The following is a 255,117-nucleotide window of genomic DNA, read 5'->3' as shown; positions in this document are numbered from 1 at the left end:
GGTGCTGGAAAAGGTTTTGCTCATAGGAGCCACAGGAGAAGGTGAACTGCAAACTGATGCAAGGCTCCATCCAGCACCAGATGGCCACAGCAGGCTCCTTCATGTACTGTCTGATACACAGGGAGGTCTGGGGACTAATTCCTAAGGAACAAGCAAGGATCTTGAAGCATTTTAGTTTCATATCACTCTGACTGCTCTGCTGATAACCAGCATGGCAAGATCAAAGCAAGGTAAAGAGGAGAAGGCAGCTCAGCCCCTCATTCTTGTTTTTCAGGCATTCAGTGGAAATCTGGACGACCCATTTGTTGCCAGGAAGGAGGTGCTTTCAAGAAATACATATGACAAGGTAGTTAAAGGAAATGTGTAGAGTAAGATGATTATAGTAAGGAAAAAAAATCAGTTCCCACAAGTGCTGTCTTTATAGATTGCATACCAAGTCCAAGAAATAAAAGCAATGGATCTATATTAATTTTTAAAATTATTTATTTAATTATTTTTTACATTAGTGACCACATGGTCAGGCTTTCCTAATACTGTTAATGCCACGTTGGGAAAGGGCTGCTGCTAAGACCTATTCCAGTCTTACCTGACTTTTGATTTAAGATAGCAAAGAACATTGGCTGGTGGAATTCCATTAGAGGCAGGTTTAAAGGGTCACAGACTTGCCTTTAACAGGGAAGTTAACTAACCTTAGTTAACACCCCAATCAATGACAAAAATAAACCAGAAAGAAACAAAAGCTCCTCCCAGAAATCCCCCACAGGCTTTAAATTCTTATACTTGCAGCGATGTAAATAGTCTCAGCCTCAGGGTTTTTTAATCTACCCAGGAAAATCACATTTATTACATTTTTAACAGACTGTGGCTATTTTGTTTCTGGAATGAAAATTTGTGTCTTGAATGAAATCACTGTATTTGAGTATAATCTGAGTATAATCTGAGTATGTATCTGAGTATAATGCAGGATCTCTGTATTCAGTCACCTACACCAAGGTGTCTCCAAAGCAGGTGTCTTCATGAGAGAAAAAAATTTCAGCTCCAATACTGAGACCCAGCCAGTAGAGCTGAGGAAAGATTAACCTCTGGAATTTCTAGTAGAAAAAAAGTAGGAGAAGATTACAACCTGGTAGCCTGTAAGGTGAATTTTAAAAGACCACAGCTCCATTTGCTGTTATTTCTCAGATTTGGGACATAACCCTGCTCTGATTTAAGTCAACAGGAGTTTTGCTGTTGACTTCAGAGGGACCAGAATCAGACACTTTGTCTGCTCCAGACCTGACTGTTTTATTTGGAAATATAACTTTTTAAAACACACACTTCTCTCTTAAAATGCTACAAAGCAGAATGAGTAATTACATTAGGCTGTACCTGAAGCTCCAGAGAATTAATACAAAGCCTGCTTGGCTCTTGCCAACTTTCAGTACTGCAGTTTTACTAGCACCATATGCAGCACTACCTTACCTGCTTGTTTCACTTAGGGAACTCACTGGGGGTTTTGTTGTTGGTTTTTGTGTTTTAAAAAAAGGAGCAGGCAATATGCACAAACAAAAGCTCCAGAGAGTGGGGACCAGCTTGGTGGCCCATATGGTCTTAGTATCAAAGAAATCAGAAAGATGGAGCAGGTCTGTTGGCTCAGCAGCCCCGTCCTTTTTGCAACTGTGCCTGAGTTGGCTCAGGAAAAAATGCTCTTTTGGGTGGTTTCTGTTGCTTGCAGTCATGCAGGAACTGTGAAGTGAGATTTCCGTTGTTATTTTGACCACAGCAGAGGCCAAAAAAGGAAAGGAAGGAGCTGTGAAGTAGGGAGAGCACTGGCTGTGTCAGCTTTGGGACCATGAAAAGCTTTGGGATGGTTTTCTGAGAACCGCCAGGAAAATGTCCTGCAGATGAGAGTTTTCACCAGAAAAAGCAAGTCCTGTGATTCTCATGTGACTAATTCCAATTCAGGGGAAGAACCAAATGCAACTTATACACACAAGCCTTCACGTAAAGGCCAAGGTGGAGATTTTTCTCAGACAGACAGCTTTACTAAGGCAGAGTAAAAATTGCCATCTGTAGTGCAGCTCATGCAGACCTCTGACAGCCAGGAAATACAGAGGTAAGGTCCCTGAAAGTTACAGAAAGTTACAAAGGGTTTGTCACAACTGGGCTTGAAAATAAAGTGACATCTTGCTGAAAGGTGAGTTCCCAAGACAGAAGTTAGCAGCCATGCCTGTGGCAGTCCTCTTCTTGTTTGATCCCAATGAAAACTCCCTGAGGTTAAGCCAACGAGGCATTTGGCTCTGCCAGTGTTCTTCAAGAACTTGGCACTGGTGCTGGAGACCTTCTGGCTATGTCAGGTGCCCCTCTACAAAGTAAATGGAGAAGGACCTGGCGTGCCTCACTTGAGGTCCAAGTCATACAAGCTGCGAGCTTCTTTCTGTCCTGAGGATTGTCATCCATGAGGTGGGCAACGAGGGGTTCTGGAAGTCGAACAGGTATCAGGAGGAAGCAGTGCTAAGTGGAGCAGGGAGGTATAGGGCAGAAAAAGGAGGAAAGGCCTGGAAAAGGAAAGGGAAGGTGGTATCCATGAGGAAGGTTCAAGTTGCTTCTCAGAGGGGGGTTTGGTGATTGAGTACAGTGTATAGGTAACTTCTGTCCACTAAATGGAATATTTACCAGGTCAAAAAAATCCATCATTGGGCTCCAACTTAGTTCAGGCTGTCACAAAACAAAACAAAACAAAACAAAACAAAACAAAACAAAACAAAACAAAACAAAACGGTTTTGTCTTCAGAAGACAACACGCATTGGCTACTCCTGAAGTCAGAGAGAAAAATCAAAGGATTTTCTTGGAGAGGTTAGTAATTTGAAATTGAAGATGCAGCTCTCAGCCTCATGTGGAGTCTCCTACAGCTTGGTCCACTGTGAGTTTTGGAGTTATTGACTGCTAGTACACTAATTTGCCATGTACAAATAGATTGAGCTGTGATTACCACAAGGCACAACCATGTGGAAGTCAGATACTGGTGGCTTTAAGATACTGGCTAGCTGAGGCTCACAGGTTTTGTGCAAACTTTTTTTCTGAACCCAAGCATAGACTAAAGTCTATGAGTAAGAGTTAGGCTGGGACCAGTCCCCAGGAGCCAGGATCTGGAAGAGCTGCTGGCTCCCTCTGACTGTGTGAGTTGACTGATGGCTTGTGATGTGCTTCTCCCATGCTCTGGAAAAGGACCAGAAAATCACTGAAATGTTGGTTGCATGGGGCTTCTTGAGGTCAGCTTGTCCAGTCCTCCACTGAAGCAGAACTACCACCAACATGTTATTATTAAGTCAGCCTTTACCCATCCATCACAAAAAGCCTCCAAGAAAGGAGCCTCCACCACCTCTCTATGGCACCTGGTGGAGAAGGTTTTCCTAATGGCCATCCTGAACCTCCCCCCCTGCCTTGTGTGGCTGCTGACTATTGCTATGTCCTCACAGAGCACCAAGAAGAGTTTGGCTCTGTCATTGTACCTGCTCTTCAGGCAGCCATAGGCTGCTGTTCAACCATCCCTTGGATTCCTCTTCACTGGGCAAAACAAGCCCAGATCTCTCCACCTTCCTCAGACTGCACCTGAGCACTCCAGACCCCAGGCCATGGTGGCAGCCCTTAGGCAGCCCAGTTTTTCCATGTCGTCCTGAGGCAGAAGTCCCAAAAGTGGGTGCAGTACTCCAGGTGCCATCCCACTGGTGCTGGGCAGGGGAAGTGCATGGTGCCAGCTCTCTCATCTGTGGCCCAGTTTTGTGGACCAGTGCCCAGTGTGGTCACAACCATGCCATGGTCACATCCACGTTCCCATGACAGGCTGTCAAAGGGGGTCTAAAGGATTGATATAAACTAGGAGAAAAGGGGCAATTTCAGTTAAAGATAAAGCTTGGGTGTCAAAGCACCAGAGAGCCCTCTGGTACTCAGTAAATCAGAACAGCACTCAGCTCAGGTCCTCTTGTTCCTCAAGTTTGTGTTTCAGACTAAAGCCTTACCAAAACACTTTTATATGCTAATTTCCTTGTAGTAAACTCCTCACTGTATGTTCTCCATCCATACCAAGTGGTGTACATGTAAGACTAGGCTCATATTATGTATATATTGCCAACTTTATGAGTTCAAGAATTACAATGTGCTTGCTTTATTTAGGTGGTAAACTTTTTTAATGAGTCTGGAGGGTCCCTTCCATAAAAGCAGTGACTCTAGCTTGGAATCTCTTTCCATGTTTATTGGAAATGTGTTTTACTTTACCATGAAAAAAGCCAAGGAAACATGCAGCCTTAAAGTCTAATGAAGTAGTTACTCATGCAGTCAAAGTTCATAAATTTTAAATACATTTAATTTATAAATTGAAAACATAGCTTGCACTGGAGTTTTCAAGATTATTGCTTGCCACAGGCATTTCAGGATAGTTGCTGGTCAATGCTTGTTACCTCTTTTCTTTTAAGGCTGAGACTGAATCTTCATGATTTACTCACATGCATTCTGATGGTTTGATATGTGTGTTTACTTTTGTTGGGGGAGGGGGAGGGAGTATTTTTTAAAAAGCTCCTTAAAATATTAAAAATCATAACCCAGCCTGCAGCCTCTTTGTTCTCAACTCAGGTAAGATTTTATTTCCAGATGACACTTAATAGAGAGCTCTTTTTCGTAGTGAGAACCCCTTTGTCCCTCTGGAGACCTCTTTTCCAAGCTAATTGCAGAGCACAAGTCCCTGCAGTGGCAATCAGAGCTGGATTCGAGTCTCACACCAATAAAACCTCAGTGCCAGCCTGGCTTAGCCCAGCCCCCAGGAAGAGGGAATTCAGGGAAGCAGGGGAATGAAGATACCAGTTCCCTGCTTTTGCCCTCTGCAGTCCTCAGGCTGCTCGTCCATCCCTCATGAGGAACTCTGACTGCACAAACTCTGCCGTAATTTGTCCTACTTGCAAAGCAGCTCTGGGTAGAATTCGTGACACAGGGCTGCCTGGCACTCAGTGCAGGAGGCAAGGAGAGGGCACCAGCCTTGTGCCAGCAGGGATTTCCACCAGAGACTCCACTGGGCACCCTCTCTCTTGCCAGTGCCAACGTGAAGTGACCCAGCAGCTTGCTGATGGCCACAGGATTGGTGCTTGTTGATTCAGAGTCACAGGAGGTTGGTTAGGGAGTTTAAAATAATTTTAGTTGGATGTTATAGAAATGGGAATGTGCCTATGACAAGGGAAAGCATAAAGTCTGTAAGACCTAGAATAGAAGTGATGGTATTTAACTTCTGTAGCTTTATATTTTATATTTTCTTTCAGAAATACAGAAGTACAGCTGAACTAAAAAGCAGGGCTCATCCTCCCCCTTTCTGTTCCTCCAAACCAGTCAATTACACCTAAGCCAGTTCAGAAAGATCTTTCTCTCACCTGGCCTCCAGACTTGCCCCAGCATCCCTCACCTGGTGAGTCCCTCTCCTAACACTTAAAAACATTCTTCCTGCATGTACCTCACACAAGGACCATTTCTGCATGGCTCATCCAGACAACTCCCTCCTCAGCAGCACAGGTACCTCCGAGGACTTCTGCAGAAGGCAGCTGTGAGGTGATGCCCTCCAAGTGACTGATGCTCTGCCCCATCTCTTCTCCCTCCTCACCCCTCCCCAAGCCCCACAGCCCCTGCATGGCTGCCGAGCCAGTGGCACAGGCCAGGCCCAGCCAGCACAGGGAGACGGGATGGTAATTGGAAAGGGGAATTGCCAAGCATCAAAGCGTATCAACAGGCAGCAGGGGAAGAGTTCAGCATCCATCCCCAGGAGCCTGGCCTGAGGTCCAGAGAGGGCTGGCAGCTTTTTATTCGGTGGCACAGGGAGGACACGCGTGGCTCCTCCACTCATAGGGGGCATTGCTGTGGCTGAAGGGAGGGGATGGCTCTCAGGATGCTGCAGCCTCCTCTCTCTGCTGGGGATGCTGTGAGCAGGCCAGGAGAGGGGAGATGGCACAGCTCAGGGCACCCACACTCTCCAGGTGCTGTAGGTATGGCTTCTTGGCCTCTGAAGTGCCACCAAGTGCCACCACTAGGCACGCAGAAGTAGCAATTATTTTCTCATCTGTCTTTTACTCATTAAGCAAATAGTCTAAATATAGCCCCGACCAGCACCAGCAAGAGATGGCAGGTGCCCTCTGTGGCTGGGTCTTTGCTGCCTCCCTCCCCCCAGCACTGGTTTTCTGCACCAGATCCTTCCCTTTGCCAGTGCCCTCTGCTCTCAGCCCTGGGGCAGAAGGATGATTTGCACAAGAGGTTGCTGCCACACACACAGGAAAAGGATGCAGCTCCAGGAATGGAGCCAACATGGTCCTCCCATGCTCCAGCCAGCCTGCAGTGCCCTGTGTAGTCTACCCCCCCAACCAGGGGGGTCAGCACCAGATCCTGACCAAGTGGTACTATTTCTGTCTGGATGTTTGAAGAAACCAGGATCTTGGTGCAGCTGACATGGATAAAACTCAGGACTTAAAAGTCTGGATCCTTTTGCAGGAGTTGTTCCCACTCATTACCCAAGATGGATCGATTGGGAACTCCCCAGTCATAGCAAGGGAAGATTTAATATTTCGAAGGAGGCAAAATGGAAACTATTATCTTTGTCGAAAGCTGGGAAGCATTTAGGATGTATCAGGAATATTTGATATTTTCACAGTCTGTGTCCCTTGACTGCAGCCAAGGCTTGATGCCAGGTAGCAGTATCTACACACCTACCAACCTCTCACTGCCAGCCAATATTTTCCCTTTCAATCTGCAGTTTATTAAAAACACTGAGCAAGGAGAGAAGAAGGAAGGCACCTGGTGTCCTTGTATGCATTTTAGGTTACGTCCCAGATGTAGTTTTTTGGGAGTTACTTACTTTCAACCCTTTCATGGTGCCATAAGAATTGAAAAAGATGGTCAAGGTAGAAAAATCAAATGCACATGTGCACTTTGACAAAGAAAAAGGTTATAAATGTTATAAATGTTATAAATGTTTAAATGTTTAAAGGTTATAAATGTTTGTGTTCTAGGCAAAGAAATATGTTTGTGACTTCCTGTGTGTTGAAATATAATGTCTGTTGTCAGCTTATTACTGATTTCAGTTTTCATGCATTCCTAACAAAACAGGCCTTCCAATGCATTAAAAATTCTAGATAGCCTCCAAGGCTCCTTGGAGGAGCAGTCTAGCTGTAATCTGTAATCTGTCATCTTCCTATGGGAATTCCTCAGGCTTGTGGTGCATCTTTCCTTTGATTAAATGGAAGACCACAATTTCCTGCACCTTGAAGTCCTCCTATTACAATACTCGAGGCAGCGCAGCATTTAAGGAGAGATAAAAGCTTGTAAGAATCATAATATTCTCATCAGAAGTAACCTACCTTTTAGTGAATGGGCTCTCATCCATCCTCCCTCGCCTACATGTAATTTTTCTCAGTAGCTGGAAATCTAACTCTGTTTCTTCTCTTTGGGTAACAGTATAAGAAAAATGTCAGTGAGCAAATATTTGGTGATGAAGCCAAAGGAATCATGTTCCTTGGAGACAAAACTCTCTTTACTTACAGCTGAGTAGACAGAGATTAAGTTATAAGGAATCCGGGCTCCTTGCCAATCCAACCCCATCTGCTTGTCAGGAACAAAAGCTTCGTTATTTGGCTCGGTGAGGAGCAAAGAGCAGGAGAGAGGGCAGTGGGCCATGGCCATGCCCTCCCACAGGCATTTCTCCACCCTCAGGAGCTGCTCTTGCCTGGGACCTCCAGCACAAATGCTCCATGTCAGTGACAGAGGGAGGGTCAGCCACTGAGAAAAAAACCTCTGGATAGAAGAGAAATGAATGACGATGAGTATGTGAGGCTTATGAAAAACAAAGGTGGATGTGGGAGAACAAGAAATTAAAAAATAAAATTTAAAAAAAGGGAGTTTTTCAGAGTACCATCAAGATCAAGGAGCCAGAGGCTGAGAGACTACTGGGGGCTGTAAGCAGCTGGAAGAGTTGGCAGTTCCTGGAGCTATGTGACTGTGTCACCAGTATACTGTGAAAAACATGAAAAATTACAAAAAGAAGAAGCCCAAGAAATGCATACCCTACCACAGCAGCAACATCAGCTTCTTTTTGCAACTTGTCCCATATATCAGAAGGAGTCTTGACTCCAGGCCGTTGCAGGACACTCAGGTCTGGAATCTGAGGAAGTCTGGGCTGAGTATCTGTTTCATGGTTGGATGCCTGTTTACAGTCAGTTGATTAGAAAATGACTTTGACCATGGAGTTAAAGGGGCAGTGATCAATGTCTTGGTGTCCATTTGGTAGCTGGTAACAAGCAGGGTGCCCTGAGGGTTGATACTGGTGCCAGTATCATTCCTTATTCTCATCAACATTCTAAATGAGGAGGCAAAATGCAAATTTGTACATTTATCATCCTCAAATAAATCTGTGGATGTTAGCAAAGTAAGAGAGTGGCCAACAAGCTAAACAGTAAAGTGTCCATAAATAGACCCCAAAAACCTGAGGGAACTCCATGAAGTCTCTCCACCATGTGCTTCAGAGAGGTGATGGAGGCTTCTTTGCTGGAGGCTTTTAATGACTTGGCTGAATAAAGACACAGCTGACCTAATGATATCACATTGGGGGCAGTCTTGTTTTGAGTGGTGTGATCTTTAAGATTCCATCCAATCACCATTTCTGTGATTTTCTGATCTCATTTCTTTATGTAAAATTTATCAATGTAGGTACTGGTCTACTTCACTCCTGTAGATGATGTTTCAGAGTTGCAAATGATCACTGCAACACTACACGCATCAGTAGACACAAAACTTGCTGCAATCCAAACATGTCCCCCAACTCAGAGCCACGAATGCACAGATTGCACATTCAGCTGCATGTATTTTCTGTTCAGACAGATCACACAAACACAAACAGTGTCCTTTATGAACCCCTCCTCACTGCACCAGAGGTGCCAAGGCTCCAGCAGACTCAGCAGTTGGTTGTCTCCTGTTGCTTCCAGATTCACCATTCTTGGCAAGTGAAGCCACCACAAACTGCTCCACTTTTCCCACACTGGACAGCCTACCCAGTTTGAGTACCTGTGAATACAGCCACAGCACCATGTCATACCAGAACAGTAATCACTCTTTCCACACTTATTTTTTTTAATTTTTAAAATTTATGACAAGTGTTCATCACAGTGCAAAGTCATACTATTTAGGTTATCACCTCATCTGAAAAAAAGAAACCAAATGACTTGCAAAAATCTTGGTCCTGACAGGTTGTGGTCTGTGCTACCTTCCCTTTTCTCAGTGGCACTGTACTGTATTCCTGCTCATCCAGATATGAGGGGCAAATGAACACCTTTTTCCAGGCAGTGCAAAGTAACCTTCACAGACAGTCCCACTGTGTAGGAGTTTATAGGTTATTTTCATTATAAGTAACCTTAGATTTGCCTTGTTAACAAACTAACATGTCAGATTAGATTCTTTTTACTACAGCCTTTATTTTCTGCTCCTGCTTGTCTGCATAGTGATCATGTACAGCCTAGTAAGTGACCCTCCCAGGTAATGCACTGTAATTTCCAGAGAGAAAAGGTCACCAAGAGAGCTATCATCTTTTCACCAGAACTTCCCAAGCATTTCTGTCTCCTGTCTATGTAAATATCATGCAGGGATCTTTTTCATATCTGATCAGCTTTCCTCCCACCAATCATAAATCAAAGAGGCAATTTTGTGTTTATCTGTAATCAGCATGTTCTCATTATCTTTGGTGGGATGCAGAAGATATAAATCAGAATGAAATTAGAAATTTCCAGAAATCCCCTAGTTTACAATGACTTTGTAACACAGAATAACAGAGACAATAATTCTCCTAGTTGATACTTTATGTAAATTTGTGACATCCCCATCCCACTGGTTTTTATTTTACTTAAGTTTCAACATGATTTCTGCCATGTTACTGATTGAGACATAATGACAAAAAGTTTTAGACCATGTGAAGTAATGGCTGGGACAGGTTCTCAAAGGAAATCTTATTCAAAAATCAATAGGAGGACCCCACAGTCCTGCTGCACTCCTTCCCCTGAAGCACTCCTAAGAAATCACTTTGCAAAGAGCAACCTAAAAAAGTTTAGTTGCAAATGAGGGCAAATAACATTATTAAACCAGTTTGTATGGGGGAGCTGGTAAAACTACCTATTGTAGTCTACTCATTAGAAAAATCTGCCTCTTTTTTTTTTTTTTTTTTTTTTTTTTTGTTAACCATTCAAATTTGGGTACTTAGAGACCCCACCCTCTAGAACATAAAAGGAACTTCATTATAGGAGAAGCTGCAGTGGGTTTGCTTGCTTTTCTTGCTCATTTGAGAAAACAAAGAACCTCATGCAAAAGTTCTTAATATTTTTGTTGGCATAGGTCAAGGTTTGCATTTACTGATCTGGCAAATCAGGTTCCTCACACACCACTGCTATGGAAACAACCCCGTTTGCACAAAATTACAGCACTAGTAAAAAAGTTACCCTATTTTGTGCCTTCCTCCCTCCTCTCCATCTCTCTTCCTTCCTTTTCTGTCTTTCACTCACTTACCTGATCCCTTGCCTCCTTTTCACCTTACTTTACAGTAGTTTAATGAAGAATATATGTCCCCAGTTTGCCTGTGAAATTGCTATGTGGGACAGCATTAGAAGGTTGCATTCTACTGCCTGCTCACCAGCCACCTTTTTCTCTGCCTTTTTGACTGTCAGGCCATCTTCCTAGGTGGCCACATTGGCCTCTTCCCATTCTTGTTGTGAGCATCATGGGGGTTTTTCTTCACATCTTCAGTGCCTCTTTTAGGAGCTGACAGTTCTCCCAGGCTCCCTTTCCCATTAAAATTCCTTTCCACAAGACTGCATTTACCAATTCTTTGAGCAGGTCGAAGTCTTCTGGTTTAAGTTCATTAGTCCATTGCTCTCACTCCCTCCTCTCCTGAAACTAGAGAGCTCTGCTGATTTTTTGATCTTTTCCACCCAGATCAACTTCCTCCAGCAGCAGCCTCTCAGCAAGTTTTCCCATGTCAATAGGCAGCAAGCTACAAGCCACTAGGTACAGCTGAGTACGACTCACATCACTGAAACAAAAAGCCTCTCTTCATCCCCAAAACTTCAGGTATGGCCTAAAAAGTGTGGTTGCCTCCCAAACACAGTAAGTATCACTTCCCCATGCCCCTTATTGTATTCAGGGACCTCATTTGAGGTATCAGCTCATGGAGGCTGAAGCAGGGATGCTTGCAGCTGTGCAGTCAGCCTCCTGGTCTCTATGCAAGAAATTCCCTGAGGTGCCAAGAACCAGCTCAAATGCTTCTGCTCTGTGCTATCCCCCACTCCAGTAAGCCCTAGGATGTAACTGGCTGGAAAGAGATGGGTATGTGAACTTTAAAGCTATGTAAACATTCCCATCCCTGGATCAATGGGTTTCTTTCCCAGCAACAAGCAGTCAGACTTTCAGATGCGGTTACTGATTTACATGGTTCTCATTTGGGATGCAGAATTTCTCTCTGAAGTTAAGGGAAGTGGCGCCAGGCACCCCGTAACGCTGCAAGTCACATGCAGGCTGTCTTAAGAAAGGGCAACGACAACCAAATAAAAAAAAAAAAAAAAAAAAAATTTGCCTACATTTCTCCCAGAAACAGCCATTATAATTCTCTGAAGATCAAATAAAGTGGGCAGTGACTGGCTTGAGAGCAGCCCTGAGGAAAAGGACTTGGGGATGCGATGCTGGTGGATGAGAAGCTCAGCGTGAGCTGTCAGTGTACACTTGCAGCCCAGAAAGCTAAATGGGTCCTTGGCTGCATCAAGAGAAGCGTTGGCCAGCAGGTTGAGGGAAGTGATTCTCCCCCTCTGTTCTGCTCTCCTGAGACCCCACTGGAGTACTGCATCCAGTTCTGGAGCCCCTGTTAAAGGAGGGACATGGATGTGCTGGAGCATGTCCAGAGAAGGGCCAGAAGGATGATCAGAGGGCTGGAGCACCTTTCCTATGAAGACAGACTGAGAGAGTTGGGGTCTGGAGAGGAGAAGGCTCCAAGGAGACTTTATTGTAGCCTTCCAGTATCTGAAGGGGGCTACAGGAAAGCTGGTGAGGGACTTGTTAGGATGTCAGGTAGTGATAGGACCAGGGGAAATGAATATAAACTAGAGGAGGGGAGATTTAGATTGGATGTTAGGAAGAAGTTCTTCACCATGAGGGTGGTGAGACACTAGAACAGGTTGTTCAGAGAGGTGGTGGAAGCCCCATCCCTGGAAGTTTTTAAGGCCAGGCTGGACAGGGCTCTGAGCAACCTGATCTCATGGGAGGTGTCCCTGCCCATGGTTGGAACTAAATGATCTTAAAGATCCCTTCCAGCCCTGAAAATTCTATAATTCTATGATTCTAAATTAACTTTCCCCACATCATCTTATGTGACATCTTAGACATAATATTTATAAAATTCACCATAATTTTCCACTTCTTATTTTAAAGTTCTTTTACTTTTAACTGTAAAGCTCTTTCTGGTGTTCAGTTATGCCAGAATCAGAGCACTAGGTGCACTGTATTACCATAATCATTTAATACACATCCTGCTTCTTGCTACTCTCTGTCCTGCTCTTGCTTTTCTCCAACCACTATTACCTCCTTTCCTTTCCCCACTTTCTATTCAGGCTATCGAGGAGGAAGGGGAGTCCAGCTCCCACAGTGAAATGCTTCACCTTGGCAGCCTGCTGAGAGTGAAATGGGTGAAGGACAGCACCAGTCCAGGCAATTTCTCTCACAGCAGGCATTTGCAGGTGAAACACTACCATAAAATGGAGCAAGGTTACTCACCTGCCACTCCCCGGCACAAGTCACCAGCAGGTAGCTGCTTCTTTCACCATCTTTTCACCCATTTCCTGCCAGGCACTGCTTGCTCTAGCCCTGGTGCCAGAGGCAGGAACCATGCCACGCTAGCATTTGCTAGCAGGGGCTGAGCCCAGGTAAGTGCTCCAAGGGTTGAACTGAAGTGCATCCTGGCCATGGGACCACTGGAGGCCTTTCTCAGGCCACCCTTCAACTGGTGGCATCCTGGGGAGGATGCCCCACTGTCCCACCTGCCTCACCAGCTACAAAACAGTCCCATGTGGGGGATGCCATGGAGCAGTGCCCACTGCAATTGCTCGATGGGGCACAGGAGACTTGTAGCTATTCCTGTGGCATCTGAGGAGGGTACCAGGCTGATGATCAGCATAAGGTAGGACAACTCATACAGCATTTTAGCTGGTGGCTCCCACAGATCTGTTTCAGCAGGGTTTAGATCCCAAAGGGTAGGGACACTGTTACTTCAGCATTGCTTTGCCCCTGCCTTGCTTCCTCTGCTATTTGAAAATCCTGTGTATTAGAGGACTCCTGTTCAGCAGCTCAGAGGTTTTTTTTTTATTGTGTCATGAATATTCATAGAATAAGAGAACAGTTTGGGTTGGAAGGGACCTTCGAGATCATCTAGTTCCACCCCTGTGCCATGAGGGTGCCAGATAGTGAGCCACACAGGTGCCAGATTGTGAGCCATGGATCAGGGGGTGCTGACTCCCGGGGGTGCCAGGTAGTGAACCATAGGGGTGTCAGATTGTGAGCCATAGTGGGGTGCCCAATTGTGAGCCCTGGGGTGTGCCAGATTGTGACCACAATGGGGTGCCCAATTGTGATACATGGGGGTGTCAGATTGTGAGCCATATGAGTGCCAGATTTTGAGTGATTGTGGTGCCAGATTGCGAGCCATGGGACATCTTCCATTAGACCAGGCTTCTCAAAACCCGATTTCTCAGAGCCTGATTGACACCAGGGCTGAGATGTTTCCTTCAGACAGGTTAGTGTAAGGACCAGTAATAAAAGAAGCCTGGTGATACAGAGTAGGGAAACTGGGGTCTGCCAGCTGCCCCTTTCTTTAATACTGCAAGGAGGGGATGAAACTTAGAAGCTCCAAATTTGAAACAAATAAGGACCTTTTTCTACATAAGTATAACTTATTTGTTGAGAGAAGATATGCCATGTTATAACTCAGACCAAAGTAATTTGAAATCCAAAGAAGGATTAAGCCTTTCCAAGGCACAGACATGGTTGCAGTCAGATCATGTCGATAAAGCAGGATAAGCAGTTACAATAGATAACCTTTCTCATACTTCAGGGCATAAAATTCCAGGAGCTGAAGGGATTAATGGGAAACTCCCTTTCTAAACAGTACTCCTTAAGGGAGCATTCTATGGTCCTTGTTAGAGACTTAAATTCTGGGCAGTGCCAGACATCTGGTAGAGCATCTTCTGCAGTATCTGGTGAGGGGAGAGGTGGAGGGCAGAATCATTGCAACAAATTCTATGACTTAAAAAATACCCATTGTACCATTTATAAAATACAAGGACTGAAATTAAGACCTGAGAAGCATCAGCATACCTGAACTCCTCTAATATGGCACATTATTCCCAAGTGAAATTAAGTGGGAAAATAGGAGTCTCAAATGGATTTAAGTGCCTCAGTGCCTCCATGGTTCTTCTCTAGATTTCCATCAGCCACATCCCAAATCAGCTTTGCAGCCTTTACTGTGCTGTTTCAAAACTTTTCCCATATCTGGACATTGCAAACATGACTATAGCAGCACAAAATCACCAGCAGCACTGGGAACTGGACTTGGGTAAAGATCTTTGCCAATGAATGTGGCTGATTTCATCTGTTAATACATCATGCCACTGAAGGATAGAGGGTGAGAACAGAATACCTGAGAAATGTGACCACAGATTAACTGCTAATAGCCAGATGGTGTCTGTATGGTTGCACCTGTGTTGTCTCAGTTACAGGCTAAAATAATTTTGATATAGATTATTGCACACCTTTTTCCTACCAAAATTTAGTTTAATTGCCAAAAATTCTGAACAGTCTCTTATTGAAGGGAAAAAAACCCCAATACAAATTGTTCTTTTCCCAGTTGAGAGAAAACATGGATCATGATGAATGATACCTAAGCTTGGAAATTTGGATAAGCTTGGACATTTAAACTTACAGTAAAACAACTACTGGGCACACTGCCTGCTGTACAGGTAACCAGCTCAATGGATGGGAGGCCCAGAGAGCTATAAAAAGAAAGCATTCCCCTTTGTTTTATCCACAAATGTAATCCTCTATAAAGGTTTGTTTCTTCCCAATCCCTATAAGCAGTACTAATGTGAACAGCAATTATTCTACTACACACCGAGGGCTGAACAAACTAATTGGTGCAGCCTGAGCCAAACCTGCTCCAAACATGGGAGACATGGGCCAGGAATCTTCCCACAATTTCTTTTGTGCTAGTTTAAAATTCACCAGGGACCTCACAGAAACCTTACCTTTAGCAACTGCAGAAGAGAGTCAGAACTGCAGGAGCTCCCAAGGCCATCAGTGCTCAGACTCCATCAGCTGGTGCCATGGGCACCCTTGTCCTCCTGGAGGAGTCTGGTCTGTGTTCACTGCAAGGAATTGTCATGTCCTTGCTGGCACACTGGTTTCTGCAAAGGCTCTGCCCCACCACCTGGGCAAAAGAGACAGACGAGATGAATTTAGCCTTAAATATACAGGGTTGGCTGTATATCTGTCTCAGCATTTTCTTTTTGGCTGTAATTCAGTAGCAGTTTTTTACCTGACAGAACTCTTCTTTGCCTGTATTGTTATTCAGTCAATTCTTTCTCTTTTTAACTTGACAAGTCAGGTATCAGACTGATTGCACTTTTCTAGCACCATATGAAATAGTGGGGAAAAGGACATAGGAGTCTATAGTATACCAAAAGCCTTAAGGGTTTGCATTAAATACTGATTTGAAGCTAGTCATAAAGCCACACGAGGAGCTGCAGCTAATTCCTGAACAAAGATACAATCTTAAATAAAAAATAAAACTAAATAGCCCCAGAACCAAACAGACCTGCAAGTCATAAAACCAGACAAAGATGGAAACAGCACAACCGGATGAGTTTCTTTGCTCTTCACGCTTTGTGACCGGTCCAAACACTGCCCTGTTTACTTACGTAGGAAGTTGGCTGCTGTCCCAGAGGATTATGCTTTTTGTGGAGGGCTGCAGCTCTACTTTGATCCAAAGGAGAAGCACACCTCTCACACCACCAAGGCCTACAGCAAATTCACGGGCTGCAGCATGGCTGGCTGATCAGTGGTCAGGGACACTGCTATTGCCAGGGAAGATGTGGATTCACAACAGGATACCTGATATGCTCAACTTTCCCTTCAGGAACAGAGATTCAGCCCCCCTGTAACTCTGCTCTGGTGTCACCCTACTGAGGAAGCATAAATCTCCCTACACTTTACTCTCCAAGCTCCCTAAAGGTTGTCCTTCCATCATTATTATTAGTACCTGAGGCTTAGCAGGACTGCATCACTCAAATCTCCTCAGGCCAAAGTAGCACCAGTCTTCAAAAACTATAATCCTTCACCTGCTTCATCTGCAAGTTCTCAGACACACTTGATACACCAGCTGGGAAGGGGAAACTGCTTCCAGTTATGTGGTTAGTACAGCCATCTGGTTAGTACAGCTTTACTCAACTTCCATCTCCACCTGATGAAGTCCTCACCCATACTTCAAGCTGTCTAGAAAAATGAGCAAGCTGCCAGTCTAAGGGCTAACTAACAGCAGGTGATTTCCCCAAAATTTGAAATTTGTCATTAAGTTACTAGCGATGAATATTTTGAGAGAGAAAAAGAGCATGCTTATTTACAAAATTCTGTATTTTGATTGTTAGGGGAACTCATCTGCAAAAAGGGAGATAGGGGTTCCAGGCTGCAAAACATACAGTTTATACTAAACATTTAAAAAAAAAAAATTTAAAAAAAAAGATGTGGAAAGGACTATTAGCAGTAAGGCAGATGTTAGTTGTACCCAATTAGTACCCTACATATGCAGCAGTCCATTATTCTCCTGGTACTTGAAACACACCCTCTAAATTGTAACCTGTAGCTGTAAAACCTGTAATGGAGGAATCTTGGCTGCATGCTGGTACCCTCCAGAGCAAGCAGTATTTACTCGCTCCACAGCAGGAGGAGCAGCCCCACATCTTGTCTGCTAAGGAACTATAGTGAGAAAAGTGTCTTTCAGTGCCCTTGGAAAAAGGAGGGAATATGCTGAGAGAAGGCTCATCGAGGTGTAGGATACAAGGAGGTTTTAGGAGTTTGTTTCTGGAATGAAGAACTAAACTATGAGAACAGTGAACCCCCCCAAAGAAAAAGGAGGCACGTCCTGCAGCCCCACTATAAGTGGCAAATGGTGAGAACGATAATAGCAAAAGTTATTCACAACATTTTCTGATAACAAAACCAGCAGTAGCAGTTTTCAAGTATTGCCACTTATTTTACCAACAGTTTCTGACCATTCTATAGTCTTATATTTGCATTTTCTTATCACAAGAACTTCTCAGGAGAGAACCCAGGCTGCTCTTTTGCTTTAGCTTCTGCTGGTTCATTAGATGCTGAATTACTATTTTTCCAGTGTTTGGGTTTTTTTTTTTCCACGTTCTTGCATAGCCTTGACATTTTTCACTACAAAACCCGTGATACTTGCTCTTCTGGTACTAAAACCACACCCCCTGAATTGTAACCTATGTCTGTAAAACCCGTAGGGAGGGAATCTAGGATGAGGAATTATCAAGAAAATTCCCATTGAAGTTATGGTTAAATTAGAGAAGATGGGTTTTGGTCCAGGCTGAAACTGGATCTCAAGGACCATGGACATTCCTGGGATTATAACCCATGGTTATAGCAGCTCCAAAAGAGTTGCTGTACTGAAATAATAGCACAGCCTACAAACTGTTTTTCTACATGGTCTTTATAGACCAGAGAGGAGGGAGCATCAGAGCACACAGCATCACATCCACTGAAAAGCCCTTTGGACCACCTAGCAGAGCACCCCTTAAAATTGCTCTGAATCAGCAGGTTTTGTGTTCACAACCACGGAGTAAGACAAGGGATACAAGAGATCACAAAGCACACTGCAATTCCTACTCATCCTACAGCTTTTGGAGCATTCTCAAGGAAGATGAGGACTAAACGGGCAGAGGCTTTTAAATGTTCTCTCATGCGAAGGATTGGAATCAGGCCCACAAAAGTAATTTGCTTGGAATATTAACCTGGGAAATGAGAGATACGTTTGAACTCTCTTGTGGCAGAAAAGAAACTGAACAAAGGTCATTTACAACCTGATTACCCTAACCATGAGTAATTTTAAATAAAAAGAGGGAACTGGGATTTCTTCTCCAACTGCACTTGTCACAGGGCTTGATCTTATAATTGTGCCATAATATATCTACAGGACAAAACAAGTAGGGATTAGAACCTAGGAATGAGAAAGGTAGATGAACAACTAGAAGTTTAAATGTATAGAGAATTCAAAAATATCTAATGTAGATAATGTTATAGATTAACATGTATTTACCTAAATCTAAGAATGGCTTATATAATGTGGAAAATATATAAAAATACCTGAAAATGGCCTGGTCTAAGGACTGCATTATGGAGCCTAGATGCTTAGGTGCTCAGCCTTGCATTTGGTCACACCCTGTGTGGATTAACCCCCCCGGAGTTCTACCCTGCCACAGGCAAGACAGGGATCTCACTGATTGCTTCCTCAGGCACCAATATGCCACTTTGCAGGTCCAAGAACAAAACCCCTTGGACAGCTTTGCTCATTCCTGACTGAAGTTATGAGCAACACCTTGGCTGCCTAAAGACCTCGACCATATACAGGATTGTGAGGAACGGGTGTATCCTCTGAATGCTGTAATAAACAGAAGGGCATCAAAGATGTTGTGGCAATCAAGGAAATCAGTGGAAATGGTGCAACATTCACAGAATATTTTTTTTATTAGAGGCTGTAGTTTGGGTTCTTAAATGAACCCAGAGTGATGGGAAATACTATAAAGTAGGAAAAAGTAAGGAGAATCTGAGCAATGTCTGTTCTCAGAAGAACAGACTTTTTATGCCTGCCCCTTCTGTGAGGGCTCTTTTCTGGTGGGGATTTTTTTTGGTAAGATTGTGCTACATGACTGTGGCCATCAGTGACACAGGGAGAATGCAGACTTGGGTTGTTCTGAACGTGGAGCTGTAATGGATGTCCACCACAGCCAAAATCTGCCTGTCTGTCTGTCTGTCTCCTCCCTGGCTGTGCTCAGCCAGTGACAGCTCTCACCCCAAGTTCAGTTTGGAAACCGTGAGATCTGTCCCCCATGAAACCCTGGGGAATTAAAACATATTTTACAGAGAGCAAAGACCAATGAACAGCTGCCATGCCAGCACAGCCTGACACGGGGAGCGGGCATGGGCCCCCTGGTTCCTCCCTGGGTGGGGATCCCCAACAGCAGCTGAGAGCAGCTCAGGGTCAGGGCTGGTGGGGAGAGGAGAGGGAGAGGGAGAGGGGAGTAAAGGGAGAAGGAGAAAGGGAGGGAGGGGGGGAAAGGGTAGGAAAGGGGGGCAGAGAAGAGGAAAGGGAGAAAAGGGGGGGGAAGGGAGGGAGAACGAGAAGAGAAGAAAAGAAAGAGGGAGAGACAGGTGGAGGGAGAGGAAGGGAGAGATAGGGAGAGGAAGGGAGAGGAAGGGAGGGGAAGGGAGAGGAAGGGAGGGGAAGGGAGGGGAAGGGAGAGGAAGGGAGAGGAAGGGAGAGGAAGGGAGAGGAAGGGAGAGAAAGGGAAAGAAAAGGAGAGAAAAGGAGAGAAAAGAAGGAGAGAAAAGGAGAGAAAAGGAGAGAGGGAGAGAAAGGGAGAGGGAGAGAAAGTGAGAGAGGGAGGGAGGAAGCGGGGAGGAGAGGGAGAGGTGGAGGAAGACAGAGGTGGAGAGGGAGAGAGAGAAAAGGGAGAGAGGAAGAGGGGAAGTGGGAGAGAGAGACAAGGAGAGTGAGAGTGGGAAGGGAGACGGGGAGAGAGAGAAGGAAGGGGTAGGGAGAGGGAAGGAGAAAGAAGGAAGGGGCAGGGAGAGAGGGAGGAGAGAGTGAGGGGGGTGGGAGGAAAGAAACGGAGAGAGGGAGCGAGGAATATGGATGGTGGGGAGGAGAACTGAGGCCATCCCGACCGCGGTGCCTCCCGGCTCCCTCGCCGCTGCCGGCGGCAGGCTCGGCGTTGCCATAGCAACGGGGCCGCTACCCCGGAAGGGAACGCGCAGGGTCCCGGCCCCGGCCCCGCTCTCGGCCCGGCTCGTCGCGTGCGCCGGCCCCGGCCCCGGCCCCGCCCCTCGCGCCCGTCAGGCGGCCCGCGCGGCTGACGTGTCTCGCGCGCGAGAAGCCGGAAGTGGCGGCCGTCAGGGCTGGGGGGGGAGAGGCGAAGCCGCGATCCTTGGCCGCCGCGGGTGGGCGGGCGGGCGGGCAGGAGAGGTGACCAGGGACCCCCCCACCCATCGCGGCACCCGCAGCCCAGCACCCACTTCCCTCCCAGCACCCTTCTCGCCGCCGTTGCTCCGCGCCGTCCCGCCCCGCCATGGCTCTGCGGCCGTTCCTCATCGTCGCCGCGGCGCTGGCGGCGGCCCCGCTTCCCCCTGCCGCCGGGTTCTACCTGCCGGGCCTGGCGCCCGTCAACTTCTGCGAAGCCGGGAAGGAGAATCCCGAGTGCAGGGTGAGTCTGAACGGGGAGTCCGAGCCCGCCGCCACCAGGGGAGGCCTCGGCGTCGCCCGTACCCCCAGGGCCCCGGCTGCTACCGCGGCCCGAGTTTTGGCCTTTTGCTGTGGGGTTCTGTGCGTGTGTGTGTGTGGCGGGTTTGTTGTGTGTTTTTTCGTTTTTTGTTTTTTTTTTTCTCCCAGAGGGTTTGTAGCCGAAGTCCCCCGGGAGGTTTTGCTGAAGGCACTTTGCGGCATGTTTCGGTGCCCGCGGTGATGGGTGTTGGGGAAGTGCTCGCCGTCCCCCGCAGGGAAGGCAGGAGGTGGTCGGCTTCTCTCTTAGGTTAGGGTCACGGTGTGGGAAGAAGGGGAAGCCCCAGCCGCTTATCTCTCGGGCCCTTGTAACTACGTGTTGGAAAGCTAGAGGAAGTACGGATCTCCGTGACAGGTCGTGCCGGGGGGTGCGTGTGTGTGTGTGTGATTCTTGGCAGGACCAGGCAGCTTGATGATAGAATCATAGAATTGGCTGGGTTGGAAGGGACCTCAGAGATCATCGAGTCCAACCCTTGAACCACCGTTGCGGTTGCTAGACTATGGCACTGAGTGCCACATCCAGTCTCTTGAGTGCCACATCCAGTCTGATGGCTGCAAGCAGGTAGAAAATCAAGGCAAGCATGCAGTGACATTTACCTTGCTGTGTCCTCCTGGCTGAACGAACCCGAAGTGTAGGTGTAGGGGCTTCTAGGCCTGAGGGTCCTAAAGCTTAAACTTATTTGCATGCCTGCAATCAGTGGCAAGCAAAGTCAGCACAGCTGAATTACTTACTTGTAAGTGTGTTGGGTGGTAGGGGGTCTGTAGTTATTGTAGCCTTTGCTGCTATGGGTGAGCTTTAGAAGTTTTTTGCTGTTGTGATGGAAATTACTCCAGGCTGTGCTTTAAGTCTGGAACAAGGAAGCACAAGTCCACTTGCTTTTATGGTCTGCTGTCTGACTGCTGTTCAAAGTGGCTATTTCACACTGACCTCAGTTTCTGTTATTAGATGAAACACTGGCCCATGGTTCTTCAGAATAAGAGTCTATTTAAACTGTATGCTTTTGGTAAATACCTTTCACTGACTTAATCACAGAATCATTTGGGTTGGAAAAGATCTTTAAGATCATCAGATACAATCATTAGCCTTTCACACTGCCAAGTCCACCTGCCAGAGGAGTATCACTGAGTGTAGGTAACACATGAATGCATCCAGGTGGGGTTTGAATGTCTCCAGAGAAGGAGAGTCCACAAACTCACTGGGCAGCCTGTGCCAGTGCTCTGTCACCCTCACAGTGAAAAAACTTTTCCTTATCTCTATGTGGAACTTCCTCTTGTACAGCTTGTACCTCTTGCCCCTTGTGCTATCACTGGACTTCACTGAGAAGCCTTCCTCCATCCTCCTGACTCTTGCCCTTGACATATTTATAAACATTAATGAGGTCTCCCCTCAGTCTCCTCCAAGTTCCCCACACAGCTCCTTCTGCTTTTCCTCATAAAGGAGACATTCCATTCCCTTAATCATCTTTGTAGCTATGTGCTGGACTCATTCAAGTTCTTTCAGACTTCTTACAAGTGTCTTGGCTGATTATGATGTCGGCAATAATACTGAATTTTCCTCTACCTTGAGAATTTAGATCCACCGACCAGATCTCTGGTGATATTTGCCAGTTATAATTTCTGTAGGTGTCCTGTCCTCTGGTGGGATAGGATGGGTTGTTGTTAGGGGGACGTGTAGCTAGCAGCACAAGAATGATGAGACCCTTACCTTCCTCCTTCCTCCAAGCTGTCTGCTGATCTCTATGGGAAAACTTGGTTTGGTTACTTTCCGTGTTTCTCATTGGAATGTCATCAGAAGTAGAATGTGATCTGGATAGACTTAAACAATAACTCTTCCCTGAACATAAGGAATTCTTCTTCTAAAAAAATACTGATGGCTCCAAAGGGGACTTGTTTTTATATGGGAAATTTACTTCTTATGGAAAGTTGGTGCAGATAAATCTCCTCCTACAATGAAAAACAGCTAATTTCAGGCTGCAACCTCAGCAACCAGCTGAGGTGGTCTTAATTCCTTGCTGCTTCAAGTGAGAGATTTCAATCCTGCCTTCCTTTGGTCGATGTGTTCTTATCCTTGTCCCAGCCAGGATACTTGTTAAATCCCTTTCTGAGCTTACTAACATGGCAGGACACTATCCAACTTCTCACCAGACCCTTTTTTTCCTGTTTTACTGAGTTGAAGTGCCTTACAGGATTATGACAAGTGTGCAGGTTTGCATAGCTCAGGGTAGAGGAAACAGGGGCAGAAGGTGTGTCTTCAGTTCATGAGTCAACCTAACAGCTCAACAGCTTCCCACCTCTTCCGGAACTGCATCCTGACATGCACGTGGACAGCTACAACCTATCAGTGAAACACCATGCCCAACCGGTGTTGCTCAGATACAGATAAGTGTGGACAAATTCATCTTTTTGGAGTTTTTTCATTTCTAGAATTTCTTGGTTTTGCTAAACTTGGGTGAATTTTCATAGGGAAGAAAAGCTCTCCAGTTGATTGATGGTGAGAAAAATAGATGGTTTGCTGTTGAAAGGGAGTGGTCTTGGTCCTGTAAACACTCACCTTCCTTTTGCTGTCTCCAGATGTCTGATTGCACAGTAAGACAGTTTAAACTTGCTGTGCTGCTAAGAACTGCTCTTAAATTTTTCTTTTTAAAGTCCTTTGCCGATCTAGCCAGATGAATTGGTTTTCTGTGCAGCCAGATAACTGCCAGAGACAGAGTGAGGTTAACAGCTGAAATGTAGTGGAACTGTAGGACTAGAATAAGGGAAGGGGTTTTGAGACTAAGAGGGAAGGGTGAGAGACTTCTCCCCTGGAGTAGCAGCAGGGTATCCCATCTGTAATTACTGTGTGTAGACCAGGCTAGTTTAAAACCACAGCAGACTGAATTTCAGGTTCTCACTCTAGAGTTACTGATAAACTTTCATAAGAAGGTAAATGTGTTTATTCTTGCTTTCTCTTTGGGAAAAGCTTCTTTTCCAGCTTAAAATAGTGCATGAGTCTAAGTACACAGTTTAAATCCTCAATAGTTCAGTTTTCAGTTGCTGTGCAGATAAAATTGTGAAGCAACTTAACTGCAGGGAGAACTACTGATCTCAACCATACTTTCATTCATGTTCTTTTAAGACCTTCATTACACCAAAGTTGTGGTGATGACTAATATGGCTCTAACTTGGTACTTAAACTACATTATATTATTCTTGGCCATGACTTTTTGCTATCTTGTTTGAATGGTTATGTTAGCCTTAAAGTGTTTTTGTTACTTGATCACTGTTGTTGTGATTGTTAGTGTTTTACTTATGTTCTCAGCAGATAGAATTCATTATACAAGATTCAAATGTATAATTACATAAATCTTATATTTTCAGCTTGCCTACCTTATTCATGTAACTCTATTCTCATATATCCATCAGAAGTGAAGAAATGCTGTAGTGAAACTGCTGATTATCTTGTCTTTTTTCAGTCTGCAATCCAGCTGTTTGTGAACAGGCTTGACTCTGTAGAGTCTGTCCTTCCCTACGAATATACTGCGTAAGTACAGTATAATGTTTATATCATTTTAGTTGTCAGTTCTTCCAGAAATACGAATTTAATTTATCTTGAAGTATTATCAGCATCTTGGTAGAGCAGTTTCGCAGTGAGGAATGTCTGGTTTGCTGACATAAGTTTACAAATGCATTCAACCAGTAGATGGATACATAAATCATTTCCTTCTTCTCAGATGTCTTTGATCACACTTCAGAGTTAGTGCATGGATTCGTAGGCCCTCATGTAGGTCAAATCACTGCTTTAAAGTAACTGAATGTTAGAGTGTGCATGTGTATATAACACTCTTGTGCATTAGTTGTCATTTTATAGATCAAAGTGTTACTGTCTTCAGTAGCCTATAGCCAAATGAGTTAAAGTGCTAATGAGGTGTGAACTTCACATCAATTATATTAATGAGGTGTTAAGTGTTTTCTTGGTACACATCACAGAAGTCCACCAAATGTATGGTTGCCTGGTACAACTAGGTAAAGTTATTACTCCAAAGAATATTGTGACTGTTACTATTGAAGGGGTTATTGAAATTAGGCTGGAGAAACTTGGAGGATATGCTGTTAAATGTGTCGGTGAATTAAACTGCAATAATCTGTTTATCTAATAGTGCTTGTAAAGGAGCTGTCTCTTTATGTGTATATGTGTGTGGTTTTTATTTATTTATTTTTTACTTTTATTACTCTCCCCTATCCAAGAATATAGCCTGCATGCTTTTCTGTCAGAGCTGTCACAAAACTATGTGAAGGTTCAATTCTTAGCTAAAATCTGTGTTCAAGTAGGAAACTTCTAATTACTGAAGAGAACCTTTATGCTGCCATGCTTAATACAAACTAAGTTCTGAAGTAGCTGATGAAGAGATTTGGTTGTTGGTTTGGGTTTGTTTGTTTTATTTTTCAGAATGAGCCTGTGACTTTCAACTTACTTTGCAGGATCAAGGAAGAAACTGTTTTCTAGAAGGAATGTTGTATAGTTCCTTTAGTTGTGATGAAGGTGTTGATTTGTGAGCACTTTCTGAGGGCTAATATTTGCAGCTGAGACTATTTTATCAGTTTTCATATCTTTTCTCTAATTCAGGTTTGATTTTTGTCAAGCGGAAGGAAAGAAGCGTCCCTCTGAAAACCTTGGCCAGGTGTTGTTTGGAGAGAGGATAGAACCATCTCCTTACAGGGTGTGTTCTCTGACAATGGGTGGTTGGTAATATAAACGTTCAAACGTAACCAGAGGAGATCAGAATCTTGGAAGATCCTCTTATGAGGAGTTTATCTCAAAAAGCTTCAAAATCTGAAATTTCACATAATAAAAATCTGTCAACTTAACCTAATTGTAACAATGCACTTTGCATCATGAAGCTGTAGCCTGAAACACTGTTGAGGCTGTCTTCGTTCTTTGGAACCTGTCCACAGCTGATTGTTGCTACTCAGCTGTCCCCTTGAGAACGAATTGAGTACTGTTACTTTTTTGGACCCCAGTCTGAAAATACTGCACTCCTTTCTGATGGCTGAAGCTCTCACCTTCTCTCCTACATGTAGTAGGAGGAGACTGTGTTATCAATTGAATCTGCCTGGGACAACCTTGCTGCTTTGAGATCAAATGACTCATCTTGTAAATCATTGCAGAAAACAGGTTTTAATCAGTAACAAGGAGCTCTTAGTGTTGGAGTCCTACAGTCACCACAGGAGGGTTTTATAGCATACACCAACATAAAAATCTCCTCTGGAGGATTAATATACCTAGTCATGATAATTTGTTAGGTGGTTTTATTGTAATAGTATAGGCAATTATAAATGTGTAACAGGGACATGTCAAATACTGAAATACACAGTTACGACCTTTTTGCTCATGTGTCTTTCATTTGTCTTAGTTCACATTCAACAAGAAGGAGACATGTAAATCTGTTTGTACAAAAACATATGATACCACAAAGCCAGAAGATAAACAGAAACTGGACTTTTTGAAAAAAAGTATGCTACTGAATTATCAGCATCATTGGTAAGTTGATATTCACAGATTGATTAGTCTAGTATGTTGGTGATCATTTAAATTACTTTTATAATTTTGTATTTGTGAGTTAATACAGATTGAATGTTAAGTATTTGGACTAAATCCATTTCCTTTCTCTTCTTGCAAAAGATGTTACGTTGTTTGTTGTCTTCATAAAACTTTCCTTCACTTGAAGGGTAAGCATGGAAATGAGTCTGTTTCCAAACAGAAAGCTTTGTATGTTTTTTGTGTGGCCTTGACACTTTCTGTAAAGTACTACTATTTTTTGCATCTGTAAATGCAGAAATTAATCCTGCCCATAGCTTGAGAAAAGCCTTAAGGTCTCTTCAATCTATTGCTGTGTTATCTTAGTTTTCCTCAAGAGACCGTTGATCTAATCTCCTGTGCACAGCATCTGAAGAAGAGTGCAAAGACTCTTGAGGAACTGCAAAGTTTGCTTCTCTTATAGGATCTGGAAGTCAAAGGTGGCCAATGAAAATCAGTTAATGAAATAATTTTGAGGAATGCATGAACACCTGGTCCTTTCCTCTTCTCTTGAGTCCCTCTGTAGCCATCTGAATCACCTTCGAGCATGCTGGGACTCTTGCTTCTCAGACATTGAGGTCCTCCTCTGATGGGCATTAAGAGTGTGTGTATAAATGTAAAATAGTTTCTCAGAGCTATGATCCTGTCATTCTTTGAGAGAACTTAAGGTTTTGGTTTGGTTTGGTTTTGGTTTTTGGTTTTTTTAGGAAAGCCTAAAAAATAAGCTCTGAAAGCCTAAAACTTAAGCTCACAGAAACTGAAAAAGAACTGTGTAAAACTAATCACACAGAAAAGAATTTTAGACTATGTTTTCCCTTAGTTTGTTTTACAAATATACTTAGTGTATTTAAGTATACTTTTTTTGCTTGTTTTGGTAGGACTGTTCAGATTTTAGGAAGATCTGGTTCTGGTTTTCTGTGTCAAAAATTCGCTGCAAATTTAGCGTGTTTCTTATATTCTTAGTTCTTTTAATAGTACTTCTACTTTTTATTATTTAGCTAGGCTCACTGCCCTAAAACTTTAGATCCAATGGCAGGAAGAATCCCTGTTTACATCTGTATGGTAATGATAGTCAGCCACAGCTTCACAAAGTGAAAGTGTCTGGATTTTGTGATGAATGATGCATGGTCCAGGGGTATGTTGTACAGGGATCAGCAAGGTAGCATACGTGAGGATTTAGTAGAGGTTTATTATCCAGCTTCACTTTATCATACCATTCCTGGGCAACACAGATGGTGCAAAGTACTTTTAAGGTTTTAAAAGCCACTTAATAAGATTAGGAATCAACATACTGAATTGGACTCAACAACTATACTGATACCTTGGCTGACAGTGTTCATCACCAGATGTTCTTGAGAGACATATAAGAACAGTGTTGTATAGTGTCTTTGCCCTGCGTGTATAATCTCTTCAAGTCATTTTAAATTTGAAGATTAACTGTGAAAAAGGATTTGCTTCTTAAACTATCAATTTGTTCCAGCAGTGGTGCTTGAAGGCAGATCAGGATGTCTGTGCTGCAGAAGATGTAAGGGAAAGCCTTTGCCCCAACCAAATTCAGTAGCTCAGGTTAATGCTTTACCTGGTTTTGATTATGAAATTAAAATACTAATAAAAGCAAGAGGTACTGCTAGCATATATTATGGAGGTAAAATTCCAAATATGGTCCAAGTGTAATTTATCTATATCTGGAATAGCTCCTAATTAGCAACTTAATTGTACCCTGTAGTAGCACAGTGAAATGAGTAGTATTTGGTTGGTGCTGCTGCTGCTTGCAACTGTGATGACAGACTTTGGAATCTCCTGAGAACCTGGGACATTTGAGGGCCTGTTTTCACCACTGTGTCAATATGAGTGAAGAACATTGCTGCTTATTTATTTCTGCCTGTGGCAAGGATGATGCAGGTTTTAGTCTCGAGAATGAAGACAGCAGCTACTGCTCTTTTTACCCCCATCAGCACATCAGCTGATGTGCTTTAAAAATAGAGCTTCTTGAGAGACAGTTGAGATACTCAACAAACTAAATAATGCTCTTTTAAAAGCTATTATTATCTGAAGTCCTCATTCATGTATTTAATTAGCTATTTACCAATGTCTAATGAGATATTATCAGGTATCTATTAGCATTTATATCCTAGTGGTTATAACAATGAGACATTTAGTGATGGACTTGGCAGTACTGGGTAAATGGTTGGACTGGTGATCTTAAGGGTCTTTTCCAACCTAAATGAATCTGATATTTTATGGCATTTCATTATAAAGGATATTCAGTAGTTTGATAAGTTTTACCAAAATATATGTGTTGTTAACTTTCAGTGGGATGTCCTTTTTTGGTCTAGTGATGCACAGAAAGTGGCAGTTGTCTCATGTCTTCATGTGTGGAGCTTATTCATAGACATTAAAAAAACATACCCTGAAGAAATTAAAGTTGCCTTAAGGGCAGTTACTGAATTTTAATTCTTTGAATGACTTTCTTTTGAGATTTATTTTTCGGCTAGTTGAAACACTTCATGACATAAAGAAACAGGTTTGGGTTTTTTTAGTAGTTCTTTTACAGTGGTTACCATGTCTGGTATCTGTTTATATTTTTAATTTTGGCATTTGTACTGTTTGTAGCACGTTGGGTATTGTTTACATCTTACTGTCTTTTTTTTTCCTGCAACTTTGGGAGGAAGGAATGTTCTTCCACAAATTTTTAATTGCAAATAAACTATAAACCTACTTGGCTCAGGGTTTTTAAGTAATATGAACATAAATATTGTGAGACAATACTATAAAAGCAGCAAGGAGGCTTCAGAAACCAGTCCAGTGACCAGAAAGTTTTGGTGGTCACAGAGTAAGTCTCCTCTTGCCACCTTCTGAAGAAATAGATTGATTTAAATTTTTTTTTTTCTTAAAAAGATAAAGTATCAGTTGAAGAGCTGTATGCTTAAATCTCATGTGAAAATTGGATTGGCAGTCAGTGCAGTTCTGTTGGTAAAGATCTGAAAGAAGTATAATTCTTTTAGTTCATCCTCCAATAATGAGTGTAGCAAAGTTATATTAATCTGGTTTGTTTCCCTAATACTACTTGTTTTGAAAGACTGTGAAATGTCACTGTGCCATTTACAGGATTGTGGACAACATGCCTGTGACCTGGTGTTATGATGTTGAAGATGGCCAGAGGTTCTGCAATCCTGGTTTTCCTATTGGCTGTTACATTACAGAAGATGGCCGTCCAAAAGATGCTTGTGTTATTAATGTATGTGTGCAATTATTTTTTTAGTAACCTCCTTTTATTAGTGTTAAGATTGGCCTTTATCCAATGTCATGTTTCTATGGTAAATCCTCACTGTTTTAAGGACCTTGTTGCCTGAAACTGGTTTAAGTGTTTTTGTATCTTTGCAAGTACCACAATTTGGAAGCCTCAGCCTAAGAACTTTGTCTCTTCTGTTGCATTATGCAGAAGGGCTCTAAAATGTAGAAGAGGTGAACATGTGTAGCATTTAGTACATGTGAAGGAACAGAAAGCCATGTCATCCTTTGATGCCTAAGAAGTCTATACATATGACAGCTTGGACTTCACATTCTTGTGGGATAGCAGTGTTTTCATGGGAGCAGGTTTGCATAGACATGTTTGTAGCTTTGCATGGAAATTAGTTCTTCTTGAATTACTGCTGTCCTAAACTTCTGTGGGCTAATGGAAGAAGGCAGAATTTAAGATTTCTGAGTGAACAAACCTCCTGTGAGAGATGGATCTATCAGATTAACTGCTGGGGATCCAGATAAGTACACTATAAGCATTACAGAGAAAAGAAAGCAACAGAAGGTCCAGATGCTTTTAGGTTTCCACAGACCTTCTCCATGGAGAGGTCACTGAGAACCTGCAATGGGTTTTTGGGTTTACTGAAATGGTTGAGTTTACTGAATGGAGCTTATCAGAGGTGGTAGTTTCTAATTTTCTTTCCTTGCCTCAGTAATTAATCGGTTTCAGAGGCTTCATATGTATGGGTGTGTTTATGATTATATACATAATCCAGTATTTTAATCTTATTTAAATCTCTGTTCTTAATAAAAAGAAAATAATCTTTGAAGGAGTAACTGGAGGACTGTAGAAGAACACTGCATTTATATAACTTTCTTATAATTAGGGTACTTTGTAGAAAAGAATTGGGGATAGAACCCTTAGGAAGTACTAATTGAACATCAGTAGATGTGATGCTTGTGGTTTAGCTATCTCTTTAACTGACTAAATTCCAAGCTGATGTTTCCCTTCAACTCAGGCTTGTTCATTACGGTTCATCCCCGTTCATCTTTGGTTTCACAGAGAGCAATTATTTGCATTGTTTGACTTCAAGGATTCTGTTTAATCTGTGAAAATTCAAAAAATATACACATTGCTTTAAAATAGCTGATATTTATGAAATTCTTCTGATATGAAAGTTGTCACATAGTTACCTATTCAGTTTGCTACTTTAAATAAAATGAGACATCTTCAGTTACTGAAATATTAAATATATTTATTAATTAATTTTTCTACTTTTCAACTGTAGTAAGATGGTGTTGAGCATTAAATTTTCTGGTCAGTTGCTTTAATGCAGAGCCCATACTGTCTTTGTATTCCTAAAATCCCACATCCATCTTGTAGAATTTCTTGACATAAAAACTGTACACAGCCTAAGGTTCTGTTATGTAAGCTCCTGCCTAGGGCTTTTAGATGTCTGCATCTTTTGATCGTTTAACATCATCTCTTTTATCATTGCAGTCAGAATTTCATGAAAAAGATACTTTTTATATCTTCAACCATGTTGACATAAAAATATATTACCATGTTGTGGAAAATGAAGCTCTGGGAGCAAGACTGGTTGCTGCTAAACTTGAACCAAAAAGGTTAGTACTCAGAAGTAATTTGTCATCAAATGGTGGTCCATCCCAGGATACTTGCTTCAATTTGGGTACCTGTTGCTGGTCAGAAATTAGTTCAGATGGGACCTGTAGATTAGCTTTCCTGTTGATGTGGTGTAGTGGAGGACAGTCTGACATAATCTTATTCTGAATTTGGTAGATCTTTGTGCACTATTTCAATTTGAGACCAAATTTTTACTTTTAAATTTTAAATTTTTACTTTTAAAGGAAGAGGTCTGAGTAAAACTGATTTTTTTGTAACATGGATGAATTAATTCTTTCTTAAGAGTGTGGTCAGTGAAGAAGCTTGCATTCTGTGTTTTTTCTTCCTGCAGTTACAAGCATACTCATCCAGACAACCCTGATTGCTCAGGAGTACCTATGGATATAAGTAACAAGGCTAATGGGGAAGTAAAAATTGCTTACACATATTCAGTTTCTTTTCATGTGAGTACTAAGCTTTCTGTGATAGTTACCCCTTAAAATCATGTGTTAATACTCTGAATTATACAGATGGACAAAATAGTTACCTCAGAATAGTATATTTGTGGTTTCCCTCTGCTAACAGTTCAAGTTCTGTAGTGTTGTCTCCCCATCTGTCTTGTAATGTAAATTGAATATAACTGGTTTGGTAGTTGGTACTGAAAACAGGCTGTATGAAAGCAAAGGGTAAGTTGGACAGAGTACTGCATAGAAACTGGAATATTATGCTGGAGTCTGTAGACCTAATCTTAGTTTCTCACTGTGGTATTGACTTACATATACTAATAATACATATTCTCTTATTATTCTGCTAGTAATTTAAATTCCAGGTGAATATATACAATTCTTGAAGGGAAGAAGCACAATTAAATTTATTTGGTAGGCATTTATGTCTTAAGAAGGCAAAGGTGCTCAATACTATCCAGAAAATATTTTGGTTTAGATTCTATGGTCCAGTAGAATTGTTTGGTTTAGCCACCTATTATTAAACTATTATCTTCAAGACATGCAGCATGAATTTTCCAGTTTCTCATGAGATTTAAGATTGTTCTGTACAAGCATCAACTTTTAAATTTACAAGCTGAGTACTGACTGTATCTGAAACTGATGTGTTTACTCTTTCAGGAAGAAAAAAATATAAGGTGGGCATCAAGATGGGATTATATTTTGGAATCCATGCCTCATACTCACATTCAGTGGTTTAGGTGAGAAGAAATTTTGCCTTAAAGTATACAGTACTGAAGTGTTTACATTGCAATTTGAATAACAATTCCTTTTTTGAATTATTTTTAATTCAGTATTATGAATTCCTTGGTGATTGTCCTCTTTCTGTCTGGAATGGTAGCTATGATTATGCTGAGAACACTGCATAAAGACATCGCAAGATACAATCAGATGGATTCCACTGTAAGTTTCAATTGTACCTCCTAAAATTTATTTGGAATACCCTTTTTTCAACTATATGTATTTTTGTAACAGACTATAGAAATGGCAAACTACTGTACTAAAATAGATGCATTGCTTTTACAGGAAGATGCTCAAGAAGAATTTGGCTGGAAACTGGTTCATGGTGATATTTTCAGGCCCCCAAGAAAAGGAATGCTGTTGTCAGTTTTTCTAGGCTCTGGCACACAGATCTTAATAATGACTTTTGTTACCCTATGTAAGTAATGAAGTTGGGAGGAGTTAGTTAAGTACAGATAATTTTTCACTGCTGATTGAGTGGTACTAATGAAAAATAGCAGTGTAGTTTTTGTCTAGAAATTTCTTAAGAGTCTTAAGGTTAGAAATGGATGAGCTGATATAGTAGATGTTCAGCTTAGTATGTAGAGGTTTTAAGATAACTGATGTACTGACTCTAAGTCAAATTATTTTCTTAATTGTGCATTTCTGCTTCATAGTTTTTGCTTGCCTGGGATTTTTGTCACCTGCTAACCGGGGAGCTCTTATGACCTGTGCTGTAGTTTTGTGGGTACTGCTTGGAACTCCAGCTGGTTATGTTGCTGCCAGATTCTACAAATGTGAGTAAAAGTTATTTAACACGACAAGGCTTGAGTTCGTTAAAGTAAATTATCATCACAGGCTTTTTTTTATTTCACAGTGCTGTTTCTAGTTTCCTCAGGGCAAGTTGGAAGAATGTACTTGGTTTAACAACAGAAAACATGTATAGAACACTGATGTGTTGACATTGTTTTTGATGTGATCATGGAATTTGGAAGTAAATTTTAGTTTACTAGTACTAAACTCATTATGTCAGACAGTCTGGTACTTCTGTTTCCTACAGCTGAGGGGGCAGCATTAACTTATATTTAGTTTTAGCCATCGGTGTTGCTTGGTAACAATTTTTATTTTTTCCCCCAGATTGTGAACCTCTGGTCTTGCTTGCCTGAGATTTGTCACCTCTTCATAGCTAGTTCCTAAGTTTTTGGAAGAATGGTTTCTTATCAGACTGTGCCAGGGGGAAGGATTATTAGTTGTTCTGGAGTTGCAGGAATCAACCCAGTGGTGTTTGGGTTCCTGACAGTATTTAGTTGATACTGTTTCCCTTCACTGGTCCCAGCTAGCTTTTGTTTCAAGGCTTGCCTACCAACCTCAAATAGTTTTCCCCTGTGCCCATTGGTTTATTTTAAGGTGAAACCTGCCATTCTGCTTACAACTTGATTTGATGACCCTACTCAAGGTAAAAGGCTCTATGACTGAGTAGCATCTTCTGGACTGCTTTAGTTCTGAACATACAGGACTAAAGAAGGAGCTAATTTCTGAACTTCAGCCTGGCAGCAGGCATTGGATTTCTTCCTGTTAACCATATTCTGGTTACTATTTTAACCAAAGGCCCAAAACACAGGCAAAAAGATTACATATAGGAAGGAGACATTGCTTTAATGGATTGTGCACGGAATTGGTAACTTGGGGAACATTTCCCAAATTGAGTGCACTGTTGCTCACAGTTTCACACATCTTTACATTGAAACATATCACCAGCCTATATGGCCTTATGCATCACATTAAATCCTGCTGAAGATGTGAGGGGGTCCTGGGTGGTCATCAGTGGTCATCTGGGTGTATGACCCCTACTCATTCCATGGCAGAGTTCACTTCAGGACTCTTCTGCTGATGATGTTCTTGCCAAATGCTGCTGCAAGTCTTTTGTGTATGTTCTGGTCACTCACTGGTTCAGGTTCCTTCCTGACCTTGTAAAGGTTTCACTTGAGAGATTAAAGCTGCAGAAAAATAGCCGGAAACGTAGCTACAGAAGAAAAGCTCCAAACATATTTACATAGAGGTTTGTTGTAAGCTCTACTGGTACTACTGTAATTTCACGTGAGGAGAACCACTGGGGAAAGAGGGTCTGTATTTTGTAGGGTGTTTCTCCACAGTGGGAGTGATTTGATAGTTAACTATTCCTTTTTCTAATCTTCAAGCCAATTAGACATAATGGAAGGAGGCTTTAGGACTAAGGGCATAATTGAGGACAGAATTATTCTTTATATCATGCTATATATTATGTGTTTTGAAGGATATTTTGAAATGTATTTATGGTAAATTGAATCTGGTATATTTGGTGCAGATGTAGCAAATAATAATTGTCTTATATTACACTTCTTTGGAGTAATTTAACTGATACTTGAATATTGTGTTTTAACTATTAAGACAGTGACTTGTCCAGAGTTATTGTTGTAACAAGAGGTGGTCCATAAACTGTATAGAGCATGTAAACATAAATGTTTCTCCTATAGTATACAAAGAAAGTAAGGTGAGACATAAACCAAAATGCAGCTGAAGTGACAGCCAATTTTTAAAATGTTGAGGGGTTTTTTTTTTCAACATTACATTTAAAAAGTGCATCCTGTGCTGAAATTAAATGGTTAAGCTTAATAACTAGTGCTATGTTCATCTACCAAGATTTTATAAAATAGGGACTTCATTAAAATCTAACTATAATCACTTCTGACTCTTTAATTAAAGAAGTATGTTATTATGGCAGCACTCAGATGAAACTGTCAGCTTTGCTGAATTCCAGCAGACTATTTTCTATATGAAATATGCTGACTAGAATTTTTATCAGTGTAGTGCAAATTCATAAAGATTTTCTTAATAAACCTATCTTTGGTCATTTGGTATCACCACTGCTTAATGCTGTTAAGCTCAAGAGAACATCACTACTTCCTGTAAGCATGTTACTTCTCTGACTTTCTTGTAAGATTTGTAGACAAGAATTATTTCAAGAAAGCTGTTAAGCTTGCTTTTCACATATTTGTTTTCTAGCATTTGACTGCAGTTTTCAGTAGAAAAAAAAAAGCTTAGACTTCCTAACCACTGCAATTTTAAACTTTTTTAAACACTTAAAAGTATTTCAAATCTTTTTCCTCCTTTTAGCAGATAAAATGGTCAGAGACACAATTTATTTCATTAGATATTTTTTCCTGACCTTGGTCTGAGGCTCTTCTTTGCTTTAAAGCTCTGTGATTAAGCAATATGATGAGGTTTTAATATTGTTTTATTCAGTTTTATTACTGAATATTTAGTTTGTTCTTTTAAACTTGGGCATTATAGCACATTATTTTAGTATAATGGGTAAATGGACTGGAAAATTAATAGTTGTGAGCTTATTTCATGTTTTGATGACTGTCAAATGTTTTAATACAGCATTTGGAGGTGAAAAATGGAAAACAAATGTTCTGCTGACCTCATTCCTTTGTCCTGGGTAAGTTGAGAATATCACCATGATTAAAAGAATTAAATTGCTTCCCTGACATGCATAGCTAGTTTTTAAGTTTCAGCTATACAAGTAAATCTTATTACATTGTCCTTTTATTCTAGAAGCTACAAGAATATTGTGGCACTTCTGACAAGGGGGAATATGTTAATGCCATATCATCCTTAGATTTTTTTTCTTTCTAGCAACCATTTGTTTATTCTTGCCACATGAAAAGGTTGATTAAGGAAGAGCATTATGATAGCAGTAAGTTTTAGACAGGCACGTTTTTTCATTGCTTTTTTTAACTCTCTAGGCTGTTTCTCTGACCACACTGTAGTTGGTCTTAAATAGTGTCATGTACTGTATAACTGCTGTGATAAGTTTTCCTACTTAGTCACAGCAAGCAGTCTTTCCCTGGAGTATAGTTAAGACAGGCATATATTTGAAATTACTTAGTTGGAACGTCAGCTCCTGCTGGAGTTCAGTCCCACTAGATTAACAAAGAATTGCTTGTCTGACCTCTTCTAAGTTTGATACTTAGTGTGTGTTTTAGCAGAGATTTACACCAAAATCTTAATACAGTGCTGTTGTTAATGTTATTAACTATCAAGAAGTATTTCTGTGCTTTAAGTGTGTTATGTATTTTTCAGAATTGTATTTGCAGATTTTTTCATCATGAACCTCATTCTCTGGGGAGAAGGCTCTTCAGCAGCTATTCCATTTGGTACTTTGGTTGCTATTTTGGCACTCTGGTTTTGCATATCTGTACCATTGACGTTTATTGGTGCCTATTTTGGTTTTAAGAAAAACGTAAGTGGTTTTTAGAACTTGTTTTGTACGTGTGTTTATACAGCTACATATATTTTCCACTGTATCGACTGTGACCGAGGTAGCACCTAAGCTCTAGTTCTGTCCTTTTACCTTAGAGCTGCATTAGATACCCACTCTTGGAATTCCAAGACTTTGATAGCCAATTGGTTGGTGGTGGTGATACTTTTTCACAATAGTTACTGTAATCATTGTATTTAATTGAGTGAATGCTCCAGATAAAACAGTGATTAGCATCTTTTTAATTGCTGGAAAACATCAGTTATCCCAGATGAACACAAGGGATAGAAACTTACACATTTCTGATTTGCCTCCCTGTTTTTTGTTTCTGTCTGTCTTCTACACTGAGAATATTTTATGATCAAATTGCTAGAATTCTTGTAAAATCTCTTTAAGTATCCTGCAAATGGTTATCACTGCTTGGCAGAGATTAATTGAAATTTATGCCTAAACTGATCAGTTTTACTTATGAGGGCTCTTTGTCACCAGTGACCAAACCTTGTTAAATAATGGAATCTGTGAATTTTACTTAAGAAGTGTTTTACTGTGGATCACGAGTTCCATGATCTCTAATTTCAGGTATTTTTGTGGTTTTTCCTATATAAGTAGCCAGAGTTTTAACTTTCTGAAGCTCTCATGGAATATCTGAAATAATTAGAGAGGATATTTAAGTATCTTAGAAGGCACTTTTAAAGTTATTGTAGTTATCCCATTTTTTTAAACAAAATTCAGGGTTTGGGTTTTGGGTTTTTTTGTTTGTTTTACAACTATGTTGAAATTCCAGCACTATTTAGAAAGCAAGAGTCTGCACCACCACAATCCCTTCCAACTGACAAGTGAAAATTCATCTTAGGCTCTCTAACAGATCCCAGACAGGCAATCATAAAAAGGGAAGTCCAAAAATAATATCTTGCTTTGTTTTCAGTAAGAATTGTTTTTTAGTTCTTTTGTGTAGCAAACACTGGTAACTAGGCTGGTAGCAAAAGGAGATGGATGGTTAGCTGAGTATGCACATGCTCAAAACAGATAGTTTTGATAATAGGCATTGCCACCACTCATTTCAAAAAGAAAGCAAAAAGGTAATGCTGTAGTTTCATGTCATTTATGTAGCAGTTTCTTATTTTTGTTTAAAGGCCATTGAACACCCTGTTCGCACAAATCAAATTCCTCGTCAGATTCCTGAGCAATCATTCTACACAAAACCATTACCTGGCATCATCATGGGAGGGATTCTTCCTTTTGGATGTATCTTCATACAGTTGTTCTTTATTCTCAATAGTATTTGGTAAGTTAACCACGTTCTATTTGAATTTTCTCTGTCATAAAAGGTGGTAATTTCTTAATGGAATCTTTTTTCAAGATGATACAACTGATTTTTGGTGATATAGGGAAAACTGATTTAATAAAACTTTAAATGTTAATGGTATGGTTAACATTTGGGGTGTTAGAGGATGCATAGTTCATGCTTTGCTTATTGAGGTGTATAGGGAAGTGGCTGTGATGTGCTTAGCAATTTACAGCTGACCTAGGATATTCAAATAGCTGGTTTTCTCATGCAACTCCTCTGATTTCATGTGGAAGTGGCTCTGAAGCTGACATATGGCTTGAAAAGTAGTAACGGTAGTAAAATTGACTTTAGGGTTGCTTTTGTTGCTTTTTTTTCAGTTGTTGTTGGGCTACAGAAGTATTACTACTCTTGGGAGAAAAAAGATTCAAAAACAAATCTAGTGAAATCTTTCTAAAGGCACCAGAGACTAATTGTTATAAAAAATAAAACACCAAAGACTAGTCCAGTATAAGTGAATTCTGATGTGAGCTCATAGCATGCTAACAATCTAATCTACTGTGAGGGATTTGTCTTCCTTCTGGCACAGTTTAGTTATTGGCTCTTGTTAAACTCTTTCTGAACCTTGAATAGGTGCCTCTGCCCAACACAGACAGCTACAGCATTTGTCATTTCTTGTTACTTTGCAGCTCTGTTCCTTTGATTGAAATGAGAGCTGAAATCCAAGTTCTGCTGAAGTCAGTGGAAGAGGTCACACTGATTTCACTGGAACTGTAATTTCACTCATTATGTCTAGTCAGTAATTTCCCTAAAATCTCGACCTGGAGCATGTTTTGGGCTTGTTTTCTCACTCTCTTAAGGCTGAGCTGCCAAGGCTGCTATTCTTCAGGTAGAAAATCAGTCAATTGTATGGGCATGGAACTGAGAGTTCCATGGAAGGGGAGTACGAAGGTAGAGGTGATATTACTGTGCACGGAGAAGTCATATTAGCACAGTGTCCACATTAATTATCTTTTTTTTTTTTTTTTTTTTTTAAACTCCCTCCTGTAGGTCTCACCAGATGTATTACATGTTTGGCTTCCTGTTCCTGGTATTCATTATTTTGGTCATTACATGTTCTGAGGCTACAATATTGCTCTGCTACTTCCATCTATGTGCAGAGGTAAGAAATACTCCTCGGTATTCATGTGTGGTACTGTTTTAAGAATACTTCCAATTTTAAGGCTTTTGTAATCAAACGTATTCCAGAATTCATCAGAAATGCCAAGACTGGATGTGATGCACTTGAACCATGTCTTTAAAAAGTGAAGCAGGCTACTTTGGGCAAAACTTGTAACAAATATTAGAACAGTATGTCGAGTACTGCTCATTCAGGTCTCTTGCCTTTAGATTCCAAGTCCCTGTTTTCTGAAGACACTAATCCATTAACTTAGTTAAAGCACATTTTGGACATGCCTTCCTTGGGGAAAAAATGCCAGTAGCTGGCAATAGTAGGCCTGGCTTATTTAGGTCTTCGTAGCTTTTGCCTGCTGGATGTTGTCTTGTCTGTAATTGTTAATGGTGCAGTTAAAGCAGTATTGATTAGATATAGTTCTTTTTCCTGTGCATAAAAACTAGAAAAACTTATTTTAGGATGAAGTGATAATAGAAAATATAGAAAATGTAGCTCTGCAGTGTATTAAGGCTGTATGGAATATTAACTCTTTTTTTTTATTTTATTTTATTCCTTCACCCCTTCTAGGACTATCACTGGCAGTGGCGTTCATTTCTCACTAGTGGTTTTACTGCAGTTTATTTCCTAATATATGCAATACATTATTTTTTTTCTAAACTGCAAATCACAGGAACAGCTAGCACTATTTTATATTTCGGTTATACCATGATTATGGTTTTGATCTTCTTCCTTTTCACAGGTAAGTATATTGAACCTTATTTCTGAATTTTGATTCTACCTTTAATTTTGCACAGTAGCATCCTTGGGAAAACTTGGCTTGGTGTAAGATTATAGATTTATCTATGTCATTGATTTTTTTCCCAGGTAATTGTATAGCATTTTGCAACTCTGTGATTACAAATTTTATTGAAAGAAATTAAGTGAGGATGAGGCAAAACTACTGCTAATTTGCGTTGTGGCCTATAGTTAGATCTTCAAATCTGACACCTTTAAATGTCATAAATACCTCTCCAGCTTTCATTCCTATGCTAGTCAGGTGGTATACTCATTTTTTAAAATCAGTTGTCTTTAGAGAAACACACTTCAAATCATCAAGTATATAGTTACAATTTCAGTTAAGGAAAAAAATACAGCTTTTGTGGGAGAAAGATGAGTAAAAGTTGACAGAATACCTCTTTTCAAGATCCATGTTTATGATAAAATTTAATGATTTCTAAGGCTTTGATGTGTATTTATGGATACAGTTATGTTTTGAGGCCTCCTAGAACACAAATGGCTTGTCACTGGAGCTTTTAATACAAACCTCACTATAACTAAAAGTAGACTTTTAATTTCACTTCAAGTAGGAGAACAAAAAAAAATCTAGTGAGGAAAAGACCTGACATATGAGAATGTTTAATTTCAACCAAATGTAACCAAATGTTAATTTCAAAGACATGGCCACTTTAGCTGAGGACATACTGGAGCTGTGTGTGCACTGTGGCTGAATACAGATCATGATGAACTGGAATAAGAGCCTGCAAGACGTTTCTTGGGTCACTGCATGCTAAAAGGAGGGAATGGGACCTAAGTACTTTATGTAATCTCTTTGAAAAGTGATCAAGCTGTGTTCCAGAACTGGTTAGGTTTATCTTCCATCCTTCTTCTTAAGTCAGTCTAATGTGCTTTGGCATTGCTTGGAGATATTTTGTGATTCACACATGATCTCTACTTTTATTTATATTATGTGTACAGATCAGCAAGTCATTCTGTGTGTGTAGATCAGAGATTCTGCCTCCCTTTCTTGCTCTGTCTTCTCATCCTACCTTTCTCGTAGCCTTTATTTTTCATCTAAGTTTACTAATAGTCTCATTAAACTAAAAAATTTAAGAATGTGTGGCTGTCCAACTAGAAGTGAAAGTGCACTGCTCTGTGTAGATAAATTTTAAATGCAGTGCAAACTTAAAAAGTAGCATGAAAAATAATTAGGCCTTGCCTAAATGTAAGGTAAATTCCTTTAGTTTCACTAGCTTTTTCAGCCAGTATTCAGCATGCCTGCTTTTAATAGTAAACAGTTCTGGCCAGAAACAGAATTGTTCACCCTGTCCTCATTGTTCAGTCTGTTTACTTTGGATTCATGTAGTAATTCAGGAGTGCACCTATTCAAGGTAAAGGGAATTAATGTAACCTTTTCTATGCTGAGACTTGGCTTAGCTGAGGATCTTATGTAATTTCCATCTTTTGCCCTTGTTCTTTCAAGTCAGTCCTGTCACATGACATTATCTAAAGGCACCGAGATGTGTTCAGTGCATCCCCCTTTTCCTTTGCTCACACTTTCACTCGACCAGTTGGTTGTGCAGAACCTGCCAGCAGATGTGGAGAGTGCTTTTCAGCACAGGTTCACAAGCAGGTGAAGAGGTGGTTTTCTCTCAGCCCCCTCAGATGCTTCCTGTGGTGGTCATTTGGATGTAATTGAGACAGTGGAGGTGCAAGTTACACTGTGCAATTTGAACCAAGCTTTCAGGGTTTGTGTGCTTTTGCTTTTTGAAAATTTCACTTGAAATTAGGTGAGAATGTATGCAAAGTTAACCAGAGGGTTAGGATTTTGAAACATCACATGCTTAATTTTTTATCTACCTCCCACAAGATGAAGTGCCAGTTATCCTTTAATTTTAGAAAACAGAATTCTTAATTCGTTGAGATTTAACAATAATTTTGTCCATTTAGGTTGATATGCATCCAAAGATGGGTATGTTCAGTTCTCTGAGATTTACTGAAGTGCTTTGAGATAAGGTTTTACAGAAGAAGCTATAGGCAGGGTAAAGGGATGGGCAGTTCTCCAGTTTCTTAAACAAAAAAGCACATTAGCTATTTATCAGCAACTGCTCCTAAAGGCAACTCAGTTCCTGCTCCTAAAGGCAACTCAGTTCCTGTGTCAGGATGGTAAAGGAGCTAAAAAGAGAAAATCCTAATCGTTGCATCAAAACTATTCTGCTGCTGCTTACTCATGTGTTAAAAATTGTCAGGCTCAGGAAGGGTTTTGATGGTGCCCTGCTGCTATGTCAGTGTAACACATGCTCCAGGCACTTGCATCCATGCTGCATTCCAGGTCATTGATCAGACTCAGCAGGCAAAATCCCGGGAGCTACATGACAAATCTTTGATCCACAGCTGGGACCACAGCTACGTATCCTGCTAAATGAGTCAGTTAAACATCAGTAGGTTTAGCAAGCGTGAGGGGAAAATAAATAAATAAAAATTAGTGTGGTGTCATTCATGGTTCCTTCCAAGCTTGTATAGTGAATGAGTTTGCACACAACTTTGTCCCTTGTACCAGATCTAAAATGAAGTTGATTGTTTTTTTTTTTAACTTATGCAAGAGCCTAACTTGACTCTTGCATAAGTTAAGGCTATGATTTTAGAGAAGGCAAATTCAGATAATCTTCAGGCCTTTATTCCTGTCCTAGTTTTTGTGGGAAATGAAGGTTTCTTTAATGGATGTTCTGAGCTGTTGTTTAGTCCATAATCATTCCAAGGCTGTGTTTTGAAGTAATCCAGTTAGTTTAACAATGCCCAACTACATTAACTACTTTTCAATTAAAATAATATTTTTGTTAAAAGCTTCTTTGGGAGTTTCACAAAAGGAAGGGATGCAACTATTTTTCTTCAGCTAAAAGAATTATCAGGAAACAGTCTTCATTCTTACATTTCAGTTCAAGTTTGCCTATACCTTTTGACAGCTTTAAGTACTTAAGCATTTATTTTTAAGGTATGTAATACATTTTCAGTAGGAAGTACAATTTGCATAGCAACTAGACTATCTAACTGTCAATCTGACTGGCTTATTAAATACAATAATAATATTCTGACCACCTGAGCAGATGAGGTAAAGTGTGTGTGGCTGGTCACTGATGAAGGGTGAAAGTGGAGCAATGTGAAGGAGTTAGACTGGGGAATATTGAAACAACAGACCATATATGTAGGAAGAGAAATGATAGAGAAACATCCTAAAATTATTGTCTTCCATGTGATCACCTCTGTAGCTGTGAAGATAATGAGATAGTAGATGATGCCTGTAAGGACTGAATACTGTCTGTAACTTTCCCCTGTCTGATCTGATGGAGGTAATGAAGGCTAAAGATAGAAGTTTGGATAGATGTATGTCCAGATTTATAAACTACAGATAGAAATTGATGTCTCCTGTTTCAGTTTTCCTAACAAGTAATGTCTTCTTTTCTTTTTTTTTTTTTTTTTTCCTTTATGTTTTTTAGGGACAATTGGATTCTTTGCATGCTTTTGGTTTGTAACCAAAATATACAGCGTGGTGAAAGTTGACTGAAGGAACCAATGTAAAGAATTAACACAGAAGACGTTTAAATTTCATTAACATAACTTAAAGACCTGGTCTAGTTGATGAACTTGAGCTTTATCAGAAGTATTGGCTTCTTGTTCTTTGAGAATGATAATGAAAATGCAGCTGCCCCAAACACTTTTTCCACTAACATGTTTGTATTTTGACTTAACAACCTATTTTCATTCAGATCTTAATGAAGATCAAAGTTATGATATTTATGTGTTTGTAAATACAACTATACCTTCAAAGAAAAATCAAATTCTAATGGCAGACTAGAAGTGGCTGTACTACACTACTTAACCATACTTCTGATCAAGGTCCAACTGTAAATAGGTTTTTCTAGCTTGGTAGGTGGGATGAATTATTTTTCTTTGAGGGAAATGAGAACTTTTTATTATGCTAACTTTGAAGGATGACTCTTAAGAAGTGTTGCTTATAGTTTCGATGTGATTTTTATTTTTTACTGGTGTTACGTCCATAAATATTCTGATTTCTGTGACTTCATTAGTTTTGGTGTTCTTGGCCTTTTAAACTATGTGCCTCTGAGTCTTTGAATTTCTAAATTCATAATCTAATAAATATTGTAAAAATGTCTTCAGTGGCTCATTGCATATTCTAAGTTCATTAAAATATGTAAATACAACTGTACTGAAGACAGATGCGTAAAGATCGCATAGAGTATTTTATGGCATTTTGTATGGTTTAATGTATATTGACACACCCTTAGATCTGCAAGACATGGTATTTGTGGCTACATGACTGCAACAGGGAAATGTGATTGTGGTGCATGAGGATTAAATTATACACACATGAAACAAAACCACTCTGAAACATCCACCCAGTCCTTAACCCAGACAGAGAGTCCAGTGGGATTGTCAGTATGTTGAGAAGATCTTGCAATGCACGAGTCAGCACCCTTTGCTGATCTTGCTTTTAAAAGATCTCAATGATGCATATTCTGTATGGCAGTTGTTGCTGATTGTACTTAGTGTAGGTTAAAAAATAAAAGAAAATTACTATTTTTGCCTTATATTAAGAGACTAATATGGATGACTAGCATTAAACCTCTATCTGCTTTTTTTGAAAATTGAGTATTTTGTTCGTATCTGGTTTGGTAATTTTAGACACAATTTGGCTTTGGCATGTTTTCCACAAGCCTGATAAAATTTTATTTAAAATTAAATGTCATGTACCAATTTCCATTCATAAGGTTGGGGGTTTTAATTCTTGTTGGTTTACTTTTCCTAAAAGACCTTAACCCAGTGATGCTTGAATATTAAACCAAATAAACTTATATTTGGTTAAAGTAGCTTGTCATGATTAATTTCCTAAAAGTTGGCATGTGAAAAGGCCTGAGGTGACATTTCCTCAATTGCTGTGCTCCACAGCCCCTCCAGATGAGCCACACCACCTTTGTGCTCTGCCTGTCCCCAGCCACAGCTCTGTTCAGGTGTTGTGTACAGGTTTGCTCTTGTGCCCCTCCCCACATACAGTCACTAGGAAATGCTGATTTCAGATAAAAGTTCCATGTTTGACATTCAGACTAGGAAAAGGGTGAGTGTGGTAAGCATTCGTTCTTCACTAATGCAGTGAACTGTAATGTGACTCTTAGTATAAAATTTCAAAAGGATAAAATGAAGTGTTCTTACTACCCGTGGTTTTCTGATGACCTATTATGTGTATAGTCACTGCTCAAAAGTCAGCAGTAGTTATTATGCAAATGTAATGCTAATGAGAAACACAAACCAGTTTTCTGCTATTGAAATATGAATATCATAGGTGCTCAAGAATTTCAGTGTAGCAATATGAAAACATTTTTTTAGTGCATTTGCAGCTGCTGTTTAAAAAGCAGATAAATAGAAGTGAGATGTAGCCACTCGTAGGTATAAGGGTTTGAAACTGATGGGTATGTTTCCCTTTTTGTTTTCTGCAGCCTAGTTGACAGGCAGCAGAAATGGCAGCTTCTCAAGTGTCTTATTTTCCTTTAAAGGCAGTTTGTGAAGTGTGGCATCATCTTCTGGAATCTAAACCTACTGCATGCAGTTTTTCAAGCAGTCTTTGGGTTGGTAGAATCATAGAATCATAGAATTGGCTGGGTTGGAAGGGACCTCAGAGGTCATCAAGTCCAACCCTTGATCCACTACTGCTGCAGTTACCAGACCATGGCACTGAGTGCCACATCCAGTCTCTTTTTAAATATCTCCAGGGACGGAGAATCCACTACTTCCCTGGGCAGCCCATTCCAATGTCTGATCACCCTCTCCATAAAGAAATTCTTTCTAATGTCCAATCTAAACTTCCCCCGGCACAACTTAAGTCCATGCCCTCTTGTCTTGCTGAGAGTTGCCTGGGAAAAGAGACCAACTCCCCCCTGGCTACCCCCTCCTTTCAGGTAGTTGCAGAGAGTGATGAGGTCTCCTCGGAGCCTCCTCTTCTCCAGGCTGAACAGCCCCAGCTCCCTCAGCCTCTCCTCATAGGGTCTGTGCTCCAGTCCCTTCACCAGCCTGGTTGCCCTCCTTTGGAAAAATTGCAACTGTTTTGGAATTTGAAACGTTTTTAATAGCTGCAATACTTGGGACAATCCAGAAAGTTTAACACCTCACAGATTTTACAGTAGAGCTATTTAAAAGCTGTCCTCTCCCTCAAAACCCATCTCTGCCTCAGATAACTGTGGAAGTTTTTGTAACATTTAGATTTCTGCTGTGTGTTAGGGCATCCAGATGGTCTACTGTGTACCACACCTGTTCTTCAGACCTTTTGGGAGGCCTGGATTTTTGGCTAAATTTTGAAAATACTGGTCTCTTCAAAAGTCTTTCTGTAGTGCCAGGCATTTTCTTAAAATGCACTAATTGTAGTGGTAGCTGAAAAAATATAAATTGAGGCTTAAGAAGTAGGAACATTTTGCTGAGCTGTATGAAGACAGAAATTTTAGCCAAAATATAACACTTAAGACCAGTGTCTGGTTTTGGGTGGCTGGTACATAATTTAAAAATGGGTTCTTCAGTGTCTGAAAAAAGTGACCATCATAGCTGAATTTGGTCTGAAAGTAATCCTCAGTCCAAATCAGGTTTTGAAAACATGATAGAGGACTTAGAGGTTTCATTTTCTTTCTCTTTGCTTTAAAGCAAGCTGTAATTCATGCCAAGCTACCTGGTCCATCTGTAGCCTGGTAGCTTCACATCTCATGGTCACTTAGCTGTGTTTGAACAGCCCTAGGAGTTGTTGGATTTTTGGCATCACACAAATGCTGTGTGCCCTCAGCTCCTTTGGTGGAGCCTTGCAACCATACCACATACAGTAGTTGACTGTGAGAGGTCATTGACAACGTCTTAATGGTTTTTGGGCCATTTTCAGGTAAGAGGCAGTGAGGGATGACTGGTAAAAGCTGACATCATTAGTGCAGTCTCCTGCTTGCTGCTTATCACCCATTTTTACCTTTCTCCCAGTTTTGCAATAGGATGGCTTGAAAACACATTTCCTCCTGTTTCAGCCCCCTGTCTTTTCCCATGTGTACAAGGAGCAGCAATTACCCTACCCAGCTCTTGCAGATAGCACAATCCTTTAGTAGGTGAAAACTCGTGTAGCACCAAGCACAAAGGTGCAGACAGCACTGTGGGAGCTGTAGGTACATTCCTGTGTGTCTGCAAGGCCACTTCTATCCCTTTGGGGCTTGAGATGTCCAGAGTGATGGTGTGACAGAAGTCCATCAATATTCATGGAAGGAGGAGAAAGCCTGTCCTGTGAGAGATGGAGAAGAGGTAAGTGGGCTGTCTGGTTGTACGCTGAGGTGAAAGGAAGGTTTCCCTGTGATTACCAGAAAAAAAATGCTTTAAGTGGGTATTTTAGTCCTGTCATGAGTGACACGTATTTTCTACAGGAAAAACAAGTTTGGGAGAGAAGCAAGAAAGAAAAGGTGGGACAGGGTGGAACTCAGGCAGGTGTCTGAGGTGCTCAGATACACAGATCTGAGTACCCTCTTCAAAAGGATGGGAAACACAAATTGAGCCCTGTTTGTACTGATATGATACTAATCCATGTTGTGGATGAGGAGCACTGTTACTAATACTAGTAAAGGCAAAAATACTAATCCCTAAAATAAGAAAAGTGGAATGGACAACATTGCTACGTCAGGCAAGGTGAGGAAGGGAGTGGTGGGATCTGGGTGTACCAGATTGTGGTAAGTGGAGTGTGAAATTGTGGCCAAGTGTTTCTGCAAAGCTTTGTGGGATTGCTGGGGAAGGGTTGCAACCAATTCCAACTACATCAGCAGTGCACAATAAATGAACTCTGCAGATTCTCAGTGAACTATTGTTACTCAGCTGAGAGAGATCTTGAGTTTTACAGGTAAGAAAGTCACATGAAAGTATGCTCAGTCTTTAACAGCAGGTAGAAGTTGTTGGATTGGGTTGTTGATAAACGTTGTTGTTTTTATAACTGGTTGTTACTGCAGCCTTGGATTTAGTTTTCCTGCTCCCAAACATCAGCCCATCTGAGCTGGAAGTTAGATAAGCCTGGGTGGTGTGGGGTACATGTGACCGTGATGCTATGTGCCAGCTTCCTTCTGTGCCTTACCAGTTTGGGCAGCATGTTCATTTCTAGGGACAGCTTTATTCTCTCTTAATGATTTTTCTTAAAAGTTACTGATTTTAAAATGATCTGTGCATCCAATTTAGCTCTCTAATCCCTGCTTGCTTCCTTGGATTAATTAGTAATCTTAATTTAGAAAACTATGTATTTTCTGCAAAGAATAATTTCATCTGTTTTTACATCCCTTTTTTCCTTTCAGTTACTGTTCCTGCAACAGCTCTTCTCACTTCTGATAGTGCTCCAAACTCTTGCTCTGAGAGCTCATCACAGCTAAATATTTTCTTACAGGAAGGAAAACTACTTGTGCAGAGATGTTTTCGTCTTCTCCCAAATACAGTTTCCTACAATTTACCTCTAATTTCATTTTTCATTCTCTACATCCTGCTGTTTTTCCTTAAGCTAGACAGTTAACAGTGATGTACTTATAAAGCTGGCTCCTGAAATATTTCTCCTGTTACCTCATATATTGACTTTGGAAGCTTGCATATACACAAACGTATGGTACTTAAGGCTAAAGCCTAAATCCTCAGGGACTACCGAGAGGCTTAATTTATCAGTTGATTATTGCATAGCTGCCGTCATGCATTTTCTTTCTTCTTATCTGAAACATCTGGAGCTCACTGTTGATGACATAAGAGCAGTTAACTGCTTGTACATCATGTATGCCTGAAGATTACAAATGAAACCTGTCACTTCTGGGTGATGGCACGTTCTTGCTGCTTCTTAGGATTCCAGCACCTAAACGAAAATGCAGTTTAAATCCTTCCATCCCTCAGAGGTATTTTAGCATCACCTGCTGGCCACAGCACGTATTGACTTAGTGCAGGAACAGAGTCAAGGCAGTGACAGGAAGAGCAACCAAAGCACACGGGCTCTGTGTGTGGGGGGGGGGCTTATCACTGTATCTTTAAATATGTGTCTTAATTTCAAAGTTTATGGAAGTTGGCAGTCAGAAATCAAGGTGAAAAAAAAGCCCAATAACAGTCATATAAATAATTTATCAGTGAAGAAGTAAAAAATGTCAGAGATGTCATCTTCTGCATCTAAGATGAGCTCACGGCTAGCGAGGGTCCTTAATAATATTTCAGATATGGAAGTTCCTGTTCCCACTCGGTCATCCCCTCTGATATCAAACAGTTCTTCCAAGTTCACTAAAAAAAGGGGTGCTTCCGAGGGTGCTCCACAGAGTGCCCTGAAAGGCTGGCCAGCCTGGGTGCTGAGATGGGCTGTTTCCCAGCTTCATACCTCCAATAGTGTCAAGTCCTTGGTTTTGAACAGTTCAGCACCACTGTGGTTTTGCTACTGCTGATGCAATATTTACTTTGGCTTAGGTCACATCAAGTCAAGGAGACAGGAGACTTCATTTCCTTCTCTGTTTTGGGGAAATTATGAAGGTAGGGAAAATGTTATTTTTTATATTTTTCCCAACTTTCTATGACTAACTTTTATGTATTTGCAATTACCTGTTCAGTTGAGGTATGTAAAATTGTAGAATAAATAGACATGGCTATGACTATGTGAGCAAGAAAACCTGCACGTGGTGGCCTCCCACGAGGACTGGACAGGCATGTGTGCACACACAGTCCAGTCTCTGCTTGCCCTAAGCATTGCTGAAGATGAGCAAGATTATCCTTTGCTGGAGGACAGTGAAGCTGAGTGGGACATGTCCTGCTCCCTCATGCTATGTGCACTGGGAATGAGTCTCTCTGGGCCCCCTCAGAGGGAGGCAGTGGGCTGGTGAGGAGGCCCATTCTCTCCCTCTGTGTCCCAAGGATACAAGAAGCAGTAGGATTGTGACATCTCTTCTCAAGCCTTGCTTAGGAGCTTCCAAATGGAGCAAATGGTGTCAGTGCTGGTTTCTATTCTTCTGCAGGTTCCCACAAGGAGTCCCAACCACTCCTTGCCTGGAAGCTGCTCAGCTCTCCCTGCTGTATCAAAGCCCGAGAGGCAGATGAGAAGGAATGGATGGTTTTGTTCCGTTGCCTTTTTCCTGCTGTCTGCGAGCAGTAACGACAGCAACAGAGCTAAATCTCATAATTATGCATCTTGTCCTGCTGCATGGGGTCGGATCACTGCAGCCCTGAGGCAGGTGGAAGAACAAGGCAAAGAGAGGCAGCGGGTGGCCATAAATTTAATGTTTATCCTAGAAAGAAAGGTGACCATAGTAACTCTGGGCAAAAATTGCAGAGAGGAAGAAAGAGGTTTCCTTCCCTTTGAGAAAGACACTATCCAGACCCAGGGGGGCAAAGCCCAAACAAAGAGTTGATTTATGTACCAGGAAAATGCTTGTTTATTAAGCCTCAGTCTTTTCTGTCTGTCTGTTACCAGTATCAAGCGTTATTTTTGTGGACGAGATGTCTTAGATCCAGAGCAGAATTTCTGAAGAGAGCAAGACAGGCAGACAAATGTAGGCAGATTAGGAACATGTCTCTAAATCCCCAGAGATTTTCTTGACCAGTGGATTATTTTAGGGTTAATATGTCTATCTTTTTGTATTTCAAAACAGCTTTACTGACAGAGGTTTATGAAGACCACTGATGCACAAAATGCGACAGAACTTGCAGCCCCGATGTTCAGTGGGACAGGACACCATCTCCCATCCCATGTGTCCTCGGCACTTCCATGTAACCTGATGCAGAAATACACTTCTGCATGCTGTACCCTGGTGCACAGCATCCAAACAAACATTTCCAACTGGAGCCCTACAGAGAGGGTCTGATGCGCCATCTCTGTGCAGGACTGGGAAGGGAAAATTGTGGCCTTGGGGTCCTCAGTGCCAAAGAAAAAGGGAATAAATGAGAAGCAGAAATTGCATGAAAAATGTTAGGAGTTCCAGAGCTGCAAAGAGATGACAGCAAAGGCAAATACTCCCTCTTGCACTTTTAATCAACTTTGAATCCCACAGCCTGAGCAAATAATAGAGAAAGCTGTGACACTACTGGCTGATATATGGTATACAGCAAAAATGCATCTAATCAGGTACAGTCACACTGAAAGAAGTTAATGGAAGAACAAATGAATATGCTCTTACAAAGTTAAGAGGAGTCAATAAAAGGCTCTGTTTACTGCCGTTAAGCTCCAGAGGAAAATCTGGGTTGGCTGGAGTGAAGGGACAAAAAAACTGGGATAATTTCAAAACTTAGGGTGATGCAAATATTAAGTTGTATTAAAATAGTTTTATTTGGTACAAGGAGTTTATTGAATGTTTTGGTAGGGTTTTGGTAGAATTATTGGGAATATCAAGGAATGATGCATTTCTGAAAAGTCATGATGCAGAAGTTTATGTTAAAGAAGTTTGTTCTTGTTTAATGGGATCCAAAATATAGGACACAGTACAAGAAGAAAAAGTTCTGTTATAACCAAACCACTGCAAGACCACTGTGCAGTGCTGACTCTCCAATACTTCCAGTCCCAGGCATGCTGTTCACAGCTCTGTTTGTTCCTTGAATTTCAGAGCCCTGAAGACTGTAAAGAGCCTGGGATCATCCCCTCGGCTCTGCTCTTTGGTGAGGCTACAGTCTGATAACGTTTCAGACTTTCAGAACCCTCTTGGCCTTCTCTCTCTTGCAGCCCCTTCTTGAGGGGGCATCAGCAGCAAACTTCTAACTCCCAACATCCCCACCAGCACTCAGAGGGACTCTCACACTTTGTTGCCTCCTAAAAGTTACAATCTCCATCATGCCAGGCTTGATGCTCCTAGGAGGTGTCATGTAGAAACAAAGACCTGTAGATGACATGGGGACATGGTTCAGTGGTAGACTTGGCAGTGCTGGGTAACTTGCACTTGGTGATCTTTAAGGTCTTTTCCAACAAAAATTGTTTTATGATTCTATAATCCACTCTTTTAATTATAACTTTAGGTATTTTTCTTTCCATGATCTTGCATCCCAAGAGCATTTTGGTTTGGTGTTTCTTTTTCTCCCCTTCATGTTAGCTATTTCTCTGTCTCAGAAACTCCCAGAGCTCCCTGGAAAGATTTTGGTTAGAACCTGCAGATCAGCATTAATAATAATTAACATACAGTTGTCTTTAGGAAGCAGTATGGAAGCCTGTAGTACAAGATCACAGATTGGTGTCATCCAGTTACTCTTTGCAATCTTTTTTTCCTGTAGATGAATGACTGGATTCATGACACCAACAAGATTTTTACACATGAAAGAGATTTATTTTTTACCATGACCACCAAGTGTAGCAGTCCCATTGTCACCTGCTCTACTAAAAACGGAGCAACTGAAGTCTACTCCTAAGCATCCCAGTGCCGTGATGGTTAGTGAGGCCACCCATGGTTATCTGGGAGATGTCCAGGTGGCTGTCATGGTGGCTGTCACTAACACCAGCACTAAGTATACATCAAAGCATCAAAATAACAAACAGAAGAGGAAATCTGGGTCTGCATAAGGATTATCCTGAGTCCTGTTCCTACCAAAACCACCACATGGCCTTCACAAAATGGTAGCCAAAGAAATTAACTCAGTTACACAGCAGTGCACATTCTTCTGCTGCAACTGTGCCTCTATGCAAGGCAGCCTCTCCTCAAAAATACTCCTCAAAAAGACTTTTCTTGTATGCTTAGTGTGCAGATTTCCCTTGGAAGTTTATTTTGGTATTTCTGAAGATCTTTTTTTGATGACTGTATTTCCACTGCGAATGAAAATGGCTTTCTATGTGGTATATGGTGCATATCTACTGGCCAAAATGATTTGTAATTTTTACTTTCAGTTTAACTTGGGTTTAATTGTCTCGATTTAAGCCTCTTGCACGCATACTAAGCTGCTTTTGTTTTTACTTTGGATCCAATAATTTTAATGTTTCCTCCATATGGCAGTGGGTTTTCAAAGGAAAAAACAATGTCTGAGACAGAGTTATGAGAATGGATTGAAATTAGGAAAGTGAAACTAAAAATACAAATAGGAAATACCAGGCTAATGTGACACATATCTAGGGGAGTCCTGCAAGATATAGACATATTTTTAAAACTGACAAAATTTTGCACATCTTGTGTTCAGCCCTTCTGTATCCCCAGTGGATTCTCTACACCTTCAGCTGCAGCTGGGTGAGAAGCACAGCTACTCCTCTGGGCTGAATGCCAGTTATAAAATACATTTCAGTGACTCTAAACAACAAATTACACCTCCCTGTCAAAAGTGTTTTTGTCAAGTGTAACTGGGCAGTGGGCTTATTGTCTGAGTGTGTTGTACTTTGTTACCTAAGTTTCCTTTATAGTTGCATTATTAACACAGGGAGAAAAACTGATGTGCTGATCTTTTTTTTTTTTTTTTTTTTTTTTATTAATAGGTATATTGGTAAATATTCTGCGTTTTAGATGATTTAACCATTTATTAAAATTTCTAACAGCAATGCTGCTTTACCTTGCCTCTGAAATCTGGGTCCTTCTCCAGTTGTGGCTGTGTCCTCTGAGGCCAGGCCTTGGGTTGGCACTCCCAAAGGTGGTGGTGTATCAGAAACTATATTCCTGTTAGATCTGCAGGCTGAAACATGCATAAGACCATCCTGAAGTCATTTCAGTTCAAACAGAGTAGGTGAGCCAGGTTCTCCTACTTAAAGCATCTGATTTCAATGAAACATTTTTGGGAGTGATCGTATGATCCTTTCCCTCAAGTCACCAGAGAGTTCAGGAGGTCCTGCAGTAGCAGTAACTTATTTATAACCATAACAGATGGCGCCTGCCCAGGGCAGTGGTGGAGTCACCATCCCTGGAGGCATTTAAAAGGCATCTGGACCTGGTCCTTAAGGACATGGTTTAGTAGTTGACTATGGTGTTGGCCAAAGGTTGGACTGGATGATCTTGGGGGTCTCTTCCAACCATTCTGTGAAACCAAGTCTCTGTGGTGGAAGCACAACTTCTTTTTCCCTGTAAAGGTGTGAGATATGGGAAGCAGCTAGCTGGCACATTTCTTTATCTGCTAGCATCCCTCTACTGGCATTTAAGTTATAGGTCATTCTCCATGGCTGGGCTCTAAAGCAAGTTTTCCAATTCTTGGCTGATCCAAAAGTAACAAACTGTCAGAGAACGGACCTCCTGCCATATGGCAATCTCTGTGAAACAATTTATGATTCTGGTCTAGTTGGCAGCAGAAAACGTTTCCATGTCATTAAAATTGTTGTGACAACTACCACTTGTCATGCCCCACCAGCCAAAAAAGCAAAGGTTAAATGGAAAGTAAATTTCAATGTACTCCTCTAACATTGGTCACTGCAAGGCAACCAAGCTGTGGGGCTGTGTGTACCTGTGGGCTGTGATGAACCCTTCCATTCAGGATCTGGGACCAGCACTAAATTTGCATCTGCCTTATCCTCACGGAAGTCTTTGGAGAGCTTCTGGCTTGATTCTTCTGTGGCAGGTGGCACTGAGCAGAGATGAGTCCATGAGGGGGCTACCTGGAACTTTTACTTCTCCAGCCCAATAAAATGAACACAAAAAACCCCAATTCTAATTCTAATTCATGCAAAAAGAGGAGAATTTAATCTTCAAAATCCTAGCCAAGAGAGAGCATGGCATGCAAAGTGCTTCTGTTCATTTATAAGGGACTGCAGGTTGTCCCAGGGGCTGGAGCCCCCCTCACATCTGTGTGAAGCCTGAGGGAGTTCTGCCACCACCAGTAACCACCTGTGCTTGAAGAGAGTGGTGTAACAGAATTATGTCCCAGTATTCATCTAACGAAACGTCTGCTTCTCACTAGGATGCGTGGGTGCCTGAGTTGTTTGAGGAAAGCAAAATCATTTCACTTTCACATCAAAAACATTCACAAAATCTTGTATCGCATTTGCCAAATCCTTCTGTTCCCTTTATAAAAATCAGAAAATTGCCTCATTGAAGTGATGGGAGACATTTCCCTTTGTATGCTTAATGGTCTTTGGAAAACTATTTTCTTTTGAGTTACATGACTTTCTAATGTGACAGATAGGGCAGTAGCATCTAAATGATATTACAGAAACTAATACATTCAGAGTATCCACTGTATTCTGAACACGTATTCTTACCTTCTTGGTCTTCACAAATGTGACACCAAAAAAACACACACAAAAAAATCTTACTAGATATCAGTCAAAGCTCTGTTTTCTGGGGGTTTTTTGTTTGTTTTTTTGCTAAATTTTTTTTGTTGGTTTTGGTTTTGGCATTAAAAGAGAAAGGACTGCAGCCTTTTAGATAAGGACTTCAGAAATGAAAAATCTGATGAAAAGTCTGCTAGAGTGGCAGGCTAGGCTTAGCTTCTCTAAGACTTCTTTAAATGTTTCTTTAATTCTTTTTTATGACAAAGAGGAGGGTACCTTGTGACGCTAGCAGCAACCTAATCCAAACTGCTAGTACCACAAGGCTACATTATAAAAGACTTTTTAACTAATGAGAAGTAACAGCTAAGTTGTGCAAACCTTTCATTTAGGTTTAGCTAAAAATTGGACACTCCTTAAACATTGCCTCATAGAGAGGGGAGTGAGGAAATCAACTCAACAAAGTTGGCCAGCTTCTTTTTAGGTATTTCACCTCTCAGTTTTCCAGTGCCAGTTCTTTGGCCACAACAGAGACAGCTGTTTCAGAGCTGCACTGGAAGGCTGCCAGAGGTCTTTCTGTTCTTTCACACTGGTTGAGATGACACTTTTTAGAAGATGAAGGTTTCCCAGTCCCCAGTGCACAAGCATCAATTCCTCCAATAGTCCTCCTTACATGTCCACCCATGCTCACTCCCTGGGTGATGCCTTTGTGGATGCCTTGTGCTGACTCCATGTGCTGCACCCTTCTGCAGGGGTTTCATAAGCTTCTTAAAACCACAGCACCACACGTCCAGAGGCTGTGCAGATGTAGGAAAAGGAACTGAAAACTAACAGATACAATCAGCTGGCTGCTAGTTCATGGAAGAAAAAAATCTCCAGTACAGGCATGCTGCAGGAGTTTCATTTTCTTGGTAAGGAAATCTTTGAAACGCTATTCAGAACCATCCAAATTCTGCTGTAAAGTACAATAGGGACCTGGACTATAAACAATAGGATTTAAAAAATACATCAAACATCCTAAGACTGGGATTATAAAAATTTTTTTGAACATGAGTTTCAGGAAAACTGAAATATGATACTAACATGTTCCATCTTGGAAAACAATGACTTTGTTCTCCTTACAGTAACATCATATAATCTTTATAAACAATTTTTTCTCATGTAGGCATTTTGCTACCGAAATTTTGCTTTGCTTACTATTTTGCTTGCAAAAAAAAGTGTCAACCAGAGTTCAACTCTCCAGAGAGCTTTAAAGACAGCGACCTGTGGCAGGCACACAAAGAAACCCAAGGGTGTCTACCTGTTAAACAAACCCTGCTTCCCTCCCCCTTCCACCCAATAAACAGCTTCTGGCTGCAGATTTGGTCCTTTATAGAAGAGATTTTGAAGATGCCAGCTGACCCATCCAGCAGCCTGGTAATCCTTAAATCATCTGCTCGCCATGCTCGTGTGGAGATGTCACAAAAAGGCTTGTTGACAACCTTCTGTTGCATTAAAGATACGTCTGTAAAACCACCGCTGTCTTACTCAGTTCAACTTTACCACACGTTTGAATAAAACCTCCCCTTCTGACAAATTCAGAAAGACTGTTGACAGAAGAAAATTGTATGGAAAAAATAGTTCTGGTCTCTAGCTCATGGTGGGTTACATTTAAATTAACACTGATCTGCATAGCAGCTCGTGAACTCTTTAAAAAAATGTTTGCAAGTTATTCTTTCAGAAGCCTGATTGTCCTTTCCGTGCGTGTTCTGATGCAATTAATTTTAAACTATCTAGATGCCATATTTTGTGTTACTATGAAGTTTAAAAATATTTTGTTTAATAACAGATTTACTTCAGTTACTCAGTTTTTGTCTTTCAAACAAAGTGATTATTTTCAGGTCTTAACAAGACACTGCATAGCGAAAAGGCAATAATTTAGTAACTAGACACAAATCGTGATATTATCAGCATCTAAGAATCCTTCAATCAGTTTTTGCATTGAGTAATAAATACTAATCTCAGCTAAACTGTTTTGATACATATATGGCGTGCCCTGATCCTAAACAACTCCTTAATCCACTATTTTAATAACATGGATTAAAGGATCTATACTGTATGCTGACGAAACGTATTGAGTTCAGGTTCTATAGATGAACATTTCCATGATCCATTTTAATGGCATACAAACCATCACAGTATTATGGTGTCAACAGCCTGCAGATTATCTACTGGCTTTCAGAGCATCCTGCAGCAAAGAGAGTTTAATGAACCTCCATAAAGGCAAAAACACTCAAGTGTATGTGGAGAGAGGGCACAGAAATAAAAACATGGAGTATATAAATACCAGCAAATTTTTATTTATAATTAGCTATAAGATATACAGAATGTTTTCAGTTTTGAAATATGTCAAAATAATACTGTTAAGAGAGGAGGCTGTTTTCTTGGCCTCCTCCTCATCTGCATGTGCATCACACTTTTCACCTAGCATCCTCATTTCCCTCTCACAGCTTGACAGTATCTCATATAGGAAACCCATCATGAGGGATTTCTTATTTTTTTTTAAAGAAATTTGCACCAAATGGCTCCGTTTGTTACATTACTGGTTCTGAACTATAGCTTGGCTTGTCTCTTGATAAGTAAAACCACTGGGACCAGAGGCTCTCCATCAACACATAAGGTAGGCAAGCATCCCTACCACCTGCCCTCACTTAGCACCCACACTGTTTAAGGTAAATTTTCCTGAGCTCAGGGAAAGGACACGCTCCTACAGACAGCAGTTTAGGAAGGAGCTGTCACTGGTCTGAGTTGCACTCTTCATCTTGAGCATGGAAGGTGTTCAGTGGGATGAGCAGCATGCAGGCTGAAGTCAGTGCCCATGTACCCTGGCAGCTGCATCACAGGACCCATTCTGGGGAAGAGCACTGCAGTTCCCCCTGCCTAGAGGCACCGTGGGCACAACTTAGCAAGACCAACTTAACACAGGTAGGGGACACCATCTTGAGCCATTCCCTTCATAGTGTTGTTCATCACTAAGTGACCACCTAAAGCCCAGGTAAGAGCCTCGCTCCAGTCTTGTGAACACATCTGCTTCACGTACAGCAGCAAATTAGATGTCAGGAGGTATGAGTGAAGGAAAAAACAACCCTGAAACCACACCACTTTTTGTAATAGATCACCTGCTCCCACCAGGAGGGCTAGTAATTACATCTCTCCGCTTCAGACCTTCTTACAAACTCTGTTTCCCAGTTGTTTGCCCCTTTTTTTACACTCTAATTTCTCCCAGCCAGTACAGAGAGTGCACAGGATGTGTCCTGCTTCCCAGCATGGAAATATTTTTACTTTCTTCAATTCCAGTGACTCCACGCAGGCACTTCTCAGTAATCTGCTGGCACAGTTGCACAGTATGTAACAGCATCCAAATGTAATGGCACAAAGCATGCAGTGTGATGTCCTCCTGTTGTCTGATGACAGGCCTTCCCCACTTGGTATCGCTTACCAACCATTTTCTTTGATTTATGGCTGGACCTGTTCTCATAGTTTCTATTCCCTCCAGCTTCAGCTCAGCTACTGGCCCTTAATTTCCAGCTGTTCCTCCCTTTTTTTGACTTTCTTGTTCCACCTGTTAGTGATGCTTACCAACAGCTCACCTGGGAAAAGGAAGGGTTCGATTTCAAAGGAGGAGAACCAGACTTGGGCAAGCAACCTCCATCTCTGGTGAGGAGGCTGGGATGGGCAAGGGGTATTTACTTTACATGAAGAGCTTCCTCTGATCTCAGGAGGATCCAACATGCATCAGGCTTCAGGCCCCTGATTCAACAGGATAGTGGTACCAGGAGGTCCCTGCCCTCCCCCAGAGGAGGAAGCAGCTGCCTGATCTGTGCTTTTGAGGTGGTTGAGAAAGGGAGGCTAGGTGCCTGAGGCCCTTCAAGACTGAAGAGAGAGCTTTCTTGGCAAAATGATCCTGCCTCAGTTTAACAGGGATGTTCCATCCATTCTCACCAAAGTCCACTTTCCACTTTCCATCATGCCTAATGCATGTGCTCTGGATGACAGATTTGTGGTGGATTAAAACACTATCCACTACTGGGCCATGACCTACAATTCTGTCAAACATAACGGAGCAATGAATAGACATTGGAAAATTAATTTTAAACTATTCAGTGTTTGTTGCCCTATTTCTATTCTTATAGCAATTAAGTTTGGGGAGAGATTTGCCAAGATTTTCTTGTAGCTCAAGAGCAGGTTCTTCCTTAGGCTCTCCTCCTCTTATGGGAGGATCCAAATTGTCTCAGCCAGTCCTTGGGCCCAGCTGCATCCCTACCTGTGGGCACACTGTTGGCTCTGTGTAGAGCAGTGGGCCAGGATATTTCTCCCAGGAGACAGGCACACCCACAGCAGACAGGAGCTGCAGGCAACAACAGGCATAGCACAGGTGGCCCTGACAGCTGCTCCACCAGGTACTACCATGCACCTCACAGTCTCAGCAGTGGTGGAGGATTGGAGCCCTGCCCAGCATGCAAACACAGAATCCAACTTTCCAGACTAATGCAACTTTCCAGACTAACAGTAAGAAAAATGAAGTCTCAGGCAAGGCAGCTGACAGTACCATGGGCTCCATTTGGTGGCCTGCCCATAGATGTCCAATGTCACCTGAGATGCTCTTGGTGCACCTTAAACTGGGGCTCAAGAAGGCTCTGAGTCCTGTAACGTAGCTGCTGCCTGGTGCGGATGTCTCACATGGGACTTACAGACCTATATTAAAGTATATGGACTCAGATCTTCATGGGTGTCACACCTTGTGACTACCTATAGTAGCCTGGAGCCAAGGAAGAGTTTGTTGTCTTGGGTTGTGTCTATACCACTAATAGGTCCAAAGCAGTAGTGTGGTTTCAAAGCGAAATCCACCTCTATTCTTGTTGTGCCCTTGCTTGGTCCCTAAAGCATCTGTGAGGTTCAGGAACTGGGTGCCTTTTGAAGGGATCTAAGCTAGAAGCTGTGCTCCGGTGCCTGCTCAGGCCACCCAGGGTCCAGGGTCTAGGACAGGAGTGAGCTGCACCACCATGAGGTCTCCTAACACAAGATATGCCAACAGGAAATGGCTCTTGCATCACCAAGAATCCTCAGAGCATCCTGAAATAGGTTTTGCACTATACATGAGGCAAGTGTGCCTCGCTATCAGCCTTTGACTGCTTGTCCTCAGCATTTTGTGACTCCGCTACTCCTTCCCCCACCTATCCACCTTTCTTCTGGCTCAAAATTCTTTCTCTTCCTTTCCTTGTCTTTGCTTAAGCACCTATATATATTTATCACCTTTTCTATTATCTCCTTAACCTGCTATTCAGGCCTAGTTAACACCATCACTCCTCCAGGAAAGCCAGTGAATCCCAACAAAGGTCCTTTAGGAGATGTCAGTGCTGGTCACTGTGCTGTGAGGCTGAAGACAGTTTCCTGATGACCAGGTGATCCGTGGCAGTCCTGGGGAGGTGCTAACCTCCTGGTGGCTGCTGTGTCTGAGAGGGACAAGCAAAGATGGTGAAGGGAGTATTCTTCAGGAGTCAGGACACCAGCTGGGTTAGGGGGCAAGATGTGGCCCAGCAGGTCTGCTCCTGTTGCAAGAACTTGCAGAGATCTTCTGACAAGGATGCCCCACTGGCCCCAGGGATGGAAGAAAGCAGGAGTCCAGGTGCCAAGTGGTCTGGCTGCAGGGGAATGGGAAGCAGAAGAGATGCTCAGAGAACCCCCCAAAACAATCAGCCAGAAGACCCAGCCAGAAGTCATACGTTCACCACAGAGGCACATGGACACTGCTGGCAAGTGAAGACAAGTGACTGCCCCTAGGAGGCACAGAAACCTCAGTGAGATTGTGCCAACAGGTATTTATTTCCCATTTTTGCACAACCACCGAAGCAGGGCATTCCTCTTTATTCACAGTACTAAGAGGAAGGGATTACCATTCCTTAACTGTGGTGATGCTCATTTTTCTCTTGCAAATCAAATTAAATGTGTGTCAAGAGGACATTGACATGCAATAGCTTCAGGCAGCAACACAGACCTTTTCCTACCCAGGCTCCACGCAGACTCCAATAAAAGATTCTTTTTATCAGCACGGCTCATTAACAGTTCTACAGTACTTCTGTTCTACACAGGTTATTTTACCTTTCTGACATAAAAATACCTGCTTTAGTCACTAATCATACCATCAAGAGGTCATTAACAAATTGCAAAAATAGCATAGAACAATGACAACTGTATCTTCATCCAGAATATTTGGTTTGCTCTTTGATATCATCCTTACACATCTCAGCAGATACTAGACCACCATTACAAAAAAAGGTGTTTGAAATGCAACAATTGAGGAAAAAATAGTGTACATGAAATGTACATTGTAGGGCTGTGGTTACTGTGATGTGTTATTGAAATAAGAGAAGGAGACTGGTAGGCAGTTATCTATTTTTAGACTCCTTTGCCTAGTCCATAGAAATTGAGAAATTATTTTCAACAGCGCAGGCTATGACTCATTTGACCTTCATAACTTGATTTCCATCTGAGAAGTTGCAGGATCACTCTCTCCAATTAATTCCTGTGTGAAGTTATCACACATTCAGCTGAAACATTTGCATGGATGAGGTTTTGCAAAAGACACAAAAAACAATAGCAACAGCAAAAGTTTCATAACAATGACTTAGCAGTCCCAGCTGAGCAAAAAGACCCTTTTCTCCACATACATAAGGCCCCAGTGTCTTAGCCCAGAGACATTGCCACTGTAAGAGTCACATCTTTGTAAACACCTGGGTGCCTAATGCTTGAGAATGTCAGTGGGAGTTAGCTTCATAAATACCTTCAAAGCATCCTAAAAAATGTTACAATTGGCTTAATCCCGTTCATGGAAAACAGATTATCTTTAAAAGGCTTCCAAATTCAAAAGGGCAAAACAAATTAACAGTGTTTTTCCCAGAATTTGGAAGAGAAAAGACAGCAACGAGATTTAATCCATACTTCTGTGTTCCTGAGGTCCTTTCCAAGTGGAAAGGCCTCACATCATTTGGAAATAAGCAGGCCAGGCTGTCTCAGGCTTTCCACCCCTGCTTTATGCAAAACCTACTCTCAGGGACCAGGGCAGGCAAAAAGTGTTCAGACTTCTCACAAAACCTGAAAGTTGCTCTGCATGCAGTGGTGATGGCTGATCCTCCAACAACACAGTGCCCTGCACCCACTTAATACTGCAGCACTAAATGCCATTGCTGCAAGGCAGATCCACATCTCATCCTCCTCAGGGTGGCATGGGAGCCATACAGAGACAATAGTCAAGAAGGTCCACCAGGGGCCACACATCTCTTTTTTGAGAATTTTGAGCATTTTCAGCACCTAGGAGTCTCAGAAAAGAGAAGGGAGATGCCAGGAAGGAAATTCCCTATCCCTACAGAGGTCAGAGAGGGCCAGGAGACAAATTCCAGGCCCTCTTCCAGGTCCTTCTGCCATGTCATCTCTCATGAGGAAAAGTTACCCAAGCAGATAAGATTGGCAGGGGGAGAAGGCAAAGGGAGGGAGGCATTAGTGGTAGGAGAGTCCCTGCCAGACAAAGTTCACTGGACTACACTGAAAAGGCTTAATGCTGGCACACTACTGATATCGGGAAATGTTTCTTTGTTATCACGTTATGTCAGATTCAAGTGGTATCACCCATGACTAGCACGCAAGACTGGAGAGGGAAGGAAAGTTGAGAGCAGGTCACCTTCATGCTTCAGCACAGCTCTTCAAAACAGCATATTTCATTTTGCTAGGAGGAAAAACTCACACTTGCTGACACTGTTTCCTCATTGAAGTGATGCTAAACCAGACAGGAAAATTTCTACATGGCCCTCTGACAAAGAAAAGTGCATGTTAGGGAAAGTATAAAGATATAGGTCAACAAGACTAGAAAATAAAAAAGCTCTTCCATAAAGACCCACGCTTGATTTGCTGGATGTAAGCCTGGGATTTAAAGAGAGTGGTGGCACTGGTTTGGGGTTTATTTTCATCATCTTTCCCCTCCTTTTTATAAAAGCTGTTGAAACTGCATGTCTTGGGGATCTCTCTGTTGTGGTCAGACTTGGTCCAAAGTGAACACAACATATTCAACAGTTGTGAGAAAGTAGGAATGGGAGATGATGGGATAGGTGGCACAATCCAAGCTTCCTGTCATTAGGAAATTTGGCTGAAGTACCTAGTAGTGGAGCAGCTTCCTGGGATTAGGCTTGGTGGCCACTACAGCACATTGGAGCAGTATGGCAAGGAAAAATACATTCTCAGTCTAACTTTGGACTAAAGAAGATGGGCAGAAGCCCTGCTATATTTTAAAGGCCCCTTCCTTTTCGGTTTGCTTTCTCCCCTCTCAGCTGCTACTTTATATCTTGCCTACTTTGGTCTCAGGTCTTTATCCTCCTCTGCAAGAATGAACCATTTCCACCCACAGCAGTTATTCCACACAGAAATGTGCAGGGTAGAAGCACCCCAGAGAAATGACCCTTTAAATTGGAGGCACCAGTGCCAAAAGCCTCTGCTGAAGCAGCAGGCCTGGCCCACCACTGAGGATCAGCCAGCATTTCCCCAAGTACATGCTGACTCCAGTAGTTGTCACCACCAACACACCCCAACTGGGCAGGTTTTCTCTGCCAGTGTGTATACTAAGACCACCACCTGGCAGCTGTTGTCCTACCACAACAGATGTACCAGTGCAGCTACCACTGCCAAGGCAGGGGAACCGGTGGTGCCAGGGGGATGACTGTGGCTGAGAAGCAGCTGACTCCCTTACACACACCATCCCTGGCAGGTTTTGGGTAGGCTGAGGCAGGTGTGAGCCCACCTGCCTTTCAGGCACACTGGCTGGGAGGGGTCTGACTGGCAGGCAGGGGAGCTTCACCCTGCTCACTTCAGTGGCCTCCCCTGGAGCAGCTGGGACAGGGCAAAGGGGACAGCAGGAAGGGAACTGTCATGCTGAGATGTCCGCTCAAATGTGACTCCCATCTACAAGAAGGGACAGAAGGAGGATCCAGGGAACCACAGGCCTGTGAGTCTGATCTCAGTGCTGGGGATGGTTATGGAGCAGATCATCTTGAGTGCCATCACACACCAGATACAAGACAACCAGGTGACCAGGCCCAGTCAGCAGAGGTTCATGAAAGGCAGCTCCTGCTTAACCAACCTGAACTCCCGCCTGTGTCAAGGTGACCCTCCTAGTGGATGAGGGAAAGGCTGTGGATGTTGTCTACCTGGACACTGGTAAAGCCTTTGACATAGTCTCCCATGGTATTCTCTTGGAGAAACTGGCAGCTCATGGACAGGCTTACATGTCACTAGGTTAAAAACCAGCCAGATGAAAACCAGCCCAAAGAATTGTGGTGGATGGAGTTAAATCCTGCTGGCAGCCAGTTACTAGTGGTGTTTCCCAGGGCTCAATACTGGGGCCAGTTTTCCTTAGTGTCTTTCTGATTGATCTGGACACGGGCATCAAGTGTACCTTGGTAAGTTTGACAGCAACACCAAGTTGGGCAGGAGGGTTGATCAGCCTGAGGTGGAAAGGTTCTGCAGAGGGACCTGGACAGGCTGGATCAATGGGCTGAGGCAAACTGTATGAGATTCAACAAGGCCAAGAGCTGGGTCCTGCATTTCCATCACAACAACCCCAGGCAATGCTACAGGCTTGGGGAAGAGTGGCTGGAAAGCTGCCCAGAAGAAAAGGACCTGGGGTTGCTGGTTGGCAGTCAGATGAACAAGGCAGCGTGTGCCTAGGTGGCCAAGCAGGCCAGCAACATCCTGGCTTGTGTCAGAAGTAGTGGAGCCAGCAGAACCAGTGATGGTCCCCCTGTGCCCGGCACTGGTAAAGCTGCACCTTGAATAATGTGTTTAGTTCTGGGCCCCTTGCTACAAGAACATTGAGGCTCTGCAGGACGTTCAAAGAAAGGCAATGAAGCTGGTGAAGGGTCTGGAGAAAAAGTCTTATAGGGCATGTCGGGGGAAACTGGAGGATGAAAAAGGAGAAAAGGAGGATGAAGGGAGACCTCTACAACTACTTGAAAGGAGGTTGTGGCAAGGTGGGGGTCATTTTTTTCCCCCAAATAACAAGAGGAAACGGTCCCAAGTTGCACAAGGAAAGGTTTAGATCAGGTATTAGGAAAAATCTATTCACTGAAAGGATTGTCAGACGCTGGAATGGGCTGCCCAGGGAAGTGGTGGAGTAACCATCCTGAAGGTATTTAAACATTCTCACCACCATGAGTGGTGAGACACAAGAACAGGTTGTCCAGGGAGGTGGTAAGCCCCATCCTTGGAAATTTTTAAGGCCAGGCTGATGAGGCTCTGAACAACCTGACTTAGCGGGAGGTGTCCCTGCGCACAGCAGGGGATTTGGACCTAGATGACCTTTAAGGCCCCTTCCAACCCTGACAATTCTAAGACACGTAGGTGCTTCGGGGCACGGCTTGGCAGCGTTACCGATTGGACTTTTAGACTTCACACCTCCCCTCCACCCTACACAACCGTGCGGACCCACGGCCTGGCACCAGGGCCCAGGGTTCCCGCCCCTCCCAACGGACTCTAACGGCCCCTAAAGGCCTCTGGGCAGGCCCCGCTCCCCTCCCTGCCCCGGCCTCTGGCCACGTGGGGGGCGCGGCGCGGGGCGCGCCTCCGCCCCCTCCCCCTCCCCCCCTCTCGACCAATCAGCGCCGCGGGAAGGCGCGGGGGCGGTGTGGAGGCAGCGATGATGGCGGCGGCGGCGGCGGCGGCGGCGGCGCGGGGGCTGTTCCCGCGGGCAGGGCTGTGCCTGGGGAGGCGGAGACTGTGAGTGACGCGACCGCCGTGCGCTGGGGGGGGCGGGACCGACGGACCCCCGGCACCGCCCCGCCCCCTCCCCTCCCCTTCCCGCTGGACGTGGGTGTCTGGGGGGGTCTCCGCGTCATTCCCACCCCCACCTTGAGGCCGTGGTGGCAGCTCTGGCGGGAAGGAGGGGGGGAGGCAGCAGGGCCCGAGCGGTGGGTCGGCGTGCGGCGGGTGGTGGGGACCCCCGTAGCCGGAGAAGGGGGTCTCAGATTGCCGCTTCGTGGCGGAGCTGGAAGCTGAGAGCCGGGCTGGGCTGAGGCAGCTCCGCCGCTTACTTGCCGGGTTTAGGCGGGCAGCAGCTCGCCTCAGGGGCGAGCCTCGGCCTTCGCTTCCTGCCCTCCGACAGCCACCTGCCTCCCACCCGCGTGGGGGGCACGGGTGATGGCCGCACTCGGAAATTTTAAGGACAGTGAAAGTTACCACAAAAGTGCCCTTGGCTGGTTGTCGGCTTTGGTACTGCTACACCACGGGGTGCGATGACCTGAGTTTCCATGTCCTATACTGAGTCTGTGACCCCGCGGACTTCTCACAGCTGCCCTGACCCGTCCGCAGGGTGAAACCAGGGGCTAGGTCCTGCCTTTTAAGAGAATAAACCACCCTGGAATGGAGCAAAGCATAGGTGGTGATACGGTTAGAAGCAGGACTGTCATCAGCCCGATTAAGCATGCCTCATCCTGGGCCTAGGGAGGGCCTGGTGTGTCTGGAGGGCTTGTGTGTCCCTGTGCCCCCGGGAGGGCTGTATTGGTGATGTGTGTCCACTTGGAAGGGACCAAGGTCACCAGGTGCTTCCCCAGGGGTGGCCAAATAGTTGTCAGGGCATGTCCTTTGGACGGGATGGTAGGGAAAGCTCTTACGTAAATACTCAATTGCTGTGCAGTTTGTAGAACTGGGCTCAGAGTGACACTGGCAATTTAAGATGAGGGCTCCACTACACCTTCTGGATGTCTGTGTGGTTTGGATGCCCAGGTTAGCTGTGGGAACAAAAGTACTTCTACCAGGATGGTTGATTGTTGTGCCTTTCCGGTTTAAGGGAGCTTTTTAACAGTACTTTTAGAGGGAGTAGATTTTTTTTTAGTTCTAATACTATGCAGACTTAATGAAGTGTTAATTCATTTTAATAGTTAAAGCTTTAAATTCTTACAGGCTCTGCTGAGACCATGATACTGTAAATATTTAATAGTTGACTGATAAGAGTATGCAGTCTCTAATAAGTGTAACATACATGTTACTCTGATCTCACAATATTAATGCTGAACATGCACAGGGACAGCTGGACTGGTCTGTGCTGTGCTAGAGGTAGCGTGAAGAGCCTATAAAGTCCATGTCAGTCTTTCTGTCCTGTGGCTACAGTGTCCTACATGGCACCCAGAGTGATTTTTCCAGCCTTTTTCCCTCAGTCTCCTTTTGCAGCCTGTTTCTGGAGAAGATGTATGCATGTAAACTCTTTGTTTTGCTTTCCTCCCCCATACTTGTGCAGAATCGTAAGTGGTAGAGCTTGCTATTTCTGGTCATGAAGAATTTTGAGTATATAATCTGTGGGGAGACGAAGTGCCTACACAGTGTGAAGGCAACCAAATGATCATGTTTCTATGTTGATTGCACCCATTAAAGGCTGGGAAAGGAGGCTGACCACATGTGCTGAGTGAGGCTGTTCCAACCATGGTCAGAAAGGGCTTCCTTGGCTAGTGCTGCCACAAGATGGGATGTTGTCACCAAGCTCTGCAGCCCCCTCACTTGATTCCCAGATGTGGCAACTTCCCTGTGGTGGGTACTGCCTGCCCTGTGTCATCAGTGTTACTGTGGAGCCTGAGAAGCCACCACACAGATTGAGACCATAGAATTTGGGGCATCCAAGCAGTTGAGACCAGACCAGAATGAGGCATGAGGAAAGCCTTGAGCTTATTCAGCCTTGAGCTGGGCAGCCATGTAGCCATCTGCAACGGGGTGAGAAAATCCAGGGACAACTTCAAATGCTGGCAATCAATGCATGTGTGTTGGTTAGGTTTATTTAGCATCTCCCTGGTCTTTAACAGGAGCTGGCAGATTCTGATGGATCTAGACCCTGGTACCTGGGTCTTCGTAGTGCTTGTGTCTGTTGTTGTCAGGCTGGGGCCCTAATTACAGCAGGGACCTCCAGTGCAGTGCAACTGCCTTTCCAGCTGCTGGCATCCTCTCTTCATATGGATGTTCCTGCCCCTGTGAAGTCACTGTGCAGTGCTGCCGTGAGAATGTGGACCAAGTGTCTGTGTCATGAGCAGGCAAGTGGTTTTGCTTACTTGCAACATTCCAGAGCCTTTTGGGCTTTCCCTGCCTCAGAAAAGTTTGAAAAAACCCTCGTTCTATCTGGTTTTGAGTAACAAATGCAGCTGTTTGTTGTTGTTGTTATTAAGAATTTCCAATGTGCTTTTAAAGAAAATGTTGAAATAAAGCATTGAATATGGAAACTTTCTTGATGACAGATCTTTGTGAGAGGTTTTCTTTCTGCTTGATGATTACAGTTTAGGAGAAGAGGTATGTAAGCCAGATCATCTATAGCCCTCAGCTGAGTATTTTGTGCATGTTTGTGAGGAGGTTTTAAGGGTATTTCTTTATGTGGCATATTCTAGGCAGAAATACACACATGTGCCTGTACTAAATCAATTGAAAGTGGCATCGTTTACATCTTGGCAGTGGGGTGTAGAGTATGGAATATATCATGTGGGCACACAGACTGTGTCATGCCAAAGATGCAGACACCAGCATGCCTGCTAGGAATAAACAAACCTGAGAAGAGTAATAAACCCTTGTCAGATCTAGTTCAGGGAGTTTACCCATGTATACCCATGTATAGCATTGGGAGTTTCTTCTCTCATCTCTGATTGCCCTGTTGCCTCCCAGGAATCCATTGCTGCTCCGTCTTATGTTTCACACTGCAGATTTACATCTACTTGGCAAATTAGTGATGTTGTTTTTCATGGATTTGACACTGGAGGGTGCTAATGCAATGAGAGCTGAGATTGTTCTAGTGAATTAAAGAGAGTTCCCCTTTGTTAGTTGTGAAATAGTTTTATTCTTTATTGCAACGTTTAAATAGACAGACATGAATCGTGCTTCTTACCAGTAGCTGTGTAGAGCTGTAACCAAAAATATCAATAAAGTGTGAAGTCTGTGAGGGATTTCTTTCCTGAATCTCTATCAGAAAAACTCATTTTATGTTCTACACAATTTTAGATGTATCTTTCAAAATTATGGCCTCCGGATTAAATTTATTTGAAAGTGTGACTTCCTAGTGATAAAAACACTTTTATCTGGCAAAGCTGTTGAGCCATATCTGCAGAATCTGCTTTTCTACAAGGTCACATTGGTTCACCTAAACCAATGTTATTGTATTGCTAGTGAGGTGAGAACCTGATAGTGGCTCTTGTCTGGGAGCAAGGGGATGCCATGAACACTGCTAATCAAGTCACCAGCACTGAGGTCCTCTCCATAAGATGGACCTCAGTTTACACATGAGGGAGCATGCAGGATGGGGCCTTTTGTCAGCTGTAGCTGTTAGGTCAAGTGAAGCAAGTTACAGAGCTGAGTCTTTACTCTGGTATTGCAAAACCAAACATTTTTGGCAAGTTAAAGTTACACGAGAAGTCTTACACCAGAAGAGGCATTACTTGTCTACACTGTTCAGCATTCTGCTGAACCAGGTCTCCCATCTCCTCTGCCCTTGGCAGAAAGACACAGGGCTAACGAAAGCTCCCCACTGTGTGCTCTGGCAACCCCGTACTTGGTATGAAGGACTGTGAAACTACTGCCTGAGCCAGTTCTTGTCCTGGCAGCAGCAGAGGTATGATGCTGGGTAATTAATGCTAATGAGAAGCAGGGTAAAAAGCTGAGGATGTCGAGCTAATCACCGCTGGCACCCCAACTAGTCTGAATGCAGTTTTGCATGGTCCTGCCCATACCTGCCGTTTCAGACCTGTTAGCCAACTGAAAGCTGATATTCATAGAATGTATGAGCAAAATGGAACTGGGAGAATTGAGTACAAATACACTTTTCTTAGGGCTCTTTCTTGCTTGTACAACTGGCAAATGAGTTACTCCTTTGTCTCGTTCTCCTTTGCAAGTGAATTGGACTGTCCTCTCCTGGAAAACATTACCTCGCTGTATTATATTGGTTAGGTATTGTTCTCTCCCAGGTACTGCAGTTTGCTTGTATATGTCTGGTTTAGTTTTTCTTTCTTCTAAATATATGCATTGTTTGTCTGCAAATTCCCCCTTGATCTTAAAGTGTGGATGAGCATGGAGAAAGAGACATGGATATGGAAACCAGAGTCTGTTGCCATCCCATTCTGCCGTTGTCTGAGATCTCCTGCTCAGCTCACAAATGGATGCATGGCCAGTTTTGCAGTAAAGTTGCTTGGCTTTTCACTGGAAGCAGCAGAAATGTTGTTAGCTCAAGGTTTACACTTCTTCTGCAAAGAGTTTTAGTAGCTTACCAGAATAGGATCAGAAGAGGATGAGAGAAGAAAGCTTTCAAATTCATTGTAATAACTAGTGGTACTGACGACAGCCTGCTTAAGAGGAAATAGTTTAGTCTAAGCACAAGAAAAAAAGATCTGGTTGACCATGTATTAGTTTCATTTACCAGGTTTTAAGAGAAGACTGCTTCCTCTATCTCACCTCCATGCTTATGAGCAGGGAGCCTGAGTACCCCTCCTGGCATCATTTCAAGAAACAACATACTAACAGCGGTGCCAAAGGGATTTGCAATTGTGCGTTTTACATAGGCAGTGCCCTAATTTATCCAGGGAGATCTTTCTCTGGGAGAGAGGGTTAATGAAACTTCCACCAAAGCTGCTTGATCATGTTGAGTTTGAATTCCACCAACTGTACAATGCCATCTTGAGGCCCACTGCCACCACTGCTCCATGGCCCTGTTTTGGAGAGGAGCCCATCAGTTTCTCTGGGGGATGCTCGATGCCTTCCACTATTGAGCCTTCATGTGCCTGTGCAGCTTTTCTTAGCTACTCATAGAGACTGGATGAGTGGGCTTTCCAGGCTTTTCATGCCTTTCAGGGAGATGGGGCTGCTGTACTTGAAGCCACCTCTCCTAAGAGGTAATACAAGTTATGTAGGTATCCTGCTGTGAACTGGTTCTCCTTTCAATCCCCAGTGTGGTGTTTGCTCCCTTCCTCTGCACTTAACCCTTTCATGACTGTCCTGGTGTGGTGGTCTCTCCCAGACTCTTTCCTGAACTTCAAGCCTTCTCATGTGGAGAGAAGAAATACTGGATTGGTTCTTATTTTATCAGTCGGCTGCCTATGGGCCCTTTGCCCACTTTGTTCTCCTGCCCCATGAGACCCCTGGAGCACAGTGGGTCTGCAGAACTTTGCCAGTATTTCTGTAGGTCAGCTGTGTGATTACTGAGCCTCTGCGTGTTGAGTAAGTCCCCCCCCATAATTTTTCTCTTATTTTCTTGTCAGTACTATATTTGCCTCTCAAGTTTCCCTATGCCCTTTGAATCTCCTGGTGTCATTGGTGTAAATAGGATTTGCCTGTGAAATGGGCATAGCTGTGGCTGCCTGCCTTACCTTCTCCACAGCATTGTGGGCTGGGGTTGACCAGTTGTCACAGACCACTTGTCTTCTTTCTTCTCTTCCATTTTAATTAAAAATGGTTGGCATCAGGGGCTCTGCAGCAATGAAAGGGAAATGATAAAACTTTTAAGAATTTGAGGCATAAAGTCAATCTCTAAATTTTAATGTACTCATTGCACTTAAACAGTTGATACATTTTATTATTGAGCTTTCAGGTGACCTAATTTCCCTCGGTACTGTACATTTAGCTTTATACATCTGCACCTAATTTGTAAAAAAGGACTTAATGAGAAACTTCAAACAGTTTAAATGTCAATTACAAAGAAAGCAAGGTTTTAAAGTTCCAGTAATCTGTCCATATTGGTCATCGAAACATGATCCCAGGTGGATGTTAATTCAAGACAGATGGCATTCCAAAGGCACAATTACAAAGAGCTTATATATTTTCAACACTAACAAGCTGTCACACTATGTTGTAGCTACACTTCCAGTACTGTATAACCACAATTGCTGCTTTATCTGCTGTGGACTGGGTAATAAAGGGGTTTGATTCCCCATCCTTGATATTGTCAGTGTGATTCTTGAGGGAGCGAACTGGAGAGTGAGGTTATTTTCTGTGAATATCTTTTATTCGCTTAGTCTGTTGGGTGGAAAGTTAGTGTTTGTTTTTACGTGGCTTTTTTTAAGTGGCTGAAATACTCTTTAGAGAAAGGAGGGGACGTATCAAACATGGGCATAACAAGACTAGCTCACCACAGACATATTTCTATTTCCTGGCAACTTTAATTAACTTTAGTCTTATCAGCCGCTGGGCAATAACCATGATGATTTGCTGAAAACACCAACATCCTGGATGTTTTCAGTTAAAAGTCATCTGAAAGCCTTTGGAGTAAGGCGTGTGTTATTTGGAAGACTGAAGTCCAAGGGATTGATAGTGACTTGACTCGCAGTGGTCTAAATGGGCACCAGCCGGGCAGGAGTGCTACAACCTGTGGAAAAGGCAGTTTGAATTATTTTTAAGTTTCTGAAAGTATTCTTAAGCCCAGAGGCAGAGACGGAGGGGCTGGACAAAGCAAAGTCAAGGTAGGACTTTTAACAGACTGAAGCATCAACATGTGATGTAGTTTGTCTATCTGAAGATGTCCCTGTTTATTGCAGGAGGGTTGGACTAGCTGACCTTTAGAGATTCCTTCCAGTCCAAACCATTCCATGATTCTATGTGGTATATGGCCAGGTTTGTTGTAGAAGATAACGCTTAGTATCTTGTTAGTGGTTGAGGTGAGTGGTGATCTCTGTAACTGAACAGTGAATGAAAATCAGGCATAGTTGTCACTGATATTTTGTTTGTTTCTGGAAACTGGGTTGCAAAAAAGCAAGACTTGCACAGCTATGATTAGATGGTGTTTTAATAGGCTTTAAAAATTCTGTGCTGTTAAGAGCATGATTAATAATGCTCCCCAGGATGGTTTTTAAGCTCCTATAGGCACATGTACCCTAAAGAGGAGCTGAGAATGAAGAGCTTATATTTCTGCTAATTTATCTACCTTTCACTGGAAAATGGAGAAGGAAGTAGGAAGGCCGACATGGTTTATCCTCTGAAGGCAGGAATTAAACAGTGAGGTGATGCTCTTTAATTTTTGTTTTTCAGTGATGAATGTTGGAGACCTGTTTTTTCAGAAGCATCATATTCAGCTTCCTTTAGATGCAAGTGCATTTGAAAAATGCAGCTCACCAACAAATGAACTGGACTTTCTGAGCCGCACTTGAAACAAAATGCCAATTTTACCTACAGTTTTACTGGGTTTCCTGGTTTATACAGTGGCATTTGAATGGCCTCTAGTAATTGTTTTTAGGAGGAAAAAAAAATTCAAACAAAAATGAAATATACGACCCAAAGCTCATTAGCACTGTAGTTGGCACACTATGAATCGTTAAATCTTTATATAAATGCAGAAGTAATTTGTAACAACCAAGATCTTTTTTGTTGTTGTTTTTTTTTAATATTTTCTTTTGAATTTTTGTTTGGACTGCTGAGTTCCAAACGTTGGATGTTATTACCAAAATAGGGGCAGAACCAATTAATGTTTTAATTAAATAGTATGTATAATTCTTGAGTATCAAATATGCTTAGTGGTGATAAGTGAATCAAATTAGGTGGAAAACAAAAGAAAAATAAATGTGTAGATAGAGATTTTTTTAACCTCTTTTTTTTAATAATCTGGTTTTGATATTAGTGTGTGTTGCTCTCAAGTGGTTTCCCCTTGTATTTTCCCAGTGCTTATCAGGGCAATATACTGAAGTCTTTTTATTTATATCAGGCTTCGCTTTGAGAGTTAACTAATTGTTCAAGCCCAAGTGGGAAACTTGTTGCACCTGGAAAAATAGGAAAGCAAAAGCAAGAGACATGTCCGCATCCTTTCCCTGGTGGTTCTTCACCTGCAAATTTGAAATGCAACAGTAATAAAAGTTTTGTGGACCTCATTTTATGTGAGATCATTAAGCGACAGGGAGAATTCAGGACTAGCTGCCCTTCATAATTCAGGACACTGGAAAGGTGTCATTTATAAGCTCAAAGTGCCTGCAGGAGGGCAAAATAGGCTTGTAAAACACACACTCCACACCCTGAAAGGGAACCAGTTTGTACTGCTGGCTGCAGCCTTGGAGTGGCATAATTGCAAAGGTGGTGGGGATTAGGTTTTTTAAAAAAGGGAAAACCACTTGCCTCTAGAAGTTGATGTAATAGTTTTTTACACTTCTTGACTTGATATCTCATATCCAAAAAAACTTGAAAACATCCTAGGCAACAGTCCAAGTAAAGAACTTAAAGTTGTAGTGTCAAGCTGTTGGACTTACTGTCTTTCCTATGCTAGGCCACTGTTTTGCTGAACTGTTTATCTGCCTATAAAATAGGGTTTTTTCTGACTTTTCAATAATATTTTGCAACCAGTGGCTTTTGCCTGTTATGTGGGCCAGGCATTTTGTAGGGAGAGCTTTTGCCTCCTTATTGCTTGAGGAGTAGCAGGCACGTGCTTGTGATAGAGGGGTCTTCAACAAGTGTGTGATATGTCCACACACCCAGTCTTCTTGAAACTGATTGTTACAGCTCTAGACAGGCAATGGAATCTGCTAAACACAGAGTATGGTGCAGCTGTAGGAACCTAAAAAGCCTGAAAGTTACTATGGTGGCAGCTCAAGGAACTGCTGAGTCCAGTGTTCATTTGCAGAGCAGGTACCGCTTTCCCTGCGTGCTCCTCTGCTATTCCTCAAATGACAGTCAGTGCAATAATTTTTAAGTTTCTGACCAAAACATAGCAATTGCTTCCTGGAAATAAGGTATTGGTATTTATAACCGTAAATAGCTGGTGCTGAACTCTTCTAGTCCAGCCAACTGTTCATGGTCTCATTAACATCCCATGACTGAAGTTCCTTGGGTGCTAATTTGCACCATTGGAGCCTAAATTCCAGTGAAGACAAGAGCTGAGTGCATGTCAAGTCTGCCTGCAGTGTCTTTGTTTTATTATTCTCTGTTGGTTCAATACATGCATATTCATGCACACTGATTTCAGCAGCAAATGGCTACATGTTGTACCCAAACTGTTGTTGATTTCATAGAAGCCAGAGAAGCAGCTGCACTTCAGAAGTGTATTGATATTATTCCATTTTCTGATATGACTTTGTTTCCTACATTGACATGCTCAGGGCCCCAGACACTGCACTGAGTTTACTATGGTCCTGGAACCTTTGCAGAGTCACCTGTAGGACTCAAACCTTTATTATCTACTATTAAAAGGCAATTATTTGACTGTTCATGTTAGAGCTGGGTGCTTGTTTGCCTGTGGACATGCTGTTGCCTGATAAAAAATATTTCTTTATTTTTCTTTATGGTCAAAATGTGATAAACATACCTGAGTACATTACTCTTTTCAAATGATCTGGCTGCCTTCAGCATCCACTGATGCAGGAGGACAAGAGTCAGGGTTTTCCAGCTCTCTGTAGAGATGCGTCTGTGGGAGCATTCCTGTTGCTCCTATATTTTCTTTGTGAAAGATACAATTTCTAGTTGACATGTCATCACCATATTTTTTTTTTATTGGCTTATTTTTTTGTTAAATCTGTAACAGCATTAAAATATCAAGTATGCTTTGGGTTGCATCACTACTTACTAGTGACTTCAGTGTACTGGAAGTATAAACTCTGTTTTCCTACTACCTTTTTCTTCGAGAAGTTGATAGATGTGAAAACCATTTAGTTGCTTTTTTTTCCTTTCCTGTTAAACTCAGCTGCTGAGGAAATCTTCCTACTCCTATACACTGCAATATGTCAGAAACACCGTTATGTTATGCTTGCATCATTATCTAAAGGAAAAATTGAGTGTGGGTTTGAAGTCGACAAGTGATGAAAGTAGCCCTGAGGTTGTCAATTAGAAAGCCAAGGCCTGGAGTTGATAAGTTAATGGCCAGTTCCCCTCATACCCCCTCGCTTTGCTGCCTGCTCCTGCCTCACCCCTCAGCAGCTTTACTGCTTAGAACATAAAGAAAAGGCTCCTGCTGGTTTGTGTCCCAAAATTTATCCTGCTAATATGATTCACTTATTTTCTTGGCTGGTTGCAATGTTCTCAGTGTGGACAGGTAGTTAAACAAGGAGAAATGACACGCAGCAGATAGAAAATTCAGTCTCAGAATTATGTCTCCTTTTTTCCCTATATTTGGTTGGGGCTTTTTTGTTTGTTTTAGTTTTTGTTTGGGTTTTATTATTATTTTTGTGTGCTTGTTTAAATGTTGAACCTCCAACATAGATATTTCAAACCATCCTCCTGTAGCACATACGGCAAACTTAGCAGCAGTGCATAATTCAACTTCTGTAGGTTTGTTTGTTTTTTAAGTTTTAGAACCTGAAAATAATGGCAGCCAGTTTGAACTTGTGTTCTGTTAAAAGTGGAGGGCAACATGTAGGGTTTTTCCTGAAGGGAGATATTGATTACCAAAGTTTATGGTATAAGGTAATATAATACGTAGTGTTTCTGTTTCACTTGGGCAGCAGGCAACTAACGTGTTGCTGTTTCTCCTAAGGAACACGTGGGTTTAGAGAAATAGGTGAACTATGGAAAATAACAATAGGATTTCTTCAGATTTTAATTTTCTCTACATAGCCCTGTCTCAACCTCGAGCAGGCAAGTCATAATCGTGAGTATGAGAAGGCAGTTTAATTTGTAAGCACATTATGGTTTTTGACCTTTCTGGTGGTTACACCATAAGCAGCAAACATCTGTTAAATAGTAAAAAATTGCTGTTGTTACTTCCTGCCAAAATCAAATGGAAGAGGGAGCTCAGAGCATGGACTACTGCTCTGGAGTCTCTCTCTCCTGCAGCCAGATTTCAAAACATGAAATAAAGCATATACTAGCTTAACTCACAGGAAAAGAGACACAACGTTGTATTGAACAACTCAGCTTTGGATACCACCTCTACCTGAGGTGCCAGCTGTGCCCAAATCCCACACAGCAGAGCTCTTTCAGTGCTTCAGCAGAGGTTTGGTGCAGAAGTAGCACATGATTTTCCAAAAAGCACGTGTTCCTTCTGTGCCATGCTTTGACTTACTTACTTCTTGAGATGGGTGTCTCACAGTACCCATAAATAATGAAAATGTGCGATCACCTTTTTTAATGAGAGGTTTTGTTTTCTTACACTTTTTGACTTATGTTTCTGATTCTCCAGGATTAAGTTCCTGTGGTGGGCTGTTGCAAGAGAGTTTACCTCAAGATGAAGTAAGAAAACTGTATCTAGTTTAACCTGCCCTGTTCAGGTATCACATCTACCAGAAAGCGTAATTCTGGTGTTTTTTTCCTGAGTTGGTCCTTTCCTTGGATTGCAGTTTTGTCTTTGCAGGAATCTTTTGTAGTTACTTTCTCTATGAGGTTCTGAAAGTTAATGGTGTTGGGCCAACAAAGCTCAACTTCCAGGGGAATAGTTATCTCTTTCTGGACTTTATTCTCTTAAACACTTTCATGTGTTTTTATATCTGTCAGCCCAGCAGGGCTGTTGCACAAGGTACATTCACATGCACTAGGAATCCAGTCAGCCAGATTTTGGTGGTTCCAGTCACTGCTCTGCAAAAGGCAGACAGATGCCAAAATTGCCATCTCTTCCAGTGTGTTTCTGCAGAATGGTTCTCTCTTGTGTTGTGGGGTTTTCCCCCCTCTCCTTTTGTTTTGACTTGGTTAATTCCATTTTCTCACCCATAGTGCTCTCAAAGAGTCCCTTTCCTGCCATGTGTTTCTTTACTTTTATCATGCCTTAACTACACACACTTCTTTAAGTGGGAATGAAAAATTGAATTGTGTCCTGTCTGCTCAGTAGTTTGCACTACTTAATTGCAGACTTCCACAGCACATGCAGCTCAGGGGTACTAAACAGTGCCCATCTTATGGAGGCTATGGTGCTCTACAGACAGATTGCAGGTAGAACTGGTCTCTTCCCCCTTTTCCTAAATGAGGAGGAAGAGTCTCATTTTAGGAGGAAAAGTTTCTTTCTTCCCAGCAAGGCTGGTTGCACTGGGTCACTTCCATCACCCCAGTGTCAGAGCTTTTGATACTACAGAGCCTTCAAGGGCTAAAAATCAAAGGGGCTCCTTTCCACCCACATACTTCACCTTTCCTGGCAAATACAGCCTGAGCAGTATTTCCTCCTCACCATTTCTGCATGGAGCTCATGCCCCACTTAATGCTGATCTGTGCTCAGAGGCATGCAGGAAAGAAATGAAAATTACCAAAATGTGGTGTGGCGTTTCCTATTTTTTTTTCTTTCCAATATGAAATCTTAAAACAGGGGGAGGCTTGTGTAGGTTCAGAAAGTTGAAGCATTTAGAATGGAAAAAAACCCCTTGTTTTATATATTAAAAATAAAAATTAAAAACAAAAAACAAAACCCCCCACACGAAACCAAAACAACAGTGCTTGCTCAAAGGCATGTTTGGAGAGAGAATATTGATTTGACATTTCCAGATTTTTAATTTGTAAAACAAAACTGAAGTTATCTTTATGCAGTCAAGATAGATTTTCTTTGAGTATACCTGAAATGATACAGTCCTGTTAAGTCAACTTTTTCTTTGAGGTCAGTATCATCATGCTATTAGCAAGCTGTCATCCTGCTGACACTCAGTACTGATGTTCCTGAACAAAATAAACCAAAAAATTAATATCAAAGTTATATGCATTTCTTTGGGCAGCTGTGTGTGGGGACATTATTTGCTTTGACCACTTTTGCCTGGAAAATGATCTATTAGCTTTAAAACACAACCAACAAATGGCAGAATCTAAAAAAGAAAAATGAAGATGTGATGGCTTAGGTTTGTTATTGTAATCCATGACTATAAAATCACATATTCATAACACAATGGTAATGGCAAAATTAAATGGCTTCAACCCAAATGTAAACTTTTAGGGAAACCATCAAGAATTTGGGCCTTTCTGGTACTGTAGATCTCAAAGATGTTTGGAGGCCTTGACATCAGAGTCCGAGATATTCATCGCTTCTCTGATTCATTTGTTGCAGGGTCTGCTGCATTGAGAGGGCTGGCTGCAGGACATCTTTGCTCCACAAAGGGAGGTACTTCAGAAGAGAAAGACACTGGAGATTTTTATTACTTTGGGCAAGTCCAGGATTTTTTAATATAAACATTTGAGGTGTAGATCTTGCTGCTTTCTGCCACTCATAATGGTAATGTTGGCACCTTCCTTCATTTAAAAAAAAAAAGTCTGGAACTAAATGATGAGCAAAGAGCTGAACCGAGTCAATGAGATGGTAAAAACTTCATGATCAAGAAATAAATAACAGAACAGTTTTCAGAATTTATGCTGAGTGCGTTTCTTCTGAAAAACACATTATTAAAATTATGCCAAGGCCTAAGCTTACTGTAATCTGCTTAAATCATAAAAAATAACAGAATAACAACAATGCTTCCAGGCTGTGGGTCAGACCATTCAGCTGATACGCTCTGGAAATGCAAAGTGTTTGAAGTACTGAGTTGGCTTTTGAGATCATTAGTCTCTTCTGCAAGTATCAAGAGAGTATTTTCTTCAATATATTCAATTAGCTCAGTTAAATGACTAATTTATTCAAACTTGACCAATTGGGAGTTGAAAGAAGCAGAAAAGCTTGTTCTCTACCAATTTGTGAATAGAAGCTAATTATGAGAGGATTAGATTTTCTAATACTACAATATTGAAGGATATTGTGACTAAATACTAAATTGGTGCTAATGCGAACTAATACTGAGCTATTTTAATATATCAAGTTTTAAATGAAATCACAATTTTATTTAGAATTCTAGCTTGTTTAAGACAGTGCTATTTATAAACCCTGTTGTTGCATTTTAAGTTGCATTCCAGTTTGCATCCAAAGAAATCATAAGTAAACACAAAGGGATCAGCTAGTAAATAAAAACTGTGCCATACATTATTTTCTAACAAAACCAGTAAAATTAATCTGAAAAATGTATAATGAGGTATAGAAAATATTAAATATATATCAGTGGAGCTACTCTGTCCTTCTGGTTAGCAATACGAAAGTGCCAAATTTAGAGTAAAATCTACATTTAAGATACAAAGCAACATACTTTAGTGGTTACAAACTGAGAATTAACCTTTCTCCAAGAAAATAACTAAACATTTAAATGGGAAAACAAGAGTCAAATTAATTATTTAACTCAAGCTTTCCCACTTGGTAGTTTAATTCCCTTATTTTTAAAAAAAACGTCTTTAAAACATTTCATCCCGCTGAAAGTCATCAATAACTGAGGTACCTGTGAGTGCACATAAACACAAACTTGACATAAGGATCCAAGGAAATTCAGCCAAGAATGTTATGTCAAGAAAAATGGGAGGGTAAAATTTTCAGTCCTGCCCATAAACATTTGGTAATATGGGACACCCCACAATGAAATTTAATTACTACTTCTGCTGGTAGGATCATGAGAAAAACGTTGCTTCAGGCAACTGCAGAATGAGATATGAAGGACAGGAAGGAGAGTGCCTCGGTCATCGTGCCCTTGCTATGAAGATGCTGAAATCTTGCTGCCATTGGGTCCTTGGTGTCTCAAAGTTTGACATGGACACCATGTGGTTCCTCTCCATTGCTCCTCGCATTGAAAGCTGTTCCTGTAAATGCCAGTTCATAACCTTTCATCTCACTGCTTTTGAAATACAGCATTTCTGTTGCTGACCATTTAAAGATCACTTGGGCAACAGTTAGCATGCCTGGGGTTTTATATCTGTTCACCCACATGCAAAGTCCATGAGTGGTGCTGAGCTTTCGAGAGGTGGTCTTTCTGCAACAGTGTACTTGACAAGATGGGTAGATGGCTCTTTCTACCTCCTACCTGGGATGAATGACTAGGAGCACAGCAACAAGTGCTTGGTGTAGTGCTGCCAGACCAAGAAGCAAATCTCAGGGTGCTCCAGCACTGTGCTTCTTGTACATCCACTGCTGTGTGTCTGGCCTTGACCTTGCTGAGTATCCTTATTTAGGTTTAAACCTCTCATGAAGAAGATTCCTCATCTTTCAAGTCCTATGAGGATCATCTGAGGAACTGGACTTTAGTTTGGAGGAGGCTTAAGGGAACCCTGATTGCTCTCTACAGCTACCCAAAAGGAGGTTGTAGTGAGGGGTGGTTTGCCTCTTCTTCAAGGAAGTAATGATAGGACTGAGGAAATGGGCCTGAAGTTGCACGAAGCAGGTTTTCAATTAGATATTAGGAGGAATTCTTTACTGAAAGAGTAGTTGGGGCACTGGAATGGGATGCCCAGGGAGGTGGTGGAGTCATTGTCCCTGAAGGTTTTTCAAAAACCACACAGGTGTAGCACTTCAGGACAATCATGGTATGTTTTTCTGGATTGAAGTTGGACTCTGTGATCTTAGAGGCCTTTTACAACCGTAGCAGTTCTGTGGTTCTGTGGTCTTCAGCAGCCCTATAAGACAGCTATGTAACTTAGAAGTAGCTCATTAGTAAGTAGAAAAGAAATTTATAAGTGGAAATCTTGATGGGTATAGTGGCCTGTTTCTCCAGCACCCTCTTTTCCCCACAGTTACTTCCCAAGGTAGTCCTGTATGTTTCATCTGCAAGTCTTGAGCCTCTGGGAGCCTTTTGCTGATCACATCTTTCACTGACAAGCCCAGAAAAGGATTTTATTAACCACCCCTCCACCCTGCTGCCCACTGCCAGAGGCACAAGAATATAGCAATGAGGGGTGCGTAGCAGATGAAAAACTGATGTGATGGTGTTGACAACCCCAAAACTGTGAACATGAACAGGCTAAGGGTGCAGCATGGCCTCTGTTCCCCTCCATGTGATCTGCTGTCTCCCTCCTCCTCAGCAGCTGCTCTCTGGGGCCCATCACCCTGCTTGGGCGTTCACCGTGACAGCAATGAGGCTTTCTGTGTTTACTGAACAATAACAGCCAGTGTAAAGGGTGCTGAGTAAGGCTGTGCTTTACCTGCCCTGTGTGTCCTGCCCAGAGGTAGATTTTTAAATACACTATTTCTTTGTCATCCTTTCAACTAAAAAATCCAGATTTGCCATCTCTCCCTCATGCACATCCGATTGTGAAGAACAGAACAGTATATAGGTTTTTCCAGATCAATTTTCAGACACTTGGACCTTTATTTTTTTCCTGTGATGTTTCTAAAACTGGCAGAAGAAGTTTTTGGGGGTTTTTTGGGTGTTTTTTTGTGTTTTTTTTTTAAGCCTGCATATGCTGCAAGGAGTATTTTAAAATAAGGACTTTATTATTTTTATTTTTTTTTAATCTTTAATCATGTTTAATGCTTGTATAAGGTGCCAGATTTTAATTACAGTTGGCATTTATAAGCGTGGTGCTGGCAATGGCAACCATATTGCTGAAAAAAGGCATAAATTTTGACACTGGCAATATGGGAACCCAGCATATGAGACTGTAAACCTCATTGCTTTCTGTTTTAATATACTCATTTAAGGGAAGAACTTTTAACAGTTAATATTTAACTAGAATGTTTAGGGTTTGATATAAAGTTGTTTCTAATTTCAAACTATTTGTATTTTAGGTCCTATCAAATATTGGCTAAGGCAATAACTTTCTATTAAACAGCCTTTAAATAAGCAGGCTTAAAGTAGGGAAAATAAGATGCTTCATTACAAGAAATGAGGTTGGCATCTACCAGGTTTTCCATTAAGTTCCAGGTCACAGACAAATAAAGGAAGTATGTTAGGAAAAAAAACCTTTTTTAAAAATAATTAGGGAGATGTCTGTTTTGTTCACCAGATGGGAAAATCAGTAGTTGTGGGTGGTCTGTGCTGGATGGGGCATCTCACATTGGCAGACTATGCCTTTACTTTTTAAAGTCCTGGGACAAAATGTGAAAGTAATGACTGTTCAGAGTGCTCCTCTCTTGGATACCTAGCATGCTTTTAAACCAAGATTTGGTGAGTTTCTGACTTTTTTTTTTTTTTTTAATAGAGTGCTCAAGCTGTTATGTCTAGTATTAGGCCAGTTGGGTATATTTTTGGTAGCTGTTTATGGGGCTCTTGTCTTTTGTGCTTACGCCTGTGTGTGCCTGGACTTGCATGTGCACAACTGAAATGCCACAGCTTTACAATTCTCTATTCGCATGTTCTGCACAGGGTTTTCATAATATTGTCACTGTTTGGCTGTGTTTAGGTATATGTAAACTGCTGGTTACATAATTTGTTTCTTTCCTGTAGTTCATTCGCTTCAAGGATTTTAGAACTATTGATTTACCAATACTAAAGAAACAAACATTATTTGCACAAATAAGAAGGAATATCCTGTTTTAATATAAATTGAGTGTTTGCAAAAGCATTAAAATCTATAGCATTCTTTTTTTAAGAAAAGCCTGAATACATAACCTAAATGTGCCCTGCGTGGATAGTACAAGTAACATATGCATATTAAAATATGGTAATTTATGAATGTGTTAGATTTATCTTGGTGCAGTTTTGTAACTTTGCTTACTGTTTCAGAACGAATACTTTTCTAATTGCCCAGATTAATTTGAGAAAACAGTCTTTTTGAATATGGGAAGATGGTTCGAAATTCTTGTATTGACATTAAGAATAACAGATTTTATTATCTGAACTGTGTAAGAATGCGTGCTGTTCAGCAGTGACCTCTCAAAGAATGAGGCAGAACCATTTATGGCATAGGAGGCATTGCTTTCTATTTACCTTACTTACAGACAATTTTTTTGCAGTTTCTATATGAATGGATCACAGAGATTGTATGCATGTGTTATATCTATATTGTAGCTTGTGTTAACGATCCCACAACTTATTATGTTGAAGCATTCTTGAGATAAGTGAGGCACTCAACTTATACCTTCTTTGTAAAATCCTTTGCTATGCATGACATGTACTCTATTTTTTTTCCTTGCAGTAAATTATAAAGCTTTTTTCTTTCATGAAGTCTCCTTCCAAGAAAACACATACAGCCTAATAACACACGCCTTGAGAACCATGCATTGCCTCCACTACAAAGCCGTGTTTTCACTGAAGAGATAATTATAATATGGTTTAATGTTCTTGTCAACCCTGAAACACTGTCCCTAAAGAGTGCTATTCTGGAGGATGTCTTTTTGAAGAGAGTTGAATGTAGCTAAGAAAACATACGTATAGCCACACACTTTTCTGATAAACCAAGGCAGATATTTAATACAATATGTGCTCTCAGAAAAGAATTCTACATTTTCAAATGTGTTAGTTCAGAGCTGCATCTCCCTCCAGATTTTACTGTTAAGAAAATGGAACATTTGCTTGGATTTTTTTATTTTGCTTGCTTCCCCTCCCCTTAATATTTATAGACTTTATATCTATACAAGGACATAAACTCATAATAATAATTAAAATGCTTTTCATGCGCTTTGAAGCACAGACTTAAATGAGTAAAGAAGCCCAAACTGGAACACAAATGGTTCTTCCCAGGCAACAAACACGCTTGGCTGTTGATATGCTGTAATTTTCTGCTTTACTTAGTAAAAACAGCAATTACTTACTTGTTCCATATCCCCCCCCCCCAGCACAGATGCTACTCAGTCTGTCCATTTTCTGAGCGCTGAGCAGGCTGCACGCGTGCACGTGCATGTGTGTGCACGCATGTTTTAATGCGATGCAGTCAAGTTTTCCCCTTGCTGCTGGACCATTTAGCAGCATTTATTTGTACTGCTTCTAGTTTACCACCAGCCCAAGACAATAGTGTGCTGGAAGCGGCTGTGGCTGTGAAATCTTGCTTATCACTCTTTCTGATGGTGGAAAATGTTTCCAGGTGCAGCTTTGCAAGCATAGCTTTGACCTTCCAAATCAGTGTGAGGAACAGATAAAAGCTGGATGTCACACCAGTTAAGGCTGCAGCCTGATTGAACAAATCTTTAACATCTTTTTCACTGTATTGTCTTTCGTGGTGGTCTAGTGGTTTTGAACAGTGTCTGGTGCTGCTAAAAGCTATGTGGTCTTGAAGCAAAAAAGCCTTTTAGGGAAATGAAATCGCAGGCTGGCTGAAGGCAAAGCAAGATTCCCTTTGGCTTCAGGCTGCCTGGGATTTCCCTCTTGAGTTTTGAAGCTCAGTTAAAGGCTTGTAAGTAAGAAAAATGCAGTTTTCTGCCACACCACGGGTAGTAGTATGACCAAAAAATATCTTGGGAAGCTAAGAACTACACAACTCTTGCAGCGCTCATACAGCGAGCTTGAGGCTGCTGACACATATAAGGAATTGTGTGGCTCCACACATTGCAACCTGACTGCTGAACTGGGTGCTTGGGATCTTGAATTTAATATCTAATTATTTTTAAGAGCGACTGTTAAATGAGGAATATGAATGAATGTGGTAATTAATTGAAAGGCATTTTATTAAGTATTTAATTAGTATAATTCTGGAGATGTAGTATAAAGGAAGCACAATACCTGGCAAAGTGTATAATTTGAATCTTTATTACAGTCATCTCATCATTAGCAATCCATTTGCTTGCTCTGGAGTTAATGGGATTATTTTTTCTCCTTCTTCTTTGAGGAATTACAAAGCAAGGCCTTAAATTAGTATTGAAAGTAATCTCTATAGAGAAACTTTTCACTGCAAAACTTCCTCAATGGGCAAGTGTTAAAACGTTTCTGATGCTGCACAGTTTAAAAATATCCTTGTGATTTCCCCCTCGGGTTTGTATATTCAAGCTAGATGCCCCTCATTTAAAGAATAAACAAGTGTTTCTGGCAGAATTAACATTAAGTTTGTTTTGGTTGCCCCCATCATTTTCCTTTTGTTTTGTAGTGGAAGGAAAAAAAATGCCTAAAAATAAAAAATATTACTTAATGAACGTAGATACTAAGTAGCATGAAAAGAAATTACAGATGCCGATTTCTCATTGCCCCTTTTTCTTTTTGTTTTTTTTTTTAGAGTTTGTTTTCTTTTACAAGATATGCTGTGTTCTTACCTAGTATTTTTATACCTAAAGTTTCGGTGGATATTTCTTAACTTAAATCTTGGATTTGGTGCTGTTTGTTGTTTTTTTTTTCCTAAACTACTTCATTTCTTTTTTGAAGAAATAACTCATTGTGGCATTCAATCTGACAAAACATACAGGCCTTTCCTAATAGTGAATGCACAATAGTTTTTAAATTATGTTCCCTCGTTTTTTGCAGGCTATACATGTGATTTTTTTTTTGTAATATTTTTTATTTTAGCTGTGATGATGTCACATATAAATCCATTGCCACATTAGATGCTGCTACGATCGCAGCTAAGGCTGAGTGAGCTCTGTTGAGAGACAGGTATCTTTGCTGTTGTTTCTCTGAGAAAGACTGTGTGGAGGGATACTTCCAGACTCCCATTTTGTGCAGTTGTCTTCTCGCTGCCCAGAGGAACGTTTGCCAAAGCAAGAGTTCCCACTTCGCTCCAAACGCATCCGTAGCCCGTTCCCTTTTTCTGTGTAATTTTGCTGACAATGAATTGTTAAGCTATAAATAAATACTCTTTGTGGGTTTTGCTTGTTTTGTTTTGTTTGTTTTTTTTTTAAATCAGCTTCATTTTAACACCTAGTGTTTTTGAAGGCACTTGGTTTCCAGCTTTCACATCCAAATGTTGTGATGGAGAGAGCAATGGCATGGAAGGCTGCACTGTTGAGTGTTGATGACCGAATCTTGTCTAAGTCAGTAAATAATCTTCTTGACCTTGTTTCCTCTGGAAATTCCCCATGGTTGCATATTATTGCCTTAAGGAATAAATTGATTCACTAATATTTTCTTTTAAAAGACCAGAACAAAATTTTACTGAAGTTCTCTTTTGATAATAATTTTTAAATTATTATTATTGTTGTTGCTAACCTTGCTTTCTTTAATGATACTGGCGTTCATTCAGCCTCTGTACCTCCCTGCACGCTGCATTCTTCTAAGTCTTTTCCCTTGAGAGGAGGCTGCAAAGACCTACAAGAGCTCAAGACAGCCTCATTAAGGCTGGAAAGTAAAATATTCAGGAGTTAGGAAATGTCAAAATTAAGATAGCTGATGCAATCAAAGTTCAGCCCTCTTATATGTTTGCACGATAGCGTTGTCTTTTTATTTCAGGATAATACATGTTTTTTTCCACAGGACCCCTGCCTCTGTGAGTGAACAGGATGGACGATGCTGAGTTAATGAGCAATTATTCAATATTTTGTTTTCTCCTAATTTTTCAATGTGTAGCCCTAGGCCTTATTTACTGCACACTATTGAAACCCTGCTGTGAAGACAGAATTGTTAATTTCCTCATGAGCTTTTCTATGGCACTTATTGCTATAAATATCTGAATGCTTAACAAACATTAATTAATTTATCTTCAGAAAACCCTAATGATGAAAAGAGCTGGTATTACTACTGTTTTACAAATAGGGAGCTGAGGCATAGGGAGATGAGTGTCCCTAATGTCCCATAAATTTGGGTGTCAGTTGTCAGCCTATAGTTGAGAAGGTAGAGGTCTGCATTTCACCATGCAATTCTGAGGCACCTTTCCATCAGAGAAGAAATGTAGCACTAGGTTAGATAAAGAGGCTTTCTTGACTGTTATTGAAAGAACTAGCGAGATGAGCTATGCAGGGAATACTAATGCCATTTATTGCCCTGATAGTTTTTTTATGTGGGGAAAAAACAGAAGCCTTGCATATGCAAACCCTCTTCACCTGTACTCTTACTTCTGAATGTCTGAATAATTTTAATTCTGTGCTAAGTAGGAACTTCTAAACAGATTTGCAGAGCAGCATGGCTGCAACTTCACTACACTTGAGCTTGAAATACTTAGAAGATACAGTGAGCAGAGAATCACCTAAACCTAGACAAGGGAAAATACTGCACAATACCATCCCTTAAATTACAGGCTTTTCACAGATTTATTATCCTTATTGTGGGTTTCAGGAAAATGCTATCTTCCACTCAAGATTCAGAGCTCTTAGTTCTTTATTAGAGTCACTTATCTAAGCTCTTGCTTCCCAAAGTCATTTGGAATATGATTTAAATAGGTAGGGCGCCTTATAGAGAAGTACAGAAACAATAAATGTGTTGAATAGGAGTGTTCTCTTGCTTTAGAAATTGTTCTGTGATAAGGGAGCAATGGCATCAGTTCCTTCCTTTATTTTTGAGATTAATGAAGCATATATTTCCAAAACACCAAATTTAAACTAGTAATGTATTAAACTACAACTTTCTAAATGAACAGAATAGAGGCATTCACCTGGTAGAGAGCAGACCCAGTTCCTGTCTTTGCTCCAGGTAGTTGTTATTAATCCAATGCATTTGGTCAAAGACAGAAAGTAGTTTTGGTGAGTCTTCGTAGACTGATGTCATGGTTTAATGCTGGGCCAGCAATTAATCAAATGACAGATGCTCTCTATTAATCCCCTTCCTCTCCCTGATAAAGAAAGGAGAATAAGGAGAGAGAGATGGTTTGGAAACTAAAACTACACAACTTAATGCAGCAGTAATGATAACAAGGAAAAATTATTAAATATATACAAATATACAGAAAAATGATACCATGTGCTTCCTCCCTTTCCCCCAATAACTTCTCACGTCACCACCGAGGCTGCAGGGCAGCCCTGGGAAGTCCAGGCTGGACTCCTGAGTCAGCAGCAGTCAGGAGCTGGAGGCAGGAACACAGATTCAGGCTGGCATGGATCAGGATCACAGGCACACAAACGGACTGAATCCTCCCAGGATGCCAAAGCAAACAGGGACAGGAGAAGAAAGGTTGAAAGTGAAGGGTGAAAGGGAAGGGACTTGACCCTTTGTGATCCCTCAAATTTATACCGAGTATGACACATATGGGATAGAATAGTCTGGTCAGTTTTAGTCACTTGTCTTGTCTGTCCCTCCTAAAGGAGGGTTGCAGGGGTGGACCTCTTTACTCCCTTTCTTTTTTCTGTAGCATAAGATGTTTCTCAGAACTGAGCAGTGGCCTGGGTTCTGCACACCATTCTCCAGCTGTTAACTATAAACATCGGGTGTTATCAGTCCTAGAAGCAGACACTGACTGAGAAACTTGCTGTTAATTTCAGCAAGTGCAGCTACTCACAAGAGACTGAGCTGAAAGCAAAATTACAAGACAGGAAAATTTACTCTATTCTGGTCAAAACCAGGACAACTGACCTCAAAAAGTCCATGCTAGGGCTTGGCTGGATCATCTTTCTCAAATTCAGTGTAATCTGTAACTTGCACTGCTTCTGCAGTCTGTCCCCAGTAAGGGCGAGACCTTAAAAAAACCTTAAAGCAAACACACAAATAAACAAAAAATCCTCCCAGGGACAATAATCTTTGTTATCCAGTCCAAGATTCAGGTCTGTCCCATAAAACATCTCTGCAAGAATTATATTATTGTAGACAGTTTCATAAGCTGTGTGCCCCAGGGGCTGAATTTGGATTACCCAGAAATGTCAACTTGGCTATTTCTAAACTTTCTGTTAAGTTTGCTTCACAGTCTTAGCAGTAGTATTTTAATAACGATTTTCACAGATAATTTTTTTCTAAAATGATACTGGACCCCACACTGTTTGTCAGCATGGCTCATGGCTGGAGAGCAGTGAGCTGTGTGGGCAGGCAGGCAGGTAGTACCACTACAGTGCACTTATCTATATGCATATTGCAATAAGTTATCAGGTGCTGGTATGGTATCAATGCACAGGTGTTATGTCTGCTCAGTGCAGACTGGGTGTCACTTATGTGCTGCCCTTGTCACCTTTGTCCCTGGAGCATGGTTGGTGCCCAGTGGTGTCCATGGGGAGGGAGGGGGCCGTGCTGCTTCCTCAGCACAGAGACCAAGTCAGGCAGGTGGGAGTCTTATTCTTCATCAGAGGCACTGCTGGAAAACAAGACTGCAGGGAGTAGAAGGGGAGTGGGGGATGAAGTAACCCTTAGGGCTGCTTTTTGCCCACAGTCTTTTATTACAACATGAGTATGATTCCCAGTACATGCAGGTCAAAGGAGCCGCAGCCTGCCAAAGTCCCACTGACTTCTTGTCTAACTGAATTATACTTGCTGATACTATGATACTTTTTCTGGTTTGGAGGGGGAATCTCTAAAGAAGCTGAGGTGCACCAGAGGCCATTGCAGGTGATGAGATGCTTTCTTCTGCAGTTCTGTTTTGGTCCTCTCTTCACAGTGCATTTTTATAGTCCCCGTTCGTCTTCTAAAGCTTCTCATTTTCCTTCAGCCCTCTTGCCTGGACAGGATTAGCTTTCCTCTTAGGAGTCAGGATTTGGGGAAGTGTTTAGGGAATGCACAAGCAAAATGCCTTCTTCCTGTGTCTTTCTAAAACTGCTGGTAGCCACCATCACGGGGCTCTGTACCTGAGCTGTGCTGAGGAGCTCTCTTGAGGGAAGACGGTGCTGCACAATCTTGTCTGACCAAGGGCTGCAAGTGGAAGGAGCACAGCAAAGCATTTACATTATTACCATCTTAAATGAAACAGTTTTTCACTGCCTATGTTGAATTGCTCTTTTTCAAAAGTTTTAACTTGGCTGAGTTTGGGTGATTTCTAATGCAGCAAGTTAAAAGGCATATTTAAAATACAGAAGACTCACAGCCCTCCTTGCTAAGTTGGATCTAATTTGTAAAGGAACACTTTTAAAGATCTTGGCCACTTCAGTATGTGGAAGAAACTCACTTTTGGAAATCACCTGTTACTACTGTAAAGTTCCCAGAACTTCAGCCTGAAGTGGATGTGTAGCACAGACAATTCCTGTCCCTGCTGTCAGCAAAATTATGTGAGACTTAAAATGGGGAGTGTCAGGCAATGTAGTTATAGACCACACCATGATCCTACTGTAGATACTCTGCTTCCATGATGGAAGCAGATTGTGGACACTGTTGTGTTAATGGAGTGACAGAACTTTCTGCAGGGCTAATTGGGGAAAAGGTATACTTTTCCAGTCTGCTTAGGCTACAGATTCCAGAAATTTAGAAGAAAAAAAGGAATCCAAGCTGTAGGAAAGCAAACATCCCTCTCCAGCGCTTAGGTGCAGATCGAAGTAAATGTGGAGTTTTGAGGTTGTTTGTTAACAGAAAGACCAATAATGCTAATGCAAACCCCCTGCTATAACAGCATCAGAACTGTTGAATTGACAAATTAGCACACAGGAAATCTGCAGTTGCAGGAAAAAAAGGGTCTTGTGACATCTTTATACAGAAAAAAGACTGCTTAATCATGTTACATTTTAACCTTGTGTTCAGATAGTGGGCGCTCATGTTATTGTCTTTGTGAAGATGAGTTGTCACTTCTCTCATCTGGTTTGCTCTCACAACAAAGAGGCAGGAAAGCTTTCTCTTTGAAACAGAGGAAATAGAAGAATTTCTTTCAGTGCTAGGCTATGTAATAGTTTTAATTTTATGAGTCCAAAAGTCTAGCCTTTAATAATTGATACTGAAATGAAAATTGAATATCAGTGTAAGGGAAGAGAATTCACAGCTGAATTCTAATTATCACAGAGAAAATAAGCAGAACTGTAGTTGGGCTGTGCAAAAACATGGCATTAGGAGTGAACGTTTAGCTAAAGCTGTCCCAAAACAGCTCTGTGTTTGCTCTTAACCAGCAGCTGGTAGCTAGAAGGTTGTAGATGTGCATTTGGAGCCAGCCAAGCTGGTTGAGAATGGCACCCCCCCTTGCCATCTCATTGCCACTCTGGGAAGAGGTGATTGCTCCCATAGGTCTGCCTTGGAGAAGTTCGATCCATGCTAATGGGACTCATTGTGCCTGGAGCAGGGTCAGGGGCTCTCATGCAACTCCTTCCCACCAGCGTGGTTGCAATCACATCCAGCCTGTGTGTGTGATCTCAAGCACCCCCAGGCTGATGTTGTCTCAGGTTAGGTTCAAAAGAGGATATCTACCTGCATCCTTCAATCACCAAAAACAGTAGGTGTCCTGCTGGCAGAGGTTTTATATCTGCTGCTTAGCACAGTGCACCCTGGAAAGAATTTCATGTTTCTCTTCTTCCTCTCCCTAGCTGAACTGCATACACTTTCTTCCCACAGTCAATGGAAACAGATATCTAATCAATGTAATAAAAGTCTTTGTGGGGGGGTTCTTCATATTCTCTGTGGAGACTAAATTCATCCACTGGCTGATGTGCTAAATATTTACCAAGTTCCTGTTCAGATAATGTTAGGACTGGTTGAAAAATGTAAGCAAAATACCCAGTTTTGTAAGATGACACTTTTTCTTCTGGTGTTTCTGTTGTTTGAAGACCAATTAACAAGATTTGGTTTATTCTGGTTTTCTTTCTTTTCTCACTTTTACTTCCCCTTACCCCTCATCTTCCCAGTTTGCCTGTGTGCAGATAGAGGGCCAGGGAAATAAAAACAGTAGATCAGGCTGTGCCCATATTCATTGCCTTCCAATTTTGACCAAAATAGCAAACTGTCAAAGCCTTGAGAGTGGTGTTTTTAACTCTTTCCTAATATGAAAAAATTCAACCAGCTCTAGTGAATAAAGGCTTCACAGTACTCTTAGCTGAAAGGAGCAGTAAGTGGTCATGGAATTTTGTAGCAGCAGTACATAGATTTGTATCCTTCTGTTTTGCATAGATGTCACTGGGGAACAAGGTGCTGAACTCATACCCCCTGTGCAACATGGAATTACTGTCATTGCCAGCTTAGGCCCTTTCTGTAAGGAGCAAAAGCAACGACAACTGAAGCTGTAGAGAGCAAGAATGCCTTTTTCAATCACTTTTCTGGTGGACTTGTATGGATTTGATTTGAATTAGCAAATGCTGATTTATACAAAAATCTTCTTTAAAGGACTTATAGGAACTTGAAAATCTGATGGCAAAAATGATTCCTCAGCATACACTCATTTTTGCTCTTGTTCTGCTCTGGAACCATGGCACTGTCGTTGCACTGCATATTTAGGGGAACTTGGGCAGGAGAAAACAAGAAAGGCTGAACTTGACAAAAGCTATACTTGGCAATTATCTTCAGCAATGCTGAAGTCTATTAACTGTTGGGTTTTTGTTGGATTTTTTTTTCAATAAAAACTAGAAATTAAATCCTACTGTGCCCATCGGAGGCTTTTTCCAAGGAAGAGTTACTGATGAGCTATTCTTCCATGATTGTGCTGGCTTCTAACAAATAACAACATCACTGGTGTGTTTTTCTCAAAGTGAGTGTAATTTGCATAGCTTGCTTTTGGGGTTTCTGCTGCCGCCAGAGCTAATTTAATACTCATTAAAGTACTGAGCAAGTCTAAATCCAAAGCCTTACGGGCCCTCGGTGCAGGCCCATAAAGTGTGCAGATCTGCACTTGCTGGGCAGCTCTAGGGGGGGAAGCACACTGTGGGAAGAGGGGTTTGGTGAGCATCCTCCTGTCACAGAGCTGCCACCGCCTTGTGCAAGTTTGGAGAAGACTCCTATCACTCGTGGGCAGAGGCATGTATCTCCTGATAGCAATCCTACCTGCTGAAGCCATGAACAGAGCTAGGTGACAGCTCTGATGATGCTTATCCCATCCCAGCAGGCTCCCCAAACATGCGACTGGTCCAGGTGTCCCATCACAGCTGGCATGGGCTGATGTGACACCAGGGATGCCCTTCACGTTGTGCCCGCAGAGGCACTGGGCTGCTGAGCAGTGCCACCCATCAGCACAGCTTCTTAGCAAGGGAACCCAATGCTTGCTTGCTCCATGGCATTTTCATCTCATGTGGAGTCTCTCTGCAGCAGGTGAAATAATGGTGCAGCCACCACTTTCCACAGGGCCAAGGTTTTACCCAGCTTGTTGTAGGCACCAAGCAACCCAGCTGCCAACACTGACACTGGGGCTCAGGTTACCCTCTGCCAGCGGAAGTCAAGAGATGGCACAGGTGTTGTGTAGGCTATGCCAGCTGTGGCCTTTCCTGCAGGCACAGAGGGGCCATGACTGCCATCACCTCACCCGTGGCGACATCCCAGCTGGCAGCTGTGAAGCCAGTCCCTCTTTTGCTTGGCACATGCACCCCACACATGAAGGAGTGTGAAATGGGACAAGGTGCCTCTGCAGCTGTACAGGGGCCAGACCTGGTGGCTGCTCCCTCTGGCTCCTGCTGCTCTAGCTCCTCAGCCGTGGCAGGCTCGCTCCCGGTGGGGCATGTACCCTGTCCTGCGTCTTGCCTGCACCGGCAGGGTTGTCTTCTTGCAGGTCACTTCCCACTGGTTATTTTCTGGGCCAAGAAAGGTGGGTGACCACAGATGTCTGCTAGCTGGTGTGTGGGATGGCTTCAACTCTTCACCCTGTCTGTGTGTGGTGGTGCCCGGCCCGGCACTCCCAGCTCTGCAGTGTTGCCAAGCAACACTGGAGCTGCTTCGCTCTCTGCCTCCCCAGAAGTGGCTCCCTCCAGCAGCTGTTTCTGCCAGGGGAATACCTTGTCCCTCTGTCCGTGTATCCAGACAGCTGGCTGAACAACACGAGTGTGTAATAGGGTCGGTGTTCCGAGAGGCCGAGCAGCCCTTGCTGCCGTGGGGTGCAGGGCGAGAGCCTGGAGGTCTCCGTGGGGGGACGGTCGGTCCCCTGCCAGCTGGGGGACCGGGCAAGCGGCCCCGCTCCGTACGCGGGGGAGATCGAACCGGGTCGCCGTCCTGTCGCCCTCACGGGCCTCCGCGCTTACGGCCCCACGCAGGGAGGGGGCACTGGGCCGGCTCCCGGCAGCCCCACGCACGGAGGGAAGGCCGGCCGCTTCCTTCCCCAAAAGCCACCACGGGCCCTGCGGGCATCCCGGAGGATGAAGCTCCTTTGCCTGCCCGGGCCCCCTTGGCCCCAGCCCCGCTAGATGGCAGTGCTGCCCCGGCGGAGCCTGCGGATGGCGAGGGGACGGGGGCGGGGACGGGGGACCGGCTGGGTGGCCCGGGGGTGGCAGCGAGACCGCCAGCCCCCACCCGCTTCTTGCCCCCTACCCCCGCCCCGGAGTGGTGCCGCGCACCTGCAGCCGCGGCGGGCACCCGGTACCGGCCCGAGAGGTCCCCGCGAACCCGCTGGTGCTCACCCCTCGGGAGCTGCCGCCGTCCCCAGGTGTGGCCCTACACGGCTACTGCCGTTATATCGCAAAGGGTGTGAAAATGTGTATAAAATGTACCGTCGCATATATATATATATATATATATATATATAATCCTGTATTATGTATTATTCTTTAAAATATATACCTGCACGGGTATTGTCTTTTTTTGATACCAGAAGCTGCTTCTAGCAGGGTACAATTTCCAGGGCACATTTGCCACAAATACTTTATGTTTTACAGAACCTTCGTTGATACACAGAGGTAAATTCTTCCCGGGTAGTCATACAAACACCAACAACTTAGTGCCTCTGCCAAAGAAGCCTCACTTTAACAACCAGATAGGTAAACATGAACACCAAGGCTGCTCTCAGCCTGTGTGATGAAGAAGCAGAGACAAATTGTCAAGTGATACTGTCTGAAAGCTGCAGTAGGCCTAAATCCCTCATGCTGTAAATTGAAACACTGCCATTTAATTCAAAGGAATCACACCGGTTTATTACAACATGGAATTAGGCTGGAGAATTGTAGATGTGATCGTAGCCACACAATATTCAAGAAATTCCTAATTTTCTGACATGAGGAAGGAAGGAGTTAGTTTCAACCATCATCTCCAAGAAATGGTGGCTGGTTGTCTGCCGCAGCCCTTCTGCTGCTTGCTGCTTGGTGAGATGTTAGGAGCCTACGTGCAAGAGTGATTCATCTCTGTGCTTCTTAGCTGAGATAACAGCATTGCAAACCCGGCTGTTAAGGTTAACCTGTACGCTGCATAAGGACAACAGATGGAAATTCTGGTTTAGAGCCACTGCAAAAAAATAAAAACATGTTCCAAAGGGAAAAGGAGCTTGTATTTCTGTGTTTGAACCTTTGATCTTTGTTCACATCTGAAGGGAAGAGTAGACCTTTTGCTGAAGACACATGGTTTTGCATCTGTGAAAACACAGCTGTACAGAGCAAAACAAAACTGGTGCAAAACACAATGGTTTTGCTGTGTCAGTTTAGCTGTTGGCATTAAAATGCTTTAGAAATAGTGGGGTTGTTTGAATAACTTTTCAGAAAGGCTCTGTCTTTACACAGTTGTTTGTTGAGATTTTACAGCGTGGATTTTAAAGTTTGTGGGTGATTGAGCAACAGCTGCTACCTAAATACTTAAAGCAAACTCATGGCAAAGTCTGGCATTCCCTCAACAATCCTATTTTAAGAATTAAAAAAAAATATGTAAAAAATAAAATTTTAAGATTTAAGGGAATAGCGACCCTGACAAAATAACCTTGATTCAGAGAAAAAATAATCCATGTACCTTTAGTGACACTGTAATCCTTAATGGTGTATGTGCAATATACAGCTATTTCATGATAACACACTGCCTTCCTGGAGTTGCCCCAATGCACCCCCCGAAAATAAAGGGATGTCACCCAGTGTCCCAGTCACATCTAAGAGTGATGCAAAGCTGCTCTCCGATGCCTGCCTGCCCCCACACACACTTGCAGTGACACATGGCCTTCCCAGCAGTGCCTCCAGCAGCCCTGCTGCCTCATTGTGGAGCTCGGCACCTGTGCGTCCCCCCCAGCACCTACCTATGTCCCCCCCCAAGCACTGCCAGTCACACACTTGTGTTTGTTTTCCACCTTAAATCCCTACTCACTCCGCTTGGTTTATTACGAAAGACAGGTGCTAGAAATGAGGAAGGCTAAATGTGCAAATGCAAAATTGTTTCTTTAGAAGGAAGAAATATTCTCCTATTTCTTCGCTACCTGATTCCTTTTGGAGCAGGAGGGAAATCTCACTCCATTTTTTAAATTCTTGAAATTGGCACGATTCTTTGCTCTTAAATTTTTTCCATCTTGGAGCCTCACAATAAGTTTTCAAATGTGTTTGGTTTCCTAAACATGCAGCTGGCACTTAATGGGATTTTCGAAAGAGCATAAGCAGGTTAGACATCCTCCCATCCATCGAAATCAGTGGGATTTAGCTACCTATCTTGCTCAGTTGCCTTTGAAAATCCTGCCAGGTGCTTGTCTGCATCTTCAGTTGCCGTGGAAAATCTGGTCCCCATCTATCCCCATGACCCCCCCTGCTCCCATCAGTATTTGTCTCCCTTCTCTGTCTCCCACACTCTGGCCTGTATTGATGCCAGAGCCTCCTCCTTTGTAGTTCCTAACACCAGGGACATCCCTCCCCTTTCTCTCCACCGAGCTGGCTCTTCAGCTGGTTAAAGGCTCAGTTGAGCAGCTATGAGCGTGCCCAGATTTTTCAAATTAGTTTCCCTCTCCTTCTAATGATTTTTAATTCTTTTTTGTTGTTTCGACTTTGTTAAGCATTTGGGGTTAAAAGACTCGGTGCAAAGGCATGGAAATGCAAGGGAAGTGCTCTGTTATCTCTCTCTGTTTTGTTTGTCTCTAGGCTGAATGTGAGGAGATGGGGAATTAATTTACCAATTAGCCTATCTCTCTCTGTCCTCTGGAACAGAAAAGTGGTCAATGGGTTTTATAGTTAAAGTCGAGAAAATTAGTATTTTAATTTCTGTCTCAACCTCAGATAGGGGTGACTCGCTGGGTCTGCTTGTGCAAGCAGTTCCCCATCTGTAAAATGGATCCCAGGTCTATATTTGCACGGGTTTGTGGCACGGATAATTAATTAAATGTTTGTGCAGCCTTTTGGAAATCCTCAAACAGAAGGTGCTAGAAGGTGCTGCAGGTTAGCCTGGGGCTGAAGAGGCTCACCCTAGAGCCCGGCTGCCCTTGGAGCCCCATGGAGTGAGGATGCAAGCTGGGGATACAGAGAGCTGCTGGGCAATTCCTTTGCCAGATATATTTTATGTTTTCTTCAGGGGAAAACAAATTGGAATGGGAGTTATTGGTGCGCACGCCTCCCTTGCCACACGTTGCCTCCTCATTTTCCCAGGAATAACAACAGCTTCATTAGCAAGCTGACAAAAAAAAAGAAAAAAAAATAAATAAATAAAAAAGAAAAGAAAAAAGACACTATTGAAATATTAATAATCATAATAATAGTCCGGGTAACGGAGAGACAACAACTCTCGTCTCTGCCTCATGAAAAAAGTTTCCTCTTTGAAGTGGTCGCTTCCCCCCTCGCCCCGCCGGGAGTTAAGGGGAACAATTGTCGAGATCTAAAGCCAGCCAGGAATGCTGAGCTGATGGCTTTCCTGCCTGCCCCCTGCCTGCCCCTGCCCTCTCCCCTACCTGCCCTCACACCCCTGCCTGTCCCCAGACTGAGTCCCTGCCTGCTCCCTTGCTCACATTCCTCCCTTTCCGCACCCCTGCCTTCCCGTATGCCTATCTGCCCCCGTACCCCCTCTTGCTTTGCCCCTGCCTGAATCCCTGCCCGCACCCTCTCACACATCCTTCCGTGCCTCCTCTCTGCCTGCCCCTGCCCGCATCCCCGCTGTCCCATCCACATCTCTGCCTTCCCCTTCCCTAACCCTTGCAAACACGCTGCCCACACCCCTGCTTGCTCCTGCCCAAATCCCTGCCTGCCACTAACCACATCCCTGCCGGCACCCCTCACTTGCCTTCATCCCTACCCACTTCCCCGCCAGCACCTTTGCCTGCCCCTGCCCGTACCCCTGCCCGCCGGGGTGAGGGTGCGGGGGCTGCACTTCGCGGCGGGGTCTGTGGGTGTCCCCATAGCCCCTGGTTTGGCCGCCCCTCCGCGGCGTGGGCCGGGGGGGGGGTGTGTTACCCTCCAGGGGTGAAGGTCCCCACCCCACGTAGCGACGGGAAAAGAGACTTTTCCATACAAACTCGGCAAGCGTCGGAAAGGGTTTTAAAGGTTTGAGTGTGTTTTGGGTTTTTTTTAACCGAGTTTTCCCCACCCGCCCCACCTTTTCCTGAGCGTGGCGGGCACCCTCCAGTTTGGGCTGCAAAACCGGCTGCTCAGAAAGGGCGCGATTTCTGTCATCCTCCTCTAGAAGGTATGGAAATGCCACTGGTAACAGTGAAAAAGGGATTTTAAATTTTTTTTATTTTTTTTTATTTTATTTTATTTTTTCATCTTACCTGTCTTTATGTAGATGTGTAGGTTTACATCTGGCTGAAGATCATCAATGAACATAACTAAGAGAAATCCTTGCCTGGCTTTGATTATAAATGAGTATTTAGTCCCTTAAAAAATATATGCTGGAACTATTTTCTCCCATGAAGCTACTTGCCTATCTCACGGGTACAGTTTCTTCCCCATCCAGGATTATTTTCCTGGAGATTATTATTTCTCCCTCTCCTTTTCTTTAAGAAAAACAAAACCAAACCAACCAAGCAGACAAAAAAACCCACCACAAGATAAATACTTTCAAGCATCTCCCGATGTTGTGGGCTACCCACATTTTGCAGTGTATTCCCAGTAATTTGCAGCTTTTGAAAGCGGGGCATTGTTTCTCTCAACTTACTGAAATGCACAGATATGTTAAATAGAGGGGGGGATCCCAACCCCAATGACTTCTGTTTCGCTGCATATGCAAAGAGAGGGTTGCTTGACTCTTCCCTCATGTTTGTTAGTCACATCCTCTTGGCCATTGTTTTGCTGTTTGTGCTGAGAATCCAATTTATTTTATGGTAAAGAGCCAGAGGCTGTTGTTTTGTTTTTTTTTTTCTTTTATTCTACTATTCTGAGCTGATCAGAGAACACAGAAAAAATACTAGCAATGCCAAGGGAAAGCTCTTGAAGAGAGCTCCAGTTGCTTTGCAGAAGAGATTTGTATCTCCCAACTGACCAGATAGAAAATATTCAATGTTATTAAACTTTCAAAGTAATTTTCAGTTGCATATTTAATTTTTGAACATCTTAAAACACAGCCACTCAATAGGTGGAGAAAACTTGCCTGTTATGTTCAGACTGTGCTACAGGTACTGTACTTCTTTTCGTAAGCATTAGGAGGTGATACTCTGGCTGCTGTAGGTTTCCTGTTTCTTGAAAAACCTATCCCAAGTCCCCCAGAAAAGCTGTTTATAATAACAGGGCCTATTTCCAGTATCAAGAGCAGGGGGGAACACACAACATCATTTTCATATTAGGAGATTATTTTTGAGGGGGAAACACAAACAGGCTCCTTGTAAGAGAGGTGTGAGCTGACTGAATTGGGAAACTATCCCACCTTTGAAAGCTCTGGAGTCCCAAAATGATTTTATTAAAAAGGCTATCAAGGGCCAAATTTCTGATGTTGTTATGGCAACGGGAAAAACAAAACATGGGTATGCAGAGCATCAAGATTGTAATAAACCAACAAAATAAACACTGTGTTCTATGTGGAAAAGCAAATTGAACAGTGGTGGCCAAGTCTTATACTTCTCTCATTCAATACAGTCACCATTTTCATCTGTCCAGCCATGCAGATGGTGCCTTAATGAAGGTGCCAGCAAGGCGTTGTGATATTTATTGCCCTTAAAGGTGACCAGAGATTTCAGTTTGTTATTTTTGCCACTGACATACTGGAAGAGGGATGTTTCCTTATGTTTTACATTTGCCTCTTCTACAGAAGCCTCCAAGTTGTTTTTTTTTTACTTTTTTTTTTCTTTTTTTTTTTTTCTTTTTGTAGTGACACGTGCTCCTAACCCTTTTTGTCCCTGCATTCCCTACTGTCAGCAGTCGCCTCCATAAAAATAGCTGAACGTGATCCTCTTAAACCTCTGTGATACTAAAATTTCTCTGCCACTTTCATTTTGCTCTTGCTGACAGTGTCCTGAAGCCACAGCCCCATCATCCCTAGTTTAGCAACAGCCCAAGTGTTTGGGAACCTCATGGGTCCCTACTGTAACACGCTTCAGGAACCTTTTGTACAGCAGCCGGACGGGATGAATTTGCCAAGTTTCAAATTTCAGGGGCAGGCAAGACATTTGTAAGTCAGTGGTTTTGTTATGCTGGAAAAGTTCTTTGCTTTGCAGGCTTGGGGATTTTTTTTTTTACTTTTAATAAAAAGGAGATGGAGTGTGACAGTAAGCAATTTTACAGCATTAGGAGCTTTGGGCTGTAAACAAAGACAAACGAATCCCACTTACTTTCAGTCTCAGAAGTTTGCTGTTAGATGGTCCCACACTGAGGACTCGATCCTACAGAACGATACTCAAGCAAAACACAGCTTGAAGTCTTGGAGAGTTGTGCCTGCCTAAGTACCCTGGAATCAGTCCCTCTGCCTGCACAAAAAGTGCTGGTTATCTCCTTTTAAAGATTTTTTTCTGTGGTCCCAATCTTCATCATAAGACTGATTCGATTTACTTTGAGATCGCCTTGTTGAGACAGTGTTCTTGATGCAAAAAACAGAGAGCAAAAGGGAAATAAATGTTTTTTTGAGTAAGACTGCTTTTTTCTTTGTTCGGTTGTGGGATTTTTTAACTAAAAAATGTCTCCTCTTCCAAATAAATCAAACCAAAAAACCTTTTATCGATGTCTCTGATTTTAATTTATTGTGATTTTTGTTTTGAGGTTCCCCCCCAAAATTAAAACGTATTCCCCCGATGTTTTAAGCTTCAATATTCAGCATTTTACAATGCATGATTACTTGACATTATTTAATTGGACATGAGGGTGTAATACCGGAATTTCCGTTATGTGATGGATTAATTGTTTTCCTAATACTTTAAAGGCTGAGATCCAAACATTTTTCCATTCTATTGCAAAATTAACTGCAATAAATCTGTCAGACCCAATTATTCATTTAAAACATTCCACACTGATTAAATCTGCACATTTGCCTGCATGCAAGTGTGAGAGAGAGAGAAAAGGTGTTTGGGGGGGGGGGGAGCCCAGGTTTATCTCTTCTGTCCTCAAAACGGCGGCGTTGTTAGAAATGCATCCTTTATATTTAAGCTGGAAAATGTGATTAGCTAAATAGATTAACGAGAGTATGAAGTGTACGTGGACGCACGTCCCTGAGTCTCCCTGCCGGCCCCCCCTTCTCTCTGCCAGGTCCGGACAGGCAGAATCGTCAAATTTAGATGTTTGATGCTATTCGGGAGGATCGTATTTTACTTCGGGAGGGTGTGGGGTTGCAGAGGAGGTGTTGGAGGGGTTGTGTTGTTTTGGTTTTGGTTTTTTTTTTTTTTTTCTTTAGTTTGTTGATGTTTTCAAAGTCTCTAAACAAAGTCAGATGTGTTAACAGTCTTATTAACAATGTTAAAATGGAATTAACAGCTTGTGGATACCTCTGGAGTACAATAGCATGTCAGCTTACCCTGCCCCCTTATAAAACGCGTCCCGCTGTCTTTCTTTTGTTTCGTGCCCAATCAGCAAACTAAAGTTTTGTTGAGGCAGAAGGGCAGTTCAAGTGTTGCTGCTCTGCAGAGGGAGGAGCGGCGGCGGGATTTCTCCTCAGCCCCGGCGAGGCCCCCAGAGTGGGGAGAGGGTCGGACCCACAAACCTGAAGCCCAGGCAGGGCTTTGCTGACCCGCCTGCCTCCCTGACCTCTGCCGCGCTGTTTTGTCAGTTTAAAAGGCTTTGCCGAGGTTGTAGTTTACTTTTATGGGCCTTTCAGCACGGCTGCAAAAGCTTTTGTTTATTTAAGATGTAGTGTGGTTCAGTTTCCTATTAATCTTCATATAGCTTCAGTGGCTTCCCCACTTCCGTAAGGGCTCGTCACTGAAACGCTGCTGTGCTTGGTCTTAGGCAGTCAACACCAGCTGGGTAGTTACAGTAAGTTTGGGGAATTTCAGAAATTATTTACTTCTGAAAGTGGAAATTAGCACCAACACATGCTGTTGTTTAACTCGATTTCATCATAGTCTGGATTGTGTGCTAGGGAAAGACTTTTACTCTCATGTTTACTTCTTGCAGTTGAACTCTTTAGAAACCTCAGCCAGCTGATTTCGGTGGTAAATGTTAAATGACCATTTAACGAGATGCAATTTTTTCAATGTGGCTAGGATCACCCTGGGTTAATTTGCATAGAAAATTTATGTAAAAGGAGAATCATTCCCCATATGGAAAATACCTATATGTTTTGTTTTACAGCAGTTATATTTTTTATTACTTTCATCCAACAATCTCCAAGTATTCACAGTTCTTTGTAGAAGCGCAAAGCAGCACAAGGCAGACTCACAGTTCAAGCCCCTTTTTAAGTCAAAACCTGGAAGTCACAGGCAGGTTGCAGTTCAGATGAGGACTACAAATCAGTTGAAAGCCCAAAATAGAGAAAGCCACTGACTTCCAAAGCTGGGTCCAGGCTCCCACATAGTGTTTCCCATCCCACCCTGCTCCAGCTCCCTGGCCCTGCAGCCACCTCCTTGGACACGGTAAGTGCCCGCTGGAGATGTGCCTGCACACAGTGATGCTCAAGAGTCTCTGTGTCTGAAAGCTGCTATTTGGAGCAATGGTTTTGTCTCTGGCACCCCAAGTGCTGTGTCCTCTCTGAAATAAAACACCCTTCCCCTGCTTGCCTCATGCTCCCCAGAGTTGGTCCCTACCATGTCACCATGCACGTCCCACAGCCCAAGGTTCTTTGCATTTGCTTTCTGTGGGGGTAGCAGAAGATTTCCAGTGTTGAAGCCACGACTGGTCCTACTTCCCTTGGTCCCTGCCGATAGGTGCACATCTCTCAGACCCTTCCTTTCAGTTTACACAGCTCTTCTGTAAGTGCAGAAGATGGTATAAAACAGGATGCAAACTGATCAGAAGCCCCCAGGCTGTTTACCTCCATTCCCAAGCACACCAAGCATGGCTCCCCCTCACCATGACACAGCATGAAAATATGTCCCCAAGGAAGTGTGTGGTGATGAGGATTAAGTTTAATTCATTATTTTCTTACCTGACTGGTACAAAAACTCTCTCATGAGGAAACTTGTACCAGTCTTGCACATATAAAAAACAATGTCTAATCTTAATAATGAAGGAACCAGGGTGATAAAGATTATATAATTGGGGAATAAAATTTATGTCGTTTATAGTATAGCTCACTTTACCGTGCTGTGAAAGTATTATATTTTAATAGGCCATCTGATAATATCATAGTAGTTCAGCTTATTTTAAATGCTCTGTGCCTATTTTTACACTACAAAGGCAGTGTAATTTCATCACTGTGAAATTCTACAGATAAAAAGATATATTTTTAACTTTTTTTAAAGCTTATGAAACTCACGAACAAAGAAAAATTCTTAACCAGGTGCTGGTTTTTTATGGAAGAAGAAAAAGTCCCATTTTTGGGAATTGTATTCATTTTTATGCAACATCTGCTGAAAGAACAGATCTCTTTCATCTCATGACTAGGAAATTCATAAATAGATTTATTGTTTGTTGGGAAAGGCTTTTGGGGTTTTTTTTGTTGGTAGAAAATTTTGATTATAACAATGATGTCAATATTTATCATTTGTTGTCATCTTTTGGAAACAGGGTGTCTCAAAGTGCATCACATAAGCAGTTCTCCCACGAATGGTGCTTAGGGATGTTAAGGCAAGCTCTGTACTCTGCACCCCAGTCCTGCTCTTGCCATTGACAACCCCATCACCTGGGATCTATCCTGCCTGCCAATTATATATATGGTGCTTGTCTTATTGTTCCAGTAAATCTTGTTTATTTTAGTAGTGGATCAACGGCAAGGGAGGACTGCAATCACAGTGTCTGAGGGGCACAGTTTTGTTTTACAGAGGCTTGCTCTTGTGTGTTTGTTTACCAGATTTTCTTCACCTAAGCTTTCATTTCTGTAATGATGGAGAGTTCATCTTCCTGCTAGACATCTACACAAAGATGATCTAAGAATAATCTTATTTTCCCCTATATGTTTCTATACTTTTGACATCTGGCAGTTTTGTGTATGGAGCTATGGAGAAGTTCATTGTATGTATCATCTTCTTGTTCAGCTCTTGCTAATGCCCTCAGGAATTGCATGAATTCTCCAAAAGGAGAGCCCCCTCAAAATACAGAACAAATAAAAAAGGGGAAAGAATGAGCAAGCTTAGTGCCACTGATTTAAAAGCAATTTTAGGTGATGTGAGTATGTTACCTATTTGCTCATCTAGCTGTGTCCAAATAATTCTTCTACAAAAATGGACATTGGAACCTGAAGCATAAGAGTAGAGCCAAAGGAGTATTACATTATGAATGCAGAAAAATGTACCCACATATTCTGTGTAAGAAATGCAAAGATATCTGTTGACAGTAGAATCTAAAAACTGCAAAAAATCTTTCTGGAAATAGGCCTTGATAGAAATGTCTCTATGGGAAAGCTGCTATGATATTATGCAATATGATACTGTATTTCATTTAAGTCTAACACTAGTAACTTTTACTTTTTGGACATAATTCCTGCTGATATGTCTGGACAGTGTCTTCCAGCTGTTGGAGGTAGGTAGGATGGGAAGGAGGATCCAGTTTTAGTGGAGAGAGAGGTGGTGGTCACTTGTTGGCTGAAGCAGATGGTGGGCCAGATTCAAACCTATTGACTCCCCAAGACCTCAGAAAAGGCACCTAGATGTCCATGAAAATTTATCCACTACCCTCATCTGCAGAAAAGTGCATGGCTTTGGAGCAGGAGAAGAGAGTGTGACTTTGATGGACGCCAGTCTGGAGTTTTCTTCTCCTTTGGGTGACCTGCGTACAGGTTGGGCCAGTGTGGGGTTCAGAGTGTGGGCTGGTGGCAGAGGTCACTGAGAATGGGAAGTTCCATCTTTCCTCCAGAGCAAAAAGATGCACCTGGGTTCCCTAGGGAGGCTGTAGATGCCCCCTGCCTGGAAGTGTTCAAGGCCAGGTTTGCTGAAGCCTTGTGCAAGCTGGTCTGGTGGGAGATGTCCCTGCCCGTGCATGGGGGTTGGATCGTGATGATCTTTAAAGTCCCTTCCAATCCAAACCATTCCATGATTCTATGATTCTGTGATTCTGTGACCTTGACACACAAAGCACTGGCCAGCGTGGGGCACAAAGGCATTTGAGAACCAGATGATGTCTGCACATCCACCTGCCTGGTGCTCAGCTGAGTGCAGGGAGTCACTCAGGTCAAGCTTAAAAACTCCTGGGGACTTGGCCTGAATATTCATTCTGTTCATCTTCAAAACCTAAAATCCACCAAGCTAAACCAAACCAAATAGTTCTGTTCCTATTCTGTGCTCACCTGTCTTGGATTATTTAATTATTTACCTTTTCCATGCCATGCAAGTTTTATGGAAGATATCCTGCAGGTTAACTAGTTTCAGGTCATTTTACTTTGAGTGGTTTCTGCCCTTAGATGGAGGTGCAGCAAGGTGTCAGGAGGGAGGTCTGTTGGAAGCCAAGGAGCATCCATTTCATCCCCAGACAGAGCTGCCATGGAGCTGGTGCAGGTGAACGTGGCCTAGGGAAGAAGCTAAGGGAGACAGTGGGTGCCAGAAATGGATTTTGACTTCCCCAAATCAAAATGAAGCATCATATCCAACAGGTTCTTTACTAGCCCTATATTCTTATGAATACATACTCATAATACTAAATGCTGTCACAAAATATTTTATCTATATAGGTACACCTATGTAGAATTTTTTTCCATGGAGCTGTAATACAATAATAATGCACGTAAAAGAGACAAGAAACATTTTGAAGATTTAGCACCTTTAGTTCTATATGCTTTCTCCATGCTTTTCTGCAAGCTGTTTTTTAAAGAGGGAAACTTGGGAAAAACCTTGCAAATGAGGCTGCTGGTTTATTTATTTATTTGTTTCATTTCAGCTGAGACAGATGGGATTCTCGGATCATGCACTGTTAAGCCTTCCTTTGGAATTCGCGCCACTGTGGCCACAGAGCCCAGATGGTGCTTAAATCTGTCATTTTTTAACAACCCGACTTTCTTAATTTTATATCCAAACACATTGAGCATTCAAAGTGATTAATTACTGTCCAGATATGCCTGTGCTGCAGCAATTTACTTGCATGTGCCAAAGATCACTTTGGTTTGGAGTAGGTAATTTGTGGAGGGCTGAGGAGGTGGCAAGAGACTCGTGAGCAGGTACTTTATGTTGGAGGTAGCAGCGTGGTACTGCTTGGATTGTCCTTCTCCAACAGCAGTGAATTAGCAAAATATTTCCATCAGTAAACAGAACTTTGGTGCACATCAATATTTTACAGCTTCTGTGTGGGATTTTTCACTATTGCCACACAGGCTTCAGCCTCAACAAATCTTCCATTTTCCATCCAGAGGAACTGGGGGTTTTTTTGTGCCTGACAAATACCAACATTATCTTTTTAGGATTTTACATTCAGACACTAGTGACGTGGCAAAGATTTATATAATGGTCAAGCATCTAGTAAGAGAAAGCTGAAGATTTTTCTTTGAGAAGCAAAGCTTGTTCTAGAGGTTTCAGTAATGAAATTATCAAATTATCATGATTCTTCAGAATCAGATTTTTCTCTTCAATTTTATTTTAAAGTGGTCATTCTTCCACACGGATTTAAATGTAATCATTATTTGCACATCAAATGCTTGCATTAATTTGCACGTGTTCTGCCAACTGCTATCAATTCCTCAATTTCTGGAAATGAGGTAAGAAATGGTGCTGCTTAGTGTGTGCAGCAATAGCTGCAGCTTTGCTGCAGGCAGCAATGTGGCCTGTCAGAATCTTTGAACTGCTGCTGCTCTTCCCTTTGGCCAAGCACCGTTGGATAACCACCTGAAGGTTACTTTTGGATATTGGAGTTTATTGTTTGTTGGGCCAGGTAGGTTTGGTGCAGGTGGAAGTATGGCTTTCAAAAAACCCAGAGAAGTGGGAGCATCCTTCCCATGTGCCTCAAGTCAACCAGGTTTTCTAGGGATTTCCTTCCCTTTGCAAAGGAATGGTAGTGCTCATGCTATGTTAAACACCAGCAAAGCAAACATCTGACTCTTTCCCTTACTGGGGGACACTGAGTAGTAGCAGGCTGTGTCACTCTTTCTCCATACTGCCTTTATACCTGTCTGAGTTGTTGGCACCATTATTTCGTGTCTCTCCCACTATGGACACCATCACTAAGGACCAGTTCACAGGAAATAAAAGACTGGAGGTGCTCAAAACCAATTTGCACTTACCTGACAAGTAGACCTTTAGCAGTGATCAATTCTGGTTCTTCTTAAAATCCTCAAGAAAGAGCTATTCCTCACCCCACTTACTCACTTAAAGGAAAATTTGCACCTGGAAAAGCAAAATGAGATTTTTCACTTTCCCCCACTTCCGCAGAATCAAATAAGTAAGCAGATAAGTCCCACAGCACTGGCCAGAGGACATTAGGAGCATGGTAGGAGGTTTTAGGAAACACCTTCTACTAAAATCAAAATGTGCTGGTCATCAACTCAAATAGCCAAAGTGTAATGTTGGAAGGAATGGCTTCTACAGTGGTAAGACTTAGCTAGATTTTATTGTCTCCTTGAAAATAAGTGCCCTACTAACTGCAGCACAGCTCGTGCTTGGAAATTGTACTAGTACATATACATGAGTATTTATAACCTGAGTTTAGACAAGCACATCTATAAAGTGAATTTGCATGTATAATGAAGTGAACATGTTATATTCCTATTGATAAATGTATGTGTATGTAATTTTATGGTCAGTCTGAATGAAATTTTGAGATGTATTTTAGTTCACATTATTTAACACACTGCTATAGATAACTTTTCTGATGAAAGAAAACTGCATGTTGGTACACAGATTTCCCTTGGTAAATTTCACTTGGCTTTAATTGCTGTTAGCAATTAATGACAGGTAAGCACTGCTGTAAAATTAATAATTAATATTAAGCAGCTAGCTAATGTACAGGATTTTTTAAAAAATGCTCTTTTGAGGAGGGAGGTGTCTCAGCACCAAAGCCCCTTGCTGCCTCCCAGCACTGCTTCTGGGGCAGTGCACATCACCTCTTTCACATCCAGATTTTCTTCCCTGTGTTTATAAAACACAGTCTAGGAGGTCTTAAGGTAATTGTATGCAGTCACAGCACTGCTTTGCCATTTGCTTTTGGTTTATGATTTAATAAGGTAGGAGAAGGCTGAGCAGGTTCTGGATTTTAGGAGAAGAGATTTATTGGCTTTCTGGGCCAGGGAGATGGAGCTGTTGGGTGTTTCCTCACTCTTACTGTTGATGCTGGTGTCTGGCATGACATTTTTCATTCAGACCAAGGGGGCTCTAGTTAGGAAGGATTTTTTCTGCCTTATCTGGTTTGTATTCTACCATATGCTAAAAGGCGTGTACAATGACACCTTCTGTAGCACTGAAGTTTTCAGTTAATTTTTATGTAAGTTATAAACCTTAAGTTTATGTAAAAAGAACTGATAAGCCCTTAACCTGAGCTCCACTATAAAAAATAACTGTGGTGCATTGTTAGTAGTAGATTAGAATAAACCTGTTTACCGTTTAATTTATATTTTTTTTTCTAAATTAATAATTTAGCTTGATAACAACTCTGTAAGCCCTTAATAACAAGCATCATAAGTTTCCATTAAAGTGAGTCATGGTGGTCTGGTGGGAGCTTATTCCTTCACTAAGGAGGTTCAGATCTCTCTTGGGAATCATAATTTCTAAGTTTTGGTCGCCCATTAAAAGACTGTACTAAGCATCAGCAGATTCTTCTGCACTTCCTAGACCCCCCCTAAAATGTAATAATCCAAATTTCTTTGACAATGAAAGTGCAAGTTTGGTAGGGATTTTTTTTTCGCTCTCCTTTATTAAATACAAGTACAGGCAAATTCATGTCTGTAGCTTCACCTCTGTTTTGTCCTCCCTGTATAAAGAAAAATGCCTTATATTCCACAGGAAGCTCCTAGTCCACATTGCCTTTATTTCTGGGTGGACATAGAAAATGATGGCACCATGTTTGTGCTTCTCATGATACTTCAGGGCAGTTTCACCTGGAAGGAAATTGCTGCTTTTGACACTGATGTTTTTTGTTTGGCTTTGGCACAAAACTGACTTAGAGCATCTTTATTACATCTTCCTTAAATCTCATTATCTGGAGAATGACCTAGCATTGTTCACCACCTCTTGACACTTAAAATACCTGAGGGTGTCCTCTGCTTGGAGTCTGCCTCTTGGGAAACCCAAGGGTTTGATATGACTACCCAGAATATAGCACACCCCCAAAACACAGTCAAAAGGATGAAACTGCCATGGTCTTCATTCCTTTTTCACACCTTGAAAAATAAGCCCACTTCATCTGATGTCAAAGCTGTCACCTTTTAACTTGTTTCCAGTGCTGAAGGACTTTCTTCCTGGCAAAATCTGTGTTACAGTTTTACATACGTTGCGGTAGGGTTTGCATTTTTACCACTCCATTCCCAAGCAGGGTATAAGACTTCTGTATGAAAGACCGCCAAACAAGTTGCTGTTTTTCTGCAGGTTACCTTTGTCACACAGTCAAAAGATGATGAGGAGAAAAGAGTTACCACCCTCACCAGGGCTACTCTCTCCTTCCTCTGCGAGCATTTCTTCTCAACGCCCCAAACACTGGACTCTTCAGGCTGCCACTCTCATGACAAAAAAGCTGTCTTTTGCAACTGAGTCTTTTTAACCTTTTCCTAATGAGTTCCCAAGTGCTTTTTGGCCACAGACATTAAAGCTTGTGTGTTTGTGATTTCCCTGGCAAGCTGCCGTTCATAAAGAGGATATAGTGTTTTCTTGGTCCTTTGCCCAAAGTAATTTTGCAAGGAACTGTAACTGCATTTAGTACATGTCATTCATTGGAGAGAGGTCGTTGTAATTGCATTTGATCACAATCGGTTTATGGCTCTTTTATCATGTTTTCATGCTGCATATCTACTCAAACATCATAGCAAAACTTAATGGCTACTGTTTTACTTCTGCGTAAAAACATTTTATGGCCTTTTTGTGCAGCAGACATCAGGTTTCAATCACTGTTGCCCCATAGAGAGAGAAAAAAATTGGACAAAGAACTATGAAAAGTCCTTAACTACATAAAATTTTATTTCAGGTCAACTTCCCATAAAAGATATTAAATGTATTTTGTAGTTTATTCTGCACATTAACAATTTTAGAGGAGCTGCAGCATTTGGGGGAAAGTAGTATGAAAATGGGAAGTTAATTCACAGATGATGTTTTATATTTGGGGTAATTTTCCTTTGTAAAAGGCTTCATTTGGATCTGGGAAGGGTGGCTGAAATGTGTCACAGTCACATTTATAGTGCCACTTTTAAAAGATCACCATTGCCTCCACAGAATTCTGGTTTCTGACTTTCTGCTGAGTCTTTACAATCATTGCTTTAAATTTTTGATGTCCCATTCATAAAACCCAGCCCAATTCATGTGCCTTAAATTATATCTTTTGCTGCCTGAGCACTGCTGAAGTTCCCAGCTGAAAAGTTTAATTAAAAGGGAAACTTTGACATGCTGCTGAGAAGATTAGTTCGCATTAGAATGGCGAGATAAAAGAAAATGTCCTTCTAATCTAATTAACACCAATTAAAAGATGTAAAAGAATTTGCATTGGCCAATTGTTAATTATGCATCAATTTGCCTTCCCTGTGACAAAGAAAGCAAAATGTGACCCGTTTTGTTTTAGGATACCTGTAGTGTGATGACATCGCCACAGTCATTTTTCATGCGAATTGGCTGAAATGGTAACACTTACTTCTCATCATCCCAGTGCTTTGGTGTGTGCTCAGGATTTTACTGGAAGTTTATTTCAGCTTAATTGGCCTGTAACTTGACAACACTATGTAGGGATGATGGAAATGCAAATAAAAATTCCAGTTTTTGGAAAACTATTGTGCATATATATAAGCTGCTTCTTCTTAAATATATGTGTAGAGTATCCTGGAGGTGTTAGAGGGGTATGCTTGGCCATTTCTAAGCGTGTGTATATATTTGTTATATGCACACACACACACACATATATATTTATTTTGTATTTATATATGTCATAAATACAAATATATTTGTTTTATTTTTATTCACATATTTTTTTGCTATTGTATCTGGGATTATCTGGTAACAGATATGGGTATGTTCCACATGCCTTGACAGTGACTTTATGCAGAATGTTGTATTTCAGCAGAACTGGTGTGGCTAAGTGAGCTTCTCAGTTTGCTTCCAGGTGGAAGGCTGAAGGTATTTTATGTACTTGCTGCGAACTTAAGGTAGTCTTTATTTTTTGTAGTGCACATATGCTTTCTTCTATTTGTGCTTTTGCAGATTTAAAATTTAAACATGTCTAGTTCAGTATAAAGAAAGGACCCAGACAAGCTGTTTACATCCTGTTAAGCACTTTGTTTTTATTGAGGATATTATATTACTAGATGATTATATATATAAAATATATGCCCTCTCTAACCTGAAGATAAATTGAATACAAATTTCCCAAAATCATGTTTACTTTATAATCTTTCTTAACTCTTTTACTATCCCTACAGTTTCTGGTATAAATGTAATTTATCTTCAACATGGCAAGACTAATGGGGTTACAAAGATGTCAGAACTCTGAACATCAAGAAAGTTGCACATTTCTGGTACTCAGCTACAAAGAAAAGGAGGTACATGCTTTGGTGTGAAACAGCAGTTATGTCGACTCACTTCAGGAAAGTAATATGAAAATGGAATTTTATTGCCAAGTTATTTATTATGGGGACAATAGAGGACAGGGTGCATGTGGAAGGGAGTAAAAATATTTGTATTACAATATTGCTTGCAATCAAATAGAATAGAGTTGTAACAATGTCTTAATTAAGAATTGCCCCGAATTTGCTGATAACATTAAAAAAAAAAAAAAAGACTACATAATTCTTAACTGCTGTAAAAATGTAACAACTAACTCTTCTGTATGTCTTCTTGTTCATGTTCTGCCTTGCTGTGCTGTTCTTTACGCTTTATATTGCCTTTTGTGAAAAGCACCACAAAGGTTCTTTCTAAAGAAAACAAACCAGGAGCTAGAACATTAAGAGTACATTATATATTTGACCAATCACTTTTATGAAGTCCAATGCAAGTCTTTAATCTGAGATCCTTGGAGAATGTTTTAGTTTTTAATATTTCTATGACCTTCTCCAGGGGACTGAAAAATTACTTTGAAGTATCAAAGTGGTGCATGGAGTTTTAGCTGTGTGATTCCCATTAAAGTCAGTAGGAGCCAGGTAGCTAAAACTCAACACAACTATGAAAACACACTCCTTGTGCTGTGTTAAGTAGCAAAGCAATTCTGTGACATGGCAGTGACATTTTACTGCATTTGTTGGCTTTATAGATCCACTCAAAGCTTGTATTTTTACTGGAGTTTTACTGTTCAGTGAAAATAATAAAGGAATATTCAAAAGCAGGTGTAGGCTATTCTAGTAAAAGGCACAGATGTTGGGAAAAGCTGGCAGCTTGAGTATATTTTAAACATAAAATAGCAAAACACATTTTGCAAACTCCAAGATTATCACCTCCATGCAGGTCATCCTGTAAGCATTTGTTTGAGGTACCTGAAAATACTTTGCATACTTTCAGCCCAGGGCAAAAATCACCCCTCAGTGGCCAAAGCTGCTGGCAGGTAATGGGAATTTGTCAGCTCAGCCACACTCCCATCCAAGGAGAAAGATGAGCCAGTGCTTCTCAGAGATACTGACAGGCAAAGCAGCCACCCAGAAGAGAAGCTTTATGTAATTAATACACTTTATTTCAATCTGAAATACCTCTACATTTGGCAAATGTAGCTGCAGAATGGGCACTCAGTCTTCGAACCTCAGCAAAAGCAGAGTAATTAGAGGGGGTTTTGTGGGTTTTCTGTGGCTGTTTCTTTGTTGGTTTTGTTTAGTTTTCTTTTTAACCTCTTAGACATTCCCATAACTCTGATACTAAAAAACATAAAAATGTTTTTATTTGATGTTGTTTCACCTATTGACCAGGAAGGCAAGACTTTCAATGGAAACTCCAGCCGTTTGTATTTAGAGATTACCCTGAGGATTTGTACTGGATAGTTCTCAAAGAAATCTGTCACCACATCTCAGTCAGTCATAGTCACCAGTTTCCAGTAGTGTAGCTTTGCTTTCAGCTCATGGGAATAAGATTTTTAGTTTTTTCTGTCAAAGATCTCCGTACATTGCATATATATGAGCTTCTGATTGTGGTCTAAACCCTGCTGCAGTAAATTTTACACTGTACAAAACATACATATACACACACACACACATATATATATATATATATATATCCTTTCATGTTGACCATGATAATCTATCCTACATGTCTTCTAGCAAAAGTAACCCATAAATTTAGTGATGTTGGTCATCTTCATTAACTGCCTTTCAGCTCTTCTAGGTTTGTTGCTTTTCATACTTCTAGCTGAAAGCATCTGACTAAGGGCAGCTATATTTTATAGAAAAACTTCTGGTCCATCCAAATTTACACCAAATAAGCAGCCTTGAATATGAAAAGATAACGTCTTCTGCAGGCAGCTAATTAATTAAATTTTTAATTACAGAAAAGTTTCTGTATCAGGTTTTCTGAAAGAGTGCAGGAAGTCTGATTTAATATATTGAGGCAGGGGAAAATGAAATTATATCTTTCCCCAGCTATGTCCTAAGGCTTTACACAGAGGCTTGGTCTTAAATTATAAAGCCCCTTTACAAGTGAAAAGCCCATGCTAATGGGGTTTTTTTGGCTCTGGAGTAGCATGCAGAAATCCATAGGGTTGTCATACACCAGGGAACTGTTAGAAATAGTTGGCAGTACACTGGAGTATTAACAGTGCTTGAGAAACAAGACCATAACAGCCTTTAAGCAAGACTCAATTATGAGTTTTCCTGCTAAGGTAATCTGTTCTTTGTACACTGCATCACAAGAAAAGCCACTATTGAGAGAGCTGGCAATCAGAGCTCCATTCATCTCCTCCAACTTGGGCTTTGCTTACACTGGTCTTTATCCAGTTTGAAGTACCTCTGGAACCATCACATCTCATTTGAATCCTTCAACCCCAAACCAAAGCATCCCCTAAAAAACTCACAACACAAGTTGGTAAACATTTGTGAAGTTTAATTTATATCAGCGTAAGGTAAGAAGTCAGCTGTTCTATTCATCTTGCCTAAAATCAGAAAGGAGGATTTAAAGCTGCCAAATCTTGCACTTCACAATGATGTTGAGTAGCCAGCTGATGATTTGGGCAGTCCTCTACAGCATCCTTACTTGGGCAAGGGCTAGAGCCATCTCCAGTGGTGCTGGCTGGAACGAGCTCCTCAGTGCAGCATTAGCTTACAGATGCAGTTTCTGAGGGAAATTCTCCAGGCTGCAAGAGATAGGAGCTGATGAGAAGCATTGTCACAAATAGCTGTTGAGGAAAGAAACTTGTAGCTATCCTGTGTGTTTCAGAGGCAGCACTGAAATATCAAAATCAATTACTCTGGAATTTTGGAGGCTGAGTTCAACGCTAACTGACACAACATATTAAGAAGGTTACAGTATTCAAAAGATAAATCTAGCCATTGATACCTGACTATGGTGTCTTGATATGACCTATGCTGTGCTGGCATTTAAATTTTTACAAAAAATTTTGGAATGCACATAATGTATTTCATTACCTCAATAACGCTGCAACTTTTATACAGCGAGGAAATTACAGTGCTCAAGTTGTAGCATATCATGTTTTATAGCATCAAATGTTTTGTCCTTAACATGATCATTTCAGTTTTTCTCAAGCTGACTGAGAAATCTCTAGAATTAAACAACATGAAAAGAAAGCTGGCAGTGTCCATGGACTAATCCCTAGTCCCCAAATTTTTATTGTCTGAGTCTGTGCAGTTTGCCAGGAGCTCAAGTGCTACACCAGGGTTTCAGATACATGTAATGGTAATTCACCTTTAATATGACCATATAGCTTCCAGAAGCTAAAGGCTGCAGCATATAAAATGGGCCAAAGCACAGACTGCAGATAAAAAATCCATATTCAAGAGGAGTTTGCTGCACTTCTGTTTCAAAAAGCTAGCCTGCATATGGAAGCCACAGGGTTGACTTTTATGGGTCCATCATTTATATTACATCTCCTGGGCTGCTTTGATTTTAATTTTTTTTTCAAGTACCACTTTCAAACCTTTTAAAAGGCCAGATTTATGAAATAATAGGATCGTATAGGATTCATACACAATGCCAAGAATTTTCTGTTTTCCTCCTCTGCTACCCCAAGCATAATTATACGAACCTGATAGGAAATGTAAAATTATTTTTATTTCTATATAATATAAGATAGTAATTTTTCTAATATGCTTCTTCTCTAATTTTTAACAACAGTGTATATGCATGTGGATCTGTATTTGTATTTTTACTTCAATTACTAGAAAATTCTTGCCCTTGATCTGTGATCTGTAGCAAACATATCTGAATGACAGAAGAAATAATAGTTCCATTACATTAGCTTTATTCAACATTTGAGCTTTATATAGGTAATTAGATTATTATCTTATTTAATAGATTATGATTTGTTTCTCTTTAATTGAGAAATATTTGGAAGTGTGCAGAGACTGAATCAAATTTTCATTACTTACCTGGTCAGGGACAGGACTAAATTCTTTAAGCCAATTGGAAAAAAAAATGCTCATTGAAGACTTGTTCAGTTGTGTGAGAATATGCATTAAACTCTTATCTCTCCTGTGGGTATGCAGGTATCAGCTACTTGGTTTACTCTGTGAGGTTTAATGCTTTTCTTCTAATTTCTAATGAACTTTACCACCAGACTACTTGATCATGACTAAGCCTATGAACAATGCAAATGGAATTGCCCCCTGATGGTGAGGAATGGGGCCCAGATGGCCCTTAAAAGGTGATAATTAGGAAATATAGCATATCTGAGTAGCTAGAAAGAGAGAAATTTGTTATAGACGGTCAATCTGTTTGAAGCAATGGTCTTTCCCTTAATTATATAGATTTTCATTTAAGGCTGCTTTAAAGTAAATTTTCCCAGAAAATTTTATTTGCAGCTGGAAACTAGAAACCACTGATTCTGCCTCTCCCTGTTTTATATTCTCTGTGGAAACTTTTTGTCTCGTGTTCTCTTCAAAATATGAGTGACAGGCTGGCTGTGCATGCTGTGGCAGTATTTTGAATTGTAGGTATTCTGCTGCTGCAAAATGGCAACAAAATAAGAAGTATCAGCTATAGAAGTTGGTATGTTGTAAGACATGATTTACCAGGAGTCAGATGTAATCTCAACTGGATGTGGATTTGCATGTTTCTAGTAAGATTTTTCACTGTTTTGAGTTTTGTTGCCTATTGGGGGTTTCATAAAGCTCAGGCTTGTCTCTATTTAACTTTATAGCTTTATTAAAACACTGTGATTTGGAAATATATTGTAGTTTTATATTATAGCTCAGATGCTAATGAAATAGTATCATAGGTCATTTAAAGCCTTCCACTGTAGCTCTCCTTTTACAGCTGCCTTATGAAATGAGATGTTATGCTGACTGTATTTGCTGTGTTGTGAGAAAAATGCTGGTGGCAAAGGGACACCTGTATTGCTAGCTTCTGAGAGGACATTATGGGAAAAAGAGAAAACTTGCTGTAAATCCTCTACTAATAATTTTGGAAATTCAGCAAACTCTGCTGTGTCACTCAAGGACATATAATTTCAAAGAACAGGTAGATAGATATAAAAATAGAGACATATCACAGGTAGGTGCACATCAAGTATTATGTTTTGAACAGGAGATCTTCACTTGAATTCAAGTGTTGAATGCAAGCCTATGGCAAGTATCTAGCAGTAAAATCTGTTGGAATGCCCTGTTTGCCTCAAGCTGAAGTCTGATTCTCCATGTCACAAATAATTTCCCAAAACAGAAGCATATTTTTCAGACTGTGGTTTGTTGCTCTGTATGAGGACAGACGTGCTGACAAAGTAGAGAAAGTTCTCAGGGAGGATTATTTTGCCCCCTAAAATATTTAATTCTTTTTTCAGATCCTGTCCTTTAGGAAACAGTACCATGTTCTGACCCTGTCACATGGAAATGGAAATACAGGGATGAGCAGTCACTGTATTACCAGGGCCCAAAAGTGCTCTGACTGCCATCACCTATACTAACCTCTCCCTTATGTTATGTATTGTCCTCTGTTTCTAAAATGCATTCTCCTCAGGTTCTCATTGGTTGATTTGGGGTCATCAAAAGCTCAAGTTTCTAGATCTTTGAATTTCAGTGAATTACTGGTTTCTGTTCTGCTGAGGTGTCCTCTTCTTACAAGAAACAAAAACTCAGTGCTAAGGGAAAGCCACTCTACTGAGAGAGAAACTACAGGAAAAGTAGTTTTTACATTATTTTGATTTGCTTTCTTTCAAGTGTAAGGTACTCTGATGCATAGAATGATACATACATTGGGTTATTACTATCTACAAGTTTTATTGCAATAAGTAAAAATATTTCCAAGACTTTAATATGTTTCTAGCACCTTCTTTGATGATACAGATTATGAAATGGCACTATCAATATGAATTGTAATTAAAAAAAGTCTTTGCTGTCAGTTTGGAATAGGTTAATCTCTATAATACATCCATAAGTTTTTCCTGAGATATTTTTTTGGTTTGGTTTGGTTTTTATGAAGTTTTGAAGCATAAAAACAGTTTACGAAAAAACTTCAGATTTTTTAGGAGAGTTTTTAAACTATTAAAACTTCTGTAGAAAATAATGTAAGTTGTTAAGAGTAGCTCTGGCTGGCAGTATTTAAATTCAAACTAATAAGTATTTAGGAGACATGACTGCTGAAGTGGCAAAAAAGTACCATCTGTAAGTGGGTAGTGGGGGGAATAGTAAATAAACACAGCAGATTTACTCCTCCGTGCCTCATGCCTGACAGCATACTGTAAATAATAGGTTAACACTTAGACTTGATGATCTTAAAGGTCTTTTCCAGTCAAAATTATTCTAGGATTCTATGAAAAGTATAACTACAGCAAGACCTGGGTCACATGCCTGACCCAGGAGTGGTTGGGATTCAGACCCCATCAACCAGCATCCACATCTACAGCTAGATCCAGTCTGGAAGTGACAGCTGTCATGGTGAGAATTACCCATAGCCCTCATGTGATTTAAATAATTTTATGAATTCTGTAACAGCAGTGCACTTTTGGATAAAAACAGTTTAGCAAACACATAAAAGAGGCTGTGCTGCTTTACCCTGATCGCGAGGAGTTTTCCACACACCCATCTGAAGTAACCAGCACACCCAAGTGGATGGAGTTAAAGGTGTGTAAATGGAAAGCAAAGGAGACAGGTGTTTGACATCTGCATGTAAGAAGCTGGTTGCCTGTTTATCAGTTCCAGAAGCACCTTTTCATTTGGCAAGTGTGTGCCTTCCAGTCTTTCCTCCTGTGAGTGTATGTTGCTGGCTCCAGGCAGCTGTGCCCTCTTCCCTGCTGTAAGGGAAGGCTTTGCTGCCACCTCCTTACATCTCCCAGGTCTCCTGAGTGCTGTGTTTCTTTTTATTCTGGCTGTTGCAAGAAAAATAATAACATTTCATCTGTTAGGCATTATTGCACTGCTTCCCAGTGTTTCCATAGGGTCAGCGTTTTGGGTTCCCTTCTGCTTTGAATGGAAGAATTAGTTTTATTCCACTGCTGGTTTGCAGTTGGTTTAAAAAAACAAAGCCAAAAAAAATCCCTATCTTATTGTAAGTGTTGCTTGTTATTCACAAAGACTGGTTTTAGTCTCTCTATCCCTTCCAGCCTATCAAAAATCTTCCAGAATGTTCCATATTCTGTCATTTTACGAGTAATTTATTGAAAGTCTAATTTTACATGGCAGGAAGGAGAGGACAGAGGTGGAGGGTTACTGCATGGTGCTCTTATCCAATGCAGTGTGCTTGTTCTGTTTATTATAATTGATTTGGAATGGTTAAAGTACCTAACAGCTGCCCACTATATTGTGCTGATATTTATATGGTACTTTTATATTCTGTCTGAAACTATAAGCACAAAGGGTTTCTAAAGAATTAATGTAAAACTTGCTTGTAAAATTCCAAGTTTTATAGCACGATTCCTACAGTGCAAACCTGTTCCGTTTATGTGGGTGGATGCTACTTAACTCTGTGCAATCCTTTTCCACACTTCTCTCACAAAAAAAAAAGCTCTAGGTTTTGAAAAGTTTAAAACCTTTTATCTTACTGAGTCAAGCCCACCATATTTTTCTAAGGAAGCTATTTTGAAAGTAGGTAACACATACATGCAAGGGATATCCTTAAGCACTTTAAATCACTTGTGTAACCAGTGGCCACTTTTCCCTAGCACTTGAAACCTTTTGTTTAGGATTAACTCCTTAGTAGCTTGCCTCTTTTCCCTTTCAAACAGACAGACTAAGGCTTGATCCAGCAGATCATGCCTGTGCAAACTGGCTCAGGATCATCTTTCCCCTTTATCCAGCAACCACACTTGCCATGAGGTGGGCCTCTTCTGATACTTTCCCCAAAGCTGAATTTATGTGTTTTACACCCAGCCCTGGGTCTGTGGCTCCCAGTTTCTTGCTGCAGTAATACAACCCCATCTCTGGCTGGGGTAAACCACAAGCCCTTTTGTTTCCTCATGAGCCTGTGCCTTTCACAAGGCTTCATATACCTCATCCAACCACATCAACCTGTCATCAAAAGGGGCACAATAAGCTGGGGGAAAACCTGCAGCTCTTTCTAGGTGTTGGCAAACCTTAATGTCTCAAACTCATCCTCTGGAGCCTCTCCCACTACTACTGTGGTCCCTCTCCAATTTCAGTGACTTCCCAAAAGCCATTTTTTTTTAGTCCCATAAAAAACATTATTCTAGTGCTGCCTTCTGTTCTGCATGTATACTGACTATTAACCAGGAGCATGAAAAACCTGAGAATGGCTGGGATGAACTGAAGGGATCAGAGGGAAAGAGAGGAAGAGAATTTGTTCTTAGCAGGTGGCTTTCTCAAAGTTAAAAGAAGTGTGCTGTGATTTTTTTTCCCAAGTCCTCTCTTTCTGCAGGAGGTGGTGGGGCTGTCCTGACTATCTCCAGGGAAAGCTGGTCTTTCCCCAGCCTGCAAGCCTATTGGAACCTGCCAGGCTTGGTGTTTGGCTGTGGAAAACCTTGCAGGAAGCAGACTAGACCTGCCCCATGGCAAACAGCCTTGCTGGGGTGCAGGTTTGCTTGGAGCTGCATTAGCTGTGCATGGCACTGACCATTAGTCCTACCTGGTGCTGTAATCCAGCTTAGTTTTCCTGCTTCAGTGTTATGCCTGCTGGAGCACTCAAGTCTCTCATTCCCTTCTTGAATGAGGTTTTAAGGAATGGCCACCTGAAACATTAAAACCCACAAGGCTTTAATATTTATAATAGTAATGCTAAGAGTATTATGGTTTGTAACTGTGGGGTTCCCACATTTCCAGGCTTTTCTCTGCAGTCAGACAGTCTTGAGATTTACCCTCTTTTAAAAATTATCATGTAGGCCTATGACTCTCAGAAAGGAGCGTGAACAAAAGACAGCAAACCATAGTTTATAATGGTGATAAATCCCAAGGGCACGGTAAGGATACTGAACATTGACAAAACCAAGAAGCAGCAAATGTCCCTGTAAGTGTGGTTATTTGTGCCCTTTTTCTTTTCATGGGCTAGATTTACTTTAGTGAACGCTGTCAGTGTGCCAGGACCATCAGAGGTTCTCCTTTCCCCTTCCTCCCACCACCATATCCCTCACCCTTCCCCCCACCCTCACCCTCCTCCGGATGTCATTCCACAATGTTAAGCACATTCTTCCCTGGACATCTGCAAAAGAATTGGAAGATTACCTTTTTTTCCATGTCCGTACCCTGCGTCACAGATAACTTGTGCCCTGTTAGAAGTACTTATAGTCAAAAATAAGGCTATGGTTAATCTGCACCTGCAGAAAACCTGTATTATAAGTAAAGAGGCAGAAGCAGGGTGAGATTAGAGAGAGGAAGAACTAATTGATCCAACAGAAGGAGCTCTTGGATATGTGGAAGTAGAGTAAGCTCCCCAGCACATGCATTCTCCTTATTTTGTTTTGGTTTGTGTTTGAACAGCTAACCCGTGGACTGCATACATGAGGAGACTTGGAATTCACACTTTGGGAAAGGAGCAAAGCTGTCTGCTTTAACACTGTGCTCCGTAGTGGGATATAAGGATTTTCTTCACTTCGCAAAGCAGTTTTGAGTTCAGGTAGTTTATACACATCTGCTGTGCTCAGGTAAAAACACAGTGAAAAAGAGGCACTTGGGTTTTGTTCTGAGGTCATACCCCGACTCGGTGTGGAGTTAACCTCCTGATAAAAATGAAGTACTGAGTTTCCACTGTCTTTCTACCTGCCAATATCTGCCACGCACAAGTTATTCCAATGGGGGGAAAAAAAAAGCTGCTTTTTTATCAGGGAGAAGCCTGAGGCGGTGGAATCCTCAGCCTTTACAAAAGTATAAATGACCAGGCTTTGATTCCTGCAGAAGGTTTAAGGCTGATTATTTTAAGAACCGTTGAAACCTGAAGCCACAGCTCTCTGATTACAGTCCTAGTCTCTATTTGACACAGTGCAGTAATGATTTCTAACATCTATTTTAGTTTGGATTTAGGGAGAGAGGCAACCTACATTGAAGTATATTACCATGCTCTGACTTGTGAGCATTGTGTAGGAGGTTTAAGTCAGATTATTTTAAGAACTCAACAAGCCTGAAACAGCATTTTTATGATTATAGCTTCCCCCCACTCCCCCCAGTCCTTTCCACCCAGAGCAGTAGTGAATTCTAACATCTCTTTTAGCTGGCTTTAGAGCCAGAGCCAGCCTACACTGAATTGGCCTCTTTTGATGCTACAGTATTGACTGAGGGGAGGGACAGATGGAACAAAAATCCTAATTGCCCAAACTTACAATAGGTTCCCAGCAGCAGCCATCACAAAAGAAATGTTAATGCAGTAAAAGGTAAATGGAAGGAAGCTAAACCCAACTTGTGGACAATTCAAAACCTACATCAATTTATTTTAAACTGCTTCCTGCAGTTTGTGAACACCTTCCTCGTCATAGTAGAATTATATTTGTTTTAACATTAGTTACTGCTCTGCAGAAGTCTTACCATGCTTCTACAATTTGTAAAGTAAATGGAAAAATGTCTGGCATGAGGAACAAATTACTGCCAATGTCTGAGTCCAATGCTCTTGAAGTTATTTGTTGCAAATGGTCAACTTCCCCTGCATAGTCTCTGCAGCTGCAGCTAAACACTGTCTTTTCTAGAGGTGAGAGTCGAGGGTATCTGCAAGCACAACAGATGGCAGTAGTATTTTGATGCTTCAGACATGAAATGGGAGGCAAAATGTTGTTCTCCATCCATCCATCCATCCATCCATCCATCCATCCCACAACAATTCTGTTAACGTGTCATTCCTCACCTTTCTATTTGGTGTGTTTTCTCTTCCCTTTCTATTTTCTGATACCCTCTCTTATATGTCTGCCTTTTAAAAGGCAGCTCCTGAGGATGATGTTGCAATTCATTAAGAATATGCTGTAAACTGAAAAGCGCTATGCAAGGTGCCTGTGTCCCTCTTCCAGGCCGTAAAAAGCTCATTAAAAAGATTTTAAGAGTTAGTTTCTTTAGTTGATCATCATTACATTTTCTAATAATGGGTACAGCTGAGGATTCTTCTGTTCTTCCAAACTAGGCACCAGTCGAAGATGCAACTTCAACAAGGTTTTTGCCAGAGTGTAGAGAGTCTTTAATCACAGAGCAAGTCACTTGTGTTAGACCAAACACTATTTGGAAAGACAATCCATCCTCTGAAAGGGTATCAGTCATAAGTAATTAATGTATAATTTCCTTAAATTTTGTTTGATATTTTCATAGGCTGTTAGGAGTCCACTGTTCTGTGGTTGATGGATACCTATTGCACTCTTAGGAGAAGAAAATAAAATTGATTCTGCATCATGATAGTCTCACAAAATAAAATGCACCTCTCAGATGCAGCTGCAGTTGTCTGTCCAGGGGGTCATGTTCAGTGAAGTGGTTGGTGTCTCCGTGCTCCTCTGCACACAGGAGGAGGCAGTCAGGGTCTTGGGGATGAAGCAAGAGATGCCTTCCCCTTTGCTGGTTATTAGTGTGAGTGTGCTTACATGGACAAACACATATGATGATGTGCAGTGCTTTTATTGCAAAAAAAAACCAAAAACCAATAAACCCCAGTTATCTATATGCTTTTACATCATTCTTTGCAATTAGATTGTCCTACATTTTTTGGAAAAAACATGGAAGTTCTGAGTGCAAAAGTCTGATGCAGGATTGTTCTCTAGGTCTTACCTGCAGGTGTCTTGTCAACAGTAAAAGTGCAAAGTAGTGAAGCTGCTGGAAATTCCTGCAGAAAACAATGATGCAGCTCCCTACAGGGCTCCCTCCCTCCATGTGGAAGTGCAGTTGGCATTTGCCATTCTCTGTTTCACCTTGTTACTGCTAAAGCCATTCCCCCCAAAAAATCCTTCTTCACCCACATTACAAAATTGCTGTCCTTTTTTACCCAAAATGCTTTGACAGAGCCACAGTTGGTTGCCACATCCAAGATTTGTCACCATTGCTTCTGTTGAGAACCTTTTGGTCTCCCTCTACACCTCTGGCACAGCCTTGTGCATAGTAGATGGAGGGGTGCAGCTGCCACCTCTCCCTGTGCTGCTCCTGCTGGGTTCAGTGGGATTAGCTTTTAATTATAAAGGGCTTTTTCCTACCTCTGCCTGATTATTTACCCCTTCTTTGCTTAGCACATGCACTGCCAGTGGGGATGCTGTGAAAACACCTACCTGGGGTCCCCGGGGTGATGCTCCTGGTGCTGTATAGCTGAGGGGCTGTTAGCAGAAACAAGGTCCCATCTCCAGTCCTCTTGTTTCCCTTTCCTAATCCTTTCCCAGGTGACAAGGTTTCTACAGAAACTTGGGTCCTTGTGGGTCCATTTATCTCCATCCTGTAGCTATCCATTACCAGAGGGCGTTTGGTTTTGGTGCCTGGCAGTGGTGTCACTTGCTGGTCCCCTCCACGGTAACAATTCAAGGTCTGTATGTTTAGTTATAAAAGTCAAAGGTTAAGTGATTTGGGAATAAAATGTTGCTTAATGTGAGAGAACTGAACCCGCTGATGCTTGCATTACTCCTGGGGTTTTCTTTTTGCTTGCAGGCTCAGTGTTAAGTAATTTTATTAACTGAGGAGAAGGAAACATATTAATCGCTAACATTTTTATCCTCATTGCAAAATTTATTGTGTGTTGCTTTGTAAGTATTTGAAAAAACAGCGACTGAGAAGGCAATGAAATTTAAAAATGGAACTTTTTTTTTCTTTTAGAGGTGTTATTTAAAACATTGCATGATTAGTCAGAAAGATTAATTGTTGCTTGTGGCTAAACAGATGATAAATTTTAAAATTATATTATTACAGTGTGTCAGCATAAAAGCTCTGTGTCCCAAGTGTGTCGCCTTTTTATGTTTCTGTTGACAAGGTTCACGTTTTATAGCACACTACCAGAAAGTGTTGACACATATTCAGATCACTGATTAAATGTTTTAAAAACGTGCCACTCAGAAACTAACCCTGATGGTCTTGGAGACAGGCATTTTAGGAGTCTGAATGCATTTCCCTTCATCAGTTAGGCTGTAGCACAGTGAGGAGTATTAATTAACAATTTATTTTTTTTTTTAATTCTGGTACATTACTATTTTAAGAACAGAGCTATTTATAACATATTTCCAGACACATATTTTTATGGTTGTCTTCAATATGGTTTAAAAATTGAATGTTACGTAGTTACTCAGAAAGATACTGAGGCACTGAAATGGAGGAAAAAATCACCTTTCTCATGTCAGATTTTTTGGAGGTGTTTTTTGTTTTGGAGATTTTTTTGCTTTTGGTCATTTTTAACACTTTGATTTGTCTGTCTTGAGACCATCAGATTCTGTAAAAAACATAAAATACAATGCATGTCTAATTTCAATTTCTGTTCTGCCACTTCAAACATTTTTACCTGAATGGAGTTTCCTGAAAGTGGGCAAGCTCCACCTGGGGCCACCATTCAGCCTTGCTCCACAGCTTTTTATTGCTTGGTCTCACGGGATGCCGATCTATTCCCATTCCTATTCCTACTGCTTTTGCAGAACAGCTGCAAAAGAGTCATAGGATAAAAACCAAAACCAGTCCTGAAAGCACAGGTTGGGACCCAGGTGTTTCCTCATCCAGCCCTGCTCACTCTGACAAATCCAGGCTTCTTTGTAGCTTCTGCTCCATGTCTATTTTCTGCTCTTGGAAACGACGTGGCCCGTCTGCAGGGATAACCTGCTTGGATGTCAAAGTCCCTCCTGTGGGTCATTGTGTGTTAGAGCTGCCTGGGCCTGGCACAAGAACCCCAGCTCTTGCTCTGGGCAGCAGCTGTTGGGTAGCTTCTTCAGTTCCTATCCTTCAAGAGAGAATAATTACCCCTCATTAGAAAAACATTGCTTTTCATTGGAGATATGCTGTGAAGCTCAACTTAACTATTTTCTACTGAGGTTTTTTGGGGGGGTTCATTTGGTTGGTTGGTTTTTTGGGTTTTTTGTTATTGGTTTGTTTGGGTTCTTTTTAGAGAGAAGGGCTTACTGAAATATGAAACACACCAAATCTATTAGTATTTCAGTTCCTCAGTTTTTGTCACTCCAGCCTGTTCCGAATGGAGCCACAGTATTTCAGGAATTCTAAGTTTAGTCAAGTAAGAATACCTGGTTGGCAAATTACCTTGCTATTTCATGGAATATAAATGTTTAAAACACAGTGAACATATCTTTTATTATCTCATCTCTTGGTTCAGTGGTAGATTTTATTATGCCTATTATTTTCCATCAAACTGTATTCATATTATGAGTGCCATCTGTATTCTGTTTCTTTGTCTTGCAATACAGGCATTCAGAGATATTTTTATTCTGGAAAACACTAATGAAATTTTGTGCAAATGAGGAAGCTGACTAAATGGAGAAGAACTTTTTAGTTGCACTATTTAAAGCCTTTTGTGTGCTTTGTTTTCAAAAGATGATTTACCATTAAAAAAGGTGATCCTTAACCTTAGTTTCTAGTGAAAACTACCTATAAACATGTTTAAATATTTTTTTTAGAAGATACTTCCTCTCTTTAGGAATTGACATAACCTATTGTGGGGGAGAAAAGATCTGTTCCCACATCTGTGAGACCTGGAAAGCATTGAATAAATGAGTAGAGCAGATGAAAGAGTCCTATCCTCTTACTTCTGCTCCTGTGGTGATGTTGACCCACCTCTTGTTTTCCTTCCTTGTTATGCCTCTGAATAGTGCTTTTCTAGTGTCTGGACTGTGAAAAAAAAAAAACTGTCCATGGGGCCGTGGTGCAGTCACAAGTGCAGTTAAGTGTCTCCAGCCACTACCTCGCTCAGGAGCCACGCTTATTATTTTGCTCCTGTCCTTTTGGGGACACGTTTCTGCTCGTCGTCTCTGCCAGCAGGAGAGGTGGTAGAGCTCATACAACACAAGGGGATGGGGGTAGGTGTGTATTAAAGAGAGAGAAATCATGATTTTCCTCAGGAAGGTAACTCCAGCCCATCCCTGAGGCAGTGGTGATGAGCCATCCTGTGGGGAGATGCTTCTTCACAGAATCCCTAAAGGAAAAGGATAACTTGCTATTTAGCAAGACCTGATATTTAGTTGACTAAACAATTTTTAAGACAAGCAAAAGCCTAGCTTCATTAGGTCAGTGACTGTTCTATTTCATTGAATTTCAGAATTACTGAGATAATGCACCCAGAGAGCTCTAGAAAATGAGACCCAAGCCGTCGGGAAAATGGCCAAGCATGGGGCACCTGGAGCTGAACCACCAGTTCAAGTAAAGTAACACAAGCAACACAGAAATGCTGGATTGGTGGCCTCAGCTTGGGCTTTTCCAAGTAAACAGGAAAACATTACCTCAGTGTTTGCTTAATCTATATTTTTGAAAACTGAAATACCTTCCGAGCACGAACAAATGGAGCCATCACAGCACTTACAGACATGAAAATGCATCCATCACTCCACTTACACCACAAAAAAGCCTGCACCCAAACTCCCAGTTGGGTATTATTTCCTGGATTTACTACAAAAAAGAACAATGCATGTTTATTAAAAACAGAGTGGCTTTTAGCAGCAGCAGTAGCGCCGCGCACAATACACCAAAGCACAACAGGGGCCTTCTCCCAGCAATTGATGTGGAGAAGACCTTTGGCAGAGCAATATGGAAATTCACATTCAGTGGCTTGATTAATTTGGAGTTTGGAAGCCACCTTCCCGAGATGGATGACAGTGGCTTATTAAATAAATAAATAAGGAGCAAGCTGAAGTCGCGCCGGCGTTATAGCATCAGATTTATGTCATCTGCGCAGGCAGAAAGGGCCTTTGTGGCCGCTATTGTTCAGGCTGTCAGCAGAGGCCTTGGCAGCCGCCTTTTGTCAGGGCTTGTGTCGGGGGTAATAACGGGGGGATGACGGCGGTTGGTCCGTTTGATGTCACCCGGTTTTATGGAGGCCGGAGTTGGCATCCGCACACGCGGGCGGAAGAAAATAAGCGTGCCGGGGCGCCAGGCCTGCCCGCCCTTGGCTCCCCTCGCTGGCAGCTGGGTATGGGGGAGATGCTGGCCAGGGTCCCCCTGGGGCTCAGCTTTGGCGTGGGTTGGCTGTTGGCACTGGGCTGTCGCGGGGGGATTTGGGCGAGGAGGAAGGGCAAAGAGCAGGCGGTGTTCCCGGGGACACGGTGGGTCCTGCCCGCTCCCGAGCCCTGGAGCTGCAGCGGTTGTGGCTCCGGGACTCGGGAGTCTGTATGGATCCTGCGGGAGCATCAGAAGCAAGAGGCAGGGTTTGGGATACATGTGCCTATAACTATTTGGAGGTAATTAAGAACTGTCTGGTACAAATGAGAATTATATGGTATGTAATAATAATCTGGCACACTCAGAGTAGCAATAGAGGGGAACACTGGGGGAAGAAAAGAGCACCTAAGTGCTGCACCACAAGTTATTATCTGACCTTTTTAAAGGTCTGAAGGGATCCTAGTTTCACATCCTTTTAGGGGAAAAAAGTCTGCAATCTCTCTGCTTTTTTGCTAAGATCTTTTTACTTCTTTTCAGTATTGCGTTTTTGCGTGTTATTCTGAAAGGCTGAAGACTTAAAAATAGCAAAATTTGATTTTGAGTGCTGTGCAATTAATTTTTTTTTTTTTTTACAAAAAAGGTTTACATTGCTCAAGTGGAAGTCACTTAGTTCTTCCAAATTAATTATGAAAAGTCACCACAAGTCATTAAAAAATATGAGCACATTGACCTGAAGATGCAAGATTAAAAAGAAGGCTACTATTTTGCTGTGGACTCTAAGAGCAACCCACTTCATTATGCCACAAATCCAACATCATTAGGTAAAAGTTAAGGAATATTTGGCACCCATTAAGAGTACCTATCCAGTCTCAGCTCTGTGGCTGCAGAAGACTTTGCATTAAGACTAAACAGTTGCCAGAGGCCTCAATTTCCAATTTGCAAGCAGAATGTGAAAGTCATTTAAACTCATCGCAGAATTGAATAATAAAACAGAATTTATTATGAAGACTTCCTAACTGTTTTTCCTACTTTAGCACTTCTTCAGAGGCAAGTAATTAAAAGTGAATTGTATTCGACACAAGTGAACTTAAGTAATCCAGTGAGAATGGCTCTTCATCCAGAAGCTTTTTTTTTCTTTTCTTTTTTTTGGGGGAGGTGGGGCTGGGAGGGGGTGTTTACAACAAAGTCAGCAGGTTTCCTATTTACTTGTTTTGGCAGTAGACTTTATACAGGTAAAAAATCTTATGGCACCAAGCTCAAAACACCCACTGTTTAAAAAAAAAAAAAAAAAAAAAAAAAAAAAATCAGAGCCAGCCCTAGACAAGTCTCTTATCTTAGTGCATCTCATGTCGCTGCTAACTACAAGATAAAGAGATTTGCAAGGGTGGAATTACAACATGGCAGTTTGCTATAAACTCCACCAGGCAGATTTTCCTCTCATTTGTAATAGTACGAAATCTGAACTATACAAAATATGTGTAGGACAAAATCCATAAAGATACTGGTCATTTTTCTGAGTTATGCCCAAATTTTCAGTCTTTCTGGAAATAACAGAAATAAATAACAGTTCTTTGTGTATGCATGTACTGGAGAATTCTTATCTCCAACTGACTTGCTTACTACATAGTAAGAAGAGGACCTGAACGTAGAAAAGAAATACATTTTACTGGTTTCAAAAAAGTTAATATTGTGTCATTGCTAGATGCATACTCCAGCTGAGCCACTTTGCATCAGGATATCAGAATAATATTTGATGAGGTCGATTATGTTATTAAGATTGAATGATATTGAATTGATAAGAACTGAGATTTCTAATAATTTTGTGTAAGAAGCTGCACATTCTGTTAACCTTTACGTATGATTGGCTGAATTTGCTTTGAAAAACTGTATATATTGGTAAGACAGAACTGCTTTGGTAAGCTGAAGAAGGTCTATACTACATGAAACATTTAAAATATAAAGCCTAACGTTGTAGTTAGCCATACACAACATTTTAGTTTATGTCTTATAAATTCAGGGCTTATATATTCCTGTGAAATGCATTTTACTACTGCTACATAGAAAACGTCCTTGCATGACTTTAGATTGGCTCCTCAGTACACGCCATCAGCTTCTTGAACTAGTTGATGCCTGCCTTGATGCAGTGATGGTTTTGTTGGCAACTTCAGTGAGGACAAGTTTTCATCCATAGTAATCTTATAGAAAATCCTGTTTCTAAAAGTTTATCCACATTTCTACATAACTTCAGTTGGTGAATTGAGAGCTCTGGATGTTTCAAAAGAAGCAGACCTCATTTTGCAGGACTTCACCACCCTGATTTTACCATGTGAAAAAAGAAACAACACACAAAAACCAACAACTTTACAAATGTTTTTGACACTTCCTTCTGCTGTACATGGTGAGATCTGTCATTATCTTTGGAGCTTTTCTTTCATGTCCTCAGTTGCCAGTGTAAATTAATGCTAGACAATGTCTTTAGGTTGCACTCAAAGTGTTTTAAAGAAATTCTGGCATATATCAAATGTAGGGCAACATATCATGGTTTAGACTGACAGAAAATAATACGCTAAAGAAAGAGAAAGCTTCTCTTGGGGTGAAACAAAGAACACATTTAATCTTACAAAACTATCAAGAAAACTTTCTAACCCGCTCGAATATCACTTCTCCATCACTGCTCTAAAAAAGGAATGTAGACCAGCCAGTCCCTTCACTTACCAGTAGTTGAACGTGTGCATATTTAAGCTTTTCTTTGGTTTTGGCAGGCTTTGGATATATCGTTAGCCGGAAGCCTTGTGGTTATCACTGATTTTACCACATGATCTCATAGAAAGAAAATGTATTTTAAGATCCTTCTCTTTAAATGTACGCATTTATTATTAGCTAATGGCACTTTTTTTTTCCTATTTTATCATGGGAAACAACATTTTCTATCAGAGAATTCTTTTGTCAGGAATGGTGGGTATGTGGGTTTCTAAAATGTTCTCCTTTGATAAAATGTTAATTTTTTGGTTTTGCTCTGAAACAGCTATAGTTCTGGTGTCCTGCCATCAGTCTTTTTCAAATCTCTTTTTTTCCTGTCTATTGTAATGCATTCCCCCCCCCCCTTTTTTTTTTCCTATTTTATTCTATAGTATTTACCCCATTTTTGTTTGCTTGTAAATAGTTCTAGTGCATTTCTTGGCGGGGGAGAAGTATTTTTAAGTGAGGATCTGGTCCCTCACGTCCTGAGATCATCTAAATAACCTTTGATGGTGGGCATTATAATTACATTCCAGAAAACTGAATTTGCCCCAGTAATCAGATGGAAAAATAGAGCAAGGCTGTAACCTTGGAATTTCCTTCGTAGTTCCCTGTGCCGCTCTCACGTATTTTATTAGGGGGAAAAATTTAGCACAAACTAACTGGTATTGAAATGTTTTTGGTAAAAATGTATTACAGGTCTGTGATGTTAAGGGACTAGAAGCAAAATTAGATTCCAGAACTCCTATTTGACCCATATACTGAAATACCTGAAGACCCAAACAACCAAAAATTCATGGAGACCCCTGTCTTAGGAAGCAATGACTTCCCTAGGTGTGTAAGATGACTGGTAAAATATAACTCCCAATCAGAAAAATGTAGTTAAAACAATATGTTGTACTGAATGTACTGACGAGTCTTTTTTTTTTTTTCTTACCTCTGAGCTAGGTTTCTGGCTTCTAACCAGACCTTCCAAAAGAGAGTAAAAAAGAGAGAAAATCTTTACGGACTTTGCCCTGACCCATAAAAGCACCGCTCTGCAGGAGTTACAAATGGCTTTTTGGCTAAGTTCAGCAGCTGAAAGGGCCTCTACTTGTTTTGTCTCCAGCTCTGACAATAGCCGTGGAGAAGAATGTCTTCTTTAAAAGTTCTGGGGATCAAGCTGAACCTTCAGCTGCCAGAGTTTCGGCTCTCCTCTTCCCTGCCCCACCCCTCCCACCCCCCCAAAAAGTTAAAAAAAAAAAAAAAGAAAAGTATGTTAAGGGGCCTAATCCTGCTAATCCCGCTTCCATTGAAATGGATATAACTTTGTATCTTTTCAGTATTATTTTTAGTAGGTTCCACTTTGGGCTGCTGGAAGTATGTTTTACATACAATATAAAAAATATCTAAGGAAAGGAGACGAGATTTTATTTCTGAAAAAACTGCTCAGGTCCACACAGTCGTGGATGATGTGAGCTCTCCCATTCTTTGCGAGCTTCTGTATTGGGGTTATGGGCAGCCATGACCCAGCACTCAGGATCTGGCACCAGCAGGCTCAGGTAAGTAAAGCTTTTATTCCAATAAACAGCTGAGCTGTCAGCAGGTCTGCTTTTTTATTTCTTCAAATTAGAGTGCTTTGGTGCCCACTGTCTTTCTGATATTCCAGTGCTGCTTGGACAGGGAGAGCTGGGATCAGTCCCACCATCACCCTGAGCAGGTTCAAACACTTCACTCCAAAAATGCCTGAGTTATCTAGGCATTTGCTGTTTTGATAGAGGATACCTCTGTTTCTCCTTGTTGAAACTGAGCAATAGAGAAACACCACTATCTATTTATCTGGCTAAAATGTACCGACACCCCAGCCTTCCCCAAAACAGCTGGTAGTCTAGAGAGGAGGATCTCTCAGACAGTGTGGGCAGTAGGGCAGACTCAGGCTCCCCTTCCCTGGGACATGCTCAAATACACAGTGACTGTCCCCTCTTTTTGTCCAGCCGTGTTTCAGGACAAAGAAGTGTCTGTGAGGGGGCTCATCCTGGACTAAAGATGTTCTAAAGTGCAGCAGGGGCCCATCAGAGCACACTTTGTTTCTCCATCCCTATCCTCATAAAGAGCTGCTGAGGACAGGGGACACTGCAATACAATAGGAAGGGTTAAAAGCCTTCTTAATTGCAATTATCTTAAATTACTCAGACAGAATCCTTGTGATGTTGTTGTAGCTTTTAAAATTCAAGTTGTTTGTCTAACTTCTACAGTCAGTAAAAGGAGAGAGGCACATCTGGAGGGCAGGTCCTCCAGCCCAAAGATACCAAGCTTGCTTCCTAGATGATTTATTCTTTGAAAGTATCTGGTTCTCTTGGCTGATAGTAGAGAATACCTACACAAGTAATGATTTAGATCATGCATGATGGGATGAAATCTGCTTCTGAATCAGGAAATTATTTAGACTTAAAAAATAATGATGCCCCTGAAAAGGTTAGGGTGCCTTGAGCAGTCCTGAAGGAGCCAGGGAAGCAGAAAAAATAATTCTGATGGTTAGCTGATGTAAAAAAAAAAAAAAAAAAGAAAAAATTATTCCAAAGGACTATATCTCTGAATACATATCTGTCAGCTTGTAGAACTGTTACATTATGTTTTGCAGAGAAATGTAAAATGGGCATCAAATTGACAAAATCAGATTAAAGACGATTTGGAGAGAATTATTACAAAACAGTAATGCCATTCTTGCTTTTCATTACTTGTATTTTCCATATGGAAAGGAAAAGCAGGTATCTTCAGTTTAACAGCTTCTGGCTTTTAGCTTAAAGTGGGAAAAGGACACACAGAGACTTCCAAGAGACTTACCTTGTAGCAACAACCATTTTGAGCAGACACTATGCCTGCTTGATACAATGCACTGTCATGTAGAAATGCTTAAATTACTTCTGAGTGAGCTAGCTCGGGAAGTCAGAGCAATGTAATTGCATTAAGTGCTCTACTCAAGCTAATGTTTCCTTCTGCCTGTACCAGGACAGCTTTAATATGCCTGATGGCCTTACATTAGGTGTGTCAACATGCCTAATGCACAGAGAAATACGTGGTGCCTAAATAACAGGAGGAACAACACAGGTGCCATGAAAAGAGGCAACTCAGTGCTTCTGACACTGCATTATTAAAATCACTTTCCTGCAGCAGAGAGCATTGCATGTGTGTTTGCAGGCACTATATAAAATCTATATAATCTACTTCATATAATGTCAGGCATAACGTAGGGCCTTAGAGTAGGATTAAATCAGAAAGAAGAAGGAACAAAAGTGGGATCATTTCTCCTTCTAAGGCCCTTAAGGGAGTGGAAAACAAGTTTAACAATGTCGTGATTGTAGTTCCAAGTTGTCTCCTCCGTGTGACACCGTTGTGGGGCTCCCTCTTGTACCTATGAGCTGGGGGATTTGCCCATGCACGCTACTGAAGGCAGCTTTGGGTGCCCCCGGTGCCATTTTGAAACCAAAAGCCACTGGGATAAAATGGAGAGGGGCGCATTTTTTAAGGGTAGAGAAACTCAGAGGATAAAGGAGTCATTTAACTGCCTTGCTTGGATTGATGTATGAAGGTGGATTCACAAGTGGTTCCCATAACATTTTGCTGGTGGTTTAATCATTACCGAGAGAAAAGCCTAAAGAATGCAGAGAACAGGACTCTGCGCTTGTGGGCCTTTTTTTTTTTTTTTTTTTTTTTTCCAGGGGTGGTGTTTTCTTCTGGTTTTAAGAAATGCATGTCTTTGATGAGATATGGCTGCAGGCTACCGTTTTACATTTTATGTTGGCTACCTTTTGTCAGTGGCTCATTATTGATGCTGTATTCTGTTTTAATTCACACTTCTCTGCTAATCAATTACAGCGTTTATCCATTAATCAGCTATTCTGACAGGGTCAATAACTGCTCTGCAGTTTCATGGGATGTTGCGCGTTATCAAGCAAGTCGCAACAGTCAGTGGATTAGTTTAGCACGGCATTGTTTTCCCAGGCTGGTGGACATTCAGGGGAGTAAACACCTAGTGAGACTTCTGGCAATTACTTGGTTTTTTTTTTTTTTTAATTTTTTTTTTTTTTTTTTTTTTGATTCCTTGTCAAAAACCTCATCTGTTTGCAAAATTCATCCTCGCTGCTGGGTACGCGGGAGCGCGTGCATGACTGGGTGTGCTCACTCCTGTGAGCCTGCACGCACCCGGGTGTGCCTGCCTTCCCCCATCTGTGTCTGCACAGATAGACATAGGTGCCCTACAGTCTAAGCCATCTACCTTATCAAACGTGCCAGTTCAGCTCTGTGGCTTCTAACAGCTAGACTGGTGGTAAATCGGCGCAAGCATTAAAGGTTGTTGTCTTTTTTTTTCATTTTAGCAAGTGGTGTAGATAACAGAGGGGGCAACATTTAATTGGACAGTTACAGTTTTGGTAGTGAAGTTACCATCTATAATGATGGTAACAGGTTTCAATTATCTTTTTTATGACAGATGTACCAACATTTAATTGTTTCTCGTCAAGTGTGGAAAGAAAAGACACTTCTGTAGATTTTTCAATTCTTCTACATGTCACTTAGCTGTCTGCACCATTGTTTGAGCTCCTTTCTCTCATCCTTTTTGCAGCAATGAGTTGTGTCATTCCCTCATGATCAGCACTTTTGTTGTCTTTGTTTTTTGCTGTACCTCAGAAGTCCATCTTTTCTTTCATCTCCTTCCCATTCATGCATGAGGGAACAGTTGTGCTCTGTTGTGGGGATGTTCCGCTGGATTTCAAACAGTAGGGTTTCTTTTTATTCTCTTCTAAGTAGTACAATGGGGCTGAATGTCTGTTGCAGAATGCACACACTAATATGCCAGGTTATTTGGTTTCTAAGAAGTCAATAAAAATGCTACATTTAGGTTCAGTACTTGGCTTGCTTTTTTTTGCTGTTTGCCTTTCGATCCGCAGTTATAAATCTGTTTGTTTGTTTCTTGTTATAAAATATAGTCCTCAATATTAAATCCAAGCATGGAATCAACAAACACTTGGGAAAAAATGTTACTGGCGATGGAGTATTTTCACACTCACAGATTTGGCAGCCTCTGTCTTCCCTGATAAGGAATGGAAAACTGCCGCCAAATCTAATTAATGGGGTCTATAACAGGGAAGGAGAGAGAGGGAGAATGGGGGGGGAGGAGATGCGATCGTGCATTTGTCTTGGCAAAAGTTTCTTGTTTCTTGGAGACTTAGTTGGTCTTTGCATTTAAGAAAATGTAGGTTTCGTCTGTTTGATTTTTAGGGACTTTTTCTTTTTTTCACTTGTGCACATACTTAGTTTATAAACACTCATTCAAAAGCCATTTCAATGGCAAAACACTAAAGACATCAAAAGCTAGAGATATCTTCAGACACTTTGTTCTCATATTCAGAAACAATCTTCAAAATCCTTCTTAATGAGGTCATAAAAGAAAAAAAATCGAACAAGTGGTACTTGTGTACCTCTCTAGGATGTGTCATCGGGGTCACTTGCCACTAGGTTATCCTATTTAAAAAGGGATTGGGATAGTTCAATCAAGCATTGCATCAAGAGAGAGACTTTGATTAATTCCTTCTCTCCTCTATTGTGCTACAGATAATTTCAGTAAATTTGTGATACTTTCTTCTTAGTCAGTGTTGAGGCTTAACGTTCTGGATGCGTCATGCTGAGTATTAGCATTTATTGGGCCTATTTGGCTCTAGTAAAGAGGAGTGTTGGCTGCAGACAGCCCTCTAATCTTTGACAAGTGAGGCCATTCTTTCAACATTACCGTTATCTCAGGTCATAGAGAGAAAGTGTTCTCTTACAGGTTTGCTGCAGGAACAAATATGGCATGTAAAGGAAGGGGAAGAAGAAAAAGTAAGTAGGCTGATGATTTATTGCACATTTCTTTCTGGAAAAAATAGAGGTGACTGTTACAGAGAAAATTGCTGTCTCGAATAACTTGTTCATTTTCTGACACGATGGGAGAGAGAGTAAAGAAAGGCAAAGATGAGCTGTGTTATTAACTTGAGCCATGGCTGGAGACTTGAAATGCAGCAGAACTGCAACGCAGAGCCTGGCTGCAAGTACATTATTTCTATACCTAACCTAGGTATGGTTAGGTTGAAACCTAACTTTTATTGTAAAAAGTGATTTGCTTTGGTGAGGAATTTCCTTTTTTGACTTGATTGTAATTAAAAAAAAAAAAAAAGGGAAAAAAAAGAAAAGAAATAAAAGAAAAAAAAACTCAGAAGGACTTTTTTTGACAATGAAGCAATGACGTTATATCCTATTTCTCAACTAAACATGCACTTTTTTCCCTTTAAATATAAGTCTTCAGAATTTGCATGATGCATCTTTCATTCTCTGAAAATAATTTCCCTCTTTACTTTGGTGTAATCTCCCCTCTCTTCCGTGGCTTATTTTGAAAATGTGTGCGATAGTCGCTCTGGAGACTCAAGGCCCTGTTGGGCATACAGATATTTAGGCACTCTTTAAAAAGTGGATTTTTGACCTGATAGACCGTAACGGCTCCCAGGGAGCCACTATGGTCATTGTGTAAATCCTTCTTAGTTTTCGGTTTACTCACTTGATACACCGTAACGGCTCTTAGGGCTCTTGTGCTCTATTGTGGTAATCCAGCTGCTGCACATGCGCCTCCAGCTTTTGTGCCTAAAAATCCTCGGGAAGTTTTGTTGGGAGCGTCCAGAGTCGCTTCCTTTCTGCTGGGGGCGGGTAAAGTGGCTGGAGGGAAAAGCGGTGGCTCTTCTGCCTTGCCCTCTGGCAGCAGCCAAAGGCACCCGCAAGGCTATCGGTCTGCCAAAAAAGTGTATAAGAAAAACCCCAACCCACTGCTGCTGGATGCTCAAAATATCAGCTGGAAGGACTGATTGGAATCAAAATGTTCAGGGATTATTTTTATTTATGCATTTGTTTAATGTGTGTCTAAGATGCGTGTCAGGCTTCTGCCCAGTGGGATTTTTGACAACTGAGTTATTGACCCTTGAAAACAGGGAGCTGTAAGTGAAAGGCTGATATAGTCGTAACTATAGCAACACTGTCAGTGTTCCTGTAATTATTAACTTTTTTTTTTTAATAAAAAAATTAAGAAACTGTTTCTTTTCTTAAACAAAGCTTTATTGCAGACTGATAGTGCCACCATGGAGATGCACTACGTTGAGACAATGCATGTCAGTTAGTTACTAAAATAATTAAAGTACCTGGAAAGTACGGAAAAAGAACTAAACTAAACATTACTTGTTTGTATGAATTAAGCCTGTTGGCTCAAACCATTCCTATGAGCCAGTGATGTCAGACAGTTTTAGCCATCATTTGGTGCTGATGAAAGGCTACATTTGCATGACCTGTGCAACTTTTTCATGCCATGCTGCCTTGAGAGAGCAATGTTTGTACTGAGGCTGCAGGCAGAGTTTCAGGCATTCATTTGGAGTTAATTCTCCTGTGTACAGGGCAGAGTGATTGAACAGTGTAATACATTTATGTGCCTGCTTTCAGCATGGAGAGCAGTGGCATCTCCCACAGGTGCAGTTTTACCTGGGCTGCATGAGAGAAAGCATTGCAGGATGCCTGGGACCCAATCTGATGCCAATGGGCTCTCAGAGCCAACCTCATCTGTGCTGTACCCTGCCTCTGCTAAAGGCTGCCAGAGGTTGGTCCTTATCCTGGCTCTATGCTGAGATGTATCTCCCTTGTGCCACTTCAGCCACTTCCCATGGTTTTCTCCCAGGTCTTGTTCCATGGTGGCCATCAGACAAGGTGGCACAGGTGGGGCACCTTCAGAAGATGATGCTGATCTTCTGAAGTAACCCTCCACCCCTGTGGGGATGTGTCCAAAGTGCTGTCCCTCTCATCTGAGTATGGTTTTCCAGGACTAGATGTGTGCATGTGTTGGGGGGTGGAATCAAGAGTAAAAGGGAAGATCATACTCCAGCAGGATCTCCTGAACAGCAGGCTGCTTGCACACCTTTTAGGGTTTTCCAAGACTTGACAAGTCACTAAAGCTTTTATTATTAGTTTAAAGCTTGTTTGCATTTTTAAATCCACCTTCTATCAGGGATCAGAAAAGCCCATTATGTATAGAATGTGCGCACCTTAATATTTAACATGAGGACAGCAAGTACTTAATACTGCCACAAATGGCAGCAAATCCTCTGTTTTCTTATTCCTTAGAATACAAATTATTGATAGGACTATATTTAATCCAGTTCTTTAATTGCTTCTGCTAAACAATCAGTTGCTAAGCTTTCCTTAGCCAGGTTTTAGATAATGGCTTTTGTTTTTGCTTAGCCATCTGTCCCTGTATTAATTGTCCTTTTCCCCTAGTATCCACCCATAATTTTGGCAAACTAGTTCCCGAGGTTGTTCTAAATTCCTTTTGCCTCATTTTCTATTGTTGGACAGTGTTACCTTTAGCATTTCACACATTTAATGGATGCAGTTCTGGCTACTGAAGGGAAGTTCAGTCACTTGCACTGCATCACAGGGAGCTGAAGTTACTTTATTTTTATGCAATGTAAAGTGCTAGAAAAACAACATAGAGGCCCAAATTAAAATGATCACTTGTATGTGGGAAAGTAGGGCAGGTAGAAACATTTTTTTTTTGTTTTCTCTGCAAAGTGAGGTGACAGGTCACAGTTACAGGGTTTCAGAAGAACTTTTTCTGGGATCAACATCAAAGTTCCCATTTAATTAATTTAATTTCTATTCTAAGTGCTGAACTGCCGTTTGTTCTGTGGGGTTTGCACAGCTTCTTCTTCATCCTTTGACTGGAACGCTCCTGAAGCAGGTCCTGATTCAAGAAGGTGCTTAGTGATATTATTAGACCACTCAGACTCTTCATATTGTGCTCAGCCACTTCTCTGCATCAAGATCCTGCTATCTCCTTTTTGCTTTCCTCCTCCTCCCCTGCACTCTCCATCCTTAACTTTCCTTTCTACTGCTTCATCCTCAAGGACTTAATGCCAGGCTTAATGCCAGGCTTTTTTCCTTATGTGATGCAGCTGGCTGCCCTTAGTTAATATATTTTCTCTATCACTTGTGCTGCATGAAGAGATTCCTTAGTCCATCCTTTTAACTGATGCTTCTCCTACCAAAATCTTCACTGGCTGTGTCCTCTCCATTTTGGTTTTTTGGGTTTTTTTTTTGGTTGTTGGTTGGTTTGGGGTTTTGTTGTTTTTTTGTTTTTTTAATTGCATCCTCACCTTGCTCTTTTAATCTTCCCTTTGATCTTGTTTTCTTCTAGCTTTCTAACTGAATACCTACTACCATGGCTCCATTTTTACATTCCTAGTTCATCGTTTCATTTCTGTTTCCCAGTCCCACCTCCTGCCCTTGTACCTGCAGTCCTCCCCAGTCCTGCCCAGTCTCCTCCCACGGTGGCTCATTTAGGGTCACATCCTGGCACTGTGCCTTGCCACTTGCAGAAAGCCCTTTTTTGCCTTTGCTGCCCAGGGGCCATCTCACTGATCCCCTATGCATTTGTCACCTCTTTCCTAGCTGTCTGGGCCATCCTGCCTTGCTGGGTGGTGACTGGGCAGGATCAGCTCTCTTGGTTTGACTCACCTGTGGAGCTGCTTGTTGTGTATTGCTGCCTTCAGATTTTATGTCTGTGCTGCCCAGGTCCTGGGTTTTTCTCACCTCATTCCTGTACCAAACCTGGGCTTCTTCCATGATTAATTACCCTTTTATTCTCTTCCTCCTCTAGATGCTGTTTAATCTTCTTCCTTACTGGCCTACAAACATGAGCAGTCTTAACCAAAGTCCTTTATCTTCCTTGCATCCAAAGACACACTAACACTCCTTGTGCTAGGTTACACATTGGTTTCCAAGCAATGGAAAGGTGTGAAGCAATAAAAGTGTATTTTGAATCAAGAGGTAGACTCTAGTTGAGTAACAGAGTAACCAACAAACATACTGCAGCTGCCTGAAGCCTTGTTTTTCTCTTCAGGCTCTTGTATCTTTAGTTCTCTGCAAATCAATCCATCCTGGTGTAGAATCTGTCTTCTATTTGCTTTCTTCATAATAGGAAGCATTTTTGCAGAGGCTAGAAAGTGATAAAACAGAATATTTTGAGACTAGTTTTTCTAGAATCACATAAAACTTCACTACTGGCTGGTTATTTTTCAAAATAATATAAGATCCCGAGGCATGAATAAATGAACCTACTGATATTTATGTCATTTTTGTGGATCAAAATCTAGCAAAATCCTTGAAATACTCAAGCTAGCAGTCATGACTGTTACCATGGTGGGAAAAAAAATTACATTATATCTGCTTAGGACTGGAACAGAAGCAATATATCATTAAAAGACCCAAAAATGTAATTGTATTTGTTCAAAGAATAAGCAAGGTTTTAGGTCAGATTGCACCAGGATTTTTTTTTTCGGTTTGGTTTGGGTTTGGGTTTTTTTTTGTTTTCTTGGTTGGTTGGTTGGTTGGTTTTTTTGTTGTTGTTTTCGTGGTTTTACTTTTTTTGTTGGTTGGTTGTTGCTGGGTTTTTTTCTTTGAGTGTCCTGAATGCTGGGTCTTACCTTACAGAGCATCATGAACATCCAGCAGTGGAACAACGATTCCCCTGAAGAAGCAGTTGTTGTGATAAATAGTGAAAGAAATTGTTTATATACAGTGCTAGCACCAGCAGTGGCAGTAATTACCTTTCAGCTATTCCAAAGATATACAAAACAGAGTAAGAACATAGCCATTCTTGTTCAGGTATCTAAGATGGTCATGGAAGTCTTTGAAGGAACATCCCTCTCTTCACTGTTTCCAAAGGGCACCCAAGCCTGTTTTGCAAAGGGCTCAGCTGTGGTTTTTGTGTTTGTGTCTGGGCACAGGAACCACACAGCCTTGGGAGCAGTGTGGAGAAGAGCTCATAGAATCATTTAGGCTGGAAAAGACCCTTAAGAATATCATAGCAAGGAAATGCCCGCTCTTATCCTGCTGCTGCTCAAAAAGGAAGAGAAGGAAGAGAGAAATGAGTTATTTCCCTCCCTTAATGCAGTGCAGTTTAGTGCCCCTGGCTACCACTGTAAATGGCTATTTTAGCCAAAAAGTTGTTATCCTTCCCACCTATATACCTATAGTGGTAGAATATAGATGAAGCAGACCCTAAATTACCTCCTTGCCCTCCAAAATAATCTGAGCAAGGGCGAGGAAAGGAGGATATGAGATTCTTCTCTTACTTTCTTTTTTTTTTCCTAGAACTGTCAATATCCAAGAGAGTAAATGGAAGGAGTGTCACTTGTGTGAAATAAAACATTGCTTGCTTTGTTCTGGCAGAGATTTACCCAAGATAGGAAGCAGTAACACTGAAAGCAGAGCTGCTTTGGCTCACTGAGACTTGCCTTCAGTCTATAGCTGCCCTAAATCTGCAGGGACAACACCTGTGCTTGCAAGGCATGCAAGATGCCTACAGTGTGTGGATGCAAAGCATATGGTACAAAGACCACAAGCATTGCAAGGCACTGTCACTGATAACTACCAGTGGAACAACCTTCAGTTCCATGCACAAGGGGTTCTGGGAAGACTTCATATTTCACTGAAGAATTCCCACTGTAATATAATTGCTGGACATACAGGAAAAGGCAGTTTATTCCAGCAAGGTATGAGGAATATTTAAGACTCAAAGCTGTGGAAAAAAGTGTTTTATTATTTCTTGGGTTTGTGGGAGAGAATTTTTTTTGCTGGGATTTTTTTTTCCATCATTCCATGCTATTGTTGTAATATGCCATGTTGAGTCTTTTTATACACATGGATGTGTATATATATGCACAGTTAGATGTGCATAAATAAGTAATTAATATGTGTAGATATACATTCAGGTATGTGCAAGTAGAAACATAAGCATGCACACATATAAATAAATGTTCACCTCTGACTATCGTGGCTGCAAGCCAAAAACACACCTTACCTTCAAGAGTGGGCATATTGTGTTGTCTGTCAAACGTATCACATGCTGTTCTTACTTGCACCCAGAGTTACTGGGGGTATTATTTTGCATTTTCTCCTTTACACTCAAATGACTCAAAAATAAAGACTTTGTGTGCTGGATGTGTTCTGGAAAAGAGAGTGGATATGCCACAGTCTTTTCCCAGTGTGTCTGATGCTACTCTCTAAAACCATCTTGCCAATACTGACACCAACTCAACTAAACTGTTATTCTGGAAGATAAAAATTGAAACATCCATTACATTCTTCCTATCAGCAAGGAAACAGATCATGACAAACAAGGGACAATGTGAAACTAACACTGATGTTTCAAACCATCCAAAGTCTGTAAATAAAAACCTCAACTTTGACAGGTACTTTGTTTCTTAATATTAGTGCAGATTACTGACATGATATGCAAAATTAAAATGTATCTCAATTATATTGTTTCACCTTTGTAGTATGGTATATCTAAAATGATACCTGAACAAAAAAAGTAGGCAGATGCAGTAATAGAATATTTTTCTCATTATCCAGAAGAGGATTAAAGACATGTTATCTAATTATCTCATTTCCTTAAGTCTGAACCTGTGCTCATGACATAAAGAAGACTTTTAAAGGAAAACTCATTGATGCATTTTCACAGGGAGTTTATTTCCACAAGGTATGACTGACTTCAAGCATTCTGTATGTTGTTCAGCTTTTGTATAGTTGTGAAGTGCTATAACATTTACTTAGAGATACACAGCTGCTCATTTAAATGTCACAGAAGTTTTTATATGGAAGTAGACCTACTCCTATTTCTCCTCATAGATTTTATTTTCATGTAATCCAGGATTTTTTCTTATCTATTACATATAATCATTATGAAATAAAAGACATTTTCTTTAGTTGTGCAGGTTGCAAGAGAGGCAGTGTATTTTTCTTCTTCACTTATTTTTATGTAAATCTTGAGCAGCCTGTGTCCAGAATTCAGAGAAAAAAATTCTTCACTCTTAAACTAGGACAGTCTGGAAAAATTTCTTGTTTGTGGTCCTCCCAAGAAAGCTGTGTGCTTGCTGACCCTTTCTCCTGCCTTTCTCTGTTCACTTCTCTCTCAGCCATGTTCAAATCACCCCTCTCCACTAGGCAGCCATCAGGGACAGGACTGGTATCTAAAATTTGATTTTGAGGGAGGAGGATCAAAGATGTTGATGTGTGTTGAGGTGCAGTGAGGTAGGAAATCCACATTTAATGAAACGGAGGTGTTTGAGGGAAAGGGGGCATCCTGTGAAACAAGGCCATCAGGGAACTTTGACTCTTGAGATTTACCTAAGTTTCAGTTGGCTTTTTTGTGTGTTTACCAGCCACGGTAAATATATGCTGTAGCAACCAAAACCACACAAGTAATCTCACCTGGGAAATACAGATAAGAAACTCCCACAGAGCATGTAATAAGAGCTCTTGCACTTGCACTTTCACAGAGCAAGGAGAGCAAGGCCTGTCAGGTGCTCTCTGTGCCACAAGAGGGGCTGCTAGCTGATGATTTGGCTTGTTTTGTGAGAATAAAATCGTATTGTTTTTCAGAGAAGTTGATTTTCACACTGTCTGTTTTTCCACTTATGATAATAATGATTTTTTAAACTCCAGTCTTTGTAAGGTGCCCAAGTCAGTGACTGACTTAGCATCAAATGGGATGGGACTTACTACCTGGGGTATCTGCAATAGGGAGGTAGGAGTCATGATATTATGACCAGTTTCTGAATCTCCCAGGATGTGGCAAAGCCAATCTGAAGAGTTCTGTGAAAATGTTTAGAGATAATTAAATGATAAAAGTAGCTTGGAAATGGGTTTTTCTATAGCAGGCTTCTGCATTTAGTATTAAAATATGTCCCTTGGCCAACATTTTTCCTCTATCACTCATTTGTGTTATCTGCCCTGGTAGGTTGAGCATGATTATGGTCTTTGAACTTGCCTACACAGCAAAGTTCATCCTTGGTAAGAGAGGCTGTGCTGATATTACCAATGTGTCCCTCTGAATTAGTCCCCCACTGGGGACAACCCTGAATGAGGTTCATCTCCTCCAAGTGTGGTCACTTCCTCAAAGTGCTTAATGAACCACCTGGGTCAGGAGGAGGGTAATGGATGAGTCCTCCACTGGAGGGTGCACCCAGGACTTTGATCACACACCCCATATGTGCACCCATGGGAGTAGTGGCACCCAACCACCAGCTCAGGGTGAGGGTTTGTCCTTTTCAGGGCAGCACCAACACAAAAGTACCACTTGCTACAGGGAACTCAGTGGCTTAGAGGGTCCTGAGCCTGAAAAGGCTGGCGGTGCTAAAATGCCATTTTTAGTTTAGTGGGCTTAGTGAGGAGACAATTTGGAAGGGCCACTGCTGGATTAGGGACTGGCATGCCTGTTTCCAGGTAATAAAGATATCCTTCAGCTGAATACGTGGAAGATCAAAATCAATTGACAGCTGTCACCTTTCTATCATTAGTTTCACAGTATTTGGTAATTTCTTAAGCCTGGTTTAATAAAATCTCACCTTTAATTTTTTTTTAATTTAATTTTTTTTTTAATTTTCTATAAAAGAAAATTTCTGACTGTTGCGAGGAAAAGCTTGAAAATACAAAGCTAGGGATATAAGAAACAGAAAATAATATTCTACTCTGCACTTTAAAATGTTGTAGTTTTCAATGCATCACATTGTTCATTTTTTTTTTTAATTTTTGGTGTTGTTAACAAATTTTAAAAATTAATAGGTGGGGGTTTCTTTCTGAGAGATGTGTGGAATAAGGGGCAAATGCAGGATAAATATTGAAGAAAATGTAGGTGTTTCATCATTATCTGCACAAAAGTAGTAATAATATTATCTCTTGTAACAAACTGAAAAGACAGAAGAAAAAAGAAAATTTATTATTGGATAATAAAGCTTTGCCAGGTGTTTATTTACAGGAGATCAAGAAAGTTCTGTGATCTCAGTAAGGTTGTTTAATCCCACCACTGCTACTAGTTTTGTATGTTTTAACTTTGTGTAATTAAACAGGGTCATAGTTAAAAGCATGAAAATTAGTCAGAAGTTTGGGGCATTCCCTGCTGTCTTTTGAAATTAATAAAGTAAGATCTGGTTTTCAGCTGATTTAATTCTCAAAGGAAGTAGGGCTGGGCTTATTATTGTTACTGCCACACTGTCATAGAAAGATTCCTACATTTTGCTAACATTGACTAGTGATAGCAGCACAGAAAATTCATTTGATCTTACATAATGTTTTCATGGTTAATAAGATTTACATGTGGCATTTTTGTATTATTAAAACTACTGGAATTGCATTGCACCAGGCATTAACTTCTGCGATTGAAGTTAAGGGAGATTTTTTTTTTTTAATAGCTAATCAAGAGTTTTACTGCCTCTGGGGCATTTTAAGAAAATGTTATACTGTACTTAACGAACATTATACTACAAATAAGAGTGATATTCCTGTAATTAAAACAGTCTGGATATTGCTTAATGAATGTTTTTCTTATCTTAATGTATAGGCAGTAAGGATTCATGTAGTTGCCTTTATTAACTTGTGGAGTTAGTTAAAAAGCTGGTTAAAGCAGTAAGTCCATATCAGGTCAATATAAAATGCTTATGTAGGGATTTCATTGCTCTTATAAATCTGACTAGTTAAAAAATAAACACAGATGCTTGTTTGTGCCATCCTGAGCCATACTGCAGGGCAGTATTTCTGCCTGTAGACATTTCTAAAGTTAAATGCTGCCTGGAGCACTGTGGCATTTGCAAGCATTCTTCTTTCTTGTCCCTTAAGGAAATATTTTAATATTTCCACCAGGCTGGTATTCAAAAACAGAGAGCCCTTGGTTTTCAATTTGTGTAACTACACTTACTGTTGAATTAATAGCATTGTACATTTGTTCTTTTTTTCTGTCATATTGCATCAGCTTTGATGTAATGACAACATTTTAATTTTTTTATGTAATTGCAGTGCATTTTAGTTTTACAGTTCTGTTCTTCAGTGGTTCTGTATTTACTAATTTTTATTGCTAAATTGTTCTTCACTGCACAGTTGTTTGGCACAGAAACCATCCTGGAAAAGTTCAGTTTAATACAAAATAATTCTACATAATAATTCTCCTACATAATAAATATTGTAAAAAAGTGCTTGGCTAAGCATAAATCATATCTTTGCTCTTAATCTTAGTCTTGAAAATATCATGCAGGTTTTTTATCCCAACTGAGATCGAGCATCCTTATATTGTTTAAAAGAGACTCACCAGCTGGATTGCGCCTGCATGCATCTAAGGCTCAATTTTGCACAAGTCTCTGTGCCAAAACCTGAAAATAGCAGGCTGGCCCACATATAGCCTGATAACACATGGAAATGGAACCGTTTCATAATCCAAAATTAATCCCCAGTCCTGCAGGCACTTAAGCACATGGCTAATTTTAAGTGTTTGAGTAGTCCTTTTGATTTCTCCGAGCACATGCTTGACTGGGTTTACAGGAGCAATCTCAAAGTGCAGAGAGGACTGCAATATTGTTTTGGTTTTCCTAAATAGTAAAACTGTCTGTGCTTATATTTAGGAGCATAATTTACATACATTTCTAAGTACAGGAATCATCAAGTCTTTTGTGCTTTGGCTGACTGTACACTGCTGTAAATTGCAAAACGATAAAATGCGGCTTCTTTACTGAAAAACATCTCAGAAATATGTAGGGAGCCTCTGTTTGTAAAGTACCCCCAACCATATCACAACCAAAATTACAAAGAAGATGATTCATGGTAAAAAAAATCAGAAATTCTGAAAGACCCAAGGTGAATGAAAGATTTCTCCTTTCTTAAGACATCTGCAGCACCAGCATATTGACACTCCATTAATTTCCCCCTGCTAAATATTCCCAGAAACATCTCTAGTGTAATTTATTTTAACTCAGATGTAAATCAGAACTATTTTAAGGACTGTACTGTTTCCCTTTTCAATCATGCTGTGCAATACAGACATGTAACCTGCTCAGGCTCTGTTAACATAGTGGCTCTGTGTTACAGCAAGGTCATTTTAACAGCAGGAATGGCACTTATATTGATTCTGATTTTATCAAGTGCCTGTTTCTTATTTACATATAACTCGTTAGCAGCCTGCTCCTAAACAGCTGGGGAAGGTTTGGGCTGTTTGGGACTCAGATTGTAATCACAGTAATTAGCACTGAATTTTCAAATCCTGGTCTCAATCTTGACCTTGCAGCATTTAGGCAAGATGCACACAGCTGGACTGGTGGCAAGAGCTCAGTGGTAGGGATGCTCCCTTTATCCTGGTGTGGGCACCAGCACAGAGGGAAGAGAGGGGAGCAGGGAAGGAAAGAGAATCATAGAATCATAGAAATCTTTGGGGTTGGAAGGGACCTCGAAAGATCATCCAGTCCAACCCCCCCTGCCAGAGCAGGGCCACCTAGAGCACTTCGCATAGGAACGTGTCCAGGCGGGTTTTGAATGTCTCCAGTGAAGGAGAGGGGAAAATCATGTTCAGTGAGAAAAGAAATTCTGTCCAAACATTCTTATTTATTTGTGTGTGTGCACAGAGATGTGGGTGGGTGCATAGTCTGTGTGTAGGAAAACGTTGGGGCAGAACTGGGCACTGGAAGTGCCCAAAGGTGAGCTGGAAGGGAGAACTGGGAGAGACAGGAGTGGTTTTGCAGAAACTCCTGGAAGTTCACCTTTTCTGTAGAGGCCAGCAGCATGGGTCTGACTTATGAAAGTGCAACTGTTACAGATGTGTGGTTTTCATATATTCACTTCCTAAAGCAGAGTTTGACATGGGATGCTGGGGAAAAGCTTGTTGGTAATATATGCCCACTCCTCTGCCCAAGGTGGAAAGTGCTTGTCTCCAAAAGCATTGCTTTTTCCTTTGTGTTGCACATCCCTGAGCACACACAGTGCACACTGGCTTGTACACAACAGTGATAAACCAAAACAAATCATTTATCAATGTCATACATCCAGGGCAACCTCTTCTTACTTCTCAATGAACATCTTAAAGGGTAATTTTATGTGTAATCCTTTATAAATTTCTTGATATAGTTTTGAATCTTTACCTCTATCATGAGATGTTTTTGTTGTTTGATATGTGTTGTCGTTTTATGTTGCAACTGCTAATTACAATTCTGTAAAAAATATGTAATGCAAGAGCTTCTGTTGGGGAAAAATGTGTATATAAACACAATTTTACGAAAGCTTCTTACATCATTGTAGAGTTTAAAAATGCAGCATAGAAATACGTTAGTTAAGTGCACAAAAGTGCTTAAAATTTACTTATAGAAATTCAAACTTCAAAGCTATTTAGTATTTATGTATCTTTATATTTAGGAAAACAGGGGAATGAGTTCTTATCTTAACTACACCCTCATAAAATTAATGTGGCAAAGCGAACAGCTCACAGAGAGCTTTTCCATTGCCTTGCAGTGATTTGGGTTTGATTAAACAGCAGAAAGCATCTCAAGGAGCCAGAAACTTTGCTAACTGTAGAAGCAAAGCAAGGTGCCACTCAGCTTGGGAGTGCTTTATGGGCATGCAGAGTTACCCAAACCAAGAGGAAGGGACCAAACCTCAACTGTATGTCATATATGTTAAAGCTCCCCAAGCCAGGACACCAATTAACCTTGGATGATAGCAAACACACAAACACAGGCTGCCTGAGAGAAGCAGCCTGTTGCCATTAGTGAGAAGCAGCAGCCCTTGTTACCCTGAGCCACTATTTAAATCTCTTTAAAAATTTCCTTATTAAATTGAAGAATGGCAGCATTCTCCTTTTCCTTAAAACCAGCCTGGTTTTGCTGCCATGAAAATGGAAGAGGCCAGTAATACGAGAAGCCAGTGGTCCTTGCTTTTTCTTATCCCTGCTCCTCTAATATGGCCATTTTTGAATTGGGAAAGAAAAAAAACCAACCTGATCTTCAGTCCAAAGCAATTCAAGGCATGGTAGAGCTCAGAGTGAACCAAAACAACAGGGTCAAATGTAGTTGAAAGAACATGATGGGGCAAATAAAAGGTTCTTTTTTTCTTTTTCTTTTTTTTTTTTTTTTTTTTTTTTTTTTTTTTTTTTTTTTTTTTTTTTTTTTTTTTTTTTTTTTACATTTAGTACTTGAGTGAGGACAAAGTTTGGGTTAACTCTTTAATCTGTGAGTAGCCTTTTATAATTTTATGGATTACAGGTCCATGGCTTTAAGCCTTCATCGTTACGTTCCTGATTGTGTTCGATCTTTTCCTCAGAAAGGCTCTAGTATCCAGTTACATAACTTATATTGATTTACTGGGGATAGAGAAAATTATAAATAGCAGCTAAAGATAAATATTTTTCCTAAAATTACTTGCCAGCAACTTTGGATTTGGTATTTGTTTTTATCATTTAATTAAATAACCCAAACTTCCCTCATTTAACCCCAAACTTCCTTCTTCCATTCACACTCTGTGCATTGATTTTATTTTTTTTTCCTACAGCAGGGCTCTCTTCCCCACTTGGTCCCCCTGTCTATTTTTTTGCTCTTATGCAATGTGTCCTGACAGTTGGAGCAAGCACTTGCTAAGGTCACTTGAAGCCCCCTTTTTCAATTTCTCCCCGCTACAGTTTTTCCAGCAGGCAACGGCTCTCAGGAGTGACCCCCTCCAATCCGTCCCTTTTGATATCCAAACTGGTTTGGTTACGGGGGTAATTTCTGATTTTTGCTGAGTTTTTGGTGAGTGCTGGCTTCAGCCCAACACTCAGTCTCCACGCTGGGTGCCGTGCAGACTGCTGTCTCCCTAAGGATGCTGTGAAGAGTTAGGGTTTATTCTTCCCCTTCTTCAAACTGAGGGCCTGGGGCTGATTTATACCTGTGTGGACTCCATCAGCTTCAGGGGAATCAATCTCCACGTTACATCAGTGCAAATTTATCAGCCTCATGGGGGAAAGTTGAAAATCAGACAAAGCCTCTGCCGAGGGAGCTTTGCTGGAAGATAAACTGCTTGTCAGGAGATCTCGGACTGCAAGAGCTGGTGGCTTCTGCCTGCCCTGGCAAGGGGTGAGGTGTTGGGGGGGTTTCTTTAGTTTTTGGAGGGTCAGGGAAATGACCATAGTGGCTCTGGAACAAAGAAAGAAATCAAAATGTAAAGCTCAGAGTTGATATGTTGATAACCTACCCCCAGTTTAATTTTAGCAAAATTGGTCGAGGTTAGTGGCAGTTGTAAGGTGAAGTTCCTTCCTGAAGGTCTGACTTTATTAGAAAAGAAATATTGTAACTCTTCTCTTTTACCCACCTAAGTCTTTTCCTTTTTTCTTTTCTTTTTTTCTTTTTTTTTTTTCTTTTCTTTCTTTTCTTTTCTTTTTCTCCTTTCCTTTTCTTTTTCTTTTTTCTCTTTCTTTTTCTTTTCTTTTCTTTTTTCTTTCTTTTTCTTTTCTTTTCTTTTTCTTTTCTTTTTCTTTTTCTTTTTCTTTTCTTTTTCTTTTTCTATTTCTTTTTTTCCTTTTTCTTTTCTTATTTCTTCTTTTTTTTCTTTTCTCTTTTCTTTTCTTTTCTTTCTTTTCTTTCTTTTCTTTTTTTTCTTTCTTCTTTTCTTTTCTTTCTTTTCTCTTTTCTTTTTCTTACTTCTCTTACTTTTCTCTTCTCTCTTTTTCTTTTTTTTCTCTTTTTTCTTTTTCGTTTCCTTTCTCTTTCTTTTCTTTTCTTTTTTCTTTTTCCTCCAAAGAAGAACTGCTTGTTTACCTTTGGATTTCTTTCCACTAGGAGAGCACTACAGTTCAGGGACCTGTATTCTGATGGTAAAGCTTTTGTTTTCCATTCGAGGAAACGTTAGCATTTTTTCACATGTTAACTTTGGAACAATTGCTGGGAATTTCTTTTCCTTGAAACTGCCATCCTTTTCTTTTTCCTCTCCTTTTCTCTCTTCTTGATATTTTTATTTCCCTTTTATATGGAGACTTGTAGATTTTGTCACTTCAAACGTTAGCTGTTCCTCCTCTTTTCTTTCACTTTACAATACACACTAGGAGATTTTTTTTTTTTTGCATATTCCACCCCTTTCTCTGTGAGATACTGTAGTTGACCAAATTTAAAACACTACAGTATTTAGCATCCCTGCAGTGCCATTTTAAGTATTTGGACCTGGAAAATGCCCCAAGCAATAACTACCTGAATTGCTTTTAATTACACAATATAGCTGCATCATTTTACTTCAGATTCTTTTTGATTGATGCTGTAAGGCAATTGTAACCATGGATGATGGGATTAAGTGCCTCTTGAAGTGACTTTAGCTTCTTGTGGGAACAAAGGGAAAGAAGAGAACACTTAGTCCCTTTTTGAGTGAACAGCCTTTTTTCACTTGCTATATAAAGAAATACAATTAACAAACATTATCCCCAGAGGTGAATTGAAATGTACATGCAGACAATAACCGCTCTTGACTGCAATTAGACATATATGATCCGAGGTATTTTGGCCATTCATTAGTGCTAATTGTTTGAGAAACAAGCCCACAGAACAAATGATTAAAATGTTAGTGCCATAACCAGGATTATTAGCATGTGTGATAAAATGCATGCGCTGCAGCTGTACCAATAAAACTCTCTGGCGAGTCCCTTTGAGTCGCCAAATACTCAGCTCGGCTGCAAGCCCTTCATATTTGCACAGGGCCTGCTGATGTTTATAACAAACAACTTACATCTTCTTTTCTTAATTAGAAAGAATTACTATGCAAATTGCAGGGCTTTGTAATTTCGGAGAAGTTTCCTTTGTCTTCAGCGGATTATTTGTGCGCCGTTGTGAGCTGCTCCCTAGTAAATCTGACCTGGGAAATCATATTTCTTCTGAGTTTGGTTCTGCTTTGTGGGTTGTTGGGCTTGGGTTTTTGGTGTTTTTTTGCACATATCAGAGAAGTTATTTGTAGATTCTGCTGAATTAGCTGGGTTGTGTTTGGTCAGGTCTTAAGTCCTGGGTTACTTCTGTCCTTCTGCCACAGCACCGCAGCTATCCAGGGTTGTGGTTAGTGTGCAATTACACCCATACAGGTCAGAAATACACATTGAGGAAATTATCCAGCTTTTTTAGTAGTTTGAGTCAAATGTCTGAACACATTATTTGGAAACACTTTGACAGTGCTGTGCCAAAGACTGTAAAGGGAGAGATTTGGCCTGTTGAGCAATGGATATTTTTCCACGTACTAGGCATTATGGTGTAGAGTCTCTCTTTTCCAGGGCTGATTTTATCTAGCAAATAAAGAGAAAACAGAGGTGCAGGTTAAAGTGCTGATCCTGAAAATAACTAGTACTTTACTATGCAAGCTATATGTTGATGGCCCCGATAAGCCTGCAGAGATGTGTGAGTATGAGCAATGCTGGAAGGTGAAAATGCAGTTTACAGCAGGGAAATATGTATAAGTTGGCATAATTTCACTGGTTGCAGTTACATTGTATGGCTGCCATTGCAAAATGCTATATCTCTTAGTAATCAAAAAGGTTTTGTTTTCTCCTTCTTGAAGATGAACTATTTGCTCTCGGGAGAAACAATTCTCAGGGGATCAAGAGTAACTTTAATTTGCCAGCTACTTTTACATATTTGATGAAGATTTTAGTAGAGTGTTATGTTTGCTGAAGAAATTTAGTTTCCTTTCCAAGACCCAAGAGCATTCAGCATGCTGCTAGATGCTACAAATGAAAATACATTGCTGTAAACAATTTAATGAGCATCACCCAATAGCCTAGTCCTTCTTTTAACTTACAGTGCTTAAAGGAAGAAACATTGTCTTAGCAAATTCTCTTGGCTTATGTCCATGTGTTTAGTTTAAAGCATAGTCAAGTTTATTTTGAATCATTAAAATACATGCAGTCAGGAAAAATATAAGATTTTCTTCCTCTTTATGGCATAGGGTTAACAATATAATTGAGATTGTAGTGCTTGTGTGGGTTTGTTTTTTTGGTTTTGTTTTTTGTCCTAAAGTAGTAACTGCTGGAGATAATTTTTATTCTAGCAAAATAGCAGAAGTCAAGATAATCAGGGTAGTGTTTCCTGCCAGAGTAGCTAACTGCTTCTTATGCATAGCACCCTGAGCCTTGCCACTGTTTTTAAAAGGGCTATAGACAAATGAGTTTCTTAATAAATCCACTTCTTCCTCAACATTTTGTTTTATTGAACAACATAATATGTGATTATGCAGGGAAAATGCACAGTGAGAAATAAGATATATTTTTAAAGAATGTATGTCAAAATACATGTATGTCCCAAATAGTAGCATATTAAAATATTTGTTGCTGTCATACCTAAGCACATTTATTAAAAACTTTTATTTGCACATAGGTTTCTTAAAGGTCTTTGTTTTGAAAGGAAAAGGATGTTGGTCCACTGACACATGGACCTCCTGTACATTCCTGTCCATGCCTCTGGAAAAAATATCACTTCTTCAGCTTTCTAAAATGCTCCTTAAAACTAATAATTTAACACATTGTCAGTATATTTTTATAGTAATCTCTGTGCTGTGTTTTGGGCCCATTGGCTACCAGGTTGGTTAGCTGAGGAGGAGACAGCAACAGTCAGTGGGAGATATATTTCTGAAACGAAGCCAGTTAAAGTGATGGTATTTTAATGGATTAAATCTACCCCTGTTTCAGAGTCAGGCAGTCTGCTGGAGAAGCCATACTGCTCCCCCATCTAAATGAAAGTTTGTAGACCTCAGTGGTGACACCTGACTAAAGCTGGTCTGCAGGTAACAACAGTTTTACCTGCAGGATGCTACATAGCACTTTCCCTGGTGTGCAGAGCAGAGCTGCCTTGGTGGGGCTTGCAGCAAGTGAGGGGGAACTCTGCTGGTCAAACAGCCTCTGGTTCCATGGCAGTCCAGACGAAATCCTAGGAAACGTGTGGCAGGAGATACATCTCACCTCAGTGTGCTCTGAGATTATGGTGTTAGCTACGTCTATCAGGTTTCTGGCGGGCTGGAGGGTGGTGAGAGCCAGGCTCTAGGCTGGAGTTAACTATTAATGGGGTGAGCTTCTTTGACTCCTTTGTGTCTTTGGAACTGTAGGATTGAAGCCATCACAGAAAACAAGAGAAGCTAATCACTTTTGTCCCCTCATATATGTTTAGTGAAGGTCTGCAGACTTCTTTACTGACCTCTGTGTCACACTGAAAAAAGACTCTCCTCTTTCCATTTGAGATAAACCACTCTTCCACCTCCTCCTTGCTCTCCCAAAGTGTGGTATGGCAAGAAAATGGGATTAAGTGGATTTAACAAGCAGCCACTTGAGTTGCCACAGATTGTGTTACCATCCCCACTTCAACATGAAGCAGGAGACATGAACTGGTTTGTGGGAAAGGGACAAAAAGGCTGCTTAGGAGAGACTCAGTGGATCTCAGCTGCATATCTCCAGGTGTTGTTCAACACCCAAGTCTCATAGCTGTTGCAGTTAGAGACGAAGAAGATTTATTAACAAGGGTAGCACTGGCACTTGTGTTAAAGTAATGTGTCATTTCTGTTTAACAGCAAAGTTGCCACATTTTTTAGGCTGAATTAAGCATTACAAAAACCAGCCTGGCAGCAGTTTTTTGTGGGCTGGTAAAGTGGGTCCAACCAGGACATGCAGAGACACAGCAGAAGAGGTGGTGGCATAGTTGTCCTTCTCAATGTAGCTTACTGGGATAAAATCTGATAAAAGCTCTCTTAATAACATTAACCCAACACTAATACTCTGTGTTTAGGGTGCCCACTATAGGGCAGGAGAGGGTTCTTCAGTCAAGTTAGCATAGGAAGGCAAATACCATTGTGGTCTGTCAGCAACACGCTGCGTTGGCTGTGATTTAGATTGACTAATTTCTCATTTCCAAGCATTTGAGAGGGTTAGTTGTGTTCACTGAGAAGAAAGCCCATGTGCATGTGTAGCCATGTGTCATCCAAGTGTAGCAACTTGGGAAGCATTATTAAGAGGGGCACAGGAAAATGCATGGGTCCCTGACGTGATGCGATAATGACATGTTCGGCATGGTGCTGGAAAAGCTTTGCATTATTCAAAGTGCTGAATAATATCCATGATAATGCATAATGATGTTATATGGTAAGATTATTCTGTGGTGTAAGTGACTCGTGCTCTGAGTATGAAGGCAAATTGTATTATTTTGTCCTCATTTTTGAGGTAGCAGAATAGGCCTGGGAGTTACAGCATGAAATGGGTAGGAACAGGAGCAGGCAAGAGGGGTTTTTGGGGGGAGGGAAGGCTTGAAACACCGTGGCACCCTCTGCAATTTAGTTCTCTGTGCTTGTAATTATGGAGCAAAGCAAGCTCCCTGCTGTACTCAAGGGCAGCCTCCCCCAGCAGCCCCAGTGCCTTCAGGTGCAGCAACCCAGCTCACGCCTGGAGTGAATTAGCTGGTCTCTCACTGGGAATACTGGCACAGGGTGGAAACCACCACAAACCTGACACCTGTGGGCCTTATGGATGCCACCCACACAAGCCATGTTGCACCAAAGGCTCACACCTGCACTGAAATGTGGCACACAAAGCATGTATACATTTATAAAGGCACCACAGCCAACAATCTGATGGGTGATGGTGGGTCGGTGAGCTCTGTCAGTGGAATTCTGTGCTGTGGATCTGAAGGCTTCTGAGAGGACATGTTGGGATAAGAGAGTTTCCACATTACATAGGGGTTCTCCTTACTGTTTTCCTTGTTTCCACCTCCACCCATTTTGCTTATTTAAAATTTGCATGCAAATACGTTTGTTGATAGAATGCTAAGGCTGCAAAATCAACTTTGCAAAACTCTGTTTGTTTTAACCAGCACCCCTGTTTCACTCACAGCATGGCATCCAGCTCCTGAAGCAAATGTGGCAAATAGCAGGCTCCTCCCTAAAGCAGTCCTGATCCATTCTCAGCACAACCTCCATCCTATGGGGGAGTCCTATGACAGGAGAAAAAACAACACCACTCTTGTGTGTTTAATATTTGCTCTAGTGCACAGAATGGGCAGGATAATTAGGGCTGCATGGATAACCTCAGACCTGGCAGTTCTTCTCTTCTGGGTGTTTCAGTTTGCAACTTCTGTTGAACACAGGAGATTTGGAGTTTGATACTGTATTTAACTGTAATAGTGATATTTCCCTGCTTTGACATTTCCTAAGGAAGATATCTATCTAAATAACCCAAACCCAGCCACTATCTAGGAAGGAATAGTTCTCTTTTAAAATACAGTCAAGTATTCTTTACAGCATTGTTGCCAAGAGTGTAATTTCCACAATATTCTTTACAGGGTGGATTCTCCTCAGCCAGCTGGTGTGTCTAAGCTTAGCTATCGCTTTGCATCATCTCACAAGTATGTTCCCAGGCGAGCTGTACTGTATGTACCTGCAGATGATGAAAAGAAGATAAGAAAAATCCCATCACTAAATGTTGATTGTGCGGTGCTGGACTGTGAGGATGGCGTGGCTCTGAACAGGAAGGTAATTAAAAATTATCTGTGTGATATAATCTGTGCTAGAGAACATGAGGAAAAACAATGCCTTTGCCTTGAGGAAGTGACAACCAGAGAGATGAAGATAAATCTTAAGATATACAAAGTAATGCAACACTGATAAGGCGTTGGGAAAATCTGCTCACCTAGAACTGAAAGAAATCTTGTGTTAATAAGATGGGAAGGGAGTTTTGAAGACATACAGAGCTGGATGTGAGCTCTCATCACAGAAGAGTGGGAGATACTGCTTTTATTGTTTCATGTTAGGGAAGAGGACAAAATGGTCTGTGACAGAGAAGCTGGAAAGGAAGAGTTAGTTCAGAATCACCAGATGGCTTTGTTGTTGAAAGGAAAGCATCTTCAGCTTGTGAGAAAAACATTGTGGATTTTAGTTTGAGCCTTGGGGTTTTTAGAAATATTTACTTCCTGAGCTTTTAGGAAGAAATGGTGTTAGGGGTGTTTCTGAAGGAAGGAGAAGTTAAAACCTGAGTGTACCAGGTTTTGGAGGACAGTTTAGATTGAAGGAGCCACAAGAAAGCAGAATGAAGGTCAGAGAGGGAAAGAGATGTAAATGTGTCAAGAACCAGTGCCAAGTTCTTGTTGACACTGAATTGTGAGACAAGAGAGAATGATCTAGCATGCGTCCATGTTTGCTTGCAACCTGTTTTTTAAATATGTGAAATAAAAATTTTAAAGTATGTCACATTTCAGAATCATATAATCAAATCACTTAGATTGGAAAAGACCTTTAAAATCATCAGTTCCAACAATGAACCTAAAATTGTCAAGTTCGCTGTCTTAAATACAGTGTATGACAAACTGGTATAAATGTTTCCTAGTGACACCTCTTTCTGAGCAAGAAAATAAGTTTGCCATCACATAATTTTAATATTTGTTTCCCTATCCATGTTACAGTGCTTCCAACTACAGCAAACAGTGTTTAGGGTTTGAGTACGGATGCGTTGCCCAGGAAGTGAAACCAGGCTTGAAAATTTTCCCATGTTATCTCAAAAATGTAGATGAAATTTTATTCCTTTCTGGGTTTTGGGAGGTAATGCTTTCCAGAAGGACTCTCTTGGTTAGTGGTCTCTTTGACCTTCAGCATTTAACATACCCCTATACAGGTATGTTGAAAAGAAAAAAAGTTTGATGTTCTGAAAAGTGAAAATAACAACACTGAATGTTCATGTGTGCTGATGAAGACAGTTGGAAAATGTTTTCCAGTTGCTAAAACTCTGTGTAGAAGACCAAGATTACATTTGCTGTCACAGTGAATTAGTGTTGTTTAGGTAGTATTTGCTGTAAGATGGCACAAGACACAATTGTCTATTAAACTGCAGTATTTTTAGGTGCAGCTTAATTGTACCAAGCAAATCATTTATAGCAGAAGCATCTGTTTGTAATAGAGGATGACAGCAAAACAGAATTTTGTGATCAAGATGGTAAAGTTGACTCTAGCAATTTCTAAAGTGTGGTAAAATTCCAGCTCTGTTGAAGTGAAGGGGAGTTAAGCCACTGGGTCTAAGATTTCAAAGAAATTAGGAGGGAAATCTGTAATAGAAACTTGAGATGACAGATGGGCCCCTGACTGAGCTTAAATGCAAAAAAGAAGCAAGCAGGAGGTAGAAAGTGAGGACAGGCTACCAAAGAGCAACACAGAAGTGTGGTCTGGGCACAGAGGGGCAGAATGAGGAAGGTCAAAGGAATGAAAACTGGTGAGGGATGAGCAGGACAACAAGAATGGCTGCTACAAGTGCATCAGAGGAATATCAGGAAAAATGTGAACCCATTTCTCCAGGAAGCCTCAGACTTTAACATCAGAGTCTTCTCTGAGGCCTCCTAGAAGCAAAACCTGGAGGAAGGGAGGTAGGGGAGGATGGTGCTAAGGTCTATTTAAATACATTGGCCCATGTGAACAGCCAGAACACACTGGAGAAAACTGAGGGAGCTGGCTACTGGTATCTTGACTCTGCTGGCTGTTATCACTGAAAGTCATGGTGTCTGGAGGAGGTTCTAGATGCCTGGAGAAAGGCAAATGTTACAGGCATGGTCAGAAAGGGTAAGAGTTAAGAACTATTGGCCAGTCAGCTTCAAGTTAATCTTCAGGAAAGTGTTGGTGATGGTTCTCATGGAAGGTATTTTAGCACCTAACCAAAGGCAGAGCCAGAATAGACTGATCAGGGCCAAATAGTGCCTGCCAAATCTGATTGCCCTCTCTGAATAAATTACTGTCTTTGACTAGGAGAGATGAATAGATTTTTTTTACCTTAACTTTAGCAAGGCTTTTGACATGGTCTCCTGTCACATCCTGGTCATCAGCCTAAGAAAAAATGTACTGGATGGGTACACTGTGAGGTGGATGTCTGTTGGCTGTTTTGCAGTAATTGAGTGGTCCATATTTTGTGCTAGTTTGCAGCTACCTCTGCAGGGGCCAATACTGCTGAAACAAAACTGGGATGCAGCTAATATGCTGAAGGGCACAGCTTCTCTTCCCATTTATAGTGGGAGGAACAAATTAACAGAAATGTAATAAAGTCCAACAAAAGTATAGACAAACTCCCAGAACCAAGCTGGGATAACCCATGCACCAGTACAGGCTGGGGGTCTGACTCCTTGAGAAAAATGTGACTCCTCTGCCAAAAATGGCCTGGGTGCTGTTTTACAATAAGCTGAACAGGGTCAGCAGTGCACCCTTGCAGCAAAGGTGGCCAACCACCTACAAGGCTCTGCTGACAAGGGTGCAGCCAGGAGAGGAGTTCTTCCCCTCCATTTTGCTTCTGAGTGTCTGCTTGTGGGGTGCCTGTGCCTAGCTGTGGACTCCAAAGAGGGAGGGAGCCCAGGAAAGGTCACAAAGACGGTCATAGTGCAGGAGGAGAGGCTAAGTTTGTTCATCCTGGAGAAGAGATGGCTGAGCTGGGCCTTGATGAAGGCTTTGCTGCTTGAGAGGAGCTGGATGGATGAAAAAGAGCCAGGCTCTTCTCAGTGGAGTGCAGCAACAAAGAGCAATGGCCACAGGTTGCATCAGGGGAGATGCTAACTGTAGTCTTTCCCATATAGCTGATAAAATGATGGAAGAAGTTTTCCAGGGTAATGGAATGTCCTTCCTCCATGGGGATATTCAAGCCATGGCTGCATGAAGCTATAGAGCAATAGTTAGCTCTATTTTGAGGAGGCAGATGGAAGAAGCAGGACCTAGTAGCAAAGTGTAATTCAAAGTGATTGGAAGATTGAATTTCATCTTTAGGTCTGACATAGATACTCAAGGAGACTTTGAAACTTAGGTTCTGTGAATGTGAAGTTGAAGTTATTATTGCTTTTGCAGCATAATTTATTAATGTTTATGAGGTGTTTGGAGACTTTGTGTAGCTACTGCTGTGTTTTATACCACTATAAATGTTACTTACAGATTTTTTTTTTAAACTACTGCAGAAATGTTGGGTTTTGGAAAAATCAGGACCTGGCTGAATGTTTACAGTGCTTTGGGGCCAAGTTACCTGTCTGCAGAATGCCTTCACTTGCATCAAGTCCAAGCAGCAAATTTGAAACACATCTTAACAAGTCTATTTTAACAATTTACTGTGTAATTTGTGTTAGTATTAAGTTAGATTTTGGAAAGATGCAATAGTCTGGAATGTCAGTAGCTCATTTTTACTGTTTCATTTAGAGGTAAACAAAGAAGATTCAATTATTACCAATAATTGAAATTGGTAGCATTTGCAAAACTGCATCTGGTTAGAGAAGCTGCTTTTGAAGCTGCAGTCATCAATTAAAAAATCTTTAACTATTTTCTATACAATATTTTCTGTCATATAAATTTTGGAAGACACCCTCCCCTGAAGCTTTCCCTCACTATTGTGTTTTGCAATGGCTCACAGAGAGCACCAGAAAAGGGAAGCCATACCCATAACCTAATCTGTGTACCATTTTGGTGCCTGCATTTCTTATCTTCAGGGCCTACAGCAATGACCATGACTTCAGGTATTATCTGTTGACTTCTTCTTTTCAATGTTTTTTCCTAGTTAATGTTTTGACTAAAACTGGAAAAAAAAAACAAACCCTTGAAGGAAGAAGTTCACAAGGAGAAAATTTCTCAGTGAATTTTCTAAGAAGAACCAGGGGAAAGAAATTATTAAAAACCCTAGTTATAGAATGCTGAATACTAAGCCTGCAAGTAAGGTGAGAGCTGATCCTGATGTGAGTAGGATGTGCAGTTTTGCAACCTCTCCGGGACTGGACAGAGCTGTAGGAGGTCTTCAAAAATTTAGAATAGGGAATATGGTAAGAAGATAACCCAGTGCTGCTGAAAATTTCTGCCTGGTTTAACAAAGGTAGCTTTGGTCTTGCTGAACATGTCCTACTAAACATGCTGACCTCAGATCCTGGTTGGGGCTCCATGTGCTGGTTTTGGAGGTTCAAAGGTATAGTGTTCCATGGTGTGGACTGTCAGATCCCTCTCCAGGTATCTCACTCAGTAAGACACTGGGAATTTCTGCAACAGAAATTCCATGTTTGGCTGGGGGAAGAACTGAATACTAGCAAAGGGAAATTATCCTCTCTGAGCTGCTGTTCAAAGATGAAGATAGGAGCTCTTCCCCAATGATGTACATGTAAAATTTCTCCAGTGTTGCTATAAAGAAGTTACTCAGAATGGATTGCTTGGTGATATTTTTAAGTGAACAGTTCAAATGGAATCTCTAAAAGTATAAAATCAGAAATTATACACATTGTAGTGTTGTTAAGTTGTTACTGATAGTAGAAAAATAGGAGAAATCTGGTTTAGCTCTTCACAGGAGAAAGCCTGAATATTCTTTCTTTGTAATTGTAAAAAAGAGAAAGATAAAGGGGATGGCTACATCAACATGCTTGACCATGTCATATAAGCCAGCAGAGGCCATAGAGAGGTCTCTGTGTAGGAGCCGAGCTGTCTGAAGATATCTCAAAAGCTCTCAGCCAAGCCATCACTCCCTGGATTGCTTTTTTGGTAGAGCTGTGTTACTCACTGGGTTTCCATGCCCAGGTGAACCTATCTGGAGGAGGAGAAATTTCCACCTCCTGTTGGAGAAAGGAAGATTTCCATGTCAGTGCTTTAATTTTTCAACGACAGATATTTTCAAGGGCTGATATTTTGTAGTTTGTTTCCATGGGTCTTGTAAGGCTACCACCCTTACAAGAGGGTTTCCTAGAACAATGTATTTTCCAACAGGATCCTGTCTTCAGTGCTGCTGTTCCTCAGAGCATCTAGGAGGTGTTAGCTGCTAGGTCAGCCTAGCAAGAGACCATTTAGAGCTGCTGCTCTAGTATTTATGTCTCTTTCTGAGTCCTTGACAAGAGTTTCAGAGCACTGTAGCTCTCTTTAGTGTGCCATCAGGCCAGGCAGGGCATCTTCCCTTCTGCCAAAGATGACCTTGGAAAATTATCTCAAGAAACTTTTGAAGTGTCTAGGATTCAGCCTTCCACGGAGAACCAAAATAAAGCCATGTGTTCTCCCTCCTCGCATTTTTTGTATCAGAGGTGTAAAAGCAACCCTTTGGAGTGTACATACAGCTGGGAAATGTTTGTGCAGTCCTCTGACATGGAGCACTCGAGAATAGGAAATTTTATTTATATATAGGATATATTTTTATTAACTAATATATATTAATATTTATATTATATTGATTATTTATTTTATATATAGGATATTTTATTTATATATATATAATGTATAGTTCTTCTGGAACTATATAGACCTTATAATCCAATAAAGACTATTGATATTAACTGTAAAATGATGTAGGAGTCATTACAGTTGAAGTTCTTAAGCCCTTTTTGTTGTCAATCACGTTTGCATAGCTTTGTTTTCTCTAGAAATGAAGTTAATCTCTCCTTCAGCACTTGAGCAAGAGAAGGTCGGGAAGACAAAGACTCAGCTCTGTCCTTCCCTCACGTCCCTTCCTCAAGAGGGGAAACAACAGCCCCTGAGCCTCTTCTGTTCTCCCTGCTCCTCTCAGCAGTAAGGGGAGGTTTGGTTGGGCTAAGAGGATGGACAGGGAAGGACCTATCTTGCTTGTATGCAGCAAGGCCTCTTAGGGTCACAGCATAAATTTGTTCCTACTTAATATATTGTAGCCACTCAAAAGGTCATTGCTGTGCTGTGCTGTGGAAGGAGAAAAATAATCAGTTCATTCTTTTGAATCATCTGTTTTTAAAAACAGGATTAAAGCCTGACCACTTTTCAAACTGTTCCATTATGAATAACGCATGTGTATGAGATGACTCTGGGTTCATTACAGTTAAGAGCAGATCATCCGCATACATGCTGATTTTATGAAGATTTCTCCCCATGAGAATGCCTCCTCCATCTCTATAGTGATCTGATCCTGGGGTCAGAACAAACAGCATGCCAGCAAGAGAGCATCCTTGCCTACCATTTTTTCCCTAATCTGAGGCCTTCTGACCTTTATATTCCTTATCAGTGATGAGGAGAGTCTCTTGCATGTGAAATAGCACTTCAGCTAAATTTGGGGGTGGAGATAAATGCATAAATTGGTCAGCATGGTATACAAAAAAAATCCTGGGCTTCCCTTATTGAAATGCATTTCCGTATTGATCTGATTGAAGGCTTTCACAATATCAGTGAAAAATAGCTGCAGTTGGTTTCCATAAATCTCTAGCTTCTTCAAATAAAATCAACAGTTTTCCTCTGTTATGTGGTGATATTTTTTTTTTAATGAAGGCAAGTTGGTTAGGATTTATCAATGCCGCAGCTATTCCTCTAGGCTCATAGTGAGAATGTTAGCTAGTACTTCACAGGCACAGTTGCATGAAACATTGATAACTAGGTTATTTTACCAGGTCTTTCCTTTATTTATAATAAATTAGTACTGTACCTAATTGTATTCCTCCTACAGGGAGAAGACTTGCTGATAAAGTGTGTAGAGAATGATTAAATGTACACAGGCGCATAGTAGGGTGACTTCTCTTCAAAAGATGCACAAAATTAAAATGGGAATGCTGCTTTCCCTGGTGGCTTGCCATTATTAAAAGTCTCAGTAGCATGGGAAATTTCTTCTGTAGGAATTGGGGAGTCCAAAAGTCTCTCTGGTTTATTGCAGGGAAGCTGAACAGTACAGTGAAACTCTGCAAGGCCTTTTTGATCCTTGAAGAGTTCTGATGAATATACATTTTTATGAAAGTTGTAAAGTGTTTTCATTTCCTTATTAATCCCACCATGGTCCTGGAAGAACTGCCACTCCTGAGTGGTAACTCTGACAATAAAAGTTTTTGTTCCTATTGTTTTACTCTGCAAGCCAATCATCTTCCTTACATGAAGATTTGAGGATTCACAAGGATGTTCACAATATTCAGCAATTTTCTTCTTAATGAGCTCAGTAATGCCTGTGTCTCTTCAAGCAGAGCCTTTGAATTGCCAGTTATTTCTTTTCCACTGATTCAGATGTATCCAATTAAGCTCGACTTGGGCATGTGCTGATAAAACTATTACTACTGACAGAATGGTGTCTAGAAACTTAGGGGAAAATATCTTGGCTTGCTATTAACAGGGACTTCAGGCAGAAACGCATTAAAAAACGTATTTAAAAAATATTTTAAAACACACAGCTAATGTTTGTATGGACTTGGAATTCACAGTACTTAAAATCTTCATGTGCAGTCCAACTGTCCACAGGCACATCAGCACACCTGGGTACTCAATGCTAATTACAGGACTAGAAGTCAATTATTACTCAGCATTTCTGGACCAGTTTCCAGCATTTCATCTGGTTTTGTGACAGGAAGGACCTGACTGCACAGCCAGTGAGCATCTAGCACTTAGTTTGAAGGGAGACATTAAGTTTCAAGTGTGCTACAGAAAATCAACCCAATACAAAAAGTTCAGTATACACGTGTAGCTTAGAAACAAACTGTTGGGTCAAATTTGGGCAGATTTTAGTTGGTATGCAGAGGCATGCATTGAGTTAGTGAGCAAAACATAAAGATACTGCCTAGATCATAGTCACAGAGGTTCTCAGCCCTCAAGGCCCACTTTGCCTTTTTGTTGCCCTTGAGCAAGCAAAGAAATATGTTTGTATGTCCCAGTTTATACTGCAATTAACTGTGAAACGTAGGCTTGAGCCTAAGACTCCATCTGAAAACAGGGAGGCACACCAAGTGTGAGGAAACCCACAGATTCCATTAAGAGGGATGTGGATCAGAAAATGGTTGGACAAACAGGGAATACAGCACTTGCCCTCTTTGTTAAGCTTTTCTTCTAGGTGTCTGTACAGTCAGAGTCAAGGTAATGGTCTCAGTAGACTTTTGGACTTATTTAGGTAAGATATTTAAGTTGAGGAAGGTGTAAATGCATGGTACTTTTCCCATTGCATCGATGCCATCAAAGCCAAAGGCATCCCAGGATGGTGAGAAGCTCAGGGAATCTTAGAGGCACTCAGAAGATTATGAGCAAAATCTCTGCTTTATTTTAACCAACTGTTTAAACATTACCTGTTTACCTGGGGGTCAGTAGTATTATTAGGTAGCAAAACAAGGAAATGTGGCTGGACACTGGGTAAGAGATAAGGATTATTTTATGTCAGATGGTGAAACAGCATGGGAGCTGCAGATGAGGGTGGGGATGTGCATGGTCATGGCTTTGGAACCTTGGCAGGTGTCAGCTGGAAGCATATTTGACCATTGTACCTTTCTTTGTTTCATCTATTACTCCTCCAGAGACCAGAGAAAAGGATCCTTGCACTCAGTACCTACATGGAAGCCTCGTTTCCACTGCATGCCCAGTTAGCAGGAGTTCACAATATTTACAGTGCTGTAGATGATGCAGTCCTTATTCAGATACCATTTCACAGTGAGTTAAAAATATTTGTGTCTAAATGAGTAATTCAGCATGAAGCACCTCAGGAGTTTGAGCTTCTTCCTATATACCTCTATGTACTGAATTGAAGGCTGTGCTAGTTGCAGGACACACCATTCCCAAAATAAGCATAGAGCCATCTAAAACTAGCCTTTTATTCCCACCATTGACTAAGCCACTGCTATGGTGTCCCTTCAATTAAAAGTGGAGTAATTTATCACTGTTCAACAGAAGACAAAACACATGGATTATGATTGCCTGAAGCCCTGTTTTTTACATAATCTGTGAATTAGTTTCTACTATGAACTGAGAAGAGACTGTATGTTAAACAGTGTTTTATACACCAAAATAAGACACTTGCGTGGAACAGGCTGGTACCCAAAATAGTTACAAAAACACATTTCTGGCTTAGTGAAACTGGAAAGCATCCAGAGCCATGAATTCATTGCTCACACTGACATACCAGAATAGAACATGATATGCAGCTCTTGTGATTTTTCTAGTAAAATGTCTACAGTATTATGACACATAGTATTCTGACATTATGACAGTATTATGTCTAGTATTATGTGGTAAAAGCTGCAACAAATGTGGTAAAATCATTCAGAAGAGCAAGCATTTGTTTACTCACATCTGAACCTGTGTTTCTCTGCTGTCCAGGTAGCATGCAGTAGGCTCCATGGGCAAAAAAGCCTTTACTGTGTCCCAGTGTTGAATATCAGCATGCCTATATCACCATATCCAACCTAAATATCCTTTAGCAAGATGTAAAAAAAATATGCCTTTTTTTTCTTTTTCTTCCTTTTTCTTCCTTTTGGTTAAGTCAAAACACCTAACTGAATTTGAAAGTTGCTATTTTGGCACTGTTTTTTTTATGTATGTACAGAGCATGTGCTCCATGGAGTTGTTAGCACATCTTAGTGCATTGGACAAAGTGTATCATATGTGTCTCCAAAGGACAATGCACACATCTGCAAACCCAGGGTCTGGATGTTATGAGCTTCTCTGCTGAGGTTGCCCAGCCTTCCTTTTGGCTATGAATATCATAGAATCATAGAATTGGCTGGGGTGGAAGGGACCTCAGAGATCATCAAGTCCAACCCTTGAACCACCGTTGTGGTTGCTAGACTATGGCACTGAGTGCCACATCCAGTCTCTTTTTAAATATCTCCAGGGAAGGAGAATCCACTACTTCCCTGGGCAGCCCATTCCAATGTCTGATCACCCTCTCGGTAAAGAAATTCTTTCTAATATCCAACCTAAACTTCCCCTGGCACAACTTAAGACCGTGTCCTCTTGTCTTGCTGAGAGTTGCCTGGGAGAAGAGACCAACCCCCCCCCTGGCTACACCCTCCTTTCAGGGAGTTGTAGAGAGTGATGAGGTCTCCCCTGAGCCTCCTCTTCTCCAGGCTGAACAGCCCCAGCTCCCTCAGCCTCTCCTCATAGGGTCTGTGCTCGAGTCCCTTCACCAGCCTGGTTGCCCTCCTTTGGACCTGCTCCAGGACCTCAATCTCCTTCCTGAACTGAGGGGCCCAGAACTGGACACAGGACTCGAGGTGTGGCCTCACCAGTGCTGAGTACAGGGGCAGAATCACTTCCCTGAACCTGCTGGCCACGCTGTTCCTGATAGAGGCCAGGATGCCATTGGCCTTCTTGGCTACCTGGGCACACTGCTGGCACAGGGGAGATTATGATCTCTCTTCTTGTTTATCAGTAAGGTTAGTGATAAGCTGACTGTGCAGTCTGATCAGCACTTCGCATATTTTCTGAAACGATAAATAAAATCCTGGTGTTCTCTGAGTTTAGTAAGGTTTCTACCTTTAAAGAAGCTTGGTTGCTCTGAGATGTCCCTTTCAACTCCTGAATGGCTGCATAACCAAGTGCAGTCTGCTGTGCATCACTGTAATAACTCTTTTTGCTATTCTTCTTCCACTGCAGTGCATTAGGGCTACCCTCTCCAGAGCAATGTACTTGCCAGTTATTACCTCTTTGAGGCTGGAAGAAAAGAATTGTCAATATTTTTCTTCATTTCTGATCACTGAGCTCCAGAAGACCGTAAATCCTTGTGTTGTTCTTCGTTTGGGAACAAATGGTTGTAAAGATTCTGGCTGTTCACTTTAGGATGATTATAAACCATGGCTTGCTCATTCTTTCCTCCGTACTTTTTACAGCCTCTTACTAGACTGCCTCAAAATAGCTGCTTCTATGCCAGGCTTGAGATAACTTCATCTTCTAAGGTTTCACAGTGAAATTGGGCATTAAAAGAGGATATGTTGAACAAATTGATGTTTTCTTCCAGCTTAATCAGGTTATTTGGTTACATTTTAAACTTTTATTCCACACAGACCCAATCTTCCACTCATTAAAGAATTATTTTAAGTAGATTAATTATAGATCATAATTTAGTATGTGTTTTCTTGAGAAAAAAGGGCAAATTAATACATGTAAACATGGGTGAATCTATTTAAATAAACTGTCCACAAAATCCTTACAATATGTAAACAACATTTGTTATGCCTTGGAGATAGCATATGATTGGGCTCATGAGACCTTGTTTTTCCTACTGAACAGTTTCTTTTATAACTTCAAAGGGAATTTTATATATTTATGGCAATAGCGGGGTGTTAAGTGTAGCTAGACAGAAATTATACCTCAGCTATTTAGTTAATGCCAATAGGGATTAAATTAGATTTTATAGCTGTTAGTAGAAGTCTGTTTTGTAGCTAACAAGTGGGATTTTTAAATCCTGGAAAGCATAATCCTATTATAAAACTGGCAGCTGAATTAACATTATCTAGGAAGCAAGTCTTCACGGATTAACATTTTTTTGACATTAACAAAGAAAAACTAATGCTACAGGGATATTAGATGCTTTTCCCAAAAGTAGGAAAAAAAGGAAAGTGAATATAGGACAAGATAAATGGCACAAATACTGCAGGAAGGAAAAATGGAGTGAAATATGCATGAGAAATGAAATCTGGGAGTGGCTGCGTTCCGCTTCAAATACAAAAGATGTACACTGAGTAGGAAAAGGCTCCTTAGCTGGTAATTCATATGCTAGCCCAGACATTGATTTATACATGCCTTGGGACTAATTCACAGTTTTCCAGCATGAGCAAGGGATAGACACAACAGCCTTTTGCCTGTCCTGAGGTCTGTGCATTCCAGAAAGATGCTATAGGAATCAAGGACTGGCAGCACTGCACAGGAAACCCTCATCGCTTTACTGAAGTGGCCCATAAAGATGTTCCACGAGGACTCTGATGAAGTTTGTTCTCCTTACATACATTGAAGGACAATTATGGGATAAGTGCTGTAGGCAATGGTACAAGAGATGAGTGGGTCAATGAACTTGCTTGTCTTGCACTGCCTTATTCTAGGCTTTGATAGACTAAATAGATATAAGGGTATATGCCACATATGTGGTATATATAACCATATGGGATATATAACCATATAACCATACATATGGTATATATAACCATAGATATGCCATAAATGGCATATAAGGGTATATGTCATATTCAATTAAAAAATTTTTGTTCCCATCACAGTTGCAGGTCAAACCTTTTATTACTTCATATTGTGAAGTAATATGATCTCAGTGCATCTCCTGTAAATTATTTTAGAAGTTCTGTGTTTAGAATCTTAGCCTTTATTCACAGCTGCAGCACTGAAATAATGAAGGTAGTATTTTGTTGTGTGGAGGGTTAAGAGGAAACCACCTGATAAACTTACCAGTCACAAAAAACATGATGAAAAATTTCTTCCAGACTTTGCAACATCATATTCAGTGTTGTCAACTGTAACAGCATTTGTTGGCTGCCATCTTGTCTCACAATTTTCTTCTTTTTTATCAAACAGAGAGTTTAATTATTTGTGGTGAGAGCTAAAGGGAAACAATTTGTTTTAACTTTGCCTTTCAACCTTCCAATTTCTTGGTTCAAGTAAAGCAGAACTAGATCTAAGTCACTGTCAGACTGAGGTTTTGTTATCAGAGATTTAACTGTGGCTTTGCAAACCTAATACATGGCTTCACAGGTTGATTCCTGGTTTGGTGCTTCTGAAATGCTGCATTTTTTCTTTCTCATGTGTTGCTGCTTTAACCATTTTTACTTACTGGCTTTTACTTTACATTTTTACTTTAGCATTTTTTCTGACAGAGCAAGTGTGCACAGCAATCATCGCTGTGGTGGTTAAATCCATTACCAGATGTGTGGCTGTGTCTGCTTCAAGGGTTTTCTTAAATCACACTTGTGGTAGCATAGACTTCACCTTGCAAAGCATATAGCAACATCTAAGCGATAATGTGAAAATAATGTGAAATTTCTAAGTTGCCAAATTGCCCTCCTCTGAAGTTTGTGCCATGAGGAGGAACCTTGGCACCATTATGTCTGGGGGAAAATCACACCATTTGGCATCAAGCAGACCAAGATTTATCCCCTGTTGTGTGCATGTTGCACCGACTATAGTGAACCCTAGTGGGAATTGGAAATAGTTGATTGCCCTCTGATGTGGCTTTTTTTCAAAAATCTGTCCCCAAAATTTTTTTTAAACTGTTTTTCTAGATGTGGATGTATACAACAGTCTTAAGCCTGGTGCTTTACAGCACACAGTAATCTTTTAGCTATTGCCAGTGCCCTCTGAGGTGCCATGTATCTTTGGAGACATGGGAGTAGAATATGCCTGTGATATCTCAAAAGGGGAAGGACAGGAATTTGCTGTCTCCCAGAATACATGGTCCTTAGATAAAGGACCTATCTGTCCTTTCCCTTTAAGTAATGGGCAATCCTATAGCATTTTAGTTTGTTTCCAGTCTTGCTCTCTGGGTTGGAAAGTATACATATACAGCCAATTAGATGTTTTTTTGAAAAAAAAACATTTGCCTAGCTCCTCAGCTTGTGTAAATCGGGTTTCATATGGTGACACAGTAGGTGAAGCAGATCTCAAATGAGAATTAAAGATTCTGTGGGAAGAGAGCATTGCATGAGCAGGGAGTTGCATCCACATCACCTGGCTGGGCACCCATCATGTGCCCTCATTCTCTGAAAGAGAGGTGGAGATGAGAGGGAATGATGTGGTTTCTGAACAGAACGTATCTCATCCTCCAGATGACCCTGTGTCTGCTATGACTGGCTGCTGCTTCACTGTGGAAGAGTTCACTGACCAGGAGAGAGGAATGAGGGATGCTTGGCTCTGCTACCTGATGCTCCTGCCTCTGAGTATGTGTTTTTCTAACATAGATGCTTTGTAGAAGCTTGTTCAGGGCCAGTGTGTGTAAAACAGCAGCAGTTAACTGCCTGAACATTGCCAGTCAGGGCACCTGATCTCAGAATTTGGCTTTGTGTTGTCAAATTTGCTTGTCATTGGTGAAGTACACTGGAAGTGCCAAGAAGAAGTGCCACTCTCTACAAGCCCCTGAAAGGAGGGGGTAGCCAGGGGGGGGTTGGTCTCTTTTCCCAGGCAACTCTCAGCAAGACAAGAGGGCACGGTCTCAAGTTGTGCTGGGGGAGGTTTAGGTTGGATATTAGAAAGAATTTCTTTACCGAGAGGGTAATCAGACATTGGAATGGGCTGCCCTGGGAAGTAGTGGATTCTCCATCTCTGGATATGTTTAAAAAAGAGACTGGATGTGGCACTCAGTGCCATGGTCTGGTAACTGCAGCAGTAGTGGATCAAGGGTTGGACTTGATGATCTCTGAGGTCCCTTCCAACCCTGCCAATTCTATGATTCTATGATAAGAAAAAGAAATGACCAGAAATGTGATGGTGTGTCACGACTTTCAGTGCTTGAGGCTGCTACAACTAGCCCTGTACACACATGCTCAATTTTGTAGCTGGGAGGAATTCACAAACCGAGCAACCTCTGAGTATCATTTGATGTGACTTGACAGAAAGTAGCAGAAAGAGCAACTGGCACTCAACCTGTAAGGGTGATCCTAACCCCTGCTCAGCAGATGTCACCTCTTCCTACATCCACCTCTTCATAGAGGTGTATTTGGTACTATGCAGCAAAGCACTGCATAGTACTTTGCCTCAGGCCCTCCTGGGGGTGACATTCCCAGCAGGAAAAGTGAAAATGTTTTGCCGTATGCCCCACCAGCAGGTCAAAGGGGTCTTGGAGACCTCCCCTTTCTTTTTGTCGTTGTAGCTCTGAGCTTTCTGTGTGCTGCTGAAGGGGAGCAGACCCGCAAGTCTCACCTTTTCAGACTATGTGGTCTTGGCAAACAGCCTCCTGCCATCCTGACTTGAGTCAAAAATATTATAATGCATATTGTCCGTATTTAACATGTACCTCTGAACACTGGAGACCAGGTAGTGGCAAAGAGAACTTCTGTGAGGTGGTTGTGGCACATTGCAGCTGGAACTGGAGATAAGGAGGCTCTTTCCTGGTGTGGTCCAGGAGCTGGTAAGTGAAGGATGCAGTATGAGGAAACGTTAGTGAAGGAATCAAGACCTCGCTGAGGGACAGTGGTACAAAGCAGCAGTTTCTCAGCTCAGTCTTGCCTGGGGTTTCTCACAGGGTTGCCTATAGACCCTTTTTTGACTATCACTGTTCAAAAAGAAATGACTTATGCTACCTTTTAAGTAGGTGAGTTAAGATAGAGGAAGCTCCCAACTTGTCAGCCTCTGATTTTTTCCCACCCAGAACTTTGTAAGTGCTTGGTATGTGTTTTAAATCTGCCTTGGCTATCAATCCTGATTCCTTGAGTGAAGCAACAGACAAAGAGCAGTGGCCACAGGTTGCATCAGGGGAGGTGCTGATTGAAAACAAAGAGAAAAAGTCTTCCCTGTGCAGGTGTTGAGAAGAGGTTGTCCAGAGCAATGGGGCTATTCAAGCCTTGGCTGAATGAAGCTGGGAGCAACCTGCTGTAGAGCAATTTAGGTCAACTTTGAGGAAGCAGGTGGACAAGGTGGTCTCCCAGGGTCCCTTCCAACCTGGATTAGATTTCATGATTGCATGATTTTCCTAGTGGTTAGAAAATCTGTCCAGGAAGCATTGAACAGAAGTCTGTTTGTCCTTAGCTGAACTGATGACAGCACCCTACTTGCTAAATAAAACTCTGATCTATGTGCAAGGACCTCTGTGGGAGGGCTGTCCTCCACCTTGCTTTAACTGGGCCAAAGAATGAATCTGGGCCCAAAACTGGCTTTCTATCTCAGTGATTGGGGCATGAACACAAAAGAAGAGAGACCTGGATTTCTATCTGTGCTCCAGGGAGAGCTTATACATTTTAGCCTATGGCCTTTTTTTTTATTATATTTTTCCATACATCACAGCTCACATATCCCTCAGTGGTTCTAGCCCTATTTTACTAATCTAATCAAGAAATCGGATCCTCAACAGGGAAGAAACTGGTACCATCCAAGGTACCTCTGTTTTGCCAGGGAAATTTTCTTTGTGCTTTTTCTTAACTGCCTGCCATCTCCATGAGCAGCTTTCTGTTTAAAAAGCTCAAAACAATTAATGTAGTTTTACTGCTTTTCTAGTTCTAAGTGGAAAATTATATATTTACCTTAGACCTGCTGACAGCTATTTTTTTCCCTCCCTCTGTAGTCTTCCCTCACCTGTTGCAGTTTGAAAAACAATTCAAGCCAGTTCCTCCTTTTCCTGGAAGTGCCTGGGTAAAGACTGCAAGGGTCAGGATGAGAAAAAGCAGTGTCTTAGAGGTTGCTGAATCCAGCATCTTGTTAGAAACAGTTCCAAGACCAGTAAGTCTAAGCAAGTGTTGCTTATAGTGACATGAGTCCATATATTGACATATGACAGCTGTACACATACATATACATATGTATATATAGGATACTAGATATATACACACTATATATATATATATATAGTATAGTATATACATATGTGTATATAGAATCATAGAATCATAGAATTGGCTGGGTTGGAAGGGACCTCAGAGATCATCGAGTCCAAGCCTTGATCCACCGCTGCAGTTACCAGACCATGGCACTGAGTGCCACATCCAGTCTCTTTTTAAATATCTCCAGGGATGGAGAATCCACTACTTCCCTGGGCAGCCCATTCCAATGTCTGATCACCCTCTCCGTAAAGAAATTCTTTCTAATATCTAACCTAAACTTTCCCTGACACAACTTAAGACCATGTATACTAAATAAACAGTGGCCTTCAGCTCAGTTCAGCAGTCAGAAAGTAATGACTTTCCTAGCACTCACATAAGAACATAATTAATACAAACATGGACTGGATCATGGCAAAATCCTGTTCCCAGACCTGCATACACTCTCTCTGTATAGTAGTAGGCATACACACACAGTGTCTATGTAATATATATCTATACACTCACAATATGGATCTTAAATGGTCAGTAGGTCCTATAGATGACTCCAGATTCTTCTCAGTTTGTGTCCCCTGGACCTGTGAAGCATGGAGGTTCATGGCCCCATGGCAGGTGCTGTTAGGTGTTTTTTTTTAATAAAAACCACATGCACACCCTCTGAAGCACTCCTATAGCTGGTCCCAGATCCCATTAAACACTTTGTATTGCCCATAGCCATATATATTGTTATTAAATTAAAGGTGAAATTTTTTAAAGTCAGAGATTGATGGTAAGAAACTTGCCATCACTGTTTTTTTTCAGCAGGGGTTGGGTGTTAAACTGTTTTTCCAAACCATTTATCTACAGGTGTGGCTATGAAATGAACAGCTGTAAGTGTGACATGCTTGAGTATCCTTTAGAATTAGGAAGAAAACTTCACAAACCTGACATATGTTTTATTTGCAATTAAAAATTCAAAGCTCTGTATCATTTATCTGCACTGACCCACATGTGAGGGTCTGTGCGTGCAGCGTGTTCTACCAATCCTTTTGTAGAAGGTGGAGGAGGAGGAGCAGCTCAACTGGGTTAAGCACAGTAGATGGTATAGACAGGAGCTCCTGGCTACCCTGCTGCTCTTGCAGTTGATTAGCTGTTTTCAGTAATTATGCATTTCCATCAGGGGTGCAATGGTTATCACCTCTGGTAATGAGATTACTCCCATTTCATACAAGTGTAATGTTCTGCCAGTTCCCTTTTGGCACTTTACACGTTTCCTTGACTCTCACTCTCAAGGCTTACCGAGCTTGCTCACCATATTCCTCCTATGGACTCAACGAACCATGCAAACAGGTTCCCCAGCACTTGTCAGTCTCATGGTAGCAACCTATAGGCACACCAAGGTAGCCTCACAGCATGTACAGTAAAGAGTTTGCTTTGCAGCAACTGCAGTGAACTGGTTCAAATTTTTTTTGTTGCCTTTTTTTCAGCTGGCTACTGTAGGCTTTCATGGAGTAGGAATTACGTTTTTCACTTACATGAGGCATCACTGTAACCTGTGACACGGCACCCCAAAAACCCCTAAAACATGGGTTTGCATCCCATTCACCACAGAAGGAAAAGCAGATAAGGCACATTCTTTCATTACGATATGGAAAAACTTGCAGACTTTGCTGGGATTCCCTAAATGTAGGGTACTTGTTCCCCAAAGCACTGTTAAAAATAATTATTGTCACTTATAGAACAAGCCAGAGAACTGGATGCTGGCATTTCATCTGGATTAGACAAGTAAATAGTCCATTCTTCTGGTGCTGAGTAATTACCCTGGAAATTTCTTAAACGAGGAGAGAGATATCCCAATAAAGGACAAATAAATCACTGAAGAAGATACCAAACACATGCTACTGGAGCTTAACAAAGAGGAAAGAGTATGCAGTGAAACATTAGACTGCATGAAGCTGCAGATTCCAGGCATTCCTTTTGATGGAGCCTCTGAGGGATGGATAGAGACTGCATACCCCTTTTGAGACAGCTTCACAGGTCACAGATCTGGCCTAAACAAAAGTATTTTTTTCCAAACTACTCCTTTCATTTTCCTCCTCCTCATGTCAGGACTCCAGCAGAGTTTTGTAAGCAGTCCAAGGGCTGTTCTGGCAGCATCTACCTCCCTGCCTCTGGGGACCAATTCCAGGTCATAGATCAGAGGGAAAGTACACTTCATAGAGCACCTTGGCGCTAGCACACCTCCTTTCATAGTTATTTTTTTTTCCTTCCAGAGTGTGGCATGAAAAGGGCAACACTGTAGGCTTCCAATCAACCACCTCCTTGAAATAAACCCCATCATCACAGTATCTTTCATGTAGACATCCCAGTGAGTAAGCCGCATGGTGCAAAGAAGGGCATCTGGTTTTCACCCTGTTCTGGAAATCGTGTGAATACAGAAATGCTGGTTTTGCCAAGAAATAAAAATGCAAGTGCTTAAGCGGCAGCCGTGGAGCATGGAGATATCCTTGGCTCTCCATGTGGTTCCAGAAGCCATGTGACAAGTTCCTTTAATGCTTTTTTCCCATTAAAATTGATCCAAGATCCCAAAAGATAATCCACTAAATTCCCTTTACGGGTGAAGCCTCCAGAAGCACAAAACTCTGGTCAGGAGACCAGAAAACCATGTTACCTCTACAGAAAAAGTCTCCCATTACTTAGAAAAAAATGTTCTTCACCCTGAAGGTGCTGCTAAACCCAAGCACTTCCAAGCAATTGTGTTAAGGGGGAAAGAGATTAAAGGTGCCTCCTTTAGGAACAGGAGGGCCCAAACCTCCCACGCCAAGAGCAGGCACAAAGGAGCTGTCAGATGAAGCCTGGCACTTGAGGGAACCGTCTCCTCCCTTCCTGCTTTTCCATATATCCTTTCTTGCCCACGGCCCTTGTTTTCAACGTGCTAAATTGAGACAGGGTGGTGCTCAATCCAGTTGCTTTCTTTGGGCTTTAGAAAGTCAGGCTTTTGGAGGCCGGGCACCAGCTGTGAAGTTAAATTGATAAGATCTACATTTCAAGAGAATCAGACATATAATTCACCCTTGAAAAGTCATTTCTTCCTTATTTCTGAGAAACTGCTACTTAAGAGAAGATTTCACTATACTCTTTAATTCAGTCTAATCTACCCCAGTCTAATTATATGCTCATTCCTACCCTGGTTTAGAAGAACAGTATTATGAAAAAAATCATACAAAATTTGGGATCATTTTCAGCGTTGCGTGAGGTCATCAAGCTTGGGTCATGTAAGTGCTGTGAAGGCAATGCTTGGGAGTTTTCATTGAAAGGGTTTGATAAGGGACTTATGGTGTTGAAGAGGAGAAGACACTCAGAAGATCTCTTTATTGAACTTGTTACTTCATGTAAAGCTGTGGCTGGTATAATAAGAAAAAAATCACATCTAATTTCCTGGAAAAGTGGGAAGTGGAGGGAATATATTTTAATAGCAGTCATATTATGAAGAGATTCCCGTATATTTCAGTGATCTCTAAACACAGCTGTACAGTACAAGTGCCAGTGCTCTGGCACAGGCAGCATCTGAGAAAGTTCCCTGTTGTGCCAAGACTGTGACATGGCGTTCTGCTGGAGATCTCTTTGGCTCTGTTTCATGCATACCTAGCAGATTTAGCAGATTGTGAAAATGAATGTTTTCCATTCTCATGGCCGATTTTTGCATGCATCTGTTCACTCATCTAAACCTTAGTTACATGCTGCTATGAGAATGAAAGGCTATAATTTTTTCCTTGGAAATTGGGATTGTTTCATGTACCACAATTTGTGCTTAAGGACCCTGCACAGAAATTGTGAAACACTTGTCTTACTAATGTCTTAGAAAAAATCGTAGCTACAGGGATGTGTTTTTCTCTCCTTCTGCATGCGTATCTGGGCTTCATGTTACAGGAATTATGTGCATAAATCAAGAAAAAAGTACTCCCCCTAGAATGAAAAATACCTGTTGGCAGGTACCAAAAGATAAATATTTAAACATGGCATTTGCATATGAAATTAATAAGCCCACACTGATTATGGCACAAATTTTGTATTGTAATTCACTTCATATACCAGTCTGCAAGTTACTGTGAGCGCACAGTTTGCCAAATTGTTTGAATATTGTAGCTGTGCTACATTACAAGGCTTACACAAGCATTATGTGCTGAAAATTCCTCTTTTAATTTTTTAGGAAAAAAATAGCCTGGCAATTAGCTTGATGTAATGAGCTTGAGTAGAGTCATGAAAGAAAACATGAAGTCATGAAAAAATGACAGTCATAAAAAAAAATGTATGTGACACTCCAGAATTAGCAATGTTTATTCTCTTGCTTTTAAAAAATTGCATTTCTGTCATGTTAGCCTTTATTGCTGTAATTTCATTGTATTCACTATTCTAAATAACCTTCCATATTATTTTTTTCTGCAAAGGAGGAGTTTAAATGGCTCAACCACATTCTCATAAGAGACCTAGGCAAAGACAAAGGCTGAGATTCAGATGACTCTTAGCCCACTCAACCTCTCCAGTGTTTCTAGTAAATAGCACAAGTCTGTTGCCTTAGGGTTTTTTTCAAAATTATTTGTGCTTTGCGGATTTGTATTCCCTTTGCCGCAGCAATGTACTTTTCTGAGCCTTGTTCCTGTGCCACCAAAATTAACATGCACCATCTAAAAGGTAAAGACAAGGATACAAAGGCAAAAAAGCCATCAGCAGAAGCATTGTGCTCCACAGTACCCTTAAAACACTTGCTTCTCATGCATCCAAAGCACCCATTAAACCTTTATATCACTCTTCAGAGACTGTCATTTCTTTTTCCACAGCATAAAGTTTACTGGTCCTTCTCTTTTCTAAGGCACCCTCTTTGCTGAGTGGTTACACAAAAGGAACAGAGCTAAAAAGTGAGTCACATTAGTCATGCTGCGTAAGGTCCAGTGAAGTGGATTTCCAATTATTGCTAATTTATTCAAGGGTAAATTGTTGCACTGTGAGTGGGCTAGCAGTAGGGGTGGGTGCAGAGCCACGCCAGCCCAGCGGGCGCCCGGCAGGGCACGTCATGCAAAGGCTGTCATGGTTGCTGCATCTCCCCGGGGCTGGCTTCAAAATGACACACACACACGTGCACGGGTAGCTCTGCTGGCTTGCAGAAGAAAGAAATGTTGGGTTTCACTGCCTTCCTGCTCCTCTGTGGATTGTGGTTGAGGTAGAGCTGAGCGTTGGCAGTCAGGGAACACTGGGTCTCCCCTTGCGGCTTGGTTCTGCCCAGGGGCCTTCCTGACCCATCAGGATGGGTCAGAACTATCTATTTCAACTGAATTGCATTTTCTTTCTGGTTTGGGGGTATTTTATGGAGTGGGAAGAGAGAACTGTGGCCCAAAGCTACCATGTGACAATGTTGCCAGCAGCCAGGTCCATCCAGGTCTCCAAAAGGTCTCAGCAGGAGCCTCCACAGGCGCACGTGCTTGGCTGTATCCAGTCACAGACACAACCAAGAAAGCTTGGACATGTCGAGCCATGTGCTTTAGCTGCCAATTTGTAGGTCAGTGAGCTTTTAGTTGAGCCTTTCCCTCCTCCCTTGTGCCCATACAGTGTTGCTCCTTTGGCTTTAGCAGAGGCATGAGTTTCAAACTGTTCAACTCTTCTCGCCAACATCCATCATTCCACTAAGGACATGTAGAAGGATTTGTATTTCATTTTCAAGACCTCGTCCTCTGCAAGCTGGTACATCTGCTAGCCACATTCTGGCAAGTCAGGATAGGAGATGTTCCCACTGATCTCATGCAACATTTAGTCAATGCTTTTTTAATGCAACTGGAAAGCTTGCATGCGTGGCCTTCTTAGCTAGCATGACCGCAGCACTGGGTAATGACACTTTTGCAACTGAGAGATACATAACCCTGTAGTTGAGAACAGCTGGTTTGGTTTTAGTGGCAAGCAGGGTGTTTCTGGCTGGGTGATGTAGCTGACCATGAGAGCCAAGTCCATCTGGGCCCTTCCCCAAGGGCCACTTCTCCCTGCTGTGACTGAAAGGTATTTCCCCATTGAGCTTGCCAGCCTTTCTCTGCAAAGGAGCTAGCTACTAATTTTTACATGCTGTGTCTCAGTGAACTTTTGGGGACCTTATAAAAAGCTGAGGATGTTTTCAATGGTGTTGAGACACACTGCTTTAAAAGTCTCATTTAGCCCATCCAAACCTCTAAGTCAGAGACACTTGAAGTATTGTTCTATAGCAATTTCCTCTGCTCAGTGATCACGGTAGTACTTGTAGAGCCAGAAAGGCTGTATTTTCTTTCTGGGATAAAAAGAAACACAGTGAAACAAGTGGGGTTTGCTGCTTTACAAATTGAAACAAATTCTGCTGTCTCTTGCACTACCAATTTAAAATTTGCATTCTGTTGGTTTCAAATGAAAATCAGAACACATTTCTTCAAGAAAATGCCCTTAGACTTCTAAGACCTAGCACACTATGCAATACATCTCTTCAATAAGAATAGACAGTCTTATTTTTACCAATTCCTATTTAATGTATGATGCTTTGCAAAATTTTCCTGCACATTTCTTATATGTGTGTGCAAAACTATTGTGGAATTACAGGTTCTGTGCTCTGGCAGAAGGCTCGAAAGAGATGTGTACAAGTTTTGTTAAACTGAAATGCTACAGTATTCTCTGCTTATCTAATTGTAGTGGAACAAAGCAGTCAGCTGCCTCTGATTACCAAGAAGTGGGTGTGAGCCAGTATCAAATCCACCTGTGCCCAGTTAGGGCAGGCCCCCTATTGAGCATGTGCAAGACCAGGGGGCCAATAAAAGGTGAGGCTCACACCTACTGAGTAGCTCACTTTTGGGCTAGTCACAAGAGAGGCTGGTAGCTCATCGAGCCACGGTCCGATCTTGCTAGTTCCACTATGTGAGTGATAGACTTAGAGCACAACTCTCAAGTCTATACTGCTACACCTACTCAGACCTTGAGGCATCGATCCCTGAAGAAAGATTCGTCCTGCTACATCTAATACTTTACGTAATGGAGATGTATGTTTGCTTGCCTTTTTTCTTTTTTCTTTTTTTTTTTCATTATAAAATGTAAGAGCGGTGAAGCAATTAGAAATGGTGATTTTCTTTTGGCAACTAAAAACTGTTAATAGTTGTAAAGTTATGTTTGTGGCATAGATTGCTAATAAAATTCGCCTCTTCCTGCCAAAATCAGACAGCCCAATTTTCAACATCTCCCCAGTCTCTCTGCACGAGCCGTTCGCACCGAACTGGCTGCACTTCTGGCTGTTTTGCTCGTGCACTCTGTCAAAAAATATTTTCTGCATCTCTAATTTCATCAAGATATGCTTGACTGCAAGCGTCAGCATCGCCGAGCACTCGGATTTAATGCAAAATTCAGTGGGGCTGTGGCAGCTGAACAACTGAAATATCAGTGAGGAACCAGACCACCGAGGTGCTGCAGTTTGTTGGCGTGTTTGTGCCATTAGATGGGGAACGTCATTCTTGTGTGACTGCCCGTGCTTCAGCAGTGCTCTGTTGGCCATGTAGCCCCCATTTCTAATATTCACATTGCTATATGTAGTAACTTGGTATTTAATTGATGAATACCTTTTAGAGAGAGGCATGTGCCATATTTTGAGAAGTAAAAAAAAAAAACCTTTTTTCTTCCCCCATTAGTCATAATAACACATTTTAAAATAGCAGGATGCAGTGATAATTATCTCATCTGTGCAATTTCTAAGGTGTTTCTTACACTTAGATACAGTCAGCAGCAATAAGGCTTTAAGGAGTCCTCAAGTCAGGCGTGGGTAGGATAGCAAAGGTTGCAAAGAGCTAAGAATAAAATAGATGGGAAAAAATTGAGGTGTCCGCCTACCTCTTTTTAGGAACATCAGTTGTTTTTGAAATGAAGCTGTATTATTCATGTTTGATGTGCCATCCACTTCCACTGTTGATTGTGATCTACCATGGCTATAATGATGGTAGTGTGTTTATCTCTTGCCCTATTTTGCTGTCCTGCACAGATAGTTTTTCCTCAGCGCTGGTACACCAGGAGAAGTAGGTGCCCAGGATGCTGAGTAAGTGACATTGAGACACTGCGCTTCTAACCAGGGCTGTCTTTGAGCACACTGTTGGATGATGAGGTTGTACAAGTTGGCAGGGAGCTGGTGCCCAGACCCTTGGAGGTGAGGGGTACAGCTGGGCTTGTGTGATCCAGTATAGAAAGCTGGGCAGTTAACTCAATTCACATCATATGTAAATCCAACCACTGCTGATCTTCCCTGAATATGTTAAGTGAGAGAACTGGGTTTAGTGGATGGTGTTTTTTGAATGATGAGCTGTTCATTACATCTGTTTTCCTTGACTGCTGATGTGAAATAATTGACAGATGAAATGTGAGAGGATAATTTCATGTTTCACACTAATGACTCCATTTCTTTGGTACCCTTCTCACATGATTGGGAAAGACTAGTGTCACATGAATCCCTTGCCCAAAAGAATCAGAAGTTCAACTATGAGGTCACACCAAAACCCACCAAAAAGCTCTGATGTTGTTGTTGCTGTTGTTGTTAGGATTGAGTTGGGTTTTGTATAGGCTTCTGAATAGGTTTCATCATGCAGTTTCAGCACTTGATCCTCAGATTTATTCCTGATTGGTGCTGATTTTAACTTTCTGACAGCAAGTGTCAGATCCTTGATGGCAGTCCCTTTTCTAGCAGGTTTGGCAGAGTTGCCAGCTGTTGATCAGGCACAGACACTGGCCTGTGCTTTCAGCCCCAGGATAATATTGTTCTCCTGGGGCTGAACAGTGTTTACATGAGCTTGTGTGATACCTTCTTGGGGAAAACAGAGTGCCTTGGCTCTGCCTGCAGCAGGCAAACCATATAAATCATGGGCTCCCAACAGAAGGGTAGGACCAGAAACAGGTAAAACAAAACCTGTGGTAGGCTTTGTCCTAGTAGACAGGCCTGAAATGCCCTTAACTGCTTGCTTTTCTTCTCCAGTAGCTTCCGATTCCACCAGCTCATAGCAGAGGGCAGTCCTGTGTGCTATGAAATCAAATGACTGATCCAGAACACAGCAAGTACTCATGGTGGAAATGAAACCTTAGTTGCCAGGAGTGTCTGTCTGGTGCAGTCACCAGCACTCACACACTGCTGCTCAGGAGAGGAACTGGCAAAACAAAGCAAAGGTTTCCCTTTCTCCATTGCAGGCTGGATATTCATCTTTGCATTGTAATCCTCAAGCTGCACGGAGGTCTGTGAAATAAATCCTGTCCCACATTTGTCTGGTTGCACTTGACACCAAGAAGACAGTAGCATTTCCTCCTGCCACCTCCACAAGGAGAGAGTGGGGAGCTCAGAGCATGGCTGCTAACCTGAGCACAGCACTGGAGACAGCATCCTGGCATTCAGAGTGCTAATCCCTTCTGTAATTCTGAGGTGCCTGTCAGTAGGGCTTTCTGATGGATGGATGCTCTGGGAATAGAGCTGATTTCTAACCTAGAGAGGGCTGTGCACCATACCCCATCCCCCTTCGCAAACTCCTAGCAGAAGATAAATAATTTTTTTGTCCTTCTACTCCTTATCAATGGTACTATTCTTGTGACTGTCCCCAGCCCTGATGCTCAGTGTCCCCGCCAGCAGGTGCGGGAAGCTCAGCGAGGGTGGTCCAGGCTCAGAGCTCTCTGCAAGAGTGTATCCTGTGTTTCTCAATAACAGCCTCTCCGGCCGGCGGATAAGCCCCAGAGGGAGTCCTAGACAGTCCTGTGCTGGGCAGAAGTTGGCAGCAACACAGGGCCTCAAGGATGGAGTTTATAAAGCCGGGAAAAAGTCCCCTCCTGTGGCGCGATGCTCGGTGCCAAGGCCATCATCCTTCCAGCCAAGGCGGGCTGGATGGGTCTCCCCTTAAGAGCCTGTCAGCCCCTTTCATTAGGCAGCCAGAGGGGCTGCTGCTGAGTGATGCACGGCACCTCCTTCCACCCCACATTCACTCCCCGCCAGCCAAGGGAACAAGAGGCCAGGATTAGAAATGAAACTCCAGGCTTTCTGCATGACTGTGCAGGGCGTATTAACATTAGGCTCCCCCCCTTTTTTTTCCCTTTTTTTTTCCTTTTTTTAAAAATATTATCTCTTTGGTTTTTCCCAGCATTAAAGTGCTTGTTCTCACAACCCCCATCCCCATCATCCTGCTCCCCCAACCCGAGGCTTGGGTACACAGGGGATTGTTCTGCACCGAGCAGAGGCCTGGATGTGGGTTTCAGGGTTTTGTCCATCTCATTACAACAAATGCATCACCTGCATGACTCAGTCATTCTTTGGCTGCCTGGGGAGAGAGAGGCCTTCAAGAGCAGTTGCAACAATAATCCTGTTTCATTACAGCACATGGCACTGCTGCTGTGAAAGTAGGCAAGCTAGCAGCTCTCCTTCTTAGAAAATACTGGTCTAGCCGTGTGGAAAAACTACCTTCTATTACTAGGTAGTCAACACTATATTGTGGACTTCAGTAGACAGGGTATTTTAAATCACAGTAATTAAAATGAAAAAGTGATACTAGGACAGTGAAGTAGAATTTTCCTTCATCCTATAATCTGTCATGGGAAAGAAAATTACAAAAATCTCTGTTGATAAAAAAAAAATGAAATGAAAACAGATTGTGCAGCCTGGGGGAAGATTAGATATTTGTGAAAAGGAAAGGTGCAAAATCCTCGTCTTTCTCTGCATTTTACCAATTAATTTTTCCCCTGCGTTTGGGGAAAGATGCTCAAACTGGATGCATTCAGTGGTCCCTACTTTTAGTCACTATGTCAGTTCACCATGGTCATGCTCTGTCCTGATCTTCCAAACCACAGCCTATTCTCTGGAGTTTCCTTCATGCCTGTACTTCTTCTGGTGAGCATCCAGCCTTCAAGTTCAAGGGCTGGAACCATTTTAGGTAAAGATTTAGTAAATCCTCTCTATAAGGAAGAACTGTGAACTATCATCAGATACTCTTTCTATAAATCCATCTAGGACCTGTACCACCCTGTTACAGCCTTTGTCCTGCTGTAGCCACTGTCATGGGGCAGTGTGGAGCTGCTCTCCTTTGCCTGCCCACTCCTGGGACACCAACAGCAAGCACCCCAGGGTTGCACAGGGTCCTCTCTACAGGATCCTCCCGGAGCTGGAGTTCACCTCACTCCCGCTCCCAGGCTGGGGCCAGAACAGCACTGCTGTATTTTAGAGGATGCACTGCAGGAACCTCCTCCTGAACAGCAGATGTCCTTGCCAAAGAAGGGTAGTCAAGCTTATGTTTTCTGTAAAAAATATGTTTCCTGAATGACTAGATTTTTTCCTCTGACTCGCCGTCTTAAAATATTTTTTTTTAAAAGGAGAAAGTATTGCTTCTTGCATGTGGCTGTGTAGTTTAAACATAATTAAAGGGAAACTAGTCTTTTTTTCTTCTGCTAAAGAGTTGCATTTATACATTTTAATACGAAGATATGCTCAGTAGGGAGCAGGAGCCTATCATTGGCTCCTACTGCAGGCAACACTAACTGCAAATCTAAAAGAAAGGACTACAGCACAGAAAGGAGGAAGCGAATTTTAGATGCAGAGGGAGAATACAAGTATTTAGACCATATCTGTAGCTATAAAGCAAGAGATAAAAGGCTTTTTCCTTTATATTTTCTTTTTTATTGTTTTTTATAGTGCAGTACAATACAAACATTACAACCTGGCTGACTCCTGCAGAGATGCCAGGCACTAGCATCGTGTCCAAAAATTAGCTTTATACATATGCTAAATTAAAGATTGGCAGCCGCAGCAGCACAAATCCCATATTGGCAGCAGTTTGCAAATCCCGCGTTGGCAGTCTTCTCCACATGAAAGAAGAGAGGAAATACAAAGGGCAAAAAGCCCAAGAGACTTTCTCTAGCAAATAGCAGTGAGTGGAACATAGAAACTATCTGCAGGGGGAAAAAAAAATCTCCAAATTACTGAAGATAAAAGAATAAAGCTGAATCTGTGATGAGCTCAAATGAAGGCCCATTTACACCTTTTGGACAAAAAGCCATCAGTAAGCAAACATTATTTTGGTGGGAAGGGTGGGAGTCCAATGCTGGACAGCAAACAGCATTTGCCCCCATCTGGGCTGGAACCAAAGGGGTAGGGTTCTTCTCCAGCACTTGTGTAAAGCTCCATTTAAATATCTTAAATTAGGATATTGCTAAATACATTACACCTAACGCATGCAGGGTCATTTGGGTTCCTCTTTATAAAATGTGTATTTTGATCTATCTGCAGAAAAAAGTATATTTGTATTTTTTATGAACCAATCAAAATTATCATTGCTTTCAGTTCATTAATCTGAATGTCCATGTTTTCATGTTACACCTGTTTATAGCTGTGTTCAGGGTGTGTTTTATAACAAGAGCAGTTTCTCTTATCTATATGGTTGGCAGCAGTTCCCTTGAGATCTGCCCATCCAGGATGGATAACTTAGCTCCTTCAACCTATCCACCAATGTTATTTTGGCTGGCATTGCTTCCTTCTTGAGAAGTTACAGCATCTGGTAACTTACCAGGAGCGGTAAGTCCTTCCAATGCTTGGACTTGCCTGGATTTCAGAAGTCACACATCATGTTTTCAGCTTAGATACCTGGACTTGAATCAAGATACTTTGTAGCACGCAGATGTATGAGAGTAAAAGAAAGGGAAGATCACAAGTTAAAAGGAATCAACTAATATTTATTTCTAATGCTTGGCTGTATTAAAAGGTGGGTCCCAAGACAGACATGCATAGAAGTAGAATTTTAATTTTTCCAGAGCTTTTGTGTTTGTTTAGTCTTTATGTCTCTGTAAGCACTGAAGTATTAAATATGCTTCTAAATCTTTGGTCTAGCACAAGACACAATTTTTTTTCCTTGCCCCAGGAGGGAATTCACAGTGAATCAAAGAGCAGAGAATGATCGAGGTTTAATTCCTTTCTGCCTGTGTGCCACCTGCCAGGTCTCTCCACTCTTGTGAGCAACTCTTGCAAGGCAGTAAGTCCCAGTCTGGCCCTGTAGGATTTAATGTACTGCTGAGTCAGTGAATGCATGTCCAGACCAGGCACCTCCTCTGAGCAGGGTGGGGCACACGGGACAGTATTTTTGCCATCACTGTGCACAAGTCTGGTGCACAACATCCCCTGCCCCATTGCATGTGGCTTGCCTACACCCTGCAGTGTGTGTGTGGGGAGGGCACTGGCCACCACACCAGATAAAGTGCCAGAGGAACTCCATGCCACTTTCAGGATGCATTTGCTCTTTGGAGGCTCCCTAGCTGCAGAAGCATTTGCTGGGGGACAGCAGAGACCCTTCAGGTGGAGCTCAGAGTCTCCAGCCTCAAGTACCATCTCCTGTGCCTTCCAGCTGATGCAGAGGGAGAATCTGCAGGTGGAGCTGGACTTACAGAGCACTCTGGTGTCTGTCCTTCAGGAAAGGGCAAGGACACAAGGTCCAGCAGCAGAGCAAGAGCTCCAGGCTGAGAAGGACCACATTCATAGATGATTAACCTGGGTGCAAAGGGATAAGAAAAACACTGTCATGGCCTGCTGGAAGCTGGTGATTGCTCAGCTTTCTCTGCTATACTACCAAACATTCAAGGTTGCATAGTGAAAGCCAGCACTGCTCTTGACCCTCACTTCCTACAGGTGATGGACACACGGCTTGTCAAAGCAATCTTTGCTTGCACCAGGCTTTTCTGCTGCATCAAGAGGCTGGACCTGGGATTTTGAAAGGGAGAAAGTGTTATTCCTGTATTATTCGTTAGCTGACCTCTGCTAATCATGCCCTGGACAAAGGCCCTTACATTTTCCACTGGGACACCCACTGAAGCCTGGCTGGGCTCTGCACTCCTGTTGGCTTTCTCTGCCAAGTCTGATTTTGCACATTCATTCTGTTAAGTCTTCTCTCACCACTGCAGCCCTGGTTTTGTTCCCAGGCTTTCTCTAGAGCCTGTAGGACCAGCTGTGTCCTTGAGCTGTCTGGCTTTGGTTGCAGATGCCAAGATGCTTCAAAAAAGAAAAATTACCAAGTGGCATGTTCCAAGCAAACCGAAAAGTAGCTGTGTTTCACACAATGCATAGTTAGGCTCTTTTGATATTGTGGAAATGAACATCATTCCAAAAAGCAACAGAGCATGTTTGTGAAAGAATCCAATCAAGAGCTGTTAAACACAAAGATATTGCCTTCTGTTCCAGTGATCCCTGACCCAGAGTAGGTAGGTTAGAAGGGTGTGGTTTCTTTCTTCAGACTCCTAGGACTAGAGAAATTTTGACAACTTCAGTAGAAGATGAATAGATCAAGACCAGCTTCCAAAGTAAAAGAGAATGAGGCAAGGTGCTTGGAGTCATGTTTTAGTAATCAGTTTGATCATTTGAAGGCACCACAGCAATCAGAAGACGTGATTTGGACCCAGACTCTTCTAGGATGACAAATGCACAGCTTCACTCATACCAATCATAGCTCTGTGACTGCATACTGTGCCTGCAGTGCATTAAACCATAAGGGCAGAGATCTGCACCAGTTCCTCTGGAAAAGCTTCCTGTACTGGGAATCCCTTTTGTTATCTCAAGTTCAGGTTTGATTTTTACAAACTCTGCTGCACTGGGTGAAGTTCAGAGGAAGATCTATAATTATGTATGAGCCTTGCTCTATGAAATTCTTGTCTCTCACAAAACCAATACCATGTGATGCATGCCCATTAATCTTAAGGAAGGCAAACCCCAAAGGAGAAAGGCCTTATGTCCTGGAAAGTTTAGATACTGTGACAGAGCCAGGACAGGTTGATGGTCTGCATGGCTGAGGCAGCTATGTAGATTTGAGCATGTGTGTGTGTGAGAGAATGGAGCTGCAAAAAGTCACAGTTTTGCCCAATGCTTTTGAGCATGCCCAAAGAAAAACATGAGAGAAAGGGCCTCCAAACCTTGCTTTCACACTGAGGGACATGGAAGTCAAGCTAGTTTCTGGACATCTTGGGAAACTGATGCTTCAATCCTTCAAATGCTTGGCAGCCAAAATCTTCCCTGCAGTCATATCTTCTCCATCTATGGTGTGGTCTGACCTCTTCTGGAAAGAACAGTGTTGTCCTCAGCCAAAAGATGACTGGTTCTCCAGGAAACCTGTTGCATTTGCAGTTGTGTCACTGTCCTTGTCTGGATACAGGCAAGGTCTTTGTAGTGATGACCTTGAATTTCTGTCGTTGCCCATGACCATTTCATAGGCTTAGCTCTAATCTTTCCTTTGACAGTCTGCTGCTCCAGTGTCTTAAAGTAGCCACATGGCATGGGCATGGCAATATCCTAAGCTCCCCCTGGTAGCTCCTGTGTGGCTGCTGCCTTCACAACCCAAGAACACTCAGTGCCCTGACCAAGTGCTGGTGTTTCAAGGGAATACTGCTGTCGACCTGCACTCTTCATCATGTTTGGCTGGGGCCACCACTGGTGACTGGCAGCACTATGGTACTGTTTGGTATGGCTGACTTGGGCTGTGGTTTCTTTGGAGCAGTGGAGTCAGTTCAGGTGTCTTGCAGTGGGCAACAAAGTTAAACCAACTTCCTTCATGGGCCAGCACATGAGAGAGAGCAACCACATCCAAGGGACAGCCAGGAACCAAAACTTTGGAGCACTGGATGTGGAAGGGGGATGAGAAAGGGACATGTGAAAAGTCCATGGTTAGCTGGGGGGAGTCCACTCATGTCCGCATCCTCCGAGCTAAAGTTACCTTTCAAGAATATATGAACAGACTTCACCAGATGGAGGGACCTTACACTATATCAGTGCTTCACATCATGTGGTCAAAATTATTTTGAAGTTTTGGATTAGGTGCTTTAACTATTGAGATATTTTCGCACCAACAACAGCTTTAATTTTTAACTTCCTTATGGAAGCCCCTGTACTAGTGATACTTCTCTTTTACTGCATTCAAGAACTTGCCACTGTCAGTAGAATGTTAACATGCTTAAATTATTTGTAGATGGTTTATATCTTATTTACACTTAAGCCACACAGTACATATCTCTCTTCTCACATGTTTTGGTTCTGTACAAACTTATTTCTATTTTTTATGTTCTTTCTGATGATGAAGTGTCCAGAATTAGGAACAAAGACTGGCAGAACTGTTGTTGCTGAGTTGCACAGAGATAGAGGTAACATGGTACAGCTCCATTCGTTCTTTTTATAATACTGCACTGTCACACAGCACATCCCTTTTCCATTTGCTATCCCTGGTTAGCCACGCTGCTGCTCTATCTTTGTGTTCCTCACTGACAGCCTGTGCCTTTGAATTTTCTTTCTGTCCTTAACTCTTTCATATTTAGTTCTCATCCTCTTGCACTGCTTTTGTTTTTTTTCATGTTAGGGTCAATTGCAAATTTTACTGGGGTGATGTTCATATTTTCTTCAAGACAATCATCAGAGATGCAAACTAGAACAAGAAAAAAACCCAACACGAGTACCCTGGAAACTTTTTGTATCTTGAACTGATTATTTTACTGTTTATTTCAATCTGTGATCTGCTTAACAATCTTTTCCAGCAATGCATCATTTCCCCCTGAACATTAATTTTGAGCACTCAGGTTCCAGAGGTAAAAATATATAAATTGAACTGAAATTATAAGGAAGTCTTGAGCAGTGAAATGCTGCTGTAACATATATTCATTTGAAGTGTCCTCCTGACTCCACCGTATTATTTTTATTCAATTATATCACAGTGGCATGTGCACATATATAAAAAATCTGAAACAAGTTGGAATCACGACCATCTACTCCTCCCCCATGTCCTGTCAGTTTCTTCATCCCAGATTAGTGTCTGTTGGCTTGGGAAGCAAAGAGAGAGCAGATGGACCACAAAATGAGATTCTGTAACCTTCTTACCCAATAGATCTGCTTTCTGCATGTATTCAGACATATTTACTTACTGTAGTGACAATTATCAGTTTTATTTCTTTTAAGAAAACCAAACAACTTGAGCTCAGTATGAAAGAGAGCAAACTAAATTGTCTTCTGGCACCATTACCATCCATATAATTTTCAATCAATTAGGAGTTATATGGCTGGATTCCCGATCTGTATTATACCTGAATATGCCCATTAAATCCATAGACATGTTTAGGTGTAAGGGGACACTTTGTACAGTCTATGGAGTCTAAATAACTTTTTATTGTTCATAATGCAGGTCAGAAGAGCACAACTGTTTATTTTCTGGGCTATTTTTCTTGAACATAAGATTTGGGTGGCCAGATGAGGCATCTTTTTACTTGCAAGTTAAGAGAGTTGGCTACAAAACTTTGAAATACATTAAATAAAGAATTCAATTTATTTCTCAGAAAGATGCATTTGAGATGCCTCCATCCAAAGCACTGAGTATATTTCAAATGAGAGGAGATAAATATAGTTGGCTAGCCCTTGGTTAAGGTATAGCTGTGATGGAAAACATCTCCCTGCTCCCTACCATGCAATGTGTCTGTGTAACCGTACAAAGATCCACTGCTAGTAGGATATTTTTGCACCAGCAATGGTTAGTCCTTTCATATTAGCAAAACCTTCTGTGTCTCATCTGTACAGGCAGCTGCCAGCCCTGAAAACACTGTGGTGAGTGTGATCTTGCCTACTGCAGCTCTCTAGGAAGAAGTCACTTCATCTCAACTAGCTGCTGAGGCTGCCTGTGTATTCAGCCAAGGTAGCTGGGTGCCTCCAAAGAACAAATCCTCTCCATGCCTTAAGCAGCAAGTCTAGGAAGAGATCAATATCCTTCCAGATATCCTGACCTCTCACTATTGGTTGTAAGAAAAACTCTAGAAAAAAAAACCTAGAGCAGATCTAGTTAGGCTAGATGAATCCATGTGAATGTGAAGAATCCAAATATACTGTGAAAATATATTTAGCCAAATATATTGTTACAAGCTCCTGTACTAAAAAAAAAAAAAAAAAAAAAAGTGCCTTTGCTCTCATGCTGAGCAAATGGGACTTGTCCAACAAGAATATGGCACTGTACATATGGCCACGCACTGAAAACACTGGGTATCTTCCTTAGGAGGAGAAAGGAACGTGTCAAACCTAGTGATTAGGACCTGGAGTTTTAGGAGTTTTAGGTAATGGGGAAAATAAAACGGAGAGGTAGAGACTTTGTGTACAAGAATTGCCTGGCTGCCTTATATGCATGAGTGCATTGCCAAGAGCTGCAGGTGTTCAATCAGACTGCTTTTATTTGAGGTGCCTAACGTGGATTTCAAAACCACCACATAGGCAACCCGGCTTGAAAATTGACCTTAATTTTGTCTAATAGCACGTCTTGTTCTTCATTATTTTTCCTTGTTAGAGACAGAATTTTAAAAGGCGATTCACAAGTGCAGCTATTTTTGACTCATCGCTGACTTTGTCTTACTTCATGTTATTTAATGGGTTCCAGTGGCCATATGCTGCGGAGAATCCTGGAACAAAGTGAGTAAACTGGGATGCAGTGCTCGGAAGGATAAATTTCACAGTTGGAAACACGCTTAGTACTAAGCCTTCTAACCATTTTTTCCAGAAATCGCAAGCTTGATTGCCATGATATCTGAACATGGCATTAGCTACTCTAATGAGGAAAATAATTGATACGCTATGGAAATTAGGTCTAATTAGATCTCCTTAAGATAAATATCTCAGTTCCACTGAAAACTTGAAGAGATACATTTTGCACCACCATTCCAGATTATAAATATGACCCTTGTTCTTCACCCTCCTCCGCGTCTTGGGTTACTACTTGTAGAAGTGGATGTGAAAAGCCTCCTTATCAGAATCGCTGCAGTGTGTACCCACTTGACATGGAATAAGTGACAAAGATGCTAGATATCTCACATAGCTTAAAACCCATTTATTTTTTACATCAGCTTTAAACCAAGATCCTAGTATTTTGCCTATCTCCTGCCTTTTAGCTTTCTTCAGTTAAAGAAATACATGAATGCTTATGTTTTTTCAGATCCATGGCAAATAATGCTCTTCAGGGCTCTCTAAAGCTGTTTTCAGTGACTGTAAAACATGTATGCTGTGTTATTCCAGTACTGTTTTGATGGAGGGCAAACACTGAATGCAAACTCTCAACAAAAATAAAGTTACTTTTAAATTTTAAAGGAGAAAGAAGAAAAAAAAAATCAAAATAGATCATTTATGTCATCCTGAAGGAGACTAGACTTTGGTAGTATTTAGAGAGGATATATGACTTATACCTAGATGTAAACCTTGCAAGGTGCTGCCAAGCAGTGGGCCAAGCTTATCTTCTGACTTCACTGGTGGAATTACCATGGGACTCAAAGCACAGTGAAACCTTATTGGCAGCTGCCTGGTTTTCTTCCAGCTTGCACAAAACACCGGTCCAAAGTCTTTACTGTCCTGATGGGCTTGAGTTTTCAGCTTGCACACTGACACTCCTTCTGTAGTGCAGAAGAGAGGTGAATCAAGGTTATCTAATAATTTTAGCTTGATATTTTCTCATTTTCACTATTTGAAGTAAACCTTTTAAAAGTCTGTCCTCAGATATTAATTTCTCAGACTCCCTGAACTAACATGACCTACAAGCCTTAAAACCACTATATGCATCCTGTAACACCACAAGCCATTAAAAATACATTTAAGACAAAGTTTCCATTATTTGCTGCAATTCCCTTGTCATCAGCCTGGCAGAGCTGTCACCTTTAGTCACCTGGTTCCCTACAGCCACCAGCTTGCCTTATGGGGAGTGGAATATTTCAGGGGGGGGGACTCTGCCAAGGGGTGGGAACAACTCCTTGGTGCATCATTGCTGCTGGGAGCCCAAGGGCATCAGGATAGTGCAGGGCAGCAGGCTGGCTGGAGGGATTTGTTCCTGAGAACCACCACTCCAGGAGGCAGGTCCACCCAGTGGTCCCTGCAAGGATGAGGGCCTGATGGCACAAAAGCTTCTTCTTAGCATACCCAGTCCTTTGGGGAAAAAAAATAAATTATTCATCTATATGTCCTACTTGTGGCAAGTCTTGGGCAATGGGAAAGGTGAATGATCTGATGTTTGCAGTCATGGTTCCTGGTAGGTTTTTGGTGTCTCTGTGTCTCTATAAATATACACCTCTACTGATACTTTTTTCTCTCAAAATGAGTGCAGGGGAAACCATGACAAACTAGTGTATAATTTCCTTTGATGAAGGTGAATAATAAGTGAGTAAACCAAGATGACTCTTTCTACAACCTTTAAATATTAATAAATTAAATATCCATTTGCATTACTCATTTTCTATTACTAATGTATTTGTCTTCTTTTATTCTTGGTCTGTCTGGTCATTACCACCATTCTGCATCTTCTATTTCAGAAAATACTTAAAAGCATTGTAAAGACTCCCGAGCCCTCCATATATCCACAGTCACTGGGTGAGATACCATGCAGACCAGCAGCAGATGTATGTAGATTTCTTCAGTGGTAATCTATTGCAATGATTTCACTCTTTAAGTCACACAGAACCAAGGCAGCAGTTGCTTGTTTTTTTGGTTTTTTGTTTTGTTTTGGTTTTTTAGATCTATTTATTCTTTTGTGACAAACCTAATGATTGCAGAAATGAGAAATCAGCCTGCAAACAGTCCAAATCTAAATAAAATCACCCCCATGGTAGACTATAACAGTGGCAGATGGACAGAAGAAGAAAGTGTATATAGTCATATTTTTTGCCATTATAGTATAGACCCTTTCAGATTGCAGCAAGCAACTCGCCATCTGCAAATCTGAGTCTTTCTTTTTCTGCTGAGGCACAGATTCAAGAACCATGATTTCTGAAGTTCAGGTTAAAGTATTTAGTGGTTTATCTATCATTTTAAAGGCATACTGATCTCATGAATTTGCTTCTAACACATGGGGAAAGCATCCTGAAAATTTCCCTCCCGAGTTCTCCTTAAGACAAAACCCAGAGCCACCGGCTTACCCCTAGGTATGCGGTGAGGTAATGGGTTGTGCACATGAATAGATTTTTGTCAAAGAGTCTCTTATTGGTGTTGTTCTCAGGGCTTTTGTTTGGTTTACTCTAGGGGAAATTATTTGCTCTATGCCTGTATGTTATGTGGATCACACTGAGCACTTTCCTTACTGCAATATGCATCCTCTACAGCAGCAATGGGTGTCTGTTGCCCAGGAATCCGATCCCTACGTAAGTCATGGATTTTTAAGGGAGAGATATTCATGTAAATAGCCACTGGTTTAGTGGAAGTGTCAGTCTAATACAGATTTGCAGACAAAATCTGAGCACATTCTAAAATCCTCTGGGTGTGTCAACCCACTGTTGCTTTCCACAATTCTATCTGGTTGTCAGATTGCGAAGTGATGCTGAGGATGTGACTGTCACAGAGCTCAGAAAAACATATTCAAGTTGCAACCTAACAGCGTTTCTGATGTTTTCACATTATGGGCAGGGAGTTATTTAATCTAAGGGTCAGGACTCTTCTACAGGTTTGACTTTTTTTTTCCCCTCTGTGCCACCAGCAGTAATGAAAAAAATCTCCTTTAGGGATGAAAGCCCATTTTGAACTTGTCTAAGAAGAAGAGGATGCAATTCAGTTCTGGCAATTCCCTTTCAAGAGGTGCTGCAGCATGCATTACATCCCAGTATTTCTAGTTTTCACAGAATCAGGGTCGCTCTCTGCGAGGCAAAAAGAGGAAGGGTTTCTTTTGTTAATCTTACATGTAAGAGCCATGTAGAAAATAAAGCATTAAATGCAGTAATTACAGTAATTTTTGTTAAAATATTTCTACACAATAAACCTGTGGCTTTGAAAACTCTACCAGAAGTAAAAGAAAAACAATCTGTAATGAAAAAATTGAAATCAGAAGCCACTAATAACACTAAAGGGATCCCAGAAGCCAAATTAATGTTTCTACAAAGAAATACTTTCCTACACCAGGCAAATTCCTAGCAAGACTCTTACCTGGGTCTTTATATGTAGGATTCAGATTTCATTTTGAAGCAAGCTTTTTACAAACTGTTTAGTGTTCATATGTCATTACCACTGTTGGGCCAGATTGCACCTGGCATCGATATAAACAAAGCTTTGGCAAGAATTCTTTCCTTTGGGATGGAGACATCTGATTTTCAAGCTGAAAACATGTCAGTGTTGCAAGACACTCCAAATAGCCTGTTTTACCAGTGCAGTAAATTAACCCGCCTGGTGTAGTGTTAAATGCTTTACAAATATCAACTGAAGGTGAGGGAGGGAAAGAACAAAAAACAAACAAAAACATTTCAATAACTTGTTTGACTAGGAGCAGTAAAAAAAAGTACAAGTAAAGCTTGGAGGGAAGGGGGTGTTCCCTGGGAGACAGGACAGCAGAAGAACAGATTTTCATAGTTCTGTCCCGTATTCAATCCAGGGAGCATGCCATGGTGTGGATGGACACATAAGGAGCAGAACTAGTTATGTAGATGATAGGAAAGGCACCTTCATTTGAAAAACATATTAGGATAACAGCAAACAGTGACTCTAACTCATCATTGCCTTCTCTACAGGAGGAAGGCTTTTTGAAAGCTATTACATGCAAGAGGTTTGCCTTTCATGTCGCAAGCCGCTACTGGACAAAGACTACGTAGGCGAAACAGAGGATAAAATATCAGGCTATCCCTCTTGCTTGCCCATTGTTCAGGATGAAAAAGCTGAGCTGAACTTCTGGGCACGCAGAATTGGCTGAGTGAAAGCTCTCGTTGCTAGATCGTGTATTTGTGCTAAGATTGAATGGTCTAGAGGACAATGGGGTTCAACTTGCCTGTGGTTTTACAGCGATTCTGCAATATAGATGTGAAACTAGAATAGCCAGAAAGTAGGTCCACATGCGTATGGAGTTGAACAGCAACCTGTCCTGAGAAACACAGGCAGAATCAGTGTTCTTACACACACGCACACACACACATATATGTTTATGTAGCTGTCAAGACTGAAGCCATTTTGCTACTCTTGTCTTGCTATTTTAACTATCCTGATAGCTGTCTATTTACAAACATGCTTGTAAGCAGGCTAGAACTATTAATTAATATTCATCAACATTCATAAAATGTGACAAAGTTTATGTTAGGGTGGAGGATAATTCCCAAGAAGATTACATTTATGTTAAGTGTAGATTTATATTAGTAAGATTCAGTGTGATTGATTCTTGCTTGGCTAGCAATAAAGGACTTAGCTTCCATACTGGCAGAGATTATATCTGGTCAACAGGAAAGGAAAACTGGCCAAGAAACTGCCAACACAGAATCTGAAGCTGTGAAACCTGGTCAAGAAGAAATAAAGCCAAATAAGCAACAGATGAAAAATTATCTTAAAGCAAAGATCAAATCACTCAGTTGGAAATGAGAATTGTATTGGAAAAGGTGATGCTGAGAGCATGAAGAGACATAAGAAATTAAAGAAAAAAATAAGAAATAAGCTGGAACACTGAGCACTAGTAATCTTTTAAAGTGGACTTTAACATTTTTTGAAAATAAAAAATATGTAGACAGTTTTAATATGCTAAAAGACTTCTGACAAATAGAAGAGAGAACTTCTAAACCTTCTGAATCATTTGGAATGGAATGCCAGAGGTCTCAGTATAAGAGAGCCCTGGAAATATGCAACAGTCCAGTGAGGGGCTGCAAAGATGTTGCAGGGACTGCAGCATCTCTCCTAAGAGGAAATGCCGAGAGAGCTGGGACTGTTCTGCCTGGAGAAGAGCAGGCTCAGGGGGTCTCACCAATGTGCATAAATACCTGAAGGGAGGGTACAAAGAGGACAGAGCCAGGTGCTGCTCAGTGGTGCCCAGTGACAGGACCAGAAGCAACGAGCACAAACTGAAACACTGGAGATTTCCTCTGAACACCAGGAAACACTTTTCACTGTGAGGGTGACCAAACACTGGCACAGATTGACCATGGAGGCTGTGGATTTTCTATCCTTGGAGATATTCAAAAGCCATCTGGACACAGTCCTGGCAACCAGGTCTGAGTGGTCCTGCTTGAGCAAGAGGTTTGGACACAGTAACAACCAGAGGTCACTTCCAACCTCAGCCATCCTGTGATTCTGTGACCCTCTCTGAAGCCCACAGGGGAAGGTGGCAGATAAAAATTAAAAAAAGAAAGAGACTTTGGTAGGATTTACACTTCACAACTGTTGTACCTGGTACAGCACCCTCACATGTTTGGCCCACGGGGGGCCAAGAGGTACAGAAGACTTGTTCCTGCACTTGTGCTACAGAAACTGACTGTGTCTAGAGAGGAGACTTCCTAAGAAGTTTATTGACAATTGTACACCAAATGAAAGTGTTGGGCCAGAAATGGGCAGGGAACTCGCTGACAGATAAAGCCAAACAGCACTGATGTCCATGTGTATTTTGCCTTCAGAAAAAAAGTGAACTTCTCTAGACTTAGGAAAACCCCTTGATGAGTAGTGTGAGGACCACTTAGGACTGTACTGACCACACCTCCACCCCAAATGAAAGTAAAGACACTCTAACTAGGAAAGGATCTGAACAACCTGCTGTGTCCAGCAGCATAACCACACACTAGCACAAACACCACAAACATTCTGGCAGGAACACTGCCTCAGTGGAATGAGCAAATGGAGGTGGGGAGCTTCTGGAGGCTGTAAGGCTGCCAGATTGACACGATGCTCGGTGGCAAGCTGGCAGCAGAGGGAGCAGACACTGCCAAGGAAAGGGGAGGGAGCATCACCCGAGTCCCACCAGGGTTAACCTGCACCTGATGCAGGTGATGAGAGTGGGGATTCTGGCTGGAGAAGATGTCTCTGAGTGCTTTGGGGAAAAAACTACCTTCTGGTTGCAATACAAAACATGTTATTACTGTGGCAGTCAGAAAGTGTAAACAGGTTTAGCAGGTAAAGCAGAACGGTTTCCCCTACAAAGAGTTTGTTAGGTAATTAGGTCACATTTCATGAATCTCTTTTGGCAGTCCTTCATTCAGGTGAAGAGATTCATATCAAGTCAAAAGAACAAAAAATTGCTAAATACATGTTTGACCAGACAGACAACAGAAAGCAAGTCGGAATATTAGGAACAGAAATAGTAATTCTGTGGGTGTCAAACTTGTGTACACTGAATTCCGTTTGATCACAGTTGGTTTTAAATTGATACAATAAAACCAAAGCATCAGTACTGTATGAATGCAACTGTACTGCTATAAAATCCTGATTGCCCATGTAGTTCATTCACACAAGAAAATAAAGTATATTGCTACCAGCACTTTGGCAAACAAATATATGCCAAAGCTTAGCATCCACTTAATGTTATTGGTGTTAACTAAATTCAAAGCAGTTAAAATGGTGCAAAGGCAGGATCCAGGCTGGCCCCAGCATTAGTTGCATGTATTAAGAAGTGGTCCAAAGCAAAATCCAGCTTAATTGTCTTTTATTGGCTTTACATTTGGCAGAGTTACTGTCCAGAAAGTGAGATAAAGCACCTGACAAAAAGAACTTGAGCTTTAATTCTGATAGGCTGCTTGAAGAAGATAAAATCCATGTTGGATCTGGACTTGGACAAGAGTAGACAACAGAAACACAGGTGAAGGAGCCTGAATGTTCAGGCCTGGAAAAATATTTTGAAAGGAGCAACCTAACTGAAGGCAAAAGTTGTGTTAGTCAAGTACTTAATGGTTTAACATGGTGCCAAGCTTCCAGATGTCCTGATCAGTTATGCTGAAGCAACATTAAAGGTATGTATGGATATAAGAAGGGTAGACCCTAGTGATGGTTGTTACAGGATGCAAGCATTTGCTTGTATCCTCTCTGCTACTCTCCAAGTGAAGAGTGCTTGGCTGGTTGGCTCTGGTGGAAAAAAAAAACAACAAAATGCAAACAAACAAAAACAAAAAAACAACCAACCAAAAAAACCCCAAAAACCTCAAGAAGTTCCTCTTTCCATGTTGCCTTTCTGAGGTCCTTGTTGTCATCCTTTGCAAGCCATTGATACCATCTCTCACAGTATTCTAGAGAAGCTGGTGGCTTGTAGAGAAACAGGTGGATGTTGGACTCTTCTCTCAAGTGAACAATGATAGGACTGGATGAAATGACCTGAAGTTACACCAAGGGAGGTTTAGACCAGATACGAGGTATCACCATCCCCAGTGGTATTAAAAAACGTGTCAGATGAGGAACTTCAGGACATGCTTTAGTGGATGATACAGATGTTGATATATATATATATTTTATTGGGAGGGGGATGTTGGATGCTGTGCTCTTAGAGGTCCTTTCCTACAGTGACAGTTCTGTGATTCCACAGCTACAATTTCTTCTCTACATGTCCATAGAGATGTGTATTACATTGTACCAGTACAACACATCCATCTGTGATGTACAGATACCATACTACAACCATAGGATTGACTCAGGGGAGATTTGACCTAGAAAATACCCACCTCCTCAGGACCCACTTTCAAACTGGAGAAAGTTCTCCATTCCTTTAATAGTCATCATAGGCCTCAGCAGGGGGAAAAAGAATTGCATTGTCAGGTTTGGTTTAGACCACAGAAAACAAGTGAATTAATTTCTAAAAGGCCCTTTCTGCTGGCCACAAGTACATGAGTCATAGAGTTGATTTTATTTTCTATATGAGGGCTCAGTTCCTGCCTCAGCCAGTCACTGCTGATGCAGGGACATGCAGGACATGGCATTCTGGTGCTGTTTCCCCTCTCCTGCTTTGGAAGTGTGGGGGTGGAAAGAAGGGAGTACAGTTGCTTTTGTACTGCTGCCCATCCTTCAGGGACACTGCCAAGAGAACACAGCTCTCTGCGATGGGGTTTGTAGTGTCATTAGGGAGTATCTGAGAAAAATGTGGTCTACAGGAGGTGCTGAAACTTGCATTTGGAGGGGAGTAGGATGTCTGGGTTGCTTGACTCATGCCAGGCACCCATCGAAGTGTGATTTCTATCAAGAAGGAAGCCCTCCTGGTAGAGAAAGAAGCAGCATTTCCAGTGTAGCGAGGTGGGTCCTTGTTAAGGTAAGCACTGGATCAGAAATAGATGTATTAAAAAAAGTTTGCTTTATGGGAATGCAAGAGTTATATCGATGTAGTGTGAAGCTTATTAGATCAAAGTTTCTTGTGCTGAACATCCCTGTGGAGAGCTATCTATTCTGTGCTCCTTCCATCTATTTCTTTCAAGCTTCTAAACTTAAAAACATCTAAAATTATGTTCATGCTCTCCTTACATTACTCTCCCGTGGAAGTAATTACTGCAATTACAGGCTACTTCTACAATGCATCTGATCCCAGGAAGGATCCCTGGTGCCCTCACCAGGCAGGGGCAGAGGAGCTCACATCCACATTGGACAGAGGCAAAGCTCTAGGGCAGACTGACTGCAGTGACAAACACATAGCACAAGGGGCTGGGTCTCCCCTAACAGATAGGGGCTTTGATGGACCTGCAGTATGTTTGTTTTTCTGGGTGGCTTTTCTTCAGTTCCAGCAGCTGAAATAATATGAGCAGTGTTCCAAATCAAAGTGAGGGGTTTTAAGCTTTAGCTGAAGATATGTGTTGCATGCCCCAGGGCATGGCAAGATGGCATGTGAGAGTGTTTGAAGGTAGACAAGTCTTGTTGGAGCAGCATCACAGGACAAAGCAGGGTGAATACAGCTGAACTTGGTGCAATCCTGTACATTCTACTCTTTGGTCATGATGGGGCCCAAGATCTCCAGGTGAAGCTGGGAGATGTGTTATCTAATGGTATAAATTTCAAAGAGGGTTCATAAACAGAAATGGAAATTCAGCACATCACCTCACAAAGGAGCACAGGACTGCATGCTATAACCACTGCTTTTAAAAAAAAACTGCCTGTAGGATGGGAAGGTTTCAGAAATCCTCTTCTAGATGGTGTAAGAACCCACCTGGTGGGACAACTTCCTGCCAGTGCCTTGCTTAGCATACGACACCAGAGTGATTTGTTGGTATCATAAATCCCATGCTATGTCCATTGCATGCATACACAGGCATCTACAATGTGGCACCACTTAGCTTTAAGATGTAAGTTGAAAATTAAAAGATGAGAGCTTTTTTGCACAAATACAATTTTAGTGTGGTTGTGACAGGGAATTCGGTGGAATTTTAGTCACACTACAAAATACTAATTTGCTAATTTACCAGTACAGATAAAGCACTTCTTGAAAAATGAATTAAGCGATGTTAATCAGTATTTGCACAATACCAAAAAACATATTCATTGCAGATTTTCTCTTTGAAACACATAGTTTCATTGAGAATGCAAGTGGACTGGGAAAAGTTCCTTCCAGAAAAGAGGAAGCATGAAGAAAGTCATGGCACAGTTAACATAATTTTTATTAATTGCTTCTTCATTGCTTGGAGCTTCTGAGCAGCTTGGGGCAGATTCTGGCTCCTTCAGTACAAGCAGGCCTAAACCTCTGAGGGGTTGCTTTCTTTCTTATAAAATTTTTTGTGCTTTTGCCTTACCTTTAGCTTTCCACAGCCAAGTTTTAATGTTGGATTTAAGCTTGATTGGATTTCATTTTTTAATAAAAATAATTGATTAAATAACTGTGTCAATAATTAAATGGTGCTTCTGATGATACCCATTTACACCTAAAATCAGTTGCTGAACAGGGACTGGTAATTTACTAAAGGAGATGATGGGCTTTTGATGGACAGCAATGTATTTCATTATCAGCATTAATGAAAAGATAAACTTATAAAAAATGTATGCCTAAATGTTCACATTTTCTGTAATAGTTTATTACATCTTTCCAAGAAAATATGCCTTAAACTAGAATATTTTCAAATATAATATAATCGTTAAATAAAGTTAAGTCCATGGGCTAGATGAAAGAAATATATAGACTTTTTATTTTTAAATTGATACATCAGATTGTATATTTTGTGGTCTCACTCCGTCATGCAGCAGCTTATTCCAACTGTCCAGGAAGACTAATTAACACTGTTGCTTCTAAAGAATTTTCATTTGTGATGTTAACCTGTCGCCAAACCAAAAGCATCCTCAGAAAACCAGGGAAAAAAGTGAAGGGACTCCATCTTCCAGCCAGCTTAAATTAATGTTGTCTTGATTTGTCTTAACTGAAAGGCTGTTTATGTCTCTTTTGTAAGTGTTTATAAAAGTTGGCAGACAGAAGAATAGCTGCCTACCTACGTGAACACAATTTTCTTTTATTGAAGCTCTTGTTTTGTATATGTGTGAAGCTCTTGTAGTTCTGTCATTAAAAAAACCTTTTCAAATATTTCTGTACACATAGTCTTAAGGTATAAGCTTCCTTCTGTGTTTATGTATACACACACACACAACCCATGCTGTATTATTTTTGTTACTGAGATACTTATGCTAAGTCCTCATATTACATGAATATTTGTATGTGCCAACTCATTCTAGCAGGCTACTGGCCTCTATTTAAATCCTATGAGGTACACACAACTCCCAAAATTATCTAAAACACTACTTGTGCAAATATCCTGCTCTTACACTAATATACACATCTTTGGATAACCCAGTTTAGCAGACATGTAGTGCTGATGGAGTTGAGCACCCAAAAAGCTTTATGGAGATGCATGGGTCCTGGGTCCTGGACTGCTGGCTGGCTCGACCTCAAGTTCTTGTTCTCTGGTTCCCCATCTTCACAGCCTCTCAAGACAGGCCAACACCTAAGCACTATGTACAGGAATTGCCCAACTCTGATGGTGATGGTTTGACCCCACCTGATATCTTGAGGATCCACATTGCCAGTGCTGGCAGAGGGAGAGAGAGCTTGCTAAGCCTACAGGGCAGCTCCCAGCTATTCATAAACAGCTTTAAGAAGAGATCTTGACTTTTAAAAACACAGGATAAATATTGTCAATAGGTGCACCAATGCATTCCTAGACCTTACATGAATCTTCTAGGAAAATGGGCAAGGAAATTAACATTCCTCATCAGAGGATGATTAAATTGCAGCTTAGTTCATAATTCTTAGTTCAAATGCAGTTCAAAGTTTGCTTCATTTTAGTGTTGCTAGACCATGTACTGCATGTAAAGACAATTAGCAGAGCAGAGAGAAAAGCAGCAGATGCTAGAGATGCACAGTTAGATGACTCATTATGTCATGAAGAATCTCTCTTTCAGGAAAGTGAAAAGGTTGGTATAAAAAAAGAAAAGGCTTGAATAGACCAAATAATTATTGAAGAAAGAATTCAAAGATTTCAGGAAAGAGTAGCAGAAAAATCTGCATCTTGTGGTACTCTAAAACATGTGCTTGCTTGAACTGCGGAGGAGAAACACTGATATACATGACGGGAGCCTTATTCTCCAGCCATCCTCCCCAGTCCTGACCCTTCTTTCTTTTATCATTACAGGATAAATTGTCATAATCCCTGTTGAACCAAAAGAAAATGTGTTTTCAAACTTCCTGTTTCCTTTAAGTGGTTATGGTTCTCTTTGTTTCCTTAAAAACAGATGTAATTTGTCTTTTCTCTTGCCAATCTCATCTGTGAATTCAAAACTAAATGAAGTATTGTTCTGTATGACATCACTTCACTGATGGAGAATTAAGTAAATAAAAAATATAAGGCTTTCGCTCTGCAAAACAAATACATTTTGCCTGGAAAAATGGTGGGGATATGTAACATACATGCCCTTCTGCAAAACCTTATTTGAGAGACACATGTTTAGGGTGTGCACTAATACAAGTGACAAAAGATTCAGCAATGTCAAGTCCTGTAAACAAACCACTCCAGAGAAGTAACATTAAAACATAATTGCATGTTTTTACCATGTCAAACTTGTCTCAAAAACTAACTTGAATTGTGATCATACTGACTAGTTTTTCCTCTGCTATTTGAAATATGCAAATTTATTATGGCAACAAAGATGATAGATTCTGGTCTGCCATTTTAGTGCATCGTATATTTACTTTTACATATGAAGAATTACCAGAAGATGTGAACAAGATGAGATCGATACATAAACATATATTTAAATATACCCACTATTTTTACATTAATACCTGAAGGTCTTGAGAAAAAAAAAAAGGGGGGGGGTAAGACTAGGCAGGAAGATAAAACTAAACAGATTCTGTCCTCAAAAATCAGGCAGGTCTAGAAATTATAGTGTTGGAAAACTGTTTTGAGGAGTGTCGTACCAGTTTGAAAAGAAAGAGGAGAATTTGATTTTTCTGTTTGCTGTTGCAGTCTCCAGATTTCTGCTACTGTGACCATCTTTGCTTCATTATTGCTGTATTAACAGTGTCCAGGGTGAGTGGGTGGTTGTGCTTCCAGCTTTGTGGAATTCCTTCTGTTTTGAAGCGGAAATTTCTAAGTCCTGACATATAGCTTGAAGTTAAAAAAAATATTAAAAAAAAAAAAAAAAAGACAGAGAGAAGAAGGGAAGGTGCTGATTTAGCTGGTAGGAGCCTGTGCTGCTACTGTTACCAAAGGCACCTATTTAGGTGCACTTATACTCTGTAGTTTTATAAACAAGCCCGAGGAGCTCCTTCGTTGCCACCCCCTTCCCTCCCCGAGTCTCGCGCTCTGCCTGCCTGATCCCATCCGACAGTGGAGCTGATACCCCACTAATCCCTGCAAGTTTGGGACTAATGAAGTAACTGCTGGGCTGCCGCCACGGAGCTTGGTCCCAAACTATACTGTACTTCACACTCGATTTATTCTCCAGATGGCGAGACTGCACAGCCCTGCCGCGAGGGACCACCTCTTCCACTGGAGTGTAAAAGTGGACGGATGTTGTTTTCTTCACAGATTTGATCATTCAGACCTAAGAACTCCTGAGAATGGTTACTTATTAGGTTTAATGGGTGGCAATCAAGCCGGCAACGCGCGTATTCCCATCTTTAATTTCAGTGTCTGGGTGTCTGGGTGGCAGTGGATTTGTCAGTGATGCTGCGTCACCGAAACCTTTATCTTCTCCAGTTGGCGTAGCTGCCCATGGTAATTAACATCTTCCTGTGTCCTCCTCCAAGTCAAACAGAAAGGATGCAAAAGTAGCCGCCCCAAGTAGACACTCTGACCAATGTTTGGGTTTTTTTCCAGCTGGTTTTCCAGCACAAGTTGCAAATTTAGCGTATTTTAATAATATCACTGTTTACCACATACTCGCTTTTGTCTGTCTCTCTTGTTCAGTTTGTTAAAGAACCCAACCCACGTGGGATCCAATGGGGATGCCACCATCCCAAGCTGCTTGGAGATGGAATGGTTTACTTAATGAGCAGGTTTATTTCTTTATCAGCTATTCAGTCATGACAGCGTATTATCCAGTGTTGTAGTCCTTGTGTGAAGAACAGGGTAAATAATTTCTTTCACTGTTCTTTAAAAATTCTAATTTGACCATTCTTGGCAGGGACTTTACATACAGTTTGGAAAACGTGTTTATTCTTGTGTATACTGCTGTAAAGACATTATTCTATCAAGGACTACTTTTTTCTCTGCTCTAATGTCAAAGCAGTTCAAATAGCTTAAAATTTTCACTTTTGACTGGATCCCACTGTAAGAAGAGCATCTATGTTTCACTGCATAATGAGGCAGGAAGGGCTTTCCCTTTCCTGTATGTTTTTAGTACATTGAGTCAGAGGTTTTAGTACATTTTTTATTTACCCATGAAATGTTTTATTGGAAGCCTGGGTGGGGACTTGATATGCCCCAATAACATCAGTGGGATTTTCTCCGTTGTAGGAAGGGTAGGCACTGAGTCAGACCCCTCATGAGCTCCGACTTTGTCAACCAGGTCCTCTCAGTTTGTTCCACAATTAAAAATGTAAATTGAATCCTGATGTGGAAACTATAGTGAGTAGAAGTATTTTATCACAGAAGGGAAACGTTTCCATTCCTGGAGTATCCAGGCAGACAGACCTAAACTGTAGTGGCTCTAAGAAAATGCATCAATTTTCAACCCAACAGATGGCATGGGTGTGATAACTAACATAGCAACATATTTTCTATTAAAATATGGGAAAAAACACCCCCCCCTCCCCTCAATGTTTGTTGGTTGGTATAAATTCAGTGAAGTTGTTGGTTATTTTTGGGATACGTACCAGAGGGCTGCACATTTAGTTTATGTAAATTGATAACAGCAACAGCCTGTTAATAAGCGTTTTGTATGGAAATATACCTAGAAAGACACGATCTGTCTTTTTTGGGAAGGGAGTTTGCAGCCTGAGGAGAAAAATAGCTAATGAGATGGTCTACTGCTCATTATTATAATGTGAAAAAAAAATCGTAATGAATTAGGCTGTAAGTTTGCTAGAGATGTGCCTTCAGTTGGAATTGGATGCTGCCTTAGTGGGTAATTTGGGGAGATCTTTCTCTTGCAAATTGGATCAGTGTGTGCTGAAACGGTGATAATCTGACTTTAATTAAAAGCATAAATTGGTTTGGAGCACGTTTTTAAGCTACCCTTCTTCCTCATACCTAGAAACTTCCAGCCCAGCCCTAGAAACCCATTACCCCTGGTCGGGGAAGGAAAACATAGGGGATTTATATTACCCAATATTGGTATCATATGGTCGGCTTCCCTCATTTGGAAGAACCATTTCAGACGTCTGTACGCCGGAGAGGTCTTCCAGCTGGACGTGTTTGTAGTAAACTGCATGCATCTTTGTGTGGCTCTCCTAATAGCCCCAGCCAGCGTCCATTCACAGCAGTTGGAACATTTCGGGTTGTATTTTCCAGAGATTACCTCTGAACGTGGCCCTTGATCGCAGCACAGGGATGCCTACGTGTGCTCCTTGTTCCCCTCTGCCTGATTAACAGGCATATGCTCCCAGCCTTCGGAGGAGCACGGCGAGTAGCCCCGAGCTGAAGGCTGTTTGCTTCAGATTTCATTAACTTTCTGCTTCATTATGCCTTCCTTTTAAGCAGTTAGAGCCATCACTTGCTTTTCTCCAAACTTACCCTAATTACCAGGGGTCCCAGCCCCGTAAATCAGTACACTGCAGAGCTGTCTTAAACTGGCCTGGGAGAGCCTGTTCTGATCGGACCTGACAACTGTAAGCTACTGTTCCCTCACACTGTTTAACTCAGACCACATTGGGAAACCACCCCTGCCCCTCTCACCAGCAGAGCTTTCGCATCCGTCTGGTTTAAATCTACTGTCATGTGCTGGCTCTCTGATTGGTATTAGCCTGGATATTAACTTTGATGATTTCTTATTTATTTAGGTTTTTTTCTCCCCCTTGAGTTGCCCTTTTTTCTTGAAAAGCATCTCTACTATTCAGCCACTGTATATTGTTAAAGTCATTCCTGAACCTCCGTGAGTCGGGAGCTTTAAAGTTTTATTAGCCCCATAAAAACTCTTCACAAATGAAACGACTTTTGATTAGTGTGCATTTTGACAATGCAAATTTGTTAGGGGCTGTTGGTGAGTAGGAGGAATTTGGGGTTGCAAATGCCATTGGCAGGAAGCTGGGAGCCCATCTCCCTCTTTTCCCCACTCCTTCTCCAGGCCAAAAAACAAGTTTCAGTTCAGAAAAGGTTGAGAGTATTCTTCATGCAAATCAACCATTAAACAGATCTGTAAATTTACATTAAGAAAAATACCAAATGGCTGCAGGAAGCATGTGTCTTTGGAGATTTTATTTTGTCCTGGCAGGAGAATAGTGTCTTACATGGTTCAAGAAAAATATCCAAGTTATTTTGGTGCTGTTTTCACATGTGAGTTGTGAACTCTACCACGGGCTTTAATATACCTTGGATATGTGTAGAAAAGGAAGCTTTATGTAGCAAAACCAAAGAAGTATATGTATATGTGCTTACTGACATTCAGGCAATATAATATTAATTGCAAAAATTAGTTGGCTTATGCAGATTCAATAACAGGGTGTTTTTGTGAGTGCAGACAGTTACCACAACACAGTGGTTAGTGTAAAGATTCGTTTCTGTTGGACATGCTCAGCATTAGTGGGCACAAAAATCTTGTTTTCTACAAGTGTTGGTGTACAAATACTTAGATGTGAACCCCAAGCATTTTATTTACCAGTTATAAAGGAATTAGGAAGGTAAAATTGCAAGGTGCTATGGATAACTGTTTCAACTAGAGCCCAAGAGTGACAGACATTTTGAGGACACAAACATACTGGCTGTTTAGCTTTATCCCCATGTCATCTCAACAAGTTTTCTGCTCAGTGCAATTTTCTATCAATAGAAAATATAGTTTGTTTTTCTTTTCCTGTGGCTCATATAGAGAGAAGCAAGACTGACTGTTGTGAAAAGCCTTGAAGAGTTTGACTTTGGCCATGCTGAAAAGTGTGTTAGGATAAACTCGGTGTCCAGTGGCCTTGCAGAAGAAGATCTAGAGGTGCTTTTGCAGTCCAAGACCCTTCCTTCAAGCATGATGCTGCCAAAGGTTGAAAATACTGAAGAAATAAGATGGGTGAGTACCATCAACACAGTAATTTTTGACCGAGGTTGTCATTCCAAGTGCACACAGGCACAGAGTTGCATGACTCTGAGTTATGAGGAAGGCTACAAGCATATGCTCTTGTTGCTTCACAAAGGTAATTGGGAAATACATCCATTTCATTGTGCATAAGATGTGCTGAATAAAAAGTATACGTGGAACACCTTGCATTTCTAAAGAAAACCAGGTTTATTTCTCATATGGTCAATGAAGGACCAATATTTATGTCAGTGTATATTATCAAAAATAGAAGCATAAGTATCTGGGTCTTCTCTAACTATCCTAATAAGCAAAATTGCTGTCCCTGTCTGTGAGCCTTAGTTACATGTGGTGTAAGCAGGAGATGGGGAAACCATGTTAGCAACATATGAAAAAGTGGGTTGGGGGGAAGGTCACTCCTTGGGGCAACTGGAGCAACAAACAGGAAGCTTTTAACTAGTGTTTTTAATTAGCACAGATATTATTTCCTGAACAGTTCTCTATTTCTTCCTTTTTAATTGCTGACAGGTGTGTTTGTGTTTCACAACTGACTTTTCAGCCAATAAAAACCTGAAATGTAAATGGCTGGCATGTCAAATTACTAAAGAAAACTTTGAAATGGGCCTAATTATGCTTTTGTTCTTGACAATTGTTTTAACTGTCAAGAAAGGGGGTTGTTTGTTTAGATGTACCATTATAGCTGTAATGGATGTACCATGCCAGTAATGGAAGAATGCTTGATTATTCACTTCTATATTTTTGCAAACCACTAGCTGAGCTACTAGCACGTGTGCAAGGCAGGCAGGAGTGTTAAGATCCATTTTAATCTCATCATCTAACCTTCATCAAATCATTGAGATGGGGCATGAGTGTACAAGCAAACAAATGGGCTGGGTACATGACCAGCTCTGTCTGTTCCATGGCACTGCTCCTTCAGCCTCTGCTGCTCACCATGGAAGGTACACCGTTCCTTTCCACCAATATTTAATTAAATTAACCAGGGTATACCTCTCAGGGTTTACAGCCGTGTATGTGTTAGACCTAACTTGTCACTAATGAATATTCATGCCCCTGAAGTGGCAGGGCCCTTGCTGCCACCAAATAGGTTGTGTGGGGAGATGGGATGTGGGGGCTCTTTGTCTCCTCATCGCCTCCCCACCTTTCCTCTCGCTAACTTGGATTTCCATGGTGGAAAACAAGCCAGCCCCACCAACTCCTGCCTCACGGTCTGCCTTTTGCTTCCCTCTCACTTTGCCCAACCTTCACACACAAAGAGCCAGCTCCACTTAACACTGCTGCCTTCTTCTCCCAGTCCTCCCCAAATTCACTCCGGCGTGATTTTTCAGCCTCCCAGAAGCTGTTTATTTCCCCCACACACATAACCCAACCCCCCCCCTTCATTTTTATTTATGTGCAGCAGAAAACCTGGAGGCTGATGCACAACTAAAAGATGGGCTTACTTGTTTTCTTTTGTGTGAGAATCTCTTGCTTTCCTTTTGTCCCTAGTGTGGGTACTTGTTTGACTGGCATGGCTTATTGGACTATAACAAGCGTAACTCTCCCTCCTTTGTGGCGGGACAATTCTCCCACAAATCCCGACCAGTGTGCATTCTTCCCGACACACTATTGGGTGTGCACTGGAATTGAAAGAATTGCTGAGGCCTTGCTACTTCATCCCCTCCCCAAGCTTTGTGGGCTTTTTTTCCCTCCGCCTTCTTTTTTTTTTTTTTTTTTCTTCCCCTTTCTCCCTGAAATGAACACTTTACTGGGCCGGAAACATTTAATCGTCTCCTTTTGAAAAAAAAAAAAAAAAATTAATTGAAACTTCTCCACTCGTTACCTTTTGTATTGGTGCTTATTGCGAATTTCTTTAAAGAGAGAGGAAGTGAGACAATATTTAATTAAACATGCTTTGTTTGGTTTGGTTTTGTTTACCTTCAAAACAAAAGGTAGCAAAAATCCCAAAGGTGTGACTTTTAAAATATTTTAAAATAAAAGAAGAACTCTGCTGCTTTAACTTGCACCCAAAATATAAACACAGTAGTGTTTTTTACTTTTTTTTTTTCTTAAAAAGATAAAAAATCAGATAGAATCTTAAGAATATCTGCTGGTGCCATTACATTATCTCATTTTCTGCATTTGTCCGGATGAAGTTTACTGTTTTCTGTCACTCTAGTAGTACCTACTATACTGTACATTCGCCTGTGTGAATTGCATTTTATTTTATTTTATTTCCCCTCCCATTTTTGTGTAAGGATTCCAATTTTCTTTTGGAATTCTCCAAAGAAAAGTTACCAAGAAGGCCACAGTGATGATGGAAAGCAGGGACGGGAAGGGCAGAATTCTTCATCGAAAAAAGCTGTGATTTATTTTGGTTTAATTGTAAAGTTACTGCAAATTGCTGGAAAGCTTTTTGGCAAGATCTGGGTGATTAGATTTTCCTTCTTTTGGGGAGGGGCTGTGGGGGGAAGCTAAAAGGGGAAATAACACCTCTAATCCAGCTTCTGGTAAATAGGCTGCCAGCTTTTAAAATGAGTTTCCTTTCTATTAGTCAGAATATTATGCTAAGCCTTAAGCATTAGTTTTTTATGTTGCCATAGCAGCCTTATTCCTGCAGGGTTGTGACCTGCGATGATTACAGTACAAAGCTTATAGGGTCTTGAAACCCCCTTTGAAGATGAAAAGTCTTTGATGGTTTATATTTATGCAAATCTCTTAGATATGATTTACCCAACTGAGACTGAATGGAGAGATGATTAAAATTCCCTTTCCTTTGATATCCATTAATAGTCGAATATTCCTTAAATTTAAAATATATGCATGTGTTATTTTTGTCTTTATTTACTAACATACTTTCACCATACCTGCAATATGTTTACGTCTACGCAAATTACTCAACCTGGACAGACATAATAGATTTACAATATAGGACTGAAGGGATTTTTTTCCCCCCTTCTTTTTTTTTTTTTTTTTTTTTTTCCCCCTTTTGAAAGGGGAAAAATCTGTGCAAGAGCTTTTGTATGTTTCCAGATGATAGATTTTGGAATTTGGGCTACCCCACTGGCAGCTCAGAGCTAGCTGTGAACTGGTCTCATGGAAAAAATTGGCAAGCTTTGGTCTTCAAAGAATTAAACTTCCTTTTTAAGGCCTTCCTAGGTAAGCTAAAAAATTATGAAGAAAAGCCTATTGAACAAAAGGGGAACGGTGCCGTAATGAATAATACGGATGCCACTTAGAAGGCTGGAGAGCACTTCCAGTGATGGCAGTGCTGGACCTGAAACAAAACCGGACCTCAGGTACAGCAGCACTTCATTGTTTTCCAGGGCCCACGGATTTGCATTCCACTAAGCCAGGGTGAGAGGTGCTAAGCCTGGATTTTTTTTTTTTTTTTTTTTTTTTTTTTTTAGCAAACCAGCCTCTAAACTTGGAAATGTATGGGAATGCTGAAGCTAGGAAGCACAGGCCTCGTTAAAAGCTGCTTTAATTTTTCCTAATGATAAGGTTTTGGGGTGGGGAGGGCTGCTACTTCATCCAGGTGAAAAATTTGATGTGTTATATATACATGTAAACTATTCTGTTGTTGTTGTTGTTTGTTTCTTTTTTTTTCTTTCTTTTTAAGCTCACACTGTCTAGTTTTAGTTTTCAGACAAATTCTTACATTACCTAAAAGGCCGAACACTTGTAGAACCAATGAATTTTATCCCCTTTGTGGAGACTGCAGTGGGCTTGCTCAATTTTAAGGTAAGCAGGTCTTGAAGTGTTCACATTTTGCCATCTCAGCAAACTTGAATAAGCAAAATACTCCCCAGTTTCCTGCTAATTTCACCAAGGAGGAGAGGTTAAAAAATACTAAACATTGTTCGATTCCCTAAAACATTTGTACATTGATCTCTCATGTTTGTATTGTAAAGACCTTCATGAATTCAAAATATTGCAGTGACAAAACAGTGCCAGAGAGTCCATGTCAAATAACAAATCCTCTCTGCATTACTGTTACCATTTTTTACATTACTTGGAGTAGAAATTAGCTTCTCCAAAGATTTGGAATACTCACAGTATTTCAATACCCTCACTGTATTGAAATACAATACACTGTGTTTCAATACCCTCAGCTATTTAGTTGCTATTAAACTCAACTTTTATTTAATTATAGAAGAGAATTATAGGCATTACACTGCTGCTTAATGTTATCTTTATAATGGTTTCTACAGATAATATTACAACCAAATTTCATGTTACCGGGTTTTTGTGTGGATGATTAAGATTAGAAGCAGAATTAACTTTGAAAATAGGAACTATCTGAAGAATGAGAAGAAGGGTAACTTTAGATCAAGTCGTATTTTTAATAAAATACATTTCAATAAACATCACTCCCCAACTTTTACTATCAAGCCTAGTTTTTTAAAGGCAAAGCATCGTGGTGATGAAACAGAAGATCTCACTGGGCATGCACTGGGAATTCAGCATTCCCCTCCCAAGCTCTAAGGGAAAAGTTTTGGACCTGCTGAGGACACACACATCAGAAGCACCTCCAGAAGTTCCAGCGGGCCTCACAGGCAGCCTGATCCTTTGACACAGCCATTTCTCTCAGAACAGACTCTAACATATCTGGGAACACAGGAAAGCAGTAACCAAACAGCCACACTCTCAGCCGGTGTGCATACACAGAATTAAATGATATTTTAAGCTGGCAGAGTCTTTTCTTCACCCACAGTATTTTATAGTGGAATCTTTAATATTGCAGTTCCCGATGTTGACAGGAGAGTTACCTTTTAAAGGACTTTGTTAAAGAATAATTTCTTGTTCCACCAGCTGCCCCAGAAGAACACCCATTAGAAGAGGTGGCAATTACCTCTTCATATACCTTAGCCTCACAAATATATTAATATTATCCAAACATCTATATAAAATAGTAATATTTTGGAAATGCGCTTCTTCATAGAATAACTAAACCTTCATAGAATAACTAAACTTCATAGAATAACTAAACCAGCAATTTTTTTCTGGCTTTTATTTTAACACTTTTCTGCAGCACTTGTTGCATTTTTAACATCCTTACCTAGATTTTAGTTATATGTAGCAGAAAACTTTAAATTGAAAACCCTATAGAAAATCCACATATCCAGTAAGAAGTCTACAACTGTTTTAAACAATTCATATTCTTTATTTAATAAAAGAGATTCTGATCTTTATTACTCTTTCTCATGCAGATACATTACATGCCAAACTAATCAAATTTAGTAATTTTTGTTTGCTTTTAAGCACTATTTGACAGATGTTTAGTTTCATACTGTTACATACATATCTGTAGTACTGATTGCAGCAACACCCAGGGCATTTTGTCAATCAGAAGGTAAGGAGTCTGCTACAATGTCCTGTATTTACACAGTCTAGACATATAAGTGTTTAGGGAAAGATCATGTTTCCTCTTTTGCTGAGTCATTTTAAAGCACTGTACATAATCCAGCACCTATAATGGCTTACAGTATGTAATGGCTTATAAATGCTCCCACAATAGGAGCAGTTTTAGCTAGAGGATTTTGGTAACAGAGTTGCTCTAAGATCCTCTGCAGTCTCAGGATCCTGTATTTCTGTAGAAATTAATACTCTGTTCTCATTTGAAGGCTGTCTGTGAAGAAGCAGCAAGAAGAGGATCCCAAGCTGGCTTTCACTTGGACGCAGTCGTCTTTGGAGGAGAGGATTTTCGTGCCAGCATAGGTTGTTACCTGGCTGTTTCCTATAAATCTATGGCATTTGCACTGGGGGAATCCCGATGTGATTTCTGGCCATTGCTTTCCCAATGGCAAAAATTACAGTAATGACAACACTGGATTTTGCATTTCCCATTTTCACTTTTGTCCTTAATGTTTTTCAATGCTGAATGCATCACTGGGACATTAAAGCATGGTCCCTGGCTCTTACAGGGAACTGACACTGACTTGTGGTATATACAGTACCAAAAATTAATGGAAAAAAAAAAAAAGCCTGTTGAGTCACTGAAATTATTTTAAAATATTGTATCTGTAAGAAATGTGCATATGCTTTTAAGAACCACATTTAAAGTCCTAAAATTCTGGTGTCTGCTTCATCACAGTGTTACAGATAATTCTCAGTCAAGTTTTTGACATCACGCACAAATACTCTCCTGTTACATTTTGCTTCATAAATTAACTCTAAGTATATCCCATGTCAGTACAGCCAGGTATTCATGTGAAAGCACTATTAGTCTTCCTTAAAAATAAAAAAAAAATTCAATTTTTTTTTCTATTGAAGGCTTCTTATTAATTTGATTCATCTTAAAGACAGTAGTCAGAGCTATCAACACTTAAATTAAAATTGTGTGTTAATATAAAAATTGCCACTGATTTACTAGTATTTTCCTCACAAATTAGAAATCTGTGTCTAAAGGGTGACCATAAGGAAAGGGATTTTTTTTTTTCCCACACCTGGCTTCACATGATCACGTTGCTTAACCAGTGCTCTGTGAGCACATGAAGTCTTGTGAATACTTTTGCTTCTTCCCAGAAGTCATCCACCATAATTTTTCATCCAAATTCTAAAGCTTAAATATCCAGCTTAGGACATCACTTGTGGCAAGAATCACTACTGAAGTAATTTTATTCTCAGTGAGAATTTTTTAACCATTTAGTTCTACCCAGTATATCAATTTGCATAAATCGTCACTCACTCTCACTGTACAGACAGTAAATGATAGAATCAAATAATTTCTTAATGTTAGTACCAATTTCACAGTCCTTACCAGCCAAAACTTACACTGAATTGACGTTTACACCTTCTGATCTCAACTGACTCAAAATCTGAATTTTATAAGCTAGTGTTTAAGGAGATATTTGTTTATTTTTTGCTAAAGCAGCTTTTTTTTTTTTTTTAATTTCCTCGTAAGACTATTATCTTGAAAATATAGCCTTGCACCCCTCATTTGTTTTCTAAATTGGTTACATGATGTATCAAACTTTCTTTTTTTTTTACACAGGAGATTTTTAAAATAGTTTAAAACACTCCTGTCAGCTTCTCTTTGTTTTCATTATTTTCATAGGTGCAACAAGCAGTAAGGACACTCACGATATTCTGTATGCCAGGCAAAAAATAATAGTCACAGCAAAGGCCTTTGGCCTTCAAGCAATAGACCTTGTTTACATTGATTTCCGAGATGAAGATGGGCTCCGCAGGCAGTCAAGAGAAGGTGCCTCCATGGGATTCACTGGTATGGCTTTCTGACAATGTCTCAAAATAATGCATATATTCTTCAGTTTAAGTATATTGCTAACTTTACTGTCACTTAGACAAATAACTTATTTTTTATTTCTAGTCATTTATTGAAAACCCAGCAATACCAAGCTCTTTGACATTTATTAGCACCTTAAAAATTGTGGCTGAAAATTTTGCCTGAAAAGTCACAAGGCTGCTTTTTCAAACCACATCCCATGAAGTGTGTAGCTGTTTTTGAAAGAGACATTGGGGTGGAGGCTGTGGAGTGATTCCTCCCATTACAGAGCAGGGGAGAGGCAATACTGTACTCTGCAATGGGCACTCCACAAATGCTTCCTAAAATGTTCAGCTCCCTGTCTTCTAGGTTTTTTTTTTAAGCAGCAGTTGTTAAAAAATACCTTTTAGGTGAAGGAGTGAAGAAGCAAATCTTGTATGCTAATTGCTAAGGGAAAGTTATTTTCTGATTGTTTTCTGTGATTTGTTTTTCATCTCCTGGCTCCCCTCCCAGTAAGTGATGTTGACATCTATGGGCATTAGCAGACAGCAAGAGCAGCAGGCTCCTTGCCCCTGAGTCCTCCTGTAAGGCAGCCTCTTACCCTGCAATTGGTCTACCAGATCATTTGGACATCCTGGAGGGACAGTGCAGACACCAAGACTGGGGTTTTACAATAGAAATCAGCCCGTTGACACATGCATTAAAGAATTCTAGCATATAGGATGAAGATTTTACAGTATTTGACTCTGACCGTCACTCAGGGCATATGTACAGTGGTAGCATCTCTCTTTAATTTGTGTCCCTAAAGCCATGGGTCCTAGTGATGCCACCCAGCAAACTGTTACAAACTGTTTTACAGTTACCTATATACGATATCCAAAAGAACCAAGCAAAATAATTTAATAAAACAAGTGTTCTTTTAAGTGGTTCCCAATGTGCCACTGAAAGAACAGCCATCAGCACCCTTCAGTGCAAAGTCCTCCTTACTGTCTGCTGAGCTCTGACATTTGCACAACCAGAACCTGTTTCAGAGGCAGAATGGTTACCTCCTCACAGCTATGTTATCCACATCCATGTGGACTTCCACCCTTCATCCTTTCTGTGATTGCAGCTGGGAAAATAACAGCTCCTGAATGGTGGCACCTGCTGATGGCTACCTAACCTCCAGCAATATTTTCTAGCTTAAGGAAAGGCTTCTTTTTAAAAAAAAACTTAAGCATTTGAACCTCCTGTTGACAGAAGATGGAGTTGCAGATGCTTGGTGCCTTTGAGAGCACTCCATTTGAACACTTAATGTGTATTTAAATACTTAACACAGGCTGCCAATTTAGGAAATTTAGAAATGCTAAGAATAAACAGTGTTGATGGTGCTTTGGACTCCACTGAATTTATGGTAGAAGTTGTCTGACATCAGGATAGGGTCCATACAGGACACAAACAAAAGGTCATGCATAGCAATTTAGGGCATGCAGTTAACATCTAACTCAGCCTCAGAAGTGTCTTGCCTTTCCAAGGGAGTAGCAAAGATCTATAAAAGGTACAGACTTCATTATGGTGAATTCACAGCTCCTGTTCTTTGCCTCCTGCCTTTCCAAAACCATCATCAACACATTTCCAAAATCTAGCAAACAGCCTGACAAAAAGTCCAGCCATAATTAGAGGGGGGCCAATACTGACTTTTCTCATATGATGTAAAAATAAAATAAAATAAAAATTTTTAAATCTGTGTAAGTCAAAACAATGCTTTGGATATTTTTAGTGAAATTGTAAAAAAAAAAAAAATTGAGGTTTTTCCAAAATGTTTCACTTTCTTTTTTTTTTTTTTGCTTTCAGTTTATTTAATGTTTTCTTATTGTAATCTTTCCTTCTAGTTTTGATTAAAATAAAATGTCATTTCAAAACTAAAAGCAAAACCATTTTGTCCCAAAACTGTAGAAATGAAACATTTTAACATTTCCAATTTAATATTCATCACAGAAAATTACAAATGGGTCTTAGCTTAATCCATGACCTTGTATAAAGCAGAAGTCTGCAGATCGTATTTGCCACTGACAGTCCTCTGATTGCGTGAAATACTGAAATGTCACCTTAATAACAAGTTCAAAACATGCTGTTCTTGTTATTTTTAAATACTTAAGATCATGTCTTGCTACTTTTTCACAACAAATCAAAATCACTGCAATCGGCGGGACTAAAACAAGCTGAGGCTTCCAAATTGCTCTCCTGGCTGGTGAAGCACACACAGATTTGCTGGGATAGGGTCAAATTCACCACCCTCAAAACTAATGCTAAAACTAAACCCAGGATATTCATAAAAGGTATAAAGTCCTCAGATTTTCCCATATTCAGATATCCAGTAGAATTAACCTTAATGCAATTAAATATATTCAGTCAAGCTTAAACAAGTGAAATAGTATAATTATAGAATATATAATATATAGAATTTACCAGCTCTTTAATTACTATTGTGACCCTCACTGCTTATTGTAGACAAGTGTTCTTTTCCAGTTCTTATAAGCAGCCTGTTTTTCCTTCAGTGAATGTGATTACAGAAAAGCAAATGTGTTCAAATAATTTAGCCAAATTAATATATTTTATATGTATATATTTTATGTGTGTATGTGTGTGCACATATACATACAATTATATATATATATATATAGGGACCTGACAAGATGTTTTACAATAGCAGAACCTTTGGACTTCAAATCAGTGTGTTGCCTTTATAAATAGCCATCAGTTTTAGGAATGTTTATGTAAAAAAATTAAGTAAACCTTGCCATAAGCTTTAACAGCTGACTTAGTCATTACAGAAAGTCCTGTGCTCCACGCTGAGAACCAGATATAAATACGAAACACTATAGGTTTCCTCTCCTCTTGCAGTCTTTTGTAGAAGAATAAAATGACACCATCATACAGTTACCTAAAAGACTTGACAGGTATTGATTTAAAGCACAATATATCAAGTGGTACTGTAAAAAGGATTTCATGGTCATAAATTTTAATGTCTTGCAATTTTGCACTCTCTCAGTAACTTGTCAATAACAACAATTCAGTTTAAAATATTTGCTTCATTCCTGCATGGCATTACGTCTGTTATGCAGTTATTTGGATACATAATCTGTGACAAAAATCAACTGAGTGCTAGACATCAAAAGTTAGCTTATACTTATATAATACTTATATATACTTATATAATTTTTCAGTAGTGTTTTGATGATAAAAAATATAGTTTACTGCTACAAATATCTTTGTCAAAAGTAAATCTTTTTACAGAAATGTTTTTAGACTTCAAAAAATCAAATATAATTTTTTTTTTTAGTTTTACACTGACTTCAAATGAAATTTAAAATACATTCTCCATTTTTCCCAGCAAGTTAAACTGCATTGGATTTTGCAGGAATTATTTGTACACCTTGCAGTTTTAGAATTAGCAGTTTAGCCAGGGACAATTTTTTTTATTATAAATAAGTAAATTCGCAAGGTTATTAATGGTGGCATTTGATTAAGCTGACTGAAAAAAACTTTGATTAGATCTCATGTAAAACATATTAATTAAGAAAATTCATCGCCACATAATTTCTTTCAAAAAATCCAGTCTGGACTGGGTTTTAAAATTCTTGTTATTTTTAAGCTTTTTTTTTTTTAATTGTTACCATACAGAAATTTCAGAAGGAATATCTGGATGCTCTTAAAATCACAAACTAAAGAGTGTTTAATGGGAAATAAAATTGAGCTACTTATGGCTTTTTAGCAAAGACACGTAACAAGGCTAAGAAACTACAGTTTCTTCTCTCATTAAATGAAGTAGATTGTGCTGCTGCATCCCCAGATTTTGTTTGCTCTCCAGGTTATCACTCAGACCCAGTGCAGTCTGATAAAATTAATCCCAGGGTTGTTTGGTTTTTTTGGGTAGTTTGGTTTTTTCTTTTTTTGCAGAGGCCATTTCATTTAAAAATAGGTGTATCTCTGCCCTCACGCATCAGACTTCAGACGGGGCTGAGCGAGGGGCTGATTTCTAACACATGGTTGGCTCAGTGTCAGTAAGAGCATGGGGAGCATCCCCTGGAGTCTGCAGGAAACCTCCCGAGGTCCTGACACGTCCAGCTTTTCCTTGCCTGCATCAACCACGCTCCCACGAGAAGCCGAAGCGTGGGGTGGGATGGGGCGGCCGTGGGAGCCTCTGTCTGCAGGGACTGCTCACTTGACAGCAGGGTTTCTGCAGGATCAGGCTCATCCCTCCAACTAGTTTTGTTCCCGGCAAGGGGGAGAGTCATTTATTCCAGGGGAAGCTGGGAATTAGGGTAGCCTCTCTTTATTAAAAAAAAAAAACCAAAAAACCACTTTGAAACCAACAGGCAAAAATCACAGCTGTCTGTGAAAATCCCATAGAAATCAACTAATAATGTCAAATATACTTTTTTAAGCTGCCAAACAAAGTAGGTATGTCTTTGTTTTAAGGTAGCTAAAAACAATAACAGGTCAAAACAGATTATGTGGCTGTCTATTCACGTTTGAAAATCCCTAGTAAAAAAGGCGACATTGATTTTTATTTTCTTAGCGTATGTTTATACAAGAAAGGATTGGAAAAAAGTGCTTCATTAAACCTCAGGGCACTTCTGATAGTTGTTTAGAATACCATAGTGAATATTTCAACCTACCTGCAACTGTTAACTGTTTTAAGAACAACTGTTAAAACACATGAAGTATTTTCTGATGCTAAATCAACACTGAGAATTTAGGGCATGATCCTTACATGACTGGTAACTTTTTAGTCCAACAAATCTTTTACCACATTCTTCAAATACCATTTTCGGAATGAATCTTAATATAACTTATTTATATGTGGCTGGACCTGTTATTTAAATAGTTAAATTCAGTGATGCATTATACTTAAGTGTTATTGACTGCTCTAGACAAACAATTGCACCTGAAATGACTGAGAGAAGAGGTATGGATTGAAATGGAGAGGCAGGAAAAAGAATTGTGGGTTCTTTAATAGAATACTGAATGCAAGCATAGCTCAAGATATTTTATTCTAAAAAAATAAAAAATAAAAAATAAAAAAATAAAATGATGGCAAAAGGCTATCTGCATGTTGTCCAGTTTTAAAAATAACATAAACCAAGTAAAATAATTAGTTAAAGAGCAAGAAAGTCTGCAAGGCATATGAGAGCCTCAAGTGGTTGGAACATTTTGCTTGAACATCTGTTTGTCGATGCATGATTCTGGTGTTATTAATCTTCTTTGTAGGTAAGCAGGTGATTCACCCCAACCAAATTGCTGTTGTCCAGGAACAGTTCTCTCCGAGCCCTGAAAAAGTAAAGTGGGCACAAGAACTGATTTCTGCTTTTGAAGAACATCAGCGATTAGGCAAGGTAAATATTTTGTTAATTTGCCATAAAGGAAAGCAAATTTGAATAGTATTTCAGATTTAGAAAGACTGCTGATTGCTCTTTGCGTTTCTCTTACAAAGTGTGCTGTAACTGAGAGTAGTGCTTGTGAAATCTGTGGCTGGATAGACTATAGAGGGTATATTTATTTTATCCCCCTTGTTTTAACTTTAATTCTTTGATTACAGAGCCATTTGAGTACCTGCATATATCTACAGCATCGGTGAATTAAAACAGTTTCTCCATTATGCTGCAGAATCACAGTTCCATTCTCATAGGAAAATATTTTCTATCAAAAGGCAGGTAGCCTGGCAGACTTCTCAGATTGCTCGTGCAGTCATCATTTATGGAAAGAAATGAAGAGATTAGGAAGTTTTGGTTTTCTAAAAAATTTCTGTGTTGGTAAAACTGTTTCACTTTCAGAGGTTTGATCCTGCAAACACCCCTAGTAGTGAGTGAACGTACTTGTGAGCAGAGCTGCTTGCAGATTGTGGTCCTTAATCATTAAAAATGGGAATGCTTTATGTGCATTTGTACCAATTGCTGGACCTGAAATTTGGATAGAGGAGAAAGCAAATTAACACTAGAATATGATTGTTCCTAATTTAGTGCATCATTGAGTCTCACGTTTCCTGCTCTGTGGGTTTCTGCTATGTAAATATTGCAGTGGTGATGCACAATCTGTCTCCACTTTGTGCCAGTAATACTTAAATTAGGGGTCGCCTGAAGGAAGATTTTATGCTAGTTGCAGCATTGTCAGTTAATTATCTTAAAGGTTATTTGCTATAATCCAGTTTGCCTCTTTTTGAAAGTAAAAAAAAAAAAAAAAAAAAAAAAAAAAAAGTTGCAGCTAAATATGTTTATCTTAGTTGTAGCCAAGCCCCAGTTAGTTAAAAAGCAAAGTCCCTGTGTCAGAACGGGGAGAGCTGATGAGCTGGAATGGTTTGCTTGTGCTTGTGTGCCATTCAAGTGGGAGATGAATGTCTGTGGTGGTGAAGTTTATATATAAGACTGTGCATAGGGTCTCACTTTCTCCAGTGCCGTGTAAAGGTTTTCTGTACATTTCTTCACTTTCTGGTGGTTAGAAATAGATTGGGCTGCCTGCCTTCCCCGTCCCCCTGCATTTCTGGTACCGCAGATGTTGTGCATTAGAAATGCTAAAAAGGTCAAAGCAGAAAGAGTGCTTTGCTCTCAGGGTAAAGTGTCACAAGGTATTTGCTATTGCTCTGCCCTGCTCTTCGCTGAGCTATCGCATCCCCTCTGTGGTACCCGGGTGTTTCCAACATGTCCATGGCTACAATATTTGGGTGCTGTCCTGAACAGTTATTTCAGCTGCTGTGAGGAAGCTGTATTCCTGTGTCTCTTTGTTCAGTTCCCTCGATTTTCAGGTATAGCTATCTACATGCAAACAATATAGAAATATGGAACGTATGACTGATTTTGCCCATTATTTTGATTTACAAAGCTTGGCTCTCGGACAAAAGGCATGGTTGCAGACATACTGCTAGTGAAAATGTGTAGGCAGGTAGATACAGAAAGAAAAAAGCCAAATTATATTCCCAGCCAAATATTATGTTTATGATGTATATAATACTATTCATTCCTCTAAATTTAGGGTCAGAAACACATCTAAGGAATACCCCTGTCATATGAACAATCTCTGAGCAGAATAGACTAAATTTAACTCTAGTCCTCATAACACACAGTCATGGAGCCGATCATGTTTAATTCTGAAGAATCCCATATTTATAGGCAGATTTTGTTTTGAAGCTACCATTTACTGACATGATGCTGGTTTCTTGCTAATATGAGACATTATGGGTGTTATGGAGTTTTTTGTTTGTTTGTTTTAATAAATGCTTTTAAGAGAGGTTATAAGCTTCTGTAGCGAGCAGCAAGAATAAATTTGCTGAGGACTTGTGATTTGGGCTGTTTTATTAACCAACCAGGTTGCATGCTTTGTCTATTTTTGCAAGTAGCTGTCTATTGGTAAAAAAGGACTGGCAGGTTAATTTGTGACCTTCTGGATCTTGTCTCACTCCCTGTTGCTGGGCTTCATAACAAAATATTGGAAAAATAGTTTTCTGAGTAGCGCTGCAAATTTCTTAACTGAGTTTAACAATTCAGCATTACAAATGTGTCAGTAAGAGGAGCATGGACAGCCTGGTACTTAATTTTTTTTTCCAAAGTAAACGTATCTCACTGAGGGAGCCTCTTGCTCTGCATCCTAGCGACATGCTAAAATGTAAGTAATAACTCTTCCCCTACCACCTCCTGACAAATACTCCACACAGCGGTTTTAGTAATCCTCGTGTCCTAATGAAACACCTCTTCTGTTTTCCTTTTCCTTTTATTATATGAAAGTGTTCATGTCAGTAAGACTAAAAATATAGCTGTGGTTAATATGGTTGAGGCTTGCATGCTTTTGCCAAGTTACTAATCAAAGCTGAAAGCCTGGAAAAAATAAAAATGAGGGATTTGTGCGGCTGTTTGTGTGGCAGATAAGTTACTGGTCTGCAGACTCTGCAATCATTCTTTTATTAATTGAGTTTAAAGTCCAATGCCCTTTGTCAACAACATTTTATATTAAAGTACAGTAATAAGCTTTTATAATCTATTTCACCTTGAGAGTTATATTTGCCATAATAATCTTTCTTTAAGAAAAGACAAAACCACACTACTTCATTCTAAAGGCTGAAATTCTTTGACATGTAGCCCCTAAATATGAGTACTAAGGTAAAAAAAAAATAGGATCTAGGATCAGCACTACAGAACTGGAGATGCTGTGGCAGTGTCCCAACAGAAGAAAAATAGAGACCTAAACAGCTAGCCAGACAGTCCTGGCTAGCTTAGGCAGACAGTCCTGTGTGAGGGGTTGTTTCAGTTTGGCTTTTGGGTTCTTTTGGTTGTGGGGTTTTTTTTTTTACATTTCTGATTTGTCTGAAAAATAACCTAGCTAGAAAATAAATGGTGACATTGTATTTTTGCACATTAGAAGCCATTTCAACATTAGAAGTTGAAAAAGCACATTTTGTATTTTACCCAACTATTTATTAAGTGTTCTCTTTTAACCTAGAACTTTGGAATCTAAAAATGAAAAGCTCTTGAAAATTAAAGTATTACTTCTATGTCATCTCAATATTTTCACAGCAGAATTGCATTACTATGGTATATGATTTTCAAAATCAAAACATTCATGCCAAAGAAAGTAGGCATAGCTAGTGGGAAAGTATAAATACAAGATAAAAGTCAGAATGTGTTCAAAAAAGAAGGGTTATAAACATTGTTCTGGTAGTCTAAAGAACAGTTTCTGTTATAAATTTCTGAGGTATTTGTACTGCATTAAACAGGGAGTCATAAATCCAGATTAACTGGGTACAAGTGGGTAGAGTTAGTGAGAGAAATTACTGGCTTATTTCAAGAAAAAAGATCTGACTTCTATCAGTGAAGGTACAATAGTCTTTACTGTGTAAGTAACTCCGGCATTTACATTACCAATACATTGGATACTGGAAATCTAATCTTTTGTATGTGTAGTTAATGTTTATATATGACAAGAAAGTAAGACAATAAAAATATGGTTTTAAGCCATTGGACTTGTAAATACATCAAGGACAGTATCATTATCATAACTGGATCTTCCTGAACCTACTGGTTTTAAAATAAAATTCAGACAGAAAGAAAAGCAGAAGAGTTAAGAGGGTTGCTTGTACACTTGTCTCACATAGTAATTTTTGAATGCTTTAAACCAGGGAATAGCTAAATGCTGCCATCAAAGTTACCTGTCAGGTAAAGATTATTTAGAGTTAAGGGAAGCAATTCACGAAGCCAAGCTGTAATATGGGTTAAATATTTTGCATCCCACAGGGCAAAAGAGAAGAAATATCTGTACATGCCACATATGAATGCACAGAGTGCTTCTAAGAAGACCTTTAACATATGTTTCTTGCATTATATTCTGTGCCATTGTATATCATGTTTCTGGCAGCTGAGAAATAATATATATGAACTCCAGCAATTTGGGAAACTATACAGTTTCTTTTACAGACCTTTCCAGGATTATGAAAAATCTTAGGAATGCATTTATTTACACAGCATCTACCCAACAAAGGAATGGAAATTTCCAGCAGTGGCTCCCTTATAATGCTCTTTGTTTAGGAAAAGCTACCCCAAGCCACTGTATCTTGGAGACGATGCGCCCTCGTGCTTGGGCCAGATCCAGCTCCCACCGCTGCCCGGGGAGGTCTCTCCCTGCTGCCCTCCCTCTCCTGGCAGTGCCACAGGCACTAGGAGGGCTCTCTGTGTAACTGCTTCAGCCACAAGACATCCATCCCATCCCCAGCCAGCCAGTGGGTGCTGGGAGAGCAGGAACCATCCCAGGGGTGGCAGAGTCCTCTGGGCTGCCTCCTGGGAGGGATGCGCTGAAGCACCCCTCATGGCACGGGGCAGCGTGGGACCCCATCAACCCACAGATTCTGTATCATACTTTATAGAGCATTATACCTTGGGGTTTTAGGTGGAGCTGAGGGTGCAGCCTGACTCTCTGCTCCCCTTACCCCAGACAGGTCCAGGCAGAGCTTTGAGGTGCCAGCAACTAAGCTGGATCCCATCCCAGGGTAATGCCAGCAGCACGGGGTACACACCGGGCAGCAGCCCTGTCAGCCTTTGCTCGGAGGACACAGGGCAATCACTGTCATTTATGTTAATCAGGCAACGTATATTCCTCATAGAATCATAGAATCCTTGGGGTTGGAAGGGACCTCGAAAGATCATCTAGTCCAACCCCCCCTGCCAGAGCAGGGCCACCTAGAGTACCTCGCATAGGAACGTGTCCAGACGGGTTTTGAATGTCTCCAGTGAAGGAGACTCCACGACCCCCCTGGGCAGCCTATTCCAGGGCTGGTGCAAAGTGGGGGATTCAGGGATTTCTGATAAATTGCCACCCTTTATGAGCTTCAGCCCTAAGAAGTATAGACTCAGGTGCATCTCTGTGCAAAGATGGACAGTGCTGGTGGGCCACTGTTACATTTTTATCTTTTTTAAAAGTGGCAGAGTGAAATTTTCACGTGGAAACTGACAATTAATGGAGATCAAGACTGCTCATAGTAGTACTTAAATTTTCTCCATACCACTCTATTATTTGAAAAAGATTTTAGAAATCCAGTTTGTGTCACAGTTGAAGGCTTTTCTCCTAGAAAGATCTATCTGGGAGCAAATTTTGAACCTTTACAATAGAGCAGAAGGGGACATATTAACTAATTGCTTGTGCTATACTGGTTCCTACACTCACACAATCAGTCCTGAGGGAGTTATGCCAGGTGGGGAGAGAAGGAGACAGATTTTACTACGCAGGGCTTTAAAAGCTCCTAAGCAGGGCAGAAACTCATACAGAATATTTTCTTGCCAACTCCCTCTCCCTCCCCCTCTCCAGCAGGCATTCCGTGGCTCTTAATCTCTTTTCCTTCACTCATTAAAGACCTGTGTCCAAAACATGGAGGGAGAGGGACTCGGATGGCACACTGACATTTCCCACAGGGTAAAGTTGCTCTGTCAGCTGGGAGCAGGAGGATGGATGCCCTGCCCCTCCATGGCTTCTCCACCTGGAGGTAGCTCCTGGAGGAGGGGGCTGCTATCCCAGGGGATGCAAGCCCTGCAGAGGCCATGGGATGACACCCCTCTGAGTTCCTCCTCAGCATGGCACCACCCCTCTGTCTTTGGTGCCTCGAGGAGGTGCATGCAGAGTCTTGGTGAGACAAGGTGAGCTCGTGGAAGGGTGCTCCCAATGCAGGCAATGCTTTTTTTGCCAACGTGGAGTGAGGGAGAGACCCATTGCTGCAGACACCTGACCACTATGATGCCAAAACCTGCACTGCACCAAGCAGCTTTCCAAGGAGATTGCCTGCCTTCCAGATCCCTCTTTAAAAAGTGTTATCAAGCACTTATGAGCCTCTTTTCAATTTCCAAAGCAGGACTGAACAAGAGATGTAATGTTCTGACCAGATGGCTCTTTTTAAAGCTTACTGAGGGAACTCAGATGCCTGTACAGACAAAATACTGTTTCAGTTAATTTAAATAGCAGTGGTCTTGCTGCCTCATCTCTCCTCTGTGCTGGCTGGCATTTTCAGGAGACCTCATCAACCCACAGATACTATATCATACTTTGTAGAGCACCATACCTTGGGGTAGATGACAAAGAGAAGATCTGTGCAAAAATCTCCTTCAGATGAAGTAGCAAATGGAGGTAAAAAATGACTGTACAATCCTAATCAGAAAATTAAACTAAAATTAGAAAAAATATAGGCTACAAAAATAACAGTGATTCCGTTCTTGTTAACAGAATGAGCATCACTGTTTTCACTTTTCTTGCCTGCCTTGTATTTTACAGCTACCTCCATCAGTATCAAGTGCCTTTTGTGTGTGCTGTAGTCATTTACTTCCAGATGAAATTTTCTAGCCTGTATTTAATAAATTGGTTCCATTGCTATAAACCTCAAGTTAATTCTGAATGACTTAATTAAAGGCATCTGAGGATACTGAAGTCTTAATATTAGTTACTTTTCATTTTTCTATATAATAACCATGATGCTCACTAGGGGGAAAAAATGCCTGGTTGGATAGGATGTTTGTCCAGGAAGCTGCTTTTGTGCTATAAAATAAAGATTTGCTTGGCAGCAGCGAGCGTGCTCTCTAGGATTCTTCCGTTCCCAATACATTATAAGACAGCAAATGGAAACCAGTGGAGAATATTCCTAATTTCTAGGACTTTCTTCTCTTTCTTTAATTTTATTCTTTCCTACTCTAGAGTAGCATGCAGAAGGTAAAAACCACAATGAGAAGAAAATGAAAGAATACATGAAAATTATAATAAAACCCTTCATTTCTGCCTTTCATTTGGGGGTCTTATACAGGCTGTTTGTTCAGTGACAGGTAGAGAGTTTGATGGATAGACGAAGTTTCTGGAGCCATACCAAGCAGGATACCCTGGCCCATCCCAGCCAAAAGAGCTGCCCCAGTGGTTCAGGCAGCTTGGGGAGCTGCAAGAGTGGAAAAACAAATTGTCTGGGTCACACAGCAGGGAAAGGCCCCTATCCATGCCCTGGGAATGATAATATCACGCAGAGGAAAAGTGAAGGACCTTGTCAGTCCCTGGTCTTCATCTTTCCTGCTCCACTGTGGACTTGAGGGATCACAAAGTCCTTCCTACCTGATGAGCTCTAGAAAGGGCCTTTTTCTGTCACAGTTCTCAGGAGTTATTTGAGGTAAAAAAAAGAATTATCTCTATTTCATGTTGTTGATGCTCTTTCTTTCCCAACCCTTCCATCTGCTTCCAGATGGAACTGTCCTTCCATCTGCTCCCAGTGGTGGAAGCCTAGCTTACACAAACAGGTCTGCTTCTGGCATTACAAACTAATTTATCCTCTGAACTAATTGTGTCTGCTCTGGTGGAAGATTATAGAGGTGAAAAGAAACAAAAGGTAGTCAGATTTAATGTTTTCTCCTTAACAACAAAATGGACACAGAAACTTGTTGATGTTGATACTTTGCATAGTTCTCTCCACACCCATTCTTTCCTTCAACAGGTCACTGAGACCCACTGAGCATCTCCCCTTGCCAAAAAGACATATTTGATAGACCCTTTCAGGGGTCATTTATTTTCCCTAAAGATTTTGTGTGTGGCTGTCTTCCCATAATGTTGCTACAGAAAAGGGGAAAATGTCAAAGGGTTCAAAGGAGAGGATACAAAAATACATAACCCAAAATGCTCTGTATAGTTTTCTGTGCATGGAGGCTTCAGTTTGTCTTATGTGACTACACTAGTTATTTGGACATTTCCTACCTACTGATAAAAGAAGGCCAAGAGTTGTGTGTTAACCTGACCTGGAGGCAGGACAGGCCTGAATAGAGGAGTATGATACATTCTCTTGTTATAGCCTGAAAAATGTGCTCAGTTGACCCAGATATTATTGAACACCTCCTAGCAGCCCTCTGACCTATGGAAGTTCATCACTAAAAGGTAGAATCGTGACCCAGCTCTTTATGATGGCTCTTTGGTTACCACTTGCAAAAGAGAAAAAAATAATTAAACCTGCATTCAGCACCATCACAGTTGTTAGCTTATTTTCACTTCCCCAAAAATATGGTTTCAACCTTCTGTTTCAAGGAAAAGTCATCTCTCTGTAGTCAGCATAATCACTCCTCCCCCAGGCACAGACCCAACTCCATTTGCCGCAACCAGGACTCTCTTCTCTTTTGTTCATTACCTGTAAGCAAATCCAAACATTCTTTTTAAGCCCCAAAGCAAAGATTTCCAAACTTCCTCTGCAGGGGTCACTTAAAGAATGTCTGTTCTCATTTAATCCCAGGGGAATTATCTTCCTGAATGCTGCACTTTTTAAGGGGACCCTTTGCCATCTACCTGTTTCGTTCCCTCCTCCAAAGAGCAAGCCTGCCCTTCCTCCAGAGCACAACACTTCTGTTTCCATGCAGCATTTTAGCACTGTGCAGGATTAGAGATTATATTCTTGGACCCAAACAGATTTTAGTGGGCTTATTCCATGTATTTTTGTGACTCCAGAAAGTCATAATTAGATCTCTGGGATTTAGAAGTGGGTGAATTACCATGGAAAGAATTAATGTTTCTCAGGTAGCTGTGGATCAAAGATTCCTTGTATCTGCAGACTTGAGGACACATGTCTATACATGTTCTTTGTTTTCCTTGTGGGAGGTTTGCACTGGCCAGCTGGCATCACCCTCTCTGCTTGTTTCCATTTATCCTGGCATCTGCCTGCAAGTGCTGCTACAGGTCACAGGGGCTGGGAGGGGACTTACACAATTTCTTATTTGGACAATGGCTGTATTGACACACAGTCTCTGGCCCACATCACTCCAGTGGTGGGGGGAGCTCTCCTTGAAGCTCAGCATCCTCTGATGATGCAGAGTAGGGTGCCTGGCTCACTGGTCCCCCTACTCCCACTTCCCCCTGAACCTAGGTCAGAAGGCAGCCAAGTAGGGTGAGGAGGTAGCCCAAGAGTCACACACTCACTGCAGGGATTAGGGATGAGGTCTGTGAAGCAAAGTGTTGCTGGCTAAACCATGAAAGTAATTGAAGAGAAAGAAATCATGATCAGCAGGGCAGGATTTTCAACTCTGTGACAGCAGAGTGCCTTCAAAGGGCCTTCCCTCACTTAGGAGTTTTCTTGTGTTCTGAGCACTTAGCTAGTGGCAGAGGGGTTTCTTGCAATTGCATAGGCATTAGATATATTCTAGACCTATACTTATTTCAAGGTTCAGCAGCAGGTGCTTTTTTGTCAGTATTGCAATTTCATGAAACATGACCTTGGCTTGCTTTTCCTTTTCTTCCACTGGCCTGGATACCCAGAGTCCACCCAATGCTAAATCCCTACTTACCTGCCAGGGTCCCCTGGACCTGTAACCCTGCCATGTGAGTTACCTGACTGAATCCCCAAAGTAAACTGCTTTGGAAAAAGCTGACTGTCTCTCTCTACACAGTGGCCCAGGGCAGCCCATACATTGACACACACCACAAATTAATATAGCACTATGGGCTATATCCTTGCATGTCATGCAAGTTAATTGAGGGTTCTTTTCTACTGTAGACAAGCCAGAAGCTTAATGAAGTCTTAATAAATGCCTTTAAGAAAGGCCTGGCCACTGTCACGTGGGACTTAACGTTGTTAGCTATGTGCATTGTGAGATCTGGTAGAACAGAGCATCAAATCAAAGGCTTGTTAGTAAAGGTTACCATAGTCAAGGTAATTAATAAGAACAACAATGGTTCTCAAAACAGAACACATTTCTCACAACTAGTGCTCACATTTGGAGTCCTATCTGCAAGCAATCAGGCAGCCAGTTGACTTTTCAGAACTTAGAGGATTTCTCTGCTACTTCAAAATTTATATACCTGCCATACAAGGAAAGCACAGGAAAGCCAATCCTCTCATTCAGTACTGATGCAGGTTATTAATCCTTCCCAGTGGTCTCAGAAAAGAAAGAGGGTCTTAGTAACTATCTTAGTGAGTTTGCTGCAGTCATCAGGATGGACTTGGACAGAGGCACAGATAACCCCATGCAGAGCAAATGCTGAGGAAAAAGCCACCAGCATTCCCAGGTGCAGGACTACCTCTCATTCTTCCATCTTGTCAGCCAAGGGGGACCAGCTTGTCTGATCACTGTCCCACATGTCCCAGAACAATTAATGCTTTACTTTAATTAACTCATGTACTTCAATCCAAGACATAGCTCAGAGAAGTGTGTCACAAAACAACGAGGTGCCTTAAGTGTTCTGTATCACCATAGTTTTATCCAGCCAGTTTCTCTTATTGACCCAGTAGTACATAAGGAAACAAAAGATGGTGGGAATAAAACCCCATGTAACATTGCATATTGCATTAAAAGGTTCCAGGAGAGGTGAAAAAGTATGAAACTTTACTTCCCATGATCTTCTGGAAAAACATGACAGCTACCTCACGATCCTGTCCATCCCCTGTTGTAGTCAAAGTTAACACAGTTCTACCACCCATGATAAAAGCTAGCAAGAGTTATTTCTTCCCCTCTCTTGGTTTCCCCGGAATCCATTGATCCTTGGCCAATACAGGAATCATTGACTCTGAATCTCTTGTATGTACCTTTCTGGAAGGGGAAAACACTTCTTGCCATTAAAAAATACACTCTATTTATGAGAAGAGCTTTACCAAACTCTTAACTACTCCCAAAAGTTTCACTGAACAAACATTCTTAGGTGCTGTCACATATAGGCACAGCGAAAAAAGCAGAGATCTTCATGTTCTGATGGCCATGGCAACTAACAGACCAACACTGAAACTCTTTCTGCTACCAGATACATGTCATTTCTTACAGGTAAAGGAGATCTTTAAGGATAACATATAGATACAGCAAGAGCCATGTCCAAGATCCATGGCAACACATGGCCAGGGTTTTCCTCTAAGTTGTCAGAGGGCCTTCAGTTATACATTGAGCTTCATGAGATCTGGGTTAGGTTTGGCAGCATCTACATTCATCCAAAAGGAGGTTCATAAGGTACAAGCACAATCTTTGCCAAACTGATGTCTTACAAAGTTTGGTTGCAAATCTCTTTGATCTCTCCACAGTCACCTGGAAACTTATTGCAATAAATATTCCTAATGTATAACTCCATTTGCCCCCTTTTTTTTTTTTACCTACAACTCCTGACCTGTGAAAATTACTGCTCTTTGTCAACTCTACCTTATTGATTCCCTTGCCTGTAGGATGGATCTTTGCATCACTTGGGGTTGACCATGGGCTGACCATGCTCAGTTCTCATTTTTCCAAGATAATAATTTTTTTGCTGTTTCTTTCTGGGGAAAAAAAAAAAAGGAAAAAAAAAAAAAAGCATCCTAGAAGCTTTCTATAATTTTAATTCCTCCCAGCTATTTTCTGTTATTTACCAAAAGCCCTCTCTCTTCCATTCTTAAAGCACTTTAGGGCATATTGAAATTCAAAGTAGAGCTGTTAGGGCCTTACTCAGCATGGCCTACATCTTGCATAAATAGCTGCTACATTTTTAAAGATGTTACTAGTGTTGTAAAAGAGCATTAAATGTCACTGTGATTTTATTGCATTCAAATGTTACATGGCACCTGGGGGATGGAGCAAATTGCACAGTACTGGTCTTGCATCGTTCAGCCTGGAGAAGGTGGCTGATAAAAGAGATGGAGATGGGGAAATGACAGCTTGGTGGGTTCTGTGGGCAGCTCCAATGGCCAGGTGGAGAGAAGAGGAGATAGATGGGGCTGCCACCTTCTTGTGCTCTGTTCTCATGGAGCTATCCAGAAGGAAATAACTTTCCTCACTTTCCAGTCATCTGGGAAGGACTCTTAGCTAGTCTGGGTGATGATCCAAACTGGAAACATTGCCTGGAAACATCACCTTTCTTCCTTGCATCCTCACTGACAGAAGCACACCAGGCTGAAGAAAGCCACAGGTTGTGCAAACATAAATTCCCCTGCTGGGCTGGGCTGGGCTGGGCTGGGCTGGGCTGGGCTGGGCTGGGCTGGGCTGGGCTGCCTTCATTGCTGTGCAGCACAAGTCAACCCAAGCACTCAAACAGACCCCAAACCCTACGGTCTCCTGAGTGTCAGTCACCCTGCTGCTCATGAGGCTTCACCCTCAGCATGGAGGACAGCACAGGGGAAGGACAGCAGTGTCCTGCATTGATGAAAGTGTGGGCATTTTTGGCTCACAGTTGTCTTCCATTTCCCTGCTTCTCATCCCACCCCAGTTTCTTGCACCCGTGCATCACCACCCAAAAGCTGCACCCACCAGCTGCAGCTCCGCTCCTTCTCCCAGCTCCTCCATCAGGCTTTACCTGGAGAGCCTGTGTCTTCCCAGGGCAGGTCTGGCATGTCTGACTCCCCTGACAACAGAATCCTTTTGCAGCTCTCTAAAAAGGCTCCCTCTGAATGATTTATACGGTTACCTGGCAAGTGAAAGCCACAGCCACCAAGGGCAGTGGATACAAACCCCAGCTTGGCACCGCACGCCCGCTGCAGCTCCCGTTCACACTGCCAGCTTCCTTAGGAACAGATCTTTGGTCCCACAGTTGAACTAATGGAAGCCTAAATACAGGCTGGAAGTGTGAGATTATTGAGAACATTAGCCGAAAAGAAAATTTAGATCTATGACTAAATTAATCCCCAGATTAGCGCTATCAAAGCAAATGGTGTTTATAGAATGTCTTGTTTTCTTTATATTCATGTGCAAGAAAATCAAAAGAATGCTAAAAGCAAATTTCATCTAGCAGAATTGGAAAAGAGAGCATGGGGACAAAGCTGTAATTACTGGTATTTCCTATCTGTTGAAACCTGTGGGTGGAAAGAGAGGCAGTGAATAGGGTATATTCAATGGCATTAAAATCGGTTTCTTTTTCTGGACTTTAGCTCAACGCTGCAAATTAGCAGGGAGAAAATAAGCCTCAGAGTGAGAAGGCAGAGAAGCCAACTTCTTCATGTTACTATTTGCTGTTGGAAAAAAAACCCAACAAAAAAACAAAACAAAAAAACCCACAATTTTGCCTTGAAGAATTAAAATTCCTAGCAAGCCAAACTGCAGCTACATTCTGTCAAGAAGAGGAGGTATGGGAGAAATCAGGTGGTTCAGTGTTCGTGTGTCCACACAGACACTCTTACCCTGCTTCCCTTTCTAAACATGTTGTTTTAATGAAGGGAGGACAGCCATGCTATTTAATTAACTCCCACTTAAAAAAAAAATAAATATATATATATATATGTATATCCTGACCCAGATTCATCACACTCCAATTTAAGAACCTGCAGAGGTACCTGGCTGCAGAGCATTCTGTGTACAGTCAGTGGGAGGGGAAAGTCCCATTCTCTGGACCACCAGAGATCAGAATTGCATTGCCAGGTGCCCTTCCCTTCCTGCAAACTATTGCAGGTACTTAGGGTCACAGTACTCCTAAGTCAGCCATTTCACAGAGCTAGGAAGGACGATCTCAGGCCTTTACATATTGCTACTTATCACTGTCATGCCACTTGTAAATTTCTCTTTTAAGCAAGTGCTATTATTTGAATGCCTACCGAAAATTAGAGACAATTTAAAGATATTCTTCTTACAGTGAAAAAAAAAAAATGTATCTTGAAGTTTGAGATCACTGTGTAGACCTGAGTTATTCGGAAGAATTCTTACAGTATTGAGTGTTTACTTAGTTTGCAATTTATTTTCACAACATTTAATAAACGGAATAGTTTGGGGCTGCATTTTCTGTAAAGGTTTAAAAGCGTCAGTAAAAATGGCTGAGATATATCTAAGATTAAAAGCAATGCTTTGTTATTAATAAATATAATAGTAATAATAGTAATGATGTTGTTGTTGTTGGAGTAATGTAATGTTGATTGGTTGCTCTGTAAACAAGAAATTTGATGTGAAGCACCTGCCACTGGGTATCCATTAGTCCTGTTATTCTCCAGCCCCACTTAAAATACTGTAAAAGCTGTAGCAGGAAATCCTACATAGAATAAAATAATATTTTAACATATTTTTAAAATGGCTTTAATAGAGCCTGTACTCACATGCAACAATATTGATTTGTGTTAGGTTACTGTTTAAGGTGTACTTTTGTCTTAACTGTTCTAGACCATGATTTAGTTGCATTTTCACTTTACATATTCAAATCCTCCATTTAATGTTACCAAGCCTTAAATGAAAAGCAAAAAACAATAACCAGCCTGCTCTGCTCTGCATTTCTCTCCCTGTGCATGCACAGCCACACATGCTGCTATCAAACCCCAGGCCAGTCTGTGATCCTGTATCGATTGCAGCAGGACATTAAAAGGGTGCACAGAGCTTCAGAGAGATGCTCTATGCAGCTCTGGGGCCAGGCCTTCCATTCTGAAGTCTTCAGGGAAGGGACTGCATCTTTGTATTTGTGTTTTTTTCAAGAACGTGTCAAAGTACTGTCAGAATTACAAATAAGATTATTTGGGGGGTTGTTGGTTGTTTTTTTTTCTTTGTCCACTGAACTTTGGCATGTCTTGGTACAGTGTTTTATCTTCAAAATCCTACCTCAGCAACATATGTATGGATAAAAGCATTCAAAGGAACAAGTCAAAGGTTTGGCCTTATTTTGACATGTGTCTTCTGTTTAAGATTTACCCACAAATCACAGTTAATTATTTTAAACTTGTCTCCGTGCTACCGACACAAAATCCCCAGAAATACCAAATTACTTCTGAAACCTGCCCTGGCTCTTGGATCACCACCTCTGAGGCATGCTCTGCATCTACTGAGGGAAATTCCCTCTATGCAGTGCTCAGGTGGACTTCACCTTGACTCCAGAGCATGTATGAGCAATTTTACCACCCCAGCCACTTGTTTTATCAGCTTGCATCCCACACCCCTGGCTCCAAGCACAGGCCCAGCCCATCTTTAGCACCACAGACCTGATGGAGAGGTGCAACAGCACAACCTCAATCCACCCCCAAGTCAAAAAAAATTCCCTCTACACCCGCAAACACCTACTGCTGTTTCCTGACAAAGAGTGCTTCTGGCTCTGCCCTCCATCTGCAGTCAGTTTGGGCCAGCCCTGGTGCTGGAGGAGGATGCTGGGCATGGGGAGCAGAACCACCCCAGAGGCAGGGTGACTGCCAACCCCCCAGGGCCGGCACGCCTGGCCTTGTTGCTCTCAGCCTTTGGTGTCTGCCAGCTGGAGAGGCTGAAACAGGCAGGCCACACGCTGGGCTTCTCTCTTTTTGCCTCCTCTTTGGAGCACTCGGCACCCACTGCAATTCTTTTCATGCATTTGCCCCGTCTCTGTTAGTTTGTCTCCTGAAGCTCATTCAGGATTCCTGTGGGAGCTGATGTTTCTTGGCGAACGGATGTGATTGTAAAGAGGAAGACAAGCCAGCTACCATTTCCAGGGGTCCTCTCAGGAAGTTTATATTCTCTCTTTTCCAGGGAGCCTTTACTTTCCACGGCAGCATGATCGACATGCCATTACTGAAGCAGGCACAGAACATTGTTACGCTTGCTACAGCCATCAAGAAAAAATGAGCTGGTAAATGAAGCTCTCGCCATGGGGCCCCAGTAGCTGTTTTGAAAGATGACTACAATACTTGGGGGGTGGGGGAAATGAAATTAAAGAAGTCAAGCTTAAGCAGAAATTCATTTCCATTTTGCAGATCTGCCATAGTTTGCTTGCCAGAATCGCTCATTACTAAAACTCTTCCCAACTCAAACCACTGCTCCCTCCGTGGGGTCCATGTGCTACTACTCATAGCTTGCAACAAGGTTACATCACCGACTGTGTGACATCATGATAATTACTACAAATGTGGGATTATGACTTCACTGAAGGAGAAAGGCAAAACATGAGCCATGAGCTATGTTACATGAGCAAATGAAAACCAAGTCAATCCATTCTGTTTGTATCTCTGCTTCTATCCACTTTGGTGCAGAACTCCTGTCTGAAAGTGCAAAGCCTTAAATAATTATGCACTGGTTTAAATTATTGTGATTAAAATCATTACCCTGTGTGGACTTCACATTCCTTCCTCCCTCCCCCCCCTTCCTCATCCCCCTCTCCTTTCTGTAAAAGTGCAGCAACCATTAAAAGTATTGCTCCAATAATGCAGGACTCTTGACTTTCTTCTTTTTTTTTTTTTTTTAAGTGGTCGCTATTCAGAGCGTTTCCTCCTGGAAGCATCCAGCCCAGGGAAGGGTTGGACAGCAATAAACTTGTAGATTTGGGAGACACAATGCAGCAGAACTTGTGCATATGGTCTCGAGTCAGATTTACATCACATTAGGGATACGGCTACAGGTCATGTGGGCCGTGTGGTTAACGGGCTTAGTAAAGCTGTTTTGAAGAGGTTAACCCAGCTTGTAGTAAGGGTAAATAAACATAACAACCAGGCATTGTCCTCTATTCAGCATGTACTCTTATATGGAGGGCTAAAGGGTATTGAAGCTGCAGAGGATCAACTTGTGGTTGCCAGAGGACTCCAATGAAGTTTGAAACACCAACAATCAGAGATTTTGTTTCTGTTCCTCATTAAATCATGAGCTTTTGTGCTCAGACTATGAACGACTGTTCTTTAAGAAATTAACAGAATGGGAAGTTTTAAACTATGCACCAACCTTTTCATGACCTACACAGCAGCAATGCTGCTGCACTTAGACAAACACCGCGGGGAAGGCTGTTCTGTTTATTTAAATTTGTAAATAGAAAACAGTTGTTTTTTAGTTTCATTTTTCACCACCTCCATGGCCATTTTACTTATGGAGCCACAGTGCCTTATTCCTCCCATCTGCTCCCGTACTATGTTCCTCCCCCGCCCCCAGCCCCGACTCCATCTCCGAGCAGCGATTTGAAGCATTTTTGGGTTATTTTTGGTTTAATTAAGGAGTGAGGAAGAAAGAGGAAAACCAAAAATTATAGCAAACAAAACAATCGCGGCCCAACCCGCATGGAAGCAGCGGGGCAAGCGAGTGTGGGGGCGGTGGGAGGCAGAAAACCCCCCCCCCCCGGGAACGGCGGGGGCACGGCGGGGCTCTGCCCGGGGGGCGACGGAGGAGCGGGACCGGGGCAGATCCACCCGGGAACGGCGAGGGCACGGCGGGGCTCGGAGAAGGAGCGGGATTAGGGAGGGCGGCCCGCACCCCCCGGGAATGGCGGGCTCGGCTCGGGAGACGGCGGAGGAGCTTGTCTGGGGGCAGCCCCCTGCCCAGCTCCGCATCGCTCCCTGTTCCTGCCGGGGCGGCACCGAGGGGGCGGCCGCAGAGCTCCCGCCGCGGGGTTTGGGGATGAGCAGCGCGGGCCCACACCGCACCCCTGTTACACCCCCCACCCCCCCCCTAACACGCACACCCCCCCGATCCCTCCCGAGTCCGGTCCGAGGGCGCTGCACCGGGTGATCCCTTACAGCGCGGGGACCTCCAGGCTAATCTGATTAATTAAAGACTACCTGTTTCCATTGCTCATCGAAGCCCTCCCCCCACCCCCAGTTCCCCCCCCTTCTCCACGTCTTGCGTTTCAGGGCACCCTCGGTTATTAATTCCTGGCTGACTAAATTATGGGTAACACTATTAAAACATTATCAGAACTAATGAGAAACAATTACTTAGAAGATGAGCTGGGACAAGCCGGAGCTGGGCACATGTGTAGTTATCCCCGCAGATTACTTTAATAAATCATCAGGTGCAAGGCAAGACGCCGGCGAGGCCTGGCGCAGGGTATGGAAAATGAGATTTATGAAATATAGAGGGTTGGTTTTGGGGGGTTTGGTTTTTGTTGTTGTTGTTGTTGGTTTTGGTTTGGTTTTTTTGGTGTTGTTTTTTTTTTCATTTATATCAATAGAACCCGTGTAGCGTAGATGGTTTTATTCCCTTAACACCGCTCCAGGAGGTGGCAGAGGAGGAGGTGGGGGGGGGCCGGGGGGGGGTGTAGAGAACAGGATTTCAGAAAATAATGTCTTCATTGTTTTACTGAAGTCTTAATGACATCGTGTGACAAGCCCGCAGGAGGTGCGCGGCCGCGGAGGGCAGCGCGGGGGACGGTGGAAGGGCACCCTACAGCCGCCCCCCACCATCCACCTTTCCCCGCCGCCTCCGCTCCCTCATTACAACCCAGAAATAATAATCATCACCAGCATCATCATCATCTCTCATGAGGTGTTTTACGCGCAACCTCTCGCTTCCGCAGCTGAGTGCTTAAGTAAGTTCATTTCGTGACCCATGCCCGGAGAAATTAAATATGCAAATAAAATATTGGATATATTCAGATTTCTCCTTAAAATTCCCCGGCACACACTCCCCCAGCTGAAAGTCCTGCTTTCAGTTAACAGTCCCAATGATTTGCACTTTGTAAGAAATAAAACGCGATTTATTTGAGGTTTTTTTCGTTTACTTCAGGAAGCTTTCCGTGTTTTTCCGGCTTTATTCTTCTCCTCCTTCTTGCTTTTTTCTTTCTGTCTTTTTCTTTCCCGCCTGGTGATAGGCAAGCAATTGATGAAACAAAACAGATTATAAGATTAGCAGCAGGATTTTGTGCATATTAATGATAGGGAAGGGCACCGAATGGGTTTGTAATTGCAGATCTTGCGCTTGGGATTGGGAACTGTAGCCCTGCTACAGCAAAGACCCCCCTGTGAGGTTTTCACATTGGAACTTAGGGGAAAAGTGAAAAAGTAATTACCAGAGCACAACATTGAAATGTTAAAGCACTTATTCTTTCTTTCAGCGTTCTGTTTTAAAGGGGGGAAACGGGCAAAATGGAAAATAAATTACTTTCAAATAAGTAGGTTAGCACCTGAATGCTGGTGCGCATTTTCCCTTTTTTTTTCCTTTTTCTTTTTTTTTCTTTTTCTTTCTCTTCTTTTTTTTTCTTTTTTTTTTTTTTTTCTTTCTTTTTTTTTTTCAAATTCTAGCAATTATTTAGCAGGGCATTTGCTTCTGAACCCACCATCCAGGCAACAGAAACGGGGGGAGGGAGGGCAGGGAAACCTCGGGAGCAAAGGGGCACTCCGCCTGTGAGGCTTGAAGCAAATATCGCCAGGAAAGCTGTTCAAAGGTGCAGTTTGAAATTTAGGGATTTTTGTTGTTGTAGTTGTTGTGGGGTTTGGTTTTGTTTTGTTTTCCTTTTCTTTTGGTTTTTATTTTGAAATCGGGGATTAAAAGGGAAAGCTTGTTTTGGTTTTCTCTTCGACACAAGCATCAAACTGGTTTTTGTTTGGTTGGTTTTTATCAAAGGATGCATTTCACAATCACAAATCCCTTCCGGGAACGGCATGATCCCTGCAATATCGAGAAGTAACCTGACACTGAATTTTAATTCTTATTAAGTATCCCTCCTTGTTTCTTGGGCTGCTTCAGCCCTCCTCCTCCTCTTCTGAGCTGACTCTTCCAAAAAAAACCCTGATTTTCGCGGTTAAAACACAGTGCTCCTTTACTGACTTTTCTAATCATTCTCTCCTGTGATTAACAGCAAAAGATGGCTTAGGTTTAATGGCACCTACTCGCGCGTATTGTTTTAATTCTGCTTTCAATTGAAAATAAATGTATCTGGTGGAAACTAGGCTTTGAAAACTTTTTTTTTTTTTTTTTTTTTTACTAGCCAATAAAACAGAGTATCTTCTCCTCAGGTAGTAATTTCTGATGTCGGAGGGGGGGGTAACTTCTGATTTCGGGGGGGGCTGCATTTTGTCCATCCCATGGTTCTCAAGCCTCTCTTCTCTCCCACCTTCTCCTCCCTCAGGTTCAGAGCATGGCAAAACTCGGAGGCAGGATTATTTTTTTTAGCTACTCTTTTAAAGATAAAAGGACAGGATGGGGGAGGATAAAAGCCCCTGGGGCCAGGGTATTATTTTCCATTTTTTCCCCCTGCCCCGGGACTTGGGACTGCGCACCCCCGGAGGGACCGGGGCGGAGGGGATCAGCGGGGAGCGGGGGGGTGGTAGGGGGGGGGCTGTGGGGCCGGCTTTGGGTGCTGCTATTTGGGCGAGCAGCTGCACTGACGGGATGAGGGGACGGGGTGGAGGCTTCTCGTCCCCCAGGACACGGCAGAGAAGCTTCCAGCGGCGCCCGGGGAGGCGGGAGGGGACCCCCACAGTCCCCCGCACTCCCGCGGGGCTGCCGGATTGCAGCCGCGGGGCGGAAGGGTGGATGGATGGATGGATGGATGGATGGCGGCCCCTGGCTCCACGGAGACCGACACAGCCCTTCACCAGCCGGTGCTGCTCCCAGAAGCCCCCGGATACCACAGAGAAAGGTGAAAATGTGCCTTAATCACACCCCCTACACTGCTACCAGAACCACCCCCTCGGGCCACCCCAGTGCCCACAGCACCCCCCGAGCTGGGATCTCAAGGACCTTTGCATCCCCCTTGTGCAGAGGGGTCCATACCCAGTGGCACCTGCAAGGGCCATCAAGCTTCTCCAGGTCCAGGGGAGAGATTAATCCCATCCTACACACCCTACCTCAGACATGGGCATCCCTCACTGGGAACAGAGGGGGCTTTCCTACCCACAGACAGGGGTGCAGGGAATGGGATGCAGAGCAAAAATGTCCCTCAAATGCTCATACAGTGAATGAGGAGATTATCAAATATCCTCACTACGTTTTGGGTTTGTTGCTTCCCAGATTAAGTCTGAAGTGGCCAAATCTGTGATAGCAAAGCCAATACTGTCAGGTGCTGCTCAGAATGATGCCTTTAGAAATGCAAAAGGACCAATTCCTAAAGCTGTTGTAGGTGCCTACTGCCTGCTGGTGTCATTTGAAGCTGATCAGCCTGATGAAAATGAGGAGTGCTAAATGCCTGTGCTACCCACTTGGGCCCCTGTAATTTAGAGTGTGGTTCCATGTAGCTTTGGGTCTTATGATTATAATTTTATTCCTATTTTTGCTAGCACTACTAATATTATTAAAGTTGTGACATCAAGCACATGCATCAGGAATTTTCTAAAGTGAAGCTTGCTGAAAGTAAAAACCTTCTCCCAGTGTGATATGCTTGCAGTACCCTAGAATTTATGGGTGACACATTTCATGCTGCTGGGAACACCTGGTCTAGGCATCCTGATACCCGACATCACTCCTGGGTTGCTTTAGCAGTAGTCTTCAATATATAGTAGTGTTTATGCAGTTCTGCTACACTGTGAGATGCCACTGTAAATGCTTCCTGCTAACTCTGGATGTCCTGTCCTACATGAAAATGCAGTGCAGATACAGTCAATAGTGCATTTATCGTTGCAAATCTGACCATCACTGACAGCCCTGCCTCCAGTTTTGTTACCAAGAGGCCAGTAGTTGGATAATAGAGAATTAAAAGCTGCAATTGAGGGGAAAACGTGGCCGAGGATGCCCACAGGATGCGATGTCCACTGACACTGCTGGTGTTGCTGTGTGGCAGAGCAGGTGGGAGAACAAAATCCCTTCCACCCACTTTAATGATCAGCACATTGGCAAGTCAGTGAAAGGCTTGTGTTTTATTTTAGAGTTTAAGAAGGTCCCACAGGGCTGTGGCACTTGGTCAGAGTGTGGGGAAGAGCTGTGGTCCCTGCCCACACGATGCCTCAGTAGGATCTCAGCTGGCAGGGGCTGCCCATACCTGCCCACCCTGTGGACATGCCAAGCTTTGACCTTGTGTCACTGCTGGGGTGCAAATGAAACCCTCCCTGTTCATTTGAAAGCTATCTGGCCCTTCCAGCTCCACATAGCAATGCTCTGCTCAAGAACTGTTTAAAATATGCAATAGGCAGAGACATCTATTGCTTTTCTTTACAATAGATTTTGAAAAAAAAAAACACAACAAAAACAAACACAACATTGCCCCCTGAAAGAAAAAAAAAAGGGGGGGGGGAGTCCTATAACAATGGCAAGATCTCTCTTGATGCAGTTCCAAGATTTTGTGAGGAACTGCAAAATACAGAGGGGAGCTGGATTAGCTGACTTCACCGTACGGATGAATATTTAATTAAATTAAATATTGGGTATTAAAGGACATGTCAAGTTTACAGAAAAAGTCACACAGTAACATCAGTAATTAATGTAAGTATGTCTCCACAATGTAGCTATATTAGGCAATTCTTTCTTTGATGTTGAACTGGCATTAGTAAAAGGGTTGCATGAGGGAGATGTGTACAGTGCAAGTCTGCTGTCAAAGCCTAGGGAAAGGAGTGTGCCTTTGTGCCTAGGTTTTCACGAAGCACAGACATTCACAAGTGTAGGCAGAGGTAGAAAATGGGAAGTCTGTCCCATTCACAGGGAGGAGAGATGTAAAGAGCCATGCTCGCTTCCTGGCCTTGCTCTCCCCTTAACTGACATCAGTTTGTGTCAAGTTTACCAAAAAAAAAACCCTGCTGCTGTAACACTCCATTTGAGAGGTGGGGGAGAAAGGATAATAAAGTTTTTTTTAATTGCTTCCCTGGCTATAAATTAGCATGCATTGGGCTAAATTTTTTTCCATGAACAAAAGCACAATTGATGACAAGGCTTAGGGAAAGCAGGGAGGGAGCTCTGAGCCCCAAGGCTCCCCTGCGTATTGAGCCTGAGCAGGGGGAGGCCTTGTCTGTGCCCAGAAGTTGAAGGGCACTGAGAACTATAACAAAACAATAGAGATTTTTATGTTTCACTGACTGTTTTTGCAGCTGCATCTTCCCCCCTCCTCCGCCTCCTTCCCCATTATTTCATGTGAGAACCAAGTATGAAAATAGAAGCTATGGCTTTCCCTCCTGCCATAGTCAACATGCATAAAATTGGACCAGAAATCATCAGAGATCTGAGAGTAGCTATAAATCAGTATTACGGGCAAAAGCAGAAACTGTTTTGTGCTGCTACGCTGTATTTCATTTCTGTTACCTTCAACACAAAGACAGGGCTGGAGCCCACCAACTACATCCTGTGTTCAACCTGATTGTCTTCACATCCCCCAGACTCCCAATGGCATTTGAGGAGGAGCTGGCAGCACCCCTGGAGCTGTCTTTGCAGCTCCCCCTCCATGCATGACCCTCATTCAGCCCTAGAATACCTGACAATCCATCTCTGCCCATGGTAAAATCTCACATTAGGTGATTTTTCTCCAGAGCTGTCTGTGGAAGCTGCTTCTCCTCTGGTGCATTCAGTTACCAACCTGAACAAAGAGATGACTGGGAGTGAGAAGTGGGCAGGCACGGACCCCAGGCTGGAGAGATGTGGCCTAAGGAATGGGGAAATACTGATGGAGAGGGGCTGATAAATGGCTGAGAGTCAGGGATGGAGGGGACAAATGCATCCCTGTCCTCTTGTACTCTGTGGTGGACTCATCTCTTGTCCTCTACATCCACAGGCAGAAGAATAGGCAGAAGCTGGTTCAATTTGCAGCAAAAGAAAAGTGTGAAAATCTAACTATTTGTAAACCACAAAAAGTCTCTAATTGAAGACTGTTTGCACAATGAGGTAAGTCACAAAAGTAAATGGGTGAGGTTTTTATAGAGCAGGCCAGGTAAGCTTGGCTTTCATGGGGGGGGGGGGTGGACTATGTGAACTCTGAGGTCTTTTCAACATTTTTATGCCATAAAACGTACAGAGCTTCAACAAAAGAAATGGGGGGAAGGTAAATCTTACAAAATAAACCAGAGAAGAATTACTTTCCTACCCCTATCATTTGTGAAGCTTGCACCTTAGTGCATGCCTACACACCTATGGATGGACCTAAACATCAATCTATGTACTGTCTCCCCTCTTGAAAAACACTTTTTTTCCCCCCTTTGGTGGGGAAGGCCTACAGCACTGCTCCTTGGAGACATGAGGAAGTCTCTGCATTTTCACATGGAGCCTCCCTGATTTCAGTGTTCTCATCTTGGTGCACCTTTGCCTCACATCCACTTGCAGAGCTGGTCTGTGTCATAGAATCATATAATCATAGAATCGACTGGGTTGGAAGGGACCTCAGAGATCATCAAGTCCAACCCTTGATCCACTACCATTGCAGTTACTAGACCATCCTTTCCCTCAACCATGTGTGAGGGGTCCCCTCCTGAGTGTGTCCCTCTCCTTTCAACCAGAAATCCCAGTGGATGCTTAAGGTGTGATGGGGCAGCTGTGATCCCAAGGTGTGTTTTCTACAAGGTACTGATTTCATTTTGTGTATCAGAAAAACACCAATGGATCCAGAGCATCAACTCTTTCATGCTGACACACTCCTCTTACTGCCCTTCAGGTTCTGAAGATGTTTATGCCTGGTTTTATTTATTTGTTTGTATCTTATTTTAAAATAAATTTTCCCAGATGCAGTATCCTTTCCAAAAGGCAAATAATTATTTTCTTATTGCATTATAAAATGGGGCATTCGCAAAAACAATTAAAACTCTTGCATTTGAATCCATTTCAGGCTAGTGTCCTGTTATCCAAGGCTGTCAGTTGTTTGAGGTTTTTTAGGGTTTTTTAAATATTATTATTTTGGTTGATTTTTAAAGTGGTATGTTGTTTTCTGCAGTTACAATTATAATTATATAAAACATGTGGCTTGCAGAGCTGTGAAATATTTTAAAGGCATCAACTGAAATGAGAAGGCATTGTCCAAGTAATTTATTTTCTCCGAAACAGTGTCCTGAGCATCCAGGTGGTAATAAACATTTTTCGGCCATGTACAAACTGTGAATTGTGTTTGAAATTAAATCTCCACATCAAAATCTGCATTGCTGTGCCTCCTGCTGGCAGCCACACTTCCCCTTAAAAGTGACATCTTCCCTGGCACTGATGGGGTGGGAGTCCTTGTACAGGTACTACCAAAAGATTTCCTATCAGTCTCTGGATATAAGGACTTTAGAGCAACATCTACTGAAAAATTACCAATGATGGGAGGTGCTTGGGGAATACTGGGGGGGGCCTCCTCAGGTTTAGTGAGGATAGGTGTTTTTGTCCTGACACACAAGGGTGGAAACTGTTTTACAAACCTCCATTAAAGCAGCATATTGCTGATGTCACAAATTATGTCATTTTTCAGCAAGCTGTTAGGTAGCAGCAGGAAACTTAGAGGTCCCAATCTGAGTTCACAGCTTGAGGCCTCATCATCTATTGAAGTCAAGGAAATACTCCAGTTCCCTGGCCCTCTGTTTACAAATAATATATCAAGAACCAGGATGCCCACAGATGAACTTTCAGGCATTGAGCTAAAGGAAATGGGGGATTGTGTGTATATTTTTATATAAATATATATGCATGCATGCTATATACATGTGTATATATGCACGCTTGCATTTGTGTGTAGCACAACTGAAGCCTGGAGTTTGCCATCAGGTTTTCTTTAAAGAAGCAGTTTTTGTTCTGACTTGGTCTATAAAACTGATTCTTCATAACCAGTTCTGCATCCAAACCCCAACAAATTAGAAATATCTGCATAGAAAATGGGATATGAAGTACTCCTGCTTATTTCTCCTTTTTAAAATAGTGATTTTTCAAATATCTACGGCTCGTATAATAGAAAAGAGCCCTGCCTTAAAAATATATACATAAGAAGATACCCATCTATAATGGAGTTGAGTGGACTGTGCAAAATGAAATTGCTGGAATGCCTACACAGGGTACAAATTAGTACAGCAGAACAGCTCATTGGAAGCTCTCCTCATCCTCTGGATGAACTATATTTACACATAGATGTGTATTTCCCCCCCCACTAGAGTGGATATGCCATCCTGCTCTGACAATTGCACAAATACCTGGGAGAAAAAAGCCTCCATTCAAAGACTTAAAACACAAGTATGTGTCCCGGGGTTGTAAAACAACCCAAAAAAAGGGATTAAATTCAAAGCTAACGGTGCTAAACTCATCAGCAGGAGCTTTTACTCCCCTGTGTATCAGTGGGAGCCAAAGATGGAGTGTTGAGGCAGAGTCTGAGTTCCCTGATTTTTGCCAGTGTGTTAACATCACTCCCCTTACAGACCTGAGGGTACTGGCAAGGATGAATGGGATTGGGCGGCCAACAAGGCAATTTGTAGTCCCCATGATCTCCTCCCCTAAAGCCCGTTCCCAATTATTTTGCTGCTTATTTACTAATGCAGTTGGCTGCAACTTTCCTCGACTGGAAATGATATTTACAGGCTGGGATTAATTTCTCCTCTATGGAGTGTCCCCGATTTTAATTACCTGCTGCAGCATATCCCCCCACTATCTGCACGGTAAATTGCTGCCTTCTAACATAAACATGTATTACAGGAATTAAGGAGTTATTCGGGCGCCTGGCCCAGAGCAAGAACCACAGTGGACATAGCGCTAGCACTGGCACAGCTCTGAAGCAACGCTGACCTCAGCATGCTCCTACATCAAAGGCCACGGCCACAATCCTCAGCTTCATTAGCTTTCAAGGCTGAAAGTTACAGGAGTACTACTTCCTCAGCCACTAATGGGAAACACTCCCTTCCATTTGCTATTGAGGTGTTAAAAGTTCCTCTTAACATCAGTTACCGAGCTACAGCTTCACTGGGATCCCACTAAAATAAAAAATGAATTGTGGAGTGGGAGCTGAACTCAGGTTGAAAGGCTGTAGGGAACATCCCTTGCCCAAAGTGAAGAGCTCTCAGGAATTGCTTTGGGAGCCGAGGACCATTAGGGGCAGGCACTCCCTGAATCCCAGGCTGAGATCTAAGGGAAATTCCTGCAGCTCCCCAAGGGTTTCATAGGGTTGTAACCAACTGTTTAACGACTGAGGTATCCCAAAGATTTGCTCTGGTTTTCATTTGTAGGATGGATGCAGATGATTATGCAAACAGGGAGAGCTTGGCAGCTCACTGCAATGCAGCCCACGCATTCAGCCAGCTCTGAGCTCACTGGAGGTAATCTGTGAGTTCTGGTGGGAGCTTCTCCAGCCCCCTGGGCTGATAAACACTACAAGGAGAGACTCAAAGAGGTAATTTTAATCCACAGAGAGAAAAGCTAGTCAAGAGGGTACCCAGAGGAGGCAAAATGCTAGGTAGGATTAAACTGAATTTTGCTTCTACATACACTTCCTATGTGGAAATCTCTCTTAAACTTGGTGCACCTCAGTTCTTTCTATGCAGCTGGAACACCAGAATTTCCTCTGCCTTATCTACTTGGTTGATGCATTCTGGAACACAGATCATCTCTTACCTGTTTAAACAGTCCTGGCACATAGTCATTGGGGCTTTCAGTCATTACCCTAATTGAAACAGTAATGTACAAAGAAGCTATATTATCAGCTTACACAAAGAAACAGCTAAGGTGGCTGGCAGCATGGAAAAAGACCCAAAAGAAAGGAGAAGAGAAAGAGAAAGAGGAGAAGAGAAAGAGAAGAGAAGAAGAGAAGAAGAAAAGAGAAGAGAAGAGAGAGAAAAGAGAAAGAGGAAAGAGAAGAGAAGAGAAAGAGAAAGAGAAAGAGAAAGAGAAAGAGAAGAGAAAGGAAAAAAAAGGAAAAAGAAAAAAAGAAAAGAAAAAGGAAAAAAAAGAAAAGAGGAAAAAAAGAAAAACAAGAAAAAGAAGAAGAAAAAAAGGAAAAGGAAAAGAAAAAGAAGAAGAAAAAGAAAACAAAAACAAAAAAAGAAAAAAAGAAAAAGTGGAAAGTAGGAGACAGAGGATTAACACCAAAGGGCTTGCTTTTATTTCTTCAATCCAGCTTGCCTTCTCTGATGCTTTGCCTATGGGATCGTCATTCCTATTTTTTAAGCTGGTGTCAAAATAATGTCTTGCCTAAGGAGCCTCCAGGCTGGACCAGCTGGATAAGGTGGGCTGGTCAGGTTCTGCTGGGGATAAGGCTGAGGAATTTACAAGGCAGCTCAGCTGCTCCTTCTCTTCAGGGAGGCAGGAGAACTTCCCCGGGTCTGCGGAGCTCCTTGCAGCTGGAAGGTTAGTGGGCTCAGATATTAGCAGGGTTCACATGTCAGCTCTGGAGTTTCTCCAGCTTGCATGTTTGATAAAGCTTCAGAAGCTGGGCTTCAGCTGGCAAGTTTAACTAATCTCTTGGGTTTGTTCTGCCCTAAGCAGCCTGTTCGTGTTGTCAGAAGCTGACTGCGGTTTTCCAAGCCTCTAGGCTGGCTTAGGAACTAAGGCACAATTAGAAACCAGAGTAAGAAAAAAAAAAAGTCAGCTGATTTTCGGCTAAGAACATTTTCACCACAAACAGATTTACAAAAAGGCATTTATTTCCTAGGAAGCTGTCACTGGATTTCCTTTTATATTAAATTACCTCCATTTGGAGAAATAGGAAATTCCTCCTTTACATTTTTCACAAAATACTGATTCTTTCAGGGCTTTACCTTGGCCACATGCCCAGGGCAGTGGACCCCCCCCAGCTCAGCACTGCAACAAGCTCTCTTACCAGCGATGGTTTGAGTATTGCAGGCAGCCACTGCTTCTGTTCAAGCAGAAATACAAGCTCTTTGCTTTTGCAAACTTGAGAAAATATGTGATATTAATGAGTTATCTCTTCATATAATGAGTCCGATCTCATCAAAAATCACTTACTGAGTGAGACCAGGGGTGGCTGTAGGCATAGGTTGATCCGGGGAGGGTAAAGAGCATTCCTCTCCCTGCCAGCACCAGGAGCTGCAGCCCATGCTGTCATTTCACATGGCACAGATGCAGCTCTACAGTCATTTTCATGTTCATTTTTGCTTTCGTTTTGTTTTCAACATCATTTTTCATATTTCTCGTTTGTTTTTCACTTTGGGCCAGGGCAGCTTGTGAAGCATGGTAGAGAAAGCGGAAACAAGAAGGGATGCCAGTGGTACCATGGTCCAGGTAAGAGTGTTGTTTTTTAGAGGTATCATGTTCTTTAGAGGTGATGTATGACAGTCTTTGGTGTGACTCTCCTCTTATGGCTAATGATTACTGCCATACTGATTTCAAGGTGCTCAGGGCCCAAAACCTAGAAAGGCTGCCAGATATTTCATATTGAGGGGAGCCCAGAAAATGCAAAGTTTAAGAGATCTAGAAATGCAAATATATAAGACTGTCTTTAAATAAGGAAATAAAATGGGGGAGGGAAAGCAGCTTCTCTCTTCCTCTGGCTTGCCAGCATGCTTTGATGGAAAATAGGGAGGTGATCTCGGGAACACTCACTCCAGCCTCCTGTTCCTAAGTAGCAGGAAGGGCTGTCAAACCTGTCAAACTCCTTGAGCTCCTGGGGTTTACAGACTTCTCTCAGTTACCCCAAGCAAAACCACAATCCCATAAAAAAGCCCTTTCAGTAAAACCTTCTGCCAGTTGCCTGAAGCAAACTAATCATTTGGGTTTGGGTTTTTTGTTTGTTTTTTTTTAATAATCTATTTCTCATTTGGAAACATCCCTTCTCTCCCTCCCCCCATGCTCACTCTCTCCTGGTGGAGCCCCAAGCAATGGCCTCACAGCAGCAGTTTTCTGCAGGGATCTGCCACTACAGGCTATGTCAGAGCCCCAAATCTGCACTCCTTACAGAGGCCAAAGCCTCCCTGGTCCAAGGAGGGTCTGGCTTGGGGTAAGACTGCAGAAATTACCACCTGGCTTCAGTATCAGAGGTCAAGGTCAGTGTGAGATGGCTTACATTCATTCCCATCCCTCGCCTCTTGGTGGACTTTTCTGAGCTACTTCACCTCAGCAAGCATGTGAGTCCCACACTGTTTGCTAAGAGGTTTAGAAGAAACATCCAGGGTGTTTATTCTTAACCCTTCCTTTCATTCCCTTTCTAATCCTTTCCCTGCAAGCTGTGAAAACAAAAGGTCCCAGATCATTGCCACCAGTCCCGGCCTTTGCCCTCATGTTGCACCCACTGCTTGCTGCTCCCTCAGACCCACTTCTGCAGCTCTCAGGACCAGGATATCTAATGTAGCTCTCAAGATATCTAAGGTAGCCTCAAAAAGAAGGCAGATGTGAAGCAGCAACCACTTTTGGAGGCATTATTGTACTTATTTTAATGGAGACACAAGGGTGCATTCTGTCCTGAGAGTTATGGCTGACCATGGGTTTGTCCCCTATTTTTCAACATCATTTTGGGCTTCTCCCTACTGGCATATGTCTTGGGCAATTATCTGGCTAAGCTATATGTCAAATCAAATTGTTTGATTTCTAGATGGTAGATCAGAGGGCAAGACACCATCGTATTTCCACTTAACTGCTGAGAGTAAAAGAATCAAACTCAAAGCCCATCGTGGCAGAGCCATAGCAACACCATAATAAATGAATCAGTGGTTCCTCAATGAGAGCAAAAAGTGGCAACTACAAGCTGCAGGTTTTTTCTCAATATGGGAGACACTCTCTGGCAGGAGCTAAGCAGTCATCAGTACAGGTTTCATAAGGGTAGAAGTACAGCAGGAGCAAAACTCTGTTGACAACACAGCAAGCAATGATGTCATGAAGCCTGAAATGGAGTTTTGGAAGCTGGCACTAAAATTCTGTTGCATTTTACATCTGTTTCAACTTAGCATGCAAAAATCCACCCATCCACCTGATTCAATGATTTAAAAACCCAAATCATATCTAAGGTCTAGTTTTCCAAGATGTATTTCTGTGAGGCATGGGCTTGGGGTTTTTTCCACATCCTTAGAAATAGCTTAATACAATTCAGAGGAGACATAAATACTACATGAAACAGGAAGAGTACATGGACAATGTTAGAACCATTCTTTGCCAGAGTGCAAAATACGAAGACAAAGTAAAAGGAAAAGAAAAACAATCTGAAACACTTCTTGAAGACATAGAGCTACTGACTTCCTAAGTAGCCCCCTTAATAGATACAAGCAGAAACATGACAGAAAATGTGGATGACAATTAATCTCCAGTTCATTACCCAAATTCTGATGGTTTGTGAGAGACAGAATACACACATTTCAAGGTAAGATTAATCTACAGCCGTGGATTTTATCCACAAGTGGTATATAATCCATATAGTAAAAAGCAGATACAACTACTACATTTATTTGTTTTATTTATGTACATATATGAATTAATCTGAACTTAGCAAGAATGATAGAAATATTTGAGATGCCCTGACGGAAAATTGTTGCCCATCTTGAATCTCTTTTTCCCCTTGTTTCATGCTTTTGTTATTTAAGGACAACCATTGTATTCAGGATAGACAGAGGCATCAAGACAGGAATCCTATCTCCAAGGGTGCATGTGCTGGATGTCTAACAAAAAGGAGAGGAGCAATCCAGGCATTCATTGACACCTTAAATGAATTTCTCCAGCCCAATCACTTCCCCCATCTGACAAGGACAATGAAATACCTCAGCCCATTACATTGTCTCAGACCCTGCACTGGCAGTCACCCATAATTTCTAGGGATCATGATCCTTACAAAAAGTGTGCAAAACTAACAGTAAGGACAAACCATCCATTTATGTGTGACCTGGGCAAATAAAATGAGTAGTCACCAAGGCACAATCATATGAAAGTCCATGCTTTGGATGTTAAGTCACTTGTTTTTTGGGGTTTTTTTTGCTTGGTTGGTTTTTGGTTTTTGGATTTTGGGTTTGGTTTGGTTTGGTTTTTGTCTGTTTGTTTGTTTGGGGTTTTTTTGGTGTATCCAGTATGCAGTCATGAAAAGGTACAGGGAAAAATTGTAAAAGGTTTCATGGTTAAGATTAAGTGAGAAATAATTGTCCTCAACATTGTATTTAGGAGAAAAAAAATAGCCAGTCCTTTAGCTCAGGTTCACACATGATGCACTAAAACTGAGTGGTGAGGCACAAGTGGGTTAGAGGGAGGCAGAATAGATCTCAGAACTGTTCACTTTGCCTAGGAAGGAGCTGACAGGATACACAAAACTGATGCCCTATCGAGGCAGCCACGTTGGCTCCTGCTCCACTGGAAAAGAGAAACATTTGCCACATGGAAGCAGAAAAACATTGGCAGGAAAATAACTTCCATTTCCAAACTTGAAAAGGAGGTACTGCAAGCAGGAGGGGAAAAAAGGGAGAGAGGGGGAATAACACTCACCTGAAGCATCCCAATTTCACCTTCCAACTCTGACCTCATGATTTTGGGTATGTTTGAAAGTAATTAATTTATACAAAGACAGAAAGATAAATTAAAGGTAACTTCTGAATTCCAGATAGAGAGAAAGGCCGTGTGCTCAGCACCTGTGGGCTGCAATGAGGATGAGCAAGGACTCCTCTGAGAAAGTTATAAGGTTTTTATTGAAAAAAAAAGGTGTGGGGGGGGTGCCTTTTGGAACAGACGACCTTTAGAGGTCCCTTCCAACCCAAATTATTCTGTGAATATTCTGTGAATTATTCTATGAAGGCAATATAGCTCTCCTATACCAGTTATGAAGACAGAGACCTGGCATTATATATCTATATGGCATGCATATACAGTTACATACATACAGACTGGAAGAAAACAGTGGAAGAAGCACCAGCCAGAACATGCACTCTAAAAACACTCCTGGTCTGGGCTTTGTGTCAGTTTAGGACACAGAAGGAAGACAAAAAGTTGTATTTATATCAAGCCAGTGCTATTAGATATTGACAAAACTCTATGAGACATTTTTGTCTCATCTACAGCCTTCCATGCCTGTTGTCATTTGCTTCCAGAGCCTTATGGAAACCTGTCCTGGATTGTTGTTATTTTTTCCATTTTTTTGGCTTTTATTTATTTCCCTTGCCTCTCAGGAGCCGTTTGGTGGTCCCATAGCATCCTGCTGACCAGGGAAGGCTATGAGAACAAATAGTTATAGTGAATTAAAATACACACACTATCTCAAGAAAAACAGAGGAAAGAGGAGGGGCACTGGCTAAGCAAAGGGTGGTGGAAGTCGTGGGACAGAGAGCTGCCAGAAATGCTGAAGTGGGGTTTTATATCAAGACTTGTTTTAGACTTGGTCTCTGCAAGGAACAAAGCTTCTGAATTCTTCCCATGGCGGTATTGCAACTCGAACCTGCATATATTGAATCAGTTCAGTGTTGCCCTTGGATTTTAAATAAAGGTTTTGTTTGGAAAAAAAAAAATGCAAATGTTAGTTCTTGGCAGTGAGGTTTCTCCTGCTCATACTGATGGAGGAGCCCGGTGCTGTTACAGCAGGAAGAGGTGAGCTTGCACACAAACTTGGTGCTTCATCTCTGCAGCAAAGGC

General features: G+C 41.4%; 2 protein-coding genes across 2 annotated transcripts; both read left to right on the top strand.

The window, feature by feature from the left end:
- Positions 1–20,200: 20,200 nt before the first annotated feature.
- Positions 20,201–44,690, top strand: TM9SF2 (transmembrane 9 superfamily member 2). Its single transcript, XM_030449620.1, has 17 exons — positions 20,201–20,574; positions 24,101–24,168; positions 25,252–25,345; positions 26,039–26,166; positions 29,311–29,440; positions 30,944–31,068; positions 31,419–31,530; positions 32,191–32,270; positions 32,364–32,472; positions 32,596–32,728; positions 32,967–33,086; positions 35,713–35,770; positions 36,415–36,574; positions 37,726–37,877; positions 38,928–39,039; positions 39,619–39,790; positions 43,302–44,690. The coding sequence occupies exons 1-17, from the start codon at positions 20,440–20,442 to the stop codon at positions 43,367–43,369; spliced, it is 1,956 nt and encodes a 651-aa protein (XP_030305480.1). The 5' UTR covers positions 20,201–20,439; the 3' UTR covers positions 43,370–44,690.
- Positions 44,691–72,971: 28,281 nt separating this feature from the next.
- CLYBL (citrate lyase beta like) lies at positions 72,972–238,212 on the top strand. Its single transcript, XM_030458835.1, has 9 exons — positions 72,972–73,003; positions 78,939–78,992; positions 157,245–157,434; positions 209,254–209,442; positions 213,088–213,189; positions 215,073–215,166; positions 216,506–216,673; positions 221,927–222,051; positions 237,541–238,212. The coding sequence occupies exons 1-9, from the start codon at positions 72,972–72,974 to the stop codon at positions 237,634–237,636; spliced, it is 1,050 nt and encodes a 349-aa protein (XP_030314695.1). The 3' UTR covers positions 237,637–238,212.
- The last annotated feature ends 16,905 nt before the right edge of the window (positions 238,213–255,117 follow it).

Source organism: Calypte anna, chromosome 1 (assembly GCF_003957555.1).
Source record: "Calypte anna isolate BGI_N300 chromosome 1, bCalAnn1_v1.p, whole genome shotgun sequence".
NCBI classification, from domain to species: Eukaryota; Metazoa; Chordata; class Aves; order Apodiformes; family Trochilidae; genus Calypte; species Calypte anna.
Note: the sequence above shows the minus strand (reverse complement) of the source record. Positions and strands in the feature narration are given on the sequence as shown.

Bases quoted from the DNA above. Each gene is read 5' to 3' on its own strand.
- TM9SF2 (XM_030449620.1), top strand. From the start codon at position 20,440: ATGGCTCTGCGGCCGTTCCTCATCGTCGCCGCGGCGCTGGCGGCGGCC. The intron at 37,878-38,927 runs GTAAGTTAACCA...TCCCTCCTGTAG, and splicing joins TTTATTCTCAATAGTATTTG to GTCTCACCAGATGTATTACA. The intron at 39,040-39,618 runs GTAAGAAATACT...CACCCCTTCTAG, and splicing joins ACTTCCATCTATGTGCAGAG to GACTATCACTGGCAGTGGCG.
- CLYBL (XM_030458835.1), top strand. From the start codon at position 72,972: ATGGTTTATCCTCTGAAGGCAGGAATTAAACA. The intron at 215,167-216,505 runs GTTGTTACCTGG...TTATTTTCATAG, and splicing joins GGATTTTCGTGCCAGCATAG to GTGCAACAAGCAGTAAGGAC. The intron at 216,674-221,926 runs GTATGGCTTTCT...TCTTCTTTGTAG, and splicing joins TGCCTCCATGGGATTCACTG to GTAAGCAGGTGATTCACCCC.